We start from the raw sequence: 288,358 nt of genomic DNA on the forward strand, positions 1-288,358 counted from the left end.
GAGTGGTTGAAATGGAAAAAGTAGTACCTGCTCTTGAGGGACAGATGAAAAAAGTAATTAACTCTTTAGATGGATTCAGGAAAGAGCAATGCAGCAAGATAGTCACTAGTTTAGAAGATAGATCTCGGAGATCGAATATACAAATTATTGGTATGATGGAGGGGGCTGAGAGTGGGAATCCTACGCAGTTCTGTTATTCATGGCTTAAAGAACATTTTGGGGATGAGGTTCTTACCCAATTTTTTGATTTAATTAGAGCTCATCATGTCCCCATGAAGCCCCTGCCTCCGGGCTCTTCACCTCGGACACTTTTGGTTAAAGTACTACATGATCGCGATAGAGATAATATATTACGTAAAGTACGGGAACTCAAACAAAGTAAGATGTAAAAAAAACGCCTTTTTGAAGCTATGATACCCTTCTCTCTGCTGTTCCCTGCTAGACTTCGAATAACAACTAAGGATCGCGTCTTTTTTTTCGACTCTCCCAAAGAGGCTGTAGATTGGCTCGACCGTGAGGGTGTTTAATATAAAGGCGAAGTTGCATTGGTATTGTGCTCACAGTTAAATTTTTCTTGTAGAGCGAAGGAAATGTTGGTGCTATAATAGGGTGGATGGGTCGCAAGGAGCTTGGTGGTAGATTAGAGGTACTTGCTCGGCAGGTGCCAAAATAGGGGTAGAAGGATGGGGATTGGGTGGATCGGTCGGGGGGTTTTAGGGGGGGGATGGGTTTGTGGCAATCACGGTGGGGGAGGAATGGCCTTCCCTTTTTCTTTTTACTTTTCTTTTTTCTCTTTTTTTTTTTTTTTTTTTTTTCCGCTCTAAAACAGGGATATGGTATGTAAGATCTTAGCCTGGAATGTGAGGGGGACAGGTGACAGAATAAAAAGGTGAGCCATTTTTGATACAATCGAACGTCACCTCCCTGCAGTAGTAGCTATTATGGAAATTCATACCAATTATGAAAGGCTTAAGCGTAGGTGGGCAACTCAAATCTTTCACGCTAGATATTCCTCTTATTCTGCAGGAATTATAATTTTGGTGCATAAGCAGATTTCATTGGTAGTTAAAGAAAAGAGAATAGATGATCGGGGGAGATTTATTTTTTTATATGGACTGCTGGAAGGTGAGATGGTAACTTTGTCCTTTGTATATGTTCCCCCTTTCTTCTCCCTTGAAATTCTTATACATTTACTTAGTTTTCTGAAAGATAAGGGTACAGTACCTCTATATAATCAGAGATTTTAATATGGTTTGGGATCCCGCACTTGATCGGCGGGGAGGAGGCAGTGTGCATCCCTCCCAACGCTCCCCCCTGGCTAAATTTGCCCGGGAGGTGGGTTGGGAGGATGTGTGGCGGAAGTTCAATCCCAGTACACGCATATTCTATGTTTTAGTGCGTCTTACAACTCAGCCTCTCGTATTGATTTGTGTCTTTGCAATCAGGGTGGCCTCGGTAAGTTTATCAAAATGAGGTATGAAAGCTGTTCCATTTCGGATCATACACCAATCCGGCTGGAGTTAGACTTTGGCGGCACCCGGGAAATTAAGCCATTTAGAATGAATCCTTATTGGCTAACGATAATCGATGAACATAAAATTAAGCAAGAGATTAGTTTCTTTTGGATAAGCAATCTAGGTACAGCACGGATACAGGCGGTTTGGGATGCCTTTAAGGCATTCGCCAGGGGTATTGTTTTTAAAGAGATCTGTAGAAACAAAAAATCATTTAGTCAGAAAGAAAGGGAACTTACAAGGGCAGTGCAGGAGGCCGAAAAGAAATTCAGTCAGGACTTAGGAGATTAATTATTACAATATCTAAAAAAAGCGCAAGATGAGTTAGCAGATTGTTTTGAATGAAAAAGCGCAACATCGGGTCTTCTTCTCTGGACAGAAATTTTTTTGTGAAGGTGGGAAGCCGGGTAAACTATTATCAAATGTGGTGAGAGCACTAGGTCCCGCATTTCTGTAATTCGGGGTGCAGAGGGAAGAACTGTGCAGGGACAAAAATAGATAGTTTATGCAATTTTTTGAGGCTCTATATAGATCTGAAAGGGCTAATTTAGATACTGCACTCAGAGATTTCTTGAGCAATTTACAATTGCCTGAGCTGTCAAATGAAGACAGGGAGAGAATTAATGGACCTCTGACGCTAGGGGAGATACAACAGGCACTTTCTTCACTCGCTAATGGATCCGAGTCGGGTCCTGATGGAATTCCCATCAAATTTTATAAAAAATATTCGGAGGTGTTGTTGCCAATATTAAAGGATGTTTTTGATGAATCCTGTATTGGATTGCTGCCAGCGTCTAAGAATGCCGCTACAATCGTAATATTCCCCCCAAAAAATAAGGATCCATGATCCGAATATTGAGAGATTGTTTGTGAACTTACAGTGTGAGGAGGAGGTGCCTTACTCCATCCTTTCGATTGATGCTGTCAAAGCCTTCGACAGGGTGGAGTGGGGTTTTCTGTGGCAGGTTTTGGAGAAATATAAGATGGGCGCATTTTTGATTCGGTGCATTAAACTATTATATGGCTCTCCATCAGCGAATTTGTTAATTAATGGCAGACTGATGGATGGGATCAGCTTGACTGGTGGCACTCGTCAGGGATGCCCAGTGTCTCCTCTTCTGTTCACGCTGTACATTGAGCCTTTGGCTGCTCTCATCCGCCAAGACTGTGGAATAATGGGATTCGGTCTGAATGGTGTAAATGATAAAATTATGTTGTATGCGGATGACGTGCTCCTCTTTGTCCGGAATCCTGTTGTCTGCATGCCACATATTATCCGGAGGTTTGAAGAATTTGGAGGGGTATCTGGCATGCAGATAAATTGGACTATTATGAATTTAGATGAGGTGTAACGTCAGCATATAACTTAAAAGTTTTGGGCCCACAGGAATGCTTTACTTATTTGGGAATAAGTGTATCCCAAAATATTGGGAAGTTTGCGGAAAATAATCTTAACCCCTTAGTGACCGCCATGCTGCCTTTTCACGGCGGCCACTAATGGGCGGGCGCATCGGAATAAAACTAAACGGCGGGCGCATCGGAATAAATTACCACCCAGCGGCGGCAGCAGGGCGGGTGATCAGCGGTCTGTGTGACCGCTGACCTCCTCTTGTAACTGTTTAACCCGTTAAATGCCGCTGTCAAACCATGACAGCGGCATCTAACGGGTCCCGGGGGATCCCGGACAACGCCGTGGGTCACTTACGTGATCGCGATGTCCTGCGGCGCCGTCCGGTCCACCGATGTCTCCATGGTGATCCCGGGGTCCTAATGAAGGTCCCCGGGGTCACCATGGAGATGCCTCATGCTGACAGGGGTGGCTGTGGCTATTGCCTGTCAGCATGAGGCATGATACAATACATTGCAGTACATCAGTTACTGCAATGTATTGTATCAGTGATCTAAGTATTTTACACTAGTGTAAAAGTAAAAAAAACTGCACCAAACAAAACACAGCCCCCCCAATAATAAAGATGCATTACATTCCCCATACACAATAAAACGTGACATAAAAGTGATCAAAAACACAAATCCTATACATATTTGGTATCGTTACGTCCGTAATGACCCAATCTATAAAACTATATCAATAATTACACCGCACGACACATGCTGTAAAAAATAAATAAAAAAAACAGTACCAGAATAGCTGTATTTTATCAATCTGCTTTAAAAAATACGTTATAAAAGAGATCAAAAAGTCATATACATATAAAACTTGGTATCAATAGAAACTACAGATCTTCCCGCAAAAAATAAGCCCAAAACCAGCTCTGTTGCGCAAAAGATAAGAACGCTATGGATCTTGCAATGTGGCGACAGTTTTTGTGGGTTTTTGCTAGGAAGATAGTTTCTATTGCGCCAAAGCGGTAATAGTTAAAAAAAAACCTACACAAATGTGGTATCGCCGTAACCGTAGCGACCCAGAGAATACATGTATTATGTTATTAGTGGCCGCCGATACGGATTTTTACGGCGATCACTAATGGGCTCTATTCTGCTGCCATCAGCTCTTTATGGCGATGGCGCATAATAGTGCAGCAGCGCCAGTAATGCCCGCAGCCCCCTCCTCTCAGCTATCGGAGGTAGATGAGGGGTTGGAGTAGAATGTCGGGTCAGTCCCGGCCAGTCCCCTCACCGGCGATCGCCGTTATTACCAGTATAACGGCGGCCGCCGGTAACAGGCATTGCCAGCGCAGCTGAACGCTTTCATCTCTTCTCACCGTGAATCCACAGTGAAAGGAAATGAAAACATGTCTCCCCCCTGTCCCCAGAATTAACCCTAGTGACCTGGTCATTGACCCTCCCCTCACTGGGTGGCCATCTGATCCTAGATGGCCGCCGCCATCACTGTGAACAGACTCTGTTCACAGTGATGGATTCCTAAAAATGATCAAAGCTCCATTCTCTCCACCACCGGAGGTGGCAGAGAGCATGGGGCAATGATCGGGGACCACCCGGTGTGGTCCCAGTACAAGCCATCAGCGGTATTTACTATATACCGCTGATCGCTTCTTCCAAATGGTGCCGGCACTTTTTTTACCCCTGTCACCAAAGTCAAAAGCCGCCCCGGATAAGCTGTAGCCACTCCAGATTACTGGTAACCACCCCAGATTACCTGTAACCACCCCAGATTGCCAGTCACCTCCCCAGATTGCCTGTAAGCACCCAGATTGCCCGTAACCCCCCCAGAGTGCCCGTAATCCCCCCCAGATTGCCCGTAACCCCCCCCAGACAGCCCGTAACCACCACAGATTGCCCGTAACCATCGCAGACAGCCCGTCGCCACCCCAGATTGCCCGTCGCCACCCCATATTGCCTGTCGCCACCCCAGATCACCAGTGAACACCACCAGATTGCCCGTCACCACCCCAGATAGCCAGTGAACACCACCAGATTGCACGTCACCACCCCAGATAGCCAGTAAACACTCCCAGATAGCCAGTAAACACCCCCAGATTGCCCGTAACCACCCCAGATTGCCCGTAACCACCCCAGATTGCCCATAACCTACCCAGATTGGCACGGACTGCTCGTAACCACCCCAGATTGCCCATAACCACACCAGATTCCCTTTCGCAACCTCAGATAGCCAGTAAACACCCCGAGATTGTCCATTACCACCCCAGATAGCCAGTAAACACCCACATATTGCCTGTAACTAAAATGACACTCCTTCCCTTCTGAGGCGTGCTGTGTGCCCATACAGTGGTTTATGCCCACATATGGGGTACCGTTCTACTCAGAAGAACCTGCGTTACATATATTGGGGTGAGTTGTCTCCCCTGTTCCTCGTGAAATTGAGAAATTTCAAACTAAACAAACATGTTATTGGAAAAATTAAATTTTTTCATTTTTACGGTTTAGTTTTTAATACTTTCCTCCAATACCTGTGGGGTCAAAATGGTCACCACACCCCAAGATGAATTCTTTGAGGGGTGTACTTTCCTAAATGGGGTGACTTTTGGGGGGGGGGGGGTTATTCTGCTGACACTACAGGGGCTCTGAAAACGCACCTGGCGCTCAGAAACTTCTTCAGAAAACTCATGCACTGAAAATGCTAATTGGCACTCCCTTCGATCTGAGGCCTGCTGTGTGCCCATACAGTGGTTTATGCCTACATATGGGGTACCGTTCTACTCAGGAGAACCTGCGTTACATATATTGTGGTGAGTTTTTTCCCCGTTCCTCGTGAAATTGAGAAATTTCAAACTAAAGGAACATATTATTGGGAAAATTCTATTTTTTTCATTTTTACTGTCTTCTTTTGAATACTTTCCTCCAATACCTGTGGGGTCAAAATGGTCACCACACCCCAAGATGAATTACTTGAGGGGTGTACTTTCCTAAATGGGGTGACTTTTTTGGGGGGGAGGGGGTTATTCTGCTGACACTACAGGGGCTCTGCAAACGAACCTGGCGCTCAGAAACTTCCTCAAAAAAATCTGCACTGAAAATGCTAATTAGCGCTCCTTCCATTCTGAGCCCCGTTGTGTGCCCATACAGTGGTTTATGCCCACATATGGGGTACCGTTCTACTCAGGAGTACCTGTTTTACATATATTGGGGTGAGTTTTCTCCCCTGTTCCTCGTGAAATTGAGAAATTTCAAACTAAACAAACATATTATTGGAAAAATTCTTTTCCAATTTTTTCATTTTTACCCAGGGCCGTTTTAATACATTGGTGGGCCCAGTGCACAGCCCTCAAGAGTGGGCCCCCCCTTCCCTTTTGGCACATTGTATAATGTACTGAATTTGCCCCCACACTGTATCAAGAGCCCCAATACATACAGTAGTTACCTTCTAACACTATTTCCACCATACAGTGATTACATATTACATAAAAACTGCACTAAACAAAACAGAAAGCTATCATCAATGATACCATTACATAATACCGCCCTAACACTACAACCCTATAACAGAGTGCAGTTACATCCAGTGACTCACCGGGGGCGTCTTCTCCGATCAGAGTCTGTCACCTTTTCTTTTTCTCTCCATCTAGCCTGGGCCACCTTGAAGTCTTCTCCTGGCTGTGAATCTTCTCTCCAGAATCTGCCAGACAAATATTTAAGGCTCCAACACATACAGTAGTTAGGTCCCTTGTACCCCTATACAGTAGTTACACCCCTCTGTGCCTCCATAGTTTTAAGGTGTCCCTGTAGTATATAGACCCTCATGTGCTCCTCCAGTTATATACAGCCCTCCTGTGCGCTCCCCCATTAGTATATAGCCCCCCTGTGCACTCTCCCAAGTAGTATATAGCCCCCCTGTGCTCTCCCACAATAGTATATAGCCCCCCTGTGCTCTCCCACAATAGTATATAGCCCCCTGTGCTCTCCACCAATAGTATATAGCCCCCTGTGCTCTCCCCCCAATAGTATATAGCCCCCCTGTGCTCTCCCCAATAGTATATAGCCCCCGTGCTCTCCCACAATAGTATATAGCTTCCCTGTGCTCTCTCCCCAATAGTATATAGCCCCCCTGTGCTCTCCCCCCAATATTATATAGCCCCCTGTGCTCTCCCCCAATAGTATATAGCCCCCCTGTGCTCTCCCCAATAGTATATAGCCCCCCTGTGCTCTCCCCAATGTATAGACCTCCTGTGCTCTCCCCCATAGTATATAGCCCCCTGTGCTCCCCAATAGTATATAGCCCCCCTGTGCTCTCCCCAATAGTATATAGCCCCCCTGTGCTCTCCCCCATAGTATATAGACCCCTGTGCTCCCCAATAGTATATAGCCCCCCTGTGCTCTCCCCCATAGTATATAGACCCCTGTGCTCCCCAATAGTATATAGCCCCCCTGTGCGCTCTCCCATTAGTATATAGCCCTCCTGTGCTCTCCAATAGTATATAGCCCCCCGTGCTCTCCCACAATAGTATATAGCTCCCCTGTCCTCTCTCCCCAATATTATATAGCCCCCCTGTGCTCTCCCCCCAATAGTATATAGCCCCCCTGTGCTTTCCCCAATAGTATATAGCCCCCCTGTGCTCTCCCCAATATATAGACCTCCTGTGCTCTTCCCCATAGTATATAGCCCCCTGTGCTCCCCAATAGTATATAGACCCCTATGCTCCCCAATAGTATATAGCTCCCCTGTGCTCCCCAATAGTATATAGTCCCCCTGTGCTTCCCAATAGTATATAGCCCCCTGTGCTCCCAATAGTATATAGCCCCCTGTGCTCCCCCATAGTATATAGCTCCCCTGTGCTCCCCCATAGTATATAGCCCCCTGTGCTTCCCCATAGTATATAGCCCCCTGTGCTCCCCCATAGTATATAGCCCCCTGTGCTCCCCCATAGTATATAGCTTCCCCATAGTATATAGCTCCCCTGTGCTCCCCCATAGTATATAGCCCCCTGTGCTCCCCCATAGTATATAGCTCCCCTGTGCTCCCCCATAGTATATAGCCCCCTGTGCTCCCCCATAGTATATAGCCCCCTGTGCTCCCCCATAGTATATAGCCCCCTGTGCTCCCCAATAGTATATAGCTCCCCTGTGCTCCCCCATAGTATATAGCCCCCTGTGCTCCCCCATAGTATATAGCTCCCCTGTGCTCCCCCATAGTATATAGCCCCCTGTGCTCCCCCATAGTATATAGCTCCCCTGTGCTCCCCCATAGTATATAGCCCCCTGTGCTCCACCATAGTATATAGCCCCCTGTGCTCCCCCATAGTATATAGCTCCCCTGTGCTCCCCCATAGTATATAGCCCCCTGTGCTCCACCATAGTATATGCGCTCCCCCTCCCATATAACATTGAAAAAAACAAACACTTTTACTCACCTGGGTCCACGCGTTCCTCTTCTCTTCCCTCTTGTGGCCGCACTTTCTGCGGTCACAAGAGGCTGCACTCCCCTTACCCTCGCGCCGACGCTCCAGTGACGTCGGGCGCTAGAGGGAGAGTGCGGCCTCTTGTGACCCCAAGAAGTGCGGCCACAAGAGTGACTGACAGAGAGGGAGCCAATGGCTCTCTTTCTGTCAGTAACGCTGCTGCTGAAGCGCTGAAGCGCCGCAGCGGCAGCAGGTGGGCGGGGGCAGCGGCAGACGGGGGGCCCTGCAGGGGGCGTCATGGAGGGGTAAGTAGATTACCCATCCATGGCGCTCCCTTTAACCAGTGGGCCCGGTGCACGTGCACCATGTGCCCTCTGGTTAAAGCGGCCCTGTTTTTACCGTCTTCTTTTGAATACTTTCCTCTAATACCTATGGGGTCAAAATGGTCACCACACCCCAAGATGTATTCTTTGAGGGGTGTACTTTCCAAAATGGGGTGACTTTAGCGGGGGTTCTATTCTGCCGACACTACAGGGGAGCTGCAAACGCACCTGGCGCTTAGAAAATTCTTCAGCAAAATCTGAACTGGAAATTGTCGCCCCTTCCCTTCTGAGCCCTGCTGTGTGCCCATACAGTGGTTTACGCCCACATATGGGGTACCATTGTACTCAGGAGAACCTGCGTTACAAAATTTGGGGTGCATTTTCTCTCATGTTGCTTATGAAAATGAGATACTTTAATCTTAACAAATATATTATTGGACAATTTCTATTTTCCATTTTTTTCTGGCCTAATTGTGAATACTTTCCTCCAGCCCCTGTAGGGTTAAAATGCTCATTATACCCCTAGATTAATTCTTTAAGGTGTCTAGTTTCCAAAATGGGGTCACTTATGGGGGTTTACAATATACAAGCCTCCTAAATCAACTTAAAAAAAGAACTGGTGCCTAAAAAAAATCAGTTTTGGAAATTTCATGAAAATTTCATAATTTGCTGATACATTTCTAAGCCCCGTAACACCCTAAAAAAGTGAAATATGTTTACAAAATGAAGCCAGAATAAAGAGGACATATTCATAATGTGACTTACTAACTAATTTTTGTCATGTGACTTTTTTTTTTTTAGAAGCAAAGAATTTCAAAGTTCGTAAAGTGCAAATTTTTCAAATTTTTCATGATATTTTGATGTTTTTCACAAAAAAAAAACACAAGGCAGTGACCAAATTTTGCCACTAACATAAAGTACCATATGTTAACGAAAAAAACAGTCTCAGAATCGCTAGCATACGTTAAAGCATCACTGAGCTATAAGCGCATAAAGTGAGACAGGTCAGATTTAGAAAAATGAGCCTGGTCATTAAGGCCCAAATAGGCTTTGTCCCTAAGGGGTTAAATAAAAAGGAGCACACCAAATAATAAACAAGATATAAATGACAACATTTTATTAAATGTACAAAACAACAAATACAAAAAGACAAGCAATCATGTGAGACCCCTCCAATACACAGGGTCCCCCGAGCCAGCAACACGAGATACAAATAGAGCCACACCATCCCTCACAACCCATAATTCCCTATGTGTTACGTCCCAACAGGAACTTCTTAGTGTGTGATTTAAATAATAGATCATCTTCCCATTACATATTCCCTTTAAGGTCCCTGCTTTATGCACCAAGTAGATTTACTTGAGACATATATTTAAAATTTACAATAAAAAAAATGACCTTGGGGGATTTTTTTTTCCCAATTTTAAAGCGACTGTTAAGTGGTTAAACATACAACATTCTAAATGAGGCCTGTTGTGTCTGATATGTAGCTCTCAGACCTTTTCGCAATATCTTTGAGCATCACACAGACTGATGTTGGGATAATTTTCCTGGGAAGATTGTGAACTGTGATGAATGTTTTCAACATGTGAATAAACTTTCTCACTGTAGAATGTTACATTGTTAAGAAACAAATGACCTTGCAACAATGGTGGATTCCTTGGCGCTCAAACCTCCAGGCACAGTCACTCCACTTTAATCAAGAGGCAGAGGTTTCCAGTGTTCTTGCCAACCAGATGTGTTCTTTATTGTGTTCTACGCGTTTCAAGGGTTAACCACCCTCTTCATCAGGCATCAAGCAGTTGCCTGATGAAGAGGGTGGTTAACCCTTGAAATGCGTAGCAATAAAGAACACATCTGCTTAGTAAGAACACTGGAAATCTCTGCCTCTTGATTGAAGTGGAGTGACTGTGCCTGGAGGTTTGAGCGCCAAGGAATCTACCATTGTTGCAAGGTCATTTGGATTTCGGTCCCGATCCCACATCCAGGGATATCGGAAGGTGGAAGTCAGCAGCCCTCCTTATATACCTACAAGCCTACATTAGAGTCGTGCCTAATACGTACAACCTAACCAGGTGAGTGTGCATTTGTGTGAATTTACACATACACATCTCACAGGGTTAATCCGCCTGCACATGCAGCACCACTGTGTTTTTTCTTTTTATGTATAATTGTTAAGAAACAGATATCCAAGATTCATGGGAAGAACGTGGGGGAAAAATAAAGTGAATGTGCTCCTGGCAACAACACCCGTCCCATTCAATCCACCTACATATTGCCACGTGCTGGCTGCCGCCACCTACAACCAGCCTGACACCAGCCTGCCCCGGACAGTGGGGCTGTTCTCTAGGCCTCTCTGGCACAGCCTCTGGCCCAAGCGGCTACCACTGTCTCTCGATGACCAGAGGTGCAGCTTCTCTTTTTTGTTTCTTTATTAATAAATTTGTGGGGCAAAGCACTGTGGAAGCTTGCCAGCAAAGGTTGTTCTTTCGAGTAGTAGTGTCAGGGAGTTATCCCCTTAATATGCTACAGATCATTGAGCATTAACTCCCTCGCACCACTGCTCCTAGAACAACCTGAGCAACCTCATACATTTTGCCTATAGAACCACACAGCCGTAACTGCAGCTCAGCTCCTATTCACTTGAATTTGAGCTGAGCTGCAGTTACACATCACCACCACTACACAGTGAACAAACTGCTTAAAGAGTATGTACCATCAGGTACATCCTCTTTAATATGATCCACGGATAAAACGGCGCCATCACAGAAAAGCCGGTGCCGTGGTCAGTTTTTTGAACCCCAACCTGGTTCCCGTGTATGGCGTCGTTTTATCCACGTGTACCGGGTCGGGGCTGAAGTACAGGAGGTGGCTGGCCCCGCCCCTAGTGGGAGGGAATTCCCTCCCCTCTATGACGTGGCTCCATTGATTCTAAAGGAGCCGCGTCATAGAGGGGAGGGAATTCCCTCCCACTGGAGGAGGGCCGACCTGTTACCCGTGGATAGAACAGTGCCATACACGAGAACCGGGCCGCGGTTCAAAAAAACGGACCGCGGCACCAGCTTTCCTGTGGCTCATATTAAAGAGGTAGTATCTGATGGTACATCCTCTTTAAGCCCCTATTACACAGGGCGACATTGAGGAGCAAACCAGCGCTATCAGCTGTTTGCTCCCTATTCCCTGCTCGCTGCCAGTGCTATTACACGCTTCGGCAGCGAACGGGTGAGAGATGGGGGGGGGGCGCGGGGAGCTGCTGGTGGCTGCCCGGGTGATGGCTAGATTGTCTGGGCACCCCATAGAAGATAGCAGTGGTCTGCTGCTGCTGCTGCTCCTATTCTACGGAACAACAGCAGCAGATCGTTGCTATCCTGGTCATTTGTCCTTCAACATGTTGAAAGACAAACGACAGCAATTATCAGCCAACATCGTTTATGGCGGCTGATCAATGTCTTCTATTACACCAGGCGATTACTGGCCAAATACGGCGGATAATCATTTGGTGTAATAGGGCCATTACTAAGGCGAAAAATATGGTAATTATGTCATTAGCATTGTCTGACTTAATATATAGAAAAAAAAATATAACCAGGGTCATTGCTTGGGTCCTAAAACACCCAGGGCATAGTGTTGTATTGTGCTCTTCAGACCCACTGCCAGGCCTGGCCTGTGTCTGTATTATACTAAAATGTACCCAGCCTATATTATCTTTTATAATTCAATTTTTCATTTGCTAATAATAAGCACTATTTAAGCGATATAGGGGGTGGGGGAAACACATTTCGAAATCAAAACATGTTACACGAATAATGGCAGACAGGGATAGAGGTGGGAGGCACAGAGATGGGTTCTCAGGTTGCTTTTGAAGGTCTTGATGGTGGATGAGAGACTGATGTGTCGGGGTAGAGAGTTTCAGACTAAGGGGAGGGGTCTGGCAAAATCTTGGCGGCGGTTATGTAAGGGGGAGCACAAACGGAAATCGTTGGAGGATCGATGGTAGCGGGATATCAGGTTAGAGATATATGGAGGGGACAGATTGTTCATGGCCTTGTATGTCATGGTCAACAATTTAACAACAACTTAATTTTTACCTAAAAAATGTTTTATTTTGTGCTTTATCCTATGGCTCAATTCACATCATGTTTTGGGGCGCTGCTGCCAGTATAATTTTGGCTACCATTAAAAGGATATTCAAATGTATACCACTGAATAGTCATAGTTACATAGTATGGTTGAAAAATAACACGTCTAAGTTCAACCAAGGAGGGGAGAAGTGTCCCACAATGGACGTTAAGCTTACCGATTTATAATTGCCTGGGGAAGTCCTAGAGCCCTTTTTGAAGATTGAAACTACATTTGCCTTACGCCAGTCCCTTGGCACAATTCCAGTCACCAGAGTAAATAATGTTGGGGGGAGGGTAAAGATTACACTTAAAATAATTGTAATTTTACTCACAAGGATTCCACATCCTCACAATCATCATCCACTATTGCATCTTTTATACTCCTTTTTGTATTTACTTTTACACATCCCTAGAAGATTCATTCTGCATCTTTTCTCTGTGTCTCTGTATAAGGCGACAGCAGAAACACACAACAAATGTGTTCCCTGCTAACCTGTACCCCTGTGATGAAAAAAAATAAACTAAAATGTAAAAAGAAAAAAAAAAGGGGGGGGGGATACCACACACATATATACACACACACACACACACATGGTACGCTTCTACAACCACATACAAAGAAATTTCAGACATTCTGCATGACAAAAACATAATTTTACATGGCTGTAAGCTGATCAGACATTTACACGTTCTTGTCAAACAAAATGTATGTGGCGCCAATCACCCCTGACCCCACACCAGTATCTGCTTTTGTACAGAGACTGCATCTCTGTAAAGCAGAACAATACATTTAAATCCTAAACAGGGCCTTTGTAACAAGCATTGTATCATTACACAATGTACACATATTTGGAATTGCGTATTCTAGGAAGAACTCAAGGATTTATTTATAGATTACATTTTATTAATTGAATAAAAAATCTTAAAACATAGCATGAAAATAATTCAGGAAATGTTTTAATTCAATTTCTGACTATTTTTTTCTCTAAAAAGACACCACAAATTGATTTCTGGTCCAATTTTAAATAATTAGGAAGCCTAAGTCCTGCAAAAAAAGAAAAAACATAAGAAACAAAACAATAAGGGGGGGATTAACCCCTTCAACCGCATTTATTCTGGGCCTTAAAGGAGTACTCCAGCAAAAAGCTTTTTCCCAGTAATTGAAACACATTACAAAGTTATATAACTTTGTAATATGCTCCAATCACCTATGTGCCCCTTCCCTATCTTTTCCCCCATCAATCCCCCACCAGGAAGTGAAGTAAACTCAGTCTTACCTAATGACTGTTGACCCCAGGCTGCTCTGTGGCAGCCATTTTGTGACAATGACATCATCAATGACATCATCATGACACAGGTTGCTCAGCTCTGATTGGCTGAACAAGATGTAAGCCATCTAACAGTTTTACAGACTCAGTCAGACATCACAGGAGACAAAGTGCATCATGGGAAAGTCCAAACCAGGAGGTAAAGGAAAAATGAAGCCACCAACTGGAGCTTCAGGGACCTGCAAACAGCGGGAAATTCAAACGGAGACAGACTCAGTAGGGATGGTAAATGTAAATACTATGTTTATGATTGTTTTCTTTTGTTTTTATCAGCATCGGAGTACCCCTTTAATGGCTAAGTAATTTTATTTCATTTTTCCATGGTCGTTGTCGTTTAACCTTTTTATTTTTCCATCGACATATGCCATATTCCATAAGCCATAAGAGGGCTTATTTTTTACACGACAATTTGGGGGATTAACAAAGTATAGGAATGCTAGCTTTTTTTTGTCATTTTTTTAGGCTATGTTCACACTACGTAAAACTATGGCCGTTGTTGCCAGCCGTAGTTTTTGCGGGGTGGAACAATGCCTTAGTTTCAATGGGATTTGGGAGTTTCAATCCCGTGCGGCCCCGCAAATAACTGACATGTCAGTTTTCTGTGGCCGCAATTCAATGAATTACAGCCGTAGGAGACCCTGTCAGTTCACACTATGAAGCGAGGGGCTCCGAACGCTTGCTTCATAGTGTGCAGGGGGAAGGTCTAATGCAGGCGCACGCTGATGCGCCCGCATCAGAGCTCTGCGGCCGGACAGATCATTCGGCCGGTACTTAAGTACCGGCCGCGATGATCCGGGCAGAGACCGGCCGTTGCGTGACCCGGCCAGTTCGAGTTTGTAACCATCTTGTTTCTCTTTCATAACACCACTGCAAACTAAGGCAATGGTGGCTGGATGTCAATGGCAGGAAAGGGAATGGGTTCTGTAACACCAAATTTCCTTCTGCCAAGTGCCTGGAAATGATTCTGGCAGAAACAATGGATCGAACAATCCTCTCTACTCATAGTCCGTCTAAGCTGTCCGGAGCCTGTTTAGCATGTTTGCATGCACTCAAATAGCCAGTGCTCCTAACAGCTTGGTCTGAACAGCCTAAGGCACAGAAGTGGAATTCCTGTAGTGGACTCCTCCCCCCGCCCCAGGCAGCATCTGTGATAAGATGCTGGGAGCAGGGGAACTGTACAGATATGTGCTGCACTGTAATGACAGCGACACACACGGCTGATTCATTAAAGCGCAGCACATATCTGTACAGTTCCCCCGCTCCCAGCATCTTATCACAGATGCTGCCCGGGGCGGGGGAGAACGGAACGTGTGAATGCAGCCTAAATGGCAGACAATCCATTGAAATGACTAGCTTGCTTTACTCAGTCCAATGATGTCTCTCAACTCGGCAAAGTGCATACTGAGTCTTGTAGCAATCAAACATCTTTTTTTTTTTATACATATATGTAAGGACAATTATTATTTTTTATTTATTTTATTATTTTTAAGAGCCAAGTCATTTTACCTGTTGGTCTATGAACAGTAGTTCAGAGAGAGCAGTCACCTGGACTTTGGATGCTGGAAATGCAACATTGCCTCCAGTTCTCATTTGGACTACACATACACTGTGGGAAATTGCAGAGCAGCAAACTCATCCCATGGCGGATCCCTCTCCCTCCACATATTTAGGTGAAATTTACTGTATATATTCACTGCCACATTTGCTTTTAGTCATAGTGATTTGCACTTTTTGGATGTAAATTAAGAAGTGTTTTTAGGATGTTTCATAAAAACCTACCATTCTTACAATGTATAGTTCACTATGAAGTATGTTGGTTTTAATTACTAAGACCTTTCCAGGAGTGATCTTATTAACAGAATCTACTGCCATAATGTGAAAAGGATTAATAATATATGAGGCTCACTGCTCAGCATCCAAATTTACAGAATGCAAAGAAAGTGACACATTCTTGTGCTTCATATTCTTGTTTGCTAGTCAGAAGAAGAACAACAACCATCAAACTTGGGAACAACTCAAGTAGAGCAGATTACAGACAAAGCAGGTGCTTATGGTCCATATAGACGTCCAAGAGTCAAGTGATCAAGTGTCACCCCTCCTCCAAGGCCAGGTTAATAGCCAACATTTTGAAAATTCCTATACTTTATTTCTTTTACACAGGAGTAAAGACCTTGGAGAAGAAACTGCAGGTCATGGAGAGAGAGTCCATAAAAGACATATAGAAGAAGCCTTCACCTCTAGGAAGAAAGGTTTGGGGGAGATAGTTGAAGGAGAATCGAAGCAGATGTGAAGGCCTGTTTTAATTCCAAAGAAGAAGCTTCTGACTAAAAAGTCCATTTATTAGCTTTGTTTCTGATGGAAAATTCGACCTTCAGAAACAATGCTGCTATTGCATGTATTTCACATGTTGAGGTCAGAATGAACACTTCGTCAGTTAGATGTGTAATGTTAAGGCTAAATCTGATTTGGTGAGGATAGCTGGCAGCAGCAGAACACAGGCAACCTTGTTGTAAATATAGATGTTGTGCCCTCTGTACAACACCAGCAAGTGAGTGACACACCTCATCTTTCATTCTATTTCCGGGCAGCCTTGGGGCTGCATCCAACTTCTTCAGCCACCGGTAATTAAATAGCAAGAGTTCAGGTTCGGACGAACCTGAACATACTCAATGTTCAATGTCTCAAATTTTTACTAACCCTACTGATCTTATTGATCTGGGAGAGCAGCCTGGCTGCGGCTTTCCCCTCCCCATAGAGAACACATCAGCCATGCCAAACATTTATGTGTATGGGGAGGACAGGAGAGATTACTGTTGGCCGAATGAATGTTTAGCCAACAGTTATTGGAAGTGTATAGGTGCCTGAAGTCTTGCCATGTACTCAGCCCCTATACTTGTTTTCAGTTGGAGTATCCCTGCATACCTCATCCACACAACCATTTCTTCCACAGCTTTTTTCTGTCCATAAATCAGGATCCTGAACTGGTTGTATTTAAAGGGGTATTTCCCCCCCCCCCCCCCAATTTTTTTTTTGCATTAATGCGTTGCCCACCCATAGCTTTCCATCTTTCCAATATCAATTTATTATGGATTCTGCACAGTTTTGCTGTTATCTAGGTGCATTCACCCCCACCAAACACATAGAATCATCAGATATCAGTCCAACCCGACACGCTCCCTGCTCCTGGCCCCCACCCTCCGAGACGGCACCACATGTCCTCAGTCTCTTCAATGGGCTGGCTTCTAACCCTGCCTATTGAAGTGAGGGAGGACACTGACAGCTGCTGCTGTCTCCCAACTGCCTCCCCCCAGGTCACCTGTGTGCCCCCTCGTCTCCTGAGCTTACCTGTGGCCCCCACACTGTGCCCCTGACTTTGCCGCCCCCCCCAGCTCACCTCGGCACCCGCCCCCCCTCCGGGAATCACCTCGGCACCCCCCCCCCCCCCCCAGTCTCACCCTCGGCACCCCCACCCCTCCCGTTTCACCCGCAGCACCTCGGCACAAGCCCACACCCATCTCACCCCGTCTCCTCGCCCCCGGCACCTCGGCCTTCCCCAACCCCCCCCCTCTCCCCGTCTCACCCTCGGCACCCCCCTAGTCTCACTCGCGGCGCCCCCCCCCCCCGCCCGTCTCACCTGCAGCACCTCGGCAAGCCGCAGCAGGGAGTGGTGGTACCAACACCCCCCGGACCCAACGCAGCTCAGCATAGCACCCCCCTCCGCCGGCTGCTCTGCTTGGTTGGTTCCCGGGATGCGGGGAGTGCTATCAGTAATCGGTCCGATCCCCCCCCCCCTCAACCCCATCAACCCCTCTCCCTCTTCAAACCCTGTGTACCCCTCATCAGATCTGCAGCGCCGAGCTGGCTCTCAGCTTCCTTCACTGCTGCTAAGGGGAGCTAAGAGCCGGGCCGGTGCTGCAGATCTGATGAGGGGTACACAGGGTTTGAAGGGGGGGGGCGTGATGTATTTGGCATCGGAGGGGGGGATCGGATCGATTACTGAGCGCCGCATAGCATTCCCGGGAGCCAACCAAGCAGAGCAGCCGGCGGTAGGGGGTGCTATACTGAGCTGTGTGGGGTCCCGGGGGTGTTGGTACCGCCGCTCCCTGTCAGCTGTGCGGTCTCTCCCAGCGGCCTGGAGCCGCTGGGAGAGTTTGTACCATGTCTCACCCCCCCCCTCCTTACCCCCCAAGCCTTCACCTCCTCTCTCCCTCCCTACTCCATCTTCCCCATTACCTCCTCTCTCCCTCCCTCCTCCATCTCCCCCAACACCTCCTCTCTCCCTCTCTCCTCCATCTCCCCCATCACCTCCTCTCTCCCTCCTCCATCTCCCCCATCACCTCCTCTCTCCCTCCCTCCTCCATCTCCCTAAAAAACTTGTAACTCAGGAACGGAAGTAGCTAGAAAGATGGGAGACGGCTCAAAATACTCAGGGGGACTTGGTGAGGAAGACCAGCTCGGTTTGGGAGCATTTTAATTTTTAGCTCTTGGGGGGAATACCCCTTTAAGTATATGCACAACCAGACTTTCAGTGCTTATCAGAGCAACAGAAAACACACTTCCCTGTTGACTGTCACACTGCAGAAAAATTTGTGATGTTTTAAAAAGGTTGTAGTTGGTAAATGATCCTTTCTGGCCAAATATATGGCTAGCAGCCAAAACCATGTAAGTATGCATAACTATATGGGAGCTGAACCAAGGGCAGAAACACACTCCACCAGCCAGGGCTGCCCTGATCCACCCAGCTGGCCAGATGATGGTTCCCCCAGGATGCATTCAGCCATTGCCTTCCCTTAAAGAAGTAGGGATTTCTCACTGCTGTATGCTACTTTTGCCTCTCTCTATTTATTGATCGGTGTGAAACAGAAACTGATGTACAGGTCCAGGGCCGGACTGGGACTTAAAATCAGCCCTGGCAATCAAACCCCAGCAGTCCACACACCATATCATGGATAGCCGTGTAAAATACGTGCTGTAGCAAATTCTGCTTCATTTAGCCGTGTCCCCCACTACTCCCTTAAACATGTGAACCCCACCATCAGCACCTAAAAATAATGCTATAACATAATCTGCTGTGGATTTGATGCAACATATTTATGTGTTTATTTCAAGTGATGAAATCAGAAGCATCAAATCCGCATTGGATTAGGTATGAACGTGCCCTTAAAGGGAACCTGTTGGGTCTATACAAGGTACACAGCGGTAGATCGCAGCGTACAGGTCACGGACTGGACCTTTAGTCCAGTGTAAACCTCTATAATCATTCTTTTCATTACCAGCTGAAGTGACACAGAGGTGGAGCCGAGCCACAGCACCTTCTGCCCCCGTCCCTGCCTGCTCTGACTGATGAACCTATAGGGTGCTGCTGCTGCCGCTGCTGTTGTGAAACTTTAGTTGGAAATGAAAAGGACAATTATAAAAGCTTACACTGGACTAAAGATCCTGTCAGTGATATCTCCCTCACACCTGTCTGCTGAGATCTACAGCCCTAGACCTGGTACGGACCTCACAGATTCCCTTTATTGGAGAAAAACATGGCCACCTTCTTCCAGAAACAGCACCACACTCTTCTTCAGTTTGTGTGAGGTATTGCAGCTCAGTTCCATTGAAGTGAATGGAGCCAAGTTGTAATAACCATACACAGTCTGAGGACAGGGTGGTGCTGTTTTTGGACAAAAGTTACTATATTTTTTAAATCCCTTTTATCCTGACTATATCTGCACTCCATATAATGGCGGTATAAGTAGTAAGGTTTTATTTATTAAAATGTGTCTGCTGGTCGTGATCTCATGTGTAATCAAAGATACGTAATGAGCTGCTAGATAGATATTTCCTACTGGATATCTATCTATCTATCTGCTATCTATCTATCTGTTATCTATCTATCTATCTATCTATCTATCTATCTATCTATCTATTATCTATCTATAGTATCTATCTATCTATCTATCTATCTATAGTATCTATCTATCTATCTATCTATAGTATCTATCTATCTATCTATCTATAGTATCTATCTATCTATCTATCTCCTATCTATCTATCTATCTCCTATCTATCTATCTATCTATCTATCTATCTATCTATCTATCTATAGTATCTATCTATCTATCTATCTATCTATCTATCTATCTATAGTATCTATCTATCATCTATCTATCTATCTTCTATCTATCTATCTATCTATCTATCTATCTATCTATCTATCTATCTCCTATCTATCTATCTATAGTATCTATCTATCTATCTATCTATCTATCTATCTATCTATCTATCGTATCTATCTATCTATCTATCTACAAAAAGGATCGCCCACAGCACTCCAGATAAGTTGAAAATTCAAAAAAGTGTTTTATTCCATGATGGTGCAGCACAGCAAACAAGTCAAAAGTGCGACGTTTCGACGACCTACCGTCGTCTTTTTCAAGCATGCTTGAAAAGACGACGGTAGGTCGTCGAAACGTCGCACTTTTGACTTGTTTGCTGTGCTGCACCATCATGGAATAAAACACTTTTTTGAATTTTCAACTTATCTGGAGTGCTGTGGGCGATCCTTTTTGTATATATTTGGAAGTCTTGGTCAAGACCACCTGCTGGCACCCTTCTACAACAAGTTGTGCTGCTCTAGCTATACCTATACTATCTATCTATCTATCTATATATAGTATCTATCTATCTATCTATCTATCTATCTATCTATCTATCTATCTCCTATCTATCTATCTATCTATCTATCTATAGTATCTATCTATCTATCTATCATCTATCTATCTATCTATCTATCTATCTATCTATAGTATCTATCTATCTATCTATCTATCTATCTATCTCCTATCTATCTATCTATCTATCTATCTATCTATCTATCTATCTATCTCATATCTATCTATCTATCTATAGTATCTATCTATCTATCTATCTATCTATCTATCTATCTATCTATCTATATCCAGAAAGTAACCGCAGCACACAGGACTTTTAGTGAAAAAAATCAATCTGTATTGGTGATTATTCCATACAAAACACACAGAGTATAGAAAGCTTTCTATACTCTGTGTGTTTTGTATGGAATAATCACCAATACAGATTGATTTTTTTCACTAAAAGTCCTGTGTGCTGCGGTTACTTTCTGGATATAGATATAGACACCTGTGGATCAGGGTGTGAGCTACGGCACCGGGCCATATTTTTCACTGAGTGCTGCGGAACTTGTGTTTGATATCTATCTATCTATCTATCTATCTCCTATCTATCTATCTATCTATCTATCTATCTATCTATCTATCTATCTATCTATCTATCTATCTATAGTATCTATCTATCTATCTATCTCCTATCTATCTATCTGTCTATCTATCTATCTATCTATCTATCTATCTATCTATAGTATCTATCTATCTATCTATCTATCTATCTCCTATCTATCTATCTATCTATCTATCTATAGTATCTATCTATCTATCTATCTATCTATCTATCTATCTCCTATCTATCTATCTATCTATCTATCTATCTATCTATCTCCTATCTATCTATCTATCTATCTATCTATCTATCTATCTATCTCCTATCTATCTATCTATCTATCTATCTATCTATCTATCTATCTCCTATCTATCTATCTCCTATCTATCTATCTATCTATCTATCTATCTATCTATCTATCTATCTATCTATGGAGCCAAGTTGTAATAACCATACACAGTCTGAGGACAGGGTGGTGCTGTTTTTGGACAAAAGTTACTATATTTTTTAAATCCCCTTTATCCTGACTATATCTGCACTCCATATAATGGCGGTATAAGTAGTAAGGTTTTATTTATTAAAATGTGTCTGCTGGTCGTGATCTCATGTGTAATCAAAGATACATAATAAGCTGCTAGATAGCTATTTCCTACTGGATATCTATCTATCTATCTATCTATCTGCTATCTATCTATCTGCTATCTATCTATCTATCTATCTATCTATTTATCTATCTATCTATTATCTATCTATAGTATCTATCTATCTATCTATAGTATCTATCTATCTATCTATCTATAGTATGTATGTATCTATCTATCTATCTATCTATCTATCTAAATCCAAGAATTTTGCGGCACATCCGTATAGTGAAAAAAAGTTGTGGTATTTATTGGTACATCAAAAAGCAAGTGCAACGTTTCAGTCTCATCTCGAGACCTTTCTCAAGCAAATACAAACAGTAACTCATATCCTTTTATAGTGTGTAGCAAATCATGATTAACAGGTGATTAGAAGTGATAAGGAGTGATACAAATCTGGTGCAGAAAATAGTGATAAATAAGGTTCTATATACTGAACAAATTATGAGATGTGAATACATATGATACACTCAGTGTGTTATACATTCATATGTGTAAAAGTATATTTAAAATCAGACGGCGGAGTTGGCTTCCACTTGTCACTGCTCTATCAGTTAAAGCAAAAAAAACAGGCATAAATAGTATATTCACAGTAAGTGCCCAGTCTTGAATATCTGTATCATAGACTGTCTTAGAAAAGTCACTGTGAAATAATCCTCAGGGAAAGTCCGTTGTCAGAACGTCAGAATGTAAAAAAAACGCATTGGTCCGTAGACGTCTGAATAGTGTTCAGTCAGGTCAGCGGGGTAGATCTTGGAACTCCTTCCTTTGAATAGCAGGTTATCCGGCTTGAGAGCCATGCGCCCCTGAGCTTCAAAGGCACATAGCACTCATTACAACGCGTATCTCAACTAAGACCACACTGTGGCTCAGGAGATACCCGGTGAAGTCGCCCAAACCCATATGCTAAATGTTGATCACCCCTACACCCATGTATTGTAGAACTACAAAACGGCTGAATCACCGGGTATCTCCTGAGCCACAGTGTGGTCTTAGTTGAGATACGCGTTGTAATGAGTGCTATGTGCCTTTGAAGCTCAGGGGCGCATGGCTCTCAAGCCGGATAACCTGCTATTCAAAGGAAGGAGTTCCAAGATCTACCCCGCTGACCTGACTGAACACTATTCAGACGTCTACGGACCAATGCGTTTTTTTTACATTCTGACGTTCTGACAACGGACTTTCCCTGAGGATTATTTCACAGTGACTTTTCTAAGACAGTCTATGATACAGATATTCAAGACTGGGCACTTACTGTGAATATACTATTTATGCCTGTTTTTTTTGCTTTAACTGATAGAGCAGTGACAAGTGGAAGCCAACTCCGCCGTCTGATTTTAAATATACTTTTACACATATGAATGTATAACACACTGAGTGTATCATATGTATTCACATCTCATAATTTGTTCAGTATATAGAACCTTATTTATCACTATTTTCTGCACCAGATTTGTATCACTCCTTATCACTTCTAATCACCTGTTAATCATGATTTGCTACACACTATAAAAGGATATGAGTTACTGTTTGTATTTGCTTGAGAAAGGTCTCGAGATGAGACTGAAACGTTGCACTTGCTTTTTGATGTACCAATAAATACCACAACTTTTTTTCACTATACGGATGTGCCGCAAAATTCTTGGATTTATTTAGTGGAGATTTTTATCCAATCTCCGTTGCTTGGCACTCCAGCACTGGAACTGGGAGTGCGCTCTATTGTGGACATTATCTATCTATCTATCTATCTATCTATCTATCTATCTATCTATCTATCTATAGTATCTATCTATCTATCTATCTATAGTATCTATCTATCTATCTATCTATCTATCTATCTATAGTATCTATCTATCTATCATCTATCTATCTATCTATCTATCTATCTATCTATCTATCTATTATCTATCTATCTATCTATCTATCTATCTATCTATCTATCTATCTATAGTATCTATCTATAATGGTAAACTCCACAGCACTCAGGTTCAAGTTGAACAAAAAGGTGAATTTATTTGTGCATAAGTACAGCAATCCAAACGCAACGTTTCGGTGGCTTCACGCCGCCATTTTCAAGCGTCACGCTTGAAAATGGCGGCGTGAAGCCACCGAAACGTTGCGTTTGGATTGCTGTACTTATGCACAAATAAATTCACCTTTTTGTTCAACTTGAACCTGAGTGCTGTGGAGTTTACCATTATATATCGTTGGAATCCTTGGTCAGGACCCTCCGCTGGCACCGCCGACATCTACTGCTGTGCTGCTCTATTTGCTTCTTTTTATAGTATCTATGTATCTATCTATCTATCTATCTATAGTATCTATCTATCTATCTATCTATCTCCTATCTATCTATAGTATCTATCTATCTATCTATCTATCTATCTATCTATCTATCTATCTATCTCCTATCTATCTATAGTATCTATCTATCTATCTATCTATCTATCTATCTATCTATCTATCTATCTTCTATCTATCTATCTATCTATCTATCTATCTATCTATCTATCTATAGTATCTATCTATCTATCTCCTATCTATCTATCTATCTATCTATCTATCTATCTATCTATCTATCTATCTATCTATCGTATCTATCTATCTATCTATCTATCTCCTATCTATCTATAGTATCTATCTATCTATCTATCTATCTATCTATCTATCTATCTCCTATCTATCTATAGTATCTATCTATCTATCTATCTTCTATCTATCTATCTATCTATCTATCTATCTATCTATCTATCTATCTATCTATAGTATCTATCTATCTATCTATCTCCTATCTATCTATCTATCTATCTATCTATCTATCTATCTATCTATCTATCTATCGTATCTATCTATCTATCTATCTATCTATCTTTCTATCTATCTATCTATCTATCTATCTATCTATCTATCTATCTATCGTATCTATCTATCTATCTATCTATCTATCTATCTATCTATCTATCTATCTATCTCCTATCTATCTATCTATCTATCTATCTATCTATCTATCTCCTATCTATCTATCTGTCTATCTCCTATCTATCTATCTATCTATCTATCTATCTATCTATCTATCTCCTATCTATCTATCTATCTATCTATCTATCTATCTATCTATCTATCTATCTATCCATCTATCTTAGGTATATGTAGGGCCCAGGGCCGCCGATAGGGCAGTACAACTGGTACTGCCGTATGGGGCCCGGACCCTAAGAGACATGGGGGGGGCCCGCCGGGCCCGCCGGCCGCCGCCTCCCGTCCGCTACGCTAGGGGGGCCTGCACGGCCCCCCTTGCCACCTGTTTTTGAGCATCCCAAGAAGCTGCGGCTGCGCAGCTTCTCGGGATGCACTGATCGATTTGATGTTCCGCCCGCACATTGAGCGGGCGGAACATTAAAGCGATCAGAATACAGGAGCAGGACCTGGCAGCGTCCTACTCCTGTATTCTCTCCCATAGGCTGCCGGCACTTCATACCAGCAGCCTATGGGAGGCCGGGCCGTGACCTCTCCGGCAGGCGTGATGATGTGACGTCATCACGCCTGCCGGAAGTCCCGTCCCTGCGGCTCGCAAGATGGAGCCCGAAGAGGAGGAAGAGCTGCTGCCTGCACAGCGTGGATTAGGTGAGTAGGATGTTTGGTTTTTTAGGGGCACCTCTGGGGGCATTATTAGTATATGGGGGCACCTCTGGGGGCATTATTAGTATATGGGGGCACCTCTGGGGGCATTATTAGTGTATGGGGGCACCTCTGGGGGCATTATTAGTGTATGGAGGCACCTCTGGGGGCATTATTAGTATATGGGGGCACCTCTGGGGGCATTATTAGTATATGGGGGCACCTCTGGGGGCATTATTAGTTCATGGGGGGCACCTCTGGGGGCATTATTAGTATATGGGGGCACCTCTGGGGGCATTATTAGTGTATGGGGGCACCTCTGGGGGCATTATTATCTCATGGGGGCACCTCTGGGGGCATTATTAGTTCATGGGGGGCACCTCTGGGGGCATTATTAGTATATGGGGGCACCTCTGGGGGCATTATTGGTGTATGGGAGCACCTCTGGGGGCATTATTAGTGTATGGGGGCACCTCTGGGGGCATTATTAGTATATGGGGGCACCTCTGGGGGCATTATTAGTATATGGGGGCACCTCTGGGGGCATTATTAGTTCATGGGGGCACCTCTGGGGGCATTATTAGTTCATGGGGGCACCTCCGGGGGCATTATTAGTATATGGGGGCTCCTCCGGGGGCATTATTAGTATATGGGGGCACCTCCGGGGGCATTATTAGTATATGGGGGCTCCTCCGGGGGCATTATTAGTATATGGGGGCACCTCTGGGGGCATTATTAGTTCATGGGGGCACCTCTGGGGGCATTATTAGTTCATGGGGGCACCTCTGGGGGCATTATTAGTTCATGGGGGCACCTCAGGGGGCATTATTAGTATATGGGGGCACCTCTGGGGGCATTATTAGCTCATGGGGGCACCTCTGGGGGCATTATTAGTATATGGGGGTACCTCTGGGGGCATTATTAGTTCATGGGGGCACCTCTGGGGGCATTATTAGTATATAGGGGCACCTCTGGGGGCATTATTAGCTCATGGGGGCACCTCTGGGGGCATTATTAGTATATGGGGGCACCTCTGGGAGCATTATTAGTATATGGGGGCACCTCTGGGGGCATTATTAGCTCATGGGGGCACCTCTGGGGGCATTATTAGTATATGGGGGCACCTCTGGGGGCATTATTAGTTCATGGAGGCACCTCTGGGGGCATTATTAACTCATGGGGGCATCTCTGGGGGCATTATAAGTGTATGGGGGTACCTCTAGGGGCATTATTAGTTCATGGGGGCCACCTCTGGGGGCATTATTAGCTCATGGGGGTAACTCTGGGGGCATTATTAGTTCATGGGGGCCACCTCTAGGGGCATTATTAGCTCATGGGGGCACAGCAGGGAATCCTACATACAGGGGGCACAGCAGGGGATCCTACATACAAGGGGCATCCCACATTCCTACTCGCTTTACTGCACATAACACCAAACAGCGCAGTTACTATGGGAGCCTACAGGGAGAAAGGGAAGGAAGTTGCTAGAAATGTGCGGAGGTTGCAGAAGTTCAAACTTCATCGTGCCCTGGTGTGCTGGTGTCTGTATACATGTGTGCTGGTGTCTGTATACATGTGTGCTGGTGTCTGTGTGTGAGATCAATTCTAGAGAACTGGCTCATATATCCCATTTTCCCCAGTGGCTTAAAATGTAACCTCTGTTATATAGTTATAAAATTGTAGAACCTAAATGTGAACAAGGTGCAATTCAAATAGACACTTACTTGTATAGCTGTCTCTTGTGCTCTGTATGCAGTGCATTATATTCACCCTTGCAACGTACAATTTATAGCGTGCCTACAAGCCCAGCGGGGCTCATTATGATGGAGACTAAAACTTATACAAGGGTGGGGTAGGGGTTCCCCTGTATTCAGAATGCTGTTGAGTGCTAGGCAATACCCAGTCTGGGATTATTGAATTTCGAGGGTCTATGCAGAGCAGGATAAAGACACCTCTGCTGCACAAACAGGATCTCCTAGAAAGCGTTCTCACCGCCATGTATTCACTATCACTGTCTTGGGTGAGCTAAACTAGTCTGCCGGGGGGGGGGGGGGCTGTGTGATTTGTATATGCTCACTAACATGGAACAGCCTCATTATATTAGCCTTATCAACATATTCTATGTTAGTGAGCATACCGGGGGGGGGGGGGGGGGGGGATATTGGTGAACATATACAAATCAAACATCCCCCCAGACCCTCGAAATTCAATAACCCCAAACGGGGCATTGCCTAGTACTCAACAGCATTCTGAATACAGGGGAACCCCTACGCTACTCTTGTATAAGTTTTAGTCTCCATCATAATGAGCCCCGCTGGGCTTGTAGACACGCTATAAATTGTACGTTGCAGGGGTGAATATAATGCACTGCATACAGAGCACAAGAGGCAGCTATACAAGTAAGTGTCTGTATGGTGACATTTAAATTGCACCTTGTTCACATTTAATTTCTACAATTCTATAACTGTATAACAGAGGTTACATTTTAAGCCACTGGGAAAAATGGGGTATATGAGCCAGTTCTCTAGAATTGATCTGAACCAAATTATACCTCCCAGCAAGGCGTGGGTCGAACACACAATTTTTTTTTTTATTAATGTGGGGGGCCCAGACACTTTGGTTGTATGGGGCCCCGAAATTCCTGATGGCGGCCCTGGTAGGGCCCCAGGACAAAATGAAGGATATATAATGGTAACATAGGTAAGAATTTTCTGTGCATGATAATACAGTCATAGTTAATAACACCAGTAAGCAAATTATTATCACCATACTGTACACATTACTACCATACTGTTACTAAGCACACCCACCAATATTCCAATACTACCAGTATATAAGTAACAAATAATATCACCACACCTTGAGCACGGCCATTACCACTACACCATGAGCACGGCCATTACCACCACACCATGAGCTAGGCCATTACCACCACACCATGAGCACGGCCATTATCACCACACCATGAGCCATTACCACCACATAATGAATAATTCCGCTACACTGTGACTGAATACAATCCACTATATAAAACACTAATATTACCAATAATACGAGTAATACCATCACACCATGCCCACTACCCGCAGCATACGGTGACTGGATAATACCACTATATCATCACACCATGCCCACTACCCGCAGCATACGGTGACTGGATAATACCACTATACTGGCACCAAATAACAGACACTATATAAAGACCAATATTCTCCCAGAACAGTGACCATAGAACACGGGTGTCACACTCCGTCTCTCCAGCTGTTACATCACTACAAATCCCATCATGCCTGGACAACTAAAGCATGACGGAAATTGTAGCTTTGCAACACCTGGAGGGCCGGAGTGTGACACCCCTGATACTGAGGTAGATCCCAGCTGTGTAAAGGTTCTGCAGACCTTATAAGTTATTATAGTGCAGTTACATCCTGTCACTCACAGTAGTCGTCTTCTCTGCATGACGAGACAACCACTTTTCCTTTTCTTCTCCATCTGGCTCTGGGCATCATGAAGGCTTCTCTGGCCATGATTCCTCCTCTCCACGGGATCTGCCAGACAGACATTTTAGGCTTCATGCTCCAGCAACATCCTCATCTAAACATCCCTCCATATAGAATAGCCCCCCCCCTGCATTCCCCCATATAGAATAGACCCCCCTGCACCCCTCTCCCATATAGAATAGCCCCCCTGCACCCCCCTCCCATATAGAATAGCCCCCCTGCACCCCCCTCCCATATAGAATAGCCCCCTGCATCCCCCTCCCATATAGAATAGCCCCCCTGCATCCCCCTCCCATATAGAATAGCCCCCTGAACCCCCTCCCATATAGAATAGCCCCCTGCATCCCCCACATATAGATTAGCCCCCCTGCATCGCCCTCCCATATAGAATAGCCCCCCTTTCCCCCCCCCTCCCATATAGAATAGCCCCCTGCATCCCCCTCCCATATAGAATAGCCCCCCTGCACCCCCCTCCCATATAGAATAGCCCCCCTGCATCCCCCTCCCATATAGAATAGCCCCCCTGCATCCCCCTCCTATATAGAATAGCCCCCCTTTCCCCCCCCTCCCATATAGAATAGCCCCCTGCATCCCCCTCCCATATAGAATAGCCCCCCTGCACCCCCCTCCCATATAGAATAGCCCCCTGCATCCCCTCCATATAGAATAGCCCCCTTGCATCCCCCTCCAATATAGAATAGCCCCCTGCATCCCCCCCATATAGAATAGCCCCCTGCATCCCCCTCCCATATAGAATAGCCCCCGGCATCCCCCCATATAGAATAGCCCCCTGCATCCCCCTCCTATATAGAATAGCCCCCTGCATCCCCCTCCCATATAGAATAGCCCCCTGCATCCCCCTCCCATATAGAATAGCCCCCCTGCATCCCCCTCCCATATAGAATAGCCCCCCTGCAACCCCCTCCAAAATAGAATAGCCCCCTGCACCCCCCTCCAATATAGAATAGCCCCCTGCATCCCCCCATATAGAATAGCCCCTCTGCATCCCCCTCCCATATAGAATAGCCCCCCTGCACCCCCCTCCCATATAGAATAGCCCCCCCTGCATCCCCCTTTCATATAGAATAGCCCCCCTGCACCCCCTCCCATATAGAATAGCCCCCCTGCACCCCCTCCCATATAGAATAGCCCCCTGCATCCATCTCTCATATAGAATAGCCCCCTGCACCCCCCTCCCATATAGAATAGCCCCCCTGCATCCCCCTCCCATATAGAATAGCCCCCCTGCATCCCTCCCACATAGAATAGCCCCCCCTGCACCCCCTCCCATATAGAATAGCCCCCCTGCACCCCCCTCCCACATAGAATAGCCCCCTGCATCCCCCTCCCATATAGAATAGCCCCCCCTGCATCCCCCTTTCATATAGAATAGCCCCCCCTGCATCCCTCCCACATAGAATAGCCCCCCCCTGCATCCCCCTCCCATATAGAATAGCCCCCCTGCACCCCCCTCCCATATAGAATAGCCCCCCTGCACCCCCTCCCATATAGAATAGCCCCCTGCATCCATCTCTCATATAGAATAGCCCCCTGCATCCCCCTCCCATATAGAATACCCCCCCTGCATCCCTCCCACATAGAATAGCCCCCCCTGCACCCCCTCCCATATAGAATAGCCCCCTGCATCCCCCCCATATAGAATAGCCCCCTGCATCCCCCTCCCATATAGAATAGCCCCCGGCATCCCCCCATATAGAATAGCCCCCTGCATCCCCCTCCTATATAGAATAGCCCCCTGCATCCCCCTCCCATATAGAATAGCCCCCTGCATCCCCCTCCCATATAGAATAGCCCCCCTGCATCCCCCTCCCATATAGAATAGCCCCCCTGCAACCCCCTCCAAAATAGAATAGCCCCCTGCACCCCCCTCCAATATAGAATAGCCCCCTGCATCCCCCATATAGAATAGCCCCTCTGCATCCCCCTCCCATATAGAATAGCCCCCCTGCACCCCCCTCCCATATAGAATAGCCCCCCCTGCATCCCCCTTTCATATAGAATAGCCCCCCTGCACCCCCTCCCATATAGAATAGCCCCCCTGCACCCCCTCCCATATAGAATAGCCCCCTGCATCCATCTCTCATATAGAATAGCCCCCTGCACCCCCCTCCCATATAGAATAGCCCCCCTGCATCCCCCTCCCATATAGAATAGCCCCCCTGCATCCCTCCCACATAGAATAGCCCCCCCTGCACCCCCTCCCATATAGAATAACCCCCCTGCACCCCCCTCCCACATAGAATAGCCCCCTGCATCCCCCTCCCATATAGAATAGCCCCCCCTGCATCCCCCTTTCATATAGAATAGCCCCCCCTGCATCCCTCCCACATAGAATAGCCCCCCCTGCATCCCCCTCCCATATAGAATAGCCCCCCTGCACCCCCCTCCCATATAGAATAGCCCCCCTGCACCCCCTCCCATATAGAATAGCCCCCTGCATCCATCTCTCATATAGAATAGCCCCCTGCATCCCCCTCCCATATAGAATACCCCCCCTGCATCTCTCCCACATAGAATAGCCCCCCCTGCATCCCCCTCCCATATAGAATAGCCCCCCCTGCACCCCCCTCCCATATAGAATAGCCCCCCTGCACCCCCTCCCACATAGAATAGCCCCCTGCATCCCCCTCCCATATAGAATAGCCCCCCCTGCATCCCCCTCCCATATAGAATAGCCCCCTGCATCCCCCTCCCATATAGAATAGCCCCCTGCACCCCCCTCCAATATAGAATAGCCCCCTGCACCTCCCTCCAATATAGAATAGCCCCCCTGTATGCCCTTCCTGTGTGGCCACATGTGAAGGGGGTTAAAAAAAAAAAAAAACATTCTCACCTCACCTCGCTCCCCAGCAGCTTCGTCCTCCTCGTCTTCGGTCCACGACGGCGGTGCCAGCAGCCCCTCTCTTCTCTCTCCTGCCAGGTCCTCAGCGGCGCGTCAGGGAAGTGACGTCACCGCTGGGGGCCTGGTGGAGGTGGCTGCAGACCTGCCTGCGCGCGGCACGTCTGCGGCTCTCAGCACTTCAGGGGGGATCAGGCGGGGCGGAGACGCGCCACCGCAGCCCCCTCCCGCCACCACTGCCCGCTCACCTCGGCCCGGCTGGCCCGCTGGAGGAGCACGTCAGGAGCGGGCCGGGAGAAGCAGGCTGCGGTGGCAGGAGCGGGCCGCAGCGGTGTTTTTTTTTTTTTTTTTTCCCCCGATTATGCGGCCCACGGATCGTTAATCTGGCCAGCCCAGCGGGCATTTGCCCGCCTTGCCAGATTACCAGTCCGGGCCTGTACAGGTCCCACAGCAACCGAGCAGAATTTGAGCTGAATTCGAGTGGAATTCAAGCCCCATTGACTTCTATAGGATTCCTCTAGCTGTCTAGCAGATTCTCCAAAAAGAACTGACATGTTAGGGTTTGTGCACACTGAGCAATTCTCGAGGAATTGAAGCAGAAAGTTTTTAGGCAGAATTCAAGCAGAATTTAAGCCCCCCATTGACTTCTATAGGATTCCTCTAGCAGATCTACAGCAGAAAATTCTGCTCGGATATTCTGCAGTGTGAACAACAGAGCAGAAAACCCATTGAACACAATGGGACTTTGCTCTGTACATATTTTACAGGAGGAATTTCAAGCTGAAATTCCTCTTCAATTCCTCACCTAATTCCTTGCCTTTTCCTCAGTGTGCACATACCCTTAGGGTGGGTTCACACTACGGAATTCTCGCTGACAATTCCATCAGCTGTCCGCCCGCACGGGCACGCGCTTTTCCGCCGACTCCATAGACACCATTCTATGGGCCGGCGTATTCCGCGATCCGCTAAAAGTGACATGACACTTCTTTCAGCGTATAGCGGAATACGCCGGCCCATAGAATGGTGTCTATGGGGCCAGTGGAAAGGTGCCCAGATGTGCGGGCGGACAGCTGACGGAATTCCGCGGACATTGTCCGCGAGAATTCCGTAGTGTGAACCCGCCCTTACTTCTTTCAGCGGAAAGCAGATCTGCGGCAGAAAATTCTGCAGTGTGAACAACAGAGCGGAAATCCCATTAAACACGATGAGACATTGCTCTGTTCATTCTTTTACGGAAGGAATTTCAAGCAGAATTTAGGAACGAATTACTCGTCTTTTGCTCAGTGTGCATCAGCGCTTAAGGCGTAAAGGCTGCTGCGGATTCCATCGCTGGCCCCTGCTTGTGGGTGCGCATATCTCCGCCTGTGCCATAGACTCCATTCTCTGCACAGACGGATTCCCCCGTCCGTTGAACGAATTAACATGTTGATTCTTTTGGCGGACAGCAGAATCGGCCTGGCCATAAAATGGTGTTTATGGCATGGGCGGAGATGTGTGCTGCTGCGAGCAGGAGCCAGCGACGGAATCTGCAGCAGCCTTTACGCGTGTATTCCGTAGTGTGCATACACCCAAATAACCACCCCCTGTAATAGGCCACAGTCTTGGTACAACCCCGTCACACTGGGGGAGGAAGGAACCATGCTGCATGTGGGTGGGGGGGGGGGGGGGACTTCTATGTTGAGGAGCCTTGGGTCACCAGGCTCTGCAGGCAGATTGCGTAGTAACAAGGAGTACAGAGGCCATGGGTAATGATGGATGGGGCTCTTAGGCCTTTAGCAACACATCTTCAGTTGTCTCTTATGGCGCCTTTACACAGAGAGATTTATCTGACAGATTTGTGAACTCAAAGCCAGAAATGGATTTGAAAAGAGAAATCTCAGTTTTTCCTTTATGACTTGTTCTGTTTATAGTCTGTTCCTGGCTTTGGCTTAAAAAATCTGCCAGATAAATCTCTCTGTGTAAAGGTATCTTTAATCAATTATATGGGCTACAACCGCGCCCCTGAGCGGATGACCGAAGTACACCTCACGTTCTGCCCGAGATTCATACGGGCGTATTACAGGTATAACGGCGCTGTCTTTTTTTTTTTTTCTTTCACGTCCCCTACCCCACGGCCATGATAAAACCGAGTGGCGTCATACAACCAATCAGAGCCCTGCTTACTGAGCGGTCCAGAAACACCGCCCCGTCAGCGCTCCAATTCTCGCGAGACGTGCGATGGGGATATAAAGCCGTGCCTTCCCCGCGCCTGCCCTCACTAGACCGTCCATTGTAGTAGCTTGGCGTGTGGCGCTTGTGAAGTCGTGAGGAATGGAAGACAGCATGGACATGGACAACATGGCTCCTCTGCGCCCACAGAACTTCCTTTTCGGTATCTGACCACTAACAATATTCTTTTTCGGTTCTAGAAGCATCATGGCCGCCATTGCTGGCGTTTCGGTTGCGGGGGCACACATGGTCGGCGTTGTCGGCCGAGGCTCGCAGCTCTCCGTTGGGCCTGTACTTGGGTAGGAGGCCGGAGCAGCTGCCAGTGGGGCCATCGAGCGCCTATATCTGCGGCCGTGCTGCGGTAAGTGGCCGCTCACGTGACCTGGTCGGGCGCCATGCGCCTTCCACGTGTGTAGCCATGTGCCGGCTGCCGGCTCCGGGGTGCGGGCCTCCTCCCTCCAGCACCTCTGGCCTCTAGGCATTACATGTGCGTGCGCTCGTGTATTTAGCCCCTCTGCTGAGCCCTGGTGCGGCCGCTTGGGTCGGGGGGCACGGACAGTGGGGCCGCGCTTCTTTGTCCCCACAGCCCACGTAGATAAGATGGCTGTGGACCGGGATCTGTAGTGTATTATCCCGAGCATATAGATTTACCTCAGTCTATGGCCTTCCAGGTTAATAGGACCTCCACCCATTGATGTAAATGGGGAAATGCACAGCCTTTGTGCGCTGCAGGTCATCTGGTCTGGAACACTCATAGAGGTATACATGAGCCATGTACAATCATTGCAGGCACTGTATGGGAAATTGTGCCCAGGAAATCTGTAGTGTGCGTTTGCTTACCTATGCACCCTATAGAAGGGGTCCAGTGACCCCCTTTCCCCTCCCCCCCAGTCTTCAGTGGAGCATTATGCTATGTTTACATGGAGCGATAATTCGCCCAATCAAATGATTAACTATTTCAAAGTAACAACTTTTTTTATAATCCTCGTTTAGATGGAACGATATATCGTTTGGAAGATTTGATTTTGCAATAGTTTTAAGATCTCAAGCCCATCTCCCATACTGAATCATTAAAAGAATGTTTACACAGTGATCTGCGAACGACCAAAGATTTGAGAACATGTTGAAAGATCAGAATGAATTCTCTCTCATCTCTTAATCATTCGCTGTATTTACACGAGCCGATTATCGCTCAAGTGTGATTGTGAAAATTTGAACCATGCTTTGTTTTGGGGAATTTGAGGAATTGCACATGTGACTCAACCCAATAGAAGACTTTGCCACAGCTCCTCATCATACCAGGGCAATTTGTTAAATATAAACAGAGCTATATTGCTGCTTTGTAGCCTGAGCATAAGACTCTGAAAATGTGCTTGTAGCTTTACCATAAAAAGCTTATTGACAGACCAGTGACTATTTATAGGGAAAGACAACATGTTATGCACCTTTAGCTGATGTGAGGAGCCCACTAATCTCCCCTTGATCTGTTATGCTACTTTGTAGTTGTTGCTAAGGCTAGATTCACATGTACCGTATCCGCAGAAGATTTCAGTTCCCAGCGAAATCCGCTGTGGATACCAAACTAATTTCCTTTAACCCACCGCCGCCCAGAGCATACTTTACCTGGTCCCCTCTTTGCCTGCATCTGAGGCTCCCAGAGGTCCCAGCCAATCAGCGACGGTGGGCGGGGTCTTGCACTGATTGGCTGAACGAAACCTACAGTAGCCTCAGTTACAGGCGGAGCAGGGACCAGGTAGTGTTTGGTCTGGGTGGCGGTGTGTTAAGGGGGCTGACATTTACATGCGCGTATGTGCTCTCATTGAAAATGACTGGTATATGCAGCGGATTTTGCTGCAAACTCGCAGCATGAAATTTTCTGCGGATATGGTGTGTGAATCTAGCCTAGAACAAGTTTGTAAGTGTTTTTTTTTGCCTGGAGGATGTTGTACATGACCTGACCAAGTGTCCTTGGGGCGTTCCCCGCCCCCCTCCATTCACTCCCTTCTGCACCACCTACTTATGCATGGTCCTGGAGTAAGTCTTTCCCTGGCCTAGATTCCATGCTTGCTCTGTAACCATTGCTGGGGAAAGCCCCCAGTGCACTTATGTATTTGAGTTTTTAGCGGACTACAAAACGGCACAACTGATTACAGTAAGAATATGGGTGCACTGTGCTCTGTTCATGTATATGAACCTTCTGTTTCCCTTTGTGTGCCTGAACGTACTCCAGTTGAATGTAACTTTTCTGCGACTATTGTGAAATCTTTTAGAGCAGTAGCTTTCAGATCGGTGCTGTTTTACTAACCTTTGATTTGTTTGTAGGATGTGAACTAAAGGCAGACAAAAAGGAATATACATTTAAAGTGGATGATGATGAAAGCGAGCATCAGCTGTCACTGAGAACGGTAAGTATGGAATGATTGCCTACATCCTGCTTATGGTTGGCTTGTGATAATGAAATCATCTACTTGGCAATATCTGGCTCAGTGGGGAAGACTTATCAAACATGGTGTAAAGTGAAACTGGCTCAGTTGCCCCTAGCAACCAATCAGATTCCACCTTTCATTTTCCAAAGTCTGTGGAATATAAGGTGGGATCTGATTGGTTGCTAGGGGCGAGTGAGCCAGTTTTACTTCACGTCATGTTTGATAAATCTGCCCCAGTGTGTTTTTATATATTGACGATGTTGTCCAGTATAGTCCAGTTTTCTATAAATGTGCCCAGGCTTTGTAAAAGGGGGGGGGGGGGGGGCTGTACACTCCGCTATTGCTGCCTCCTTTATCCTTTGTGCCCTGGTTGGCACAAAACACTGCCGCTCGGGCAGGGCACCAGTGTGGCCACTGATTGGCTGAGCATCTAGAAGTGGAGATCATGTGACAGGAAAAGTGAAGAGCCAAGTACAGGCTTTTTTTTTACTGTCCTTTATAGGAGAGACATTCTGTGGCGACCTCCTAAAGGCATTTTCCCAGACTTTTTAGTTTGATAGGCTATTAGTATCTGATCAAATACCTAACATTGCCCTAAATCAGCTGTTTTCCAAAGCTGCAGAATACAAGAGAAAAGACTGATGTAGACGTCACCATATTTCCTGAAGTGGTTGAGCTATTAAAGTGAATTGGAACTGAACTGCAGTATTCCAGCTTGGCTACTACATGCAATCTACTTTGGCTCCACTAACTTTTACGGTGCTGCATATATAGTATGATGCTAAATGCTGTTAAAAAATGCACATTTTGCACCCCCTATTACAATGTACAAAACATGAAATAAAAGCAACAGATTAGAATGAGAACAATTTTTCGTATCTGACTAATCTGTAAAAGAAAATTTTGGTGACACGTCCTTGAAATTGGAGTGGCTTCCACAACAAAAGCCATGCTTTTATAAGCAGTGTAGCTACCCATAGACGTTTGGTTAACGGCTGTAGTGCTAGCTTTTCTCCACTAGGTGTCATTCATCTGTGTGTATATATAATAAAGAATCTTGTGGAGTTTGTGTATATATGAACTGATAAGTTGTTTAACTTGTATGTAGCTATAAACTATTGCCCTCCCTGCTCAATATTGTCAATTTTACTTCTGATTTTAGCTTATTGTTTAGTGATATCTTTTATTGCTTACTATAGTACTGCTGCTTTTGTCCATTTTTACTGTTTGCAAAAGACAATTGCAATTCGGATAGGTTGGTGGTAAATACAGCTTTAGGCTGGGTTCACACTACGTATATTTCAGTCAGTATTGTGGTCCTCATATTGCAACCAAAACCAGGAGTGGATTAAAAACACAGAAAGGATCTGTTCACACAATGTTGAAATTGAGTGGATGGCCGCGATATAACAGTAAATAACTGCCATTATTTCAATACAACAGCCATTGTTTTAAAATAACAGCAAATATTTGCCATTAAATGGCGGCCATCCACTCAATTTTAACATTGTGTGAACAGATCCTTTCTGTGTTTTCAATCCACTCCTGGTTTTGGTTGCAATATGAGGACCACAATACTGACTGAAATATACGTAGTGTGAACCCAGCCTCAATGTAAGGTTACTGCAGGCCTTTGTCCCATTCATTCCTGTTCCTGAGGAACTACATGGATACTTCCAGAACACTAGTAGACACTGAGTGTCTAGGACACTACTAGAAACACATTTGTATACTTCAAAAAAACTGACATTCTATACAATTGGATGCATACAAGACAGCTTTTAGGAAATTAACATAATAGATTGTCAAGGCTTCTTTTTTACATATTGATCTTTTTAGGTTAGTTTAGGTACTGCTGCCAAAGATGAGCTACACATTGTTGAAGCTGAAGGGATGAACTATGAAGGAAAACCGCTAAAGATTGTTCTTGCGTCCCTGAGACCATCTGTGCAGCCAACAGTAAGTATTGGCTTCTTCGGTAATCTTGTGCTTCTGCACTTGTAAAGTCTGACTCCAAAGACTCTCCAAAGTGTTTTGCCACACTGTCACTAGTGAATTTAAGTTAGGATCTGTCCTTTATTTTAAAGGATGTTAAGACTCTCAAAATGTTCACTGGACTAAGAGCTACAATGTGTTAACCCATGCCAGTGTACTGTCATCTAGTGTACAGATAGACAGCGAAATATATATATATATACAGCGAAATATATATATATATATATTATATATATATATATATAATCTTTTTTTTTTTATAGAAGTTCCTATATTAATGCAGAGGCTATGTATGCTGTCTGAATGTAGACTAAAACCACACTTCTAGCAGACATTGAGCTTTTAGTGGTTCCAGTATCTGCTGAACATAGCTGTAATAAAACTCTAAATCTTAAGTAATAAGGTTTATTTGTAAATCGTCGATTGCACTAAATCACTAATCCTTCCAAAGAACAATGAGCAGTGGCAGATTAGAGGAAGCTATATTTACTATTCCACTTCAAAAAATATACATATTTCATATAAACTTGTAACTTTTTAGGTTTCACTTGGTGGATTTGAAATTACTCCACCTGTGACCTTGCGACTGAAGTCTGGATCCGGTCCCATATATGTTAGTGGGCAGCATCTTGTTGGTAAGAAGTTTTAATATGGTTAATTTTCACCTCTTGCAGCACATCTTTAAATCTTTAGATTCAGTGGTTCTTAAAGGGGTAATCAGGGTAAGGCATCATGTTAGGTTAGCAGGTGGGGCAGTGTTGCAGTGGTAATATTATGGGGGTGCAAGGATGATGAAACGTAAACATTGAACAGGCTAGAGTGCTACAGCCCCTTTCAGACAGCTGATTGGCAGTGTCACATCTGATAGGCCATTAATATTTAAAGAGGATGTACCACCTGGTACATCCTCTTTAACCTGAACCGACGGATCGATGGGCGCCGGCACGGGGAAGCCGGTGCCGCGGTCCGTTTTCCGCGGGCCGGTGCTCAAGCACTGGAGGTCGGCCGGGCCACCCCCAGTCGGAGGGAATTCCCTCCCCTGTATGACGTGGCTCCATTCATTCTAAGCGAGCCGCGTCATACAGGAGAGGGAATTCCCCCCCACTGGGGGCGGCCCGGCCGACCTCCAGTGCTTCTGCACAGGCTGGTACCGCTGGATCGAACGGCGGCGTGCACGGGAACCGGGCAGTGGTCCGAAAAACGGACCGCGGCACCGGCTTCCCCGTGCCGGCGCCCATCGATCCGTCGGTTCAGGTTAAAGAGGATGTACCGGGTGGTACATCCCCTTTAAAAAGCTGTGTAACCTCTTTAACATGTTGAAAACATGCCATACTTCAAAGCAGTTGTATTATATATTCCAGATTTGTCCCATGCAAGTGATAGGACACAGGTGTCTGCTGCTCAGGATCAGTATTTGCATCCTGCAAGTATGGGCGTAGTGAATGCAGTGTAAACTACACCGCAACCCCTTGAAATATCTGATCATTGGGAGTAGACCAATGGATGCTTGGCATCTCAGAATCTGACTGATCTAATATCGATGTCTGGTTGAATTTTAATGGGGATATATTGTAAGTGACTCTTAATGCTTTGTTTTAAGGACATGATTCCAAGTCATTCTATGGCAAAACCCAATGTTTGAGCATCTAGCCTGAATATATTTAATCTCTTAAACTAGGTCTGCTTGTATGTGCAGTATAAGTTGGCAGTTATATATTCTGTATAAACGGTGGCCACCAAATTTCACAAATTTATAACTGGCAAAACATAGCAATATATTGGGATGCATATAGATTTCTTTGTCAATACTGTTGTGTTATAATTGAGTTTAAGCTTCTAATTCTTTGTAGCTCTAGAAGATTTGGGCTCATCAGATGAGGAGGAGGAAGACGAAGAGGAGGAAGAAAATACAGAAACAACTAAGAATACAAAAAGACCTGCAACTTCTACATCTAAAATTCCACAGGTATGGATGGTAACATTCAGTCTGTATTCACACTTGTGTACTGAAAGTAAAAAGCCTAACAACTGGTTTCCTGACTTGCATAGAAAAAGGTGAAGTTGGATGAGGAGGATGACGAAGATGATGATGATGACGACGATGATGAGGACGATGACGACGATGAGTAAGTTTCATAATGGCAAGAAAGCTTTCAAAATTTAGTGTGGGGTAATCTTATCCTGTCTTAGATGGCATGAAATGAATATAGTGACTGACCTGGTTGTTTGCCCCAATGTTTTGTGTATTTTATAGTCATAGTAGTTATATCACATCAGTCTGGTAGTGGGGTGACTAAGTAGGCTTGCAGTATTGCCGCTTAGAGAGGTGGTGGGAGATCACATTGTGCCAGGGAGTGTCAGTAATCTGGAATATTCTGTGGTGCAGTATATAATTTCCAGCTAACCTTAGCCCTCTGTTCCAGCCCTCCTGTCGCTGGAGCTTTCACTTCTGTCTGCTCTGTAAGTGATGTCTCTGGTGTTAGTTTTTGGGCACATGTTGGGTGTAGCTTTTAGACCCATTAAACACATAGGCCATTGGTACATAATGTAGAAATTTTTGTCCTTTTTTCTCTATTTGATACTTGAACTAATGAATTAAACCTTTGTCAGATGGTGTGTAAATCTTTTCCTCTGTAAATTATTTTTCTATGTACAGACCCATGGGAGGTCTTGTTTTTTTGTGTGACACCAATTGTATTTAAGTTTTTCCATAAAATGCTGCAAAAATGAGAAGTTTGCGTTATGAAATTTAAAATGTGATCTTTTGGAGGGATGGAGGCTTAGACTTAGCAACAGCATTTAAACTGTTAAAGCAGTTACAGATTTAGACAAATCTAACCTGCTGATAGCTGCCTATTGTGTACGGGGAGCTGAGGATGAAGTGAAGTCTCTAACCTTCATCCTCTGCACAGTTTCTGTGCTTTGTAGTTTGGTAAGGCTGTTTGGAGCACTGGGGACAGGGCTATCTCCCCCAGAGCACTGATTCCACGGAAACAGCGCTGAGGATAAGAAACCTGCCTTCACCCTCAGAGCCCTGTGCGTACATTGCCTCGATAGCTTTTATTTAGCAGGAAACATTTACCAGTTTTCAGCTGTCTAAATTATAGGTGCATCCTATATTATGGTGCTTCTTGTAATCCAATAAACGTTATGCAGATAGCAAGGGGGTAATTAGACAATCCTTTCACATTTAGTGGATCTGTTCACCTGTTTTGTAACACTTTAAAACCTACCCCTTCATTCATTGGTAATTGTGATTTTAATCTGTTTAAGGGATGATGATGATGAAGAGGAGGAGGAAGAAACACCAGTTAAAAAGGTATATTTTGTTCAAATAGAACTGAATATTTGTAAACTAAAGTTTGATGTAAATCTGGATCTGTGGCTGCTGCACAGCAGGCCCAGAAGTCTACACCTGCTCTGGAGTAGGTATAAATTTGTCATGACGTGCGCCTGCTAGCCGGCATGATGATAAATCGGGTGCAGGAAGAGATCATGTCTCCCCCTGCCTGCACCAGAGGCGAGCAGGGTGTATGTTGTAAAAGAGAGAATTCTGCACTAAACAGGTTTTCCTCGCCAGACATATTGATAAATCCCCATTTTACTCCCCCCCCCCCCCCCCCCCCCCCTTAAAAACAGTGCAGCTCTGATCGTTAACAAGTTCACCTTGTTCAAGACAATGTATTTTCAAAGTTATGCATCTTTTAGGTTACTATATAAATTGTTTAATGGTAAAAGTATCCTCTGTTTCCTAAATTGTCTATGCCCAACAATCATCGGTACATGAGTAATATTGGCACAGTGCAGAGTATACATTTCACTTCTGGCAGGTGCCATAGTTGCTGTATTCCAGTGCCATGCAAACTTTACAATGGACAGATCACTGAACCTACTCCTGGGATCAATGTTTAAAGGGGTTGTCCGGCGATAAAAAATTATTCACAGAATCACACATTACAAAGTTATACAACTTTGTAATATATGTTATGTCTGTGAATGGCCCCCTTCCCCGTGTCCCCCCACCCCCCACCCGTGTACCCGGACGTAATCAGCTGCTCAGCTGCGATTGGCTGAGCACAGTTATGCTCAGCCAATCGCGGCTGAGCTTCGGATGACGCTGCAGAGGGCGGCCAGCACTCGGGAAGATCCGCTGGCCCGTAGAAGACGTCACTGCTGAGGATCGGAGACCGTGGTCGGCACGTGACAGGTATGTATAGCGCACCACACTTCCGGGGACACGGGGAAGGGGGCCATTCAGACATAACATACTTTACAAAGTTGTATAACTTTGTAATGTGTGTTCTGTGAATAATTTTTTATCGCCGGACAACCCCTTTAAGGCTCAGTCAACATTGTACTGTCATTTCCCAGTAGTTTTTGGAATGGGATAAAACCTAAGTAAAGCAATGATTGAATTCCTAAAGGGAAAGTTTCATTACAAATTATATTTTGAATGAAATTTTGTGTACCTGGTAAAATGCCACTGCCGTTGGGTTTGGCAAACTCATTAGGAGGTATGTTTCCCTTAGTTAATCTGCATGTACTGCCAGTGTGCTTTATGTAGAAATCTGCAGTAGGTATCCACTGTCGGTAATGCCTCCTTTTTCATGAAGCCTCCCTCACCTTTAAAGAGGATGTACCACCAGGTACATCCTCTTTAATCTGAACCCACTGATCGAACAGCGCCGGCACGGAGAAGCCGGTGGCGGCCCGGTTCCCTTGCACGGCGCTGTTCTATGCACCGGAACCAGCCGGTGCTCAAGCACTGGAGGCCGGCCGGGCCGCCCCCAGTGGGAGGAGATTCCCTCCCCTGTATGACGCGGCTCCCTTGGAATGAACGGAGCCGTGTCATACAGGGGAGGGAATTCCCTCCCACTGGGGGTGGTCCGGCCGACTTCCAGTGCTTGAGCACCGGCCGGTTCCGGTGCATAGAACGGCGCCGTGCACGGGAATCTGGCCACGGTCCGAAAAACAGCACCGGCTTCCAGTGACTGTGCTGTTCGATCAGTGGGTTCAGATTAAAGAGTATGTACCTGGTGGTACATCCTCTTTAAGTCACAAGGGCGCTGCATGATTTTTGTTTATGCTGAAACCTGGTATACACAATGAATTCCCCTTTAGGTTTTTTGTCAAAAATAATACAATGTTTTGCTACATTGGTCAGTATAGTAGTGATTGCCATGTTTCACTGAATTAAACAGTCACAGATATATAATATGTTTTTTTCCCACCCATGAGTGCAAATTTATAAGAACATTTTAGCAATGAATGCTAATATCTTGATTGCAATTTGCTTTAAAATGTGGTTTGGGTTTTGTAATCTTCTAGCCTGCTCCAGTAACAAAAGTGAAATCTGCCCAAAAGTCCAGCCATAATGGAAAAGCTTCTGAACCGTCCACTCCTGCTAAACCTCCAAAAGTAAGTTGTGGATCTGTTATTAAACGGGTATTCTCTATTGAAAATGATTATCATTTGAGATGTTGATACCCCCATTAATCACTACTTAAATCTGGGAGAAGTGCATGGCTTAGAGCTTGTCCCAGTCTATGTATACAAGAGGAGCAAGGAAGCATTCCAGCCTGCAGCACATCAGAGAACTGGAATAGTGGGCCTTCCCTAATGTCTATTGTAATGCATGTTAGAGTAGACTTGCTGAAGAAGCCTTTGCCACTTGCAGCCCCTGGCATTCAAGCTGAGTGGTATGACTGTCAATCACTGAGCACACTAAGCAGCTGCAACGTTGGTAACAGCCAGAAAATGTAATGTCTGTTCCTATGCTAATATCAGAATAGACATTGGGGGGGGGGGGGGGGGGGGGCTCAGTGTCTAACAGTGCATGCAGCATATGTAACTGTTCTGGGACAAGGGCTTGTGCAGCCCTGTAATTCTGACAGTCATTGGTGGCAGCCTGGGTACGGTGTCTCCCTTTACTGCTGCAAGCCAATATGTGAAAATGTAAACTTTTTCTTTAATGACCATATTGCTAAGTTGTAGAACTTCAGGAAAGATTACAATGACTTGTTTTATTTAGGCTTCCACATTCTATATTGTGCTTATGTGAATATTGGAAGTCATTAGTATTGAATGGCGTTTAATGGTTTGCTTCCTTTTAGACTCCAGAACAAAAAGGGAAACAAGATGGCAAAAACACCCCGAAGACTCCCAAAACACCCTTTACTCTTGAACAGATAAAAGAGAAAATACAGGCTACGTTTGAAAAGGTACGTGGATTACTCTTATTATCCTATCATATGGCTTTAATTGATCAACTATTAAAAATGTTGACATGTTTAACTGGTTTAAGAGATGGCCACAACAGTTATCTACTAACAATATGATCTGTTGGATTTTAGTTGTAACTTATAGAATTTGCTTTTGCTCAAACCTTTCCACAATCTGGAAACTACACCCCCAATTTTTTTTTTTACTTCTGAATTGTATCTTATCCTAGCTTTTAAAAGCTAAATGGTCCAACACATTACCCTGAAGTCCTTATCAATGGAAAATAAGTCCTGGATTTTAGAAGCAAAGGAGGCAGAATGGAAAGACATGGCCATCAAGTGTTTAGAGGACCTGTCACCCCCCTGTGCCGGGGTGACAGGCTCCCGACCCCCTGTTAGATTCCCCTATACTTACGTGATCCTGAGTCTGCTTCCTGAGTCGGTCGGGTCACGGAGATATGAGCACCCGCGCTGAGAGATGAGTCCGATGCCCATAGAGAATTACGGAGCATCGGACTCCCCATTCATTCTCTTGGGGGCATCTGACTCCGCTGTCAGCGCACGCCAGCTTCGGGCGCTGATATCTCCATGACCCGACCGGCTCAGGAAGCGGGATCATGTGAGTATAGGGGGATCTAACGGGGTCAGGAGCCTGTCACCCTGGCACGGGGGGTGACAGGTGTCCTTTAAAGATGATTAAAAAGTCTCCTGTGCCGGAAAGAAAGTACCTGTGTCTTTCTAATCCTCCATAACTTGTTTGAAGCGTTAAATGCTGAATGTGTTGAGCCCCTGTGGTACATTCATGTGGCACACTTGTAAAATCCATGCTGCATAAACATCACTACTTGGATGCATTGAATTGGACCCTCCAATTGGAGAGATTTCTTCAGTGGGTGTTAATATTTCCTTACAGCTTTTGCTTTCTGCATTCCCATTGCTCAGCAATGCTGTGGTTTTGGTATCTTCTGTCCAGAAAGCAAAGTGATACTTACATGAACTGCTAAGTTAAGGAACATAACTTAATATAATTAATGCTTTTTTAGGGTGGGTCTCTTCCAAAAGCGGAGGTAAAATTTACAAACTATGTGAAGAATTGTTTCAGAACTGACAATAAGAAGGTAAGTTGCTGGAGGTTGATGCCTTTCAGGCACATTAATAGAATAAGCAGTAAAGTGCATGTTTTATCTATATAAAAAATGTGTTCCCATTAAATTTGTTTTACATTGCAGATGATTGATGATCTCTGGAATTGGAGACAGACCCTGAAAGATGCAAAATAATTCCAGAACTTTCCCCCTTCCTAATTTTATATTTTTACGTTAATTTTTTTTTTTGTCTGGAATGTTTTCAACCTGTTTTGTACAAGTGAATGTTCTGTTATAAGGAAGTCATAAAGATGGGCTAGGTTATCCTAATGTAAATGAATAAAACTATTTTACTTGAATTCACTTATATTGAAGTTTCATTTTATTGGCAGTTATAAAATGGACAATGTTTTGTGCTTAAATTCTGAAATTGAAATGTAGCATTTAGCAACAAAGTATCAATCATGGTAGCTTGTGGCCTCATTGGTGCACAAGCTATGGAGAGAGGCTATAAAATCCTTCTCAAGCTTTCACTGATGAGCTTGGTTCATAGGTGCTGGGATTCAGTTGCTTGTTTGAAACTGGCTAGTCTTTCCCTGAGAAATATTTTAATCAGAATGTTAGTGGATGTAGTGGAAATGCATGATAAAAAAATCTGCACCTTTTGTATGGGAATGTGAAAGATTCTTAACTAGGGCTGGGCGATATTGGCCTAAATCAATATCGCGGTTAACGGCACATGTAGCTGCAGTAACGATAATTGAACAATTCGGACACACCCCTTTTGTAAGCCACACCCACTTGACATGCAAAGCTGTCAATATTTTGATTCTAAAAAGTGAAGGGAAAATAAAGTAACTGGACGTATATATACAGCTACACAGCCACCACAGGATGTGTATAAACAGGTATACAGCTATGTACACACTACAGGAAGTGTATACTCAGGTATATAGCTATGTACACACTACAGGACGTGTATAAAACTATGTACACACTACAGGACGTAAATACACTGGTATATAGCTAGGTACACACTACAGAACATGTATACACAGGTATACATCTATGTACACACTACAGGATGTGCATACACAGGGGGTCACATAGGGATAGGGGTGTATGACTATACAGGGGGCACATAGAGATGGGAGGCCGATATGGCTGCATAAAAACCTTTATTTAATTAAAAAAAACACTTAAAGGAATATCAGAGGATAAACTGTCCAGGCAGGGGTCACTATGACAGCAGTGTCGGGCAGGGGGCCCATTATGCTGGGCGGCTGGCACACTACACAGCCCAGCTTACCCATCAGCTGCAGCCCATCACACTGAACACCCCCCACCCCCTGCCATCACCATACTTAAAGCCCAAAACAGCATCCCCCCTTGTCGGCCGCGGCGCACCACACAGCCCAGCACACCCGAGCATCACAAGGCAGAACCCATCACCACCCGAACACCGCTAGCAGTGCATCCCCAAATACCCCCCCCCCCCCCCCCCTGGTCGGCATTACTAGTCACTGGTGAGGTCCCTCGTGTGGGTGTGCTGGGCTGTGAGGTGCCCTGCGGCCAATGAAGGGGGGTATATATTTATGGTGTGCACCACACAGACCTGCACACCTATTAGCCGCAGCCCATCACACTGCATCGGACGTGGGGAGTTCTTTGCTGGGCGGTCTACGTGCTCTGACACGCGGAGGTGGTGGGGAGCGGGGATATCCCTGCATCTCTTAACAGACAGCACAGAGCCAGAGGAGTCCTTGACCTGTGCAGCACTCGCAGCTCAGACGGGGATAAAAGAAATACCGCAGATACCGTCCTGCCACGTACCTGCCAAAATCTGAAGCCGGCGCACTTCAAGCTAAAGTAATTGGTCTAGACCAGCGTTTCCCAACCGGGGTGTCGGGAGGACCCGCCAGGGGTGCTGCGGGATCCCGGTGGGAAACGTGCGCTGTCACTAAGCATCCCGAGAAGCTGCGGCCGCGCAGCTTCTCAGGATGCACAGATCACTTTGATCCGCCCGCACAGAGCGAGCGGAACATTAAAGTGAGCATAATGTAGGAGCAGGAAGTTTCGGCATCCTGCTCCTACATTCACTCCCATAGGCTGCCGGCACTTCATACCAGCAGCCTATGGGAGGCCAGGACGTGACCTCTCCGGCAGGCGTGATGATGTGACGTCATCACGCCTGCCGGACGTCCCGACCCTGTGGCTCGAAAGATGGAGCCAGAAGAGGAGGAGGAGAGCTGCTGCCTGCAGCCACAGCGCGGATTAGGTGATTAGGATGTTTTTTTTTTTTTTTTTAGGGGCAGAGCAGGGGGCATTAGTTCATGGGGGGAACCTCTGGGGGCATTAGTTCATAGGGGGCACCTCTGGGGCATTATAAGCTCATGGGGGCACCTCTGGGGGCATTAGTATCAGGGGGCATTATTAGCTCATGGGGGCACCTCTGGGAGCATTAGCTCATGGGGGCACCTCTGGGGGCATTATTAGTATATGGGGTCACCTCTGGGCCCATTATTAGTATCTGGGGGCATTATTAGCTCGTGGGGGCACCTCTGGGGGCATTATTAGCTCGTGGGGGCACCTCTGGGGGCATTATTAGCTCATGGGGGGCACCTCTGGCGGCATTAGTTCATGGGCACCTCTGGGGGCATTATTAGCTCATGGGGGCCACCTCTGGGGGCATTATTAGCTCATGGGGGCCACCTCTGGGGGCATTATTAGCTCATGGGGGCATAGCAGGGGATCCTACATACAGGGGGCATCCCACATTCCTAGTCGCTTTACTGCACATAACACCAAACAGCGCAGTTACCATGGGAGCCTACAGGAGGGAGAAAGGAAAGGAAGTTGCTAGAAATGTGCGGAGCCTAAATTTTGTCTCGCAGGTTCTGAGGGGATGAAACATATCTGGAAGAAATAATCATGGAGGACTGGATGGAGAGGAAAAGGGAAAGTGACGCCTCAGATTAAAGAAGTCTCCTGTGAGTCACTGTATGACTGTTTTCTTATTTTGTAGAACATTATTTAGTAGGGGTGCCCCGAGGAAATTTATTTTCCAAGGGGTGCCCCGAGGTGGAAAAGGTTGGGAAGCACTGGTCTAGACCACGGGTAGGGAATCTTTTTCCTGTTAAAATTTGTGGGCTTTACAATATCACCATGAGGCACTGATACATTGACACCCTGTAAACAGATGCAGACCCCCATTTACTTCTATGGCCCTAATGTAGTCCGCTATTAACTGTTTCCTGTATTTATACAAGTTTTTACTCAAGTGTGCCAGCTAAGCTTTTAGATCTGTAAGAACTCACCTGTGGGAAATGAGCTGAACGTAGTCACGAACATAAAGCATAGTGGGGGTTGTAATCCACATGAAGCTGTTCAAAAGGTTGCATACCTTCAACTCATCAGCCTGCTGCCTTTTATCTCCGTGCGGCGCCTAATCAGGTGCCAGGAAAACAAAGGGGCATTTCTCAAGCACTGTTTAAAGGAGAAGTCTGGCTAAAATAATTTTTTTTGTTATTACTTATGGAAAGTTAGACAATTTTCTAATGTACATTAATTATGGGAAATGCTCATATACGGCTATTTCCCTTAATTTAGTGTATCAGGAAGTGTTAGAATTATCTCAGAAGCAGTGACATCACAATGAAAGGTGTAATTCCTATGGAGTGTCCAGCAGGGGGTGCTCTCTATATAGAAGTCAATGAGTACCATTGACTTCTATATATAGTGCGCCCCTGCTGGACACTACATAGGAATTACAGTGTATGTAATATAATGTTATGCACTGTACTTTTGTGACTTCATGAATACATTTATGGAATACCTTGGGTAGCAAGTGTCCTTGCTCCCCAAAGTATCCCAAAAAGGTATTCAATGAATACATTTGCTGGGCACCGAGCAGGGAGGGAGAGAGGTGCCATCTACCTCCTCCCTCCCTGCTCGGTGCTGGGCACATATACAACGTACTACTCCCCCATTATCTGCAGATAATGGGGGAGTAGTACCTTTTGCTATCCCTATCACTGCCCGCTCCGCCGCCGCTCACACAGGGGCTGCTTTTCATGCCCCCCGCCGCTCCCTCTCCTCCTCCCGGCTTCAAACTTACTATCGCGCCGCTGATTCCTCGCCGCCCGCGCCGCTCCTCACTATCTGGCCGGCCGCGACACTGACACTTTAACCCTTTAAGGACGGGGCCCATTTTCGTTTTTGCGTTTTCGGTTTTTCCTCGTTTAAAAGGCCATAGCACTTGCATTTTTCCACCTAGAAACCCACATGAGCCCTTATTTTTTGTGTCACTAATTGTACTTTGCAATGACAGGCTGAATTTTTGAATTTGGTGCACTACGAAACCAGAAAAAAATTCAATGTGTGGTGAAATTGAAAAAAACACGCATTTCTTTTATTTGGGGGAACTGTTTTACGCCATTCGCCCTGGGGTAAAACTGACGATTAAAACGATATATATATATGTATAACTTATATTGTATCTGATGGCCTATAAAAAATTCAAACCATTGTTAACAAATATACTTCCTTAAAATCGCTCCATTCCCAGGCTTATAACGCTTTTATCCTTTGGTCTATGGGGCTGTCAGGTGTCATTTTTTGCGCCATGATGTGTTCTTTCTATCGGTACCTTGATTGCGCATATACGACTTTTTGAACGCTTTTTATTACATTTTTTCTGGATTTAATGCGACCAAAAATGCGCAATCTTGCACTTTGGGATTTTTTTGCGCTGACGCCGTTTACTGTGTGAGATCAGGAATGTGATAGTTCGGGCGATTACGCACGCGGCGATAGCAAGCATGTTTGTTTATTTATTTATTTACTTTTATTTATAACCTAGGGGACTTCTAGTATAAGTGCTTTGATCTCTCATAGAGATCTCTGCAGCATAGATATGCTGCAGAGATCCATGAGATAGGCACTCGTTTACTTCCGGCTGCTGCAGCCGGAAGTAAACTAGTGCTGAGCCGGGGACGGCGCTATCTTGGAGCGGTCCCCGGCCGGCTTCAGAAACGGAGATCGCTCCTCCGGGATAACATCCCGGGGGAGCAATCTCCGCCACTAGACACCAGGGAACAGCTGAATCCGGTAACACTGCGAAACCAGAAAAAAATTCAAAGTGTGGTGAAATTAAAAAAAAAAACACATTTCTTTTATTTGGGGGGGAATGTTTCTACGCTGTTTCGCCCTGGGGTAAAACTGACTTGTTATCCATGTTCCTCAAGTCGTTATGATTAAAATGATATATAACGTGTAACTTTTCTTGTATCTGATGGCCTGTAAAAAATTCAAACCATTGTTAACAAATATACGTTCCTTAAAATCGCTCCATTCCCAGGCTTATAACGCTTTTATCCTTTGGTCTATGGGGCTGTGTGAGGTGTCATTTTTTGCGCCATGATGTTTACTTTCTATTGGTACCTTGATTGCGCATATCCGACTTTTTGATCGCTTTTTATAAAAAAATTTCTGGATTTGATGCGACCAAAATTGTGCAATTTTGCACTTTGGTATTTTTTTGCGCTGACAACGTTTACCGTGCGAGATCAAGAATGTGATAAATTAATAGTTCGGGCAATTACGCACGGGGCGATAGCAAACATGTTAGTTTATTTATTTACTTTTATATAAAACCTGGGAAAAGGGGGTGATTCAAACTTGTATTAGGGGAGGGGGGCGTTTTACTTATAACATATTTTTTTTTTATTTTTATTTTTTTACACACATATACTAGAAGCCCCCCTGGGGGACTTCTAGTATAAACACTTTGATCTCTCATTGAGATCTTTGCTGTATAGTAACACAGCAAAGATCAATGTGATCGACACTCGTTTGCTTTCGGCTGCTGCAGCCGAAAACAAACGAGTGCCGAACCGGGGTCGCCGCCATCTTGGAGCGGACCCCGGCCGGCAGCAGGTACAGAGATCGCTTCGCCATGATGTGTTCTTTCTATCGGTACCTTGATTGCGCATATGCGACTTTTTGTTACGCTTTTTATTTATTATTGTTGCCACCAAAAATGTGCAATTTTACATAGTTACATAGTTAATACGGTTGAAAAAAGACACATATCCATCAAGTTCAACCAAGGAGGGGATGGATACAGGGAAGAGGTGATAGGTTTTATACATATGCATTTATATTATTTTGGTCTAAGAACTTGTGTAGGCCGGTTTTGAAGCCCTCTACTGTTGTTGCTGTGACCAGATCCTGTGGTAGACTGTTCCACAGTTCTCATGGTAAAGAAGGCTTGTCGCCTCCGGAGATTGAACCTTTTTTTCTCCAGGCGGAGGCAGTGCCCTCTTGTCCTTTGAGGGGGTTTTACCTGGAAGATCTTTTCCCCATATTTCTTGTAGGGGCCATTTATATATTTAAATAAGTTAATCATATCTCCCCTAAACGTCTCTTCTCCAGACTAAACAAATGTAATTCTTTTAATCTCTCCTCATAACTAAGATGCTCCATTCCCCTTATTAGTTTAGTTGCCCGTCTTTGTACCCTCTCCAGCTCTAGAACATCTTTTTTATGAATCGGGTTCCAAAACTGGACGGCATACTCCAGATGAGGCCGCACCAAAGCTTTATAAAGCGGTAATATTATGTCCCTGTCCCGTGAGTCCATGCCTGTTTTAATGCATGACAATATCCTGCTGGCCTTAGAAGCAGCTGACTGACATTGTGTACTGTTCTGTAGTCTATTATCTACAAGTACACCCAGATCCTTCTCCATCAGCGACTCTCCCAGAGTAACTCCCCCCAGGACATATGATGCATGGGGGTTATTAGTACCCAGGTGCATAACTTTACATTTATCCACATTGAACCTCATTTGCCAAGTGGACGCCCAAACACTCAGTGTGTCTAAGTCATCCTGTAACATCTGCACATCCTCCATAGACTGTACTGTACTACAAAGCTTGGTGTCATCTGCAAAGATAGAAACATTGCTGTTAATTCCATTCTCAATATCATTAATAAACAAGTTAAACAGAAGAGGGCCCAGAACTGACCCTTGGGGTACACCACTTATTACCGGGGACCATTCAGAGTAGGAATCATTGACCACCACTCTCTGGGTACGATTATTAAGCCAGTTTTCAATCCAGTTACACATTAAATTTTCCAAACCAATAGACTTTAACTTACCCATCAGACGTCCATGAGGAACTGTGTCAAACGCTTTTGAAAAATCCAGGTACACGATATCCACAACCGCGCCGCCATCCAGGCTTCTACTTACCTCTTCATAGAAACATATTAGGTTGGTTTGACAGCTTCTGTCCTTAGTAAAACCATGCTGGTTATCACTTATAACACTATTAGCAACTACATATTCCTGGATGTAGTCCCTTATAAGCCCCTCAAATAGTTTCCACACAATGGACGTTAAAGGGGTTGTCCAGCGGAAAAAAAAATTCTTTCAAATCAACTGGTTTCAGAAAGTTAAATAGATTTGTAATTTACTTCTATTTAAAAATCTCAAGTCTTTCCATACTTATTAGCTACTATATATCCTGCATGAAGTGTTGTTTGTTTACATTCAGAAACATTGCTCTCTACTGACATCTCTGGCGGAGTCAGGAACTGTCCAGAGCAGCAGCAAGTCCCCATAGAAAACCTCTTCTGCTCAGGACAGTTCCTGACTCCGCCAGAGATGTCAGCAGAGAGCACTGTTTCTGAATGTAAACAAACAACACTTCCTGCAGGATATATAGTAGCTAATAAGTATGGGAAGACTTGAGATTTTTAAATAGAAGTAAATTACAAATCTATTTAACTTTCTGATACCAGTTGATTTGAAAGAAAACATTTTTTCGCTGGACAACCCCTTTAAGCTTACAGGTCTGTAGTTACCTGGGGAAGTTCGAGAGCCCTTTTTGAAGAGCGGCACTACATTTGCCTTACGCCAGTCCCTCGGCACAATACCAGTAAGCAAAGAATCACTGAATATTTAATACAAGGGAAGAGAAATTACAGAACTGAGTTCCCTAAGAACTCTGGGGTGTAATCCATCAGGCCCTGGAGCTTTGGTTACATTGAGTTTATTTAATTTATCTGGGACCATATCTATAGTAAACCAGTTAAGTACATTACATGTGTTAGCAGCACTGGTTCCACCCACCTCAGTACTGGCCCCACCCACCACAGCTCCATCCTCTTCTTTTGTATATACAGAACTGAAGAACCCATTAAGTAACTCTGCTTTCTCCTGATTCCCAGTTATTAACTCCCTGTCGCCATTATTTAGGGGTCCTACATGCTCTGACCTTGTTTTTTTTGCATTAATATATTTAAATAATTTTTGGGGGTTTCTTTTGCTATCTATAGCTACCTGTCTTTCATTGTGAATTTTTGCTGCTTTTATTACATTTTTACAGGTTTTGTTGACTTCTTTGTAATGTTTAACCCCTTAGGGACCAAGCCTGTTTGGGCCTTAATGACCAGGCTCATTTTTCAAAATCTGACCTGTCTCACTTTATGCGCTTATAGCTCAGTGATGCTTTAACGTATGCTAGCGATTCTGAGATTGTTTTTTCGTAACATATGGTACTTTATTTTTGTTTCAATAAGTTTTTATTAATACAGTTTCAATATTTTTCACATACAGTAAACTGGTTAAAGACACATAGAAAGTTATAACAATTCGCAGTAGGAAAAGCATAGTAACCACTAATAGAATAAAGGTACGGTTTAACAATGAAAATAAGTAGCTGGTTGACTAGGTGTATGGCAGGTGTGTTTAAGGTATAGTGATGTCAGATAAGTAGGAGAAGTCGGCTATGTATGAGCCAGTCATAGCTGCAAGGTAAGTAGCACTAAGACATCTGAGATCATGTCTTGAACCGCGACTTGAACATAAGGTGAAACATCAAGAGACCAGCAACATAAAACAGACAAACAAACACAAGACGTTGTATACTAAGACAAACATCACATAAAGGCAAGTGACTCTATATAGGTAGCTACGTCAAAACTCTATATATGTTATGGCAGAGAGGTAAGACGGGTGTAGAAAGTGAAAATGTAAGCCGCTAGAGAGCCTATGATGTGTATAAACCATGTTAGTAGGGGTACATTTACAATGCTCGGATGGTACTATACAGTAACCATCACAGAACATCAAACCAACATTGGGGGTACTGAGTCCGGTTCAAGCTGAGGAAGAAACAGTATGCAGGTGTAAAAATAAAAATTCAAGATCCACCGAGAGGAGAGAAAGTCCTGCACAGACTTAGTAGAAACAGCGTTTACCACATGAAGATATTAATGAGAGGTATTCCCAGTCTTGGATGTGATGGTAGTGTCTGTATCAGCCTTTGGGGAGAAGTCTAAGTTCCATTTTTGTAGAAAAGCGAAACCAGCGTCTACCGTGGGTAACAGTGAGGGTTGTGGGCCGTGAAAGACAAGGAGGCTGGCTGGTTTCCCCCATCGATATCGGATTCCTCTGTTCCTCAATATAGAGGTGATCGGAGCGAACAATTTTCGAGCCTGCAAAGTTGCTGCTGTAAGGTCTTGAAACACAGAAATGTTAGCATAAGCAGAAGATGGCGGTTTCCGTTGTCGAGTCGCCATGAGAAAATGGCTTTTAATATGAAGGTGGCGGATCCTAATCAATGTATCCCTTGGGGTATCCAAGGGTAATTGGGCAGGACGAGGTAGTCTCCGCGCCCAGTCGATGGCAAGATCATCACGTTGTGTAGATGGTAACATATCTTTAATAAATCCTTGGATAAAATTAGGTAATTCTGCTGGTTGGATCGTTTCGGGTATGCCACGCACCTTAATGTTATGGTCTCTGGTCCGGTCATCAATTGCTGCTACATAATTTTTGAGTTGGAACATCTCCTTTTCCAAATGATGGTGTGAGTTCAGCAGTTTATTGTGTTCATTAATGAGAGTGCCCATTGTGTCTTCAAGGCATTGTACTCTATTTGTTAGTGCAAGCACCGATCCTTCGATGATAGCCAGAGATCTGTTTAAGTCAGCTCGAATGGAATCCCTCAAAGCCAATAACAGCTTCCCGATAGAGGATAGATTGAAAGAGGAATCTGTGCGAAACATCTCATCCAACGGATCAGGCATAGATGTTGGGGAGAATCTTGTATCAGGTGGCACATAAGAAGAGCTAGAAATACCCTTCAATGCACTAGGAGTATCAGCCATAGGAGGAGTATATTCAGAATCAGAGTCTATGGTAGTCCCTTCAGCAAACAGTTCAGGGAGATAAAAAGGCGAAGACGGGCGGTCGCAGTTAGGAACATCCGGAGATGAGAGAGACAAATCCGGAGGGAGAGTGCAGAGAGATGAAGAATGGTTTTGTTGCAGCTCTGTAGCCGACGATCGCAGCTGTCGGGAGTTTGCCACCATGCACTCACCTCTCCGGTTCTTCTTATCCTTTTGGGTTTTCAGTGGGGTCTGCCCGCAGGCAGAGCTCTCCTGAGGATGTGCTATTGATTTCGGTGCCGGAGTGGCCTGCCACGCCGCCGCAGCACCTGAGTGGGTCCCGTCCAGCCGATAGTCAGGAAGCAGACCGGCGCCATCTTGTTTCGGTCGGGCCGCAGGGAGAGCAGACTGAGTCTTTCTCCGCGCTACCGTTGAAGCTTTCCTGGATGTCATCCGCATCTTGGGGTGTCGGCTGAAGTATCAGTGGCTATACTGCTGCCTCATGAAAAGCCCGGGAAACCAGCCGCCTCATAGAAAACCGAGCAGAGGAAGATAGCTCCATATGGTACTTTATGTTAGTGGCAAAATTTGGTCACTGTCTGGTGTGTTTTTTGTGAAAAACATCAAAATATAATGAAAAATTTGAAAATTTTGCACTTTACGATCTTTGAAATTCTTTGCTTCTAAAAAAAAAAGGCACATGACAAAAATTAGTTAGTAAGTCACATTATCAATATGTCCTCTTTATTCTGGCTTCATTTCGTAAACATATTTCACTTTTTTAGGGTGTTACGGGGCTTAGAAATGTATCAGCAAATTATCAAATTTTCATGAAATTTCCAAAACTGATTTTTTTAGGGACCAGTTCTTTTTTTAAGTTGATTTAGGAGGCTTGTATACTGGAAACCCCCATAAGTAACCCCATTTTGGAAACTAGACACCTTAAAGAATTAATCTAGGGGTATAATGAGCATTTTAACCCTACAGGGGCTGGAGGAAAGTATTCAATTAGGCCGGAAAAAAATGGAAAATAGAAATTTTCCAATAATATATTTGTTAAGATTAAAGTATCTCATTTTCATAATAAACATGAGAGAAAATGCACCCCAAATTATGTAATGCAGGTTCTCCTGAGTAGAACGGTACCCCATATGTGGGCGTAAACCACTGTATGGGCACACAGCAGGCCTCAGAAGGAAGGAAGCAACTATTAGCATTTCCAGTTCAGATTTTGCTGAAGAAATTTCTGAGCGCCAGGTGCGTTTGCAGAGCCCCTGTAGTGTCAGCAGAATAGAACCCCCCCAAAAGTCACCCCATTTTGGAAAGTACACCCATCAAAGAATACATCTTGGGGTGTGGTGACCATTTTGACCCCACAGGTATTAGAGGAAAGTATTCAAAAGAAGACAGTAAAAATGAAAAAATAGAATTTTTCCAATAATATGTTTGTTTAGTTTGAAATTTCTCAATTTCACGAGGAACAGGGGAGAAAACTCACCCCAATATATGTAACGCAGGTACTCCTGAGTAGAACGATACCCCATATGTGGGCATAAACCACTGTGTGGGCACACAGCGGGGCTCAGAAGGGAAGGAGCGCCAATTAGCATTTCCAGTTCAGATTTTGCTGAAGACATTTCTGAGCGCCAGGTGCGTTTGCAGAGCCCCTGTAGTGTCAGCAGAATAGAACCCCCCCAAAAGTCACCCCATTTTGGAAAGTACACCCATCAAAGAATACATCTTGGGGTGTGGTGACCATTTTGACCCCACAGGTATTAGAGGAAGTATTCAAAAGAAGACAGTAAAAATGAAAAAATAGAATTTTTCCAATAACATGTTTGTTTAGTTTGAAATTTCTCAATTTCACGAGAAACAGGGGAGAAAATTCACCCCAATATATGTAACGCAGGTACTCCTGAGTAGAATGATACCCCATATGTGGGCATAAACCACTGTGTGGGCACACAGCGGGCCACAGAAGGAAGGGAGCGCCAAGCATTTTCAGTGCATGATTTTCCTGAAGAAGTTTCTGAGCGCCAGGTGCGTTTGCAGTGCCCCTGTAATGTATACAGAATAGAACCCTCCCCCCCAAAATCACCCCATTTTGGAAAGTACACCCCTCAAGGAATTTATCTTGGGGTGTGGTGAGCATTTTGACCCCACAGGTATTGGAGGAAAGTATTCAAAACTAGACCGTAAAAATGAAGAAAATTGAATTTTTTCAATAACATGTTTGTTTAGTTTGAAATTTCTCAATTTCACTAGGAACAAGGGAGAAAAAGCACCCCAAAACTTGTAACGGAGGTTCTCCTGAGTATAATGGTACCCCATATGTGGGCATAAACCACTGTATGGGCACACAGCAGGGCTCAGAAGAGAAGGAGTGTCATTTTAGTTACAGGCAATATGTGGGTGTTTACTGGTTATCTGGGGTGGTAATAGACAATCTCAGGGTGTTTACTGGCTATCTGAGGTGGCAGCAGGCAATCTGGTGGGGTTATGGGCAATCTGGGGTGGTTACGAGCAGTCTGTGCCAATCTGGGGTGGTTACGGTCAATCTGGGGTGGTTACGGTCAATCTGGGGTGGTTACGGTCAATCTGGGGTGGTTATGGTCAATCTGGGGTGGTTACGGTCAATCTGGGGTGGTCACAGGCAATCTGGGGTGGTCACGGGCAATCTGGGGTGGTTACTGGCTGTATGGGGTGGTTATGGGCAATCTTGGGGTGTTTACTGGCTATCTAGGGGTGGTTACTGGCTATCTGGGGTGGTGATGGGCAATCTGATGGTGTTCACTGACTATCTGGGGTGGTGACGGGCAATCTGGTGGTGTTCACTGACTATCTGGGGTTGCAACGGGCAATCTGGGGTGGTGACGGAAAATCTGGGGTGGTGACGGGAAATCTGGGGTGGTTGCGAGCAATCTGTGGTGGTTACAGGCAATTTGGGGTAGTTACAGGCAGTCTGTGGCAATCTGGGGTGGTTACGGGCTGTCTGGAATGGTTATGGGCTATGGGGGGGATACGGGCAATCTGGGGAGATTACGGGCAATCTGGGGAGATTACAGGCATTCTGGGGTGGTGACAGGCAATCTGGGGTGGTTATGGGCTGTCTGGGATGGTTATGGGCTGTCTGGGATGGTTATGGGCTGTCTGGGATGGTTATGGGCTGTCTGGGATGGTTATGGGCTGTCTGGGGTGGATACGGGCAATCTGGGGTGGATACGGACAATCTGGGGAGGTTACGGGCAATCTAGGGTGGTTACGGGCAATCTGGGGTGGTTACGGGCAATCTGGGGTGGTTACGGGCAATCTGGGGTGGTTACGGGTAATCTGGGGTGGTGATGGGTAATCTGGGGTGGTGATGGGTAATCTGGGGTGGTTACAAGTAATCCAGGGTGGTTACGGGTAATCCAGGGCACTTTACTTTGGTGACAGGCGTAAAAAAGTGCCGGCACCATTTGGAACAAGCGATCAGTGGTATATAGTATATACCGCTGATCACTTGTACTAGGACCACACCGGGTGGTCACCGATCATTGCCCCATGCTCTCCGCCACCTCCGGTGGTGGAGAGAATGAAGCTTGGATCATTTTTAGGAATCCATCACTGTGAACAGAGTCTGTTCACAGTGATGACGGCGGCCATCTTGGATCAGATGGCCGCCCTGGGAGGGGAGGGTCAGTGGCCAGGTCACTAGGGTTAATTCTGAGGATGGGGGGACATGTTTTCATCTCCTCTCACTGTGGATTCACGGTGAGAAGAGATGAAAGCGTTCAGCTGCGCTGGCAATGCCCGTTACCGGTAGCCGCCTTTATACTGATAATAACGGCGATCACCGGTGAGGGGACTGGCCGGGTGGTGATGGGTAATCTGGGGTGGTTACAAGTAATCCAGGGTGGTTACGGGTAATCCAGGGCACTTTACTTTGGTGACAGGCGTAAAAAAGTGCCGGCACCATTTGGAACAAGCGATCAGTGGTATATAGTATATACCGCTGATCACTTGTACTAGGACCACACCGGGTGGTCACCGATCATTGCCCCATGCTCTCCGCCACCTCCGGTGGTGGAGAGAATGAAGCTTGGATCATTTTTAGGAATCCATCACTGTGAACAGAGTCTGTTCACAGTGATGACGGCGGCCATCTTGGATCAGATGGCCGCCCTGGGAGGGGAGGGTCAGTGGCCAGGTCACTAGGGTTAATTCTGAGGATGGGGGGACATGTTTTCATCTCCTCTCACTGTGGATTCACGGTGAGAAGAGATGAAAGCGTTCAGCTGCGCTGGCAATGCCCGTTACCGGTAGCCGCCTTTATACTGATAATAACGGCGATCACCGGTGAGGGGACTGGCCGGGTGGTGATGGGTAATCTGGGGTGGTTACAAGTAATCCAGGGTGGTTACGGGTAATCCAGGGCACTTTACTTTGGTGACAGGCGTAAAAAAGTGCCGGCACCATTTGGAACAAGCGATCAGTGGTATATAGTATATACCGCTGATCACTTGTACTAGGACCACACCGGGTGGTCACCGATCATTGCCCCATGCTCTCCGCCACCTCCGGTGGTGGAGAGAATGAAGCTTGGATCATTTTTAGGAATCCATCACTGTGAACAGAGTCTGTTCACAGTGATGACGGCGGCCATCTTGGATCAGATGGCCGCCCTGGGAGGGGAGGGTCAGTGGCCAGGTCACTAGGGTTAATTCTGGGGATGGGGGGACATGTTTTCATCTCCTCTCACTGTGGATTCACGGTGAGAAGAGATGAAAGCGTTCAGCTGCGCTGGCAATGCCCGTTACCGGTAGCCGCCTTTATACTGATAATAACGGCGATCACCGGTGAGGGGACTGGCCGGGACTGAACCCACACTCTGCCCCAACCCCTCAGCGACCTCTGGTAGCTGAGAGAAGGGGGCTGCGGGCATTACCGGCGCCGCTGCACTATTCTGCACCATCGCCATAAAGAGCTGATGGCAGCAGAATAGAGCCCATTAGTGATCGCCGTAAAAATCCGTATCGGCGGTCACTAATAACATAATAAATGTATTCTCTGGGTCGCTACGGTTACGGCGATACCACATTTGTATAGTTTTTTTTAACTATTACCGCTTTGGTGCAATAGAAACTATCTTCCTAGCCAAAACCCACAAAAACTGTCCCTGCATTGCAAGATCCATAGCGTTCTCATCTTTTGCGCGACAGAGCTGGTTTTGGGCTTATTTTTTGCGGGAAGATCTGTAGTTTCTATTGATACCAAGTTTTATATGTATATGACTTTTTGATCTCTTTTATGACGTATTTTCTAAAGTGGATTGATAAAATACAGCTATTCTAGTACTGTTTTTTTTATTTTTTTTTTACAGCGTGTGTCGTGCGATATAATTATTGATATAGTTTTATAGATTGGGTTGTTACGGACGTAACGATACCAAATATGTATAGGATTTGTGTTTTTGATCACTTTTATGTAATGTTTTATAGTGTATGGGGAATGTAATGCATCTTTATTATTGGGTGGGGCTGTGTTGTGTTTGGTGCACACTTTTTTACTTTTTACTTTTTTTACTTTTACACTAGTGTACATTACTGTACACTAGTGTAAAATACTTTGATCACTGATACAATACATTGCAGTACCTGATGTACTGCAATGTATTGTATCATGCCTCATGCTGACAGGCAATAGCCGCGGCCACCCCTGTCAGCATCAGGCATCTCCATGGTGACCCCGGGGACCTTCATTAGGACCCCGGAATCACCATGGAGACATCGGGACCCCGGACGGCGCCGCGGGACATCGCGATCATGTAAGTGACCCACGGCGCCGTCCGGGATCCACCGGGACCCGTTAGATGCCGCTGTCATGGTTTGACAGCGGCATTTAACGGGTTAAACTGCCCGGAGCGGAGAATCCTCCGCTCCGGGCAGTTACAGGAGGGTGTCAGCAGTCACACTGACCGCTGATCCCCCGTCCTGCAGCCGCCGCCGGGCGGTAATTTATTCCGATGCGCCCGCCGTTAAAAGGCGTACGCATCGAAATAAAGCCCATTAGTGGCCGCCGTGAAAAGGCAGCATGGCGGTCACTAAGGGGTTAAAGGCTAAAGCTGACCCCTCTGATTTGTATTTTTTGAATGCCCCTTTTTGCTCATTTATAGCCCTTCTAACCTCAGTTGTAAGCCATGTGGGATTTGATTTTAACCGTTTATATTTGTTACCCATAGGAATATATTTGGCAGTACAGTTATTTAATGTGGATTTGAAGATTTCCTATTTATTAGCTGTATCAGTATGTGACAGCAGCCGCTCCCAGTCTATGCCCTGAAGTTCTGCCCTTAAAGGACAAGTGCCATGAAAAACTTTTTCCCAGTAATTGAAGCACATTACAAAGTTATATAACTCTGTTATATGCTTCAATCACCTATCTGCCTCCCTTCCCTGTCTTTTCCCCCCTCCACCCCCCACTAAGAAGTGTCCTAACTCACACAGACCTAATTACTGTCTTCACCGTCACTAAGCTCCTCTCTCAGCTCCTTCTCCTGTTACAGCAGCCCCCCCCCCCTCCCCTGCCTTATCAGGTGACTCAGCTTGCTCAGCTCCGATTGGCTGAACAACTGCAAGCCAACACTTGGACTGGGGAGGGGGGACTGCTGTAACAGGACCTAGAGCAGCCCTCCTGCTGATGACTCATCCTCACAAGAAGGAGCTGCCTGGTGACGTGACGACAGTCATTAGGTCTGTGTGAGTTAGAACACTTCCTGGTGGGGGGTGGAGGGGGGAAAAGACAGGGAAGGGAGGCAGATAGGTGATTGAAGCATATTACAGAGTTATATAACTTTGTAATGTGCTTCAATTACTGGGAAAAAGTTTTTCATGGCACTTGCCCTTTAACCCAGGAAAATTGGCCCTTTTAAAATTAAGAGTTTTTGCCCTCCCAACATGTTTTTCTTTTCTATACTTTAAAGGACAACTCCCGCGCTAAGGAAAAAAACCAAAAAACAATCAGAAACCTAGCTTTTATACTTATTATCCCTCCTGAGCTGTCACTGTTTGAATTTCCCACTGTCTGTGTACCTTCTGATTTCTAGTCTTGTTCTTCATTTCTTCCTTGCTTCCTGGTTTCAGCTTCCCATGATGCACTTTGGCTGCTGTGACAAGCCAGCCCCCTGCTGTGACACTGCAAGTGCCTGCCCCTCCATTCACTACAACTCCCATCATACGCTAAACATGACCCCCTCTCTGGCTCTCTTCAGTCAGGCTGCTACATACACACACTGAAGCTGCACACACATACTTTCACCTCACTGTAGTGTACATTCTGCAGGATGGCCGTCCCTAATTAGGTCAGGGCAGCAGGGGAGAGATAAGAGGTCGGTGTAGCTGACATGCCAGGAGTGAGGAGAAAGATAAGCAAGTGACATCACTCACTCACTGAGTCCACTCGGCAGCAGGAGGGAGTGTGGGGGAGGGGGTCCTGTAGCTGGTTATGTGCCGGGAGTCAGTCACAAGTCATTATTGAGTTGCAGAATGACAGATGGCTTACAGTTGCTCAGCCAATGGGAGCTGAGCAAGCCTAGTCACCTGACCAGGCAGGGGAGGGGGAGGCTGGTGTGACAGGAGCTAGAGCAGCCCTCCTGCTGATGACTCATCGTCACTAGAAGGAGCTGAGAGAGCAGCCTGGTGACGACGGTAATTAGGTATGAAGGAGTTTCTTAGGGTGGTATTACACGGAACGATAATCGGCCGAATTGGCCCGATTCGGCCGATTATCGCTCCGTGTAATAAATGCAACGATCAGCCGATGACAACGATCATCGGCTGATCGTTGATATAGGTTAGAACCTATTTTCGTCGGGCGCCGACCGCGCACCGCTGCGTGTAATAGCGGTGCGTGGCCGGCGACTAACGATATACATTACCCATCCACGTTCCAGGGCTGCTCCTGCCGTCCGCTTCTCCCTGCGTCCCGCGCGCGCTCTAGCGTCACAGAGGCCTGTCAGGTGATAGGCCGCTCAGCCAATCACAGGCCGCGGCGGTCCCGGCCTGTGATTGGCTGAGCGGCCTACCAGCTGACAGGCTGCTGTGACGCTAGAGAGCGCGCGGGACCCCCGGGAGAAGCGGACGCAGGAGCAGCCCTGGAACGTGGATGGGTAATGTATGCCAGTTTAGCAAGGGCTGCAAGGACATCGGTAACGATGTCCTTGCAGCTCTTGTCAAACGATTATCGGGCCGTGTAATAGGTCCAGTAAACGAGCAATGATCTAGCAGATCGCTGCTCGTTTACAGGTATTATCGGGCCCTGCTCGGCCCGTGTAATACCACCCTTACACTTCCTGCTGGGGGGTTGAGGGGGGAAAAGACAGGGAAGGAGGACAGACAGGTGATTGAAGTATATTACAGTGTTATATAACTTTGTAATGTGCTTCAATTACTGGGAAAAAGTTTTTCATGGGAGTTGTCCTTTAAGCTAAAAGTCACTATATTGTGGTCACTATTACCCAGGTGTTCATGGACAGTGACATCCCCAACCAGCTCAGCGTTGTTAGAAATAACCAGATCCAACAAGGCATCACTTCTAGTTGGCTCCTCCACAAACTGGCCCAGAAAATTATCCTGCAGGAGGTTAAGAAATTTCCTCCCCTTTGGGTTTTAGCTGAACCGTGCCCCCAATCTATATCTGGGTAGTTGAGGTCCCCCATTACCACTACTGTCCCCTCCCGGGCAGCCCACTCTATTTGTCTATTCAACTGGCCATCTACCTCCTTAGTAATGTTGGGGGGGGGGGGGGGTCTATAGATTACACCAAGAATAATTTTTTCACCCTTTACCTCCTTCTGTAGTTCTACCCACAATGCTTCCACATCATCACAGTCATCGCCCACTATTGCATCTTTTACACTCACTTTAATATAATTTCTGACATACAGACATACTCCTCCTCCCCTTCTGCCCACCCGGTCCCTTCTGAACAATGCAAATCCCTGAATATTGACAGCCCAGTCATGTGAGGAGTCCAGCCATGTCTCAGTCACACCAACCACATCAATGGACTCCTCCAGAACCAAGGCCTCCAGCTCCCCCATCTTGCTGGCTAGACTTCTGGCAATTAGTAACCATACACTTTATATTACCATCGAGTTTAACCGCTACATTATAAGAAATAGGATATTACAGTGCTGTGGCTACAATCATCCCCACTGTTCATCCGCAACAGATAGATCTCCCTATCCACTGCTCTTATCCTCCCCCCACAGGACCCTTCTCCTCCCACCTCAATGTTTTGTCCCCTCTCTAACCTATCCGCCACTATATTACACACTACATTGTCCTCCCTCCACATCTCTAGTTTAAAAACCTCTCCACCCCTTCTAGGATTCTTTCCCCTAGCACAGCGGACCCCCTTCCATTAAGGTGCAAATTATCTGCGGAAAATAGTTTGTACCCCAATAAAAATTCAGCCCAGTGCTCTAAAAACCCAAACCCTTCTTCTCTACACCACGACTTGAGCCATGCATTTAACTCCCTAAGCTCCTGCTGTCTTTCCTGCGATGCGCATGGCACAGGCAGTATTCCAGAGAATACAACCTTGGAGGTCCTTCCCTTCAACTTAGCACCTAGTTCTCTAAAATTATTTTTAATAGACCTCCACCTACCTTGTATCCTGTCATTGGTTCCCACATGGACCACGACAGCTGGGACATCCCCAGCCCCCCCAAGTAATTTATCCACCCTTTCCACCACATGCCGAACCCTGGCAACAGGGAGACAGCAAACCATTCGGTTGAGGCGGTCTTGGTGACAAATTATTCTATCCGTCTTCCTGATTATAGAATCCCCTACAACCACTAACTGTCTAGGCCTACCTACAATACCATCCCGCCCACTACTAGTTGGACTGTTCCCCCGGCTGTTAGGGAGAACAGGTTCCACTAGAGCTGCCATTTCTGGCACGCATGCCCTTGCATCATCACCTAACTTGGCATTTTTGCTTGGGTATACAGTAGGAGAAGTGGCATTCCTTTTCTTGGTCCCTCTTACTACATTAACCCAGCTACTTACTTGGGCCTCCTGATCTATATCACCACCCTCCATCACTACCCCACTAACTTCCTGCTCAGTGAGCTGAAGTTCCCTCTCAAGGTGGCCAAGTTCCCTCAGTGTTGCAATATGCTTCTCCAGATCTCTAACTCGAGCTTCTAGATGGGCAACATGCTCACATCTGTCACAGCGGTACTCACCCTAGAACTCCTGCTCCAGTTGTGCGTACATGCGGCAGACTGCGCACTGAATGAAACCTTCCATCTCACTAGTCATCATCATCCTTCAAACTGTGAAGAAGAAAGAGATTTAGCACTGACCAGAACTTGTAACTCCTTCTTTTAACTCCTTTTTCAACTCCACTTATTGTCAACCACTTGTGAGCAAGCACAGTGAGCAAGCACACACAGTGAGCTCTGAGCCTTGATTTAAAGTGACTGTACCACCAGAGGCTGGGCCCCATAGCAAAGTTTTGATTGGGCCCCCCAACTGACCACTAAGCCGTCAAGTCATAACTGTATAACTGCAAGTGCCTGCAGTTAAAGGGACATTTGCAGAACCTGAGAGGCTCGCTTGGCCACCATGTGCTAAAAATGATGACAACTCAGGGGGCCTAGTGTATTGCAGGAGTGGGCCACCAGGCCCCTGATGCGGCGGGCCCCGTAGCAGCCGCTATGGCTGCTACAGTGGTAGTTACGCCCCTGTGTACCACCAGGCCCAGGCTGAAGCACTGGAGGCAGGCCGACCCACCCCCAGTGGGAAGAAACCCCAGCCCCTCCATGATGTGACTCCATGGAATCAATGGAACCCTATCATAGAGGGGTTAAGGTTTCCTCCCACTAAGGGTGGGTCGGCCCACCTCCAGTGCTTCAGCCTGGGCCTGGTGGTACAGTCACTTTAAGCACCTGAGATCAAATAACCCCACTCCCAGGTGCAGAGCAGACCAGAGAAAAAAAAACTGTTTGGACCTGTTTAACTAAGCAGCTATAGTACTATCTATCTATGCACTGCAGCAATGCACAAAAACAACAATATATCAGTCACTCCAAACCCACAGAATCACCAACAACTCCTTTTTCAACTCCACTTATTATCAACCACTTGTCAGCAAACCACAGCAGTAAGCAAGCCACTTTGGGATTTTTTTCCGCTTACGCCATTTACCGTGCGAGATTAGGAATGTGATAAATTAATAGTTCGGGCGATTACGCACGTGGTGAGCAAGCACTTTGGGATTTTCTTTCGCTTACGCCATTTATTGTGCGAGATCAGGAATGTGATAAATTAATAGTTCGGGCGATTACGCAGGTGGTCATACCAAACATGTTTGTTTATTTATCCATTTTTATTTATAATATGGGAAAAGGGGGGTGATTCAAACTTTTAATAGGGGAGGGGGCTTTTTTTTTTTTAATACATATACTAGAAGCCCCCCCTGGGTGACTTCTAGTATATGCACACTGATCTCCCATAGAGATCTATGCTGTATAGGATATCAGTGTTCTATTGCTTTCGGCTGCTGCAGCCAAAAGCAATAGAATGCCGAGCCGGGATCAGCGTCATTACGGCGCAGAGCCCGGCCGGCACCAGACACGGAGATCGCGCCTCCGTGACAACATCACGGCGGGGCGATCTCACCACTAGACCACCAGGGAACAGCTGCAGTAAGTCTTCAGATGCAGCTGTCAACTTTGACAGCTGCATCTGAAGACTTAATTAGCAGGCACAGCGATCGAACCGTGCCCGCTAATAGCCGCATTCCCAGGCTACATGCCGCACCCGAGACCGCGGCGGTTCAGAGCGGGGCTACCGCGCGGCCCCGCTCTGAATTCCCCAACCCGCGCGAGGACGTACAGTTATGTCCTTGTGCGGAAGGGGTTAATTAGCATTTCACAGGTGATATAATTATACTTGGTGCAAGAGGTGTTATCAGTAGGGATAAGCAAATTTGCAGTAGTGAAGAGCTTTGCTGGGTTTGGCTGCTTGTCAGCATGCTGCCTTTAAACTCTTCGGGTGCCAGGAAAAGCTGGATCCATTTTTGGGATACCGGTCCATTTACACAGATTATCTGACAGATTATCTGCCAAATATTTGAAGCCAAAGCCAGGTATGGATTTGAAAAAAGGAAAAATCTCAGGCTTTCCTTTGTGACCTGATCGGTTTATAGTCTGTTTCTCTCTATGCCTTCAAATCTTTGCATTTACACAGATTATTTGCCAAAGAATTGAAGCCAAAGCCAGAAACCAGACTATAAACCAAACAGGTGGTAAAGGAAAGCCTGAGATTTCTCCTCTTTTCAAATCCATTTCTGGCTTTAGCTTCAAATCTTTGTCAGATAATCTTTCTGTGTAAATGCACCCTTAATTCCCCCAATTATGCCCCATGTAGTTTTTAATTATTCCGATCACTCCCCATATCCGAGTAAGGGTCCATTTACACAGAAAGATTATTTGACAGATTATCTGCCAAAGATTTGATGCCAAAGCCAGGAATGGATTTGAAAAGAGGAGAAATCTCAGGCTTTCCTTTATGACCTGATCTCTGTAGTCTGTTTCTGGTTTTGGCTTCAAATGTTTGACAGATAATCTGTCAGATAATCTTTCTGTGCTAATGGACCCTTACTCCCCCCACCCCACCCCCACACACAATTGTAACCATATAGTAGATAGGCCCCCAATAGTGCCCAATATATAAGCCAATCCCTCCTAATACACCCCCATATACTAGTTGGTGCCCCAATGGTAGTTTTGATCCTCCTCCTCCTCTTTGAACCTCCCTCCCACGGTCAGTATGCTGCATCCCCTCTGTGAAGTGCCCCCACCAGAAAAAACAAAAACTTGTCAACAGTCACCTTGTCGCCACGCATTCTTCTTTCATCTTCCGTCACATTCAGATGAATGAAAGAGGTGCTGCGGAGGACATCCCGAGCAGGCAGATCATAAGAGGATCACAGTATCACAGAACTTCACACAGTAAAATTCCAATAAATGACACAACTGACTGCAGCCAAGAAATCATCTTATTGTATTTCCCAATACAAAATCATTCAAACCTTTACAAAGCATGTAGTGACACCCACCAGTGGAGATGCATTTAATGGCCCCTGTCTTCACGTCCTGCATGGACTCTCTGAAGTCCATGCATCCATCAAAGCAGAGACCTCTGTTCTGTCCGGGAGGCCAGAAGCTAGAGTGGTCATGCTACAGTTCAAAAGGCGTATGCCTTTCTGAAATACTTTTGGGGCTAGGCTTTATTTCTCTAAGGCTTGGGCCCCGGACATTTATGCCTAGTGACTCCCCAGCTTGTCACCCAACCAGGGCCAGGCAAATGCATAGAACCTACATGCCACTTTAGTTGCTTAGATGGGCAGTGTAATTTCCAAATTACCATAACTATGCCAATATATGGAGGTATAAATGGTCTGTACATAGGGTTTGTTTACAGTACAATGATATTAGTCATTAGTTGGTGGTAATATGTGGTCATGGCATAGTGGTATTATTTTATGTTAATATAGTTTCAGTGGGGTGTTTGATTAAGATTTTTTTGTCCATAAGGTACATTTTGTTTTGTGTCTTGCATTATAATTTAAATTTACAACCTAGAGAGAAAGAGAAGCGGCTGCACATCACCTATGGCTGGCACTAATGCCTCTCGGCCACATTTAAAAGCCACTGCCAGAATGTTGGTGTATAATTTGATCAAACCATATTGCCTCTAGGTCTGTATTTTATATGTTCTCCCCCTTCTGATTGGCAAGCACACCTCCCTTGTAAGACCCATGTGACCCCAATTAGCAGGAAGCACCTGTGCACATATGGTAAGTACCTCCTCTTTCTCCCATTCTACCTGCTGGTGCACGTTGCCACCTTCTCCACTCACGGGATGTGGGGGGGGCCCATGAGGTTTGGCCCCGTCACAGTGGGGTTGCAGGGCCATTCTATGGCCCCCCTCCCCTGTTGGTGCTTGCTTTGCGGGGTTGGTGGTCGCTGACCGACAGAGTGTTGTTTTAGTGTAGGGACTCATGTGGGCCAGAAGACCTGCACGTGGTACATGAGGCAATATGGTTTGATCAAATTATATACTAACATTCTGGCTTTAATTTTTAAATATAGCCGAGAGGCATTAGTGTCAGCCATAGGTGTGAGGTGCAGCAGCTCCTTTCTCTCTAGGTCTATAATTTACATTTACGTTGCTTGTATGAGAAGAGGGATTCCATGGGACTACCATGACAAGGGATCAAGGATGGTTGATAAGTTATTGGTTGTTAGTTTAGTATTTGAAAGTATATTTCACTGAACTAATTTCATTTTAAATATTGTTTTGCTATGGCTGACAATATACTCAATTATTTTTACAGAACATCTAAACAGAAACACCTAAAATTATTTTAGCTTCATTTTAAGTGGAGTTTAAGTAATAACCATGTTCTCCCACATAACGTGTTAAGTGACATGTGTTCGCGTTTGAGAACTACATTGCTTATAAAGGTTAATACATTTTGGCTTGTTTCCAATTACAAATATTTTTTCCCAGAAAGCAACCAGTTATTGTGGTTTCTTAGCATATTTGTGTAAAGTCGAACTTCTTTTTGTAAAGTTTGATTTTAATTTGAACTCCAAGTGAATTGCTCAGCTCCCCACTGAATCAAATCCACATTTAGATGAAATAGTTGGAAAGAACATACGCCCTGTTATTGGCATTAAAAGGCCTTGAATTTTCTTCATAAGTCCCAAAGTGCATGACCTAATACATGCGTTCTGCATTTTAGTGTATCTCTGCTGAATGTATCAGTACATGCGAAAATGATCCAGAATTTGTGATCTTTAGGGACCCGTGGCAGACATGACCTGTTCTGGCTAATATAATGTAAGAGTGTTTTACAACACATTTGTTCTTAATTGGAGTCCCACTGGTATATAAACAGGTTTTGATTGACATGTTTTAAATGATCTTGGGTGGATTTTCGTTTATTCTTGGCTTCCAGACTTCCTAAAAAATTTAATGTGATGTAACAGCAAAAATGTTCCACTAGATGTCAGGCCTAGCACTTTTCTCTGACCCTGGGATGACAGACACAAATTCCAAAATAAATGAAATTATACTGTAGTTTGAAAAGCTAATATTTGTGTAAAAATAAGTCACTGACTGGCTGAGCGGACTTGAAACGTCACGTCTCAAACCCGCGTCAGAGACCAGGAAGCAGCCGGGCAGCGGGGACCATAGCGTTGCGATACAGGACCTGCCACCGGAACCAGGGAGGTCAGTGGACGTTCTTGCCCTCAGCCAGCTCCTCCCCGGCCAAATTGGGGAAAAAGCCCCCCCGCCGGAGTACCCCTTTAAGGACCGGGCAAATTGTCATTTTTGCATTTTCGTTTTTTCCTCCTCACCTTCTAAGACCCATAACTCTTTTATTTTTCCACCTACAGGGCCATGTGAGGTCTTGTTTTTTTTTCAGGAACAGGTGTACTTTGTAATGGCATCTTTCAATCTGCCATAAAATGAATGACGGAACCCCGTCAAATTTTGTGGGGCTTCCATGTTTACGTAATGCACTTTTTATGGTGAAACTGGCATTTTTTTTTTATTCTATAGGTCGCTCTGAACACAGCGATATGCAGGTTTACTAGGTTTTCTAATGGTTTACTATTTTTACTAGCAGTAAAACTATTTTTTTTGCAAATAGGTACATTTAAAATGGCCCCATTGTGACTCTTATAGCGCTTTTATTTTTTCACCTACGGGGTCGTATGGGGCATCATTCTTTGCGCCATGATCTCTAGTTTTTGTTAGTACCATTTTTTTCTAGATCGGATGTATTGATCACTTTGTATACATCTTTTTATACATAAAAAGTAATTTAAAAAAAACAATCTGCGTTTTTACTGCTTTTTGTTCACACCGTTAACCGTGTGGGAATAATATTGTTTTATTTTATTAGATTGGACGATTACGCACGCTACGGTATATTATATGTTAAGTAATTTTATTATTTTTGTGTTTTATGTAAAAAAAAAAAGCCCAAATAAAAACTATATCCCACCTACTGGTTTGAAAACTATATAAAAACTGTAAATTTTACACCCTTTAATAAATCACTCCCAAAATGTTAGTTTACTCCATGGTAAGAAGTGTAAAAAAAAATTGTTTCAGTGTTATTTTTTTCATTTTTTTTGTGTACCAGTGTTACTTTTTGCAACCCCCACCCCATACACACAAAAAAAAAATTAACAAAATTGAATTGATACAATATATGTACCCAAAAACAGTTCCTCTCTATAAACTACAACTTGTCCTGCAAAATACAAGAAAACAATGAGCTAAAATTTGTTCAGTAACAAGGGGTTAAAAACAAACAAAATGCATCTGAATTAGGCTCCAAAAATATTTACTTAAGATGCACGTTTAAAATGTACAATAAAAGAAAGTGACATTTTCCACTAGGTTTTTCCAATTTTGATGTGCCTGGTGAGAGGTTATGGAACAAGGCACATTTTTGAAATCTGACCTGTCTTACTTTATGCAGTAATATGTTTATGATGCTGGAACTTATCCAAGTGATTCTGAGAATTTTTTTCTGGCAACACTATTTTACTTTATGTTGGTGGTAAATTTTGGATGATACATTCAGCATTTATTTTTGAAAAAGTCTGACAGTTCTGAAAAATTTTAATTATTTGAGAAATTCTTTGCTTGTCTTGGTGCATAAATGAGGTAATAATTCACATTTACAATGTACCTACTATATTTTGGCATCATTGGGCAAACATTACAGATAAGAGCAATGGTTACTGGTGGCTAAAGAAGCTGGATGCATCTCATCATGGAAACCACACCCCCAAGAGATTTATTTAGCGAGCCTCCATAAAAATAAGAAGGTACAAGATTCTCATTTTCATAAGGAAGACCCTAAAATGTGTTGCACAATTTCTACCGAGTACGGCTAATTGGGCACACAGTAAGGCTCAGAAAAGACAGGAGCGCCGCTTTGCTTATTTAGCGCACATTTTGAAGGATCCATTTTTGGGTATTTGCAGTGCCCCTCCGTTGTACCAGTACAATGGAAATCCCCAGAAGTGGCCCCATTTTGGAAACTCCATACCTCAAATAATTCAGGAGTGTAGTGGGCATTTGAACCCAACATTTGTTTAAAATGATACTGCTCCCTGCACACACATTAGCCTAACAGTGCAGGAGCGGGGAATCTATCAAGGGCTGAAGGGCCCTGCCTGGGATTTCAATGCCTGTACTTGGACAGACAGGTAAGCTAAGCAATGCTATTTTTACATATCACTATGCTAGAAAAAGGCTCCATAGAGTAGCTCAAATGTTGCAGCTGAGACATGTTATAATAAAGAACACTCTTTTTCACTGGATTGGAGTTTTTGAACAACTATATGCTATATGCTACTAAATATATAGTAGTTATACATTTTTGTAGTTTGCAGTTTCAGGAACTAATCCCAGTGTGCATATGGATTTTCAAGCCAGGGAGTTGGCCTGGGTTGCACAATTGAATTCCTTGTTAAGGGATGGTCAGTGTTTCACTGCAGACAGACAGGAACTGAGAGATTTGAAGTTTTCACTAAAGAATTTACTTTAAAAATAGGCCAATTCGGAACAATATTTACAAAAAGTAGAATTCCTCGGAACTTAGGAAGTAACATTCCTGTGCTGGATACTAATGGTGGCATTTCAACTTTATGTGGCACTATCCGTGAGAAAAAGGTAAGGAATGAGCCAAACAGACAAGCACCCTAAGAAGATTTTGCTTCAGATTTTGCGAAGGTGAGTTGTGGCTGGAAGAAATAATCATGGTGGTCTGTACCAGATGGAGAAGAAATGGAAGGATAACGACTCCAATAATATACCCCTATCATGGTTATTATTATTACAATCTGACCCCCCCCCCTGTCAAATTGGTGTGGCCTAGAGTGTCTGTGCCCTAGGATTGCACCACCTGTCCATTGCTCCTCCCCGCCCTCTTCATCATCATCTGCCCCTAGAACAATTTCTCCTATTCATCACCTGTCTGAACACTGCACATGGGCTGGATGGTTAAGGCCCATGTGCAGTGTTCAAACAGGTGATGAATAGGTAAAATCCTGCCTGGGGCATTCTTAATGATGAGGAGGATCGGGAGGAGGGACAGAGGGGAGGTGCAGGCCTAGGGCATAGACACTCTAGGCCACACCAATTTAAAAGTTTTTTTTTTTTTTAGGACAATAACAGCATCACCTGCAGAACAGATCCCAGGAAAAATCTTGGATTAAAAGCAGCTATCCGAAGGTACAAGCGGTTTAGAGGAGATTGTGGGTACAGAGTCGCTTTAATCAGTATCAGTATTGGTTAGTCATTATGTGGTAATATGTAGTCATGGTGTCGCAATATTATTTGTCCCTTGTACACTGGTATTATTTGTAATATTGCTATAGGGGCATTTGTCTGGTAAAAGTTTGATGGTAATGTATATCATCAAGTCCTTGCTATTTGATAACTATTACTGGTATTTAGCAGGGTACTATCATATATAGATTGGTGCTTTTGAAGAAACAAATTATCTACAGGCACTGGCACTAATATTTATTATATGGTACGGTATATGTATCTAAGCCCCTGCTGGCTCTGTTTCCAAAGATTTAGGGCTAAAGGGCACCATTCAGAAGTTTGCTATGGGGCCCACTCTTTCTAGTTATGTCCCTGTGGTCTGGTCACACCCTACAAAATAATTAATTATATAATTAAAGAAGACACTGAAACAGGCCTGACTATAAACTGGCCACAGCTTTACTTAGCACATGAAACAACATTATAAATAATATGCATGCCACAGTGTAAATACTGAGAGCACAAAATATAAAGCATATAACAGTAGCCCTAGGGTATCACCCTAGTTGTAAATTACCAACCATCCAGAACGTTGGCCTTAAACTACCAATGTCGAGCCCTTTTAAGTTTCAATGCACCCCATCCTTTAATTTTAGTGAGAAGCCCCCACTTTCAGTTTTTTTCATACAACGTATGAACGTAACCCCCACCCCCTTCAAATTGTTTAACAAAGGCTGCTCTTGTTTTTTCATCCCTATCTTTCTATTGTTCTCAGATTCCTGGCATCACTGCAGTAGTTCCTAGATACTATCTCCTACAGGTATTGAGGTATTTGTCAACGCACCTGACTAAATGGGATATTATCACGTGTGTATGAGATGGATGGTTTTCATAGATCCTAGGTTATTCCCACCTACATGAACTAGTAAGATTTTAAATAATACATACTTTGGGTAAATTAAGGACACTCTAAGACTTCGTCTGACCTGAATATGAGCCAAGTAATAAAGCCTCCCGCAGGTCTACCAAACCAGAGAGCACAGAAAAGTATGAGCACTGAGCAGCAGATTATTTCTCTGTGTAATGAAGACAATGGTCTACTGAAGAAACAATTGGCTGATCACTGTCTTTTAACATGTTTAAAGGGACTCTGTCACCTCCAACCCACCCTCCTCAAAACCTTAAACTAAAGTCATCTGTAAGTAGGATAAAAGATGCTGATTCCAAATCTGTAATTTGTAGCTTTCTTCTCCTTTGTATTTCACTGCTGTAAGCCTACAACCTGGGTATGTTATGCATAAAGAGGACTTCTTAGACTCCATCATTTGTAGACTGAACATAGAATATAGAAAGATAAAAATTGCAGATATAGAATCAGCGTTGTATACAATAGTGATGTATAATGTACTGGTAACTTAAGTTTAGCGGATGTTTTGGAGGTGACAGAGTCCCTTTAAAAATCATTGTCTGTCTTTCACGCGGCCATATAATACATGTTATAGTCATGCGTGGCCATTGGCTGATGCTAGGGTAAAGTAAAAATACTTACCTGTCTAGGGTCCCCAGTCCTTTTGCCTTGTTCCTGTGTCTTCCACTCACCGCAGCTGCCTCTGGCACTTCTAAAGTGACAGGCTGCTAAGCCAATCACTGGCTATGGCATTGTCTTGTCTCAGCCAGTGATTGGCTGAGCGGCCTGTTACTTCAGAGATGGGATCAGAAGTCCCTGAGGTGGCTGCAGTGAATCGGAAACACTGAAAAAAGGCTGAGGACACCAGGGGAGCCTGGACAGGTAAGTTCTTCTCTTTATTATTTTTACACCAATGCAAGGATTGTTAATGATGTCTAAGCAGCCCTTGCTGCACTTAGGCTACGTTCAGTAGTGTGACAGTAGATGCAAACTGAATTTTTTAAGAATAACTTAATAAAGATTTAGATTTTAAAGCAACTCTGTGCCCACAATCTGACCTCCACTTGTACCTTCGGATAGCTGCTTTTAATCCAAGATCTGTTCTGGGGTCCGTTCGGCAGTTGATGCAGTTATTGTCCTAAAAAGCAACTTTTAAACTTGCAGCCTTGTCTCAAATTGGAGTGGCCTAGAGTGTCTATGCCCTAGGCTTGCACCGCCTCTCCATCCCTTCTCCCGACTCTCTTCACCATAAGGAATGCCCCCAGGCAGCATTTCTCCTAATCACCACTTGTCTGAACACTGCACATGTGTTGGATCATTAAGGCACCTGTGCAGTTTTCAGACAAGTGATGACAAGGAAAAATGCTGTCTGTGGCTTTCCTAATGGTGAAGAGGGCAGGGAGGAGGGAAAGAGAGGCGGTGCAGGCCTAGGGCATAGACACTCTAGGTCATACCAATTTGACACAGGGCTGCAAGTTTAACCCCTTAAGGACCAGGCCTAAAATGGCCTTAAGGACCAAGGCAAATTTTATGAATATGACCTGTGTCATTTATTCATTAATAACTTGGGAATGCTTTTACCTATCCGTCTGATTCTGAGATTGTTTTCTCGTGACATATTGTACTTCACATTTCCGGTAAAATGGAGTCGATACTTATAACAAATCTTTATGAAAAAATCCAAAATAACGTGAAAAATTGTGAAAAATTGCATTTTTCCAACTTTGAAACTTTTCTGCTTATACATAAAATCGTTATGCCACATAAATTATATACTAAATAGCATTAGCAACATGTCTAATTTATGTTGGCAGCATTTATTAAGCTATCCTTCTTTTTTTAGATACAAAGATACAAAGGAGCGCCTAGTGAATTTCAACGCCTCCGTTATATTTGGTCAATTCTGACTGTACCACTTCAGGTTGGCAGAGGCTCTGGGGTGCCAAAACATAAAAAACACCCCTAAAGGAACATTATTTAGAAAACTACACCACTCGCGGAATGTAACAAGGGGTGCCGTGAGCATCTAGACCCCACAGGTACTTCACAGATTTTCAGAACAATGTGGCGTGAAAAAATAAAAATAAATTTTTTACACTAAAACGTTGTTCTAGCCTTCAATTTTTAATTTTCACAAAGGGATAAAAGGAATAACAACCCCAAAAAACATGTAGCGCAGTTTCTCCTGAGTACGGAAATACCCCACATGTGGACATAAAGTGCCAAGCGGGCGCAAGATGAGCCTCCAAAAGCAAGGAGCGCCAATTGGCTTTTGGAAGCTGGATTTCACTGGAATGGATTTCAAGGGCCATGTCACATTTACAGACCCCATTCTGAAAACTACACCCCTCAAGGAATGTAACAAGGGGTGCAGTGAGCATATGGACCCCACTAGTGACGGGCACAAATGTGGAACAATGTGACTTGAAAGTGAAAATTTGCCTGTCATCAAGGGGTCCATATCCTCACTGCACCCCTTGTTAGGTTCCTTGAGGGGTGTAGTTTCCAGAATGGGGTTACTTGTGGGGGGTTTTCACTGTCTTGGCAGCACGAGGGCTCTGTAAATGGGACATGGCGTTTATCATCCATTCTGGCCAAATCCAGCCTCCAAAATCCAAATGGCACTCCTTCCCTTCGGAGGCTTGCCCTGTGCCCACATGGCACTTTATGTCCACATGTGGGGTATTTTCAGACTCGGGGGAAATTTCTCTCCACATTTTGTGTGTTTTTTTTCATCTTTTAACCCCTTGTGAAAATGAAAAAATCAAGGCTAGACCAACATTATAGTGTAAAAAATTTAGTATTTCATTTTCACACCACATTGTTCCACATTTGTGCCCGTCACCAGTGGGGCCCATATGCTCACTGCACCCCTTTTTAGATTCCTTGAGGGGTGTAGTTTCCAAAATGTGGTCACTTGTGGGGGGTGTCCAGTGTCTTGGCAGCACGAGGGCTCTGTAAATGCGACGTGGCCTTTGAAATCCATTCCAGTGAAATCCAGCTTCCAAAAGCCAATTGGTGCTCCTTCCCTTTGGAGGCTCGTCCTGCGCCCGCTTGGCACTTTATATTCACATGTGGGGTATTTCCGTACTTGGAGGAAACTGCTCTACACATTTAGTGTTTTTTTTTAAATCTTTTAACCCCTTGTTAAAATGAAAAAATCACGACAAGATCAATGGTTTAGTGTAAAAATGAAATTTTTTTTTTACACTAAATGTTGATTTTTTTCCATTTCCACAAGAGGTTAAAAAAGAAAATGAACATAAAACGTGTAGGGTAATTTCCCCTGAGTACGAAAATACCCCACATGTGGACATAATGTGCCATATGGGCACAGGGCAAGCCACCAAAGTGACAGAACGCCATTTAGAGGCTGGAATGGAGGATGAAGGCCATGTCGCAATTACAAAGCTCCTGTGCTGCCAGGACAGTAGAAACCCTCCACAAGTGACCCCATTCTGGAAACTACATACCTCAAGGAATCTAACAAGGGCTATAGTGAGCACATAGCCCCCACTGGTGACAAGCACAATGTGCCATGAAAATGGAAAATTAATTTTTTATTACACTAAAACATTGGTCTAGCCTTAAATTTTTCATGTTTACAAGGGGTTAAAAGAAAAAAAAAAACGAAAACATGCAGAGTAATTACCCACGAATAAGGAAATACCCCACAAGTAAATTTTTCCTAATGTTTGGCTATATGGCAGGGATCAGCAGGAAAGTCCACCAGTGAACTTGCTTGAATTGTTTATAGTTCACATGATATGTGCACATGTATTCATCTAGGGGTATAATGAGTGTTTAGTTTTGTTATAGTGTTTTTTTCACTGTCCAATTTTCAAATGGGTAATACTAGAATGATAAATGAATGGGTGAAAGGTGGGATTTAAAAATGTAACATTTCTAATCCAGGGAGGTGTGGTAGATGCGGAAGCATTCATTCATGCACAGTCCGGGTTTGGATGGACAGGTGTTACATTGATGAATTGTATCCTTGCGGATACCCCGTTTTGAGCAGACCCGGCACCTCTTTTGCGTCCTGCGTTTTTTTCCTGTGCAAGGTACTTCACTAGGGAAGTGCTGCCCAGGAATAATTCGGGGAACATCATTTGAGGAAGCAGAAGTTTCCCCAGGCTCTTCTCCAAATAAAAAATTTTTAATAATTTTCTCCTGGTACTCCAAAAATGTACCAGGATGGCCAGCTTTCCGGTAAATGACAAATGAGTTATAAAGTGCCATCTGGACAAAATGTACTGCCAGTTTCTTGTACCAGACTTTACCTTTTCGCATAGCACTATAGGGTTTTAAAATTTGATCATTTAGATCTACCCATCCCATAAACTTATTGTATGCTTGTATGCACACAGGCTTCATTGTGTAAGATGTAAATCCACGAGTGGGTACAGGGGTGCACCTGGCATCATGGATAGATGTCAACATGCAGACATCTTTTTTGGCTCTAAACTTGAGACAAAGGACCCCATCATGGACCATTGCCCTGCTTTCGCCAATTTGCAGGGTTTGGCCGATAAGGGTCTTGGGAAGGTGCTTCTGGGTTTTTTTGAAAGTCCCATACGCCACTGTTTTTTTGGCCAGAAGGCATTTGAACAGGGGTACACTTGTGTACCAGTTGTCCAGGTACAAATTGTATCCCTTATCCAAAAGTGGGTGCAGCAGATCCCTTTTCCAGTTGTTGTTAGGGAAGATGGACAGTCTGGAGGCTGTATATTGCGGTCCTTCCCTTCATAAATCCAAAAAGCTTGTGTGTATCCGGTCTCAGATTCACATAGCTTATATACCTTCATACCGTACCTTGCACTCTTATTAGGCATATACTGCCGAAACTTTAGCCTGCCCTTAAAGTGCACAAGGGACTCATCAATTGAAATTTCTTTTTGGGGGGTGTAAACTAGGGAGAAACTTAAGGCTAAAATATTAATTAGGGGTCTAATTTTAAAAAGTCTATCGAAATTGGGGTCATTCTGGGGAGGGCATTGAGAATTATCTGTAAAATGGAGAAATTTCTGAATGGCTTCATATCTGGCTCTGGTCATTGTATAATCTTTCTTCAGGCCTTTTAGTGAGACCCATGTTCAGTGTCAATCCCCAGTATTTTAAGAGTTCTTCACAGCTAGTTGGATGCCACTTATTAGGCACAGCATGAAAGGAGTTGGGGTGTGCAGAAATAAACTGCTGTGCGTACAGGTTGGTTTGGACCACCATAAGCTGTACCAATTCATCTGTAAAAAATAGCTTAAAAAATCCCATTGCAGAAAGTCCATCTGTCTGCACATTAATTCCTGCCACAGCAGAAAATTCTGGGATTTGGGGGATGTAATTATATGGGGGTGACCAATCAGAAGTGGCATGTTCCGGGTCAGGCAGGACCTGGGCACTAACCCTTCTGCGACTGTGAGAAGGTCTATCACTGTCACTTGTGGAGAAGAAGGAGAAGCCCTCGCTCGCTGTGTCTGTATCTGATGCTATCATGGCATATGCCTCTTCAGCGCTGTATGGTCTCCCTGCCATTATACAAATAGGTGTGTGTGTGTGTTTATTTATATGTATGAGATGTATATACACACTTATCCTTTGTAGATTTTTTTCCCCTTTTTTTTTTTTTTAAAGAAAACACTAAATACTAACTTAAAAAACACTGACTACTGATGCCACTAATTGACAATGATGGACTGACAACTGATGCCACAGATTAACTCTGCCAAGATAAAGGATGGAAACTGAAGTTTTTTTATTAGATTTTTGTTATAAAAAAAAAAAACTAACTACCTACTACACCAACTGACACTTACTGACAAGCAGACACTGACAACTGATGCGACTAATTATCTCTGGTGGACTGACAACTAGACAGCTGACAAAATAACTTAACTAAAGCTGACTAACTGACAGCTGACACAACAGACTAATAAACTGACGCTGACTATCTGACAGAATCAATTAATGCTGACTGACAGCTGACAGGATATACTGACAATGACTAATGGACAGCTGACAGGATGTACTGACGCTGACTATCTGACAGAATCAATTATTGCTGACTGACAGCTGACAGGATGTACTGACGCTGACTATCTGACAGAATCAATTAATGCTGACTGGCAGCTGACAGGATGTACTGACACTGACTATCTGACAGAATCAATTAATGCTTACTGACAGCTGACAGGATGACTGACGCTGACTAACTGACAGCACCCAATAACTGACTAACAACTATATAACTAGGAATATTTTAAAACTTGTGATTTATAACAAAAAAAAAATCTCTCTTATACAGTGGGAGGTTGTGGGGTCACACACTGGTGACATGGAGGGTATGTGGAAGGATGTGGGATGATTTCTATGTTGACTGAACACAAGACAGGCTCTGTTCTCTCTGCTCACACTACTAACTGAGAAATCAGAGCCTGTCAGATAAGACGCCGATCTTTGGTCCTGCCCCCAGGAGATGAATAGCCAATCAGCATGAGCTGACCATGGGCCACTACTAATGGTCCATCGGTGGTGGAGGGGCGGGACTTAAGGAAGCGATGCCGCAACTGAAGTGATGCCGTTCCCAGACAGATGTAAGTAGCGGAAAATGCATCAGTAAAACCCTGCTGACACCGGCAATGGACCGGCGATCACTGTAATCGGTGGATCAGTAAGGATCCACTGAATACGGTGATCGTCAGCACTGGATCGCTGCCGCAGGTCCATTGCTGCTTACAGAGGACTGTCGGCTGTCAGGGTGAGCTAATCTTCCGGTTCCTGGACACTGTCAGTCACGACAGTGAGCACGGGAAACCGGTCAGTAACTGTACGTCCTGGAGCGGAAAGTCACCTCTCTCCAGGACGTACAGTTACGTCCTTATGCGGGAAGGGGTTAAAAGTAGTTTTTTAAGACAATAATTGCATCACCTGCTGAACGGACCCCAGGACAGATCTTGGATTAAAAACAGCTATCCGAAGGTACAAGCAGTTTTGGGGGGCAGATTGTGGGTACAGAGTCGCTTTAATAATTTTGGATTGGAAATTTAGGGTGACATTTTCCCTGTATTGCAGTGGTTTTGGAGTTGTAATACCACACCCAACCCAAGGACAGGTGTGGCACTATTTTTGGAAGAAAGAAGATATGTTTTTCTAATCCCGGATAACCTATTTAACTAAGCAAGCGCTAAGTCAAAGGGTGCATGTTGGGCTTTTGATTCATCCTTGTCAATTTCTTTTCCTCTCTGCAACTCTGTGAGCAGATGCCAGTGTGATCATGTGACCAAGAAGAAGCTGTATTTCCCAGTGCATTATAGCCTGGCCCTTACTAATTCCCTTGTTACCCCAGCTTTGTTCTACTGTCTCCCTCCACTGACCAGTACAGAAAACAGTCCCTCACACATCTTCAGAAATTTCACTAATACACAGAGCTAGGGGATTTATTTTCAACACATTTACTTCTCTGTTGTCGCCACAATTTCATGTTTTCTTTTCTTTCTTTTTGTTTTATTTTATTGTTTACACTTCATATACTTCCTATATACAGTTCTTAGCCTTCTAAGCCTTCCTTTTTCAATGAGAAAAAAAATAGCAGTCCACATAGAGAAAGATATAGTTTTATGAATTTCTGGGTAGTAGTATTTCCTCTCTCTTTACATATACAGGCTTATAGAAGTGCATAAATATAAGTATATCATATATAAATGTATACAGACATTGCACCTGGTGAGAAGGCCAGCAATGGAAGCAGCACTACAAGGAACAGCAAGGGGTGCCACCACTGCCGTCACTGTAAATTTCATTTCTAATAAACAGATTTTTTTAAACAAACTGACCAATTGCTATGGGTGAAATATTTATTTGCACAATAAGGAAAATGGATACAGCAGAATGGTGAGTGTCTTGTGATTTTCCTTCTACCTTATGGTACACTGTGTAATTAGATGAGAGCACCACTAATTATCCATCGCTTCATACCCTAGAAACCCGACCACCAGGTGAAGGCTCCTGTGATACTAAGTGTGAACTGTGCCCACTTATTTGTTTGCATACTGAACTACACACAATATTTATAAATAAAACACAATTTAACCCTAAGGGGACACAGCCAGTTTTGGTGTTTATGACACGGCCAAATTTTCCAAATATGACATGTGTCACTTTATATATTAATAACTCTGGAATGCTTTTACTGATCCTTGTGGTTCCAAGATTGTTTTTTCGTGACATGTTCTACTTTATGTTAGTGGTACATTTGGGCCGATACCTTTAACTTTTTTTTGTGAAAAACTCTAAAATGTTGTGAAAAATTGAAAAAAATTGCATTTCTCTAAATTTGAAAGTCTCTGCCATTAAGGAAGATAGTTCTACCACAAAGGATATTGATTAATTCATATCTAGAACATGTCTACTTTATGTTGGCAGCATTTGGTGAATATGTTTTAACTTTTTTAGGATTTTAGAGGCCTTTATTGTTTAGTAGCAATTTTCTAAATTTTTGTGTAAATTTAAACTCAGAATTTTTTAGGGTCCAGTTCAGTTTTGAAGAATATTCTAGAGGCCTGTATACAAGAAACCCCCATAATTCACCCCATTTTGAACTCTTCACCCTTTGTAGTATTCAAATTGACATTTAAAACAGTTTTTAACCCTTTAGGCATTTCACAGGAATAACTGCAAAGTAAGCGTGAAAAGTAAAAATTTCCATTTTCTTGGCAGATATTCCAATTCAATCCTATTTCTTTCATACCGCACAGCTATAAAAAGTGAAATGCAATAAAACATTTATTCCTCTGAATCTGCAGTTTTTACAAATACCCCATTTGTGGACGTAAAGTGTTGTGCAGGCGCACAACATGGCTCAGAAGAGAAGGAGCCCCCTTTAAATTTTGGAGTGTGGATTTGGCTGGAATAAATGTAGGAGACCATGTTACAGTTACAGAGCCTCCCTAGTGCTGAGACAGTGGGAACCCCCCACAAGTGACCCCATTTTGAAAACTTCACCCCATAAGGAATGTAACAAGGGGTACAGTGGGCATTTGGACCCTACAGGTTTTTCACAGTTTTTTGCAAAAGTGGGCTGTGAAAATGAAAAATCACATTTTTCACACATATATTTGTGAAACCCCAAATTTTTCAAATTTCAAAACACTTGGAGGAGAAAAAGCCCCCGATATTTGTAAAACAATTTCTCCTGAGCACAGAAATACCCCATTAGTGAACATAAAGTATTGTATGGGCGCGCAACAGGGCTCAGAAGAGAAGGAGCACCTCTGTCTGTGTGTGCTCTCCTGCTCTAGCAGTAAATGCAGGGACATATACTGACACTTACTAACGGACATTGACTGATGCTTACACTTACTTATGGATGCTGACTGACAATAACTAACGGACACTGATGCTTAGTAATGGACACTGACTGACGCTTACGTACACTTACTAATGGACGCTGACTGAAGCTTACTTACAGATGCTGACTGACGATTACAAACGGAGGCTGATTGATGCTCAATAACTGACACTGACCGACTCTTACTAACGGACGCTGACTGATGCTGGCTGACACTTACTTACGGAAGGTGACTGACGGTTGCTGACACCTGCTAATGGACGCTGACCGACTCTTACTAATGGACATTGACTGATACTGACGCTTACTAACGGACACTGACTGACACCGATGCTTACTAACGGACGTTGACTGATACTGACGGACACTGACTGACACTGACGCTTACTAACGGACGCTGACGGACGCATACTAACGGACGCTGACTGACGCATACTAACGGACGCTGACTGATGCTTACTAACGAACGCTGACTGACGCATACTAACGGACACTGACTGACGGACACTAAGTAAGATCTCCCTTATTACTGGGAGATCACAGGGGAGGGGGCACTTTTTAGTGTGTGTGTGTGTGTTTTACACTATATGGATGCAGGCTCTGATCCCTCACAAAGTCAGGGATCAGAACCTGCATCCATGATCAGATACTGTGATTGACAGCTCTGATCACAGAGCTGCCAATCACAGTATATAGCAGCATGTACCAGCGTCATTACACAGGCACTGGTACATGCTGCTGCAGCAGGAGGGGGTCACAGCAGAGATCGCTCCTTCCCCCACCTCCTCGCAGCACTGGCTCCCCGGTCCGGAACTCACTCTGAGCTCCAGGATCCGGCGAGCCAGTGCTGCTGCCAGGAGGAGGGGGAAGGAGCGACCTTGACTGTGGCCCTCCGGTGAGTACCGGCAGTGGCGATCGGGGGGAGAGATGGCACAGCAGCGGGGGGAGGATCGGGGGAGGACACGGCATCAGAGGAGGGGGGGGGGCGGAGGACGGAGGACACGGCATCAGAGGGGGGGGGGCAGACGGAGGACACGGCATCAGAGGGGGGGGCAGACGGAGGACACCGCATCAGAGGGGGAGGGAGGACGGAGGACACGCCATCAGGGGAGGGGGAACGGAGGACACGCCATCAGGGGAGGGGGAACGGAGGACACGCCATCAGGGGAGGGGAAACAGAGGACACACCATCAGGGAGGGGATGGCGGGATGGCCGGGATGGCCGGGACCGGGGATTTACCGCTTGCTTCACCGGCAACAGTGGATCGTTACCGATCCACTGATGCCGGTGATCGCCTGTGCTGGACCCCTTCAGGGGGTCCAGCAGCAGCTACACTAAACTGTCAGCTATCAGCTGACAGTTTAGTTTCGGCTCCCGGTCACTGTTAGTGTAAACAGTGAGCACCGGGAGCCGGGAAGTTATTGTACGTCCTGGTGCGGAAAGTAACCTCCTGCCAGGACGTACAATAACGTCCTGGTGCGGCTAGGGGTTAAGAGTAAAACACACAATTGCAATGTCTAATTAGAACAGATAAAAAAACACATCTACTCCTTGTCTCTAGCGGGTTTCTTTCTGAGCAACATGATATGTTAATTGGTTTAATCGCTTATTATCATAATTGCTTTTTTTTCCTAATTAGGAGCAGTGATCCTTAACCTGTCAGAATCGACTGAGCTATTATTTTCACATTAATATACACTGTTGGAAAAATATGGCACAGTACAGTGGTGCCTTGGATTACGAGCATAATTCGTTCCGGGACTGTGGTTGTAATCCAATTCCACTCTTAAACCGAAGCAAATTTTCCCATAATAAATAATTGATATGCAGACAATTGGTTCCACCAGTGGCGAATTAAATGTACCTTGGGCCCTGGGCTGTCCACCCAACCTGGACCCCCCCCCCCCCCCCCCGGTCAATCCGCCCACATTATAATCCAATACTGCCCCACCAATGCTGTCCCCAATAAACATTGCCTGCCTCCCCTCCCTGCTGGCCCCAATAAACATAATGTTTGCTGCACAGAGGATGTCAGGAGAGGAGGGTGCTGATCTTATAGGGGAGGTCACAGCAGCACAGAGGATGTCAGGAGGGGAGGGTGCTGATCTTATAGGGGAGGTCACAGTAGCACAGAGGATGTCAGGAGAGGAGGGTGCTGATCTTATAGGGGAGGTCACAGCAGCACAGAGGATGTCAGGAGGGGAGGGTGCTGATCTTATAGGGGAGGTCACAGCAGCACAGAGGATGTCAGGAGATGAGGGTGCTGATCTTATAGGAGAGGTCACAGTAGCACAGAAGATGTCAGGAGAGGAGGGTGCTGATCTTATAGGGGAGGTCACAGCAGCACAGAGGATGTCAGGAGAGGAGGGTGCTGATCTTATAGGGGAGGTCGCAGGGTCCCAGCAGCACAGGGGATGTCAGGAAAGGAGGGTGCTGATCTTATAGGGGAGGTCACAGCAGCATAGAGGATGTCAGGAGAGGAGGGTGCTAAACCTATAGGAGATAATCCCCCTCTTCCCCCCCTTATAGATGGTTCCCCTATTCCCCCCTTATAGATGGTTCCCCTCTTCCCTCCTTATAGATGGCCCCCTTATAGATGGTCCCCCTTTTCCCCCCTTATAGATGGTCCCCCTCTTCCCCCCTTATAGATGGCCCCCTTATAGATGGTCCCCCTCTTCCCTCCTTATAGATGGTCCCCCTCTTCCCCCCCTTATAGATGGTCCCCCTCTTATAGATGGTCCCCCTCTTCCTCCCCTTATAGATGGTCCCCCTCTCCCCCCCCTTTAGATGGTCCCCCTCTTCCCCCCTTATAGATGGCCCCCCTCTTCCCCCCCTTATAGATGGTCCCCCTCTTCCCCATTATAGATGACCCCCCTCTCCCCCCCCTTATAGCTGGTCCCCCTCTTCCCCCGCCTTTATAGCTGGTCCCCCTTTCCCCCCCCCCCCTTATAGCTGGTCCCCCCTCTTCCCCCCCTTATAGATGGTCGCCCTTCCCCCCCTTATAGCTGGTCCCCCTCTTCCCCCCCTATAGCTGGTCCCCCCTCTTCCCCCCCCTATAGATGGTCCCCCCTCTCCCCCTCCCTTATAGATGGTCCCCCTCTTCCCCTCCGTTATAGATGGTCCCCCTCTTCCCCCCCTATAACTGGTCACCCTCTTCCCCCCCCTTATAGCTGGTCCCCCCTCTCCCCCCCTTATAGCTGGTCCCCCTCTTTCCCCCCCCTTATAGCTGGTCCCCCCTCTCCCCCCCCTTATAGATGGTCCCCCTTCCCCCCCCCTTATAGATGGTCCCCCTCTTGCCAGCAGATAACACAAAAAAAAACAAAAAAAACAACACAACTCACCTGCAGTCCGTTCCCCCGTCGAGCCTCACGCCTCCTGGTCTGTCACCCGGCTGATGTGCGGCTGCCGGGGTGTCCCGTCCTATCCCTAGCAGTGCACGCATCAGAGAGCTCCCCGTGCGCCGGAAGTCACAGTCACAGCCACAGGCGCACGGGGAGCTCTCTGATGCGCGCGCTGCCGGGGATAGGACGGGACACCTCCGGCAGCCGTGCATCAGCCGGGGGACAGTACAGTGGCGGATTATAATGTGGGCGGCGTGGCATGGGCCCCCCCGGAGCCTCGGGCCCCGGGCGGCCGCCCAAACCGCCCATATTATAATCCGCCACTGGGTTCCACACCCCAAAAATAAATATTTATTATTCTGAACAACATGTAAAACTAATGAAACAAACATTCAGAAACAGCAGAATATGTGATATTATAAGTTACTGTACAGTAATGGAGAGGATGGGAAACACAAGGGCGGACAGAGACTGCGGGGAGTATGAAGGAATGAGTGGGACATATGTTGGCACAGTATAGCAGCACTCTCAGACCGGGGAGAGAGGGGTTACAGTCCTGTCCCCTGATGTAAGCCCCAGCCTGAAGTGGATCTGCCATGATTTGGACCGGGGAGAGATTACCTCCACAGTCCTGTCCCCTGATGTAAGCCCCAGTCTGAAGTGGATATGCCATGATTTGGAAGGTGAGATAGACTTCCTGGGTCAGAGTACAATACTGTAGACCCCGCTATGCAGACCATGGCCCTCCCCCACTCCGCCTCACACCCAGTACAGGGAGCTCTTAAACCAAAGCAATACTCTTAAACCAAGTCACAATTTTGAAAAACGGTGAGCTCTTAAACCCAAACACTCTTAAACCAAGTTACAATTCCAATGAAAATCCTCATATGGGATACTTCTGCCATTTATTTCATTATCTGCTGCAGATTTTATCATGGTTTGCGTGGCAGATTGCTCCTTATTCCCACTGAATGCGCATTACACAACCTTTTAATGCATATTTTGATGCAGAATCTATGTGAACACACCCTAAAGGTTCCCTCACACCCTAGACTTTAGTCAGCTGTACCAGCCACTTGTCAAGGGTTCGGCCATCAATATAAAGTGTAGGGGCTCTCGACGAACGACCACCGACAGATGATGTTTTGCAGTGAGTACACTAACTAATACTCTTCATTAAACAATATTACTTTAAAGTGGCCAAGCCCTTTAATTACAGTGAACGATTAGCCCTAAGATTATACCAGGAGTTTTTGGACATTTTACATTGCTGATAGCAAGGCAGATTTTCATTCTTTTAGGCTGCGTTCACACTACGTATATTTCAGTCAGTATTGTGGTCCTCATATTGCAACCAAAACCAGGAGTGGATTAAAAACACAGAAAGGATCTGTTCACACAATGTTGAAATTGAGTGGATGGCCGCCATATAGCAGTAAATAACTGCCATTATTTCAATATAACAGCCATTGTTCTAAAATAACAGCAAATATTTGCCATTAAATGGCAGCCATCCACTCAATTTCATTTCTGTGAACAGATCCTTTCTGTGTTTTTAATCCACTCCTGTTTTGTTTTTTTTTTAAAACTTGTAACTATGGAACAGAAGCAGCTAGAAAGACGGGAGGTGGCTCAAAATACTTGGACTTGGTGAGTAAGACCAACTAGGTTTGGGAGCATTTTATTTTTTTAGCTCTTGGGGGGAATACCCCTTTAGATTAAAATTAAAATAAATCTAAAAGAATTCTGGTTTAACATTGGATATTTATGAAAAAAAAATAAACAACCTATAAAAATCAGGGAGTACTTGCTTTAAATGTTAGTGCATCCCAAAAGTGTATACATTTCATAAAAACATGGTGATTGCAGTTGCTTTGACAAGTTGTTGGCAACCATGTCGACCTTCACTTTGTAGAACAGGAATTATTTTTAAAAATGCATTATATATACATCGAGAAACAAAAATGACAGACTAGGAGTCACTAGAATTAAATGAAACGTTATACAAGGGGCTCCTGATAAGTCTTTGTGTTCTATTTTTGTTTCTACGGTAACAAATGTTACATCACATGAAAGCCTCATGTGTCTAATATATGTTTTCCAAATGTTGTGTATGTAGCTTATGGCAACAGTGATTTAGGCGCGTAGGAAAACAAAATGGCGGAGTCTAAGGCGATATTCACAGCAAATTAGAGCAGAGGAGTGATACAATTCTTGTTTCTACAAGGAAAATCCACAAAGGATATTCATAGTTATATGTCGCAGACATTGGGGGATCAAAGGTATTGGCACCCCTGTAATTCTGTCAGATAATATTCAATTTCTTCCAGAAAATGATTGCAATTGCAAATGCTTTGGTATTAATCTCATTTAATTTGTCTTCAATGGAAAACCACAAAAAGAATTTGGTGACTAAAGAACCTCGACTAACATTCAAACAAGTTCTAGCTGCCCTGCAGTCTGAGGGTACAACAGTGTCAACCCGTACTATCCGTCGGCGTCTGAATGAAAAGGGACTCTATGGTAGGATACCCAGGAAGACCCCACTTCTGACCCAGATACAGAAAAAAAAGCCAGGCTGGAGTTTGCCAAAACATACCTGAGAAAGCCAAAAACTTTTTGGAAGAATGTTCTCTGGTCAGATGAGACAAACGTTTCCCAAAGTTTTTGGGAAAAGGCATCAACATAGAGGTTACAGGGGAAAAAAGGAGGCCTTCAAAGAAAAGAACACGGTCCCTACAGTCAAACATGGCAGAGGTTCCCTGATGTTTTGGGGTTGCTTTGCTGCCTCTAGCACTTGACTGCTTGACCATGTGCCTGGCATTATGAAGTGTCTATGGAAAATGGAAAATTATGGAAAATGTCTTCTGAGAGCTTACTGTAGAACATGTCACCAAGCTGGAAGACCAGTGATGGACTGGGAGCACTCTAATCCACAGTTATGAGACGCAAGGAGAAGGCCAGCCGCTCTTCTGAGGTCCAGACCTGAATCCCATAGAACACCTGTGGAGAGACCTCAAAATGGCAGTTTGGAGAAGGCACCCTTCAAATCTCAGGAACCGCGAGCAATTTGCCAAAGAAGAATGGTCTAAAATTCCAGCAGAGCATTGTAAGAAACTCATTGATGGTTACCGGAAGCGGTTGTTCACAGTTATTTTGTCTAAAGGTTGTGCTACCAAGTATTAGGCTGAGGGTGCCAATACTTTTGTCCGGCCCATTTTTGTAGTTTTGAGTAAAATGATCAATGATTTGACTTTTTTTTCATTCTCTTTTGTGTTGTTTCATTGCAAGCAAAATAAATGAAGATATTATTACCAAAACATTTGTGATTGCAATCATTTTCTGGAAGAAATTGAGTATTATCTGACAGAATTGCAGGGGTGCCAATACTTTTGGCCAGCACTGTATATATATTATATACAGTATATCCAAACACAATCCCACCGCTACCATCAATTGTTTTGTTAGCTTTAAATTCTTCAATATACAAAACAATGCTGACATACTATCTGACAAAAAAATTAATTTATCATTAGATGTTCACATCCCCCAAAAAGAATATATCCAACCCTGATAGTCCTAGTCCTTATATTCCCATGGGCAGACAAGGAAAATAAGGACAGTAAAAAAAAATCAATTCAAAATAAATAAAAGGCGCAGAAAAAAAACACAGAACAAAGGGAGCAAAAAGTTAAAAAAATTTGCACAAATGAGCTCTGTGCTAAATATTTTTGACTTTTTACAGTAAAAACTGGCATTTTTTTTCTTTTATAAAAAAAAAAAAAAGACAGCTGCCCTAAGCTGTACGGGTGGTGAGAAATAAGAAAGAAGTCATGATCTACCTTTAAGGCATAGTTTGAATGATCTTTATCAGGTAGATTGGCTCAGCCTTCAGGTACACAGACCTTTCTCAGGCTCTTTCCTGTACATAGCCCGTGCTAAGCCATGCCCCCTGTAATTTATCCTGCTCTGTCTGTTACTGGAGACAGATTTTCCCTAACAACAGGTATTAAACAGCAGATTGCAGAGAAGTGGGACACCTGTTGGTGAAGACTTTAGGGCTGTTTTTGTTTTTCTGGGGCAAGAACACAAATGAGCATGGAAAGTCTGTGCGAAAGTGGGAGGAAAGCATGGAGACAAATTTATTCACATGTGTCTTGGAGCCTCCAGGACCATGACTGGGGTCTATGAGAAACAGAGAGAAGAGGCTACAATGGAAGTTTATGTGATAGAGAGGGTGCCATAAACAGATCCTATGTGAGACAGAAGGAAGCCATGAGCAGGAGTGTATATAAGGCTAGGTTTACACTGCCTACATGACATATATTTTTCAGGGTAGTCCCCAACATATACGCTTGACACATACCTGGCAAATGCTACTAGGCCCCATGGTACAAAAAAGTATTCTACACAATATAGTTTTTTTTTTTACAGAATTCAGCTGATGGAGTAGAGAGGTTCACGCTTTTCCATTCAGCAAACCCTGGTTCATACATCTCAAACTGAGGCCAACACCCTTGGCCTCCGTTAGATAATTGGGGATTTATGGTTCTGATTAACATGCGCTGGGACCTATGCCAGAGCTTGTGTTACATGGGGCCTTCTGGATCACTGCTAATGTGGTGTAAACCTAGTCTAAGAGATGGTGGCTATTAGTGGAGTCTATGTTAGTGAGGGGGAGTCTATGGGATTCAGAGCTTGGGGTACATTGTGTTGGGGGGGGGGGGGTCTATATAGTGTAATGTTGGGTAAATGAATGCAGTGATTTAAGCCCCTATTACACGGGGCGACTGTGAGGAGCAAACGAGCTCTGTCAGCACTCGTTTGCTCCTTGTTCCCCGCTCACTGCCGCCGCTACGACACGTGGCAGCAGGGAGCGGGTGAGAGCCGGGGGAGGGGCGCTAGATCGTCCGGGCAGCCCAAAGCATATAGCAGCGGTCTGCTGATTGCTGCTATATAAGTCATTTGTCTTTCAACATTTTGAAAGACAAATGACTACAATGATCAGCCGACATCGTTCATGTCGGCTGATCGTGTTCTATTACACAGGATGATAATTGTTCCCTGTAATAGGGCCTTTAGTCTGGGGCCGATTATTTCTTAGTTTTGCCTCTGATGTGATCTCTGTCCTTTCCCTGTGGCACTATTATATCCACAGCATGGCATTTGGGGGCACATTCAGCAGCAGCTGGCTTAGTACTGGAGGTAGCAGCAGGATCACTAACCAAAATTTGTTAATATGTCGTTGATCGAATCTTTTGAACTGACCATAAAATCGTTGGCTAAGCTTTCACAAATCGTTCGGCCTATGTACACATCTTTCGACGCTTATTACGATCCTTCACATACTAGAGTATACAAACCATCATAATTGCGTTGTTCACAAAATTGCTTGTTTGCAATCATTTATCATTAATCAGAGAAAACGAAAAATCACACCGTCTAATAGGACCCTTAAAGCCCTATTACACCAAGCGATTATTGGCCATATAGGTGTAATCGGTAGGGTTAAAAGGCAATGATCAGCAGACAATGTCGGCTGATTGTTGTCTTTTAACACTTTGAAAAAAAAACCCAATGCCGATAGCGACTGCCGCTATCTACTATGGGCCACCTAGACGACCTAAAGATCATCTGGCACTCCCTCCTGCAGCTCGTCTAATAGTGTCGGCAGCGAGCGCGGAACAAGGAGAAAGTGAACACTGACCTGACAGATCGGCACTCACTTGCACCTAACATTGGCCCATGTCATAGGACCCTTAGGGTGGTATTACACAGGCCGAGCAGGGCCCGATAATACCTGTAAAGAGCAGCTATCTGCTAGATCGTCGCTCGTTTACTGGGCCTATTACACGACCCGATAATTGTTAAACAAGGGCTGCAAGGACATCGTTACAATGTCCTTGCAGCCCTTGCATAACTATATACATTACCCATCCACGTTCCAGGGCAGCTGCTGCAGTCTTGTTCTCCCCGGGTCCCGCATGCTCTTACGTCAGAGTGACCTGTCAGCTGACATGCCACTCAGCCAATCACAGGCCAGGACCGCCGCAGCCTGTGATTGGTGGCCTGTCAGCTGACAGGCCACTCTGACATTACAGCAGACCACAGCAGCAGCCCTGGAACGTGGATGGGTAATGTATATTGTTAGTCGCCGGCCATGCACCGCTATTACACGTAGCGGTGCGCGGTCAGTGCCCGACAAAAATAGGTCAGAACCTATATCAACGATCAGCCAATGATCGTTGTCATCGGCTGTTCGTTGCATTTATTACATGGAACGATAATCGTTCCGTGTAATAGTACCCTTAACAGTAGCTCATATGTCTCCCTGCACTCACTCTCCCTGACTTTAATTCCTCCACTCCTTATAGACTTGCATTGGCAGCTTGTAATATGATCTCTCAGTAAGCTGTAGTTCCTCTTGAGTTTGTGGAAACAACAACCATCTGTACAGCTGGTCAATTTCCATATGGATTCTGTGCAGATTTGTTATCCACTTTGTAGGTACTGCTGAGTATTTTCCGATACCTAAAATCTGCAGCCTATCCGCCCTGTGGGAACATACTCTAAGAATTCTAGCTGAGAGCTTTTCAGTAAAAGTCGGCGCACTTAGAGTGGAATCATTTTACAACGACTGGAGCACTTTTCCTCCTTGCATGTATGTCATTACGGCCAAATCTTTGTGTTTATGGCAACAATTACAACATTTCCGGCAGTATCCAGCACCGAACATTGGGAGGAATATTATTTGATTAACAATTTTACATAAGTCGCTCAGGGGCCAAACAATGAAAAGTCCTCTGATCCTAGCGAAAGCCCAGACAAACCGCTTCAGGTCTGCAAAGGAAAATGTTAGGTAATGACTTAGGCCGTCTGATGCAGTCATTTCACTTGGTTCAGATAATGAATGGCGACAAATGATTGTTGTTGAGAGAAAGCGAATGTTTCCCTCTCGGGTTTCTTTGGTGAGAGGCATAAGAGCTCCCAGCCCTTGTTCAGCCCAGCACTTTCTCCACATGATTCATCCCTTATGTTAGAAATCTGAACTTTTGTTGTTATTTCACTGGTCTGGACCAGGAATGAGGAGCTGCCTTGAAGAGATTTCGGAGTGATTAAGCACCAGGCTGGCTTTCTCCTCAGCAGCCTTTGTGTGGGAATGGCTCCCCTTACATGACAACCACTAGCCCTGGGCACTCTGCAGCCACCGGGCCTGCTGGGCTTATCATTGACTAGGTAGCCAGGTGGCAACTTCTGTGCCTGAGGATGAGAAGACAGGAAGCGGCCCGGTAACGCATCTCTGACCTCTATGACCTGCACAACCTGGAAGACGCACGGTAAAAAAAAAAAAATAAGGATGGACGGACACCGTGATTTCATGGCAAGCGCCATCTTAACGAGTTGCGCTCCTACGCACTGAATGAACTTGCTGCATTCTTTGTTCAGTACCAATCGGAGATCAGTGACAGCTCCCGTCCCAGCACCTTCACTTCTCCCCGGGCGGAGGGTGTGCGTGTCTGCTAGTAAAAGGAGGGGGATCGACGAGTCCGGAGACGAGCTGATGCCTGTGAGGCAGTCTCCAGCACGGCGACCAAGTGAACTTATCACCTCACCTCACGGCGATCCCTGGCAATCTAGTAGATCACCGCGGAGCCGTCCTGTAGAGAAGAGGAGCGTCTCCGAAACTGGCCTGCAGCCACTGCTCTCCCCAGCTATGCACTCCGTTCTATCTCTCGCCACTTGCCTGTAAGAACTGTCACATTCTTGTGTGTGGGGTTAGGTAGGAGCTGAGCTCGGTCTGACCGTGTCATTCTTGCTTTGTCTCCTGCAGATGTCTGCACGTCCTGCTCTTGTGCTTTGGGCTACAGGTAGGTGACTGAGCTTCCCTTTGATTCATTGCTGGGATGGATGCAGTGCTCTTCTCCTTCCTGTCTCTCTGGTCAGCTCTCCTATATTGTTATCTCTTGTTTGGGGACTTGGGTCCTGGGGAAATCATAGCCGCCTATTGATATGGGAACACTTCATTTTGTACTTTAAAAAAAAAAAATTGCTTCCTAAGGAACTTAGCTTAAAATCCACATTTTTTCTTTGCCAAGGAAAGACTACTCCCTTTTCCGTCTTTTTTTTCTTCTTCTCTTTCCAAAGGAGATGAGATTTTTCCTTAAATTGATTTTAATTATGTGACCGCAGAAGTAAAGTTGACTTAAAAGAAGGAATAAGTGTAAGCACATACAGGAAGAAGAATTTGAAAAAAAAAGAAAAAAAATTCCTTCTTATTTATAGTGCAGCAACATTCCAGCCCTAGAAAAAAATGCGCCCAAATGTTTGAAAGATTTTGTTGGCGTTAGCAGTCATTTTTCCCCTCTGTTTCTACTTCTTGGTGTGGGAAGGTACACGTGAGTGTGAACAGGGCACACACCCTCTGTATGAACTAGGCTTTACACCATTACTGCTAATAGTGTTCCCCAACCTGTGGCTTGCCAGATGCTTTATAACTACAACTCTTGGCCGAAGACCTGATGGGAGATCTAGTTTTTGGTCAGTACTTTGTATCAAGACTTGGAACAGATCCTATTATCGGAAAAATGTTTACATCTTTTGTGTTTAAGACCCACTTTTACATATATCAAAGCGAAACAGCGACTGAACTGCTGCTGTGTGAAAGTGACCTTAAAGTGTCCATCCGTATAGTCAGATGAGGCTTTACTTTACGATCTTTGTCACTTTAATGCTTTTATTACCACTAAGGTCACCCCCTCCAGTTTTAGGACAGCCATGATGTTTACAAACACTATGGGTCTCACATCCTTCTCCTTGTATCTCTTCTCCACCATCAGGCAGGATCACTTTTTTTTCCCCTTTTACTAAGAAGTTAGGAAATAGAGAGATGGAGCTGCCAGCTAAGTGTTATGTACACCTGCCGTTCAGAAATAGACTTTCCTGTCCTCTGGAGCCGTATGGTGTCACGCTGTGAGAAAGCCTCAGTTGGAACGTGTTGGACTTGTCTTGTTAATGACATCTGAGATTTAAGTGTGTTCTGTAATGTGCAAAATAAGTGGAAAAATGTATGAGTAAGACTAGATATGACATTTGCCAGATTGCTGGGGCTGAGCGATGCTGTATTACCCATCAGTGGCTGTAATTTAAGCACTGATTTTCTAAGTGGCATTCGAAACACTTTGTTAAAACACTGCACGGATTGTATAATAAGTCGGGAATTCTTTGAAACTGTATATTCTTAAAGCTGCCAGTAAGCGTATTGCAACACAGGGAATACACATTATAAAGTGCGAGCGTATTGATTTCTACATAAAATGTGGTTTGGAAATTTGATTGTTCAGAGATTGATCTAGCCTTTCTGGCTTGATATTGTATATTGTACTCTTTGCCTAAAGGTACCCCTTTATAGTAATGCAGAACAGGACATTAATCAGGGCTTTTTTCTTATTCCTTCCAGTGAATCAGATGAAATTTGGCGTATTGCCTAGAAAGCACTTGCTAAAATCTGATCTTTTACTATAGCAGCTTTAAAACATTGGACGTTATTGGCATTTATACAGTTGGAACCTGGAGTTTTCCAAAGCAATAAAATGAACATGGTGTCTATTAGAACCATACTTTAAAGGCTGGATTCACACAAAGCGGTTTTGGAGTGTTTTTCTTCCACATTGGCCACATAAACATGTGTGTCTTTCAGACAGTTATGCCTGTTAAACTGCTCTATTATTGCTCTGGGCAGTATTAAAGGCGAAGTCAGGCCATTTGGAAAATACACCAGCCGGCAGGGGCAGGGGGGATACCTTTCTCTGTGCCCATGGTGAGTGGCAGGACCAGCCTCAGGACTCCCGCCAGAAGTCATTTTCCCCCGAGTTGCTGATGGACAGCTTACTCAGCCAATCAGTGACTGGAGCGGCATCCTACTCTAGTCACTGACTGGCTGAGCGAGCTGTCAATAAGCCAGGTTGTGACATCGGCAGCAGGGGAGATTTCGGAGCCTGGCAGGGGTCCCAAGGCCACTTACCGCGGGCATGGTAAGAGGTAAATTCCCCCCTGCCCCTGCCGGCTACCGACTTTTTAAAAATGGCCGGATTTTTCCTTTAACTTAGTATCTGTTATTTTAGTAACTATTTGTAGACTTTAAGGAGTATCAGTTCTGGGGCATCTTTATAGTAGTTTATATATAGCTTTATAGTGGCATTTTTTAGAGACTAAGCTCGAGCTGCTTAAAGACATTGGAAGGGTATCCCTAAATGATCTGACAGGATCCAAAGGTTTCATCAGGGAATAACCTATAGTTTAAATGAAGTGTTTTTTTTTACGTTAAACATGTTTTTAAAGAATTTTTGGTGATATTTTTTCTAATTTACCATTTTACTATCTATAGTATAAAATGATCTTTTTCATTCTATCCCTTAATCCTAAAACTAAGCTGAGACTTTCTGTTCTATCTGTGGTTATAAGTAGGAGGCTACTGTAAAGCGATCTGTGCTGTATTACAATGAAAGGTGACACCTGTACATCTAGATTTCAATTGATGAAGCTCACAGCTCACATATAGAATATGTTCAGTAATGTTTCATATTCATGTTAATGGGACAGGTCCCGTCCATTGTTGTCTGTGTCCATTGCGCTTGCTGTAATTTTACAAATTGCTATTAAAAACAGCCCAGGCAAGATGGCCTGAAAAAAAAATTACAATAAGAAAATAGAAACAGAGTGGCAAACAAAAGAACATGTATCAGTATCCGGCTCTAATCAGTAAAAAAATATAAGCAATACAATCCCTTGCATGCAGTCTGGTGAAGGGAGATGAAACTGCCGAAACCTGTAATTGCTTTTTTATGTACATTTTTACTGATTTTACCTAATAAATCAGTCATTTTATGTTTTTTACTCTACTCATTGTGAAGGCATTTTTGGCAATGCCAGTATACTTACCCAGGTACTTTTTTCTTCTCTCCACTGTTCTGTGACAGTGTCGGGAAAGATCATCCCGGTTAGTACTTCAGTACCGGCCGGGTGAACTTCATTTATGTTAAATTGGAATGCGGGCACACACGTGTGCACCTGCATCCCAATTCACCATAGCACACAATGGAAAGTGCGTCCGGAGCTGCACTTTCCATTGTGTGAACTGACAGTTCTGTGCGGCCACTATTCAATAAATAGCGGCCCCACAAAATTGACATGTCAGTTTTTCTTGTGGCTGCTTGGGATCCCGGAGTATACACTCTGTCCAGGATTCCATTGATTTCAGCACAATGCATATTTTGAATTAATCACAGTCATTGTTGCAAATCATAACAACGGCCGTGATTATTCAAAATATATGTTGTGGGAACGTGGCCTTTGGCTGTGTTGACACATCCATTTTTGGTCGTTTTGTCACAGTTTTTTTGGAGGGCCGTCATCTGCCAAAACACAGACGCTTTATGCAAATGAATGTCGCTATTCGCATAAAACAAAGATTTTGGCGTAAAAATGATGACTGCCCAAAAAAACACCCGCAAAATGGGCAAAAAAAGGAGTTGTGTGAACATAGCCTATGGCTGTGTCCATGTTATCCAGGACTCCCTAGGGAAGCATCCAACTTCTCCAGCCACCAGTAACCCGCGCATTCAGGTTCAGCAAGTTCGCTCAACGCTATTGCCAGTTTGTAGTCTGTTGCTATCAAAAAGAAGAAACAGGCAGAATTTGAACCCTCTTACTACTTGACAGTTTAATTATTATGTCCTAGACTGGCAGGACCAGAGTGATGGCTAGAGCCTTCTCATGCTCTGGAACAAAAATGATAGAATTACCACATTTAGAGGATGTTCACTCAGCTTTTTTTACTTCACAGCAAACACATAAATCACAGATATGACCAAGAACTATGTTTAATAGCTGAACATTGTGGCTTAATAAGGCATGCCTCCAACCAATGAAAGTAAATCCTTTTATTAATGGCAGGTGTTTTCCATATCAAGTAGATGAAAAAGTATGGAATCATTGAATGTTAAGGAAAAAATTCTGAAATTATTAGCAAAAAAAAATACCTTTTAGTACTTTTATGACTCCTCTTTGAGGCATAGGCTTCATTAATGATAGCAATATTCTACATCACGCTCCTTCCACCTTTCTCAAGGAGCAGTTGACAGACAGGATTTGCAAGATGAAGCCTTGTCATGGATCAGTTTATTTAATTTCCCCTTTAAATTTGCAGTTGGATTGAGACTATTTGCTGCCATGTCATTGAGTTTATATGGCTTTCCTGAACCAAAACTTTAACACTGTGCCAAGATGCATTACCGTCTTCAATAATTACATCATCAAACCTGTTTTCCATAGATAGTTCGATATAAGTGTCAGAATTTTCAATGTAACACCTTCACATTAGCTGTTGAGGTAATGATTGCCATTTCCCCTGGTCCTTTGCCGGACAGGTTGTATTTCCGTTTGAAAGTGTTTTAAAATAATTTCCATTGTTTAAATTGATAACCTTATTGTTAGGGCCAATCTGGAAAAACTGTGGTTCATGTATTCACTATTAGAAATACACAAAAAAAAAAGAAAAAAGAAAAAAAGAAAAGCCTCTGTCATCCAAAAAAGATAGAATCCTATCTTAAAGGGAACCAATCACCTCAAAAACGCATATATAGCTTTTTAAATGTGCTGTTTACAGCACACTTTCCATACATGTTTCTATATACTCCCTGCCTCCCCCGTGTAATCCATAAAGTAACTTTATAAAACTGGCGCCCGGTATGCAAATTACCTCAGGTAGTCACCTGGGCGGTGTTCGGCTAGATGGTAGTCACGGTCAGTCCGGGTCCCCTGGGCGTTCCCCGGCGGTAATCACGCCCCTCTGGGCGTGATTCAAATCATCCAGTAGCTCCAATGTCACTCAGGAGCGCGCCGTGCACGACTACAGCGCGCCTACGTTCTTAAGCCGCCGTGCATGCGCAGTACACCCGCTTCCATTCTGGCTGTACTGCGCCTGTGCAGAATAGCCTCTAATTCCGGCGAACACTGAGTTCGAGGCTATTCTGCACAGGCGCAGTACAGCCAGAATGGAAGCGGGTGTACTGCGCTGGTACAAGGAGTCAAAGAGGATTTTCCAAGTTTCTGAATAGCTGCAAGCTGCAATGCCTCCTCTCTCCCCCTCTTTGCTTTATTGACACCTGGAACCTGAGTCCCAAGCAGGGTCAGGTATAAGAGGCGGAAGTAAGTAGGTGTTTGCTGCACTTCGGGGGATCAGGAAAGCCTCTTTGACTCTTCTTACTGTATAATAGTATTCTTCTACATTCTGGAACCACAGACAGATATATCAAAGGTACCAGGTTTCTTCTTGTCCTAACCACTATCTAACAGTGTCAGCAGTTTGGAATGTGAATTACAGCTGAACTAAAGAGTCCCTTTGGGTTTTGCTGCTCATGCATGGTAAATAAGAAACTTCTTATTCTTACTTCCCCTCGCTACCCCAGGGTCCTCCTGTGGTGTCTTTGGGTTCCATGCTAAACAATCCCGCGCCCACTTTCGAGACGGTCTTTGTCTCGGCTGTAACAGTCTGCTCAGCCAATCAATGACTGAAGTAGGACAGCGACACCGCCTTTGGCTGATTGGGCTGTCACCACCAGCTGTTTATGTGGATGTGTACATTTCTATACAATTTGAAAACTAGATTGTGCCACCCTTTACTGAATGTGAAGAGTAGCGGTCAATTGTATATATACTGGGCCAAATAAAACAATGCAGTATCACAAGTTTGTTAGGTCAAGGTACACAGTACCTGTCATATATCTATCTGTGCTTCCAGGACGTAGAAAATGCTTTTATTCTCCTGTGCAAAGTGTCAAGAAGGCTTTCCTGAGCTCCTAAAGTGCTAAGGGTGGTTACACCTTCTCTCCCCCTATCCTCACTTTATTGACAGCCTGCTGGAAGTCCCAAGCTGGGTCAGGGATGGGAGGGGGAGTGAGGAGGTGTTACAGCCCTCAGCAAGAGCGTGCTTGACACTTTGCACAGAACATTGTGGTAGTAGTAGTAGTAGTAGTAGTAGTACAAGGCAGAATAGGAAGAGGTTTCACATTTCATTACATGATGGCATATTACTAGGATATGCCACTACTTTATGATCAGTGAACATCTATCCTCTGGGAGCTTAACAATCATATCCATGAAGGGGTGGTTTACTGTATCCCCTTTTGAATTATTGCCTAAATAGCATCAGATTTTATTTTTGGGGGGTAAATATTGCTGGACACCTAGATTTTGCAGGAAGCTGCAGACCTACAGTATTCCTGGTAGTTGGGTCACACTGCAGTTCTCTGTACAGCCTGGTTGCTGGTGGCCTTTGTGAAGGGAAAGGACAGGAAAGGTGAAAACATAAGATCCAATTACATTGTGGTCGGTCATATGTAGTAAATACTTCTGAAATACTTATGGGGGATGATACAAAGGTTGTGCTTAATGTAGACCTTGCAACAAGCTACCAACTATTGTGCAAACGTGTTTACACCAAAGTTTGTGACTTTTTACAAGGTTTGCACCTCACATGCTACGAGGGCTTGAAGTGGAGGCGCTGAAGGCAATATGTGGTATTAAGAACTGGGGTATGTAAACTTTTGATCAGGATCTTTTGGATATTTTTGGTTGTCATTATGAAAACACAGTAGTCTGACAATAAATGGCTTCACCCAACCACTAACCATGAGTAGGGAAAAAAAGTTTGTGTGTTATCATTCATATTCTCTGAAAAAAGGACAAAAACATAAATTCTAAACTTTGGAGCACAACTGTATTTTCAGATCCAGTGCTGTTTTTTTTAGTGGGTAATTTTAATTAGAAACCTGAATATGTATGAACGCACCATAAGAATGATTTAATCCAAATTTGTGCGTCTTTCTGATTCCGTTTGTATGGTGAAGGATAGTGCTGTTACATGAGCTGTTCCTGGTTTCCCTTGGGATTGGACTCTTATGTTGCATCTTATTGCATCATTTGAATTGTTTTTAAAGTTTTTTTTATGTGTTTCTAAGTTATAGGTGACTAATAAAGATGTATTTTCTTATGTTTAGACTAACTTTGCGTCATTTATCTATTTTCTTATTTGAACCATAGTGGTGTCTCTGGAGGCATGACATTACATCTTCCTTCCTTTATAATCTCTTGAATGAATGCTCTAGTATATGCCATATTACTACAATAAAATAAAGCTGCTCACAGCTAAACAACAGGGGTTCACAGTGCACTTCTAAAAAAAATGGCAAAAAAGTTTTACAGAAGCTATAAGGTTGGTGATCAGCAGTTAGAGTTTAGAAAGTGGGGTTCAGATTAGTGGCGTCTGAACACTTAGACCATACATTGAAAACTTTTCTCATGTCTCTGCCGTGTGAGAAGTGTTTTTTTTAATGGCAGTTATAATATAAGTGCATACACGTATAAGCTGTATGGTAGTGCCTCTGTACAGTGCAATACATATTACATGTTGTGTACAGCTATTTTTATCTGTGTCAGGATGGGATGCTCCTTTGAGCACAAACTTTTTTATTGCTGTACATTGTACTAGACCCTGAAGAAGTTCTTGTTCTTATCACAGGAAGTGATTTACAGCTTCCAGCAGCTGTTTGCACTTTAAGGCCATGTTCACACATGGCAAAACAGTTGCCGTTCTGTGACAAGGCCGCTCTCTGAGTTGTTCAACCTGGCCGATACTGCAGTATTGGCGGGTGAACATAACTTCAACTTACCGTACTTTCCTGGCGTATAAGACGACTTTTTAACCCTGAAAAATCTTCTTATACGCCAGGTATGGTCGCCCCATACGGTGGGGGAGCTAAAAAAATGGCTGCATCTCCACTGTATGAGGCGACCACTATAAAAAAAAACCTGTTAACTCACCTGATGCCCGTTCCCAACATCCGCATGTCTGCTGGGCCATGCTCGGCGCAGGCAATGTGACGCACACTGCCTGCGCTGGGGATCCCCAAAGATCTCCCGGGCAGCCGAGCATCTCATCGGAAAAGCTCGGCTGCCGGGAGAGCTTTGGGAGAATGCCTCTGTCATTCTCCCGAAGCTCATGCCTCTGTCATTCTCCCGAAGCTCTCCTGGCAGCCGAGCTTCTCCGATGAGGTGCTCGGTTGCCCGGGAGAGCTTTGGGGATCCCCAGCGCAGGCAGTGTGCGTCACATTGCCTGCGCCGAGCATGGCCCAGCTGCCGGGAATGGGCATCAGGTGAGTTAACTGTTGTTTTTTAATTTAGCTGCAGTTAACCCCTGCCTGACTGCAGCAGGGCTGTGGTCAGGCAGGGGTTACCATTTTCCGGCTTATAAGGCGAACCCCTGACAATCTTCTTCAGGGGTCGTCTTATATGCCCAGTTGCCTTATACGCCGTAAAATACAGTAATTGGAATGCAAGCACATTCGGGTGTGTCCGCACTCCAAGTAGCCATAGTACACAATGTAAAGTACAGCCGGAGCCGTACTTTACATTGTCTGTTGGCTAATTTTGTGCGGTCGCTGTTCACTAAATAGCAGCTGCACAAAATAGACATGTTAGATTTCTGTGCCGCCACATGGAATTCCGGACGCAGTGTATACAGTGTGTATATACTGCGGCCAGGATTCTATAGGGGTTAATGTGATCGGCCGTTGTGTAATAAAAAAATGCATAGTGTGAAAGAGGCCTTATACATACAGACTGTGATCACAGGATTCTATAGGGGTTAATGTGATCGGCCGTTGTGTAATCAAAAAATGCAAAGTGTGAAAGAGGCCTTATACATACAGATCAGTGATCACATTTACTACAGTTATGGTCTCAAGTTGCAGTATTTTCAATTTACAATGGTCATTCCAGATTTTTTTTTTTTAATATTGTAACTTGATTACTGTCAGGAAAGTATAAGAAGAATATGTGAACATGAGTACCATGCACAATTTTCCTTCTCCGCCCAACCACACTGGGCTTTTTATGCTTGGATTCCAGAGCGGCCAAGATTTTGCAGCCTGCCAGGCTGCTAGATCGTAAGACGTTTGAGTTGGTGAGGAACTCTGTACGATACTTCTGTGAGTTGAACGGGACTGGGCACTGACCCAGCTCCTGGAGTGGACCTGTAGGTACCACATGACAACAGCACTATCACTTTCCTTTCATACCACTTTTCTGGCTCCCTCTCTGGCTTTCTTCCCTCGTCTCTCCATTTGGTTATTTTTTTACCTAAAAGTCCATATAATGATTGGCTATTTCAGTGTGAGAAAGCATTGGGAAAAAAGAAAAAGTGACTGGTCTTGTGAAAACTTTGCTCAGTAATCAGTGCATCTCTCAGTACGATAAGATGACTAGACAAAAACAGAAGGAAATGATATTGAATAAACACAGACGTTCAGTGGGCCTCATGCATTAAGCTGAGAAAGAAAAACACGAAACAAGCGGCAAGATAGAGAATAAAATTAAAATATATTAAATACCAAAGTAGAGCAGGAACGGAGAGCAAATAACATGGATGACAGTAAACTGAATTTGGAGTTGACTCTGGGAATCCAGAGGCTACAAAAATGAGTGCGTCTGGTTGTGTTTAAAATATACAAGATGAAAGCAATACAGAAGTACTAGAAATAATTCTGGAGGCAGTGAATAGCTCAACTCAGCTGTAGATCCTTCATGGTAATCGCGTTGTGTCAGATCAGACATTGCCAGATGATCCATCCAAAATAAGAGGCTGTTTGGAGGTCACAGATTATTGTCAAAGACAATAACAGTCAAAGATTTAGAAGAAAATCTGCCACTACTATATACTGCTCTGTTACAAGGTATCACTGTGTTTCATGCAACCGATGTCATAAAAACGTTTCCTCCAAAACAATATAGGCAGAAAGCTGTCAGTCAGCTGGAGGTGGTGGTGGTGGTGGGGAGCCACAGTTCATGAATATCAAGGATTACAGAGCCCACAAATGATTGTATTTTGCAGACTATTCCACTGTATTGCTGCATCAACAAACACGCAATTTGGCTGCAGCAACATATACACATTTCCACACACAGCTTTTCTCATATATATATATATACAGTGGTGCCTTGGATTACGAGCATAATCCAAATCCACTCTTAAACCAAAGCAAATTTCCCCATAACAAATCATAGAAATGCAGACAATTGGTTCCACACCCCAAAAATAATGATTTATTATTCTGAATAACATGTAAAACAAATGAAACAAACATTCAGAAACAGCAGAATATGTGATATAATAAGTTACTGTACAGTAATGGAGAGGATGGGAAACACAAGAGCGGACAGAGACTGCAGGGAGCATGAAGGAATGAGCAGGACAGATGTGGGCACATACATGCAGCATTCTCTGTCCGGGGAGAGAGGACAGCTATGGAGAGATTACCTCCACAGTCCTGTCCCCTGATGCAAGCCCCAGCCTGAAGTTGATCTACTATGATTTGGAAGGTGAGGGAGACACCCTGGGCTGTAGACCACAATGTGCACACCATGCCCCTCCTCCACTCCCGCTCCCACCCAGTACAGGGAGCTCTTAAACCAAAGCAATGCTCTTAAACCAAGTCACAATTTTGAAAAACTGTGAGCTCTTAAACCAAAACGCTGTTAAACCAAGTTACTCTTAAACCAAGGTACCACTGTATATATATATATATATATATATATATATATATATATATATATATAGTCTAGATAGGTTTGGACATATGATTCTTACTCCTTGTGGGAAGCTGGATGGAATGTGCAAATCACATCCCGCTTCCTCATTTGCCCAACACCAATCACATGGATCACTGGGCAGGAGGAAGGAGAGGACTGTATAGTGAATGACTGCACATTTCTTAAAGTAGTAAAGTACAATGCTGAATCAGCACTTCACTTGTGAAGCAGTCAGGGCAGTATGACATTGTAATTATACAAAATATGAAATCTGACCTGAGTGCAACTAGAACAAATGATATTCATCTAATTTACATTTCTCTTCTGCTCATTCACTTTGCACTTTGTTAATTGCCAAAAATAAATTATTAACACTTCTAGTTTTGAAATTTTTATATTTCAACTCATAACCCCATTAAACATTACAGAAATCATAAAAACAATTATAATTCATTCATTCATTTGGCCCTTAAGGAAACGAAGAAAGAAAAAATCTTTGTATCTGACAGTCTGTGGGGAAATGGCTTATGGCTCTACTAGGCATTGCTCCCACCTAGCCAGAATCCTGCTCCACACTAATGAGGGGCAACACCCTGAAACAGTTGTCTGTAGATGGTTACCTTGCCTTGGTTTTTCCCTTGTCATTATATTGATTTATAAGGCCAAGTAATATGGTGGTTTTGGTAGTTTCCCTACAGGAGCCAGGGGCGCCGCAATGATGAGGCGACCTGAATCGTCTGCCTCAGGCGGCGCCACCAGCTATCTTCCTGGGGGCGGCATTCAGTGGCAGATTATAATATGAGCGGTTCGGGCGGCCGCCCACATTATAATCCGCCACTGACTGTACCCAGGGCCGCTTTAACCAGAGGGCACATGGTGCACGTGCACCGGGCCCACTGGTTAAAGGGGCCCCCCCGAGCAGGCCGGCCGTTGCTATGTGCGACCAGTGCGGTCGCACAGGGCTCCGGCCACCAGCCTGTCATGGGGGAGCGCCATGGATGGGTAATCTACTTACCCCTCCATGGCGCCCCCTGCAGGGCCCCCCCGTCCGCCGCTGCCCCCGCCCGCCCGCTGCTGCTGCGGCGCTTCAGCGCTGCAGCAGCAGCGACACTGACAGAGAGAGAGCCATTGGCTCCCTCCCTGTCAGTCACTCACTCTTGTGGCCGCACTTCCTGCGGTCACAAGAGGCCGCGCTCTCCCTCTAGCGCCCGACGTCACTGGAGCGTCGGCGCGAGGGTGAGGGGAGTGCAGCCTCTTGTGACCGCAGGAAGTGCGGCCACAGGAGGGAAGAGAAGAGGAACGCGTGGACCCAGGTGAGTAACAGTGTTTGTTTTTTTCAATGTTATATGGGAGGGGGAGCTATATACTATTGGGGAGCACAGGGGGCTATATACTATGGGGGAGAACGGGGGCTATATACTATTGGGGAGCACAGGGGGGCTATATACTATGGGGGAGAACGGGGGCTATATACTATTGGGGAGCACAGGGGGGCTATATACTATGGGGGAGAACGGGGGCTATATACTATTGGGGAGCACAGGGGGCTATATACTATGGGGGAGAACGGGGGCTATATACTATTGGGGAGCACAGGGGGCTATATACTATGGGGGAGCACAGGGGAGCTATATACTATGGGGGAGCACAGGGGGCTATACACTATGGGGGAGCACAGGGGAGCTATATACTATGGGGGAGCACAGGGGGCTATACACTATGGGGGAGCACAGGGGAGCTATATACTATGGGGGAGCACAGGGGGCTATATACTATTGGGGAGCACAGGGGAGCTATATACTATTGGGAAGCACAGGGGGCTATATACTATTGGGGAGCACAGGGGAGCTATATACTATGGGGGAGCACAGGGGAGCTATATACTTTGGGGGAGCACAGGGGGCTATATACTATGGGGGAGCACAGGGGGCTATATACTATGGGGGAGCACAGGGGGCTATACACTATGGGGGAGAACGGGGGCTATATACTATTGGGGAGCACAGGGGGCTATATACTATGGGGGAGCACAGGGGGCTATATACTATGGGGGAGCACATGGGAGCTATATACTATGGGGGAGCACAGGGGGCTATACACTATGGGGGAGCACAGGGGAGCTATATACTATTGGGGAGCACAGGGGAGCTATATACTATTGGGAAGCACAGGGGGCTATATACTATTGGGGAGCACAGGGGAGCTATATACTATGGGGGAGCACAGGGGAGCTATATACTTTGGGGGAGCACAGGGGACTATATACTATGGGGGAGCACAGGGGGCTATATACTATGGGGGAGCACAGGGGAGCTATATACTATGGGGGAGCACAGGGGGCTATACACTATGGGGGAGAACGGGGGCTATATACTATTGGGGAGCACAGGGGGCTATATACTATGGGGGAGCACAGGGGGCTATATACTATGGGGGAGCACATGGGAGCTATATACTATGGGGGAGCACAGGGGGCTATACACTATGGGGGAGCACAGGGGAGCTATATACTATGGGGGAGCACAGGGGAGCTATATACTTTGGGGGAGCACAGGGGGCTATATACTATGGGGGAGCACAGGGGAGCTATATACTATGGGGGAGCACAGGGGAGCTATATACTATGGGGAGCACAGGGGGCTATATACTACTGGGGAGCACAGGGGGCTATATACTATGGGGGAGCACAGGGGGCTATATACTATGGGGGAGCACAGGGGGTTATATACTATTGGGGAGCACAGGTTAGCTATATACTATTGGGGAGCACAGGGGCTATATACTATTGGGGAGCACAGGGGAGCTATATACTATTGTGGAGCACAGGGGTCTATATACTATGGGGGAGAGCACAGGGGGCTATATATTATGGAGAGCACAGGGGGGCTATATACTATTGTGGGAGAGCACAGGGGGGCTATATACTATTGGGGGAGAGCACAGGGGGCTATATACTATTGTGGGAGAGCACAGGGGGGCTATATACTATTGTGGGAGAGCACAGGGGGGCTATATACTATTGTGGGAGAGCATAGGGGGGCTATATACTATTGGGGGAGAGCACAGGGGGGCTATATACTATTGTGGGTGAGCACAGGGGGCTATATACTACTGGGGAGAGTGCACAGGGGGGCTATATACTAATGGGGGAGCGCACAGGAGGGCTGTATATAACTGGAGGAGCACATGAGGGTCTATATACTACAGGGACACCTTAAAACTATGGAGGCACAGAGGGGTGTAACTATGTAGGAGTACAGAGGGGTGTAACTACTGTATAGGGGTACAAGGGACCTAACTACTGTATGTGTTGGAGCCTAAAATATTTGTCTGGCAGATTCTGGAGAGAAGATTCACAGCCAGGAGAAGACTTCAAGGTGGCCCACGCTGGATGGAGAGAAAAAGAAAAGGTGACAGACTCTGATCGGAGAAGACGCCTCCGGTGAGTCACTGGATGTAACTTCACTCTGTTATAGGCTTGTACTGATAGGGGTCATGATGTGGCGGTATTATGTAATGGTATCAATGGTGATATCTTTCTGTTTTGTTTAGTGCAGTTTTTATGTAATATGTAATCACTGAATGGTGGAAATAGTGTTATAAGGTAACTACTGTATGTATTGGGGCTCTTGATACAGTGTGGGGGCAAATTCAGTACATTATACAATGTGCAGAAAGGTAAGGGGGGGCCCACTCTTGAGGGCTGTGCACTGGGCCCACCAATGTATTAAAACGGCCCTGACTGTACCATGTACTGGAGCCCCCCCGCCCCCGGGCAGTATCTGTAATGAGATGCTGTGAGCGGGGGAGACTGTATTCATAAGCGCCGCGCTGTACTAAATCAGCCGCGCGGTGCTGATACTACAGCGCGGCGCTTATGAATACAGTCTCCCCCGCTCACAGCATCTCATTACAGATACTCCCCGTGCGCCGGAAGTCACAGGCACAGGCGCACGGGGAGCTCTGTGATGCGCGCGCTGCCGGGGACAGGACGGGACACCCCGGGCAGCCGCACATCAGCCGGGACCAGACCAGAGAGGCTCGACGGGGGAACGGAGGGCAGGTGAGTTGTGTGCTGTTTTTTGTTTTTGTTTTATCTGCTGTGCAGGGGGGGGGGAGAGGGGGACCATCTATAAGGGAGGGGGGGGAAGGGGGCCATCTATAAGGGAGGGGGGAAAGAGGGGGACGATCTATAAGGGAGGGGGGAAAGAGGGGGACGATCTATAAGGGAGGGGGAGAGGGAAGAGGGGGACCATCTATAGGGGGGGGCCATCTATAAGGGAGGGGGGAAAGAGGGGGACCATCTATAAGGGGGGGCCATCTATAAGGGAGGGGGGAAAGAGGGGGACCATCTATAAGGGGGGGACCATCTATAAGGGAGGGGCGGGAGGGGGACCGTCTATAAGGGGGGGGAAGAGGGGGACCATGTATAAGGGGGAGAGGGGGACCATCTATAAGGGAGGGGGAAAGAGGGGGACCATCTATAAAGGGGCATCTATAAGGGAGGGGGGAGAGGGGGGACTATGTATAAGGGGGGGAGGGGGACCATCTATAAGGGAAAGGGGACCATCTATAAGGGAGGGGGAGAGAGGGAAGAGGGGGACCATCTATAAGGGGGGGGAAAGAGGGGGACCATCTATAAGGGGGGGGAGAGGGGGACCATCTATAAGGGGGGGAGAGAGGGAAGAGGGGGACCAACTATAAGGGGGGGGGAAGAGGGGGACCATCTATAAGGGGGGAAGAGGGGGACCATCTATAAGGAAGGGGAAAGAGGGGGACCATCTATAAGGGAGGAGGGAGAGGGGGACCATCTATAAGGGGGGGAGAGGGGGACCATCTATAAGGGAGAGGGGACCATCTATAAGGGGGGGAAGAGGGGGACCATCTATAAGGGGGGAAGAGGGGGACCATCTCCTAAAAGATCAGCACCCTCCTCTCCTGACATCCTCTGTGCTGCTGGGACTTCTCCTATAGGATTAGCACCCTCCTCTCCTGACATCCTCTGTGCTGCTGGGACCTCTCCTATAGGATTAGCACCCTCATCTCCTGACATCCTCTGTGCTGCTGGGACCTCTCCTATAGGATTAGCCCCCTCCTCTCGTGACATCCTCTGTGCTGCTGGGACCTCTCCTATAAAGTCAGCCTCCTCCTCTCCTGACATCCTCTGTGCAGCAAGGGACCAAACATTATGTTTATTGGGGACAGCAGTGGGGGGGGGGCAGTAGTGGATTATAATGTGGGCGGATTGACGGGGGGGGGGGGGCGTCATTCTATAGTTCGCCTCGGGCAGCAGAGAGGCTAGAATCACCCCTAACAGGAGCCACCCCTTGGGTCCTTCCCGGAGGGATATCTGGCTAGTCCTGTTTTTTAAGACTCTTAATTGAGTCAAATTCTGATGTTGGATTAAAGGACATTGTTCTGGAGAGGACTACTTATTATCTATGTTAGGCCCTCTTCACACGTCCGGAAAAACCACCCGGATTTCCTATAGAAATCACCCATAGACTTTAATTAGTCACGGACACCCTTCCGGATTTTTCCGGAAGGGTGTCCGTTCCGGAAAATATGTCGGAAAAAATAGGACATGTCCTATTTTTGTCTTGAATTCCGGCCCGGACGCCCCCATAGAAGTCTATGGGAGCGCCGGAATCACGGGCACTTTCCTGATGTACATCAGGAAAGTGCCCGGGATTCCGGATTGGTAAGAGCCCGCTGGCACCCCTCCGGACAGCCTCCCTGTCCCCTGAGCTCACCACAGCTGCCTGCTGGAGCTCACCGCCCGACCCTCTGCATCCTCCCCGGGGCCCAATGATGCTGCCCTCCCCCCCCCCCCCCCGATGGCCTGGGAGAGCTCTACACCTCTGGCCTGGGACATATCATAGAATCCCATGGCTTCAGGTACCATCTTTATGCCAATGACACTCAGATCTACCTCTCTGGTCCGGATGTCACCTCTTTGCTATCCAGGATTCCAGAGTGTCTATCGGCCATATCCTTCTTCTTCTCCTCCCGCTTTCTAAAACTCAACATGTACAAAACAGAACTTATCATCTTTCCCCCATCTCGCTCCACCCCGCCTTCTAATCTGTCAATCACTATCAATAGCTGTACTCTGTCCCCTGTCCCCCAAGTCCGCTGACTTGGAGTCACCTTTGACTCTGCCCTGTCCTTTAAACCACATATTCAGGCCCTGACCACCTCCTGCCGCCTTCACCTCAAAAACATTTCCAGAATACGCTCTTTCCTCACCCCTGACTCTACCAAACTGCTGGTACATGCTCTCATTATCTCCCGCTTGGACTACTGTAACATCCTCCTCTCTGGCCTTTCAGCTAACTCCCTTGATCCCCTCCAGTCTATCCTTAACACTGCTGCCCGACTAATCCACCTTTCCCCTCGCTTTGCCTCAGCCTCACCCCTCTGCCAATCCCTCCACTGGCTCCCCATTGCCCAACATATTCACTTTAAATTGTTGACCATGACATACAAGGCAATGCACAACCTGTCCCCTCCGTACATCTCTGACCTGATATCCCGCTACCGTCCCTCACGCAACCTTCGATCCTCCAGTGACCTCCGTCTCCGCTCCCCCCTTGTTCGTACCTCGCACAACCGCCTCCAAGACTTTGCCCGAGCCTCCCCCATACTCTGGAACTCGCTACCCCGACACATCCGTCTCTCATCCACCATCAAGTCCTTCAAAAGTAACCTGAAAACCCACCTCTTCAAACTAGGCTACAACATACAATAACTCTGCATCACACTTGACTGGCTGCACTTTACCTCCTGTTTCTCTCCCTATACCCTATAGATTGTAAGCCCTCGCGGGCAGGGTCCTCTTCCCCCATGTACCAGTCTGTCTTTTGCCTTCATGTAATGTTTTCTGATCTTGTATTGTTCCTGCCTGTTGCCTATCTATTGTATAGCGCTCTGGAACTAACGGCGCTTTATAAATAAATAATAATAATAATCAGCAGCCGGGACCTCACCGGTAATGACACGCTGCAGCGATCGCGCTGCCGTGTGTCATTAACCCCATAAACCGACCGCGGCGTTTAAGTGTAAGTGACAGGGGGAGTCCCCTGTCACTTACCGATCGGGACCCCCGCAGTGTGACTGCGGGGGTCCCGATCGGTAAAACGGACCGCCAGAGGTCTCTCACCTTCCTCCGTGCGGTCCAATCGGCGATCTGCTGCACTGAGCCTGCACAGGCAGGCTCAATGAGCAGATCGCTGATAACACTGATCAATGCTATGCCTATGGCATAGCAATGATCAGTGTGTGTAATCACACTAGTGTATGTAAAAGTCCCCCAAAGGGACTTCAAATGTGTAAAAAAAAAAAGTTAAAAACACTAACACACTACCCCAAAACCCCTCCCCCAATAAAAGTTGAAATCACCCCCCTTTCCCATTATATAAATAAAACATATAAAAATAAATAAACAAATAAACATATAATATACCGTAGCGTGCGTAATTGTCCAATCTATTAAAATATTACAAGCGTCATTGCGAACGGAGAACGGCGTACACGAAAATAGGGGGAAAAAGTGCGCGGATTACCGATTTAATGTTACATTATATATAAAAAATTTTTATAAAAAGTGATCAAAACGTCCGATCTTCACAAATATGGTATTAATAAAAACTAGAGATCATGGCGGAAAAAATTACACCCCATACAGATGAAAAAATAAAACCGTTATAAGCGTCACAATAGTTCCATTTTATTTATAATTAATTGCCAAAAAAAAGGATTTCATTTAAAAAAAATATATAACATTAGAGAATCTGTGTAACCTGCATATGGTTGTGTTCGGACTGACCTATAGAATAATGGTATCATGTCGTTTTTACCATATAGTGCATTAGGTAGACACAGGAACCCCCCAAACGTTACCATATTGCATTCTTTTTTACGATTTCACCAATTTATATCTTCATAAATAATATATTTGGGATTCCGTCATACATGTTATGGTAAAATAAAAGACGCCATTACAAAGTACAGCTATTCCTGTAAAAAACAAGCACTTACATGGCTTGTAGATAGAAAACTGAAAGTGCTAGAGCTCTTAGAAGGGGAGGAGGGAAAAACGAAAACACTAAGATCAAAATTTGCGCGGTCCACTGGGTCATTTTGGGCCTGGTCCTCAAAGGGTTAGGAAACTTTGTAATTGGGTTTATTAGCTGAAAAAAGAATTTTTATCATGAAAAAGCAGTTTGAAACTCTCCCCCCTGTCTTCATGGTTTTCCTATGGAGAGAGAAAGTAAAAGCAGCAAAACAGGACAACAAAGAGTTAATTTACATTCACATTGCGGACTCTCTCCTCTGACAGTCACCAGGGACCTCTCTGACCTCTAATTAGGGCTCCGAATAGCTCCCCTGCTGAGCAATCCGTTGTTCTTGGGTTTTAGCTGCCCGCTAATCTCGCTCCTTTCCCCTCCTACCTCCCCTCTTTATAGACCAGACAGATCCGACTGATGAAAAAACAGTCGAGATTTCCTGATTCTGAGGAGTGGATGACAGAAAGGAGAGGAGGGGGGACCTGGGAAAAGGCTTTTTACATGCAGATAATGGCATATTTGGCTAATAAACCCAATTACAAAGTTTCTTAAAATTGCCTGGACTATTGATTTCTGCAAAATAAAATTAACGATAGTGACACTTTAAGTATCTGTTTGGTGGGGTTGAGATTAGTGCTTTGTGCAGCCTGTTAATTTTCTTCCACACTAAACTCACTCAACCATGGACCTTGCTATGGAGTACAGGGCAATGGGGCACAGTCATGCTGCAATAGAAAGGGGCTAAACCCATACTGTACACAGTTGCAAGCAATTGACTACACTTTGATGCTGAAGCATCAATATTTCTCTTCAATGGAACTAAGGGCCAACCCATGATTAACAATCCCATAGCATTATACTCCTCCCCCAAGGATTACAGTTACCATAGAGCAGTCAGGCATGTGTCATTGTGTACTATCTACTAGTATTGTGCTTGGTGATGTAAGACTTGCATGTAGTTGCTTGGCCATGGAAACCTTTGCCATGTTTTTCCTGCTGAATTTAATGCCAAATGAGGTTTGGAACTCAAACTATTGAGTCAGCAGAGTGTTGGTGACTTTATTCACTATGTGCCTCAGCACTTGGCAACCCTATTTTGTAACTTTACATGGTCTGTAACTTTGTGGCTGAATTGCTGTGGTTTCTAATCACTTCCACTTTTCATTAATACTACTCACGGTTGATCATAGAATATCTGCAAGAAATTTCAGAAACTGACTTGTTGCAATGGTAGCATCTTATTACCACACAGGTTTCTGTAAGATCCTAAGACTGAACCATTTTTTTCTTAAATATTATAAAAAAAAATTCTTATGCCATGTTCCTTTAAAAGGACCTGCAGCTAATTTCTTAGGACCCTATTACACATAAATACATACATACATACATACAAAGCCATAAGAAGAAGAAGCTAGTAGGTTAAATACATAATAAATGGTGCACAAAAAAATCATGAAAAAATGTCTTGAAGGTCCAGAGTAAAGTTTGCAAGTTTAGAAAAACTAAACCACAGAATGGTAGTGAAAATTATACTGATGAAGGGAAGTAAATACTGTAGAAACGTTCGGTCAGTCATTCTCAATATTAGTTTGCAGATATAGGCTATATTCTTACAATGTCTTTTTTTGGCCATATATCAGATGTCTTTTTGAACAGCTGTCATTTAGAAGTGAAGACACTGCCGTATTTTGTATAATACAACATTATTTTACCTTCAATATGACGGATTAAAAAAAAAATCTGGGGGGAGATCTATCAAACATGATGTGAAGTGAAACTGGCTCAGTTGCGCCCAGCAACCAATCAGATTCCACTTTTCATTCTTTACAGACTTTGGGAAATGAAAGGTGGAATCTGATTGGTTGCTAGGGGCAACTGAGCCAGTTTCCCTTTACACTTCCCTTTGATAAATCTCCCCCATTGTGTGAACATTGTGACTTTTCGCACCCACACCCATCAAGCTTTGCGTTCAGTTCCTAGCAGGCACATATATTCATACATATAATGGCCCAACCAAGGGGTGGCTCCTGTAGGGAGACCACCAAAACCACCATGTTACGTTGCCTTATAAATCAAGGCCAGATACCCATCCACAGACAGCTGTTTTGGGGTGTTGCCCCTATTTAGTGTGGAGCAGGATTCTGGCTAGGTGGGAGCAGACTGTTAGATACAAAAATTCTTTCTTTCTTGGGTTCCTTAAGGGCCAAATGAATAAATGAATTATAATTGTTTTTATGATTTCTGTAATGTTTAATGGGGTTATAAGTTGAAATACACAAACAGAACACCAAACTTTAAATTGAGATTTATTTTTACCAACCATGTCTTTCTATACTTCAAATACTCTTCTATTTTACTTTTCATTTGTTGTTCCAAAAGATTCCAAGTTCACATAATCAATCTGTCAACATTTGGAACTAGAATATATAGTTTGCAGATATAGGCCATATTCTTGCAATGTCTTTTTTTGGTCATATTTTAGATGTCTTTTTGAACAGCTGTCATTTAGAAGTGAAGACACTGCCGTATTTTGCATAACACAACAGTATTTTACCTTCAATATGACGGAATAAAAAAAAAATAATCTGGGGGCAGATTTATCAAACATGGTGTAAAGGAAACTGGCTCAGTAGCAGCCAATTAGATTCCACTTTTCATTCGTTACAGACTCTTTGGAAAATGAAAGGTGGAATCTGATTGGTTGCTAGGGGCAACTGAGCCAGTTTCCCTTTACACCATGTTTGATAAATCTCCCCCATTGTGTGAACATTGTGACTTTTCGCACCTACACCCATCAAGCTTTGCGTTCAGTTCCTAGCAGGCACATATAGTCATACATCTGGCCACTCAGCCAATCACAGGAAGTGGCACCATTAAAACTGCATCAGCAAAAAATAAATGATAGATGAGTATCCTTTTTTAATTTTTTTCTTCTCCTTTTTTTCCCTCTCCTCCTTTTTTCTCTTTATTTATGTTGCATGGTACATATCTTTGCTAATTTGGTCCCTGTCCCCATTAGAGTCGACTCTCTAAATTCTTCTATCTGTATAGCCAGTAGTTAGAACCCCACCAGTTGGATATTGATGGCTCATTCTTTGGATAGACCATGAATTACAAAAAGGCCTAGGAAACCCCTTTAGTTTGCAGAATGAAAGGGGTTGTCCGGCGATAAAAAATTATTCACAGAATAACACACATTACAAAGTTATACAACTTTGTAATGTATGTTATGTCTGTGAATGGCCCCCTTCCCCGTGTTTCCCCCCACCCACGCTAGACCCGGAAGTGTGGTGCATTATACTCACCGCATCTCGTGTCGTCCACGGTCTCCGATCCTTAGCAGTGACGTCTTCTTCGGGAGGCCAGCGGATCTTCCCGAGTGCCGGCCACCCTCTGCAGCGTCATCCGAAGCTCAGCCGCGATTGGCTGAGCATAACTGTGCTCAGCCAATCGCGGCTGAGCGGCTGATGACGCGGCCACGTCATCAGCTGCTCAGCCGCGATTGGCTGAGCACAGTTATGCTCAGCCAATCGCGGCTGAGCTTCGGATGACGCTGCAGAGGGCGGCCGGCACTCGGGAAGATCCGCCGGCCTCCCGAAGAAGACGTCACTGCTGAGGATCGGAGACCGTGGTCGGCACGTGACAGGTAATGTATAGCGCACCACACTTCCGGGTACACGGGTGGGGGTGGTGGGACACGGGGAAGGGGGCCATTCACAGACATAACATACATTACAAAGTTGTATAACTTTGTAATGTGTGTTATTCTGTGAATAATTTTTTATCGCCGGACAACCCCTTGAAGCTGAAGGCATTCCAGAAACATGTAGTAATATGCTGTCTTTGATCAGACACAGTTTGTTAGGAGCATTGTGTTACAGTTTGATTATTTCTCTGCTGATGACCTCATTAATTTGCATCTGTTTTTAAGTTTTAACATTAAAAAACTACACAGTTTCAAAAAAGAAGTCTGGCGAAAAATTTTATTAAAGTATTGTATTGCACCCAAAATGTTATACAAATCACCAATATACACTTATTAAGGGAAATGCACATAAAGTGCTTTTTTCCTTACACTTACTACTGCATCAAGGTTTCACTTCCTGGATAAAATGGCGATGTCACGACCCGACTCCAGAGAGCTCTGCGGGCTGTGGCTGCTGGAGAGGATGATGGCAGGGGGATGCCCAATGTACCTCAGTGTCCCGGCACCCCTCTCCAGCAGCCACAGCCCACACAGCTCTGGGAGTTGGGTCGTGACATCACCATGTTATCCAGGAAGTGAAGCCTTCATGCAGTAGTATACAATACTTTAAAAAAAAGTTTCGCCAGACTTCTCCTTTAAAGCTATATTTATATATGTGTTGATAGCTCTGCAATTTTGTTTCATTTATCTGCTCTGTCTGGGAGCAGAAGAATAACAAACAAAAAAAGCAGATGAATCCACTCTACACTAGCAGAGCCCTATTGACTTTACTGGAGTCCATCAGGTTTCTTGCATGATGTCCATTACTGCTTGCTTTGTTTTTTTAAGGATTCTGCAACGGAGCCTCCAAGGCAAATGTGAACATAGTCGTCTCACTAAGGTTCCTGACACATGATCATGAGACACAACAAAATATTGATATTTGAGTTTCTTGTTTGTTGTTCGTAAAATGATTATGTCATAAGAAAATGACCTATTGTTTAAATCAAGTTTCTACGTTAAACATATTTTTTGAAAATTTTGGTGATTTTTTTTTTTTTTTTGCTTTTTATTCATTATTCTGAAATAGTCTTATAATTTTTGTTATGTTCTGTTTTGTACCGATAGGCTTTCAACAGTCTCGTTATTATCAGCGTCGTCACATGTATAATAACAATGAAAGGTAACATTAGTTTAAGTGAAGATCCGGTCATTCACAATAGATGATGATTACAGCTCACCTCCTCCCGCTTTTTGCACAATGACCTTTGTTCACAGGGCATGTTTAAAAAAGTTTTCCATGGTCAATAATTTCTGTACAGTCCATTGTTATCTCTCTATAAAGCTGCTGTAAAGCAGATCTCCAAATGCTGTTAAGATAGCAGAGCAGAAACTTGGGCATTATAACTACCCCCCCATGAACTTATACAAAAGATAAATGAAAATGAAAAAGAAAAAAACTGTGTAGCACATTGCCTTTAAGCCTTTTTTCCCCCTAACTACTCTATATGCGTCTCTCTGATATATTGACATATCCATGCCTTATTACCATGGATTTGTTATTTCGTCTATTTTGTTTCCTATTGTCATGCACATCTTTTATAAAAACAGAATTTAAAAACTAACAGCTGTGAATTCCTGGGTTTGGGAGTCCCTGGTAATTTATATGGTTTTGAATAAACCAAAAGAGGTTAAAGAAGACTGCAGGGCTGGATACATAATGCCTTGCTTAAAACACAGACAGCCCAAGCTGCTACTGAAGCCCTACAATCCAAAACCACAGTAGGGCACTCAATGGGTAAGTCTCCCTTTGCAACTTTTTTATTGCTGCAGCACATCTAAAATAAAAATAAGCAACTTCTCTACAGCTCCTATGTATTATATTATATTATATTATAATAAAATAATAGACCAAAACAGATGTTTGCAGCTGATCCTACAGTTATGTGTTATGTTACTCTGCCCCTTCACTCTGTATTAACAAGAAGAGGGTAAATTAAAGGGAGTAGCATATGACTGTTGGATCAGACTACACACAGGGTTTGTTTGTAGTTTTTAACCATGGAGACACATTGATCTAGCCAGTAAGCAAATAAGTTTTTCTGGATTTGATGTGACAAGAAATCCGCAATTTTGCACTTTGGAGGGTTTTTGCGCTTACACTGTTAGCTGGGTTCACACTACGTATATTTCAGTCAGTATTGTGGTCCTCATATTGCAACCAAAACCAGGAGTGGATTAAAAGCACAGAAAGGCTCTGTTCACACAATGTTGAAATTGAGTGGATGGCTGCCATTTAATGGCAAATATTTGCTGTTATTTTAGAACAACGGCTGTTATATTGAAATAATGGCCGTTATTTACTGTTATATGGCGGCCATCCACTCAATTTCAACACTGTGTGAACAGATCCTTTCTGTGTTTTTAATCAACTCCTGGTTTTGGTTGCAATCTGAGGACCACAATACTGACTGAACCCAGCCTTAGGCCCCGTTCCCACTGAGCAAAGCTAGCGGAATTCCAATGCCATTAGCCTCCCTCTCATAATGGGAGTCTATGAGAGGCGCGCGCTCCTGCTCTGTACGCGCTGAAGAATGAACATGTTCATTCTTCAGCGCGTACAGAGCAGCAGCGCGCGCCTCCCATAGATGACAGTGGTTTCTGCCACATGCATTTCTCTACAGGTAGAAACGTCTGAAATGTGTTTTTCCCTGGTTTTTAACAGCTTAAAACAAAAAATTGAATCAATGATTAGAGCAGTCTGCATATTGTGTGAAGGAATTCTCACCACAGGATTGGTAGATTGGTAGTTAATAGCTCCAGACCTGAACAATTCCACCATCCCCCCCCCCCCTCCCCTTCGAAAAGACACCAGATTTACTGCCAAGTCTGAACGGGAGGTGGGAAAAATTGAAACAAAAGAAAAAGTTGTTTCCTCCCCCCTCCTCCCTGGTGCTGCCCTAGGCACTGGATCACGGGTGCCTAGTGGTAAATACGGCCCTGGGTCTAATAGTACATGAGTGCACAGAGGGAGCTTTATACTATATAGGGACATAATGGGACCTAACACTATATAGGTAAACAGAGGTGAGCCTGATTCTATGTGGGGGGTGCAGAAGTGGAACAAATACTATATGGGGCATGGAGGTTGCAGGAATACAATATAGGGGCACAGAAGTGGACCCAAATACTATATGGGGGCTCAGAGCAAGCAGTATGGATGAGGAGTTTTTAGAGCAGTTAAGAGGGTGCTGCAATAAGAAGCTGAAAATGTTTGTATGGCAGACAGAAATGCATGTGATGGAGTAGATGGAAACTTTAAGAGGAAGATTTGTATCAGTGTAGTTACTTCCCTCATTTATTAATCTTAGTAGTCAAAAAACACAAACACTGTCATTACAGTGACTACAGAAGTAACGAAAGATTGGCAGAGGTGGAAGCCATATAAAGAAAAACTTTTTTCAACACAAGTAACAATGGTAGCTAAAGGATACACTGCTAGACAAAGAGAATATTAACATTCATTAGCTAAAATTGAGCTTTAAAGCGACTCTGTACCCACAGTCTGACCCCCCCAAACCACTTGTACCTTCGGATAGCTGCAAGATTTGTCTTGGGGTCCGTTCGGCAGGTGATGCAGTTATTGTCCTAAAAAAAACTTTTAAACTTGCAGCCTTGTGCCAAACTAGCGTGGCCTAGAGTATCTGTGCCCTAACTTTGTACTACCCCTCTGTCCCTCCTCTTCATTATTAGGAATGCCACTGGCAGGATTTTTCCTATTCCTCTGCAGTGAAAACTGCACAGGTGCCCTAACGATACAGCCCATGTGCCGTGTTCTCACAGGTGATTAATAGGAAAATACCTGCCTGGAGCATTCCTAATGATGAAGAGGGCGGGGAGGAGGGACAGAGAGGTTGTGCCAGTCTAATGCATAGTCACTCTAGGTCTCGCTAGTTTGGCACAGGGCTGTAAGTTTAAAAGTTGTATTTTAGCACAATAACTGCATCACCTGCCGAACGGACCCCAGGACAGATCTTGGATTAAAAGCAGCTATCTGATGGTACAAGTGGTTTGGGGTTGGCAGATTATGGGTTCAGAATCACTTTAATTGTATCAAGAAAGGAAACATCTTATTAGTGAGTGAAGATAACAGCTTCTTCTGCTGTACTAGTTGAAATAGAATACCTTTAAAATATTGTTTGTTCTTCATTGAAGGATGCCTGTTGGTTTTATCTGCCTAAAGGTGCCACACACTCTATACTAAAGGCAGCCAAACCCACCGCTGGTTGCATGTATAGATAGTATGGGGACCTCAGGACAAATAATGTCAATAGAGAGAAGGTTTGGGCATGATGGATTTTTACAGCCTGAACCCTCGCAATTAACTAGTTATCTCCTATCCACGAATAAGGTATAACAAGCCCAGATGGGGCTACCCCTTAACATACAAATACACTTTTTTTTTGTTATACATTTTTGCATTTTCAGCTGTAATTTTAATACTCCTGTTAATCCATACTACAGATGCACAAATGCTTTAAATAGGTCCTGCATTTGAATTGAATTTTAATACAATTTTATGAATATTGCAGGCAGATATGAGAAACGGCATAAATTCAGTTCACATTTATCAGCTATTCATGTCAGGTAGATTTGCTACAAGGGACAGCCTTTTCAAGAAATCTTCAGGCGGCACTTCGTTAGCAGCCAGACAGTCAACCTTGGGTGTAGATAAAAATTTTGAATAAGAAATAAGAATTTTTTCCTATATTATAATTCACCCTACAGTTTCTGAATAGTATTACCTTCTTTGCATTTCTATCAGTTTATTATATTGTGCTCTATGGTTTGAGGCCTTTGCATAGCAAATCTCATCAGAGCACAGATTTCACTGGAGTGGATTGGCTAGTTGCATAGTAGTGTTTTGTCATAAAGTGTTTAGCATTTGCCTCTTCAGTAAAATATACCTTATTACTTATTTTAATCATCTACTATGTAACTATGTTGTTTTTGTCCTTGATAACTCCCACAATATCACTGGATCAGAAACATGCCTCTTATCTTCTTTCAGAAACTTGACATTTAACATTGGTTCTGGTCACTGGGGCAGAATACAAAAGTTGAATCCTTTATTTAAGTTCATTTCAGAATCTTTTTAATGCCTTAATACCATTGTTAGGGATCCTGGGACCTGGATGGAAAAACTGGGAAAGACAGTCAGTGTGATTGCCAGAGCCCGGGCTGCTGAGAATGTTAGGCCCCGTTCCCACTGAGCAAAGGTAGCGGAATTCCGCAACGGAATTGTCCGCCACGGAATGCCGTTAGCCTCCCGCTCATAATGGGAGTCTATGGGAGGCGTGCGCTCCTGCTCTGTATGCGCTGAAGAATGAATATTCCTGAATTCCGCTACCTTTGCTTAGTGGGAACGGGGCCTTATGCAGCAGGTGGGCTCTGGTGTTTGTACTGGGACAGTTGTCGTGGTGGCTAGTAGCGGTGTTACCCACCCCTGGACCCTCGGCACTGGCACTTAAAGGTTTAGCACAAGGTGTGGGTGCAGGTACGGTGACAAAAAACAGTACAGAGACCAGCACTTGACCAAACGTTAGTGCAATATAATTGAGTAAACCTAGAACTTGACAGGTGCAGATGACAGTAGTGCGGGAGCTAGTGACTGAAGAAATAGAAGGGAAGTAAGGCTGGACTTTAGAGAAGGTATAGGGGCCGTCTTGGGGGCCTTGTTCAAGGTAGAACTGTACCCTGTCAAGATTAGCTCAGAGTATGGTAGTGAAGGAGAATACATATACTTGTAGTTACAAGTGTATGATCACCCTCTGCCCAACCAGTTGGGTTGTATAAGCCACGGGCCTATACAACTGGGAATAGTAGACCTCACGAGACTTCCCAAGATAGCCGTGTGAATGTCAGTAAGATACTATGGGGGACATTTATTAAGTCCGGCGTTTTCTGTCCCTGCAGCGTCAACAGTACACAGATTTATGTTGAGGCACACTGCCTTTACATAAATGCTGTGCGCACCAGTGTGTGTGCCAAGGAAACCTATGCCAGCTCAGAGCTGGCATAGGTTTCCTTATCATTTTTCGGCAAAAAAAAAGATAAATTAAGCGGACCTAGAGTCTGCACCCCCCGTTCCGCTCCCTCCAAACCCCCACCCCTTCCCCCTGGCAAAGCTGGCGTAAAATGGCCAGATGCAAATATTAATTCGCAATATTCATTACATCAAACTTTCATTACATCATGACTTTCTGTTCTTTATCTTACTGTGCATCAGTTACTTGACAGGTAACTGTCCAGAGAATAATGAATAGAATCCCTGGCGTGGACAAGGTGTTCCCTAGAGGACGGTTACCCCTCCTGTGGGTCTAGCACTGCATCATAAGAAGCATCTCTTATAAAATCTGTATCTTTTCTGTAGTCCGTGACTAAGGCTCTGGGCATCACTACAGCAGAAACCCTCTCTCTGTCTGTCTCTCCACCATCCACTAACAAAAAGCCTCCCACTAGGAACTAACTGGGCTTTTAAAGGGGTGACTGGGTATAACCTCCTATTGGTGGGGTTGTGTAAGAAAAAGTATGAAGAAGTGTAGCAGGCTAAGAGCTTTGTGTGGTACCTGAACCTCTGATGGTCAGAGTTACCTTTACCCAGGTGACATAAGACTTAGTGGACCACCTGTACCGGGACACTACTTGAGCACTAGCACAAGACCCCCAAAACTGTTCCTGCCTAGTCACCGGCATGACCCTAGGCGGCCGGAGACAACTGAGTGATGTTTCCTTCTCTGTGCAAGGGAAACAAAAAACAAGATAGACAAACACAATAAGGATTAGTCATAAAGATACAGCTACGGGTCCCTCCCCCCCCCGGGGTGGCAGCTGCGGGGCTCTAGCCCCTCCGCCCTCCGGGCAGACACTGCTTCTCCCCGCCACTGCAGGGCTTTCTACCCGTGCGGCCGTTGTAGGTCCCCCCCCCCAGCTGCCCGCTGCGGGGCTCTCCCCCTCCAGGTGGCTGCTGCTTCTCCCCGCAGCTGCAGAGCTCTCCCCATTTGGAAGGCCGCTGCTTCTTCCTGCCACTGCGGGGCTTTCCCTGCCCAGGCAGCCACTGGGGATGTGAGCCAGTAGGCGGGTACTGGATGAGTGTTGCCAAAGCTAAGAGAAGGTCCCAGGGAGCTACTGCAGCCAGAAGGAGGCTGCGGGTCCTGGCGTCACCATTTTTATCAAGGAAGTGAAGCCTTGATGCAGTAGTACGTGCAGGAAAAAAAATCACTTTATGTGCATTTCCCATGATAAGTGTATATTGGTGATTTGTAGAAGCTTTTGGAGGCAAAACAATTTTTTAATAAAAATTTTGTCCGGACTTCTCCTTTAATTTTTTTTTTTATAACTAGGGGAAAATACAGCCCAAGGGCAGGCATAGTACGGTTTCATAGCTGCATTTTTTCAGTAGTGGGCTATAGTTTAACAAATGAACCATGCAGTTTATATTCATGTTACACATAGAGCACAGCTAATGTTACTTTTTTTTTTTTTAAAAACTGCTCAATAAGTAAATTTCAATCTAGATCCTTGGACAGAAAAGTGCACATACATATGCACAAACATTGATTACAAAGTCCAGACAAAAGAATGTATTTGAAATTCACTTGTAATTCTCTGCTGAATTATGCTCAATCTAAAGCTGAAAAAACAGACACATAAAGTATTTTAATTGAGAACAGATCTTGTGTCCTGAAGTATGCATGTAAGATGAAGTGAGAAGTTAAATTAAGGCAATAGTGAGACTTGTTAAATAAAACCTTGGTGCATTACCTTGTTTTATTTATAGTCAGGTGTTTTATTATGTAGATGTTAGATCTATTAATTTTGTGATTTTTTTTTTACTGAAATGCATCTAAAACGTGATTTTTTTAGTAGGTAGTCTATAACAACATCTGTCTTTATTTTAATATCTTATTCATTTTTCCCTGATATACAGCATATTCTGAAATATGATATATAGTATTACTTCTAGAGAGCACTCAGGACATTTTGTACATGGCTAGCTTTTTTTTCTTTTTTCTTTTTAATTATACTATTTTAAGTTAAATAAAATCTTTTTACTTTTAGCTTGCCAAAATCATATTTTCGTATATATAGAATAAATAAGATAAAACTATTCAAATTTTGCCAAAAAGGTATCAGGCATTCAAAGTCTCTGTTGGTTTAAAGTGGAAGTTACAAAGACATTGGTTCAGCAGACATTAACTTGCTACATGGATTAGCAGCTATTTTGCTCACTTCCAGAAATGGACATTATTAAGAATACCTTTAAAAGCATCCTGTCGGGTGAATTTCGGTCCTCTTAAAGGAAAAGTCCGGCAACAAAAAAAAAAAAAAATTAGCGTCCCGCTCCTGGACCCCCGCCAGCATCCTCCACTGTGTACACACTTAGGAGGACATCTGTTAAGATCAGCATACTCGTACACCAGTATTAAAGCGAATGTACCACCAGTACATCTGTTTAAGTTTTGCCCATGGATTGAACGGAGCCTACGCGGGGAAGCCAGTGCCATGCTCCTTTTTTGAACTGCATCTCAGTTCCCGCTTATGGCGCCATTCTATTCCCAGGCACCTGCCAGGGGTGAAGCACTGGAGGCGGGCTGACCCACCCCCAGTGGAAGTAACCCCCCGCCCCTCTATAAGGTGGCTACATAAGAATCAATGGAGACTCATTATAGAGAAGTGGGGGTTTCCTCCAATGGGGAGTGGCTCGGCCCGCCTCCAGTACTCCATCCCCGGTCGGTGCCCAGGAATAGAACGGCACCATACGCGGGAACCGGTTCAAACCGGTTCAAAAAAAGGACCGCAGCACCGGGTTCCCCGTGCCTGCCCTGTTCTATCCATGTGCAAAACTTAAAGCCAATGTACTGATGGTACATTCGCTTTAAATTAAGCCCTGTTCCTATTTACCCTGCCAGATTTACTAATAGGCACATTTCTCTTAGGTAATTCCAGTGAGACCAGCGTCTGCCCCATGTTGGGTGCAGAAATCTGCACCTTCTCCGAAGCAGATGTAGATTTCCGCCCCTTGTTGCACCCCCCCACAACACTCACCCGCTCATCTGGCAGGCAGGTGGTACGCCATGGAAAAGGCACATTTTTGTGTATACCCGTATGACAAGGACTCTTTTGGTAATTGTGCCTCATGGTGTTTTTCTTGCTTTTTTGATGCATTTTTGGCAGGAAAAAAATTGTGGCAAAATTGGTACTATTTTACTGCAGTTGCACAATTCACTGCAAAATGGGAAAGTTACAGAAAAAATGCATCAGTAAAGCAACAAAAAATGCCACCTTTGAACACAACCTAAAGCGTTAGGCCCATGTTACATGGGCCAATGTTAAGTTTAAACAAGCCCTAATCTTATACATTACAAGGCCTGACCAACATGCAGAGTGGGCCACATGAGTGCTCTTTGGTTTATTCATGCTGCCCTCTGCTTTTATCATTTTCAGCTGCGTATCTCCTATTATCATCCTTTTACACGGAACGATTTATCGTTCGAATTTGCACAATAACGATCGAATTCGAACGATAATCGCACGTGTAAACGCAGAAAACGATCAAGCAATGAGCGAGAAATCGTTCATTTCGATCTTTTAACATGTTCTCAAATCATCGTTGATCGCTCGCAAAAAATTTGCAGATCGTTCAGTGTAAACAGTCTTTCAATGATTTCCCCTATGTGTGAGATAGGCTTAAGCGATCGCAAAACGATCGCAAAAGGATTTTTCTGTACGATGTATCGTTCCGTCTAAACGCTAATCGTTATAAAAAAAACATCGTTCATTCAAAATCTTTAATCGTGCGATCGGGCGAATTATCGCTCTGTGTAAAAGTACCATTACACAGGGAGATGTGTGGCCAACGAGCGACTCTTCTTGCAGGTTAAAATAATGCAATCAGCCGATGAACGAGCATTTGCTTCTTCATTAGATGATCACTGGCCATATTACACTGGGTGAGGGCTTAGATGGCAGATGCTTAGCTGGTTTGACATAGCTCCTATACTCTGAAAACTGTGTGTCCTATTGAGATTCAGGAGTTTAGAAAAGCCTTTGTACTATGAAAAAACATACAAGTATAGCTGTATGAAAGATACTGTAACCTAACAGCCATCTTACAGTGCCAGCAGTTTGAAACATAAATTGCAGCTGACATATTCACTTTAAGTAGACCCCTTTTTTTCATCCTTTCACACTCCTATAAGGATTTGACCTTCACTTCAGGGGTCTACCAAGTTGCTACCTCTAGGAGTGGTCCCGTGCGGGTGGTGGCTGGCTTAGCAGGTCAGGAGACACCAGTACGAAGCATCAGGCAGAGACAATTCCAGTTAAAGCCAGAGGTTCATGGCAGGTTGCATACTAGAGTAATCATAGACAGACAGGTCAGAAGGGGTAGCACAGGTTTTTAGTTAACATGCTGGGTCATACACTGGAGGAGAAACATGATATAGTGGAACAGGCAGAGTCGGAAAGGCACGCAGAGGTTAAACAGTGTAGCAAAGTCATGATAAAGAAACTTTAGTGTGGGAGATGCTGCCTGATATAGGTGGTGCTCACAGACTATTGACTTCTGATAGATGTGGGTCCATAATCTGGGAATACAACTATCTCTAGAATGGGGCCACCCTAGATGCAAAATAGCAGAGGTGACTAGGATTATAGAAAAAGATGAGAAGGCTGTTGGACACTGCTAGACTATCTTTACACTTTTTTTTTCTTTGTTTTATTTTTAGCAGTTTTATAGAAATGAATGGGGTTTAGGAAACAATGTATGATAGTGAGCATGGCTACTTACTCACCGCTACATTCTGATGGACATTCTGCCATAATTGTCTATAAAGATACAGTCACGTCGGCCTGTTTCCATAATAATGTTATTGGCCTCTCTGCCTGTCAATCATTGTGCTGACAGGCAAAGAGCCGTGGCTCTTCGCCCTGATGACTAGTTGGCACTCCTCTCCTGGCCACGTGCGCTGGAATAAAACACGCTTCATATACATGTAACATTTCACATACCGCTAGTATGGTAGGGGAGCTGCATAGTAGGTGTATAGGGTGCAGCTGGGAGCTATATCAGCACATTCATGCTCAATGGTTACCTTTAAGACTTTATGTAAAAATTGTCTGTATTTTATTTTTAACCTCTTCTTTAGCAGTTAGATTTTGAGCGCCAACTGTTCTTAATGTCATTCTGCAGAATTCCATGGAGGTAGACCTGTATTTTAACAAACTTTAGAATTCTAAACAGTCCCGAGAGACATTTTTGGAATGTTTCCTTTAAATTGCCTATGGTGTGCCCATGAAGCATTTTTTGGATATGTCAGCAGCAGATAAACAGAAACCCCTAGATACATTATCTTTTGATAAAGAGTTGTGAAAAAAATCTCTGAAATTGCAGAGATGTTCCACATGCACCAGTTTAACAGTGAACTACAATAATGGTGTATACGGTACATTAAAACACACTAAAAAGGATGTTTCGTCTGGTCAGTTCTTTACCATATCATTCTATATGTATAGTGACATCCTAGAAGGAGGTTATCGTGCTTGTGACACCCTATATTAGCCAAAAGCAAACTCCACTCTTCAGTCTAAAGCACTAACTGCAGCAATAGTTGTCCATTGCATAGGCCATTTCCATTGGATGTGTATGACAATACACAGCTTCCACCAAGATCAACTACTGATCTCAGGTTGCAACTGCCACATGGGCTGCAATAATGTACTAAGTGCAAGTTAAATCTTAAAGAGTACCTGTCAGTAAAAATGTCTTTTGACATGTCATCAGTCATCAGGTTATTGATAGCAGTGGGTCTCACAGTTAGGACCAGCCGTGTTCAGGAGATATAACTGAATAGAATGTGGCAGTAGCTCGGATGCTTGGTAATTCCGTCTATGGTGCTTTCTATGACTTACATTGACGAAACTGTTACAGACATATGGCGGGGGGCATTCTCTGAGGCTATATCTCCTGATTAAAAATTCTGATTTACTAAAAATCACAATTCTGAGGTAATATAATTCTAGTTCATTGAAACATGAGTACATTGAACTTTGCACTGCTCCAAACTCCAGAACTAGCTTTTAAATAAAAATTCTTTGCTTATATGGGAAAAAATACAGGTAATAAAATGCAGGAGTAGAACCCATTGGACCTTGTTTATATTATGACTAGAGATGAGCGAACCGGGAACTTTCGGCATTTAATTAGCTGGGGCTGCGGAACTTGGATAAAGCTCTAAGGTTGTCTGGAAAACATGGATACAGCCAATGACTATATCCATGATTTCCACATAGCCGTAAGTTCGGGTTCGGATGGACTCGAGCATGCTCGAGCTTCGCTCATCTCTAATCATGACTTTTTGCATTGCTACTAAGTGTCTATGTTCAAGCACACCAGACATGTTTTTTGAAGAAATATTGTAAAAACATTGTCTATTCTTTATTAGTTTTTGCATAAAAATCTGCTGTATTTTTTATGTGAGATACAGGGCACAAAAACAGCTGCTGTAACATAATCAACTGATATACATACACTAGAGTTTAATGGCTGTTGAAAATGCAACAGATAGTTTACCTTATCTGTGCACTAAAGGCTGAATTACCATTGACTAAAATAAATAAAACATTATATATTCTAATATAAGAAAATGTTAAGATTTTTAAACAATTGTTTAACTGTGAAAGGTTTATGGCTCAAAAATCACCAATTTCAAGGCTGTGTTCACACTACGTATATTTCAGTCAGTATTGTGGTCCTCATATTGCAACCAAAACCAGGAGTGAATTGAAAACACAGAAAGGATCTGTTCACACAATGTTGAAATTGAGTGGATGGCCGCCATTTAATGGCAAATATTTGCTTTTATTTTAAAACAACAGCTGTTATATTGAAATAATGGCAGTTATTTACTGTTATATGGCGGCCATCCACTCAATTTCAACATTGTGCGGACAGAGCCAAAGTCTGTGTTTTTAATCCACTCCTGGTTTTGGTTGCAATATGAGGACCACAATACTGACTGAAATATACGTAGTGTGAATTCAGCCTTACTGTGTGTGAACATGCCCTTAGGCTAAAGCCGCAGTACAGTACAATACATTCCATCATATGCACTCTTCTGTATTCCAGTGTTTATACTAACTCACCTGGGCTGATCGCTGCCTCCTGAAACCACGCCGTTTACTGGTTCAAATGCTGTTCTGGCACCACTGTGGATCACATGATCGCATCTCTGACTGTCTTCTATGCTTAGTGCATTTAAACAGGCAAGAAGTGACTGTCTTCTACATACCTCTACAAGTGCTACTGTAAAGGGATACTCCGGTATCATGAAAATCCCCCAAGCCCATGGAAACATAGCAGCAGGCTGGAGTCTTGTTACCTGCTGTTTGTGTCCCTTTAATCCGTTTATTTTATTTAGTATATTGACACATGTCCAAGAAATATAGTCCGACTTATAATATGTTGATTTGGCGATTTCCTGGCATTACCAAGTAAAGCTTTTATAAAAATGTCAATGCTTCTGATTTCCTAAGTAAAAACATTTACAGGGACCGCAGGATTCTTTTATTGGTATATGTAAAAGAACGGACAGACTTACCCGAAAAGTTGCGCTCCTAAAATGGTTATAGGCAGTGATTTATCAAACATGGTGTAAAGTTAAACTAGCTCAGTTGCCCCTAGCAACCAATCAGATTCCACCTTTCATTTTCCAAAGAGTCTGTGAGGAATGAAAGGTGGAATCTGATTGGTTGCTAGGGGCAACTGAGCCAGTTTCACTGTACACCATGTTTGATAAATCTCCCCCATAGTCTCTGTCCTTCACATGGGTCCTAGAAGAGGCGTCATACATGCTGCTGGGAACGGACATAATACCTACTGGTTTATATCTAATTGCCTGTAGATCCATTTGAGATATTTCTAGTACTGGTCTGATTTGGATTCTGATATGTTCCTCTGCACTTCTTATCTAATGAAATCATATTTGAATATTCTGTTATAAGGACACATGCTCCTGGCTGCGGCTAGCTCTTGCACTAAAGATAATTGCAGGCAGGACTTCAGCTTGCTGCTTTAAGCAGAGGCAAGTTCAAATGTAGCCTGTAATCATTGGTTAATAGCAAGTGTGGTCATGGCTAGCCGCTGGCAATTTATAGATATCTGCTGGTTGCACTTGAACTTGCCACTTAAAGCAGAGAGACCAGGTCTTATCATTGCAAGCAGAAGGCAATGTGCTCACAACAAGCACTTTACAGGAAATATCTAACGGCCGGACTATAAAATTTAAAGGGGTAGTTCACAAAAAAAAAATATTTCAATTCAACTTGTTCCAGAAAGTGCCAGAGATATGTAATTTACTTCTAGTAAAAAATCTTAGGTCTTTCAATACTTATCAGCTGCTGTATGTCCTGCAGGAAGTGGTGTATTCTCTCCTCTGACACAGTGCTCTCTGCTGACACATCTTTCAATGTCAGGAACTGTCCAGAGCAGCAGCAAATTCCTGCTTTCCAGACTGGAAATAATACCACTTCCTGCAGGACATACAGCAGCTTATAAGTTCTGGAAAAACATTTTTAATAGAAGTAAATTACAAATCTCTGGCACTTTCTGGTACATACTGATTTTATTTAAATTTTTTGCTGAAGTATCCTTTTAATCGGCAGAACTCTGATTTATACCAGGAAATACAATTGCCAAATGTTAAAACCTTTATAATACTGACTGGGCAGGACATAGGCAGCACATGGCAGCTGAATACTCACTATAACCTGTGGAATTCATTAACAAAAGCTGAACTGTACATATGAACACACACTGGAAAAGGCGGAGGGACGCAGGAAGCCTATAGCACAAGACAATCAAGCAATATGACCAACAGCAAAAACAACAAGGGAAAACACATAAAAAGCCATCATGGACCCATTACTTTCACAAAAACTAAAACTTTTGCCAGAAAGGGAGTGACCATAAATTCAGATCTGTACCTTAGGTTGCTTACTGTAAGGCCATTGTCACACAGGGCAGTTTTTTTTTTTAAATAACTACAGCAGTTTTTAAGCCAAAGCTAGGAGTGGATTTAACAGGAAGCAGAAGTACAACCACTTCCTTTATATTCCAAATTATTTTTTAGTCCACTTGGCTCTGGCTGAAAACTGTGCTGTCTGTATTCCAGAATACTGCTGTGCGTGACACCAGCCTAATGGTTGATGCTTTTTAAGAAATTGCCGCTGCAGATTTTGATGACCTTTGTAAAAACCAAGAGCACTAGCAAATACTAAGGGAGGATTTATAATTCATGGGGCGTTTTCCTATTCTTTGGCTGATCCCTGAGCCATTTACACAGGCCAGTTATTGAGAAGAAGTGTTCCTACGACTACTGCAATAGTCGGCCCATGTAAAAGGTCCATAGGGTTACAGATGCAGATGTTGCAGATGTTTATAAAATTTGCTTTATATCTCCAGATTTTGACTCCCCAAAACTATTTCCCTATCTGCAAACCTGTGTAAGGATTTTTTTGTGGTGTGAGCTGCTGTTTTTTCCCCTTTGGTTAGTTGAGGTGATTAACTGTACAATCTGCCTACTAAAGGGGTCCTCTGGAAATCAATGATTTTTATTTTTTTTTAAATACATTGCTTTACAATGTGAGCGCTGACTGTGAGTGTGGCAGAAGCTGTTCTCTGTTACACTGGTGAGTGCATGATGGGGCTTCCTTCTCCTTCATTCCCCCACCTCCAGCTGGTCAGTGTGGGCCACTGTCCTTTAAAATGTAAACAATTACTTTTTTTTTTCAAAGAAAAACTGACAATTGACTATAAAACGCACCCCTAGTTTAAAAAAACTGAAAACAGGAAAAGTTAGTTAGTTTTCTCTGGAGGTTTAAGAAATGCCTTTTGGCTTAGGGTCATATTCTTCTGACCACTAAAACAAATGGCAATTGTGCATGTAGCTACCACATTGCATTTAGGGTGCCCTGAAATCCTAAAGCATTTGCTTTTTTTTTTCTGGCGTTTTTTTTATGTTATGTGAAAATGTGCTTTTGGAACTTTGAATGTTTTTCGGGTCAATGTTTTTACCTGAACATGGACCCAACAACAATTTTAAAGCTTCAGGACTACTGGTGACCAGCTCCTCCCAGTACCTCTGGGCGGTGGATACTGGGGTAATAATGGGGGGTTAGTGTTAATCATGTTATACCAGTAGTTAACATTAGGCCCTGACTTAGTAATGGATGCTGTCTATCAGACAGCTTCCACTACTAAGCCTGTATTAAAAAAACAACACAGAACATAATAGAATATTTTATTCAAAAAATAACTCCACACTAAGGATGGTCCGAACCTGCCGAGGTTCGGGTTCGTATGAACCCGAACGCTCGGCGGCAGATTCCCGCTGTCTGCCCGCTCCGTGGAGCGGGCGGATACAGCGGGAGGAACGCCTGGAAAACTGGGATACAGGCTATGGCTGTATCCCAGTTTTCCAGGCGGTCCTCCCGCCGGATCCGCCCGCTCCACGGAGCGGGCAGACAGCGGGAATCATTACAGAGGCTTCGGGTTTGTACGAACCCGAACCAAACTCGGTTCGTACCATCCCTACTCCACACCCCTTGTTGACCATTTTATTAAAAAAACAAACAAAAAAAAAACAATGATGGTCATCAATCTGGTACACTGAATTCAATGCAATCCTCTGGATACCGATATCTGGAAAACAAAAGGAAAAAACACAAAAATGGCCCAAAAGCAGAAAACCCATCATTTTGACAGGTGTTCTGCACCTTACAGTTCTCTCAGTGATCAGCTAACATCCGCCTGCTGAGTCTACCACCCCAGTGACTGGTTGGGCAACCGCTCCTTGACAGGAGCGGAAACACGTGAGTTTTTTTTATTTCCTTGCACCCCACCTGTCAGCCTTTTTTCAATTGTGTTTAACTTCCTCTTTAAGGGGGACCTATCCAGACACTCAGTACTCTAAGGGGCTCTAACCCCGTTATGTCTGTGACAATATACTTGAAATACCTGTATCCACAGCTACGAAGTTCCACACATTGCTGGTCGAGCAAGTAGGACCAAGCGAGTTAATCATCTTCAGTTCACTTTCTGAACAGCTGTCTTGTATGGCTCCTGTCTAAGTTATCAGGGCACTTGAAGAGAAGAGTAGTCCCCCTGTGTGGTTAGGCCTTTGTCCTTGTCTGTAGAAGCCTTACTGCAGGTTTAATGGCCCAGCATGGCTAGCACAGGAACACTTGAAGAAGAGATAACATTGAACCTCATAGGGTCCCGACCTCCAGGCCAAGCCCCTTTCAGAAGTGTCTCAGGTTCTGTTTCGTTCTCACGCTCTGTCTCTTACTGGGACTCACTAAAGACTCCAGAATAATCTGCTAGTAAAACATTCTGTGTGACATCTAGTGGTGGAACTGCAGTACGACACCTTCAGCCCAGAATACATGCTTTTTAGTATCGACCTTCATAGGCATACAAAACAGCAATGGCACATCTGTTCAGAGACATTGCATGAGGATTACATGTCAGAAGTTATAATGACATTAGGGAATGGAGGAAAAGGAGTAGATTAGATTGTATGCATTGTTGCATGCATCCTAGGTGAACACAGATATGTTAATGTCTACAAATGTCTATAATGAGAACAGTATCTTAACGTACAATACTGGTACCTTGGATTTTTTTTGTGGATAGGAGAGTTAATCAGTGAACAACAGTTTATGGAAGAAAGTGTTGATGTAAGTCTGTAAAGAGTTAAAGTATATGTAATGTTTTACTATGATTAGATCAAATATACTTGAAACTCTTTTTAGCAGGTGGATGATATAATGATAAAATTCTTGTTCTGCATTCAAAAACTTTTGCAGACATCCCTCCAAAGATAGTATTGGAATTACATACTCCAGATGTTGGTCAGATTAGTGCACCACCTTACATGAACCGTGTAAGAACTGTAAGGCTTGGATCACACCACTTGTAGGCTGCACTTATAGCCCAGACATATTCAGCTGTATGCCATGCAATTGCATATATTTACTATTGATTCCCACTATAAAGTGCACCTGTCCTCGGGACTGTTGCCGGATTAGTAGTAAAATCCACTCTACGGGTGCAAATTTTAGTCTCCATGGCTGTGAATACACATGAGAGCGTAACGCATGCGAGCCCCATTCGATCAGATTGGAGGTTGCACACATTACAGTCTGTAGCCATGGTGACCAGAACTTCCATCCACAAAGAGAATTTCACTGCTGATCTGGTAACAGCCCTGATGACAGGTACACTTTCAAGAAAATATAGGGGGCAGTGAAATCTTTTTGTGGTATTTTTGTGGGTTTTGTATGGAGCCTAACATTGTAAAATCTGGTTCAAAATGTGTAAAATAATAAGTTTACTACAAGACAACAGCTGTTTTCTTGTCTATGATGTGGCTTAAATTGGCACACAGAATTAGTTTTTGCCTATTTTTGGCTTCAACCCCCTCCCAAAAAATGGCAACTATTGTGCTTCACAATGCAGTTTTATGTGTTGCTTCCCCCTAAAATACATGTTTCTACTTGCTTTTTTATGTAATTTAAGTGGCATTTTTTTTTACGGAACAGGATGTGCAATTCTTTTATTACACAATTCAAAACTTTTTTAAAAAAGATTTTATAACAAACGGCATAAAAAAAGTGAGGCTGGGCTCACACTGCATTTTTGCAGTCTGTGCTTTGCAAAAAATGGATGAAACAAGCAGATGCAGTTGTGTGCATCTATTTTGATCCGTTTTTCCCCTGACTTCCATTATAAAAAAAAGATCAGGTTTTTTTTTATCGGACACAAAAATGAGGTTGATTACGTTTTTGATCCTTTTTTGTTTTAATCCATTCTTTTAAAAAAAAAACGCCATGTGAACCCAGCCTAATAAAAAAAACCCACAGATTTACATTTTTTACATTTTTTTTTTTTACGTAGACCTATACTATTAAGGTCTATGGGACAATACCACCCTAAAAGGTTAAAAAGTTAGTCTACTTGATTCAAGCACCTCAGGACTGATTCATTTTGAAGACATAACATGTATGAAATATAAATATTTTTAGATATTCCTCAAGGAGAGGGGATCTGGGCCAGGCATAATTGAGATCAGGATTCCAAGCAAGAACTAGCATCCACAAGAAATAAGTTACATGCAAGAGTTTACGCTAAAATATTTTGCAGAAAGCAGTATATTGTGTTCATAATAGGAAAAGTAATCTAAATATGTAACCTCCTTAGAACAATGGTTACCAATGGTAAGACATATATGAGAATTAGAAAAATCATTAATGGGATTAAATATATATATACCTGCATTATACAATTAGACATGGTAAGGACTTCAGACAGGGGTTTGTCTGATACCTTTTTTTTCCCAACTAATCCTTCCCCTTTACTGTCCACAGCAAATTGCTAATTTACTTACTGCTTCAATAATGCTCAAATTCTCTACTTCAGTGGTGTGCCTGCTGACCTGTAGCTGTGTGCGGCAGCCTCTCTACAGCGAGTACACGGGGAAAAAAGACCCTGCTCTGTATAGTGCTGTGCAGCAGCGCTTGAGCAATGGATCAGGAACTGCAAGGCTTAGGCTGCATTCCCACTTTCCATGATCCTGACGGATCACGGACGTGGAATGCATGTACTGGAGTCCCCCCGCGCCCGCACAGCATCTGTAATTAGATGCTGGGAGCGGGGGAGACTGTATTCATAAGCGCCGCGCTGTAATGAATCAGCCGCGCAGTGCTGTTACTACAGCACGGAGCTTATGAATACAGTCTCCCCCGCTCCCAGCATCTAATTACAGATGCTGTCCGGGCGCAGGGGGACTCCGGTACATGCATTCCACGTCCTTGATCCGTTAGGATCACGGAATGTGGGAATGCAGCCTTAGGGTCCTATTACACGGAGTGATTTTTAACAATTAACAACTAACAATAAACGATCACAAACGAGATTGTTTATCGTTAACCTGAAATTGTTCACCATATTACACAAAATGATAGTCACGATCGTTACTATGATCGTTTACTCCATCCGATTCCAGCAAAACAATGAACAATGTGCAATTACACTGAACAATTAGTGAAAAAACGCGGAACTTGAGCGAACGAATGCAGAATTAGAGCGAACAATTATCGAACTATTAACAATGATTTTCGGTTTAGATCTAAATCAAAGATACATAAACGATTATCGTTTAAATTCGAACGATATAATGATTTTTTCGCACGTCCCCTGTGTAATAGGGCCTTAAAACAGTTCCTGGCACAAACATTGATGGCAGCAGAGAGGCCACTCATTGGAAGTTGAATTGTAGCTAAAAAAAAAAAAACTATAGAAGTTTCGATCATGCGCCCCTTTTCTTTTTTTTTCCTCCAGACTATACAGATTTAGAGCCTTAAGGACCTATTGCATGGAGTGATTATCTGCTGAATCAAACCAATTCAGGCTGATATCATTCTGTGTAATAAAGACACCGACCGGCAGCAGCGTGTAATAGTGATGCATGGCCGACGTCTAATGCAAGGGTAAAGAAAATTTTATATATAAAATATTATATTTTTGTACACTGTCTTTGAACCTGTTCTATTTAATGAATATCTATTTGTAGGTGAGGTCTCCAGAACTGCACACAGTATTCCAAATGTGGTCTCAGTAGAGCTCTATATAGTGGGATCACAACCTCTCTCTTCCTACTGGTTATACCTATAGCTATACAGGCCAGCATTCAGTGGCGTAGCTACCATAGAGGCAGGGAAGGCAGTTGCTATGGGGCCCGTGCAGGAGGGGGCCCCAGGGGAGAAGGTAAGAGAGTGTGTCCTTCTGCTTAACCCCTTATGTACTGCAGTGTGTAAGTGACCCAATGTTTACTTACATGTTGCAACACAAAAAAAAGGTGAACAAGCAGAAGACAGAGATCTCTGGTCAGGGGTCAGGAGATCAGTGCATGAGGAGTTAAGTATATCTCATTGTCTTCTGAGCTTTTGGTCACTTACACACTGCAGTACATAAGGGGTTAAGCAGATGGTAGTCTGCTCCTGCACCTATGTAATTAACCACTCCTAATGGGCCCTTATAGGTAAAAACAGTGGACTGACATAGCAAGCAGCCATTGGCTGTCTGCTCTGCCAGTCACTCTTGTGGCTGCAGCAAGGATTCTGCCACACTAGGTTTTATTTTTTGGCCACATCACAGAGCATACACTATAGGGGGGCAGTAGCAGATTACAGTAGGTCAGTTTCGGACGGTAGCCAAGGGCCCTTAGCTCCTGGGGGGCCCATGGCCACCCAAAATATACTTTATACTTTACGTGGTGTATTGTCTCCTGGCTACGGTTCTGCCATGATTTGCAAAAAAATCACTGCTTTTTTACTGCAATTTTTCACAAATCAGGGCATCATGACATTATTTATCCTATACTATAAATGCCATGCTAGTGCTGCCATAGTTACAGTGGGATGGGGGGCCCCATGCTTGGTGAACAGCCCGGGGCCTATGGTAAAGTTAATCAGCCCCTGATGAGGGAGATTTATCAAAGGGTGTAAAATTTAGACTGGTGCAAACTACCCACAGCAACCAATCACAGCTCAGCTTTCAGCTCTGGTAAAATGAAAGAGGAGCTGTAATTGGTTGCTGTGGGCAGTTTGCACCAGTCAAAATTTTACACCCTTTGATAAATCTTCCCCTATGTTATATTCACGGGCCCCATAGCAAAAAAATTTAAGGGGCCCCCCTCCCCTACGCACAACACAAAGCACTGTGCATATATATGCATATATGCGCAGTGCTTTGTGTTGTGCGTAGGGGAGGGGGGCCCCTTAAATTTTTTTGTTATGGGGCCCGTGAATCCTAGCTACACCCCCGCCAGCATTCCATTAGCTTTCCCTACCGCCTGGTTGCACTGATAACTTGTTTTAAGGCTGTCAGAAATCACTCCTCCTAAATCCTTCTCTTCTGAAGTCTTTGCTGACACAGAACTGCTGATACGATACTCAGGAATTCTTCTCCCCAAGTACTTTTACGACATATCCTGTGAATATTATTATTAATTTCAAAAGGGCAATCCTTATTGATTAATTTCACTAAATACTATGACTGTATACACTAAGGCTATGTTCACACCTTGTGGCCCGGCCTGGTCACGGAACAGCCCCTCTCAAAAAAGATCATCCCGGCCGGTACTGCAGTACTGGGCGGATGATATTTAGCACCGCTGAGTTCTAGTGCAAGCGCAACCGTATGCGTCCGCATCAGAAATCTCCACTGCACACATTGCAGCAGGCGCCCAGAGCCGCTCGCTCCATAGTGTGCACCGACAGGGTTTATGCGGCCGCTATTCATTGAATACACTGGTGCCTGCCCATAGAAAATGAAGAGACTAGAGGGATGAGAAAATGGTAAACACTCCAGAGCTTTATCCTTTTAAAATTTAATGTAATAATCCCTTTAAACTGCAATGGTTAAAAAACTCCAGGTACTGTGGGCACGAATGGTGACTGCTGCGATTAGATCTCTGTAACTGTAGATTCCAATTGAACTTTTGGGCCTAAGAAGCGAGGTCCCATTTTTCCTGCTTGACTTCCACCGCTTTGCTTTGTCCCAGTCATATTGTGGCTTATGTTTGGATTGTTCCACTGACATCTCAGTCTTCTATATCCCACCTGACCACCCTTGTTATGAACACTGGCTTGATTTGTGCTTTCTTTTAGGTTTTGACATCAACTAGTCAATAGCCTCAAGGGTCTCTTGTGGAGTTTCTATTTTTTTGTTGTACATGAGGCCATGTTCATACTACATTTAAGACCGGACGTTCCGTGACCCTGCGGTCTCTGAAAAGATCATCCCGGCCGGTACTGCAGTACCAGCCGGATGATCTTTAAGGCTGCAGAGTTCTGATGCGGGCGCATCCATGTGCACCCTCATCAGTACTCCCCACTGCTCACTATGGAGCGTGCGGCCGGAGCTGCTCACTCCATAGTGTGCAATGACAGGTTTTTCTGCAGACATGTCAGTTTTCTATAGCGTCGCGAGAGATCCTGTGTATACGCTCCGGCCGGAAATCCAAAGAAGGCAAAGCAACATACATTTTTTGTGAAAAGTTGCCGATTGCAACAACAGCCGTACTTTTACGAAAATATAGGTAGTGTGAACATAGCTTTAGGCTGCGTGCCAACATGATTAAAGAACTTAATATTTGCTTTTAGCTTATCACCACCCACCACCACCACAACAACAACACTTTAGCGGTAGAACCTTAATGTCTCCTGTAGAAGGATTATATATTTTTACGTAGTGGGCAATAACCCTGCTTCTAAGACTCCTAGTTGGAGTGGAACACAGATTCGAGGGGGAAATCCACCTTCAAAAGGTTGTATGAGAGAACTGCTTTACCACAGAATTCCCACCGGAGCATGAATGACCTGTAAGTGTTCATACTTTTTTTTATCTTTGGTCCTATAGCCCTTTGGTGATGTAACTTTATGAAAGTAATATTGCTGAAATAATCCTTTAATATAGGTAAAATACTATATGTTCACAGAGTAAGCAAGTGCTTTGACATAACCTCACAGATAGAAATCTGAAGGGTTAAAATCAGGAGAATGTGATGTCCCCCAACTGACTGCTAAGACCAATCCACTTTTGGGATTCAAGCTGTACATCACGATATCCCAGTCTCCGTAGTGTGGTCAGGAACCATCTTGTTGGAAGAAATTATAAAATTTGTGATCCACTGACATCAATGTGTTTTACTATTGAACGCAGTAGTAAAATGACTGTGCATACATACATAAAAAGTGCTATCTCATTTTCCATCATTAAAAGTGAATTTTTTTGTCCACATTTCCAGCTGAAAAAATGGCTGAAAAAAATCTATTTTTTCTGACCATAATTACTTTCAAATTGAGGAATAAATATTAACCAAGATACCATGTGTGAACTGAGCCTAAGGGTCATTGCCATTAATAGATGCAAGTTTTCCACTATAACTGTGTGACATGTGTAAATGGTGTATGAGTTCACCCCAGGTGGTAAATAAAGTCCTGGAGATTTAGAAGCTCAAGCGAACAGATGTACAGCTTGTGCAGAATACTTCTTTTCACAGTTACAATTTCTGTATATACAGGAACGCAGTACTTACAAAGCATTATTAAAATAAGAACGCAATATCTGATGGTCTCCCCCCGCAAATGATGTTATGTTTGCTTTCCTCTTTGGGTAATATAACCAGTGGGGCTATATTTATAGTGTATAAGTATAGTTTTATACACTGCTCAAAAGTAAGGCTACCTTTACACATAGCAAAAGTGGCGGAATTCTCCGCTACGGAAAGCCGCCAGCCTCCTTGTCATTAATGATTAAAATATTCCATTTGCAAATCTCTTCTGCTTACATTGTGGAAAGCGTTGAGAACAATAAAACACAAAAGTGATGAATGTAAATCAAAATGAATATCCCATGTACATCTGCATTAGGAATACTACTCAAAATCAAAGTGGAAAGTCTAATTACAGACTGAAGATAAGGAAATGAGGCTCAGTATTGTGTGTGACCTCCAGAATGAGCTGTTATAAACACCAGCAGCCTATTTATGTACAACTACACTAGGTGAGCGTGCATTGCACTAGCTTTTGCAACCTAGATGAATCTGTGCACCCTGGGTCCTAAACCCACTCCCCATACACTTTAGAGAAAAGTCATCTGAATTAACCAGTTACTATGGTACCAGCCAATCATCTGTTTATGGGAGCTTCCCAAAGATCATGTTGGGGAAAGAAGGATTGGCATGTGCAATTCCACCACCCAATCCTGTAATTCTTCCCACAAATACACTGACACCAGTGGTGTCTAGCTTGGGTTTCTTTTCTCTCCCTACTGTGCATTCAGCCAAACAGAGTTTGATGGACAGTGTCGGACTGAGGTATCTGGTGCTTAAATGCAATGTCCAAAAATATTCCAGCGAGACAGCCGTCCTTAATAAAATCCACTTTTTATTTGAATCAGACAAAGATAAAAAACATCCAACAGATGGACAATGCAACGCCTTTTGACGTATACACGTCTTAAAGACGTGTATACGTCGAAACGTGTCGCATTGTCCATCTGTTGGGTTCTTTTTTATCTTTGATTCAAATAAAAAGTGGATTTTTTTTAAGGATTTGGCCACTTTATAGTAAAATTGCTCAGTGTACAGTATTAGTAAATGTAATCACTGTATATACTGACAGCAGCATCCTGTGTACCTCATAGAGCTAAAATCAGACTCCCCTGCTCCAGGCTGTGCTGCCCTGCTCTGTGGTGTTTCTTTCTATGAGATGGTTGACATGGAGGAGCATGTGACCATGCCCCGCCCCCAGTGTCCACCACTGAGCCTGTATATGCCTATGGTGGACACTGGGGGGCAGAGCATGGTCACATGCTCCTCCATGACGGCCATTTTATGGACAGAAACAAAACAGAGAAGGGCACCAAAGCCTGGATGAGGGGAGTGTGATTTTAGCTCTATGAGGTAAACAGGGAGCTGCTGTCAGTATATACAGTGAGTACACTTACTAATACTGTACACTGAGCAATTTTACTGTAAAGTGGCCAACCCCTTTAAGGACTGCTGTCTCGCTGGAATATTTTTTGACATTGCATTTGACCAGCACTGAGAGTTCCTGGGTACTAGCGACGCCATCCATTCCACTCATCTATCTAGGAGAAGGTTCAGACTGATATAACAGGCATGTATATGGTTGCAACGGTTTTTCTATTTTTTGTATCTGGGGCTCACAAGAGGAAATGATCCCAGGGGCCCACCAATGAAGAACCAGAGAGAAACAACATGTCAGTCAGTGTTAGTGCAGGTTCTAAAGCTGGGGGCCCACCGGAGGATTCTCTGGTCCTCTGACGGGCCAGTCCAACACTTTACATTGATATGGGGGAATCCGGAGAGAAAACTTTTCACAATGCGCTCCTAAAGGTATATGAGCACTTTTTTGTTTATTAGCAACAATTCACCATTGAGTCAGGTGAATCAGGCAATTCAAGAATCACACTGGGCTCGCATGCTTGAGGGAACCCAGTGGTAATTCTATGTCATAGTATAGTTCATGTAGCATGACCACACTCCTCTACCTAACATGATGTTAAAGTGACTCTGTACCCACAATCTGACCCCCCTCCCCCAAACCACTTGTACCTTCGAATAGCTGCTTTTAATCCAAGATCTGTCCCGGGGTCTGTTCGGCAGGTGATGCAGTTATTGTCCTAAAAACAACTTTTAAACTTGCAGCCCCGTGCCCAAAGGGAGTATCTGTGCCCTAACTTTGGACCACCCCTCCGTCCCTCCTTTCCTCTTCATCATTAGGAATGCCACTGGAACATTTTCTCCATGCTGAACATTGCACAGGTGTCTTAACGATCCAGCCCATGTGCCGTGCTGACACAGGTGGGGAATGGAAGACAATCTGCCTGGAGCATTCCTAATGATGAGGAGGGCGGGGAGGAGGGACAGAGAGGTTGTGCCAGCCTAATGCATACACAATCTTAGCCACGCCCGTTTGGCACGGGGCTGCCAGTTTAAAAGTTGTTTTTTAGGACAATAGCTGCATCACCTGCCAAACGGACCGCAGGACAGATATTGGATTAAAAGCAGCTATCCAAAGGTAAAAGCGATTTGGGGGTCAGATTGTGGGTACAGAGTCGTTTTAAATTTCCTACATCACAGGTCCCAGGAAGTGGGCTGTTTCTCTATATACATTCTTGATCATGTAATCCTGCCTCCGGTTTACAATGAATGCATAGTTTTCCAATATCTCTGGGAGGGCAAGATGTGCACGGTGCATTATTAGCAACTAAGAGTCAAAAAGTTCTAAGAAAAAATAAAATAATTTAACTGGCATTTTCTGATTACTTTTCACTTAATCTGCAAGGGGAAAAAATGATTTGACTTGTCCCAGGTGTATAATAAGGCTCTGTATAATGACATTTTAATGTCATTCACAAACAAAGGTGATTTCTTCAGTATTTCCTGGCATGAGATGTGTCCAAGTTACATATTTTTGGGTGTGTGTATGTGTGTATATACATCATCTGTTTATATTTTTCATCTTTTCCTTTTAGCTCCTTTGCTGTTAAGTTCATCTCTAATAGCAGTCTGGAAACATAGATGCATCACATTATATTTGAAATAATATTTATTCATGTGTATCAATGTGTTTTTCAACCACATCAAGCAGCTCACAGTAGTATACAGTATAAATAATGATTGATAATATATATATATATATATATATTATATATTTGCCAATGCAATAAGATATAATTTAATTCATGATTACTACTATACTACATTAAAGTGAATGTAATACAAGATTGAGTCAATAAAGATTTCCATAGAACTTGATTGGTACGCACATTAAGGCTATGTTCACACTACGTAAGTTTCCGGCCGTAGCGCGTTCCGTGAATAAGCGGCCGGAGACTTACGTAGTTTGCGTACAATGGAAAGTATACGATGTACGGCTGCACGGTTGCCCCTAGCAACCAATCAGATTCTACCTTTCATTTTCCATGGAGTCTGTGAGGAATGAAAGGTGGAATCTGATTTGTTGCTAGGGGAAACTAAGACAATTCTACTTTACACCTGTTTGATATATCTCCCCCATTGTGTTGGTTCTGTCCGTTCCTATTGGTACATCAAATTTAAGTTACAACACCATTTTTCTAATTTCAACATTTTGGGGGAGATTTATCAAACTGGTGTAAAGTAGAATTGTCTTAGTTTTCACCTTTCATTTTTCAAAGAATCTGTGAGAAATGAAAGGTGGAATCTGATTGGTTGCTAGGGGCAACTACGACAATTCTAATTTAAACCAGCTTGATAAATCTCCTCCTTTGTGTTCACTAAGCATGGAAGTGTGGTGAACTACTAAAGGCTGTGGACACATTTGAAAAGCAATTTTTACTATGGTGAAAAAAAAATTGCATTCATAGATTTTATTAAAAAATTACTTTTGTTTGTACAGCCTCTACAATGTGCTTTATTCACTGTATTCTCCCTCTATCTAGACTACAGAGCAGCCTGTATGATTCTGTCCAGCAGACTGCCTTGTATCTGATCTTCCCTCTCTTTCCAGCCTGTGTGAGCTCTTATCCCTCTCTCTCTCCTACACTGTCTGAGTCTGCTGTGTAACCTCTTCCCTGATGGAATTTATAACACTGAGTGAGCAGAATGATTTGAAATGTCTTCCTGTTTACAAAAAAAAGCTGAGAATATGCAAAACGAGAGGCGTTACAAAAACAATGTAGCTCAGTGTAACAATGTGCCATTTGCACAACTCCCATAAACCACCCCCAGCAGCCACAAACTAATTGGGGGAAGCCCTCAGTCCTAAGAAAGGTGTGGGTCACAGATGTGGGACCAACATCTACAGGACATTTATTGCATATCCTGTGGCCAAGTTCAGTAGATTATTGCTCCATGTAATAAAGACAACGATCAGCCAAAGACCAAATCATCGGCTGATCATTGTGGTGTAAACTTGTCAAAAACCATCAGTTGCCAATCGCACATTGCTACGTGAAGTGGTGAGTGGTCGACAGCTGATGACAGTGTCAAAAAAATACAGTTTATACTTACCTATTCTCCCCCGTTGTCCTGTATCCTTCATGCCCTATCTCTCCAATGACAAGCCTCTCAGCCAATCACGGGCGACACTGTCCTGTTTCGGCCAGTGATTGGCTAAGCAGCCTGCCACTGAAAAGGCTGGGCCAGAAGCATCAGCGGTGAGTGGAGAACACAGGCAAGAGGCTGTAGGAAAACAGGGGAGAATTGGTAACTATAAACTTTATTATTTTTCTCATAAAAAGCAAGGGCTGTACAGACATTGCTAACAATGTCCGTGCATTCCTTGCTGCACTATAATCGAGAATTGTGTAGGCTTAGTAAGTGAGTGCCAATCTAACAGATTGCTGCTTACGCTATAGGGCCATGTAATGTTTGGAAGTAAAAGCTTCAAATATGAACAGTAAAAAAAAATCATAGTTTTTATGTTTTTAATATTTTTTTAAAGATTTTTTTTGGACTCCTAAATGGTAATAGCCAGTAGCAAAGGTTGGTTTAGCACCAACATCAAGTAACAGGAACTTCCATTTGTGCCATGGATGTGAGGCCCCTTAACTCATGGTGACAGAAAGTTGAAGGCATCTCTATGTTTATATAGGAAAAAGTCTGAAATGTGAACTAAGTTTTCTGTCTGTCAGGAATCTACAGCTCACAAGTATAAACATAGTTAGTGGATAAAAATATATGAGAAGAAGCAACTTATCAGCTACTGACATTTAACTAAAATTCAGACTGCAGAACTGGTAAGATTTTTTTAACATCAGAAAGCAATTATAGGTGACCTTACTTCATGTAGCTAATTCATGGTCTAGGATCCTTTGCCAGTATTGGCAGAACTCCACAGAATGAGAGTTTTTGCCAGTATCAGTGAAAGTCAATAGGACCACCCAGTCTAAAGGCAGGGTGCGAAAATAAAAAGTTGGAAAATGAAGGACATACAAAGAATAACATCTTTAAATAATTATACTCAAGTAAAGATCTGGCTCATAATACTGATGTGTATCTAATGCACAAAGCTGAATCCTTGGGGATTTGAGTTTCTTTTTACTGTCCACAGCCTTGTAACATATAAGATATATAAAAACACGTGTATAGACATAATAGACATAAAACAAATACATACACACTAACCTGTCATTCCTGGCTGGAGGAATACACAGATCTGGAGGCCCCTTTTAGGCCCCCAGCTGTCATAAAAATCCATAGGCACTATGCAGTTGAATTGCATGGGTGCAGATGAAATTTCATTTGGAACCACTGTGAAGTCACTTAAATTCTGTGATCCCTTGATGGCTAAGCACATAGCCTTGCCATAGACTTTCATTGGCGACAACATAGCCACTGAAAGTTCTATGGGATTGTTTGTACAAATGATCTATCCAAAAACATGCCAGAGTGAGCTGGCAGATTACTAATATTTAAAAAACTAACAAACAGTGAGCAAATGATCAGCCAAATCTGAATGATCATGCCAAACAGCTTTTCATGAAAAGTAATTTGCATGTAATTGCCAAAAAAGCCATTGTGGCCAACCATTATGTTATTTGTATGTTATTTGACCATATGAGCGGAACTTTATAACAAAAATTAAGAAATTGAGAAATATACAAAGGAAATTTATATAAAAAATACTATTAAAAGTGTTGCTTTCATTATTGTTTTTTTTTTTAGGATAACTTTTTAGAATTAAAAGCAGCTGTCATGTGAGAAACAAGCTTTTCTATAGAAATAGTAAAAATACAGCCCTGTCATGAAAAGGGCGCAAAAGTCACATTGATAGACTAATATGAAAAATGTGACCAACACGCACCGTTGCAGTTCTTTGTAACAATTGTTTAAATCCCAGTCCAGTCCTGGTCAGTCCGTAGTCAGGTTTATAACCTCACTGTATTTACATGTAATTTCTTCAAATTATATTGAGCTGCATCAGCATTATAAATAATGGGCTTCCTATTACTACTGCTACAGTCACAAACATATGCAAACTAACCTGGTGGAGTTGTGCTAAATTGCAGCCACAACTCGACATTAGACTAGTGAATAATCTGCTGCTAGATGGGGGAAAATGCTGGTCCACCATGCCATAGAATCAGACAAACCCCATATGACACAAGAACAGACAAATGATCGAAAAAAACTTGTTCAATAATAATAATGCTTTAATTTGTATAGCGTACACAGATTCTGCAGCACTTTACATAGGTTTTGCCAATTATTGCTCCCATTAGGGCTCCCTATTATTGCTCCCATTAGGGCTCACAATCTAAAATCACCTATCTGAATGTTTTTGGGTGAGGGAGGAAACCCACACAAACACGGAGAGAACATACAAACTCTTTGCAGATGTTGCCCTTGGTGGGATTTGAACCCAGGACTCCAGCGTTGAAAGGCTACAGTGCTAACCACTGAGCCACCACACTGCCCAGCCAGAGAAGTAGGGGAAAGAAAGTCAGTATTGTGAGTGTTTCTGGAAAACAGCCTGAAATGGAGAGAATGAGGGGACGCTCAGTGTCTCAGTAACAGTAGTGTGAGTGCTAAAATATTACCACCCTGAAGGACTCATGTAACAAAATGCAGTTTCTTTAAGCAGTGTATGTATTCAAGTATTCAATTAAATTTAGTTGGAATGAGTGTAACAGCCTTCCATTTGCTCTAACAAAAGCTTTGACCAATTGCATCTCCTGTTGCTTAGTAGACAATGGGAGTGCAATGTTAGTCAGAAGGGGAATTGCCCTTCGAAACACTTAAGGGGATATTTATTATTGATTTTCCCCGGTATACTCCACAGAGAAGCGTTTACCTGATTTTGCACCGAGGGGGCGTGACCTTCTCCCATGCCTGATTTACCATGATTTATACCTGCTAGCCAGTAGCAGATGTACATTTCTGCGCTCACTGTGCACAAGTTTTGGAGTACACTGGTCTTAATAAATGTCCCTAGTAATACAACAATTAAAGATATCCTTTTTTATTTTATCTATTTTATCACTGTCCTTGTTGGGATTTCTGCACTGTACGGCTTAGCATAATATCTCAAGGTAGCTCTCAGCCTCATCTGGAACCATTTTCATTCAGTACTTCACCAGGAATCGCATTATCCTTTGATGCAGGCTGCACCTGATGAATTGTATTACCTACAGACTACAATTATGTCATGCACGACTCCATAAGGTGAAACTTTAACTATGTTTACTTTTATTTTAGCCGAGGGCTTTAACATCCGTACACATAAATGTTCACACTACGTAAGTTCCGTAGTAATCAGGCCATTGTAACAACGGCCATGATTCCTATGGAACTTACGTAGTACTGCAGGCTGTAGGGATCTCAGCCGAGTGTATACACATAGTATACACTCTGGCTGGGATACCTAGCGGCGCCGCGAGAAACTGACATGTCAGTTTTCTGCGGCCGCTGTTCAGTGAATAGCGACCACAGAAAACCCTGTCAGTTCACACAATGGAGCAAGCAGCACAGATACGCCCGCATCAGAACTCAGCGGTGCTGGGGTGATCTTTTCTGAGACCGGCCGTTCTGTGACCTGTCCGGCTCTGAACATGGCCAAAAGCTGTAAACCAGAAAAAAAGAGGTCTTGTCTACTCTTGATAAGGATTCTGCCCCGGATCCACAGTGGATTTTGAAATGGTATATTTTAATGTATGAATTTTCCTTAACTTGACTCTAATGGGAACAGAGTATGGTTCGACACTATGTTTTATATTTCAGCAGCTTTTCCCCCCAAAGATTATCAAAAGGAAAACAGTATGAGGCTCTCTGGTGTATTTTTTTGTTTTTTTGGAACATGGCATGAAATCATTTCATAATAAGCTAATAAATGAAGTCATCTGAGTAAAGTTTTCTTTTCCTTAAAAATCTAGTTGATCTTTCATTAATCAGAGCACTTAAAAATATTTTAGAATGCGAGAACTGATAAATTGGAGATAACACAGGAATTTGTTAGCAGAGAAGGGTAATATTTATACTACCTAGAGATGGGTTCCCATAAACATTACTGCAATGTAAGATAGGTTGCATAGTTTTTAATATAACATGTATATAAATATGAAACTCATATGACAGCATAGAAAACATTTTTACAGAACACTGTCTTATACTTTAACCTGTTCCCTGACGAAGGAGGATTAATTCTCGAAACATATTGGTATTTTGTCTCTAGCGATATCTCTGTAGCGATAGAGATTGCGCCACTGGCCAGGGCGCACTCTGTCGCTTTGCTAAAGACTATAACTGAAACTTTTGCAGACTTGAGAACATCAAAAGAAAGTTTATGTGCCTATTGGCTTAGGATACATACACCCAGCGGATACCTACAGGAAAATGACTGTGTGAGAAATGCAGGTTAACTATTTGGTTATGTAGCCCCAATACAAAGACTACCATAGTAATATATAACACTGTGTACACCTAAGTATGAGCTTACGGCTGGATCGTATGGATCATAAAATGAACAAGACCATTGTTTGAGGACGGAAATGTTCCAACTCACGGCCGTGGATTTCCAAGCGGCCCTGTACGGAGTACTTATTTCAGGCAAATTAAACTTGATTTTTAGATCCAAAAGGTTCTGTGAGTTTTATTGGGCTGGGTGAAGATTTCCAAGTAAATGACCTGTTTCAGGTCGCTTCGAAACAAGCTAGGGAAGCATAACTGTACTACGGGCGTATGTTCGCGGTTCGCCTGCATGTTCGCAATCCGGCTGCACATGTATGGCTGCGTACGAACTACGGCCGGACACTTACGTAGTGTGAACATAGCCTCATATTGTAAATTGGAACCAAAAGGAAATCAATCATGTAATTTTAGCCTCTAAACTTGAAAACCATCTCTAATGAAGTTCCCTACACACTTTCCTAACATATATTTCCTGCCTTTGTATGTTTCTGTAATCTCTCAAAATCATATACAGTGGTACATTGGTTTAAGAGTAACTTGGTTTAAGAGCGTTTTGGTTTAAGAGCTCACAGTTTTTCAAAATTGTGACTTGGTTTAAGAGCATTGTTTTGGTTTAAGAGCTCCCTGCACTGGGCGGGAGGGCGAATAGGGGAGGGGCTTGGCATGCACAGTGGGGTCTACAGCACTGTACTCTGACCCAGGAAGTCTCCCTCACCTTCCAAATCATAGCAGATCCACTTCAGGTTGGGGCTTGCATCAGGGGACAGGACTGTGGAGGTAATCTCTTCATAGCTGTAACCCCTCTCTCCCCGGACAGAGAGCGCTGCATGTATGTGCCCACATCTGCCCTGCTCATTCCTTCATGCTCCCTGCAGTCTCTGGCAGCTCTGATTGGTCCATGCTGAAAATACCCCCTTTCCCATTGCTGTCATGTAACCACACAGACCTCTGACAGCAGCCCTCCTTCTCTATTCGAGCCTGTTGTACTACGCTCCTGCATTATGGGCATCTGCAGTTCCATTCTGTATCTACAAATTGCGGCTGTTTTTCAGGTTTCTGCACTTACTCTATAATATATTATACACCACATGCTGATTTCCATACTGTACAGTAACTTATAATGGGACATATTCAGCTGTTTTTAAATGTTTGTTTCATTTGTTTTACATGTTATTCATAATATAAATTCACTATTTTTGGGGTGTGGAACCAATTGTCTGCATTTTAGTAATTTCTTATGGGAAAACTTGCTTTGGTTTAAGAGTGGATTTGGATTACAAGCACAGTCCCGGATCGAATTATGCTCGTAATCCAAGGCACCACTGTATTTATTATCTCCCACACTGTATGCTAATCTTCTGTAACTAGGCATTGGGGTGGTCCTTCTTCTCTAACTAGTTACATGCCGTCAGATCCCCGCTGTAGTGCACATGTCTGGCCAAGTGAAGACATCGGAGCGTTGAAGAACATATGAGAAAGCTTTTCTGTGATGTGAGTTAGCTACTGCCCTGGGAATCACGCCCAGAGATAAGGGAAGAGGGACCACCCCGATGCTTTGGAGGCTAAAATGACTTGATCAGTTCCCATTAAATGGGCATTTGGGCATAAACAGTGCGGAAACTGACATTGTTTTTTATTAGTTTGTTTTCACATGCTGATCCATTAGCCATTTTCTTATGGTCTATAATTGAGGACATATTAGCACGTTTCTAAAATATCCTGTAAGTACATGATTGTGTTTCATTGGCTTATAACCTAGCAACTGAAGTCTGTCAAAGTACATGTTATATAAGAAAACTTCAATCTCTCAAGGTCTATGTTTCTTATATACCATACGTACACCTGCCAAAAGGTCATTAAAACAGATTATGTGGTTCAGTGGTTAGCACGGTTGCTTTACAGCGCTGAGGTTGTGGGTTTGAATTTAACTAAGGGCACCATTTGTATAGTTCCTGGAGGAAAGCCGTGTGTTTTCTCCAGATATTCCAGTTTCCTCCCACACTCCAGAAACATACGGATAGGTTAATGTCATGCTATAAAATTTAACCTTGTGTGTATGTCTGCAAGATGGGGGAAACTGTGATTATGAGCCAATCAACAACTGAAGTGTTTTCCTCTGTACAGAACAGCGGAAAAGGTTGGCCCTAAATAGGCAAATAAAGATTGTCATATTAATATGATTCTGAGGTAAATGTGTAAATAAGGACATGGCTAATATGGTTGAAGAAAGATATGAGTCCATTAAGCTTAAAATATAACCTGGCTGTGTTGATCCAGAGGAAGGCAAAAAAAAAAACTTTATAAGGCTAGAGGGCAAAATTCCAAATACTGCAATCAGTCAGAATTAGAATATATCCCTGTATGTAATACCTCCAGAACCTGAGTATATGAGTACCTGTAACTCATAATATTAAATATAATATTAATATATACATAATGGGGGAGATTTATCAAACTGGTGGTAAGTAGAATTGTCTCAGTTGCCCCTAGCAACCAATCAGATTCCACCTTGGATTAAGAACGTTTTGGTTTAAGAGCTCACACTTTTTCAAAAATGTGAATTGGTTTAAGAGCATTGCTTTGGTTTAAGAGCTCCCTGTGCTGGGTGGGAGTGTGAGTGGGGGAGGGGCATGGTCTGCATAGCGGGGTCTACAGTACTGTACTCTGACTCAGGAAGTCTCCCTCACCTTCCAAATCATGGTAGATCCACTTCAGGTTGGGGCTTACATCAGGGGACAGGACTGTGGGGGTAATCTCTCCCTAGCTGTAACCCCTCTCCCTGGACAGAGAGTGCTGCATGTATGTGCCCACATCTGTCCTGCTCATTCCTTCCAGCTCCCTGCAGTCAGCCCTTGTGTTTCCCATCCTCTTCATTACTGTACAGTAACTTATAATAAGACATATTCTTCTGTTTCTGAATGTTTGTTTCATCCGTTCTACATGTTATTCAGAATAATAAATCATTATTTTTGGGGTGTGGAACCAATTGTCTGCATTTCTATGATTTCTTATGGGAAAATTTGCTTTGGTTTAACAGTGGATTTGGATTGCAATCACAGTCCCGGAATGAATTATGCTCGTAATCCAAGGCACCATTGTGTATATATATTTTATTTTTTATTGTTGTTCTGCCCTTTCATAATCTACAGCTGTGAGGATCTATGTTTTCATGTGATGGTTATACATATAGGGTGGGTTCATACTATGGAATTCTCGCAGACAATGTATTCCACTATCCGCCGAAAGAAGTAACATGTCACTTTTTTCGGCGGATAGCGGAATACGCCGGCCCATAGAATGGTGCCTATGGAGACAGCAGAAAGGCGCGCGGCCGTTCGCGCGGACATACTGCGGTATTCCGTGGACATTGTCCGCGAGAATTCCGTAGTATGAACCCACCCATACATAGCATCCTACTCCATGGCAGCAGATAGTGTTCAGTCAGTACTGAAGAATAAGCCTAAGCTACCACACAAAGTATACAGCATACACCTGCTGCTGATGATGGTCTAGGCGCCGATCCTGCAAATGATTACAACATTCTGTATTATTTAAACTTTCGACATTTTGTTTAATTTGCTCCTTTTTGTGATATGCGGTATTGTCATGCCTAAATGCAAAGAGCTCTCTGAGGTCCACAAAAATAATGTTATAGATGCCTGTAATTCTGGAAAATAAATTGTACATGAATCATTCTACTGTCTTGCATATTGTCAGCAAGTGGAGAATATGTTAAACTGCAAAGCTACTCAGGCAAACGCAACACAAGATGCAGAAAAAAGTCTGTAAGAACCTCAGAATCTGTCCATAACCATAGTCACCCAGTCTTTTTTAAGGGTTATCTCAGCAAATACAGGGGCTGCAGATTTTTTTTTTTAAACACAACCTACGAACACATTGTACATACACAAAACTTTGTTGTGTAGGGACCCATCAGCTGTTGTCACACCCGTGACCCACCAGGCGCTACCAGACACCCAAAGACCACGTACATACACAAAACTTTGCTGCTGCCACCTTGTCAGTGACTTTACTGGGGAGATGGGGATCCCCAAAGTATTCCACTTGCAAGCAGACACACCTACACGGTAGAGTAAGCCACCTGGTTATACAACATATGGTTGCACACCACACATGTGCTCTTTACAGAGCAGAGGTTCATTTAAGGATATAAGACAAACCATTAAAGGGAATCCGTCAGCTTCCGGGCACTACCTCAGGTGTTGACAGTGTGCTGCAGCTGGCAGCCCCCAGTAAGCATGGTGCCTTTTTGGTAATTTTCCGTGCAGCGGATTATGTACAATCTTATGTCTCCTACTGTCACAGAGCAGTTGTTCGTGCCACACTTGTCATGCATCCTCCTCCCTCTTCATGAATAATCAATGCTGCTCGGCCTCCTGCTCGCTCAGCTGTTAGATTGCAGATCAGTCCTCTGTAGGCAGGGTATGTCTGAAAGAATCTTTCCTCTGTAATGTGTTGGAGCTGTGGTCTAGGAGTAACTCACCTGTCTAGAGACCTGACATCAGTTCATTCTCTGGTTTGAATCCCCTGATGGAAATTAAATAGATGTCTTTTTTTCTCACTATTTTATAATTTTTAAGGGTATGTTTACACACACAGTATTTTTGGTCAGTATTTTGGTCAGTATTTTGCAACCAAAACCAGAAGTGGATTGAAAACACTGAAAGGCTATGTTCACACACTGTTGTAATTGAGTGGATGGCTGTCATTTAATGACAAATGATTACTGTTTTTTTAAAACAACGTCCGATATTTGCCATTAAATGACGGCCGTCTGCTCAATTTCAACAGTGTGAGAACATAGCCTTTCTGTGTTCTCAATCCACTCCTGGTTTTGGTTGCAAAATACTGAGCAAAAATACTGTATGTGAACATAGCCTTAAAAATGATACAATAATGAGAAGAAAGAAAAAGACATCTATTTAATTTCCATCAGGGGATTCAAACCAGAGAATGAACTGCTGTCAGGTGACAGGTGAGTTACCCCTAGACCACAGCTCCAACACATTAGGGAGGAGAGATTCTTTCAGAGATAACCTAACTACAGAGGACTGATTTGCAATCTGACAGCTGAGCGAGCAGGAGGCCGGGCAGCATTGATTATTCATGAAGAGGGAGGAGGATGCATGACAAGTGTAGCACGAACAACAGCTCTGTGACAGTAGGAGACATAAGATTGTACATAATCCGCTGCACAGAAAATTACCAAAAAGGCACCATGCTTGCTGGGGACTGCCAGCTACAGCAAACTGTCAACACCTGAGGTAGTGCCCGGAAGCTGACGGATTCCCTTTAAACTATTAGGTTTAATGCAGATAAATGTACTGTACTTAGTTACAAAATGATGGTTAAAAAGACATAGAGACACTGCAAACAACAAAGACAAATAGGAGAAATAGGAAATTCTGATACTAAGCATAGAGATGCGTTGTATAGGTTCTTCTTCCCCAGGGGATTGGGCATAGAAAATCATGCACAAACCAATTCGATTGGCTCCCCAACTTTATGACATTTGAATGTTTTCTAAGGGAAATTTATATCTAAGCCCTGAAAGGGCTGGAGTCAGAGCTAGTTTTGGCAAGAGTTAGGAAAAAATGTATCAGCTTCGACTCCAGCTTTAAAAAAATCTTTAAAAATTTTATAATTGAGTTTTCATATGATTTTTAAAAATGTTCCTTATTAATAAACGGTAGTTTTATGTTCTATCAATCTAAGGACCCTATTTTTTAAAACCAGGAAAACACTTTCTTACATACATTTAGTGCATGAGTGGAATCAACCTGTAAGGTTAGTGCAACCCAGTAGAGGGGAACTCACTAAGTCTCTCTGATTTCACTGATCCCCTTGTCTCCCTCTCCCCCTTTATCATCCCCCTAAGTCTCCCCCTCCCCCTAGTCACGTGATGACTATGGTTGGCGTGTGTGACGTGACAGTATGTAACACTTGATATAGCCTGTAAAGTGGTAAATTCGCTTTAAATAGGGCACCCTGATTGACAGCCAGCCTGAAAAGCCATTAGCTTCTTGTGCTTTCAATCACTCTTGTGGACAGGATGCTGGGGGAGCCAGGACTGTTTGTAATTTTTTTGCATGGGGGGACTGACACTATATGGGGCTGCACAGGGGTACTGATACTATATGGGTTGCACGGAGGAGCTAATACCACGTCGGGGCTGCACAGGCTGGAAGGGCTGATACCATATAGGGGCTGCACGAAGGGACTATATGGTATGGGGGATACACTGAAGGGAGCCTAATACTATGAATGGGCTGTATAGAGGGCAGCCTGATAGTATATAGGGGCTGCACTGGGGGGTCTGTGCTATTTGGGGGCTGCAGAGAAGAGTATCATACTATATGGAGGTTCACATAGATGCCTGACTGATACGATATGGGGACTGCACAGAGGAGCCTGATGCTATACAGGGACTGCACAAATGGGCCTATACTATATGGGGACTGCACAGAGAGGCCTATACTATATAGGGACCTTACTACTATATAGGGGCACAGAACATACCTAACTATTGTGTGCGGGGCCGGCCTTAGGGTAGATGGCGCCCTGTGCAGAATGATCTTTTGGCGCCCCCCCAGGCTGATTGCCAGCCCATCCCCAGCCTATCTCTTGAAGACACATACTGTATATACTGCTTACACAGACAGATACAGTCACATATACACATACAGAAACACAGTGTATATATACTGCTTACACAGACACATACAGTCACATATACACATACAGACACACAGTGTATATACTGCTTACACAGACACAGATGAAGTTGTAGTTCTAACACAGCCACACAGGAGCATGCTGGGAGTTGTAGTTCTACCACAGCCACACAGGAGCATGCTGGAAGTTGTATTTCTACCACAGCCACACAAGAGCATTCTGAGAGTCGTTGTTCTACCACAGCCACACAGCAGCATGCTGGGAGTTGTAGTTCTACCACAGCCACACAGGAGCATGCTTGGAGTTGTAGTTCTACCACAGCCACACAGGAGCATGCTGGGAGTTGCTGTTCTACCATAGCCACACAGGAGCATGCTGGGAGTTGTTGTTGTCCTACCACAGCCACACAGGAGCATGCTGGGAGTTGTTGTCCTACCACAGTCACACAGGAGCATGCTGGAAGTTGTTGTCTTACCACAGCCACAGGGAGCATGCTGGGAGTTGTTGTCCTACCTCAGTCACACAGAGCACTAACACACACACACAGTCACTCCACAAACACACAGACATACACACACACACAGACAGATACATACATATACTCATCCTCACAGAAGTAGCAGTGGAGGATGTCTCTGCCCATGAGGAGGAGGTAGAACGGTGGATCACACTGCTGATCTGTCTCCGTCCGGAGGAGGGGGAGAGGTTAGGGGCATCTGTTGGCTGGGAGACGCTGTGGGGGGCGGGGGATGGGGCCAGGCTGCAGTCACATGTCAGGGGACATGTGACTGCATGGAATCCAATTAAATTGGATTCCAGAGAAAACAAGAAGGTATCTTTTTTTTTTTTATTTTGGCGTTGACTCTTGGACATGAAACATTCTGGCCTAAAGCTGCTATACTACCTAAGAGACCTGGCAGCTATCCATCCTAAAATACAGAAATTCTTGATTTTTTTTTTACTGTAACAAAAAGTGCAAGGGGATTATGTGAGACCATCTGTCAGGTTTGAAGTTAAGCTAAAAATTGGCCCTGCAACATGACAAAAATACCAGTAAGAAAAAAAGAATTGCAGGGTTCTTGGGGGACCAAGTAAAAACCTAAATCACATGAATATGCTGTAGAGGATTACAAACGAGCTATGCATGTAGCAAAGCCCAAAAACATCACTAAGCTGAAACATTAATCCATTGATTAATGGTAAAAAGTTCTCCTAGTTGATGACAGAAACTGAAAGATAGTTATAAATGTGTGCTAAAAGATTGGTAAATGGGATATTTCCAGGTATAAGGCCATGTTCACACAATGTATGTTTAGTATAAATCACAGCCGTTGTTGCAATTTCCATTTGCATTTGAATGAATGGAATCCCGGCTGGAGCTTATATACATAGTATACGCTCCGGCCGGGATTCCATCCAGCCACACTAAAAACTGATTTATTTTTTTTTGCGGCTGCTATTGATTGAATAGCGGCTACAGAGAAATTCCAGTTCACAGAATGGAGCGCGTGACTCCGGCCGTATGCTCCATTGTGTGCAGCCGTGAGTGTGCACCCACATCCGAATTTAGCAGAAATGAAGATCATCTGGCCGACACTGCAGGATGATGTTCAGCCACACCGGCCACTGCACTACTCCCGCTGCGAGTATGTAAATGCCGTCCCCTTTAACCTGCCACTGCCCGAAGCATACTGTACCTGCTCCGCGCACATCTGAGACACCCGGCTCCCATCGGTCTCGCTCTGCCAATCAGTGCACGGCCCTGCCACAGTCACTAATTGGTTGAGCGGGACCGGCAAGAGCTGGGTGCCTCAGATGTGCTTGGAGTGCGGAGCAGGTAATGTATCTATGGCGGCGGGTTAAAGGGGCTGGCATTTTCATACGTGCAGTGGGATGACAATCCTGCTATGAAAATGACAGGGATCGTATCCGCAGCAGATTTCGCTGCAAACACGCAGTGTGAAATCTGCTGCAGATACGGTACGTGTGAACCCACCTTTACTTGGTAAGTGTGTCCTAGCCTCCTCCTGTGTTTGCACCTATCGCAGTCTGAATCCCCCTACATTGTCTGCTCTGCAGTGGCTGTTAGTGAGGAGAACAGCTTATAGACATAACAAAAAGATCAGTCCTCAAATATCAATTAATATACAGTTTTAGGCCTTGTTCACACAGTGTATTTTCCCTTAAACAATGGCCGTTGCTGCAGGTTTCCAATAATGGCTGTTGTTTAATGACAGCGGCCGATTACTTTACAGCCTATGGAACCACAGCCGTAGTGTATAAACACTAAATACACTGCGGCCCATGTTCTCAGCAGAAAACTGACATGTCTGTTTCGTGCGGCTACTGTTCAGTGAACAACGGCCGCACAAAATAGGCTGTGCACACAATGTAAAGTACGCCGACCGGCCATACTTTACATTGTGTGCCAAGGCTAATTGGAGTGCGGGCACACCCTAATGTGCCCCCATTCCACTTAAGATGAAGCAGCGGCTGTTCTGTCACACATGGCCTAAGGCTATTTTCACACACAGTATTTTTGGTCATTATTTTTCAACCAAAACCAGGAGTGGTTAGAAAACATAGAAAGGCTATGTTCACACACTGTGGAAATTAAGTGGATGGCAATCATTTAATGACAAATAACTGTCGTTATTGTAAAACGTTTATTTGCTGTTAAATAATGGCCATACACTGAATTTCAACAGTGAGTAAACATAGCCTTTTGTGTGTTTCTAATCCATCCCTGGTTTTGGTTGAAAAAACTGACCAAAATACTGAGCAAAAATACTGTGTGTGAACATAGCCTAAATAGGGACCCAAACATAAAATGTCAATAGATAAAAAAAAATGCATGTAATATAGTTAGAAGAATTACAACTTTAAAAAGATAATCCACAGGGTCCTTGTAGTTTTTTCGTGCCAAAACAGAATTAGATGTCCACAATCAGTATAACCCAGCAGACCTGTATGTACTGTACAATAGTCCTCTAAATATCACAGGATATATCCAGGAGTCTGAAGGGTTAATGACTCATTTGTCCAATGTCCCAGCTTAGAAATGATGGGTTATCTTAAATAGTGAAAGGTTTAATTGTCCACTTGCAAAGTGAATCCACTCAAAATATAAAGTTTTAGTAGCGATAACAATGAGCTTGGCTGTGATATATTTGTTGGCAATATCGCCTCTGTATGTGCCGCAGATGCTTCTCCGTAGCAATCTTGCCTATATATAAACTATGACAGCATAAATGGCGTACTGCTTGTATGATATGATAGTTATTGGTGTTAGAAAGGAGAAAATTATGAACGTGTACCTCTGACCAGTCCTGGTGTTCCCGAACAGCCGATGATGTGAAGCTTCTCTCTGCGGCGCTGGCTTACTCTGTTTGGCCGCACGGTCAGTTCCGGAGTTGTGCCAGGGCCCCGGTTACACAAGCAAGCGCCAGGCTGGTTAGTTGGATAATAATTAGAACTTTAGGTCTCTGGCAGTCTCCTATACAATGGATACTATATGTCCTGTCGGTTGAACTGAGCCTAACGTGTTTTGGGGTTAGAAGGGAAGAACAGATCATGACTAACAGCAAACCCCTGCAGATATCATGATTGCTATCTCCAGCCTGCTGTCCAAAAGCTGCCCAACTTCTGTAGGGTCTACTCCTGCTGATTCAAGTCTAGAGTCCTGACTGCTGAGCTACAAGTTACCTGTAGTCAGTGAGTATCCCAGCTGCTTGTCTGACTGTTTGACCTTGTTTGACCTCCAGCAGCTGCACTTGTCAGCCGCAACTATGAACGGCTTTCCGACACTCATCCGGCTGCTGTGGGTTATATTTAATACTTAGTGAATTAAAATGTACAATAAAGGGGTTGGCCCAGTAGTGGAGTAACTACCACTATAGCGGATGCTATGAAGCCCAGTGCATCAGGGGGCCCAGTGGCCTATTGTTGCGGTACACTGCCCCACCTGAGCCATCATCATTTGCAGCACCCGGTGGCCGAGCTGGGTGCTGCAAATGTCCCTTTAACTACAAGCACTCCTGACAAGAACTTGCAGTAAAATGTTAAAGGTTATGATTACACTTGGTGGTCAATCGGGGGACGGGTCCAAGTTTGATAGGGGCCAAGCCATTTGTAGTTACACCCATGGAAAACATCACTTGTGAACCATTAACTATCCCGAAATGACTTATATAGTTTACGTTGTCTGTATAAAACTGGTATTTATCAAAAACTTTGGTAACTGTCTAGAGTGAATGTCTGTATATGGCAGACCAGCTGTGCTGCCCAATAGCTTTGGTCTGGATCATTTTAAGGAGCAGAGACTAAGTACCTTCTAGGTTTTAGTCTTTTATCATCCTCCATGATACCTGGTCATTTCTAAGAGTAGCCCTAGTGTGGTATTATTGGTGATTTTGGCTTTAGTATATTGGGTTTTGGTTAGTAACAGTATAATGGTATGCATGGTGATATTTGTCCCTTGTATACAGATCTTGATATAGTGTTATTTGTTTAGTAACAGTATGACAGTAACATGTATTGTGATAACATTTGCTCTGTGTATACTGGGATTTAGTAGATGATCATTTTTTAGGGTTACATTTTCATTATTCGGGATTCACCCTGTGTGTTTGTACCCTAAAGGAAAATTGTTGCCAGGTAAGTTACTCTAAAACTGTTGCCACAGTGATTGTTGCACAGATAGTAACAGTAGCTTTACATTGTTTACTTTGACCACCCGAGTAAAGTGCCCAGGTTGTATCACCTCTCCCTGCTCCCTGTCACTCCCTTCTCTGTGCCAGCAGTTTCAAACTGATTTTCTGGTCATAGTTTCACTTTACTTACTATTTATGTTTGGTATGCCTAGGTGGGTGATTGTATGCTCTGGAACCTAAGGATCTATGGCCAACCCCCCAAAATGGGATTGTGGTAAGCCACCATGAACTAGATTAAGGGTGCCCTTATCACACACCTTTTTAAAATCTCTTTATATGCCCTCCCATTCCTGAGGGGAGTTTATGCCCTCCTTTTTCTGAGGGGAGTTTATACCCTCCTGTTCCTGAGGGAAGTTTATGCCCTCCTGTTCCTGAGAGGAGTTTATGCCCTCCTGTTTCTGAGGGAAGTTTATGCCCTCCTGTTCCTGAGGGGAGTTTATGCCCTCCTCTTCCTGAGGGGAGTGTATGCCCTCCTCTTCCTGAGGGGAGTTTATGCCCTCCTCTTCCTGAGGGGAGTTTATGCCCTCCTCTTCCTGAGGGGAGTTTATGCCCTCCTCTTCCTGAGGGGAGTTTATGCCCTCCTCTTCCTGAGGGGAGTTTATGCCCTCCTCTTCCTGAGGGGAGTTTATGCCCTCCTCCTTCTGAGGGGAGTTTATGCCCTCCTGTTCCTGAGGGGAGTTTATGCCCTCCTGTTCCTGAGGGGAGTTTATGCCCTCCTGTTCCTGAGGGGAGTTTTTGTCCTCCTGTTCCTGAGGGGAGTTTATGCCCTCCTGTCCCTGAGGGGAGTTTATGTCCTCCTGTTCCTGAGGGGAGTTTATACCCTCCTGTTCCTGAGGGAAGTTTATGCCCTCCTCCTTCTGAGGGGAGTTTATGCCCTCCTGTTCCTGAGGGGAGTTTATGCCCTCCTGTTCCTGAGGGGAGTTTATGCCCTCCTGTTCCTGAGGGGAGTTTATGCCCTCCTGTTCCTGAGGGGAGTTTTTGTCCTCCTGTTCCTGAGGGGAGTTTATACCCTCCTGTTCCTGAGGGGAGTTTATGCCCTCCTGTCCCTGAGGGGAGTTTATACCCTCCTGTTCCTGAGGGGAGTTTATACCCTCCTGTCCCTGAGGGGAGTTTATGTCCTCCTGTTCCTGAGGGGAGTTTATACCCTCCTGTTCCTGAGGGGAGTTTTTGTCCTCCTGTTCCTGAGGGGAGTTTATACCCTCCTGTTCCTGAGGGGAGTTTATGCCCTCCTGTTCCTGAGGGGAGTTTATGTCCTCCTGTTCCTGAGGGGAGTTGATGCCCTCCTGTTCCTGAGGGGAGTTTATGCCCTCCTGTTCCTGAGCGGAGTTTATGTCCTCCCATTCCCGTGGGTTTATATTGTCTGACAATTCAGAGATTTGTCAGAGCGACATGAGCTGAATTTTAATAATGGGAATGATGGATTTGATTGTACAGTTAGGGAGTGTGAGTTATTTATACTATGGGGCAGGGATTAGGTATACACACCCTCTTACTGTATTATCATGGCTCTCAACTGATATTCACTCCTATTAATAAAATTCATACTACTAGAAACCTATATATCTTGACAAGAGGAGGCATATGAAGAAATTGTAAAAATTGTGTAAAACCTCATTTTTGTGCATTGGCCACAGGTCCTCCTTAATATCCTCTTGCATATAATTAGCCTCTCTTCCTATGACCTAACAAGGGATAAGAGTTGAGGGGTGTGGATACACCCCATTTAAAATCTGACATCAAAATACAACTCAAATGGTCAAAATCTGCAAGCTACAAATCAGAATTGTAGTTCTGTTCAAGTTCAGCTGTTCTCAGCTAGATCCCATCAGTCTATGTAGTTAAGACATCTGCTAGGCTTACACTTGTGCCTTTTTATTTCTATAACTGTCATGCGTGTCATTTTAACCTCTTAATGACGGAGCCCAAAATGACCTTAAGGAGAACCTATGACCTAAAACTCACTGTCCCTATTATCAAAGGTAATCTCTCCCTAAGTCTGTCTATGAAGATACAGACTGCCTTTGCAGTCTGTATCTTATTCTTTACCTAATCCTCTTCTTCGGTGCAGTAATGGCGGGCAGCGCCATCTTGATGACGTCACGCTGGAACGCACCGCTGGGACCAGGGGAGTAGCTAAAGGCTGATGGGCCCTGGTGCAAAATTTTAGCTTGGAGCCCACCCATCTCACCCGATCAGGCAAAGTCCTATCTAACGTTATATCCAATTACTCTAATGTGCCACCATGTTCTAATGCCCTGTCACTGCCTCCACCTTATGTACTGCACTACTGCCCCCTATAATTAATGGACTGTACTGTGTCATTGTCTAATCATTGTATTCCAATCTTTGACTCTCCAGCTGAAAAACTACAACTCTCATCATGAACTGCCAGTTGGATATGATGGGGGTTGTAGTGCTGCAACCTGAAGAGCCACATGCTGCAAAACTCCCATAACAAACTATCAGCAGGGCACGATGAAGTTTGAACTTCTGCAACCTGGATAAGTCACCTGATGTCACCTGCAGTCCTATGTAACACCACAGATAACACAGTGATATCCCTCTGAGTACAGATAATGTAGTAGATGTGTCCTGCAGTCCTATGTAACAGCACAGATAACACAGTGATATCTCTGAGTACAGATAATGTAGTAGATGTCACCTGCAGTCCTATGTAACAGCACAGATAACACAGTGATATCCCTCTGAGTACAGATAATGTAGTAGTCACCTGCAGTCCTATGTAACAGCACAGATAACACAGTGATATCTCTGAGTATAGATAATCTAGTAGATGTCACCTGCAGTCCTATGTAACACCACAGATAGCACAGTGATATCCCTCTGAGTACAGATAATGTAGTAGTCACCTGCAGTCCTATGTAACACCACAGATAACACAGTGATATCTCTGAGTACAGATAATGTAGATGTCACCTGCAGTCCTATGTAACAGCACAGATAACAGGGATATCTCTGAGTACAGATAATGTAGTAGATGTCACCTGCAGTTCTATGTAACACCACAGATAACACAGTGATATCTCTGAGTACAGATAATGTAGTAGATGTCACCTGCAGTCCTATGTAACACCACAGATAACAGTGATTTCTCTGAGTACAAATAATGTAGATGTCACCTGCAGTCCTATGTAACACAACAGATAACACAGTGATATCTCTGAGTACAGATAATGTAGATATAGACCCCTATGTAGCCCCCTCCTACAGTATAGACCCCCTGTGTAGCCCCCCACAGTATAGACCCCCTGTGTAGCCCCCCACAGTATAGACCCCCTGTGTAGCCCCCCACAGTATAGACCCCCTGTGTAGCCCCCCACAGTATTGACCCCCTGTGTAGCCCCCCACAGTATAGACCCCCTGTGTAGCCCCCCACAGTATAGACCCCCTGTGTAGATCCCCCACAGTACAGACCCCCTGTGTAACCCCCCTCATAGTATAGACCCCCTTTGTAGCCCCCCTCCCATAGTATAGACCCCTTTTGCATCCCCCCTCATAGTATAGACCCCCTGTGCAGTTCCCCTCATAGTATAGACCCCCTGTGCAGCCCCCCTCATAGTATAGACCCACTGTGCAGCCGCCCCCCCATTGTATAGACCCGCTGTGCAGCCCCCGCTCATAGTATAGACACCCTGTACAGCCCCCCCTCATAGTATAGACCCCCTTTGCAGCCGCCCCCCCCATTGTATAGACCCCCTGTGCAGCCCCCCCTTTGTATAGACCCCCTGTGCAGCCCCCCCCCCCATAGTATAGACCCCCTGTGCAGCCCCCCCATTGTATAGACCCCCTGTGCAGCCCCCCCCATTGTATAGACCCCCTGTGCAGCCCCCCCATTTTAAAGACCCCCGGTGCAGCCCCCCACCATTGTATAGACCCCCTGTGCAGCCCCCCCCATTGTATAGACCCCCTGTGCAGCCACCCCTCATAGTAAAAACCCCTTGTGCAGCCCCCCTCCTGTATAGACCCCTTGTGCAGCCCCCCACATTACAACATTTATGTAAAAAATGAAAATAAATAAATAAACTCACCTCATCTGGATCCTTGATCTCCTTCAGGCCTGGCAGCTTCTCTTTTAAGTTCAGTGAGCTTCCGGGACGCCGGCCCCAGCCGGAAGCTCACTGATGCAGGACCGCGGCGCCCGGACTTCTCCTCTCTAATGCACGCAGCTGACATGTGACGTGATGACGTCACATGTCAGCTGCCGAGGAGGAGCGAGGAGAAGTCCGGGCGCCGCGGTCCTGCATCAGTGAGCTTCCGGCTGGGGCCGGCGTCCCGGAAGCTCACTGAATTTACAAGAGGTCCGGCGGCAAGAGGTCCAGAAGTGGCAAGGGGGGGCAACCCCTATAGCTACGCCACTGGCTGGGACGCAAGTGACGTCATTAAGATGGCAGCGGCCGGCATTAATGCACCGGAATAAAGGAGCAGGTAAAGTATAAGATACAGACTGCAAATACAGTCTGTATCTTTATGAAGTCTATTTATGAAGATACAGACTGCAGACCGATGCAGTAATGCCGGCCGCTGCCATCTTGATGACATCACGTGCATTTCAGCGGTGCGTTCCAGCGTGACGTCATGAAGATGGTGGCGGCCGGCATTACTGCACCAGAACAAAGGAGCAGGTAAAGTATAAGATACAGACTGTAAAGGCAGTCTGTATCTTCATTTTGTGTATTTATGAATATACAGACTGCCTTTGCAGTCTGCATCTTATACTTTATCTACTCCTCTTGATCGCTGCAGCAAGGCCGGCGCCGCCATCTTGATTACGTTACTTGCGTTCCACCACTGGAATGCAAGAGACTAAATCAAGATGGCGGCGCCCGGCCTTGCTGCAGCGGACAAGAGGATTAGGTAAAGTATAAGATACAGACTGCAAAGGCAGTGAAAAACTTTGAAATTTTCTGCTTGCAAGGAAAATAGTTATGCCACATAAATTAGTGTCAATCATATCAATTTTATTGAAATGCGAAAGAATGTAGTATACAGCAATTTGGCCTAAACATGGCCGGTGTGAATAAACCATATAACAAGTGTCAGAGCGCAATCTGACAATCCAAACATACATATTACATATTCAGGTGCCCAACAGGTAATGCATTAAGTAGAATAAAAGAAAAGGAAAAGGTGGTGTCAAGAGGTAATATAGTAGGACAGGTCCGCACATGTGCAGATGTATACCAGGGTGCCCAGAGCCTTTCAAACGTGGCCACAGAATCTCCCCTAATGCCTGACATTTTCTCAGACAGTAAGACACTGTAACCTTATCTAATTGTAGGGAAGGCTGCTTCCAGTTAGAGGCAATATGAATCCTGGCAGCTAGCAGGATATATTGTGCCAATTTAAAGGCTCAAAAGGGAAGTCTAGAGGGCTTAATCCCAAAAAGACATGCTTGAGGAGTTTTAGGGTGTGCACGGCCTAGGATATTCGTGACTATGTGAATCACCGACGTCCAGAAAGCCTGAACTACTGGACAAGACCACCATATGTGATGCATCGAGCCAGTGGCCGAGCAGCCCCATAAACAAAGTGTGGAAACCTCAGGATTTATGGCGTGCAGTCGAGCTGGGACATAATAAGCCCGGTGTAGGACCTTCAGTGCCGTTTCAGTCAGGGACACCTGCCAACTCCCCTTACTAAGAACCTCACTACTCATTCTCCACTGCAGTGGGGTCAGAGAAATGTGTAGGTCAGATTCCCACTGGGTCATATATGGAAGTTTCTGGTCGCCAGGTGGAGTGGTTAGCCGAGAGTACAGTAGGGACAACATTCCCTTACTATCTGGGGAATAAAGGGCCATATGTTCAAAAACAGTGGGTGTACAATCAGTGCCCATTGGGCAATAGGAATGGAGGAAAGAGAAAATTTGTCGTAAACGGAAAGATTCTGATGCTGGAGGCTCATATTGTCTAGTAAAGTTTTCTAAGGTAAGTAAGCGTTTGTGGCTTAGAAAGTCATGAAATTTAGTAAGGTTCTTTGAGGACCACCATTGGAATTGGGTAGGGGAGAGGCCAGGGGTAAACAAGGGGTTCCCCAGTATTGGTAGTAGAGGGGAGGTAGGAGACTGCATTTTTTTCTTAAAGCGGACTTTCCGCCACAAGGCTAAAGAATACATCACAATCTGGGCAGACGCATGTAGCCGGGGTAGGGAGGGCAAGCGGGACCACATCAGGGCGGTTAAGGTGTAAGGTCTTACTAGATCAGATTCGAAACTCACCCATCTGGGTTGATGGTTACCAGAGTGGATCAACAGAAATTGGGCCATACGGGCTGCTGTGTAATAAAGGCCAAAGTGGGGGACTGATAAGCCACCAGTTTGTTTATGAATCAGCATAATCTTCCTTGATATACGGGGGCGTTTCCCGTTCCAGATACATTTCAAAACATCTCGTTGTAAGCTGTCTAGATCAGAACGCACCAGGGGGATTGGCAGGCACCGGAAATAATAGAGGATCCTGGGCACTATAACCATCCTGACCGCATTTATCCTGCCCAACCAGGACAGGTGCGGGACATTTCACTTATATAGGTCTGACCGGAGTGCTGCAAGGAGGGAAGGATAGTTAGCAGAGTAAAGGGTAGACAAAGAAGGCGTAAGCTTGATCCCAAGGTAGGGGAGGGAGCGGGACTGGGGGCGGAAGCCAAAGTTTGACTGAATGAGCTGTTGTTGCGATAGGGGTACATTACAATAAATTGTCTCTGACTTGGACTGATTAGTACGTAGACCAGAGACAGTTCCAAAGTCAGATAGGGTCCGAAACAGATTAGGAAGGGAGGTTAGGGGGTTGGTGAGCGTAAGGAGAGAGTCGTCCGCAAAAAGATGCAATTTATATGTTTTGGAAGCAATTTGTACCCCCTGAATATCTGGGTTCAGGTGTATTGAGGTCGTCAGGGGCTCCATAGCCAACACAAAAAGTGCAGGTGATAATGGGCACCCCTGGTGGGTCCCCCGGGCTATGTTAATCAGCTGAGATTGGGAAGAAGGAAGCTTCAGGAAAGCAAAAGGGGAGGAGTATAGAAGATGGAGAATATGGACAAAAGACCCCCCAAATCCCATACGGTGGAGTCCCCCGAAGAGAAAGGCCCAGGACACGCTATCAAACGCCTTTTCTATGTCAAGTGCTAACAACATTAAGGATTTAGAATAGGCGGTCGACCATTGTAGGATATCAAACACTTTATGGACGTTGTCCGGGGCCTGTCTTCCCCAGACAAACCCCACTTGGTCACCATGAACTAAGGAAGGAAGAAAGGGGTTCAGACGGGCCAAAAGGATAGAGGTGAGGAGTTTAGCATCTAGATTGATGAGGGAAATGGGGCGGTAGTTAGAGGGGAGGGTGGGATCTTTGTTAAGTTTAGGGATTACCGTGATAAGGGCATCTAGGAATTCAGTAGGGATCGATGAGAGATCAGGAAAAGAATTTAAAAAGGTAAGAAGGGGCTGTAGTAGGAGAGGAGAGAACTTTTTATAATAGAGGGCTGAAAAGCCGTCTGGACCTGGGGCTTTGACCAATTTCAGCTTCTTAATGGTTTCGGAGAGTTCTTCGGACGTGATTGGTTGGTTTAAGACCTCACGTCCTTCTGCTGACAGTGTGGCTAGTGGAAGGGAATCTAGGTATGATTTAATCAGGGATGGGGATGGGGGGAGGGGTTAGAGTAAAGAGAGGAGTAGAAAGAATAAAAAGCACCATAAATGCAATTAGGATGGGAAGAATACACTCCAGGACGTACCTGTAGTTTATGAATGTGGTTAATCTTTTGCCTTTGTGCGAGCATTCTGGCCAGAAGCCTATCAGGTTTATTTGCTCATTTGTATTAGGTAGTCTGCATCCGTAGTGCCTTCTCCGTCCTGTGGGTCAAGACAGCATTCAGTTGAAGTTTAGTATCTAATATGGCTTTATATAAATACAGTGTGGGATTACACTGGTGGGCGATGGAGAGAAGAAGTAGTTTATTTTCTAGGGTGAGTTGTGCCCTGTTGCGATCCCGCTTCACCCCAGTGGCCAGGGAGATCAGTCTGCCCCTCATATAGGCCTTATGGGCCAACCAAACCCAAGTGGGGTCGGACGATGACATGGCATTAGATTGTAAGTAGCTAGTGAGATCATCCCGAAGTTGGGTCACAATTCGTGGATTGGTCAGCAGTGATTCATTTAAGCGCCACCTAAATGGGGTGCTTAATTTACCTATCATGTCAAATTCTGCTAGCACCATGTCATGATCCGACCATGACGACAGGACATGCCTGGCATATAATAGTGTTGGGAGGGTTGAGGTATTGGTAAGGATCCAATCTATCCGGGTATAGTGATGGTGGGAGGGAGAATAGTATGAGTAGCCCTTAGCCAGACCATTAAATTCACGCCATGTGTCAGCAAGGCCTAGTTCCTGAAAGGAGGTTACAATAGGCGTTGCTGAGAGCGGGGCATTATTTGACCGGTCCAACTTGCCATTGTGGACCATATTAAAATCTCCCGCCCAAATTAATGTTTCATAAGTTAGCATAGATAGCGTGGAACACACGGTAGTGAAGAAGCCCAAGGGATTATCTGTCGGCGCATAAGAGTTAAACTAAGCAAATTTGCTTACCATAAAGTTGTCCTAGCAATATAAGGAATCTACCTTCTGGGTGTACAGTCTGTGACTGGAGGGTAAAGGGGAGAAAATTGTGAAGAAGGATCATCACCACTCCTCTAGATTTAGAAAGGAGATACATAATAAGTGGAGTAAAGTGACATTCTTGGAGAGCTATAATGTCAGGTTTATGGCGAAGATAATCCCTAAAGGCTTTCTTCCTCTTAACCCGGGGAGTTAAAGCCCCTTACATTGTGTGACAATACCCTACACATAACAGGGCAATAGTGCAGGGTGCTGATTGTACACCTTCATCCTTCTAAGAGGAAGCAATAGTGGTCTATCAGTGCTCTCAAGTGCAGTAGCACTTCAATAAAGACAGGGAATGTAACAATACATGAAGGGCACAAGACAGTACAGTGCGCTCTGACAAACAACACGAAAAAACTCAGACAACAAAAGGACAAAACAAAACGAGAATAACAAACAAATTTGTGGAGGAAGAGTAGCTGGCAGTCCGTCCAGCCTCTGTCTTCCTAGGATACCCGAAGGTATGGCAGGCTGCAAGTGTAACTACCTGCATCCGGCAACTAAACCAGTCTAACAGCCGGTGAAAAGAGTATAGAAAAAGAAGAAAAACAAAGAAGAAGTGCAAACGGTTGCATAAGGCATCTCGGGTATACCGGTAGTAGCAGGAAATGTTCATGGTGGTACAGGATCGCCATCAGATCGGGTTGACGGTCGGGGGGTAGTAGGCTTGACCATGGTCCAGGTTCTCTGAGGCCTGGCGGGCCGCTGCTGCTTTGGTAATGAGTCCACATCTTCATCGGACATCTTCTTTCTTTAAGGCCTCCCTGGCTTCCGGCAGGGTGCGGACCACATAGGTGCGGTTGTTTATAGTCCAGCTTAGGGAGAAGGGGAAGCCCCACCGGTACTTCACATTATGTTTCATCAGGGTGAGTGTAATGGGGTGGAAAGTCCGTCTCCGTTCTAAGGTAGTAGGCGCCAGATCAGTGTAAAGTCTCACGGAAGGTGACATCCCCGCAATGGGTCTAGGTTGCGTGCGGTCGCCATGATGGCGTCTCTCACTTCGGGGTAATGGAGGCGCAATATGATGTCACGTGGTACTTCAGTAGTACGGGGCCTAGTGAGCGCCCTGGGAATCTGGTCAAAGCGCAGCATCTCCATAGGGAGGTCAGGGAGTAGCGTTTTAAATAATGGGGTAATTGTACCTTTAAGGTCAGTGTGAGTTTAGCTGCATTTTTCCAAATTTTCGCAAGAATTTCAAAATCAGATTTTGCATGGGACCAGTTCACATTTGAGGGGACTGTATGTTATGAAGCCCCACAAAGCACCCCATTTCAGAAAACTGCACCCCCCAAACTGTTCAACATCAATTCCAGAAAGTTTTTAACCCTTTAGGTGAGTTACAGAAATAAAAGCTAAGTGTGTAAAAAAAATTGAAAATTTCAATTTTCTTTGCAGAATTTATATTGTGATCCAATATCTTTCATAATAGAAAACCTATTTTCAGAGAAATGCACCGCAATTTTTATTGCTCTGTTTCTGCAGTTTATAGAAATATATGACATGTGGCCATGTTCACTATTTGACTTAACCACAAGCCTCAGATACAAAGGAGCGCCTAGTGAATTTTGAAGCCTTCATTACAATTGGCCAATTTTCAAAGTACCATTTCAGGTTGGCAGAGACACCATTTAGGAAACTACACCACTTGAGGAATGTAACAAGGGGTATAGTGAGCATATGGACCCCACTGGTGACAGACACAAATGGGGAACAATGTGCCGTGAAAATGAAAAATTACATTTTTTAAACTAAAACATTGGTGTAACTTTGAATTTTTCATGTTCACAAGGAAGCTGGATTTGGCCAGAATGGAGGACAAAGGCCATGTCGGGTTCGCAGAGCCCACGTGCTTCCAAAACAATGGAAACCCCCCACAAGTGACCCCATTATGGAAACTACACCCCTCAAGGAATGTTACAAGTGGTAACAATGTGCCGTGAAAACGATAATGTAAACTTGTAAAGCAATTTCCCATTGAGTACAAAAATACTCAATGCTCATATTGTGCCATGACGGCGCAGGACACGCCTCCAAAAGGAAGGTGCGCCATTTGGCTTTTGGAAGCTGGATTTTGCCAGAAAGGAGAATGGAGGCCATGTCGGGTTTACAAAGCCTTCGTGCTGCCAAAACAATGGAAACCCCCCACAAGTGACCCCTTAAGGAATGTAACAAGAAGTATAGTGAGCATATGGACCCCACGCGTGACAGACGCAAATGTGTTGTGAAAATGAAAAATTTAATTTTTTACACTAAAACGTTGGTGTAACTCTGAATTTTTCATGTTCACAAGGGGTTAAAAGAAAAAATAAACCGCTAATCATGTAGAGAAATTTCCCCCGATTATAGGAGTTCCCCACATGTGGACACAAAGTGCAAAGTCTGCAGAAAGCTTTCAAAGGGAAGGAGCGCAATTTGGATTTTGGAAGCTGGATTTGACCAGAATGGAGGATGAAGGGTTTGCAGAGCCCCTGTGCTGCCAAAACATTGTTAACCCCCCACAAGGTGGCAGGAAAGGGGAGAGGGCAGGAGAAGAGAGGAGAGGGTGGCAGGACAGAGGATGGCAGGACAAAGGGTGGCGAGAGGGAAGCAGGAGAGAGGAGCGGGTGGCAAGAGAAAGTAGAGGGTGGCAGGAGAGGGTAAGAGAAGAAAGGGTGGCAGGACAGAGGGTGGCAAGAGAGGGAAGCAGGAGAGGGGAGAGGGTGGCAGGAGAGGGGAGAGGGTAGGAGAACAGAGGATGGCAGAACAGAGGGTGGCAAGAGAGGGGAGAGGGTGGCCAGAGGAGAGGGTGGCAAGAGGGGGAAGCAGAAGAGAGAAGAGGGTGGCAGCGGAGAGGGTGGCAGGATGGAGGATGGCAGGACAAAGGTTGGCAAGAGAGGGAAGCAGGAGAGAGGAGAGGGAAGCAGGAGAAAGGAGAGGGTGGCAGGGGAGGGGAGAGGGTGGCAGGAGAGAGGAGAGAGTGGCAGGGGAGAGGAGAGGGTAAGAGGAGAGGGGAGAGGGTAAGAGGAGAGCGTGGCGGCGAAGAATGGAGAGGGTGGCAGGGGAGAGAGGATGGCAGGGAGAGGGAGCATGGCAGGGAAAAGGTGGCAGAGGGAGGGTCGCATGGAGAGGGAGGATGGCAGTGAAAAGGTGGCAGCAAGGAGAGGTAGATGGAGGCGGCGGCAGCACACGGGACTAATGGGGAAGAAGTTGGCAGCGGCGGCTCAATGGAAGCGGGAGGAGGAGGCCGCCGCCACTGCGTCCTCTTTCCCCTGCTGTCACGCGGCTGAATGGAAGGGGGAGGAGGAGTCTGTGGCCACAGCAAGGGGGAGCAGGCGGGAGCGGCGGGGGGACTCACGGAGGCGTCAGGCGACAGTAAGAAGAGGAACAGGGGGATTCTCGGTGAGCAGAGAAGGAGATTTGCCCGTGATTGGCCAGCCAGTGGCTACCGGCCAATCACAGGCGATGGGGGGCACGGTGCGGGCACGAGATCCCCAGGCACTGCGTTGATTGGTGCTGTCACCACTCAATTCCGGTTTACCCGCCTGGTATACAAGAATATTGCTGTGATTAGCCGCTCAGAATTGAACGGCCAATACAGTGATCGCCAACACGGGGGGGGGGGGGGGGGGGGACATGAGGATGCCCCCTACGTCACACAGGAAGATGGCTGCTGTAGTAAACAACAGCCATCTTCCTGGGATCACGACTGGGCGACCCGCGGCAGCCCCTTAAAGATCCAGCATACGGGTATGGAATGGGTCCTTAAGAGGTTAAGTACAGAATTTCTGTAATGTTTTAAATCACTATACCTTTATACATAAAAGTGTTGATTACGACACATGCTAAAATACTCGAATTCCTTTAAAAATCAGAGTGATCCAGAGTACATAGTCTACTGCATTATTCTGTCTAATGGCAGATCCCATTATAGATCAGTGGGTATGATGATTTATTAGAAAATGTCCTTAGCTGTAATTTGGGTTCCAACTGTTGATTCTAACTGAGCCGCGTCATAGAGTGGCAGAATTCCGGCCCACTTCCAGTGCTTCACCCCCAGCCAGTGCCCGGGAATAGAACGGCGCTGTACGCAGGAACTGGGCCGCAGTTCAATAAAAGGACTGTGGCACAGGCTTTCCCACGCTGGTGCGGTTCTATCCATGTGCAAAACTTAAAGCGAATGTACCTGATGGTACATAAGCTTTAAGCAACTTTGAAAAGCCTTTTATGGCCCTTTGTACCAGAGAATAAAAGCATTTGTTCCTGGGCTGGGGGTTATATAAAAATAACAAACATGCTATATTCACCTCCTCTAGTCCCACTCTGACTGCTGTGCTGGCACTCCTAGTTCAAGTTCTTCTGGGTTGAATGCAGTCTTTCCCTGCACAACCACAGAAAAAGCCAAGCAGCTAGGGGGGATGGAGTAGGTGAGTATAGCATTTTTATTTTTTTATACTACCCCCAGCCAGGAACAAATTTTGCCCATACAACCCCTTCAATCACTTGAGCTCCCAACACAAAAAAAGGATTTCTTTATATGGTGACTACCAGGAATAAAAAACTTAGCCTAAAAATATGCAAAGTACGCTTAGGAAACAGATTGAGTGGTCAGCTGTACAGAATTAGTTATGACTTATTGTACAGTGAATTAAAGAAAAAAAATGTGACATAAGTAACCAATATGTGATTAATATTCTCAAATATGTTTCATCCGCAAAAAGCCTTCATTTTGATTTATATTTTTCCATCAGATGTTTGCTGCTGAGGAAAACGTGGACTTTCGCATTCATGTGGAAAATCAAACAAGGGGAAGGGATGACGTGAGCAGGAAGCAACTTCGGGTCTACCAGCTCTATAGTCGAACTAGCGGGAAACACATTCAAGTTCTTGGAAGAAGAATAAGTGCTAAGGGAGAGGATGGAGATAAATATGGTAAGGTAATTTGATTTCAGATATGGTAAAGCAAACTTTTCACTTCTAGTTTCTTTATTCTTTTGAATATGTGGATTGTGGATCCTTTTAATGTGTTATTATAGTATATCTTTATTACATACACAGCATCAATTCATATAGATACATTCATTAAACATTAAAACAGAAAGTAAAAAAGTGATAAGATAATTTGCCACTACTCCAAAATACATACAGTTAGAATCCTGCATGCAGGACATGGGTGGTAACAATGTCCCTACTGTAATCCCCTACAACAATCCCCTGTACTATGGTAATAGTAGCCATAAGTACATTAGGTACATTCTACTAGTATGGAATAATTTTGAATAACTTGCACTTTTTTGCTCTTAGATCATGGAAGCACACATATAATATGTTATCTGAGGCTTCTTGTATATATGCTATTGAGATATTAGTGGTTATTTAAATATTATTAATATTAAGTTTGTTAATATGCATTGACTGAATAAGGGTCATATTTATATTAAGGCGACTCTGTATTCACCAATCCACCCCACCAAACCGCTACTACCATCAGTATGATCCTTGTCTTTTAAAATGCGCCTGGTGCCTTGGTTAGAGCAAAAAGCGCTGTGTCAAACTGGTGTGTCTTTAGGAACACCCCCAGGCAGGATTTCTATTCATCACAATCTAAACTGCACCTGTGTCACTACAGCCCAGATGCTGCTTAGACAAGTGATGAATAGGAAAAATCCTGCCTGGGGGCGTTCCTAATGATGAGTAGGGTGGGGAGGAAGGAAGGAGAGGCATTACAGACCTGGGGCAAAGACACTCTCTAGACCACACCTGTTTGACACAGTGCTGTAGATTAAAAGATATTTTTTTTTCTCTAACAAAGGCATCAGGCACATTTTAAAAGACACAACTGGTAAGGATTTACTCTCATCAAACGGATTGTAGTCGCGGTTTAGTGCGGTGGGTTGGTGGATACAGAGTCACTTCAAGCCACTTACTGACACATGGACCATTGGAATGGCATATATTTGGTTTTAATCCATTTGGGCATACATGAGTAACTTTGTATGTTTTTACACCTTATTGTTTTGAGCACTGATGCATTGTCAGTAAATGCCGAGTACTGATACAGCGCTGTATATTTTGAGCACTGACAGATTTGAGGCATACATTTCAGTCTCAAATAGAATTGTGAGTGTTGTTCTATACATAAATATCAACAATTTACTATTTTGGTGTTGCATAGATTTCAGCATGTCTAGTTTTATTATAATTGCCAGTTACTTTTTTCATACATAGACCTCACATATTTTTTAAGTTAAACATCTATATAGTATTATGTGTGATGGGCGCTGTTATACTATTTTGATTTAGATAGTAAGCGCTAGCATATCCGCATCGTTTTATCATCTTTATTGACTAGCACTGACATATCTCAGTGCCTATATGTTTAAAAAGCCCTTTTATTTTGATACTATTTGTACTGCAAAAACTATTTGTTCCATGTTTTTGTATTAATATTATTATGGTGTTATATGCAACCATACAACAACTACTATTTATATTTATGTGTTGAAAGTCACTTACTATGATGTTTTTAATAGTATTCATGCTCACAGTTTGGTATGTTTTACCCAGGGACTTAGTGAATATTTGACACATAGTAGTACCTAGCATGCTGGTGCACGGACATACTGCCAGATTCTATCACATGACTTGGTTACATGTGTGCAGTGACTGGGATTAGCAGTGACCGGTACTTGACTCAGGCGCATCATGGAAGTGCTGGTGATGAAAACTTTGTGCGCCTGGAAGTTGGGCTAGGCTCATCATGAGTATCATACACATGGGCCACGATTTTGCACCACTTCCTGAAAGGAACCATCATGTGCAAAATATACATTGGGTATGGCTGGGGTTCTGTGACTCTAGTTTACATTAGAGGGGAAATTTATTTAAAAGCCAAAATGCCTTTTTGAGGTGCAGATGGGCCAGATCGACGTAAAAATTTTCGCAAATGGTCTATTTGCGAATATTTTATTCGCATTGGGCTGATCTGCACCAGTGGGGCTTAGAGGGGGCGTTACAGGGGGTACGACTGCATGCAGAGTAGGCGCGACCTCTGCGTGCACAGCATTTATCATTTTTCCGGGGGGAAAATGAACGTGAAACCTACTCCAGCTCTGAGCTGGTGTAGGTTTCAATTTATTCACACGGACGGGCTCCGTGCGCACAGAATTTATGTAGAGGCAGTGCCCCTCTACATAAATCCTCTGAGCTCGGAGATGCAGGTACATGTTTCCTTGTACCACAACAATAAAAGAATTAAAAAATTATTTTTTTGTCTGTCGGCTTTCAAGTTGTCTACCGTCTGTGTTAAAGTGATTCCAGAAGAGTTATTGGGTACCTTAGTAAAGAAAAGGGCAAAAGAGCAGTGTCCAGGGAGTGGCACTGGAGCATGGAGGATGTAGCTCCCGTCATCATCTTAGCTTCAGAGACCAATGTGTCTGGCTGTGTATAGAAGAGGTTGTACCACACAGGGAGTTTGTTATCGAACACTGAGCATTCTTCCTTCTGAAGGTCTGACATCATGCAAGAAGGAACTGTTACTTAGTACAATTGGACCCAATTGCAGCTTTTGGTAAAGTGAAGGCTGCAGAAATGAAACCTGCAGAGGAGGAAAGGGCAACATCCAGGATAAATGCCATTTAAAGTGTCACTGTCTTTATAACTTTCAAAATTTAAATCAACAGTAGATGTGAAATAAAGTAAGTTTGTAATATACATACATTGTTGTTGTTTTGTTTTTTTGTTGCTGTTATCATGCAGTAAAATAAAGCTGAACTTACAAGAACTCCAGGTCCAGTCTCCTGAAGGCGGATTGTCTGACTTGTGCTGGTTGGAAAAAACAGACTGAACACAGGAATTCCGGCCAGTACAGAGTGTCATGGTTCAATGTGTCCATCAGTCACATGACTGCCTTCTCTCTGTGAGCGCTCAGATGGCCAGGGATACACAGGACTTCCTGTTTTCCATGATAACTAAAAAATAAATAATGAATGTATATTGCAAACTTGCTTTATATCACATCTACTGTTGATTTAGACTTTGAAAGTTATAACAACAGTGACACTTTAAGAATTCCCAAATCCTTTTTGGGCCCATATGTAATACCTTCCTTAACAGATTCACATACAGAATATGAATATAGGAAAAACTCATAACTTTCTGTCTGGAAATCCTGAACTTTAGTTATTAAAAAAATCCATATGTGCACATGCAGAGAGTAAGGACCCTGGTACTTTTTGGTAATCAGTTTATTATATAACTTGTAAAACATATAGATTATTGGTATTTATTGAATGCTTTATATTTCCTTCTAACTTTTTTTATGTGAACATATGGATTTTGTTAACAATGCTTAGTCTCTTGAGGTGCATTTTCAGAGAAACCCCTTGGCAGAAGAATGGTTAAACCATTAGATCCAGGAGAAAGATTTATGATTAGTCACAGCAGGCCTCTGCTCACAGGTGCCAGAGGTTGAAAGGCTTTTCCCGTACAACTTATTGGCAACAGAAAATGAAAAGAGGGAACGAGAAAATGTGCAAACCAAAGCTGAATATGTTGTTTGGGATAGTAATTTGTGTTCAGCTCTTGAAGGAGTTATATATTCTTTAGTTTCGCTAATGTTGTGTCTTAAAAGCTAATAGTAACGGCTGGTAAATATTTTATTCTTCACAAACCAGTAACAAGATGTATTCTTTTATTATAAACGTACTATGCTTGAAGGAATTGCGCCAGTTTCTGTATCTATTTGTACATCAATGTAGGTTGCCTGTGAAACCCTTGTCTAAAATAGATGTTATCTAATCAGTAGGATTCTTATGTTAAAGGTGTAGTGCAGCGTTTTTCTTATTCTGCTAAATTAACACAAATTACAAAGTTATATAACTGTGTAATGTGTGTTAATAAGCTGTCTGGCCCCATTCCCCCCCTTTACCCACCCGGAAGTTAAATAAAGTATACATACCAAATCATTGTCAACCCCGTCCTCTTCTCCCGGGCGCCATCTTGGGTTGAAGTTGTCACAGCAGAGCGCGGTCCTGGTCTCCCTCCTCTTTGCTGTCTTCCACAGCAGTGAATGGGAGAATAAAAGGCTGCTGGTGGACATGCGCACCAGGAGCATTTCATGGCTTCCAGATTGGGAGTGGGATAGTAAGTATATTTTCTGTGTATGTCTATGTTTCTTTTGGGGGGGGGGGGGCGCCGGAGTAGTTCTTTAGGCTATGTTCACACTGCGTATGAGTCCGGACGTAGTGCGAACCGCGAATATACGCACATAGTTTTGAGGTTGATGCGTTCGCTTGAAAGTATATGATATACGGCCGCACAATGCACACTACGTATGAGCTTACGGACGGATCGTATGTGGCGCCGTGAAAATTGAACAAGACCATTGTTTGAGGACGGAAATGTTCCAACTCACGGCCGTGGATTTCCATGCGGTCCTGTACGAAGTACTTATTTCAGCCAAATTGAACATGATTTTTGGAATCAAAGGGTTCTGTGAGTTTTATTTGGCTGGGCGAAGATTTCCAAGTAAATGACCTGCCTCAGATCGCTTCGAAACAAGCTAGGGAGGCATAACTGTACTACGGGCGTATGTTCGCGGTTCGTACGCATCCGGCCGCATGTCGATTTTTCCCACACCCGTAGTTTCAGCCGCACATGTACGGTGGTGTACGAAATGCGTCCAGACTCATACGCAGTGTGAACATAGCCTTAAGCTGTATGTCTTCTGTAGGGCAGGACTATAGTCTTACATCACTAGGATCCTTGGTTCAAATCCCATCAAGGGCAACATCGGCAAAGTGTTTCTATGTTCTCTCTGTGTTTGTGTGGGTTTCCTCCCAAAACATACACATTAGTCAGTTTAGATTGTGAGCCTTTATAGGGACAGTGACCGAAATTGACAAACTATGTACTGTGGAATCAGTTGGTGTTATACAAATAAAAGCATTATTATAATGATTACTGAACATTTATGAATCTACCAGTATTGTGACACATTCATGTATATATATATATATATATATATATATATATATATATATATATATATAGGTATACGGTCTATGCCAAGTTCAGAGACAAGGTTTCAAGGTTTTTTCCAAATTGCTTATATTGTTATGTCACACATACATGTCAAAAGTTTAGGTCACTTGGGGTCTCAGTCCTGAGAACCCCTCCAAACATAAGATATAGCCAGGTAAAGTGCACAGCTGTGTGTGTACACTCTATCTTTCACCGCTCAATCTAACAGATTGCAGATGGCTTTATAGTTTTATAATGAAGCCCATCTCCTGCAACCTGTTGCATTGACCCAGCTATATATAACTGGGTCTCAGGACTGAGACCACAACCAATCAAAACTTTTGTCCTGTCTGTGCAACAAGTCAAAAGTTTATTTAAATAACAGAGGGTTAGTGGCATATTTTGCAATGATCCAGGATACTAAAGTGCTAAATAATGTTATTTAGGGGAGGCCACTTTACTCTTTGGTCAGGGTCTCAATTTCCAAACAGACATATTAAAAGGAAGATTTCCATTTACCATTGTATGAGCCCTCCTGTTAGTGTCACCAGACATGTTGGGGGAGATTTATCAAAGGGTGTAAAATTTAGACTGGTGCAAACTGCCCACAGCAACCAATCACAGCTCTGCTTCCAGCTCTGGTGAAAGGAAAGAGGAGCTGTGATTAGGTTGCTGTGGCAAGTTTGCACCAGTCTAAATTTTACACCCTTTGATAAATCTCCCCAGTTATGTCTGTATTAATTTGACAAAAAAAAGCAGCATCAGAAAGAAAAAAGAAAAACCATCTCAAAAGAGAAGGTCTTGAAATTTTATTGAAATGTTTGAAGCACCCACAGTCAGGTCCTTACTATTGATGTGATGCAAGAGCAGCATTGTTTTTCAGTGGCCAGACACAAAAAGCAGTAGAATTCTATGCACATTAATGGGAAAACTGGCAGTAGTTACACAGTGGGAAGGAGTCTATAAAGTACATACACAGAGGGCCGTAAATATGTGAAATTATTATTGTGGTTTTTCCATGTCTGCAGTTGCAGGTTTAGAAAATAATCAGTACTAGGAAAATGAGAAATGTTCAGTACTTGCGTTTTTCTTTGTGGTAAAAATATTGCAAACAATTGGACTTTCTCTATGCAGGAAAGGAGGATCCCATCCTGTTTCATTTAAAATCAGACCAGGCTTCAGTTTCTCAACGTCTGAATGACTATTGGTTAATATGCTGTGTAGTCTCGCAGCCTGGTTTTTGAACTTGTATGGAAAAGCAGGGGAATAACTGTAAGTGAGCTGCTGAAGATATTCCCACAACTTTACATGGCTCGATTCCGCTGCGTGTAAGGAACAACCTTGGTTGCCAAACTAGAGTTTTTATTAACAGGATCAAATGAAATGTCGTAACCTTTTCAGATAACTATATTCTTATATATATATATATATATATATATATATATATATATATATATTCTGCATATATGAAACTAGCAAGAGACACACTTTGTCATTTTTGGTTTTCAACATGTTGAAAAATTATTGTTGGTAGTTCACCAATCGTTCGCATATCTGTTTGTTTAATAAGCCATTCAAAGATAAAACATGTTGTGTGGGTCTTCCTGAGGAACTATTTATGACCATGAGGAACTATTTATGACCACGTAAAAATAATCGTTCAACATTAATATTTGAATGTAATAACCTCAGAATTGTTCGCTACAAAATCACTAGTTTTCAATAGCGGTCGATCGTTATAGCGAATATTAAGAACAATATTTGCTATGTGTAATACAGGTTTTCCTTGAGATCAGACTCAACATGCAATGCTACAGATGGTCAGGATCTCTGGCACATGTAAATAGCTAGACGATCAACTAATAAAGTGGCTATTGTGCTGGTAAAACCCCAGTATTGATAAAGTGCATGCAGTGATTGGCTGTCTAGTAGCGCCTCTCTACAGAACAGTGTGATACTACATGTCCTGTACTGCTCCTTCCTTGTGCCAAGATGAGTTGCCCCTTTTTCGACTGTTCTATGCAAGGACTTGCTTTATCCATATTAGTTAGCTGCTTATTTCTTTAAATCTTTTTTTTTTTTTTTTTAATCTCATTTTGGGATGACATTTTAGGGGCTTTAGAACCAATTACCAGTTTTGAAAAGAGTTTAGGTATCAATATACAATATTTTTAATATACAATGATCATTCTGTAAACCAATTAATATTGTAACTTGAGGAACTACTGTATATGCAAATTAATGTACCACTCCAATCACATCTGAGCTGAAGATCTTCCAATCCACTACTACTGGGCTAGGCTATTAATTTACCAAAGTTGTTGTGAAAACTGCCACAGCAGAATACCAAAGACCAAATGTTAAGTATCTGCAAGTCAACCTGTTTAACCCATAGCTGCCACTAGGGGAGTTCAGAGGGGGGTTGCGCGACGACTGTGCTCTGAACTGCCGCCATCCCGGGTGCTATATGCAGCCCAGGACCGCGGCTATTAGCAGGCACAGTCTGATTACCGTGCCCACTAATTAAGTATTTAGATGCAGCTGTCAAAATTGACAGCTGCATCTAAATACATACTGTCCCCCTTCCCTGGTGGTTTAGTGGGGGGATCGACGGGCGATCCCTGCATCTGTTACTGGCCGGGGTCTGCGCCATAATGGCGCTGATCCCAGCTCAGCACTCTATTGCTTATTGCTCTATTGCAGCAGCCGAAAGCAATAGAGTGCCTATTAGAGATGAGCGAACTGGGTTCGGGTTCGAGTCCATCCGAACCCGATCGTACGGCATTTGATTAGCGGGGGCTGCTAAACTTGGATAAAGCTCTAAGGTTGTCTGAAAAACATGGATACAGCCAATGACTATTTCCATGTTTTCCACATAGCCCTAGGGCTTTATCCAACTTCAGCAGCCACCGCTAATCAAATGCCGAAAGTTCAGGTTCGGATGGGCTCGAGCATGCTCGAGGTTCGCTCATCTCTAGTGCCTATCTCATGGATCTATGCAGTATATCTACGCCAAAAAATTCCAAAGTGCAAAATTGCGCATTTTTGGTTGCATCAAATCTAGAAAAATTGCAATAAAAAGTGATCAAAAAGTTGCAAATGCTCAATCAAGGTACCAATAGAAAGTACAGATCATGTCGCAAAAAGTGGCACCTCACACAGCCCCATAGACCAAATGAAGCGTTATAAGCATGGTAATAGAGCAATTTTGAGGAACATTTTTCAATTTCACCACACATATAATTGTTTTCTGGCTTCACTGCATTTTTTAGGCGTCTGCCATTGCAAAGTACAATTAGTGGCGCAAAAAATAAGGGCTCATCTGGGTCTCTAGGTGGAAGAATGCACAAGCTATAGCCTTATATACACAAGGAGGAAAAAAACGAAAGTTCAAAAATGAAAACTGGCTGTGTCCCCTAAGGGTTGAAATCAACCTTTTGCTTCTTTTCCTATTAAAAAAAAAGTTTATGACCACAAATAGATTATTTTTCTTAATAAAATTACATTTGAGTATAAATATCCTCTGCTTATTCCTGGTGCGGACAGATCACCTCTGGCAACACCACTCAAGTTTCTTAAAAAGGGAGCCAAAGTTTTGTCTCTGAAAAAAGTTTTCTACTGCCAAGGTGAACAGTACAGTCTGTAAAGTGAATATTTGAGGAAGCTTACTGGTGATCTGAGCGTCCCACATAGCTTCCAAACGGTGCTTGTTAGTTCCTCGTGGTGATGCGTGGACAAGCTAGCTGGACTACAAGACAAGGAATCATATTACCCTCCAAACATTAGGAAGTCCAGCACTGAAAGATAAAAGTGTTTCTATTTAATGTTTAAAATGCATGATATAAGGTCAGTTTACTATATGGACTATATGACTTTTATTCATAGCATACATAGCTTACCAATGTACAGTATATTGTCCACTGCAGTCACATTATCAAGATGATTGGCATTTTCACTAGTTTTAGCAAACAATTGGTCATCAAGATTGACAGCTAGATTAACCAATTTAGGGGGGACATGTGGATCCTGTTTCCTATGGTGCCTACATGTATTCAAATGTTAAGTATATATTCTCTTAGGGAACAATGTAAATATGTATAATTGGTCACTCCATGGGTCAGGTGCAAAGAGTTAAGTGGTGATGCAGTAGTAAAGTGGTGATCCACTACTAAAGGAGCAGGGATTCCCATTATAATGATGGGAATCCCCTCTCTAAACTGGTTTTCCCCATGGCAGATGTGAAGTGAGACGCACTGACATAAAAGGAGACATGTATAAAGACTGGTGTACTCATATGCCAGTATTAAATTAGGCCCTGCCCTTATTTACCTAGCTGGATTTACTAGGCGCACGCTCAAACAAAAATCTACACATTTACACTGCTCCAGAGCTGGTGTAAATTTTTGCATGATTTACACTTTTTCCTAGGTGTAAACTATGATAAATTAGGTGCAGGGGAAGGACACGCTTTCCCCCCGCCTTGAGGCACCCTCTCACAACCCCCACCCACTCATAAGCGAGCTGGGGTTACATAAGTATGTCACAGAAAAGGTAAGAATCAGCGCCTTCTCCATGGTGTACACCAGGGGCGCATGTTAGTAAATCCCCATAATATTTTAATTTTAGGTTCTATTTAATCAAATCAGAGTCCCAATCTTGGACTTTTTACAATCAGCTGTCAAATGGGATCTTAAAAGAAAAGTGCAGCTCAATCCCATCCAAAGCTATAATACAAAATTCAGTTCCTCAACCCACCGCTGCACCAACCTTCCACAGGACCAACTGTTAAATTGAGTGTCCAAACGGAGAGATTGAGGTATTGTAAACGGAACCCCCAGCTGGCTAAGCAATTGTACAGTGGACTTTTCTAAAGCTGGGTGAGCCCAGCACATATTAAACACAAGAAATTTCCTGGCTGCACCTTAGGTCTTCATGGTAGAAATAAGGGCAACACATGTAGCAGCCACCATTGTACCCTGACCAGTAAAACAGCCAGCTGTCTATATCCCCACTGCATTATTCCACAAGAATTGCTGCATACAACTATGTTTTAACATGAAACCTTTCCAGCATTCCTGAAAAGAAATACATTCTTATACATAATCCTCAGACTTATAACACAGATATTGGGTGAGGGCTAGAAAACTATGATAATCTTAGCAACAATAAGCGCATAAGCAACAATTTGCAGGTAAAGATTTTTGCACAATGCCTGCGCTGGGTGCAGGGCCGGCCAGTTGTACCAATTGGCTGGCTGTGAACATAGGCTTGGAGAAGTATGCCCTAGACTGCAGGCAATTTTTTTGGCAAAACATAGTTTTAGTGTGGGTTTACACGTACCAGAATTGCAGCGGATTTCACGCTGCGAGTTCCACAGTAACCCTGCCTCCTAAGGCACGTGCGCACCTGCTGCTCGGGTTTTAAAGAGACAGTGCATCCCTAATTGGTTAGTGCACCAATCTGCTCCCCTATAAATAGAACACCTGTGCTGACATTCCCCGTTGGAATCACTGCATGCTTCCTGTAGCATGTGGTCTCAGCTGCCCGTGATTCCTGTCCGTGATTCAGGTTGGAACACCTGGCCGCCGTTACACTGTGGTTTTAGCCTGTAGTTCCAGCCATGAGTCCTGCTGTGTTCCTGCTGCCTGTGGTTCCTGCCGTGTGTCCTGCTGTGTCCCAGATTGCCTGCCTACGTGTCTCCAGCTGCACCTTGCCGTTCCACCACTAGCAAGCCAAGCCAGGGGTAGAGACTTGGGGGTTGCCTGCCGCAGCAAGTCCATCCCACCTTGCAGTGGGCACTGATAAAGACCAGTGGCCCTAAAGACTCCGCTCCGTGGTGCGGCTTACACCATCGCTAGTAGTGGTACAGTGTATCCATGACTCCAATTCTAACAGCTACAACATAGAAGGGGATAGCCCTGCAGTTCCTGACACAAACAGTAGCAGCTGAGGGGCCATGTAGCTCCTTACTGCTGCCACCAAACAGAAGTGCATATGCATGTTAAAAAAATATATACTTTTTTTTTTTAAATTAATGTATTTAACATAAATTTCTAATCTTTGGAGTACCCCTTTAACCTCTTAAGGACCCATGACGTACCGGCACGTCATGGATCACTGTCACTTAAGGACCCATGACGTACCGGTACGTCGGCCCTTTAAACGGGCGCCGCGGCCGGCCGGGTCCCGATCGAGGGAGATAGCCTGCTATAATACATAGCAGGCCATCTCTCTCTGTCGGCATGGAGGGTTGTTAACCCCCCCCATGCCGACGATCACCGCTATTGGCTGATGGCGGTCGGTGCTGTCCGAGGACGGCACCGACCGCCATTACTGTAAAAAGTAATGGTGGTCACGGTACCACCGTCCCGATCGCCGTGAACGGCCGGCCAGCCGGCCGGCCGTTCACGGCGATCAAAGTCCCCACAAGTAATAAATACCTGCTCCGGACCCCTCAGCTAGGTAGCTGAGGGGTCCAGAGCAGGTATTTGTACATTACTCACCTGTCCCGGGGTCCTGATCGGCGTCTTCCGGGTTCCCGGCGTCCTCTTCGTCTTGTCGGGACTTCGGCTTCTTCTGTGAGTCCCGATCGGCTTTTTCCGGCTCCAGCGTCGTCTTTTTTCGTATTTTTCCGGCTCCAGCGTCGTCTATTTTCGGATCTTGCGCTCTGCTGCCCCCTAGCGGCTGATAAGTGTAATACACGTATCAGCCACTACAGGGATGTTCAGAATGTAGTAAAAAAAAAAAAATTTTCCCAATTTTTTTTTTTCCTATTTTCCGCACCCTATCGCCGCTGAGTGTTGATCAGCATCGCACGAAAGTGCGCTGCTAATCAGCAACTCCTCCTTTTTGGCGTAGGGTGTTTTTTTTTTATATCCTACTGCCACGGTCTGCTGATAAGTGCCGAACATAAGTGCGGCATTTATCAGCAACACCATTTTTGGCATAGGTTTTTTTTGTATACTTACTGTAAAAAACACGTAAAAAAAACACTACATTACACCACACTACATTGAATAAAGTTTTACACTACACCACTACATACCCCATATACCAATCCCCATATAAAGATGGCCCCCAGGGTGTTTTCGGTATCGGACGCATACGTTATTATTGCCTCCGACACCGAAACAGCCAGTGAGGATGAATGGGGGGTCCTTTGTTCCTCCATTCATCCTCATCCTCCTCATCATCCAGTGACGTGTCTGGGAGTAGCGTAGCGTACGCTGCCCCCCAGACACGTCTTTTCTGCCAGTACCGTCCCAATAAGAGTTGGCGGTTTGGCGTGAAATTCTACAAACTCTGTGAGAGTACCTCAGGGTACACTTACAGATTTAGGGTACGTGCACACTGCGGAATGGCGAAGGATAACCCTTCGTGCATTCCGCAGCTGGCACCCGCCGGCGGACTGATGCAGGGGCGCGTCTCCGCCCGTGTCATAGACTCCATTCTATGCACGGGCGGATTCCATCATCCGTCATTCCATCAACACGTTGGACGCAGAGCGGAATCCGCCCGTGCATAGAATGGAGTCTACGACACGGACGGAGACGTGCGCCTGCATCAGTCCGCCGGCGGGTGCCAACTGCGGAATGCACAAAGGGTTATCCTTCGCGATTCCGCAGTGTGCACGTACCCTTAGAGTGTATGAAGGAAGGGACACTCGAATCCAGCCCCCAGATGCCCACTCCCCCCCCCCCCCATCCTCGGAGTTAGTGGGGACATCGTCCGGGAACTGATCTTCCCACTGCTGGATAAAGGTCACCACCACCTGTACGGGGATAACCTTTATACCAGCACCCCCTCTTCCGGTCCCTCGCTGCCCGAGCTACTGTAGCTTGCGGCACGATCCGAAAATATCAGAAGTAGTAATAGCGCCCTAATATTTAGCAGCAATGGAGCGGACCCAGCGCTTTTGGATATGAAGGATCCCGTATCGCACCAGGACAACATTTTCCAGGTGACGTCCCCCACACTGGAGAACGGGAGACCCCAGAAGAAGTGCAGAGTGTGGGGTAACAGGGGGATCAGGAAGGACACCATTTTCCAGTGTGACACCTGTCCTGATCCCCCCGGCCTCTGCATACTGGATCGCTCCAAGGCGCACCACACGTCACTGGGGTTCTACATTATCTAAATTCTGTCCCTTATTCCTATTTCAGGGGTCACGTTGATCCAGGGATTATTCTGATCGCCATTATGGAGTCGGGAAGGAATTTTTCCCCTGTGATGAGGCTACTGTCGTCTGCCTCACGAGGGGTTTTTGCCTTCCTCTGGATCAACACAGGTTGAGTTTGATGGACACCTGTCATTTTCAACCTTATAAACTAATAATTGGCCTAATACCCCCAAATAAATTAGAATTGTCCCTTTTCCCCAGCTAAATAGGTATGGCCGCCATTCCCATTAGAGGATGCCATGATGCAATTACAAAGCCTCTGTGCGGCCAGGATAGTAGAAACCCCCCACAAGTGACCCCATTCTGGAAACTACACCCCATAAGGAATCTAACAAGTGGGGCAGCGGGTATATGGCCCCCTGGTGACGGCCACATTTGGGACGTGAAAATGAAAAAAATGGTATTTTTTATTTTCACGGCACATGTTCTACACATGTGCCCATCACTAGTGGGGTCCATATGCTCACTGCACCCCTTGTTAGATTCCTTATGGGGTGTAGTTTCCAGAATTGGGTCACTTGTGGGGGGTTTCTACTGTTCTGGCAGCACAGGAGCTTTGTAATTGCGACATGGCCTCCATCCCCCATTCCAGCCTCTAAATGGCGCTCTGTCCTTTTGGTGACTTGCCCTGTGCCCATATGGCAAATTATGTCCACATGTGGGGTATTTTCGTACTCAGGGGAAACTACCCTACACGTTTTGTGTTCATTTTCTTTTTTAACCCCTTGTGGAAATGGAAAAAAATCAAGGCTAGACCAACATTTAGTGTAATTTTTTTAAAATTTTTACTCTAAATCATTGATCTTGTCTTGATTTTTTCATTTTCACAAGGGGTTAAAAGATAAAAAAAAACACAATGTGTAGAGCAATTTCCCCTGAGTACGGAAATACCCCACATGTGGACATAAAGCGCCATGCGGGTGCAGGGTAAGCCTCCAAAGGGAAGGAGCGCCATTTGGTTTTTGAAGGCTGGATTTGGATGGAATGGATTTCGAGGGGCCATGTTGCATTCAAAAGGCCCCTGTGTTGCCAAGACAGTTAAACCCCCCACAAGTGACCCTATTATGGAAACTACACCCCTCAAGGAATGTAACAAGGGGTGTAGTCAGCATATGGACCCCACTGGTGACGGGCACAAATGTGGAACAATGTGGCGTGAAAATGAAATATTAAATTTTTTACACTATAATGTTGGTCTAGCCTTGAATTTATCATTTTCACAAGGGGTTAAAAGAGAAAAAAAAACACAAAATGTGTAGAGCAATTTCCCCCCGAGTCTGTTAATACCCCACATGTGGACATAAAGCGCCATGTGGGTGCAGGGCAAGCCTCTGAAGGGAAGGAGCGCCATTTGGATTTTAGAGGTTGGATTTGGCTAGAATGGATGATGAACGCCATGTCGCATTTACAAAGCCCTTGTGCTGCCAAAACACTGTAAACCCCCCACAAGTGACCCCATTCTGGAAACTACACCCCTCAAGGATTCTAACAAGGGGTGCAGTGAGGATATGGATCCCTGGATGAGGGGCACATTTGTGCCATGAAAGTGAAAAAATGAAAATTTTCACTTTCACGTCACATTTTTCCACATTTGTGCCCGTCACCAGTGGGGTCCATATGCTCACTGCACCCCTTGTTAGATTCCTTGAGGGGTGTAGTTTCCAGAATGGGGTCACTTGTGGGGGGTTTCCAGTGTCTTGGCAGCACGAGGGCTCTGTAAATGCGACATGGCCCTTGAAATCCATTCCAGTGAAATCCAGCTTCCAAAAGCCAATTGGCGCTCCTTCCCTTTGGAGGCTCGTCCTGCGCCCACTTGGCACTTTATGTCCACATGTGGGGTATTTCCGTACTCGGGAGAAACTGCGCTACATGTTTTGTGTTTTTTTTTTCCTTTTATCCCTTTGTGAAAATGAAAAATTGAAGGCTAGAACAACATTTTAGTGTAAAAAATACTTTAGTCTTTTTTCAAGTCATATTGTTTGGAAAATCTGTGAAGCACCTGTGGGGTCCAGATGCTCACCGCACCCCTTGTTACATTCCTTGAGGGGTTTAGTTTTCTAAATGGTGTCCCTTTAGGGGTGTTTTTTAGGTTTTGGCACCCCAGAGCCTCTGCCAACCTGAAGTGGTACAGTCAAAAATGACCAAAAATAACGGAGCCATTGAAATTCACTAGGCGCTCCCTTATATCTGAGGCTTGTGGTTGCGTCAAATAGCGCAATAGGGCCACATATGGGGTATTTCTATAAACTGCAGAAACGGGGCAATCAATATTGCGGTGCATTTCTCTGGTAATAGGTTTATAATTATGAAAAATATTGGATTACAATAAAATCTCTGCACAGAAAATTAAAATTTTCAAATTTCTTACACACTTAGCTTTTATTTCTGTGACTCCCCTAAAGGGTTAAAAAACTTTCTAGATGTGCTTTTGCAGAGTTTAGGGGGTGCAGTTTCTGAAATGGGGTGCTTCGTGGGGCTTTCTAACACACAGTCCCCTCAAATACACTTTAAACCTGAACAGTTCCCTAAAAATATATGATTTTGAAATTTTAACGAAAATTTGGAAATTTGCTGCTAATGTTTTAAGCTTTCTATTGTCTATAAAAAATGAAATATAGTTTAATAAATGCCGCCAACATAAAGTAGACATGTTGCTAATGCTATTTAATATATAATTTATGTGGTATAACCATTTTCTGTATAAGCAGAAAAGTTTTAAAGTTGGAAAAATGCATTTTTTCACAATTTTTCACGCTATTTTGGGTTTTTTCATAAAGATTCGTTATAAGTATCGACTCCAATTTACAAGAAATGTGAAGTACAATATGTCACTAGAAAACAATCTCAGAATCAGCCAGATAGGTAAAAGCATCCCGAAGTTATTAATGAATAAAGTGACACTGGTCAAATTCATAAAATTTGCTCCGGTCCTTAAGGCCATTTCAGGCCCGGTCCTTAAGGGGTTAAAGTAAATTTGTCAGCTGCAATTTAGGTTCCAAACTGATCGCTTAGATCGCTCAAAGACACAGATGGTACCTTTTTAAATATACACTTCTGTGCTTTCATACAATAGAAAATGCTTTTATTCTACTGTGCAAAGTGTCAAAGAGGCTTTCCCAAGCTACTGAAACATTGCTTAGGACTGCTTAGGAAAATGGCTGGTGAAATCTCTCCTAATTTGTCACCGGGAAGAAGCCCAGAATCATATCCATTATGTGAACGTCACCAAGCAAATAACATAGACGTTTCCTGCCATCTTATACAGTGCTTGACAATCACCTGGATATCCTTCAATGCCTATGTAAATTTGGCATTGGTACATATTATAGCAAACACCAAGAAAGGTTCACTAAAACTGGGACCACAACCTGCAAACACTATATCATACACGTCGATCAATCTCTTTCACATCTTTGAAACACCAAAATTATATTATAAGACAATCCGGAAGACCCTGAAAAACAGGGAAAGGTGGAATAACCTCCGACTCCACTGCATTCTCAAAACCATCATAGTAGGTAACTGCTTCTAATTCATTTAGGGTTGAAAGAGTACACCAGATTTCCCCACTGAGAGAAAAGATACTAGACTAAGACCAGCCATAGCTTCATATCTAAACTATAAAAGAAAAAGCGCTTCTAAAACCGTTCCATAGTTGTAACAGTGAAACACAAAGCATTTATGCCGATCTTCAAACACCTGCAAATTTGAAGGTCAAGCAAGAAAGGAGACCCACCTTTTATGAGACTTCTGAAGAAACCACATGATGCCTAATCTTTATGCTTAGGAGTCCAGTTGACAGTGTCACATAGTGATAGGATCACCCCCTTGACTCCTAAGCATGGAAATATCAGAGATTTCAATTGGGGTACTTCCCAATTTTTCCCACAAAGATATATATCAAACTTATCAGCTTACCTGCTCTGCAACATGATGTTGATAAATTAGATAATTTTATGTTGAGAGATTCCATTTAACCCCTAGACGACCCTGGACGTAGGGTTACGTCATGGAAGTCTGTCCCCAGACGACCCATGACGTAACCTTACGTCCTGGGTGTTTTTCCCGCTATGAAGCGCGCTCCGGAGCGGAGCGCGCTTCATAGCAGGTGGGGGCCGGCTGCAGTCAGCAGCCGGGACCTCACCGGTAATGACACGCAGCAGCGATCGCGCTGCCGCGTGTCATTAACCCCTTAAACGCCGCGATCGCGGCGCGACCGCGGTGTTTAAGTGTAAGTGACAGGGGGAGTCCCCTGTCACTTACCGATCGGGACCCCCGCAGTGTGACTGCGGGGGTCCCGATCGTTGAAACGGACTGCCGGAGGTCTCTTACCTGCCTCCGTGCGGTCTGATCGGCGATCTGCTGCACTAAGCCTGCACAGGCAGGCTCAATGAGCAGATCGCCGATAACACTGATCAATGCTATGCCTATGGCATAGCATTCATCAGTGTAGAAATCAAAGTAGTGAATGTAGAAGTCCCCCAAAGGGACTTCAAAAGTGTAAAAAAAAAAAGTTCAAAACACTAACACACTACCCCAAAACCCCTCCCCCAATAAAAGTCTAAATCACCCCCCTTTCCCATTATATAAATAAAACATATAAAAATGAATAAATAGATAAACATATAATATACCGTAGCGTGCGTAATTGTCCGATCTATTAAAATATAACAAGCGTCATTGCGACCGGTAAACGGCGTACACGAAAAGAGGGGAAAAAGTGCGCAGATTACCGATTTTATGTTACATTATATATTTAAAAAAATCAATAAAAAGTGATCAAAACGTCCGATCTTCACAAATATGGTATTAATAAAAACTAGAGATCATGGCGGAAAAAATGACATCCCATACAGCCCCGTAGGTGAAAAAATAAAACCGTTATAAGCGTCACAATAGGCCCATTTTATTAATATTTAATTGCCAAAAAAAAGGATTTCATAAAAAAAAATATATATAACATTAGAGAATCTGTGTAACCTGCATATGGTTGTGTTCGGACTGACCTATAGAATAATAGTATCATGTCGCTTTTACCATATAGTGCATTACGTAGACACAGGAACCCCCCAAACGTTACCATATTGCATTCTTTCTTACGATTTCACCTATTTATATCTTCATAAATAATATATTTGGGATTCCATCATACATGTTATGGTAAAATGAATGACGCCATTACAAAGTACAACTATTCCTGTAAAAAACAAGGACTTACATGGCTTGTAGATAGAAAACTGAGAGTGCTAGAGCTCTTAGAAGGGGAGGAGGGAAAAACGAAAGCACTAAGATCAAAATTTGCGCGGTCCACTGGGTCATTTTGGGCCTGGTCCTCAAAGGGTTAATGTTCCTTTTTCTGATTTTTAAAGTTGTACCCCTTCTTACCCCCTTGGACAATCAGTCTATGGTTCTTAAAGCGACTCTGTACCCACAATCTGACCACCCCAAACCACTTGTACCTTCAGATAGCTGCTTTTAATCCAAGATCTGTCCTGCGCTCTGTTCGGCAGGAGATGCAGTTATTGTCCTAAAAAACAACTTTTAAACTTGTAGCCCTGTGCCAAACAGCCATGGCCTAGAGTGTGTGCATTAGGCTGGCACAACCTCTTTGTCCCTCCTCCCCGCCGTCTTCATCATTAGGAATGCCCCAGGCAGATTTTCTCCTATTCATCAGCTGTGAGAACACGGCACATGGGCTGGATCGTTAAGGCACCTGTGCAGTGTTCATTGCAGAGGAATAGGTAAAAGCCTGCCAGTGGCATTCCTAATGATGAAGAGGCTGGGGAGGCGGGACGGATGGGTGGTACAAGGTTAGGGCACAGATACTTTAGTCCACGGCTGTTTGGCACAGGGTGGCAAGTTTAAAAGTTGTTTTTTAGGACAATAACTGCATCACCTGCCGAACGGACCCCAGGACAGATCTTGGATTAAAAGCAGCTATCCGAAGGTACAAGTGATTTTGGGGACAGATTGTGGGTACAGTCAGAGACACTTTAAAATTTCCTGTTCCATGGGCCCCATAGCAGTTGTGTGGTCTGCCTCGGAAGGTGGTATTATGCAGGCTTAGCTAGTGCTGAACACTAGCTGCTTGTATTCTGAGCCTGTCTACATTTTCCAGAGGTACCAGTGTTTAACATTCTTTCCAGACAATAGTTGCACTTTAAAGAGGTACTCCGAAATAAGGTTAAAAAAAATAAACCTGCTGCAGAAGCATATATCATTGCTTGCCTGTTCCTGAATGATTTCCATCAACTCTCCATTACAGCCCATCCACCCTGCCTATTTTCCTTCCCGGGTTTTCGTGCCAGTTCCCCATCCAAAGCAGTTACAGAATATATAATTTCACTGCAGACTTCAAAAGCAATGAAGTTGCAGCACCTGCTTCTTTCACTCCTTGTCTGCTGAGATGTAGACTGGAGGGGCTGCTTAAAGATGGCGAGTCACTCAAGGGGTTGGGGATAGAGCTCAGAGACAAGATCCAGCCAAGCCTTCTGTGACATTAGAGGATGATGCCTTGTCATGGGAGAGAGGAGGGAGCTGGGGTCAATAAAAGTTTTGTAGTCCTTCTATTTTCCATTTCCTTGAAGCACAGAGAGGCCACTAAAGCTAGTACTATTAATGATACAATTATATTAGGAAGTTATATATCTTGGAGTACCCCTTTAACTATCTACATAGTTTTGCTGTTTCCCTAGAGTGAAAAGGTTGTGCATGTTGTGTGTACTTTGTGTAAACATCGACTAAACCTTTTGCGCATCATGGTAAATGTCAGAACCGAGCTGAATGTTTTAATAGAACTTGGGCTTTTTGGCAGCTGTATTCTCTCACTGTGAGACTATGGAACTTAAGAGATAGTTTCATACGCTCCAACCCTTTAGGTTGGTTTAATCACTGGGGTGTCCCTGGCTTTGTGGTTGTGGAGACACCACTTCCCTAAACCCATTCATCCTCTTTTTGTAACCTCTTTATAGTAGGGGGTTGTTCCTCATAAAACACTCTGGGGGGCTTGATTTAACTTCAGTGTACATTATTGTATTACAATGTGATTATGTGATGGTATGTTAACTAATCAGGGATCTTTAGGTAGTTTTGTATCTATTACATGATTTTATGTTATCTCATTCCATCGTTAGGTTATGTTATGAATTTATAATTATATTTTTGTGTCCGTTCTACAAAACCCAATAAAACTCTTTAAAAGTTAAAACATGAACTGCTTTTAATGTCAACTTATTACATATACTGTACTTTGATAAATCCACAAAGAATTTTTTATTTTTTAATCAATTTATTTTTGTTATATTTTCTAATACAGTCTAAATAGGAGATAGATAGATAGATAGATAGATAGATATAGGAGATATAGATAGATAGATAGATAGATAGATAGATTGATAGTAGTAGTAGAGGAAAATCCACAGCACTCCTTAGTAAACTTCGGAAGCAGTGCGGTTTATTCATAGACTTGTGCAGCATACAAACGCGACGTTTCAGCGGCTAACTGCTGCTATTTTCAAGTATTTGATAGATAGATAGATATCCAAAAGCAGAATCACCGCAGCACTCCAAGGGATGACTTAAAAACAACTTTTTTATTTCACCCAAGAAAAACTGCAACGTTTTGCTCTCTCACTGAGAGCTTTCTCAAGCAGTGGTCAATGCTCTCAATGAAAGAACGAAACGTTGCGTTTTTTCTTGGGTGAAATAAACACGTTGTTTTGAAGTCATCCCTTGGAGTGCTGCGGTAATTCTGCGCTTGGGTATTACATTACACCATTGGTCTCTGGTGTATACCGCTTAGCACCATCTTCATTTACCTCTCGAGTGCTGCATTTGATTCTTTCAATCTAGAGAGATAGATAGATCTGTTATAGAGATTGAAAACAATGTTAGAGTGGTGATGTTTTCAGTGTAAGTTACTTCTCCATTAGATGACCTTTGCAATTGGCACAAATAGAGGCTAGACTCTGTACGTTATGTCTGATGCTGAAAAATTCTTTCCCAGGTTTTTTAGCTAAGAATGTTTAGTTAAGTGTACTAGGAAACTTCTGCTACAGAAAGTGTAGAGCTGTTCAAGTAAACGCTTGCCAACTAGTGAGGTTTTATGATTCCAGAATGCCTTTGAAATATGCATGTGGGTCCGAGATCCAAATTACAAAGTGATTTAATGGAATGCTTAAAAATGTAGCAAGCTTTTGGCAGAAATTAAAACTGTCTGATTTTGTATAAATGATGGAATTCCTGCCTTCTTTGATTTGTCTTTTTCTCTTTGAATTTTTGTACTTCAAAAGTGTACATTTGGTATTATTTTAGGTGCAAGATATTGCACAATATACATAGCAGTCTTTAGTTAGACATTTGAGGAATTCCCTCTTCCAGTGGGAGTTCTCAGGAAGTTTTAAAATAAACGGCCCAATAAGTGTAAAGCATGAAATGGAAGATTTCTCTTTTAAAAATATATCATTAGGGAAATTGTTCAAATATCTAGTTTTAAGGAATGTGTGCAATGTAGACTGCTTATGTCTAGACTATGGCAATTGTATAAAAACATTCACAGGTGGAAATAAGCAGACAGAGAAAATAATAATTAGACTACAAGGTTCATCATTGCATTCAATGTAAACTGGGACCGTTCACAAACAAATTACAAGTAGGGGATGATTTACACAAAATAAGTTCTTATTCTCCTCTGTTCTCTGTCAATGATTCAGGCACATGCAATAGAGGAACTCCTTTCTTTTTACTGAAGATAAGATTGTGTGACCTTGTCTGTATGTCATTGATCAGGTGTCTCCCTGACACATAATGGATGAGAATGCTTGTTCTTACCATTAAAAGAATATTTCTATCTCTAATAATATTGTTAAATTTGTAGGGCTCATCTACTTAAATGTGGGCTGGGAAGTAGTAGCTAAGTCCCCTCATTAGGTAGGCATGTTAGTGCACAAATTTGCCCAGCAGGTAGTATCCCCCCCCCTCCCATTACATAGGTTCCTCTATAGGTAGGTCTCCCCAATAACGAGTTTGTCCAGTAGGTAGGTACCTCTAGTATGCAGTTTCTGCCGGTAAGTTCCCCCTGTTTGTAGGTAGCCCTGTAGGTAGTGTCCTCCCACAGGTAGCATATCCCTGTTGGTATGTAGCATATCCCTGTTGATATGTGGCTCCCACAGTATGTAGTATCCAGCTGTAGGTAGGTCCCTTTGTAGGTATTATCCCCTGTAGGTAGCATCGCCCCATGCACATAGGTCTCCCCTGTAAATGGATCCCCCTGTAGATAGTATTTCTCTGTAGCTAGGCCTCAGTCTGCCACTTATCAATGATACTTGACTGTAGGAGGCAACTTGGAATACAGGTTTAGGGAGCACCTTTATATAACCCACCTTGGAGTTTCTCTGGGATGTCAGCCTCTTGATGAAAACCAGAAAAAAAATCTTTAGGACAAAGATACATGCTCCTCCAAGATCTTAAAGATGTCCCTAGTGTTATCTCTTTGGTGGGGTGGAATTGTCCCAATCAATTCTTTTGGGGTTATCAGTGTTGAGAATTGTCTAACTTCACAGAGAAAGGGATATTTTTTTCAGGGGGAAAAACTCTGATATTGTTTTAACAATTTTGTCTCAGCTGATAACTGTGCAACAACAACGTATTAACTTTGTAACATGTAAATATTTGCAATGTAAATTTTACTAGAACTCTTGGTGGCTCCGTTTCTTACACACTGAAAGTATGTTATATTTTGTCTATTGATTTTACAACAACAGTACAGGTGATTTAATCAATACTCTTCTTTCTTTCGAAGCCCAGCTGCTAGTGGAAACTGACACTTTCGGAAGTCAAGTCCGGATAAAAGGGAAAGAAACAGATTTTTACCTTTGTATGAATAAAAAAGGCAAGCTTGTCGGGAAGGTAAGATTTTAACTTTATTGCAAACTTATTTTTGATGCTTAATTCAGAGATGGTACACTGAATAATAAAACTTAACCTTTAATCCTATCAGATAAATACCAGATACCCAACTACAACCAATAAGTCAGATGCTAGCATGTATATATAGCAAAAGAATGCCTATATGGGAGTTTCTGGTGGATACATCCATACTGCAGACTATCAAAGTAGTAAATGGAACAGTCTGACTAGTGCCCACTTAGTGGCTAGCTTGTTTAAAACTTCTTTCATGGCATTAGATACAGATATCTGAATACTGGGACTCATAGGCTGGAGACCACTAACCTGTCCCTGCAGTCACCCTAAACCAGGCCCCCTCTATCTCTTCTTGCACAGGGACATGTTGGATCTACCGCCCTAAAAGGGGCGATCCCTTCCCTGAGCTGCCCCTTCAGCCTTGCATTGAAAAACACCCTATGAAGGTCCCTACGCATTTCTTCTCAGCCCCCTGGACTCATCAGGGGAGTTAGGTAAGTAAATACAAATGTAAAGGGTGAACAGAAAACAACCACTAGAACAAATAAAGGACAAATGAATAGCAGATATTGGTGCATTGTGGCTATTACAGCCTAGTGAAGTAGCACCTAGTGCTTAGCTCACGTATATAATCTAGTATATATCTAGGTTATTACGTTCAAGCATTATTCACACCTTCTTCCCAAATATTTTGTTATTATATTTTATTATCTAAGCAGTATCAGTGCTTGGAATACTACTTGATAATATTCTTTAGCAAAGTGGAAGTGGTCAAACAACCAGCAATGCCAACCTGAGTGAACACAGTTTATAAATTATTATGGCATTCATGTGCATTTCATGGCATTCATGTGCATAGCTAAGCTTTCATTTTTGCCGAAAGGCACTTTCGGCAAAAATGAAAACTTAGCTATGCTCTTGAACTATTTTGCATAGCACATGGCAAATAAGACAAATGGTCCCCCTCCCCCATTCTCCTGAAACTTGCCTTAACCTCACTGTCCTGGTAAAATGGCCCTCAATGCTCTTGACAGTTCTGCAATGGATCTTGCCGTGCCAGGCTGCCATTATGGTTATCTATGAACAAAATAGAAAAGGACAGCACTCCATAGCGCGGATCAAATTATAAGAGACAGAGAGGGACCAACATGCAAGGAGACCCTCACCTGATGAGGTTGTGCTAAAATAAGAGGCACAACACTCGTATTGGCATATACGATGGACCGCAGCCACTCCCGCTATCCAAAGTAATGAATTGCACAGAAACACCTCCAACACCAACCAAGCACGGATCGTGGGGCGCAGGTCCAGTGAAATAAGGACATGTAGTATAAAAAATTTATATTTATTGAGACTCAACGCGTTTCGGAACCGCACCGGTTCCTTTCTCAAGAGTCATAATAGTTCACACAAAAAACACAGTTCATATAAAAGAGATAGGGATATGTTTTTATTAGTATATTATATAAACACTATATCTAGAGACATTATATACAAAAATCATTTAAATAAAAAAATGCATAAAAACGAATTGATTTATTATACTTTAGTATTCTCTATTGTTTTGTTTAAGCCACCTGGTGTCAAAGAACACATCCTAAAAATCCAGTAAGATTCCCTATTTATAAGTTGTTTGTATCTATTTGGTGTAAATTCTGAAATTTCTTCCAGAATAGTGAATCTTAAAGTGTTGGGATCAGAGTTGTGTTTGAGAAAATAATGTCTGGATAGACTATGTAACAGAAAAGAAATGAGCTGTGTTGAATCTTTAAAAAGAGACGGTAATTCACAGACATATTTTTGAAGAAATAAATCAATATAGTGAGAAAGGTTGCTAGTAAGAGAGCCCACCCCCGAAATAATAGGTCTACCAGGTGGTTTATTTTCACACTTGTGTACTTTTGGCAAATAATAAAAATAAGGAAAATTGGTATTAGTAACTAATAAAAAATCTTTTCAATTTTATTGAGAATTCCTTCACTTATTGCTTCCTGTATCAAAGCATTGTAGGCAATGGTATACTCATGGGTAGGAATGCTATCTAACTCAATGTAGTATTCAGTATCTGAGAGTATTCTATGAGACTCTTCGAGGTAGTCAGATCTATTCAGTAAAACAGTCCCACCACCCTTATCAGCGGGACGTATTATCAGTTGTGAATTGGATCTAAGGGTGTTTAAAGCTGTTCTTTCACCCCTAGTTAGATTATCCTTATGACCACTATTATAAACAACACTATTGATATCTCTTAAATCATTGAGTACCAATGACTGGAAAGTCTCAATAAAATGACCTTTACTTTGTAAAGGATAAAAGTTCGATTTATTTTTAACCGAGACATGTGAAAAGTTATCTAAAGGGACATCAGTATTAGAAGGTAACGGTATGTGATTGGTACATTCTTTTAAACTAAAATGACGCTTAAGAGTTAACTTGCGTATAAAATCATTGATATCTAAAAAAAGTTTAAAATTATTAGGATATGATACCGGACAAAAAGATAAGCCCTTATTTAATATACTAATATATATAATTCTATATTTAATATAGAATATGAGAAGATAAATTAAATAATTTCATCGTACCTGGCCATTCAGTGGATAAAGGTTTTAACACAGGTCTATTTTTCCTTTTTTGTCCTTTTTGTCTAATTCCTCCTCGGCAGCCTCTAGGTATGTTTTTCTTTTTACTTTTCCTTCTGACTGTGGGAGTGGTGATGGTTTCGGGATTTTCTGGAAGAAGTGTGAGATCTTGTGTGTCTTGCTGTTTGAGATGTGTGGAGCATGTAGTGCAGCCTCCACTAGTGCAGGTTACTATTACGTGTTGGTACTCAAGGGGAAGACATTCCCCATTTTTGGATAGCAGCACCGTTTTTGGCTTGGGATCAAATTTTCTTACGGATATAAGAATAAAGAATAATCTACAAAAGAACTATTACACACATGGAGTTCTACAATAATAGGAATGAACTCAGAGATCAATTAAAGGACAACTCCGGCGGGACCCCCCCCCCCGAAAAAAAAAAACGCAGACACACACAGACACCATACTCACCATCCCTCCGGTGACGATCGCCACTCCATTCGCCTGCCGTCCGCCTCACCTGCGTCCGCCTTCCAGCGATGTCTCTTGCTTCCGGGTCCATGAGAGAGAAAAGGCTGCCAGTGCGCTTGCGCACCGGCAGCCTTTTCATTGGCTGGAACGCATCACATGGCTTCCAGCAAGCTCAGCCAATCAGGGCTGAGCAAGCTGGAAGCCATGTGATGCGCTCCAGTCAATGAAAAGGCTGCTGGTGTGCATGTGCACCAGCAGCCTTTTCTCTCCCATTCACTCTCAATGAAGACGCCGAAGAGGAAGAAGACCCGGACCGCCCCCCAGCTCTGACGTCACCCGTCACCAGATGCCGCCCGGGAGAAGAGGACCGTGACGACCGTAATAGGTAATGTATACATTCTTTAACTTCCGGGGTGGGGGTCGGGAGTCGGAAAGTGGGGGAAGGGGGCCAGACCGGGTATTTAACCACATTACAAAGTTATATAACTTTGTAATGTGTGTTAAATAAGCCCAAAAAATTTTTCGCCGGAGTTGTCCTTTAATACAACAAATTCTGACATCATCTGGTAAGGACTCGGATAAATATGTATCAGATAATCACATATCTAACAGTCATGTTCCTCAGGATGATTTAAAGACTATGACTGATCTATTCCTTAAACTAGAAGATCTCTGTAAGATGGAAATTCAACAAACTTTGGATGTAACGTTTTTACAGTTATATATACGCGAATCAATCGCACCTAGGGGTTTACGTATTCCAATAGAATTCCCATTTCTTAATGATACAGAGTTTACTGAGAACTGGGAAAAACTTCTTGAACAATGTACTGCTAATATGATATTGAATTTAATCACAAAACAAAATGACATAGCCAGCAGGGCCTTTATAGATGCAAAGGTGGTCATTGCTGAACTAGTACCTTTTCGCCATTATGCTGAGTATAGAAAACTAGACAAATCCACCTTAGATAGATTGAATTCATTAGAGGTTGACATTATAAACAAAAAAGTGTCAACATTTAATCGGGATAGGGAAGATTACCTCACAAAACAAATTAGAAATTGGCCAAAAAAATTTACTCTCAATACCATCAACTCTAATACAGAGAATAATACTCGTCCAAACAGACGCTTTCAGCAAGCTAACAGACGTCCTTCCACTAACCACACCCTTACACACAAGCCCACACCCAAACCTTCTACTCACTCTGCACAACACAAACCTACAGGTATAACACAGTCACAATCATCTGGTCGCACCTTCTTTAATTCAAATAGGTCACGATTCACACGTAATAGCAATACATCGGCTCTGTGTACCACCATACAGAGTACTGTTCCCTTGCATACTAACACACCTCTCATTACAACAGAACCATCCATTACCTCTATTCAAACAGAATTAGAATGCACTCAGATAGATATAGACAAGCCATCCTTTCCCACAGAGACAAATACAACAAATCCACTTGAGTTTCCTGTGATCTCATCGATTTCAGGATCAGATATACTTTCAGATACAGATACAGTATTCGAGTTCTCTGTATATGGCACACCTTCACAAAATTCTGTTCCATCTACCTCCATATTGCAAGAGATGGAAAAGAACTTAGATACCACTCTTAACTGTTCAGAAACGTCAGTTTTTTTAGACTCCCGACCTGCACTAATGGAGGCTGCACTTCATGCTCCACACATCTCAAACAGCAAGACACACAAGATCTCACACTTCTTCCAGAAAATCCCGAAAACATCACCACTCCCACAGTCAGAAGGAAAAGTAAAAAGAAAAACATACCTAGAGGCTGCCGAGGAGGGATTAGACAAAAAGGACAAAAAAGGAAAAATAGACCTGTGTTAAAACCTTTATCCACTGAATCGCCAGGTACGATGAAATTATTTAATTTATCTTCTCATATTCTCAACCAAAATGAAATAAGTCTATTAAATAAGGGCTTATCTTTTTGTCCGGTATCATATCCTAATAATTTTAAACTTTTTTTAGATATTAATGATTTTATATGCAAGTTAACTCTTAAGCGTCATTTTAGTTTAAAAGAATGTACCAATCACATACCGTTACCTTCTAATACTGATGTCCCTTTAGATACCTTTTCACATGTCTCGGTTAAAAATAAATCGAACTTTTATCCTTTACAAAGTAAAGGTCATTTTATTGAGACTTTCCAGTCATTGGTACTCAATGATTTAAGAGATATCAATAGTGTTGTTTATAATAGTGGTCATAAGGATAATCTAACTAGGGGTGAAAGAACAGCTTTAAACACCCTTAGATCCAATTCACAACTGATAATACGTCCCGCTGATAAGGGTGGTGGGACTGTTTTACTGAATAGATCTGACTACCTCGAAGAGTCTCATAGAATACTCTCAGATACTGAATACTACATCGAGTTAGATAGCATTCCTACCCATGAGTATACCATTGCCTACAATGCTTTGATACAGGAGGCAATAAGTGAAGGAATTCTCAATAAAAATGAAAAAGATTTTTTATTAGTTACTAATACCAATTTTCCTTATTTTTATTATTTGCCAAAAATACACAAGTGTGAAAATAAACCACCTGGTAGACCTATTATTTCGGGGGTGGGCTCTCTTACTAGCAACCTTTCTCACTACATTGATTTATTTCTTCAAAAATATGTCTGTGAATTACCGTCTTTTTTGAAAGATTCAACAAAGCTCATTTCTGAACTTCAGCTTCTTCATTTACCTACGAATTTTTCTTTTATTTCATTAGATGTAGCAAGGCTTTATTCTAATATTGACATCGAACTGGGATTAAAATCGGCACAGTATTATTTATCTAATGGTATTTCTCTACCATTGTCACAATCCACTTTTATTTTACGTGGCATGCATTTTATTTTAGAACACAACGCTTTTGCTTTTGGTGATAGTATTTTCCGTCAGATCAAAGGCTGTGCGATGGGCTCTCGTTTCTCCCCTAGTTTTGCCAATCTTTTCATGGGTCGTTTTGAGGAAGAGCTCACCGCACAGTCTGCTGCATCTGACATGTACAAACATTTTGTATTTTTTTACCGTCGTTACATAGACGATCTTTTTATGGTGTGGACAGGGTCTAAAGAAGATGCAATTTTATTTGTTCAACTTTTAAATCGGAATAAGTGGGGTATTAATTTTACTCTTAATTATGGTGAAACCTGCTTGGAATTTTTAGACTTAATGATAAGCAAAGATGTACTATCTAATAACATTAAGACCTCTCCTTTTTTCAAAAAGGTAGATGTTAACAGTTTCTTGGATTTCACGAGTTGCCATCTCCCTAATTGGCTTAAGAATGTACCCTATGGACAGTATCAACGTATTAGAAAGAATTGTACTCTAGATGCAGATTTCCAAGAACAGTCTAAAATTTTACACGACCGTTTTACTAATAAAGGTTATCCTAAACGTTTGCTATCTAGCGCCTATAATAAAAATAAAATTACAACGTAAAAAGAGATTATAGATAAAATGAATAATAAACAAAAAATTCATCAAAATTCTGATACTCACAATAAATTCAGTGCAGCGCTAATTACGGAGTATAATTGTGGCACACAGGAAATCAAAAAGATATTAATGAAACATTGGAATATTGTTTTAAGCGATCCAGTTTTAAAACCTATTCTCCCGAGACAACCTACTGTAATTTTCCGTAGAACCAAGACACTACGCAGCCAATTAGCCCCTGGTAAACTTCGTAACATTACTGCTAACATCGATAGTGTGGGATCAAACATGAATTCTATTGGTACCATACGTTGCAATATAACTAGATGTTTGTGTTGCAATTGGATCTCCACTATTTCATCACCAAATTTTAAGTCATCAGTGACAAATGAGATTTTTAATGTTCATAACACATATTCCTGCTCTTCTCAATTTGTTATCTACCTTTTAGAATGTCCATGTCAGCTACAATATGTGGGCCGCACAGTTCAGACTGTGCGGTCTCGCATGAACAAACATCGCGCTAACATAAAAAATTATTTTCTGTTACATAGTCTATCCAGACATTATTTTCTCAAACATAACTCTGATCCCAGCACTTTAAGACTCACTATTCTGGAAGAAATTTCAGAATTTACACCAAATAGATACAAACAACTTATAAATAGGGAATCTTACTGGATTTTTAGGATGTGTTCTTTGACACCAGGTGGCTTAAACGAAACAATAGAGAATACTAAAGTATAATAAATAAATTCGTTTTTATGCATTTAATTTAAATGATTTTTGTATATAATGTCTCTAGATATAGTGTTTAAATATATATATATATATATATATATGTTTTTATTAGTATATTTTTATATATATTGCTACACTTTTGTTTTAGTAATAGAGATTTGCTTAACCTGTTCTAAGTGGGTGTGTTCCCTCCCCCCTCACATTCTGATGTCATATCCCTATCTCTTTTATATGAACTGTGTTTTTTGTGTGAACTATTTTGACTCTTGAGAAAGGAACTGGTGCGGTTCCGAAACGCGTTGAGTCTCAATAAATATAAATATTTTATACTACATGTCCTTATTCCACTGGATCCACGATCCGTGCTTGGTTGGTGTTGGAGGTGTTTCTGTGCAATTATGGTTATCTGGCTGGTTAGGGAAATCAAATCTGCAGCCAGCCAGATAATTCAGTGGTCATTGTTTACTGTTGATAGGGTACCAGCATCCAGACACCACCAATGTTATTGTTATAGTATGCCAAAAAATATGTTATGAGCAAAAGAATCCCCAAACATGTACATATGTTATATAATATACAATATATATATATATATTGTATATTATATTATATAAGAGACAAATAACACTGCCGCACCATGGACATATATTACAACCACATAATGACAAAATAATATAACCTTATTTAAAAAAAAACCAAAAAAACACTATACACAGACCAATATTCCGCATACAGTGGTAGATATGTGCTCTAGTGAGGTGCTCTGCAGGCCATATAAGTCTTATATATAGTATATATAATACATATATTTTACATTGCAAACGCTTGGACCCCTACATATCTAGAGTGGATAGATAAGTATGTCCCACCAGTAGGTAGAAGGGTTCCCTCTGTGGTAAGTAGTTTATATGATTAGGTAGGTTCCTCCTAGTAGGTAGGTAGGTTGACCCCCAGTTGGTAGGCGTTTTCCTAATTAGGTAGGTTGGTCCTCCATTAGGTAGTTGGGTTGCCCCAATAGGTAGGTCCTCCACTACGTAGATTCCCCACATTAGGTAGGTGAATATGATCCCCACCGTGGGCAGTTATTTAGGTCCCCCTTCTCATTAATAATGCTCCTATTTGAACCGACATAATAAAAAGAAAAAACAAACAAACTCACTTTCTCCACATTCCCATGCCAAACAGAAGGGTCTTATCTTCTTCTTCTTCCTCCATACAGGTGCAGGTTGTATGATAAGTGACAGTTTCTGGCCATTTGTCTGTGCCTGAAGTCTCTGGCCTCACTCTCTCAGGGATCTTGGACAAGTTCCCTGGATTGCCTAATTCTAGCAACCACCATCAGTTGTGTAATGCCCCCAACCTAGGCGGTGAGGTTTTGCTATCCTACCTCATCTACCATCAATCCTAATACCATATGTCCTTCGGATATCTCCTGCTTTCAGTTTCTGACACAAGTGCTGTTTTTTGTCAGCCAATTTAGTTCCCGTATCCCACCCTCTCCTGCCTTCTCTGTCTGGTGACTCTGTCTATACAACTAATCACTGTGAGGGCCCCTTCTCCATCCCGTACACTCGGCATATATGCATGATTCAGCCTTGAGCTCACGATTGTGTATACATTCAATAAAAGTCTCCATGACAACACTGGATCTGACAAGCTCCGAAGAGGAAGTGTAGTCATCTGAATCCCTCAGTAATGTAGCCTCAGGTATAAACCTGTAACCTATAAACCTGTTCATCTTACATATAACTCTGAGACTCACATCCTGTCTAGAGAAGCCAGTAATGAGCTAAAAATTGGGACTTGAGCCACAAATTTGGCTCTTTTTAACTTTAACACTTAGGGCTGAATTTCACAAACATGGTATCATTTGCCAGGGCAGAGGCTCCTGTGAATGAGCGGCTTTAGTGCAGCTACAATGCAGATCCAGCATATAAACTATTGTGAACTACAAATTTATGCCGACTCAGATTAGGTTTATTGTCCCTATATTACTATAGTGAATATATAGCAGCCAAGGATAACGGTTCACTGTTGCTTTTCTCTGGTGTCATACACCAGACTGAACTTACTGAGAATCATCATCTTGGCGAAATAGGGAGAAATAGAGGACTAAGGAGATAGCACAGCAGGTTAGTACATACCAATCTGCTGATAGGTACCTGTAGGGATAGAGATGCAGATTCCAGATTCTTCATCTCTTTTTCTATTGCACTGTTTTAGGCAATTATTAGTCAAAGCAAGTATGTAAATGAGCCTGTTTGGTGCACTGGGAATGTTCCTCGGTTCCTCACTCCTCACTCCTTACAATAATAACCAAAAAGGGCACAACTGAACAAGAAAAGAACTGCAGCACTGGAATCTCCATCTCTCCCCATAGAGGCAGAGCTGCCATTAGGAATTTTATTGTCCCCCTGCAGCAAAAGGGGGGAGATATTGGCATTTTACGGCGCAAAATATGTGCTGATTTACAAGTGAAAATATAGAGCTGAGCTTCTCAATTCCAGTCCTCGTGGCCTCCAACAGGTCATGTTGTAAAGATGTCCTTAGTATTTTACAGGTGATATATTTATACTCAGTGCATCAGGTATTATCTCAGGTGTTCTTTGTATGGGATATACTCAATATATGACCTGTTGGTGGCCATAAGGACTGGAATTGAGAAGCACTGATATACAGTACCTTACCTTTTTCTACAACTTCTGATATGTCATAGTGACATGTCAGAATTTGTGACTAGTGGGAGTCTGGGTGCTGAGACCCCCATCGATTGCTTAAACATAGGGGCAGATGCACATGGCTGAGCAATACGTCCCTTTGTTTCTGCTTAGCTCTCCCTGAAGAGCTAAATGTAAGGAGTACAGATATTATAACTGTGTGTGCTCAGGGTGGTATTTACCACTAGGCACCCGTGGTCCAGAGCCTAGGGCAGCACCTTGCAGGGGGGAAGCACCAGGGAGCAGAGGGAAGGAAACAACTAAAAAAAAAACAGGAAAATTACATTTCAGCAGTGTTTCTACATGTAGAGAAACTCACATGGCCGATAACAAGCTCCCATTTCTGCCCCAGTAGTCATGTGCTGTTACCAGGATTATTAGCCATACGCCTATGTGGTGATGTACAATAAATGTGGTAATGCAACCTAAGCCTCTGTTCACACAACGTCAAAAATAGAGATAAGGCGGCCGATTTTGATATTTAAAAAGTTTGTTATTGACGTGATTTAACTGACTGCAATGGAAATGCATTGAAGTCAATGGAAAGACGGACATCCAATAGACACAATGTATTGAATAACAGGCGTTTTTACTGCGGACGTCAAAATAATGAACATGATCATTATTTTCGGACGTCATTTGCAAACAGCGGACGTTTTTTATTAGTTGTTCACACACAGTTTTTCTTTTGTCACTGTTCTTTCTCAGTTTTTACTATTAAATTCAATGGACTTTACAATTAAGCCACAACCCAAAGGCCAGTTAGTAACCCCAAACTAGAATAATGTGCAAACACCAGTCATTGCACTAAGGGGAGTCCAGACAGCTAAATGACAGCTAAATGATTTTAAACGTTGCTGAAAAAACGTTGTGTGAACATAGCCTAAGACTGATCAGATATCAATATGATGTTCAGAAACTAGAAAATCATGATGCTAATTGCTGAGTGAAGATGGGGCGTCTGCAGGTGCCTAGGGCAGCAGCAGCAGCTGTTAATACAGCCCTGTGTGTGCTGTTTTCTAAGGAAAGCAAGGCAGAAACATAGGACCATAGTGCTCAGTCAAGAGCTTTAGTCCCTTTGTCCTCAGCAGTTGGACCCCGACTGATCACATGTAAGAAGTTGGGTGAAAGCTGAGGTACACTTGAAGGGGTTATACAGGATTAGTAAAACCAGGGATGGATCCAGGGATTATTTTGATTGCTATTGGAGTCTGGAAGGAATTCTCTCCCTGTAATGGGGCAATTGTTATCTGCCTCATAGGGGTTTTTGTCTTCCCCTGGATTAGCACAGTAGGGTTTCCCTGGATTGAACCTGATGGACTCTTGTCTTCTTTCAACCTTATTAACTATGTTACTTTGCCTGCTTTTAAAAAAAAAAAAGTGCCACATTAGTTTGTGTGTGATATTGCAGATTAGTTCCATGGAAGTAAATGGAGCTAAGTTGTAATACCACACACAACAAAAGTAAAGCATTCAAAACTGCAGAATTTAGGCTTTACAGCTGTGTAGAGAAGTCCTCATACAGAAAGGGGTGACAGTGTCACTTTTAAGCCCACCATCATACTGAGGTGCAACATTTCGGGAGATAGAACAATATATATAATATTCTATGTCAAAAACAAAAAAGAAAAAAGTGGGGAGCGATCTCATATCTTTATCCAACTTTTAAATCAAATTCACTGTAGAAAATCCACCATGAAATATACTCATGAAATCCATCATGAAATATACACGTCCCTGACGAAGGAAAAGTTCCGATACGCGTTGGACACTAATAAATTGTTAATTTCTACATCGAAGTACAAAGTTTTTGTATCGACTTACCTGATGTCCTAAGGAAGGATTAGACAGCGACTTTCAAGCGGGCTACACAGCGTGAGGTCTTGCTAACGAGGAGTCGGCTGGACTCAGCTGAGTAAGGAAACTATTTTTCCTGCAAATAAGACTACGAGTGACCTTGGCTACGGGGGGTGGGAGACAGGCTTTCTCCCTTCAGCTGAGTTAGTATATTTCATAGTGAATTTTTTACAGTGAATTTGGTTTAAAGGTTGGATAAAGATATGAGATCGCTCCCCACTTTTTTCATTTTTGTTTTTAATGTATAATACCGGAGCAGTGTTCTCCCCGGAGGGTGAAGCGAGCCTGACCAAGTCCATCCCATTTCATTACGGGTGTTGCATTATTAGTGAGTGGTGAAGGGGCACCACTCACCAAGTGTGAGTAAAAGTTTTGTAAAGTTTTTTGTTTTTTTGTGCCTTTTGTTTTCAAGAACAACACCGCTCCCAGAGTACGTTTTTTTTTGTTTTTTGTTTCAGTGTTATAATATTCTATGTGTAAGATGTAAAAAAAAAGACACAATTTCTGCATGAAGGAGATGCTGTCCATGGTTTTTTGTTTTATACATGTATATATCAGACATTGTATAAACACATGGGGCGAGGGATTTATCATGACTGGCCACTCGGTCTTAAGATCATCACACAGCACAGAAGGAGGGAATGGGCCCCCCTAGACTGTAGCTTGGTGAAAAGACCTGGTCTTACAAGTGCCTGATCTGAAATTTAAAGATAATTAAGATAATTAAGTGTGTTTTACAGGGGCGGATTAACTTAACCATAGGCCCCGGGATGTTCACCAAACCTGGGCCCCCCATGCCACTGTAACTATGGCAACACTAGCGTGGTGTTCATACTTCAGGATAGATAATATCATGATGAATTGATTTATGGTAAAAAAAGCAGTGATTTTTTGCAAATCATGGCAGAAATTTAGTCAGGAGACAGTACACCACTGAAAGTATAAGTCTCTTTTTGGGTGGCCATGGGCCCCCCAGGAGCTCAGGGCCCTGGGCTACCGCCCGAAACGAACCTATTGTGGTTCGCAACTGGTGTTTTATAGGTCAGTGCTTCTCAACCCCTGTCCTCCTGGCCACCAACTTTCTTTCTTTCTTACTTTCTGATTTACTTTCTGAGGATATCCCATACAAAGAACACCTGTAATAATACCTGATGTACCGAGTAACAATATATCACCCGTAAAATACTAAGGAAATATTCAAAACATGACCTGTTGGTGGCCATGAGGACTGGAATCGAGAAGCTCTGTTATAAGTACCGTATTTTCCGGCGTATAAGACAACTTTTTAACCCTGAAAAATCTTCTTAGAAGTCAGGGGTCATCTTATACGCCGGGTATGGTCGCCGCATACAGTGGGGGAGTTCAAAAATGGATGCATCCCCACTATATGCAGCGACCACAATAAAAAGACAAACAGTTAACTCACCTGTGACCCGTTCCCGGCAGCCGCAAGGCTCCCGTCCTGCTTCCGGCACAGGGAGTGTGACTTCGGAGAAGCTCGGAAACGCTCGACTGCCAGTAGAGCTTCGGGAGAATGACAGAGGCTCCAGAAGTGCCTGAAGCCTCTGTCATTCTCCTGAAGCACTCCTGGCAGCTTCTCCGATAAGACGGTTGGCTGCCCGGGAGAGCTTCAGGGACCTCCGGCGCTGACATGGTAAGTCATGCTGCCTGCACCGGGAACGGGATGGGAGACGCCTGGCTGCTGGGAATGGGTCACAGGTGAGTTAACTGTTTGTTTTTTTCTTTAACTGCAGTTAACCCCTGCCTGACTGCACCAGGGCTCCAGCTAGTAAACCCCGCTGCAGTCAGGCAGGGGTTAACATTTTCCGGCATATAAGGCAAACCCCTCACAATCTTCTTCAAAGTCAGGGGTCATCATATACGCCCATTCCCCTTATACTGTGAAAATACGGTAAATAAAATATTACTGAACAGGTTTATGTTTAATACAGAAAACTTTAGAAAATAGCTGAAATCTGCATTTTATTTGTAAGCTTATACTTACATGTGGTCATACTTTTGTGGAAACTTTAAATATAATAATGCTTTTAAATTTACCATCTTAAGGGAATTAGGAAATATCTATTTTTCCTATTTTCATGTCCTGGATTCATCTGGCTGCCTTCCAGATTACATTTCTGTCTTCATGTTCATTGTTCTACAATAACGTAGGACTATACACAGGCTACAATAACTATAATATAAGAGAAAGAAAATAGGGTGGTGTGCTCAACTTAAAGTCTATGGACAGTTTAGTATATGTCAAAATCTTGAGTGCACTACCTAGTTCTGCACCTGTTAGAACTATAGTGAAATTAAGGTATTGAGAAAAGAAGGTGGTAGGCTCTCAAAAGACAATTGGCATAGGTATATCGGAATAATGTGTTCTGATTTGGTCAACACACAATGAATGTCATAAATTTTAGGTTATAAACTTAAAATCCAGTTTTATATATAAAAGGAAAAAAGGAAAAATAAGAATGTAAAATAATATTACAGCATGTAAAAAACGACACATAAAAAACAATATATATATACAGTCAAATGACAACATAAATTCCTATTGTTGGTCTATCTGCATATTTGATTAACTATACGTATTGATTCTCGTATTAATATTTCATCATCGTATCACTATTTCACCACGCAGTATTAAACCATATATATCAAAAGCTTGTATGTTAAAATAAGTATATTAAAAGATAAGTATTGCCACTCTTGAAATTGAAAAAGCGGTGCAGGGCCCTTGCTTTACGGCATACTGTGTTGTTAGGTTCCCGTTCACCTGTCACTGTTAATAGAGCAAATGTATGAGGAGTTAGGTAAATCTGTATGGTGGATATCCACCCCTCACCAGTCTCTGCAGATATAGGAGCTCCTATAGGCACGATATCAGGGACACGGTAACTGGCGTCCCCCGCTCTCTCCGCTGCTGTGCTGTTTTTTTTGTATCAGATTTGTTTTCCCATATAGGAAGCTGGTTCAGTATTCAGCGTTCATTCATGCAGGTCCAGGTGCACAGGAGGCGTCCCCCCTTTGGTTCTTGGATAAGGTGCTTTGCATGCAGTGCACGTCTCGCGTGCGTGTGGATATTCGGGATAGGTGACGGGTTTTAATGTCTTGGTGGCTAAGTATTATACTGCAACCCTTCAGATGCGTTTCAGGATGTATAGCATATCCTTTCTTCAGTGAGGAATGACTGCAACATTCCGATATACCTATGCCAATTGTCTTTTGAGAGCCTACCACCTTCTTTTCTCAACTATAATATAAGGCAGTATTGAAGACAGGGCTAGGGATGAGCGAACTTAGTGTACCGGCAAAGTGCTTTGCTAGGCTCAACATTTGGCTTGTCAGCCAGCTGCCTTTCAACTCCTACCACTCCGCTTCCGGTGCCTAGATAAGCTGTATTCAGTCCTGGGAAACTTCTGCCAGTTTCCCAGGACTGGATCCAGCCTTTCCAGGCACCTGGAGAGCAACGCCATGGAGTTCAAAGACATTGGGCTGACAAGTCGACTGCCGAGTCCAGTGAAGCACTTTGCTTTACTAGTACTATAAATTCGCTCATCCCTAGCAGGGGCAATGCTATGATCCAAAAAGATCGGAATACAAGCCCCAAGGCATATATATTGCACAAGTACCCAGCAACCCAGTTATCCAGTCACTTCAATGGAACTAAAGGCCCAATTACACGGAGCAGTAATCTGCCCAATCAGGCGATTCGGCAGATTATCACTCCATGTAATAAAAACAACAATCAGCTGAAGAAATGATCATCAGCTGATCGTTTTCTTTCAATATGTTGAAAAATAATTGTCTGCCGACTGCATAATAGCGGACTGCAAATTATCTCTACATAATAGCGATGTGTGGCCAATGGCAGATGACTGTGTAAAAAAAAATATATATATATACTTAATACATACCTGTCCACGTTTGCCGATGTCCTGTCTCGGCCAGTAATTGGCTGAATGGCTTGTCACTGCAGAGACAGGTGTATAAGCTTTCATCTCCTGACAATGGGGAAGAGCTAGAAGGTCATCTGGGAGCATGTAGAGGTAAGTAAAAAACTTTTTCAGTTTTTATATACAGCAAGGGCTGGATGGACATCACCCTTGCGGCATGATGGTCGGCACTTACTTATTTGGAATACTGAACCATGTAATACGGCCATAAGTTTCGACACAACACCCAAACTGAGGACATGAGAGGTGCTGTTTCTGGAAGAAAGCAGCCATATATTTTTTCTTAACCCAGACAACCCATTTACAACCTCACAACAAATGGTTTAAAATGCTTACAACAATATGCTCCCCAGTCCTCTTTTGCTTCAAAGGTTCCTGACAGGAACCCTAGAGAAGAAGAGGAGTGTGAGGGGATTAGCAAAATAAGCAAATGCGAATAGGGGTGTTTACAGTGTAAAATTGAACCTTTTTTTCTTTTTATTAGTGTACCCCAAAAAGTGTTGCTTTCTTTGGTATTTTGCAGAACATAGGACTATGGCATTTTATTAAAACTGGAATAAATCAAAATGAAATTTGCAGGGATTGTTTAGCTAAAAACATAGTAAAAACTTAAGTGCAGAAAATAAAGTCCCTAATTGACTAAGTTTAGGCCATAAAAGTAAATAGGATCCATGTCTGTCTGTACACAGATATGTTGGCACCCAATTTTGCTGTGCCTCTGAGGGCACAATTAAGATATAAATGCTTCCTTGGTCTGCAGTTAAAAGGGAAAGTGCTTATAGATCTTACTAAGCTGTAAGGGTGCGTTTACACAGACAGATTATTTAACAGATTTTTGAACAGACTATGAACAGAGAACAGGTCATAAAGGAAAGATTGAGATTTCTCCTCTTTTCAAATCCACTCCTGGGTTTGGCTTCAAAAATCTGTCAGATAAATCTTGTCTAATTGAAAAAAAAAAAGAAAGAAATTGCTCCAACAACAGAGTTGTCAATTGAAATAATTGACAACTGATTTATAGGGGGTTCCCAACCCATCACGAGAATGGAGGTAAAATGTCAATAAATGGAGCACATTAGAAGAACAATTGGTAATGGCTCTTAAAAAGCAAGGAGGAACAAATGAGAAGTGGCATTGTCATTAAAGGGGTTTTCTGATTTATTATTACTTGTCCCCTATCCACAGGATAGGGAACAGGTATAAGATTGATCCAACCTGTGGGCCCCTTGGGGATCTCTAGAGGGATGCCCTGACCACTTTTTTTTAAAGGAGTTGTGGGTTGGGGCATGACCTGCAGCTCAATTCATTCTCTATGGAGCTCTATGGAGCTTCCAGATTTCTCCCCTGTCTCTAGCCCAGGATTTAGAAGTGTTATGTTTTTCCCCATTGCTAAATCCTAAACTACAGTCAGGAGACATAGCAGGATGCTCTGCTACTACAACTGATCCATCTGGTAGTGCTTAAAAAATGTCAAAAGATCATCAGCCTCTCTGTAATTGTAATTGCTACGTAGCAGTCACTTCCTCTTCCTCCTGCTGTGCTCTGAGTGCCGAGTCAAGTGCTGAGACAGTGGGTCCGCCTCCTGCCCCCTAGGCAGGGGGACATGTGGAAGCTCCTCCTGCAGCAGTTAGGAAACACAGAGAGATCCAGCAGAGGTCATCTGGGACAGGGATACCCTTCAAGTGAACCAGGCTCAGGTGTAGAAGTGTAGCAATGCAAGAGCGCTTGCAGCCAATCACCAACACACTATGTAATCTTGGACCAAAAGTGAAAAACTATTTATTAAACAACGCGTTTAAGCCCTGTATTAAGTCAGGGCCTTCCTCAAGCATCAGGGGATCCTGTATATGACACAGCTCCCATACATACAGTGCATTAGTTCCATATATTGGCAGAAACAGTGTACCCAGTGAGGGCGCTGGGCTCTTGACAGTCACTTCATTACTGTGCCCGGTCCCACTATGGTCAAACCAGGCAGAGATAAGTCTGACTGTCATGCTAATCACAGCACACACAGGAGGCCAGAAACTCGGACTAGCAAGTAACGCCCATGGCAATACTTTAAAGATTAATATCTCTAAAATTGGTTGACATATCCTTTGTAGCATTGTAAAAAAAAAAAACCTAATCCAGACTTTTTGTATTGATTCTTGACCAGTATTTTTTTTTATCTTGCAGCCAGATGGAGCAAGCAAAGAATGCGTCTTCATTGAAAAAGTGCTAGAAAACAATTACACAGCTTTAATGTCAGCAAAATATTGTGGCTGGTATGTTGGCTTTACCAAAAAAGGAAGGCCTCGAAAGGGACCAAAAACTAGAGAAACCCAGCAAGACGTGCATTTTTTGAAGAGATACCTAAAAGGTGTGGCGGAACTACAGAGGCCATTCAAATACACCACAGTAACTAAAAGGACTAAAAGAATACGACCTACAAAGCCAAGTTAAAGGGAAAGGAGGAAACTGAAAAAAATAAACTACATAAAACATTTCCAGTTGGAATCTAGTACAAGACAAAACAATTGTGCAAAAATACTATCGAAAGGAAAAAGAACAGTGCTTTCCAATCTCCTATCTAGTATTTGGTTTTATTTTTGCACTAGATTTGTGCTAAAGACATATTATTAAGTGCTTAGTATCACATTTTCAACGTTACTGCACCAGAGGAATATTTTTACATTTTTTTGAAAAAAATGAAGAAAAGCTTTATTTTTGTACTTTATGTTTAGAAAATATATTCAGGAATGCTGGAAGACTTCACTGTAACTTGAAAAGACTTTGTTCTATTTGAACTGACGCAGGTGCTCTTTTTCAATAAGTAGCTTCGGAGCAGATAACCGGAAAAACTGCACAAACCAGAGTTGCTGTTTTTCTTTTTTTATTTCCCCAAAATGGGATTAACAATATGAGATAACATATTTGTTATCTGCTGCAAACCTATAACAACATATCTAAGTGAGCACAATGAATCATTGAGTTTCTTTGGAATTCTCGATACAGTTTTTCATGTAGATGACATAAGGTGTCACGTTTGTGTGATCCTGCACTAGCCTCACTTTTAAAAAAAATGCTGCTAATATTACAAATGACTCCATCATCAGACTGAATGCTTTTACAAGCTGCATCTAAATGTGGTGTTTCGAAATACATACTGAGATGTGAATGATACTTTTTTTTAGATGAAGATTTTAGAAGTTACTTTTGGACACATGTACATTTTAACATGCATTCTGGTTTTCAGATATAGAAATTTTACTGGGAAAATTTGCATCGGTTTACACTGGTTGCATCTTTTCTGTCTATGGTATGTATTGTATATAGCTATTTATTGCACATCTGTATATAATAGTTCAATAGTAATGCTGCCCCAATAGTCAAGGCATATTTAAACAAAAAGTATGGAATGCTATAAAAAGTTGTTTTCTTTCAAAAACAGATTTATTTTGAATATTTCTACAAAGTTATTTAGAACTATAGTGTGTAATATTTAAAGCAGAGTACCACCATTGATAAGCATAGCTATATAGCCAACAAATGTAAAACTTTGGTGATACTTACATTACTTTTATGTTTTATTTCATTTAACAGGTTGTCCAAGATTAGGAAAAGGGCTCTGAAGTGCTTGTCTGGGAACTGTGTCTGGTATTGCAGCTAAATCTAATTTAAATAAATCCAGTGCCAAACACAGTCCATAGATATGAGAGGTGTTTTTTCAAAAAATAAACCACCCTTTTTCTAATCCTGGAGAGTCCCTTTAAGTATTGTGTAAATTCATATGCAATTGGTTTGTGGCAGAAATGTCTACAACTGATACTCGTTTCCATTTATATAAATAAGGTTGTTTTGGTGAAAAACACATGGATTTCTGTAAGCCCTGTTCCGATTAATAGGACTATCTAAGAAATTTCAGATTTGTTGTTGAAATTTCTGTGATTACCCTATTCTTCTGAATTGGGCTTGCAGAAATCCGTTTGCATGCTGCAAAATGGGTTGTTCAGAGAATTCTTTATCTTTAAATGTGGCCAGACTGAGGTAAACTAATAAAAATAATAATAATAAATTTAAAAAGAAAAAGTATTCCCTGTTGCACTCCCGCCTAGTCTTGGTCTCAAAAGCAGGAAATGCCCATCAGCCGAGGAAGGTTTTTGCTCTGATCAGTGATTGGAAGAGTGACTGCTTCTGTGTGCTGAGACATCACCAGGAAGTGGTGAACAGCAAGGGCAGGCACCATTGAAACAGCAAGATGGGGGACCATAACAGGGGAGAATATGTTTTATAATGATCTTTAGCTCTACATGGCCACATTTAAACATAAAAAAGAAGTCCCTAGACATCCCCTTAAGATATGCAGAATGGATTTTTAGTTAAAGAAATTGATTAAACAAATCTGCAGAATTTAAACATAGCTGCTAAGGCCTGTTCAATACCATATTACAGAAAATCAGGCGCATGTATTATGCATTGATATTTTAACCTATGACTATGACTGAATAATTGGTATTTACACAAGCCATGATCTTTCAGTTGCAGCTAGCTTACTTGTCATTGGAATTCAAGTAGCGAGTATTTTTTTTTTTTTTAGACTATGCTGTACACAGTGTAGTAAACAAATGAATATTATTACATTTGATGACTATATAACTAATTGTCAAGCACAGAGCTTCACTTTACTGGAATAAATTGAAAGCTAACTGGAAAGCCAGTATGTAAGGAATCTATTTTTAACCAAAAAAAAAAAAAATAGAAATGTGCACTCTTCTGTCAATAGCGTAAAGATTTTGTTTACCTGTTATACATAAATATATGGGGGAAAAACAGTATGCTGGAAAGTACCTGACAATCATAAATGATTGACGTTTTATGTGTATAGATTAGTGACTTCAGTACATGTAGTAATGTAATTCTATAGCATTTTGCACACATACAGGCTTTGCAAGACAGCCTGACCAGGAACCCTTCCCCAAACCATTGAACAATTATTATTTTTGGTGAAAACAGTTTATTATATTTATTTATTATATACAGTTCTTTAAACTATTTTAAATACCCAAAATAAAACCCATCTTATAGCTACTCACTATTCTGAAGCTGAGTCTTGACTGTTCTTAGCTTTTACACTGCCAGAACACGTTTGTTTAACATATCTCAGAATAAAATAATGCCATGTTTAAAGGGCCTATTCCACGGAACGATTATTGTCCGTATTCAGCCGATATCAGCCGTCACGGTCGATAATCGTCTCGTGGAATTGACAGCAACGATCAGCCGACATCGTTCATGTCGGCTGACCGTTGAGTCGTTTGTCTTTCAAACATGTTGAAAGACAAACGACTGATACAGCAACAATCTGCTGCCGTCCGTGGAATAGGAGCGTCGGCAGCCGACGCTGCTGTATCCTGTGGGCTGCCCGGACGATCAGTGATCCCCCGGGCAGCCCCCTAGCAGCTCCCCGCGCCGCCCCGACTGCTGCTGCATGGAATAGGGGCAGCAGCGAGCGGGGAGCGAGGGGCAAACGAGCGCTAATAGCGCTCGTTTGCTCCTGTCAGTTGGCCCGTGGAATAGGGCATTTACTCTTGTAATAAACACCATCAAAATGCATTGAAAAAATAGACCGAGATTTAGCAAAGGGTGTAAAATATCCACTGGTGTAAACTGCCCACAGCAACATATCCCAGCTCTGCTTTCATTTTACCCCAGCTGTAAGCTGAGCTGTGATTGGTTGCTATGGTTAGTTTACACCAGTGTATATTTTATACCCTTTGGTGTATGTGAAAGAGCCTTAAGTTCTGTTCTTCAAATTACACAGTCATATCATAGTCAAATGATTCTGGCAGCCACCACTATGGGGAACACAGGAGCTCTGTGCAAAGTTGTAATAAGGTTCTGTTCACAACACTCTTTGCCTGCATCAGTTGCATATACCAAAAATTAGATTTGCACAAATAAATGGATCCCAAGGTAAGTATGTCCTGTATAAAGATATATACCAGTATAAGCATATATATTCAATACCCGTTAGGAGCACTGCCCGCCCCCATAGTGCCAATCTGGCCCACCCCCAGCCGGCCCGCTCCATTCATTATCATTAGAAAGGGGCCGACTGGCCAGGGGCGGATCGGCGCTATGTAGGCGGGCAGTGCTCCTATCGGTCTCACCGGACCATGGGGAAAACGGCTAACTGCATCGGAACTGCAACTGCAATAGGGACATAGCAGGCTAGATTTGTTTAACCTGCTGATAGTTCCACTTTAGGGGCCTTTACATGGGCTGATTATCAGGCAGGAGCGTTGCAAGAAACACTCCGGCGGCTGATATTTGGCTCATAATCGGCTGAGGACAGTGAAAATGCCTGCTCCTCAGCTTATCGTGTCTTTAGAGCAGGCCAGGCTTTAAAATTTATAGCTATTGGCTGCATATCTACCTGTGTAAACAGGGGATGTGGGGCTGATAATGACAAAGGCAAACTGACAGCACTAATATGCCTATAGCTTCTTGCATACTTAATAAAGTTGAAAAAAGACAAGAGTCAATCAAGTTCAACCTATAACCCTACCTGCCTCCTCCATGCTGTCAGTTTCCAGATAACACAGCAGTGTATACTTACCTATTGTGGTGCTGCTGCTGCTGTGAACCAGCATCCTGTTCTCTGGTTCTCCCGTCCAGCCCCTTTACCTGCTGCCTGCTGCAGAGTAATTGACAGCTGTAGGATGCGAGGCCTGAAGACGCAGCCGCTCGACGGGAGAACTGGAGAGCAGGATGCTGGATCACAGCAGCAGCGCACTAGGTAAGTATGTACTGCCGTGTCATCTGGAAACTGAAAGCACAGGTATATGTATATCTTTGCTGTCATAGCTGCACAAACGATTCATGGATCATTTATGCAGCCCAGATGCTCGATCTGTCGTGCTGTGTAAAGACACTGCAAATGAGCGTCAACCTCACAGATCGGCGCTGCCACCCATGGCTGACAAATTATTCAAGGTAAAAGGTCCCTTAGGATAACTGGAAAAGAGAACAAACATCAAATGCTAAGACATCATAAATCAGGTGATCCATCAATCCCAAAGAGATTTCTAGGCCAGGATTCACCTGAACTGATCTGCTGAAATGAAGCTGTTTGAAATTATATTTCAGTGAATAGTTAAATGAAAGAGCTAGCAGGTACAGTTGTTTGCAAAAGTATTCACCCCCTCTGTATTTTTCATGTTATGCTATCTCACAACCTGAAATTAAAATTAAGATTTTTTAATCAGGGTTTGCATCATTACATGTAAAGAACATGTCTACTTTGGGGGAAATTTATCAAGGGCTTTGCTCCTATTTTTAAGTGAATAAGTGGATTATTCAACCATTTTCGCACACACTGGTGCAGGCTTACGTCTGGTAAGTACCAAGTGAATTTGTTTGCACGATTTTTTGAGAATATTCTGTGAATATTCTATTAACAAATTTATGAATAATTAAATTAGTCCTATTTGGCTGGCTAAATATAGTTTTCCCTTTTCACTTAACCAATTTCACAAAATTGGTAATAAGCCAAGGGGTGAATAGTTTTGCAAGCCACCGTACTAGCTCTTGTAAGTAAGATAAACATATTATATTAATGACTTATAGCATGTCATTCAGTAAAACTGGAAAACTATCAAGGGCATCAATATGTTTTAAATATTCCCCTCATGGCAATGCTATGGCATTTAAAACGTTTAAATGTTTTATTTCATTTTTACTCAAAATAGGCTAAATTCATCATATACATTTATAGGGATGAAAATTCTTTTTAAATTAACACAATGAGGAAGATTTATCAAGAAGCCTTAGGGTGCCTTCACACAGGACTCCAGCCGCCTTAACCCCTTAATCGGCTTCGCTGCCTGTATACATAACCGGCTTCCTGTTCTGCTGCCCAGCCAATCAGTGTGTTGCCCAGCCGCAGCCACTGATTGGATGGGCGGGAGAGCAGGAAGCCGCGAGTATATATTCACAGGGACCTGCCAGGAGCGGATCTCGTAGCGGATCTCGCTGCAAAACTCGCAGCAAGATTTCTGCTTCAAGTCGTCCTGTAAGTAAGATTTTTTTAGTTGCCCATAGCAACCTATCATAGCCCAGCTTTCATTTATCATATTTTTATGGTAAAATGAAGGATGAGCTCTGATTGGATGCTATGGGCAACAAAGAGACTTACGCAAAGGTGTAACTAGGGTCCTGGGGGCCCCACGGCAAATCCCCCCCCCCCATGACAGTAGCAATAGGATATATAACATAAATTACACAAAATACAGCCAAACCGTGAACACTACCATTATTCCACATTATGACTGGATAACCACTAGACTGTTAATGAATAAAATTCTGACCAATATTAAAGTGACAAAATAGAAGTCGATACTAGTGCTAGGTAAGTTTAGCAGACCATATATGTAATAACATCACAATTACATCCAGTGACTCACTGGTGATGTCTTCTTTGATTAGAGTTGATCACTTTTCCTTTTCCCTTTCTTTTCCTGGCTGGTCATTTTTCCAGCCATGGCTCTCCACAAAATCTGCCAGAGAAACATTTTAGGCTTTTACACTGCTTCCATATAGCAGATATTCCACTCATACTGCACCCATTTAGTAATTAGGCTCCATACTACCTACATAAAGCAGTTAGGCCCCCCACATTGCCTTTATATATTATAGGCCATACACACTGACCCATATAGTAGTTTGGCCTTCACACTGCCCATATACAGTATAGGCCCCTCTGTGCCCCATATAGTAGTTAGGCTCCTCAAACTGTTTCCATATAGTATATTCCTCCTTAGGGAACAAACACACTTGCCGGATCCGCAGCGAGTCCTCTCGCTGCGTATTTGCAGCGAGACTCACTGCGGATCCCGGCCCTATTCTTTCAATGTTAGACAAAATCGCAGCAGCGATGTACATCGCTGCTGCGAGTTTGTCCCCAGCCCGCCCCATTAACCCCCCGGCCGCCGGAGCATATACTTTACCTGATCCCGGCTCCGGTGTGCTTCAGCGGTTCCCGGAGTCTTTAGCAAGCCGGAGCCGGGATCAGGTAAAGTATATGCTCACTCCAGTGGCCGCCTGCAGCCACGGCCATCAGATCACCTCCCCCCGCAGCCCCGATCGCCCCCCGCATGCCCTGAATCTTCTGTCCCTGTCTACTGCTCTGAGGTCCCGGAGTGCAGTTTAGACACGTGGAAGACTACAAGACTCTCAGGGTGCTGTCACAAGATAATAGTCAGCCGAGGCATGATAATGTTGGATGGGGGGACCTAGGGAGCACAGGAGGACATAGTACATAGTTTGTTAGGCCTTGGGTTTTTTTTTTTAGTATAGGGGAATTGCATAAAAAGCAGGTACATTTGTGCACTTTTTTTAAAGTGCGTTCATCATTAAAATTAATAACTTTATTGTATGAGGGAATATATAATACATCTATGTACATCTATATGTACATCTATATCTATCGTCTGATATGTTTTTGTAACTTTGATTAAATAAAATTAATTTAAAACTAGGAGTTTTGTGTTGTGGAGGGGGGCATCATTATTATTTTTTTTTATTTTACTCTACATTTTTTGAAAAGTTCTTATGGAGATAACTATTTTATCTGTTAAACATAATGCTGCATGATGCTACATTGCTGCCTGTTCATTAACAATATAACCTTTATTAGGCCTGTAGCTTCTGTGCCTTGGCATTGTGATTCTGAATGTGGGAAAAGGACCCTTCCTGTGATAATATGGAAATGAAAGGCTGTAGTAAAAAATGACCTATTGTTTAAATCAAGTTTTTTGTTCTGTCTGTAATGATATATCATTACAGACAGGAGCTGCTGGAAAGTGATCTTTACAGCATTACAGCGAAAGGTGACACTGGTAGATAGTAAAGACAATAGCATCTATGCTCCTCCCTCCCTTTCAAATGAACCTTGACAGGGGACAGAAGGTACTGAACATGCTTACAAGTCCCATACACACTTCTGTCTGTGTCCATGAGACTTACCATAAAGCATGTCACTAAATGCTGTTAAAAATATGTCAGGAAATATGCTAGCCCCCATAATAATGTACTAAAAAATTTTATATATAAAACTATAACTTTAAAACTTACAACCAAAGGATCGGAACAGATTATAAAAAAAGACATGTTCTAGTATCTGACTCGAAACCCTAAAAACAAATCTAGGCAATGCACTACCTTTAAGTGCATCCTGCGGTAAGCACAAAATTAGGATCCAATTTTGCAGGACTAAGCCTATATTTCAGTTTGTAAATGAAATTTATCACTATCCCACCAAAATAGATGTACATGTAATCATCTTATTAATGTATAAGGCTGGATTCACACTGCTTTTTTGCAGTCTGTTTAATGTATCCGTTTTATGGAGGAAAAAAACTGAATAAAAAAACAGATGCAATTATGAGCCATCTGTTTGGATACGTTTTTCCATTGACTTTCATTATAGACAAAAATGGATTGCAATGGATCTTTTTTTTGTACCCAAAAACGTGGTTGACTACTTTTTTCTGTACGTTATAAAAAACATTTAAAATGAATACGTTAAACGGAGTGTGAACTCAGACTACTATAAAAAAAAACACAATTTCCCAAAAATTAGTCCACAAATTAAAGAGAAAGAAAGTAGGTATACCCTAGTGCCTAAAGGCCACATTATCAGCCTTTTTTTTTTACCTTTCCTAAAGAACCTTCTAAGTTGATTGATTGACTTTGATAGACTTTACAGATAACAAAAGCTGTGTTGTTTTTAAAGCGACTCTGTATCCACCAACCCACCCCACCAAACACTAGTTGCATGTGTTTGATGACAGTAAATCCTTGCATGTCGGGCCTTTAAAATGTGCCTGGTGCCTTGGTTAAAGAAAAAAAACTATGGCTTAATCTGCAGCATCTGCAGAGTCAAACTGGTGTGATCTACAGTGTCTTTGCCCCAGGTCTTCGACACCTCTCCCTTTTTCCCTCCCCACCCTCCTCATCATTAGAAATGCCCCTAGGAAGGATTTCTATTTATCGTTCGTTCAAACTGCACCTGTGTCACTACACCCCAGGTGCAGCTTAGACAAGTAATGAATAGGAAAAATCTTGCCTGGGGGCATTCCTAATGATAAGGAGGGTGGGGAGGAAGAAAGGAGAGGCATCGCAGACCTGGGGCAAAGACACTCCAGTTTGACACAGCCCTTCAGATTAAAAGATAATTTTTTGCTCTAACCAAGTAACCGGGCACATTTTAAAAGACAACCAGTAAGGATTTACTCTCATTAATCGGTTAGTACTAGTGGTTTAGTGGGGTGGGTTTGTGGATACAGAGTTGCTTTAATAAAGACTTATGAAAAATGTGTCTTTGTAACATAATTAGTACCACCATCAAAACAAGAAAAAAATTGCAAAACATATGAATATATATATATATATATATATATATATATATATATATATATATATATATATATGTATACACTATCGTTCAAGAGTTTGGGGTCACCCAAACAATGTTGTGTTTTCCATGAAAAGTCACACTTCTTCACCACCATACGTTGTGAAATGAATAGAAAATAGAGTCAAGACATTGACAAGGTTAGAAATAATGATTTGTATTTGAAATAACATTGTTTTTACATCAAACTTTGCTTTCGTCAAAGAATCCTCCTTTTGCAACAATTACAGCATTGCACACCTTTGGCATTCTAGCTATTAATCTGTTGAGGTAAGATAAAGAAATTGCACCCCACGCTTCTAGAAGCAGCTCCCACAAGTTGGATTGGTTGGATAGGCACTTCTGGCGTACCATACGGTCAAGCTGCTCCCACAACAGTTCAATGGGGTTCAGATCTGGTGACTACGCTGGCCACTCCATTACCGATAGAATACCAGCTGCCTGCTTCTGCTGTAAATAGTTCTTGCACAATTTGGAAGTGTGTTTAGGGTCATTGACCTGTTGTAGGAAATTGGCTCCAATCAAGCGCTGTCCACTGGGTATGGTATGGCGTTGCAAAATTGAGTGATAGCCTTCCTTATTCTGAATCCCTTTTACCCTGTACAAATCTCCCACCTTACCAGCACCAAAGCAACCCCAGACCATCACATTACCTCCACCATGCTTAACAGATGGCGTCAGGAATTCTTCCAGCATCTTTTCATTTGTTCTGCGTCTCACAAACATTCTTCTTTGTGATCCAAACACCTCAAACTTGGATTCATCCGTCCACAACACTTTTTTCCAGTCTTCCTCTGTCCAATGTCTGTGTTCTTTTGCCCATCTTAATCTTTTTCTTTTATTGGCCAGTCTCAGATATGGCTTTTTCTTTGCCACTCTGCCCTGAAGCCCAAAATCCTGCAGCCGCCTCTTCAATGTAGATGTTGACATTGGTGTTTTGCGGGTACTATTTAATGAAGATGCCACTTGGGGACCTGTGAGGCGTCTGTTTCTCAAACTAGAGACTCTAATGTGCTTATCTTCTTGCTTAGTTGTGCAACGCGGCCTCCCACTTCTTTTTCTACTCTGGTTAGAGCCTGTTTGTGCTGTCTTTTGAAGGGAGTAGTACACACCGTTGTAGGAAATCTTCAATTTCTTAGCAATTTCTCGCATGGAATAGGCTTCATTTCTAAGAACAAGAATAGACTGTCGAGTTTCAGATGAAAGTTCTCTTTTTCTGGCCATTTTGAGCGTTTAATTGACCCCACAAATGTGATGCTCCAGAAACACAATCTGCTCAAAGGAAGGTCAGTTTTGTAGCTTCTGTAACGAGCTAGATTGTTTTCAGATGTGTGAACATGATTGCACAGGGGTTTTCTAATCATCAATTAGCCTTCTGAGCCAATGAGCAAACACATTGTACCATTAGAACACTGGAGTGATAGTTGCTGGAAATGGGCAGATATTGCACCAAAAACCAGATATTTGCAGCTAGAATAGTCATTTACCACATTAGCAATATATAGAGTGTATTTGTTTAAAGTTAGGACTAGTTTAAAGTTATCTTCATTGAAAAGTACAGCGCTTTTTCTTAAAAAATAAGGACATTTCAATGTGACCCCAAACTTTTGAACGGTAGTGTATATTCCACACAAATACTGGGCAGAGGATAAAGGTACAGTATTGCAATATATGTAGGTAAAATGACAGATGCACAGAACATATACAGCAAACTCCGCCTTAAAAAAAGCAGCTGCAGTAGCTACAATGTATTGAAGCTATCATGTGCAAAAGGAAAGCATAGCTCAGCCAATACTTTCAGTTTGAGTCCCCTGCTCCTGTTAGCATAAGTGGTAATAAAAATAATAACGAAAGAATAAATGCAGTATGGTAAAAAAAAATTATCCTCATGTGAAATAATCATAAGCTTTAGGGAAAAAATGCAGGTCGACTTCACCTTTCTTTAAAATCTAGGTTTCTAATAAATGAATCGTTGCTCATGCATCCGTGAATATCTTTTATAGGCTCTTTAGAATGTATTACAGGTTTTATTGTAATTTACTAGCAAACCATTTGCATTGTAAACCACTTTATCTTTAAAGTATATATCAGAATACTAGATTAAATCAAGATGATCAGTAGAATTACTTACATCTCAACCACAATCTGCAGAATTTTTTTGGTGCCTTGTTAAAACAGGGTGTGATATGAATACTATGTTGAATTATGCATTCTATGCAATAAATTAAGATTTTTCTTCATTTATTCAGTCTCTACTTTCTTCTTCTCTAATAGTATAAAGGGTTTAGGATACATTTGTTAGCTACATCTGCATATTTTTGCCTAACAGAAGCCAATAGATACTGTACAGGCCCGCTTCTGCCATGAGGCAGACTGAGGCTTCTGCCTCAGGCAGCAGCTCCTGTCATCCTGCAGGGGGCGGCAGAATCTTCTCTGCCACTGTCATTTTAGTGAAGTTTTACTTCACTGAAATGACAGCAGCCCCGGCCCCCTAACATTGCTCAGTCCCTGTCCGGCCCCATACAGTGTCGGACTTGCCCTGTACTGTAAGCAGGCACTCACAGGCTCGAGACCCCTCCCCCAGCCAAGATAAAAACCCCAGTCTGATCTTTACCTGTCTGCTGTATGGCTCTGTTGTCACTTGGCCTGGGAGAGGGGCCTTAGCCTTGTGCCGGCTTACAGTATAGGGAAAGAGAGCAGTGGATAGAGGAGTCCCGTTGTGTGAGTAGGGGGAGGGGGGTGCTTTCTCCTCCTGTCACTGTCAGGCCTGTGTCCCAGTGTAGGTGGAGGAGAAGGAGATGAGGTTACCCTGCTGCTGCTAAACTTTCTGCTGAGAAGTCTGTATGTGTGAGGCAGCTTTAGGGTTAATCTTCACAAGAGGTGCTTCCCTGTGGTGGAGGACCTGTGACCTGTGCACGGCCTGTGTGCCTCCTCCTACCTCTTCAACCTCCCTGGGCAGCCTCCAGGACCTTCTGTCTCCCTCCATGTCTACCCCTGGCTTTTGAGTAAGAAAACTTGTGCTCACTGTCTGTCTGTATTAATATCTCTATCACCTCTTTTATTTTATCTATCTATCTATCTATCTATCTATCTGTCGCCCCCAGTGTACATATATATCCACATGTGTTACTATTTAACACCCCCTCCACTAATATACTACAATGTACATATGCATCCACATGTGCTGCAATATATACTCTATACACTACACTGCCCTATACCACACTATACTGTTAAATAGTGTGGAGTGGCAGGCTGCCATGCTGTGCAGACTAGTTAGTAGTGAAGCGCACAGCTTGTCTGGATCCAGCCCTAAGCCTCTCTGTGCTGGAACTTGTAGTACAACAATTTCAGCTTAAATATTATGCCTGGTATAAAGTAAGAATCTTATGAGGTTCTGCAGCAGCTGAGGTGTGTTAAGAGGTCCAGCATAACATCATAATACACATTGAAAAAATAATAAGTTTACTGATAGCTGCGGTATTCACATGGGAATAGTTGATAAACAATTGATTCTAGGATTGGGTGGGGGGCGGGAGGGGCCATTTAAATTTTCGCCTCAGGCAGCACAAAAGCTAGAATCGGCCCTGATACTGTATAGCATATGTCCTAACTAACAGTATAAACAGCTGAGGTTAAATGTATCCTTAAATTTTTGTTGTTGTTGGTCAAGCTGAGTTTAAAAAGTCTCTTCTCATGACCACTTCTCAGTCTGGTCTTCACACACAGAAAATGGCTGGGCCCAGCGAGCATTAAAATTACATCTTGTTTTCCCTTAAACCCATCTTGACCCCTTTATGACCTCTCACAGGCTGCAGTCACATTAGTAGATGCACAGAGCCTGTCTCACAGGCTGCAGTCACAATATTACATGCGCAGAGCCTCTCTTACAGGCTGCAGTCACATTATTAGACATACAGAATCTGTCTCACAGGTTCTAACGCTGCATTCTGCACATCTACCACAGAGGAAGGGCACGTAGTCCCAGACTCCAGCACTCCTCAAGTTCTTCAGTCGGTGGTCACCGAGGTCCTTCTCTGAAGGTAGCGACCTGCGAGTTTCATGCAGTAAAGTCCAACTTGCCTTGCAGTGGGCGCTGGTGAAAAGCGGGAGCTATACACTGCCCCAATACATACAGTAATTATTTTATAACATTCTTACCACCATACAGTGATTACACATTGTCTCTGAACAAAATAGAAAGATATCACCAATGATATCATTAAATAATACCGCCACACCATGACCACTATCATTACAGACCCTATAATAGAGTGCAGTTACATCCAGTGACTCAGTCATTCACTTTTTCTTTTTCTTCCCAGCGTGGGCCACCTTGAAGTCTTCCCCTGGCTGTGAATCCTCTCTCCAGAATCTGCCACAGAAACATTTTGGGGTCCAGCACATACAGTAGTTAGGTCCCCTGTACCCCTATTTAGTAGATACACCTCCCTGTGCTCCTATACTTTTAAGGTGTCCCTGTGCCCCCACTTAATAATTAGGTATGCTTTGTGCCCCAGTATAGTAGTAAGGCCCCTCTGTGCAGTCCCAATGTAGTAGTCTCAATGCTGCCTCAGCAGTATATACCCCTTATGCACTGCCCCAGTAGTATATACCCCCTGTATGCTGCCCCCAGTAGTATATAGACCTCCAGTGTGCTGCTCCAGTAGTATATAGACCCCCTGTGTGCTGCCACCAGTAGTATATAGACCCCTGTGTACTCCTCCAGTAGTATATAGACCCTGTGTGCTCCCCCAGTAGTATATAGACCCCTTGTGTGCTCCCCAGTTTTATATAGACCCCTGTATGCTGCACCCAGTAGTATATAGACCACCTGTGTGCGTCCCCCAGTAGTATATAGACCCCCTGTGTGCTGCACCCAGTAGTATATAGACCCCTGTGTGATGACCCCAGTAGTATATAGTCTCCCGTGTTGCACTGAGGAGTATATAGACCCACTGTGTGCTGCCCCCAGTAGTATATAGACCCCCTGTGTGCTGCCCTTAGTAGTATAAAGACCCCCTGTTTGCTGCCCCCAGTAGTATATAGACCCCCTGTGTGCTGTCCACAGGAGTATATAGACCCCCTGTGTGCTGTCCCCAGTAGTATATAGACCACTGTCTGCTGCCCCCAGTAGTATATAGACCCCTTGTGTGCTCCTCCAGTTGCATATAGACCCCCTGTGTGCTCCCCCAGTTGCATATAGACCCCCTGTGTGCTCCCCCAATTTTATATAGACCCCTTTGTGCTGCCTCCAGTATTATATAGACCCCCTGTGTGCTCCCCCAGTATTATATAGACACCCTTTGTGCTGCCCCCAGTAGTATATAGACCCCCTGAGTGCTGCCTCTAGTTATATATAGACCCCTGTGTACTGCTCCCAGTGTTATATAGACCCCTTTGCTCTCCCCCAGTTATTTAGACCACTTGTGTGCTTTCCCCAGTTTTATATAGACCCCCTGTGTGCTCCCCCAGTTGTATGTATACCCCCAGTTGTGTGTGTATATATATATATATATATATATATATATATATCCCCTGTGTTCTCCCCCTCTGATATAGCAGGCACCTGGCATCCTCTCAAACAAACTAAAAAAACAAACACTTATACTCACTTGAGTTCAGGCATCTCCTCTTCGCTGCACTCTTGTGGTTACAGGCAGTGCTTTGCCTGCGCCACTCGAGCGCCGCCACAGCAATGAGAGAGCGGCCTTTTGTGACCGCAGACAAAGCACTGCCTGCGGCCACAAATGTAGCTGGCAGGGATGGAGCTGATGGCTACCGCTCTGTCGGTGCTGCTGCAAGTGTGATGTCCCACCATGGGTGTTCCTTGTATGGCACCTGTCGCAAAAGCCTTATACTTAAAAGTAAGGTGGTGATGAAGATGTTTATGAGTTTCACCACCAGATGTCAGTATTCTATGTATGAGCCGGTATTTATGTATTGCACAGCTGTAGTCACTATAGAGTTAGAGTTTCTATTTGTATTCTGTGGACCAGTGGAGATGCTTATTTCTTCTTGATCTATCTCTATCTGCTTTTACACACCCTGTAGGAAGTAGTCACGTGGGGAAAGGAAGTGTGGCGCCAGTTTCCCTCTAATTCTCTAAGGAGTAGGACACACGCAGAACAGGCATCCCTGCTGAACTTAGCCAGGGCCTGGCTTAGGCCAGGGTCCCTGCCTGGGACAGTCTAGTCGAGTTGTGTTAGTGAGTTGGTGACACAAGTGTATGATGGAACAGTATAGCCAGCCATAACATTAAAGCAGGTATGCCACCACACCTGTGTGCTGAATTAGCACTGGCGTCACAACATTTCCATCATCGGCTGAGCTGTACTGCACCACCGACCAACCATCACAGGAGCGGAGTTACCAGGGACAACCTAGTAAGTGACCGGTCGAGCACCGTATATGTAACTATGAGCGCTTGTTATGACTTATGAGCACTCAGTTACAGTGAAGGGAGCGGGCAGGGGGCGCTGATGCCATCCCTGCAGGGGGCAGAATGGATCAGGGCCGTCTCTATGACCAGATGGGCTGGATGACCGCACGGGGTGCCGACAGCTAGGGGGCGCCCGGCGGTGCCTGACAGTGCCTGGCTACCCGGATTCACAGCATCAGCGCTCCCACCCTGCGGCAGCCTCCGTGGCACCCCCCGCAGCAGCCCCCCTGCCAAGAGGAATCGGTAAAGCGAACACCAGACCCCTCCTCAGTGCCACCCCACGGATCTCACCTCTCACCTCAGCCACTCTGATCTCTCCAGCCGAGGGATCCTCCAGCACACACCAAGACACGCCTGCTGTGTTGGGGCAAAGCACTATAGGACAATGCAGGGGGACGTTCTTACTAAGGAGCACACCACAGGGGGCATTATTACTATGGGGCAATGCAGGGAGACATAAAGGGGCAATGCAAAGGCACATTCGTACTATGGGGCAATGCAGGGGGACATTCTTATTATGGGGCAATGCAGGGGGACATTCTTACTATGGGGGAAATGCAGAGAGACATTATTACTATGGGAACAATGCAGGGGGAACATTATTACTACGGGGCAATGCAGGGGACATTATTACTATGGGGGTACACCACAGAGGGCCAATAATACTATATGGGGGCACAGCAGGGGGTATTATTACTATACAGAGGACACAGCTGGGGTATTATTACTAAACAGAGGGCACAGCAGTGGGTATTATAACTATACGGAGGGCACAGCAGAGGGCATTATTACTATATTGAGGAGACAGCAGGAGACATTATTACTATATGGGGGCACAGCAGGAGACATTATTACTATATGAAGGGCACAGCAGGAGACATTATTACTTTATGGGGCACAGAATAGGGTATTATTACTATATGGGGCACAGCGGGGGCATTTTTACTTTATGGGGGCACAGCAGGAACATTATTACCATATGGAGGGCACAGCAGGAACATTATTACAATATAGGGTACAGCATAGGGCATTATTACTATATGGGGGCACAGCAGGGGGCATTATTACTATATGGGGACACAGCAGAGGATCCTACATGCAGTGGACAACCCACATACCTACTGACTTTTGTGCACCACGCAGCAAAATTACTACTGTATGGGAGCCTATAGGTGGGAAAAGGGAAGGAAGTTGCTGAAAAAGTGCGGGGCCTAAGATGTTTGTCTGGCAGGTTCTAAAGAGATGAATTGTAGCTGCATGAAATCATTATGGAGGTCAGATCAAAGAAGACATCACCTGTGAGTCCCTGAATGATGTTTTTGTATTCAGTAGAACACTATTTTTCAGGGGTGCAACACCGCTCTATGCCGTAATACACACACTGCTTTTTCCTAGTAACCCAAATCTTCATAAAGCCCCCCTTCCCTTTTGCCAAAGAGACCTAGAAACTACCCTGGCATGGATGAGTAAGTAGATTAATTACTTACCCATCCAGATAGCGCCCCCTGTCATTTGGTGCCCTAGGCCATTGCTTACCCCTGCCTACCCTTTGTCCTGGCCCTGCTCCTTTGGTGATCCAGGAATTCCACTTCCTTGTGCTCAGACCATCCATTACATTGTCCTTTCTTTCTCCACATGCCTCGCTTACTTAGTCAGCCCTTTTTGGAGTCTCTTCCCCATAATAGCAGACCCCCTTTTATTCAGGAGCAATTAATTTGCAGAAAACAGATTGTACCCTCAATGAACACCCCCCCCCCCCCCCATGCTCTAAGAACCCAAACCCTTCTCCCTTACACCTGGACTTAAGTTATGCATTTAACTCCCTGGGTTCCCACTGTCTCTCCTACAATGTAAATGGGACAGGCATTATTCCAGAGCGCCACTTTGTAAATTTCCAATGTTAGGCTCTCAACTTCATTAGAAATTAGTATCACCCACATTTTGGAGATATTTTCTCTCCCTCAGATTGCATGTCAAATACAGTCTTAGGCTATGTTCACACGTTGTAAAAACAACAGCTGTTCCGTGGGAACGGGCGTTGTTCAATGCTATTTTTGGCCACAAATAATGAACATGTTCATCAGTTGTGGCCATAGATCTCGTTAAACAACGGTCATTCCCGCAGAACGGATGTTGTTTTTATAATGTGTGCACATAGCCTTAATGAGATATAAATACATTCTAAGATGGCACCTAAAGATCCTGTCTCATAGTTGAAAACAAATATGTATAAAAACGCATATAATTAAAATGTATTGCACTGGATATTATATTATACAATATTGGTTTCAATAAACTTTATACAGTATTATATTGAACTCGTGTGATCCCAACTGACTGAAAAAACAAAGAGGCAGAGTGCTGGTATAATTTGAGATGATAATATGGATAAGGGACCTTAAGGTGCCATCTTAGAATGTATTTATATTTAAGTAATCTGAGGCATGTAATCTGAGGCAGGGGAAATATACCATAATGTGTTATTGTTTTTTATCATGACTTATGCAATAAAACCCCATTCAAACTAGCCCCTGCAATAGTGCCGCTGCACCATGTAAAGGCCCGACTACAGGAAACGATTATCGCCCGTTACGGCCGATAATTGTTCTCTGTCGTTGTCTTTTAACATGTTGAAAGACAAATGACCAAGATAGCAACGATCTGCTACTGTCGCATGAAATAGAAGTGGTGGTAGCAGACCGCTGCTATCTTCTATGGGCTGCCCAGACGATCTAACGATCTCCCGGGCAGCCCCCCCAGTTTCCCACAGCCCCCCCCCCCCTTGGCTCTTACCCGCTCACTGCCAACATGTGTAATAGCACCGGCAGTGAGCTCCTCTCCTAAGAGTAGTTAGACAGCATAAATGATGGATGTTTGATAGATCCAAACCAGCATGGCTTTACTGTGGATTGGTCATGTCACACTAATCTCAATGATATCTTTGATTATGTCACAAAAGTGCAGGATAAAGGTGGTGCTGTGGATATCGCCTATCTGGACTTCAGCAAAGCCTTTGATACAGTTCCCGATAAAGAGCTGATAGACAAGTTAGAGAAAATTGGACTTACTACCTGGATAGTTCAGTGGATTTGTGGTTGGCTGAAAGATACATATCAGAGGGTTGTTGTTAATGGTGTATATTCTGAGCAGAGATTGGTGACAAGTGGTGGCCACAAGGGTCTGTTCTGGGTCCTATTCTTTTTAATTTGTTTGTAAGTGACGTAGGAGAAGGTTTGGTAGGTAAAGTTTGTCTGATGACACAAAAGTGTGCAATAGGGTTTATATTCCTGGAGGTGTCAGTAATATGAAAAATTATTTAGCTTTGCTAGATAAGTGGTCCAAACAGTGGAAATTAAAGTTCAATGTTTCCAAATGTAAAATAATGCACTTGGGAGGGGGAATCCTCTATCCAAGTATCACACTGGCAGTACTATTTTGGAAAAGACTTCAGAAGAGAAGGATTTAGGGGTAGTGATTTCTGACAACCTTAAAATGAGTCACCAGTGCAACCAGGCAGTGGGGAAAGCAAATCGCATGCTGGGGTGTATAGCTAGAGGTATAACCAGTAGGAAGAGGGAGATTGTGATCCCACTGTATAGAGCTCTGGTGAGGCCACATCTGGAATACTGTGTCCAGTTCTGGAGACCTCACCTAAAAGATGATATTGATAAAATAGAACGGGTCCAAAGACGGGCATAAACCATATCAGGAAAGACTTAAGGATTAGGATTTGAATCTGTATAGTCTGGAGGAAAGAAGGGAAAGGGGGGCATAATTAAAACCTTTAACCTCTTAAGAACACATGACGTACCCGTACGTCATGCGCCCGTAAGAGGTGTTCAGAGCAGGGCCGCGCGGCGACCCTGCTCTGAACCGACGCGGTCCCGGGTGCCGCTTGTAGCCCGGGACCGCGGGTATTATCGGGCATGGTCCGATCGCCGTGCCCACTAATACAGTAATCAGATGCAGCACTTACCTGGTGTCTAGTGGAGGAGATCGCTCCTCCGGGACATTGTTCCGGAGGAGTGATCTCCATTACTGCTGCTGGCCGGGGACCGCTCCAAGATGGTGCCGTCCTCGGCTCGGCACTCATTTGTTTTCAGCTGCAGCAGCCGAAAGCAAACGAGTGCCAATCTCATTGATCTTTGCTGTATAACTATACAGCAAAGATCTCAATGAGAGATCAAAGTGTATATACTAGAAGTTCCCCAGGGGGGCTTCTAGTATATGTGTTAAAAAAAAAAAAGAAAAAAAAAAGGGTTGTTATTAGTAAAAAGCCCCCTCCCCTAATAAAAGTTTGAATCACCCCCCTTTTCCCAGGTTTTAAATAAAAGTAAATAAATAAACATGTTTGCTATCGCCGCGTGCGTAATCGCAAGAACTATTAATTAATCACATTCCTGATCTTGCTCGGTAAACGGCGTCAGCGCCAAAAAATCTTAAAGTGCAAAATTGCGCATTTTTGGTCGCATCAAATCCTGTAAAAATGTAATAAAAAGCAATCAAAAAGTCTTATATGCGCAATCAAGGTACCGATAGAAAGAACACATCATGGCGCAAAAAATGACACCTGACACAGCCCCATAGACCCAAGGATAAAAGCGATATAAGCATGGGAATGGAGCGATTTTAAGGGACATATATTTGTTAACAATGTTTAAATGGTTTGAATTTTTTACAGGCCATCCGATACAAGAAAAGTTATACATGTTACATATCGTTTTAATCGTAACGAATTGAGGAACATGGAAAACAAGTTAGTTTTACCCCAGGGCAAAAGGCTTAAATACACCATCCCCCAAATAAAAGAAATGTGTTTTTTTTTTTTTTGAATTTCACCACGTCATTTGCTTGCTATTAGCATTATTCCTGAGCTTGTTCTCCAAGTAGATTGCTGGTTTGCGGGAAGATGAAAGATGAAAGTAGTAGCTCAGCAATGGGTCTCCTGAGGCTGGGGCAGAGACCCAGGGGCCTAGGGGTCTCCCCACAGAGAGGCAGTCAGTGAGCTGGATTAGAAGGAAGATTTGTAGGCTTCTTGAACCTTTAGCTGTGCGAGGAACATTAAGGCCCCCTTCACACGTCCGGAAAAACCATCCGGATTTCCTATCAGGAAATCCGGACGGATTTCCGGACCCATAGACTTTAATTGGTCACGGACACCCTTCCGGATTTTTCCGGAAGGGTGTCCGTTCCGGAAAATATATCCGGAAAAAATAGGACATGTCCTATTTTTGTCCGGAATTCCGTTCCGGACGCCCCCATAGAAGGCTATGGGGGCGCCGGAATCACGGGCACTTTCCTGATGTACATCAGGAAAGTGCCCGTGATTCCGGATGGTTGACAGCCTGCCGGAACCCCAGCTGCCCGAACGCCGCGCCGCCACCACCCAAGGGATCCCTGCACCCGGACATCAGCTGCCGCCGCCTGGTGACCCCGCAGCGCCGCATCGCATCACCCCGCCGCCGCCGCCGCCCGATGACCCAGCGCCGTATCGCATCACGCCGCCGCCCGCTGACCCCGCATCGCATCACCCCGCCGCCCTCTGACCCCGCATCGCATTACCCCGCCGCGCCGCATCGCCCCGCCGCCCGCTGACCCCGCATCGCCCCGCCGCCCGCTGACCCCGCATTGCATTACCCCTCCGCGCCGCATCGCCCCGCCGCCGTATCGCATCACCCCGCCGCTGCCGCCCGATGACCCCGCCGCCGCATGACATCACCCCGCCGATGACCCCGCCGCATCGCATCATCACCGCCGCCGCCGCCCGATGACCGCGCCGCATCGCATCACCCCGCCGCCACCCCGACCTCTGTTCCCCTCCCTCTCCGAGTCCGCAGCAGCTTGCACCCGCTGTTCTTCCGCCGCCGACAGGTGAGATACACAGCCCTCTCCCCCCCAATACTAAAACTCCCAACATGTCCTGCTAACAGGCCATGATGGGAGTTGTACTTCTGCAGCCTGTGGCCATCCAGGTTGCAGGAGTACAACTCTCATCATGTCCCTGTTGACAGGTCATGATGGGAGTTGTACTTCTGCAGCCTGTGGCCATCCAGGTTGCAGAAGTACAACTCTCATCATGCCCCTGTTGGAAACACTTTTTTTTTACTCATCAGGAAATCCTGAAGGTTTTTCCTGATGGTTTCCTGATGGTAAAAACGGATTACTGTCAGGAAATCCTGATACTATCCTGATGACATTTGAGGTCTCCTGATCAGGATTTCCTGACAGTAAAAACTGACACGGACGTGTGAATGGGGCCTAAGAGATTTTGTTGGCAGTATGGGATTTCAGCTCTGTGAGGAGCCATAGATGAGGTGGTGTAGGCTGTGAAAGACTTCAACCCTGACTTCCAACTAGATAAGTCAAGAGAATTGTTCTTCCTCTAGTGTACAGTGGATGTTTATCTACTACACCATGTATTATATGTTGAATTTAACTCATTGCAGCCAGGTGATCTATTTAGACTGTTGGAGTATATAAAAGAAATATAAAACTTTATTGCCTCCCCATGCAGTAAATTAATAAATAAGCCCATACTTGCCCCTCTCAATCCCCCTGCTGCACCAACCGAGTAATCTTCGGGCCCTGACTGTGTTCCTATTCTGCCGACTTCCAATGACATCCCGTTCCCCACTCACCCAGAACTGGACAGGAGACCACAATATCATTGGAGCTGCCAGAACTGGAAGACAGTCAGAGTTGTATGGGCTCATGTATTGTTTTACTGTTTGGGGAGCCAGGAAGCATACATTTACTTTTTCCCTGGAAACCCCCTTTAGGCACTGTTCCAATTTACTGTTGTATCATTGCCAATAGCCTTTTGCCATAGTCACACTTAGTGGAGGTAATTGCTGCCAATGGGGATCCACACATTGTTAAATTTCAGGTGTTCACTTACTTTTTGTCTGTGGATGTTTACTGTGCTTAAGAAACTAAATGAACTGTACAGCTGTTCTCCCCACCTGTCAGATCCTGGGGCTATTGTGGGAGACCTGACAGGTTCTAGAGTTAGAGGTTCTTGATCCCGGCTCATATTTATGAACCTGCTGATAGTTTTCCTTTAGTAAAATGTAAAAGCTAATTCTTAAAAGTGAAACATTACGATTAAACATATTATTGATATTGAAAATAAATTCAGCCTGAGCATGTTTTCCTGCTTGTGCCAGGATCATGGAATCAAAACAGTTTGTCAGCAAATTTGTTATTGTAATTATTGTTTTGTCAACATTTTGTATATTGCACAAAAAGATACAAAAATACCTAAATATCAAACCAAACTACTTACAATGCACAACGTTTCTGTTTTCCTCTTCTATTGCTGGTGTTATCGGTTACTTTCTTGTGGCATAGCGCTCTGGCTCCATCTGCTGATCTTCTTCTAGGAATTTGTGTGATATTTCCTTTGTAGCCTTGCCTTTAAACATAAGCATTGCTAGTAATGTAATAAAATATGTAAAGTCTCAATTATTTTAAGTTGCTCCCACTTGTCAAGATGTTTTTTTTTATTATTGCTCTATCCGTTACTAGCCCCATCAACTTTGAGTTTAGTAGAACATAGATGCAAAACAAAATATAAAATACATTAGGCAATAAGTAAAAAAAAAGTTGAAGAGAACCTGTCAGACAGGAGACGAGGGCAGAACCCACCCTGCCCCTTAAAGGGGTAGTCCACCCAAAAATTTTTTCTTTCATATCAACTGCTACCATGAAGTGCCAGAGATTTGTAATTTACTTCTATTAAAAAATCTCAAGCCTTCCAGTACTTATCAGCTGCTGTATGCCCAACAGGAAGTTGTATTATTTCCAGTCTGGAGAGCAGGAGAGGTTTTCTATGGGGATTTGCTCCTGCTTTGGACAGTTCCTGACATGGACAGAGGAGGCAACAGAGAGCACGGGGTCAGACAGGAAAGAAAACACCACTTCCTGCTGGACACACAGCAGCTAATAAGTACTGGAAGACTTAAGATTTTTTAATAGAAGTGAATTACAAATCTCTGGCACTTTATGGCACCAGTTGATTTGAAAGAAAATTTTTTTGGGTGGACTACCCCTTTAATAAAGCTTTGGATACTGACCCTCTCATGACTAGGAGGCCGGTCCTGTTGCAGAGAAGTTGCTCATCTTCATGCCAATTATGCCAATGAGCCCAGATGGGTCTTGTTTCCATAGGAAATCACTGTGCAGCGTTGTTTGTGGTGTCACAGCTCAGCCCCAATTCATCCATAGAATCACATTTTTTCTAGTTTTGGATGACCCCTTTAAGTGCATATTAACGCAAATGTACCACTTCACCAAATATTTTTTTTTTTTTTTTTTAAATTCTTTATTTGTATTTTCAAGAAGACACAAGAAGACACATCAGGCAACAATGTCAACAACACGGAGAGATCAAAAAGACAGGAACATCTTAAGAAGGAGTAAAGCCAACAAATTGCTGAGGCTCGAAGGTCTTAACACTTAATATTAGAACCAAACCAAGGGAAAGGTCCCTTAACATCAGTACATAAATGAGCACTAGCCTAGGCGTCGGGGGATGTCATCAGTCCCTTAGGCCCCTGAGATATAAGAATAAAAAAAACCCGAGCTGCTGCTCAGATTACATGAAAGAAGACAGACATAGCACATTTAACAATACGAACAGACACTAACGTGACAATAATACAAAACATAATCTCAGGTGGTGAACAAGAGAGGGGAGGGGAGGTTATAAAATGGAGAAAAGAAAGAGAATTAGGTAAAGAAAGGAACAGAGAGTAAGGGGAATAGGGGTGTCCAGGGTGAGGCAACCAAAAGGCACATCGCAAATCCCCACTCAACTCAACACTCAAGCTGTGGGGGAGTTACGCAGTAAGTCTTTATACATATCAGTTTCCTGGAACTGCATCCACACAAACCAAGTGCGGGTAAAACGAGTATTAGAATCTAGAATACTAGCTGTCAGGTCCTCCATGTGCATGAGGTCATTGACCTTGGAGATCCAGAGCGAGATCGGAGGGGGGTCTTGTTTCTTCCAATAAAGGGGAACACATGCTCTGGCGGCCATTACCAAGAAACGAAGCAAGGATCGTTTGTATACTGACACCGATAAGTCGCAGTGATGAAGGAGAAATAAGGCAGGGTCCATAGGAAACGTCAGGTCAGTAACCTGTCGTATCACTCGCGTGACTTCGGACCAAAAAGTCTGAAGGTGAGGGCAGTCCCAAAAAATATGAAGGAACGTACCTTCCTCGATGCCACACCTCCAGCAAGTGGGGTCAACCTCAGGGATGAGGGCATGTAGTCGGGAGGGAACTCGGTACCATCTGGAGAGAATTTTGTATCCTGTTTCCTGAAAGCGGGAGCTAACAGAGGACTTATGCGTGAGGGTGAAAATCCTTGATCTTTGTTCCTCTGTAAGGGAGAGATTGAGGTCTTCTTCCCACTTTATCAGGAACTCAGGAGGGGGCTCCTCCGGGGGAGTCAGCAAGAATTGGTAAGCCAAGGAAAGGCTATGTCGCAAGGGTTCCTTTTCTGAGCAAAGGGCCTCGAAGGGGGTGATGGACGCGGTAAGCGTAGAAGGGCTGGGAAGGGAAAGGAGGAAATGGCGCAACTGTGCTGCTCTCCAGAAGCCCAGGCCACACGGCTCAGTGCGTTCCAGCAGGTCAGAGGTGGATAACCATGAGGAGTTGGAGATGAAATCTCCAGCGCGGAAAAACCCTGCTGCAATCCATTCCCTGAAAACCGGGTCCTCCAGTCCAGGTGGAAATTTGGGGTGGCCCAGTAGAGGGGAAAGTTTAGAGTTCAAAGGGAGGAGAAATTGCCGGACCACCTTTTCCGAGCACGCCCCAATCACTGGGCCAATAGTGGGGTGAGACTTCAAGGTAGAGAGCAGAGTACCAGGCAGCCACGGGATACCTTGTAAGGGAACCGTCGTGAAAGATTGTTCCACCACGATCCATTGTTTCTTCTGGCTATTACGACACCAGTCTAAGACGTGTGACAATTGGGCAGCTAGATAATACTTTTTAATATCAGGTAGCCCAACCCCTCCACGGTCTTTGGGTCGAGATAGGAGGCTACGGCGCACTCTCACGGGTTTATCGCCCCATACAAATTTTGACTGGGAGGAAAGCAGAGATCTAAAAAAAGCAGCGGTAAGCGGATGGGGAGGCACTGGAAGAAGTACAGAATCCGCGGCAAAATGTTCATCTTATATATAGAACAGCGGCCAAACCATGTGAACATTCCCTTCGACCATTTAGCACAGTCGGCAATGATAGTGTTCAAAAGTGGGAGGTAGTTATGTTGGTAGAGCTTGCTCAGATCCGCAGTCAGGCGGATGCCCAAGTACTTAAGGGACTCCGTCGCCCAGCCAAATCCAAAGGCCGTTTTGAGGCCGGCAACCACAGTCACTGGAACCGTAAGATTGAGAGCCTCCGACTTAGAAAAATTTATTTTGAAGTTAGAAAGGCGAGCGTATACCTCAAATTCCTGCATAAGGTTCGGTAGAGAAACCAGAGGGGAGGTAACAAAAAACAGAAGGTCATCGGCGTAGGCCGCGATCTTATTAGACAGTGTACCAACTGTCAGACCCGATATGTTCTGGTTAGCCCGTACCCTACACAGGAATGGTTCCAAGGTTAGGATGAAGATAAGAGGAGACAGAGGGCACCCCTGCCGTGTCCCATTCGCAATGGGAAATTCTGAGGAAAGAATGCCGTTCACCCGGACGCGCGCCGATGGGGAAGCATAAAGGGCAAGAACCCAGGAGAGAAAATTGGTACCCATGCCTAAGAACTTCAAAGTTTCGGTCATGAAGGTCCAATTAACCCGATCGAAGGCCTTCTCGGCGTCAGTGGAGAGAAGCATCATCGGGATGTTACGTAGAGAGGCCTTGTGGATCAGGTTAATTGCCCTCAGGGTATTGTCTCGGGCTTCTCGACCAGGCATGAAACCGGCCTGGTCCGGGTGAACGGCACTGCTGAGGAAAGGGGCCAATCGGGACGCCAGTATTTTCGAGAACAGTTTTAAATCCACGTTCAATAGCGAAATAGGTCGGAAGTTGGAGCATTGGGTGCTATCTTTCCCCGGCTTGGGGATCACGGCTATGTGGGCTCTCGTGGCATCTCGCGGCAGAGGGGCGCCCCCCGAGAGAGAATTAAAGGCAGCCACAAAGTGGGGAGACAGAATATCTAAGAAGGTCTTATAATATATTAGGCCAAAGCCGTCTGGGCCTGGAGCTTTACCCGACTGCGTGTCTTTGATCGCCGCCTTGAATTCGGCCGCTGATATTGGTTCCTCCAGTGCCTCCACATCCGCCTGGGAAAGAGAGCGCATTCCCGACTGCCCAATATATGCCGAGATTTTATCTCTAAACGAGGGGTCTAGTGTAGCCGGGTTATTACCATCCGACGTGTAAAGGTTCACATAGAAGTCTTTGAACACCTCCGCAATTTCTTTCGGGGCGTTCACTTTCGTCTGTCAAATATTTTTTTTTTATATGACCTGGTCAGCACCATGCGTAAGGCGTCGTCCATTTTTTAAATTGCCGCCTGGTTCCCACCATCTGTGCCGGTTTCTTGATATGTAAATAGAGGCTGTTACATGCATTGCAGGCCTGCCCAGTACGCCCAGTGTACCAATATCCCCTCCCCTTATTGAAGCAAGCAGACTTGCTTTTTAAGTATGCGTGTCACCGAGAGAAGGTGATATTTTTAAACTGGGGGCGCTGGACATTTTATTTAGGGACCATTTTTAGAAATATATGTTACCGTTCATAATTTTAAAGGAGAAGAGAGACAATGACCAAAGGTTTTAATATTTAACATTATTCACCATTAATCACAAATATGCTAAGTTACTGTACAGAATGCTACTGATATGTACCACACATGTATAAACTGAGGGCTTTGTAAGACTTCAAAAAGTCTATAATTATTGTTATTATTGTGTTATTATTCACAATATGAGTTCTTTACTCTTTCTTTCCGAACTTTCGGAACGTTCGCTTATCTCTAATCACAAATTTACCACTGTAAACGGTCACTGCATATGGAATTATTTAACCCCTGGAGAATTTAATGAAATTCATTACCCTTAATGGCCTACATTACTGTAATGAATAAGATAAGTTATAATTAACTGTCATTGCTGTAGACCACTGTCTCTAAACCTGCAGTATGCGTACCACAGGGGGTAAGTGGAGCAGGTTGAGGGGGTATGTTTGAAGCTTTTTTTTGGGGGGGGGGGGTAAGAGAAATGCTCTGGGTGAAAGTGAAATGCTAAATTTTACACAGCACCTCTTCCAGCAGCTGTACTTGGCTCACAGGCAGCACAAAATCACCCTGCCCTCCACATACAGTGCCTGTCAGATGAGTACAGCTGCTGGAGGAGCCATCAGTGTAGTGTCCTCCTCTCTTAGGGTCACTGTCGTTAATTTTTTTTTGCAGAAATCAATAGTCCAGGCGATTTTAAGAAACTTTGTAATTGGGTTTATTAGACAAATATGCCGTTATCTGCATGTAAAAAGCCTTTTCCCAGGTCCCCCCTCCTCTCCTTTCTGTCATCCACTCCTCAGAATCAGGAAATCTCAACTGTTTTTTCATCAGTCGGATCTGTCTGTTCTATGAAGAGGGGAGGGGGGGGGGAGGAAGGAGCGAGATTAGCAGGCAGCTGAGAGCTGAGAACAAAGGATAACACAGCTGGGGAGCTATTCAGAGCCCTATTCAGAGGTCAGAGAGGTCAGTGGTAACTGCAGAGGAGAGAGCCCATAAAGTGAATGTAAATTAACTCTTTGTTGTCCTGTTTTGCTGCCTCTACTTTCTCTCTCCATAGGAAAACCATAAAGACAGGGGGGAGAGCTTCAAATTGCTTTTTGATGATAAAAATTCATTTTCCGGCTAATAAACCCAACTACAAAGTTTCTTAAAATTGCCTGTACCATTGATTTCTGCAATAAAAATTTTAACAACAGTGACACTTTAAGGCTTAAATCGCAGTTTTCTCTTTCAGTTGCTGCTCTGACTTCCATGTCCCGTCCAGCACATTTTCCTACTTGCCTGCGGCATCAAGATGTAGGAGCTTCCTCGCTCCCCAGTCACATTTATATTTAACAGGATCTATCCAGCCAAAAATCCCCCACAGGGCCTCATAGGGTACAAAGGATACAAGGTGTGACCCTGCGAATCTCTCCACTGTTTTCCAAAAAGTTTGTATAACCGGGCAGTGCCAAAGACAATGAGCTATGTCGGTCCCTGGTGCTCCACACTTGAAACAGGCATCAGATTGCAGAATGCCCATTTACCCAGACGCCCTATGACAGCACCCCTGGAGAGGACCTCCCACCGCTTGACAGGAAACCTGAGAAGATAAATGCTGACACACCTCTCCACACCTTCAGTTCAGGTTTCCTGTCCTGCGGATAGGAGGCCTCAGAAGAGCCCATCCTGGGTGAAGATGGCATAAACTCCATACCTTCTTGGCTGCAGGTCCCCCGTCGCTAATTGCAGGTAGTGGGGCTCCCTGGAGGCAGAAGTCTGTCTGCGGACAGCAGCCGGATAAGTCTGGGTCCGAAATCCCTGGAGGGTGTGGAGAGCTCCTGCGGTTCCCGGGGGGGCCTCCGCTTCCGGGTGGGGGTCTTCCGGGGGCTTTGGTTTGGGTAGGCCGTGTCTGTCCCACCAGCCCGCTCACGGGGCGCATTGCAGCCATGCTCGGGGTGCCGCGGTCCAGTAGGCCGCGGCGCTTCCGGGCCACGTGATTACGTGCGTGCATACGCACGCGTCATGACGTCAGACGCCGCGTACTCGTCAGGCGTGACGCGTCAGTGTGCGGCGCTGGCGGATGACGTCAGACGCCGGGACGCCGCATCCAGCAGGTGTGGAGGAGGCGGATCCGGGGGTTTATAGGGCCAGGGGCACTCTAGCACTTCATCCATGCTACTAAGCGTCCAGGAGGAGGACTCACCCAGCCAGCCTACAGTTATCTGGAGATAACAACCTGCCTTGCCGACAGTATGTCTGAGAGTTCGGGCAGGAGAGAGCGGGGACGCCATGAGAGGTCATCCAGATCTTCCAGGGAAGACCGTGAAACGGTACCTGAAGGCGAGGGGACATGTTGGTGAGAGTATCCCCCCTTTTTTTTTTCCTATCTTGCTAATTCTGCATTGCATTGTTGCTTTATAGGCATCTGATAGATCCCATAGGAAGAGATCATCTAAACACCATCATAAAGAGTATGGTGAATGTGGAAATTTGCTACCGGATGATTATACTAGATCACTTTGCCAATATTGTGTGGATAAGTTGGTGGCTCAGGAAGCCTCTTCCCTGGCTGATAACTTAAAACAAGTGGTCAGGGATGAAGTACAGCTTTCCCTAAGAAATCTAGGGTTGGATAGACCAGCTGCAGAAGCCCCACTTATTGCTCCTGTGTTTTCATTATCCTTTGAACCTGTTATAGCACCAAGTGAGGATCAAGAGGAAGGAGAAGTACATTTGATTTCTTCAAATGATGATCAGGAGCAACCTTCCAGTTCTAGAGCCCTCTGTCCCACAGAAGACACTGAACAGCTTATTAAAGCAATCAGATCCTCTATGAATATAGTGGAGGAAGAGGTGTCTGTGTCACCTGAGGATGCCTTATATGAAGGGTTAGCCCCCCAAAAGATGCGTGCCTTCTCTATACATAAGAGTATTAAAGCTTTAATTGACAATGAGTGGCAAAACCCAGACCGAAAAATTTTCATTCCCCGGTTTTATAAAAGAAAATATCCTTTTGATGAAGGTGAATGTAGCTCGTGGAATAAAGCCCCAGCTATTGATGCACCGGTAGCAAAAATTGCAAGAAAGATTAGCCTTCCCTTTGATGATCTTGGAACTCTTTCTGATCCCATGGACAGAAAGTCTGATTATTTTTCCAAAAGAACTTGGGAAGCAGCAACAGGTGCATTAAGAACCAGTGTCGCAGCAACCTGTGTGGCAAGACCTCTGCGAATGTGGTTAACTAAACTTAAGACTCAATTAACTAACGATCAAGATACCACTAAGGTACTTGAGGATTTACCAGTGATATCTAAAGCAGTAGACTTCCTGGCAGACGCCTCTACAGACACCATAAAAATGTCAGCAAGAGCGGCGGCACTGTCTAATTCTGCAAGAAGAGCACTCTGGCTCAAATCATGGAAGGGGGATGTAGCTGCAAAAGGGAAATTATGTGGTATTCCATGCAATGGTGAATTATTGTTTGGCCCTGTTCTAGACTCTCTCTTAGAAAAGGCATCAGACAAGAAGAAATTTCCAGCTCCCCCCAAACAACAGGAGTCCTTTCGTGGCAGAAGACAGTCCAGGAGACCCTTTCGTGCAAACCAGGACAACAGGAAGTTCAGAGTGCCAGGGAAAGGCAGAGGATTCCTGTTTAATTCAAAGGATGATAAGTCTAAACCCCCTCAACAATGACGGGATGCAGGTGGGGGGGCGCCTGTCTTTTTTTGCCCAGGTCTGGAGGGAAATATCTCCCAGTCCTTGGGTCCTCAATTCAATTTCCTCTGGTCTGCTTCTGGAGTTCAAAAGCTCACCAGTAGACAGGTTCCTCCCCACCAAAATCTTGTCACATCAGACAAAACAGGTAATTATAGAGAGAGAAGTTTTGTCTATGATCGAAAAAAGAATGTTTTGATCCCAGTCCCTCCATCAAAGCGTCAGCAGGGGTTTTACTCCCCGCTGTTCCTGGTAAGAAAACCAAACGACTCTTACAGAGTCATCATAAATCTGAAAGGTCTCAACAAGTTCTTACTATACAAGAAATTCCGTATGGAGACCTTAAAGTCCACAATAAATCTGTTGTCCCCACATTGCATCATGGCGTCCATAGATCTGGAGGACGCATACTATCATGTTCCCATCCATCCGATACATCAAAAATTTCTCAGAGTGGCAGTGTGTATAGCAGGGAAATGGACTCCAGTACAGAGCTCTACCATTTCGAGTCTCTCAGGCGCCAAGAGCCTTCACAAAGATTGTGGCAGATATGGCATCCTATATCCGAAAACAGGATATCCTCATAGTACCATACCTGGACGACTTCTTGCTGATAGCAGACTCGATCCCTCGTCTTCAAGCCTAGATCCAGCTAGTGTCGGACATTGTCAGGAAACTAGGGTGGAACATAAACCTGAAAAAATCAAATCTGTGTCCCTCCAGGCAGTGCGTGTTTCTGTGCACTCTGTTAGACTCAGAGAAACAGTTATCCCTCCTCCCTCCTCCAAAGAAGGAAGTAGTTATCAGGAGAGCAGAAGAGCTCTTTCTCTGTCCCAAGCCGGTGTTAAGACAGGCCATGTCGGTATTAGGCCTGCTTACGTCTTGTATCCAGTCAGTTCTCTGGGCCCAGTCCAAAACCAGAGCCTTACAGTGGGACATTCTTCAGGCATGGAATGGCAGTCAGCGAATGTTAAACCAGACCTTCCACTTATCTTCAAGAGCAAGGATAAGTCTTCTTTGGTGGACGGACCCCAGAAATCTGGAGAAGGGAGTAAGATGGTCTCCTACACAGCAACAGAGGTTAACAACGGATGCCAGCCCTTCAGGTTGGGGAGCGCACCTGGAAAATACCTTTATCCAGGGCAGTTGGTCTCCTCATCTCAGACAGCAGACTTCCAATTTCAAAGAGCTGTATGCAATCTTTCAAGCCCTACAAGACCTAGTCCATTTAGTGTCCTCAAAGGATGTGTTAGTATACTCAGACAACACCACAGCAGCCTCTTATATAAACAAGCAAGGAGGAACACGCTGCCAGACTCTGCTGCAACTATCATCCCAGATTTTTCTATTCGCAGAGCAACACCTTCTATCATTAACAGCGGTTCATCTCAAGGGGGACCAGAACATCCAGGCAGACTTTCTGAGCAGAGTGAAAATAACTCAATCAGAGTGGTCCCTCAGCGAGAAGGTGTTTCGGCAAATCATCAGCAGGTTCGGGACTCCATCAGTAGACCTGTTCGCAACCAGAGCCAACAGGAAGGTCAGAAAATTCTACTCCCTCAGCCCTGGAGACTGCCCAGTGGCAGTAGACGCACTCTCCCAGAGTTGGAAGGGAGAGATAGCTTACGCCTTCCCCCCCTCTCAACCTGATCCCCAGGGTTCTGAGGAAGATAATAGAAGACCGAGCCCGTGTCATTCTCATAGCTCCATTTTGGCCAAAGAGACCATGGTTCACGCTGCTAAGGAAGTTATCAGTTGCCCAGCCATGGATTCTCCCGGAGGAGAATCTCCTCTCCCAGGGCCCAGTACAGCACCCGGTCTGCCCACACTTGCGCTTGACTGCATGGATGCTGAGAGGTTAATCCTAAGAGGTAGGGGCCTCACGGACGATGTCATAAACACGATGCTAGCAAGTAGGAAGGAAGTAACTTCTTCTATCTATTTAAGGACATGGAGGGCCTTTTTAAAATTTTCTCAGGGAAAACAGGACCCCCTAGGAGAACCTAACATCCCATTAATTTTTAGCTTCCTGCAGGCAGGGCTGGATAAAAACTTAAAGCCTAGCACCCTCAAGGTTCAGATTTCAGCCCTGAGTACATTTCTGAACCATAAGCTAGCAGATAACCTTTTAATAAAAAGATTCATCACAGGGGCAGTCAGATTAAATCCATCAGTCAGGGTTACTATTCCCCCATGGGATCTAAACCTAGTCCTAGAGGCCTTAACTAAACCACCATTTGAGCCGTTAGAGTCTTTATCATTAAAAATGCTAACCCTTAAACTCACCTTTCTTTTAGCAATCACTTCTGCTAGGAGAGCTAGTGAGCTCCAGGCATTATTAGCCTTTCCTCCTCATACCCTTATCCTGGAGGATAGAGTAACAATGAAGACCTTACCATCCTTTCTTCCTAAAGTGGTATCTGAATTCCATAAGAACCAGAATATCATTCTACCGTCTTTTTGTAACAACCCCAAGAATGATAGAGAAAAGAGCTTTCACAATTTAGACGTCAGGAGATGCTTGATAAGTTATTTAGAGTCTACCAAGGACTGTAGGAAATCAGAGAACCTACTAGTTCAGTTCTCAGGCAAGAACAAAGGGACTTTAGCCTCTAGACCTACCATTAGCAGATGGATTAAAGATACAATTTCATTAGCCTATACTTCCCAGGGGAAAGACCCACCTGCATACTTTTCTGCACACTCCACTAGAGCAGTAGCCACATCTTGGGCAGAGAAAGCAGACGCCTCTCTAGATCAGATTTGTAGGGCTGCAACATGGTCTTCTCCTCACACTTTTCTACGTCACTATAGACTCCAACTGAAACCTCTTTCTGACCTGTCCTTTGGGCGCAAGGTTCTTTCTGCTGTTGTCCCACCCTAATAGATACATTTACTTGCTTATCCTCCAGGGGTGCTGTCATAGGGCGTCTGGGTAAAACCAGAATTACTTACGGTAATGATGTTTCCATAAGCCCATGACAGCACCCCTCCGGTATACCCACCCTACTGATCTTACTTTACCTGATTATTTTCTCTTTCTATTTTTCTTTCTATTTTTTTATGATATCATATGATATGTTTGCTCCGCTGGAGTACTTTTATATGAACTGAAGGTGTGGAGAGGTGTGTCAGCTTTTATCTTCTCAGGTTTCCTGTCAAGCGGTGGGAGGTCCTCTCCAGGGGTGCTGTCATGGGCTTATGGAAACATCATTACCGTAAGTAATTCTGGTTTTTAAAGCCTCTTGTAGGGGTAATATAAGTCCTGTGAAAGATCCGCAGGGTCATTTTCATGTAACGGGCAGAAGGTAATGTTTTAATCAAATAGTCTAAGATGGACAACAGGTCTGGTATATCTAAGTTCAGACCCGCTTGTGTCCAACGGGACAAACCAGTAGTCTTGTTCCTGTAGTCTATGGAAAAATTAAAATAGCGATAGGATAAGGAGATTTGATGCCTGGTGGAGGTAGAAAGATTTAAAGCCTTATGAAAAGTAGCATCCCATTCTACAGGCGGTAAGGTGCGAATTAATTTGGTGATATAACTTCGGGCTTGCAAATAGGCGAAGAAAGGGAAGTGAAGTGTAGGATAAGCTTCCTTCAGGGATTGTAAGGTGAGCGGTTGCTTAGTGGTCATGTCAACAAAATGCTTTATGAGTCTGAGACCCCCCGCGTGCCAGACAGTGAATATGCGATCTGGGTGACCCTGCTGAAAGTCTGGGTTCCCTATCAGAGTAGTAAAAAGAGATGAGTAGGGGTTAAGGTGCATAATTTTACGAATTTTGGTCCATGCCTTCCATGTGGAGATGAGAAGAGGGGTTTTTTTTACCCAGGGAGGTAGTGCAGGATAAGAGGTGTATAAGAGGTTAGGAAGAGACAAGGTGGACGCCATGTTACATTCTAAGTAAGTGTCTGTGTGTATGTCAGTATGTTGGGTCCAGTCTCTTATGATACGGAACTGAGCGGCCAAGTTTAAGGAGCGAATGTCTGGGAAGTTAAGACCTCCATGCTGTTTCGCCTGTTGTAAGATTCTATAAGAGATCTTGGATTTCTTATTTCCCCAGATGAAAGATCTATAGAGGCAGTTAATTTTTTGTTCGTCTTTTGGACGTAGGTAAATGGGGAGTGTCTGCAGTAGATTTTTGGCACCTCAACCATCTTCAAAAGTCTCGCTCTTCTATGAAGGTCAGAGGGAAACGTTTCCAAAGCGTGAGGGCATGTTCAAGTGTCCTGATATAATGGTCAATATTCAGGGAGTATAGTTGTGCAGTTTAACCATTCTAACCCATGTGAATGATATGCTGCAGCACAGAGGATGGATATACCTGGCTACAGGGGCATATGTCTGCAGGGGGGCATACCTGTCTACAAGAGGCATATTTTGTTCGGGGGGGCATACTTTGTATTGCTGCGACACGCTGTGTCCCTGAATGTAATGTTGCCACACACTGTGCCCCTGAATAAAAAGTTGCCACATGCTATTCCCCTGACTGTAATGATGCCATATGCTGTGCCCTTGAATGGAATGCTGCCATACACTATGCTCCTGAAAGTAATGCTGCCACACACTGTGCCTGTGAATATAAAGTTGCCACATGATGTGCTCCTGACTGTAATAATGCCATATGCTGTGCCCTTGAATGGAATGCTGCCACACACTATGCTCCTGAATACCTTACACTCCCTTTCTTACTCTAGACAATCCTAACCCCCTCCACCCCACGCCGGACATCAACCGCAACCCAGCAAAGCCCCCCTACTCCTCCTGCGGATTATAATTACATAAGTGGTCCCGTTGCTGCTCACTTGCTGTTGAGGAGACTGGTCGAGAGCGTAGCGGCTGCCACAGCAGACACTGTTGGGTGATGTCATGCCAGGAGACATAAATCAGCGGTACGTGGGGACAGCTGTGAGCCCTTCAACCTCCACACCATGCTCACTGCTTACTCACTGCTAAAGAGCACGGTGACAGGTGCCCCCACCCCTGATCTAATTATTAGTCTCTATCTGGTCACCATGCTTCTGCCATCTCATGAAAGAGAAGCGCTAACAGCACAAGGTCCTGCAAAAATGCAAAGTGGCCATGTTTAGTTGTGTCAGCATCACCATGACAACCACAGACACTGCATGTAAGGCTAAGTGCACACGGAGCAAAAGTGGCAGATTTCTTGGCTGCGGAATACCGCCTCTCTGTCATAATGACAGTCTATGGGAGGCTCGCCCACCTCCTCTCTCCTCGCTAAAGAATGAACATGTTGACAGAGAGGCTGGCGGCATTCAATTCCGTCACTTTTGCTCCGTGTGCACGGAGCCTTCAGGTCCTTTTACACGTACAGATAAATCGCTTAAAGGGGTTTTTCGAGTTGGTTTAATATATCTCTTATAAACTTATCTTGCCATATACTTAACATGTGCCATTGACTTTTATAGCCAATTCCGCCTCTCTCTAGTTTTCTAAATTATTTACATGGTGCAGCGACATCACCGACTCGGGGAGGGGGACCCAGCTGGCCTCTATCACAGTATGGGCCTTCAGAGACTGATAAACGTCTCTATGGATGGGAGGGCCTACTCTGTCAGTGGCGAGGAGGTCTCTCCCTGAACACAGAACATACCACTGACGTCATGGTCCGAGCCGTGGTTATGCATACCTCCCAACTTTTACAAAGAGCAAAGAGGGACATGTGCGCCGCGGTCCCCATAGCCACACCCCCATACCGACCCTCCATAGCCACACCCCCATAGCAACCCTCCATAGCCACGCCCCCATAGCAACTCCCCTACAGTCACCACATGCTGCTGACTGAATAGTGCCCGATATAGTATCCAATCCCCCCAAAAATGCCCTATATATTATCCAATGCCCCATTATAATGCCCCACATAGTATCCAATCCCCCCAATAGTGCCCACATAGTATCCAATCCCCCTATATAGTGCCACACATAGTATCCAATCCCTCTATATAGTGCCACACATAGTATCCAATCCCCCATATAGTGCCCCACATAGTATACAATGCCCCCATATAGTGCCCCACATAGTATCCAATGCCTCATATAGTGCCCCACATAGTAGCCAATGCCCCCATATAGTGGCCCACATAGTAGGCAATGCCCCCATATAGTGCCCCACATAGTAGCCAATCCCCATATAGTGCCCCACATAGTAGCCAATCCCCCCATATAGTGCCCCACATAGTAGCCAATCCCCATATAGTGCCCCACATAGTAGCCAATCCCCCATAGAATGCCCCACATAGTAGCCAATGCCCCATATAGTGCCCACATAGTAGCCAATGCCCCCATATATGCCCCACATAGTAGCCAATCCCCATATAGTGCCCCACAAAGTAGCCAATCCCCCCATATAGTGCCCCACATAGTAGCCAATCCCCATATAGTGCCCCACATAGTAGCCAATCCCCCATAGAGTGCCCCACATAGTAGCCAATGACCCATATAGTGCCCACATAGTAGCCAATCCCCCATATAGTGCCCCACATAGTAGCCAATCCCCCCATATAGTGCCCCACATAGTAGCCAATCCCCATATAGTGCCCCACATAGTAGCAAATCCCCCATAGAGTGCCCCACATAGTAGCCAATGACCCATATAGTGCCCACATAGTAGCCAATGCCCCATATAGTGCCCCACATAGTATCCAATCCCCCCATATAGTGCCCCACATAGTATCCAATCCCCCCATATAGTGCCCCACATAGTAGCCAATCCCACCATAGTGCCCCACATAGTAGCCAATCCCCCATATAGTGCCCCACAAAGTAGCCAATCGCCCCATATAGTGCCCCACATAGTATCCAATCCCCCCATATAGTGCCCCACATAGTAGCCAATCCCCCCATATAGTGCCCCACATAGTAGCTAATCCCCATATAGTGCCCCACATAGTAGCCAATCCCCATATAGTGCCCCACATAGTAGCCAATCCCCATATAGTGCCCCACATAGTAGCCAATCCCCCCATATAGTGCCCCACATAGTAGCCAATCCCCATATAGTGCCCCACATAGTAGCCAATCCCCCCATATAGTGCCCCACATAGTAGCCAATCCCCCATATAGTGCCCCACATAGTAGCCAATGCCCCATATAGTGCCCACATAGTAGCCAATGCCCCCATATATGCCCCACATAGTAGCCAATGCCCCCATATATGCCCCACATAGTATCCAATCCCCCATATAGTGCCCCACATAGTAGCCAATCCCCCCATATAGTGCCCCACATAGTAGCCAATCCCCCATATAGTGCCCCACATAGTAGCCAATGCCCCCATATAGTTACATATAGTTAATATGGTTGAAAAAAGACACATGTCCATCAAGTTCAACCAAGGAGGGGATGGATACAGGGAAGGGGGAGGGGTGATAGGTTCTATACATATGCATTTATATTATTTTGCTCTAAGAACTTGTCTAAGCCTGTTTTGAAGCCCTCTACTGTTTTTGCTGTGACCAGATCCTGTGGTAGACTGTTCCACAGATTCACAGTTTTCATGGTAAAGAAGACTTGTCGCCTCCGGAGATTGAACCTTTTTTTCTCCAGGCGGAGGCAATGCCCTCTTGTCCTTTGAGGGGGTTTTACCTGGAACATCTTTTCCCCATATTTCTTGTAGGGGCCATTTATATATTTAAATAAGTTAATCATATCTCCCCTTAAACGTCTCTTCTCCAGACTAAACAAATGTAATTCTTTTAATCTCTCCTCATAACTAAGATGCTCCATTCCCCTTATTAGTTTAGTTGCCCGTCTTTGTACCCTCTCCAGCTCTAGAACATCCTTTTTAAGAATCGGGTTCCAAAACTGGACAGCATACTCCAGATGAGGCCGCACCAAAGCTTTATAAAGCGGTAATATTATATCCCTGTCCCGTGAGTCCATGCCTGTTTTAACGCATGACAATATCCTGCTGGCCTTAGAAGCAGCTGACTGACATTGTGTGCTGTTCTGTAGTCTATTATCTACAAGTACACCCAGATCCTTCTCCATCAGCGACTCTCCCAGAGTAACTCCCCCAGGGACATATGATGCATGCGGGTTATTAGTACCCAGGTGCATAACTTTACATTTATCCACATTGAATCTCATTTGCCAAGTGGACGCCCAAACACTCAGTGTGTCTAAGTCATCCTGTAACATCTGCACATCCTCCATAGACTGTACTGTACTACAAAGCTTGGTGTCATCTGCAAAGATAGAAACATTGCTGTTAATTCCATTCTCAATATCATTAATAAACAAGTTAAACAGAAGAGGGCCCAGTACTGACCCTTGGGGTACACCACTCATTACCGGGGACCATTCGGAGTAGGAATCATTGACCACCACTCTCTGGGTACGATTATTAAGCCAGTTTTCAATCCAGTTACACATAAAATTTTCCAAACCGATAGATTTTAACTTACCCATCAGACATCCATGAGGAACTGTGTCAAACGCTTTTGCAAAATCCAGGTACACGATATCCACAGCCGCGCCGCCATCCAGGCTTCTACTTACCTCTTCATAGAAACATATTAGGTTGGTTTGACAGCTTCTGTCCTTAGTAAGACCATGCTGGTTATCACTTATAATACTATTTGCCACTACATATTCCTGGATGTAGTCCCTTATAAGCCCCTCAAATAGTTTCCCCACAATGGACGTTAAGCTTACAGGTCTATAGTTACCTGGGGAAGTTCGAGAGCCCTTTTTGAAGATCGGCATTACATTTGCCTTACGCCAGTCCCTCGGCACAATACCAGTAAGCAAAGAATCACAGAATATTTCATACAAGGGTAGAGAAATTACAGAACTGAGTTCCCTAAGAACTCTGGGGTGTAATCCATCAGGCCCTGGAGCTTTGGTTACATTGAGTTTGTTTAATTTATCTTGGACCATATCTATAGTAAACCAGTTCAGTACATTACATGTGTTAGCAGCACTGGCCCCACCCACCTCAGTACTGGCCCCACCCACAACAGCTCCATCCTCTTCTTTTGTATATACAGAACTGAAGAAGCCATTAAGTAACTCAGCTTTCTCCTGATCCCCAGTTATTAATTCCCCGTCACCATTATTTAGGGGTCCTACATGCTCTGTCCTTGGTTTTTTTGCATTAATATATTTGAAGAATTTTTTGGGGTTTCTTTTGCTATCTATAGCTACCTGCCTTTCATTGTTAATTTTTACTGCTTTTATTACATTTTTACAGGTTTTGTTGACTTCTTTGTAATGTTTAAAGGCTACAGCTGACCCCTCTGATTTGTATTTTTTGAATGCCCCTTTTTTCTCATTTATAGCCCCTCTAACCTCGGTTGTAAGCCATCTGGGATTTGATTTTAACCGTTTATATTTGTTACCCATAGGAATATATTTGGCAGTACAGTTATTTAATGTGGATTTGAAGATTTCCCATTTATTAGCTGCATCAGTATGTGACAGCAGCCGCTCCCAGTCTATGCCCTGAAGTTCAGCCCTTAACCCAGGAAAATTGGCCCTTTTAAAATTAAGAGTTTTTGCCCTCCCAACATGTTTTTCTTTTCTACACTTTAAGCTAAAAGTCACTATATTGTGGTCACTATTACCCAGGTGTTCATGGACAGTGACATCCCCAACCAGCTCAGTGTTGTTAGAAATAACCAGATCCAACAAGGCATCACTTCTGGTTGGCTCCTTCACAAACTGGCCCAGAAAATTATCCTGCAGGAGGTTAAGAAATTCCCTCCCCTTTGTGGTTTTAGCTGAACCGTGACCCCAATCTATATCTGGGTAGTTGAAGTCCCCTATTACCACTACTGTCCCCTCCCGGGCAGCCCGCTCTATTTGTCTATTCAACTGACCATCTATCCCCTCAGTAATGTTGGGGGGTCTATAGATTACACCAAGAATAATTTTTTCACTCTTTACCTCCTTCTGTAGTTCTACCCATAATGCTTCCACATCATCACAGTCATCGCCCACTATTGAATCTTTTACACTCACTTTAATATCACTTCTGACATAAAGACATACGCCTCCTCCCCTTCTGCCCACCCGGTCCCTTCTGAACAATGCACATCAATGGACTCCTCCAGAACCAAGGCCTCTAGCTCCCCCATCTTGCTGGCTAGACTTCTGGCAATTAGTAACCATACACTTTATATTACCATCAAGTTTAACCGCTACATTATAAGGCATAGGATATTACAGTGCTGTGGCTACAATCATCCTCACTGTTCATCCGCAACATATGGATCTCCCTATCCACTGCTCTTATCCTCCCCCCACAGGACCCTTCTCCTCCCACCTCAATGTTCTGTCCCCTCTCTAACCTATCTGCCACTATATTACACACTACATTGTCCTCCCTCCACATCCCTAGTTTAAAAACCCCTCCACCCCTTCTAGGATTCTTTCCCCTAGCACAGCGGACCCCCTTCCATTAAGGTGCAAATTATCTGCGGAAAACAGTTTGTACCCCAATGAAAATTCAGCCCAGTGCTCTAAAAACCCAAACCCTTCTTCTCTACACCACGACTTGAGCCATGCATTTAACTCCCTAAGCTCCCGCTGTCTTTCCTGCGATGCGCATGGCACAGGCAGTATTCCAGAGAATACCAACTTTGAGGTCCTTCCCTTCAACTTAGCACCTAGTTCTCTAAAATTATTTTTAATAGACCTCCACCTACCTTGTATCCTGTCATTGGTTCCCACATGGACCACAAAAGCTGGGTCATCCCCAGCCCCCCCAAGTAATTTATCCACCCTTTCCACCACATGCCGAACCCTGGCATCAGGGAGACAGCAAACCATTCTGTTGAGGCGGTCTTGGCGACAAATTATTCTATCCGTCTTCCTGATTATAGAATCCCCTACAACCACTAACTGTCTAGGCCTACCTACAATACCATCCCTCCCACTACTAGTTGGACTGTTCCCCCGGCTGTTAGGGAGAACAGGTTCCACTAGAGCTGCCATTTCTGACACGGACGCCCTTGCATCATCACCTAACTTGGCAATTTTGCTTGGGCATATAGTAGGAGAAGTGGCATTCCTTTTCTTGGATCCCTTACTGGTCCCTCTAACTACATTAACCCAGCTACTTACTTGGGCCTCCTGATCTATATCACCACCCTCCATCTCTAACCCACTAACTGGAGAGAGTGGAACGGCTGCACATCCCATCTATGGCTGACACTAATGCCGCTAGGCCTACATTAAAAATCAACACCAGAGTGTCTGTATATGAATTGATCAAGCCATATTGCCCCGTGTACCACCGCGCAGGTCCTCTGGTCCACACGGGTCCCTACGCTAACTCCACACCGTGTCGGTCAGCGACCGCCAACCCCGCAAAGCGTGCACGTGCAGGAAAGGGAGGCCATGGAACGGCCCTGCAACCCCAATGTCACAGGACCAGACCCAAAAAGCCCCACCAAAACCCAGCCAGCACCACCGGCGGGGAAGGCTGCCCCCAAACGACACAAGTATGGATATGGTATTACACTTACCATTGCTGCTCTCACAGAATGGGGAAGACATAGGGTCCAGACATGTGAGCACAGACATGTCCTGCTAACTTTGGTCATGTGGGTCTTATAAAGGAGTGCGAGCTGTTCAGAGAGGGAGAACTGTAAAACACGAACTGGAGAGAGTGGAACGGCTGCACATCCCATCTATGGCTGACACTAATGCCGCTAGGCCTACATTAAAAATCAACACCAGAGTGTCTGTATATGAATTGATCAAGCCATATTGCCCCGTGTACCACCGCGCAGGTCCTCTGGTCCACACGGGTCCCTACGCTAACTCCACACCGTGTCGGTCAGCGACCGCCAACCCCGCAAAGCGTGCACGTGCAGGAAAGGGAGGCCATGGAACGGCCCTGCAACCCCAATGTCACAGGACCAGACCCAAAAAGCCCCACCAAAACCCAGCCAGCACCACCGGCGGGGAAGGCTGCCCCCAAACGACACAAGTATGGATATGGTATTACACTTACCATTGCTGCTCTCACAGAATGGGGAAGACATAGGGTCCAGACATGTGAGCACAGACATGTCCTGCTAACTTTGGTCATGTGGGTCTTATAAAGGAGTGCGAGCTGTTCAGAGAGGGAGAACTGTAAAACACGAACTGGAGAGAGTGGAACGGCTGCACATCCCATCTATGGCTGACACTAATGCCGCTAGGCCTACATTAAAAATCAACACCAGAGTGTCTGTATATGAATTGATCAAGCCATATTGCCCCGTGTACCACCGCGCAGGTCCTCTGGTCCACACGGGTCCCTACGCTAACTCCACACCGTGTCGGTCAGCGACCGCCAACCCCGCAAAGCGTGCACGTGCAGGAAAGGGAGGCCATGGAACGGCCCTGCAACCCCAATGTCACAGGACCAGACCCAAAAAGCCCCAGACCTGCGCGGTGGTACACGGGGCAATATGGCTTGATCAATTCATATACAGACACTCTGGTGTTGATTTTTAATATAGGCCTAGCGGCATTGGTATCAGCCATGGATGGGATGTGCAGCGGTTCCATTCTCTCCAGTTCGTGTTTTGCAATTCTCCCTCTCTGAACAGCTAGCACTCCTTTATGAGACCCACATGACCAGAATTAGCAGGAGATGCCTGTGCTCACATGTCTGGACCCTATGTCTTCCCCATTCTGTGAGAGCAGCAATGGTAAGTGTAATACCATATCCATACTTGTGTCGTTTGGGGGCAGCCTTCCCCGCCGGTGGTGCTGGCTGGGTTTTGGTGGGGCTTTTTGGGTCTGGTCCTGTGACATTGGGGTTGCAGGGCCGTTCCATGGCCTCCCTTCCCTGCACGTGCACGCTTTGCGGGGTTGGCGGTCGCTGATCGACACGGTGTGGAGTTAGCGTAGGGACCCGTGTGGACCAGAGGACCTGCGCGGTGGTACACGGGGCAATATGGCTTGATCAATTCATATACAGACACTCTGGTGTTGATTTTTAATATAGGCCTAGCGGCATTGGTATCAGCCATGGATGGGATGTGCAGCGGTTCCATTCTCTCCAGTTCGTGTTTTGCAATTCTCCCTCTCTGAACAGCTAGCACTCCTTTATGAGACCCACATGACCAGAATTAGCAGGAGATGCCTGTGCTCACATGTCTGGACCCTATGTCTTCCCCATTCTGTGAGAGCAGCAATGGTAAGTGTAATACCATATCCATACTTGTGTCGTTTGGGGGCAGCCTTCCCCGCCGGTGGTGCTGGCTGGGTTTTGGTGGGGCTTTTTGGGTCTGGTCCTGTGACATTGGGGTTGCAGGGCCGTTCCATGGCCTCCCTTCCCTGCACGTGCACGCTTTGCGGGGTTGGCGGTCGCTGATCGACACGGTGTGGAGTTAGCGTAGGGACCCGTGTGGACCAGAGGACCTGCGCGGTGGTACACGGGGCAATATGGCTTGATCAATTCATATACAGACACTCTGGTGTTGATTTTTAATATAGGCCTAGCGGCATTGGTATCAGCCATGGATGGGATGTGCAGCGGTTCCATTCTCTCCAGTTCGTGTTTTGCAATTCTCCCTCTCTGAACAGCTAGCACTCCTTTATGAGACCCACATGACCAGAATTAGCAGGAGATGCCTGTGCTCACATGTCTGGACCCTATGTCTTCCCCATTCTGTGAGAGCAGCAATGGTAAGTGTAATACCATATCCATACTTGTGTCGTTTGGGGGCAGCCTTCCCCGCCGGTGGTGCTGGCTGGGTTTTGGTGGGGCTTTTTGGGTCTGGTCCTGTGACATTGGGGTTGCAGGGCCGTTCCATGGCCTCCCTTCCCTGCACATGCACGCTTTGCGGGGTTGGCGGTCGCTGATCGACACGGTGTGGAGTTAGCGTAGGGACCCGTGTGGACCAGAGGACCTGCGCGGTGGTACACGGGGCAATATGGCTTGATCAATTCATATACAGACACTCTGGTGTTGATTTTTAATATAGGCCTAGCGGCATTGGTATCAGCCATGGATGGGATGTGCAGCGGTTCCATTCTCTCCAGTTCGTGTTTTGCAATTCTCCCTCTCTGAACAGCTAGCACTCCTTTATGAGACCCACATGACCAGAATTAGCAGGAGATGCCTGTGCTCACATGTCTGGACCCTATGTCTTCCCCATTCTGTGAGAGCAGCAATGGTAAGTGTAATACCATATCCATACTTGTGTCGTTTGGGGGCAGCCTTCCCCGCCGGTGGTGCTGGCTGGGTTTTGGTGGGGCTTTTTGGGTCTGGTCCTGTGACATTGGGGTTGCAGGGCCGTTCCATGGCCTCCCTTCCCTGCACGTGCACGCTTTGCGGGGTTGGCGGTCGCTGATCGACACGGTGTGGAGTTAGCGTAGGGACCCGTGTGGACCAGAGCACCTGCGCGGTGGTACACGGGGCAATATGGCTTGATCAATTCATATACAGACACTCTGGTGTTGATTTTTAATATAGGCCTAGCGGCATTGGTATCAGCCATGGATGGGATGTGCAGCGGTTCCATTCTCTCCAGTTCGTGTTTTGCAATTCTCCCTCTCTGAACAGCTAGCACTCCTTTATGAGACCCACATGACCAGAATTAGCAGGAGATGCCTGTGCTCACATGTCTGGACCCTATGTCTTCCCCATTCTGTGAGAGCAGCAATGGTAAGTGTAATACCATATCCATACTTGTGTCGTTTGGGGGCAGCCTTCCCCGCCGGTGGTGCTGGCTGGGTTTTGGTGGGGCTTTTTGGGTCTGGTCCTGTGACATTGGGGTTGCAGGGCCGTTCCATGGCCTCCCTTCCCTGCACGTGCACGCTTTGCGGGGTTGGCGGTCGCTGATCGACACGGTGTGGAGTTAGCGTAGGGACCCGTGTGGACCAGAGGACCTGCGCGGTGGTACACGGGGCAATATGGCTTGATCAATTCATATACAGACACTCTGGTGTTGATTTTTAATATAGGCCTAGCGGCATTGGTATCAGCCATGGATGGGATGTGCAGCGGTTCCATTCTCTCCAGTTCGTGTCTAACCCACTAACTTCCTGCTCAGTGAGCCGAAGTTCCCTCTCAAGGTGGCCAATTTCCCTCAGTGTTGCAATATGCTTCTCCAGATCTCTAACTCGAGCTTCTAGATGGGCAACATGCTCACATCTGTCACAGCGGTACTCACCCTGGAACTCCTGCTCCAGTTGTGCGTACATGCGGCAGACTGCGCACTGAATGAAACCTTCCATCTCGCTAGCCATCATCCTCAGTGCAAAAAAACAGTAAAAAAGAAAGAGATTTAGCACTTACCAGAACTTGTAACTCCTTCTTTCAACTCCACTTATTTTCAACCACTTGTCAGCAAAGCACAGCAGTGAGCAAGCACACACAGTGAGTGCTGAGCCTTGATTTAAGCAATTGAGATCAATTAACCCCACCCCCAGGTGCAGAGCAGACCAGAGAAAAAAAAAACAGTTTGGACCTGTTTAACTAAGCAACTATGGCACTAGCTATCTATGCACTGCAGCAATGCACACCACACAATTACACAAAAACAACAATATATCAGTCACTCCAAACCCACAGAATCACCAACAACTCCTTTTTTCAACTCCACTTATTTTCAACCACTTGTCAGCAAACCACATCAGTGAGCAAGCACGCTGCCCCACATAGTAGCCAATGCCCCCCATATAGTGCCCCACATAGTAGCCAATGCTCCAGGACGGTTGGGAGCTATGGATCATGTATTCTAACTCTTTACACCCCAAAACATTCTCTAAAATGCAAAAGTTCTTGTATAGCTAATGACAAACAATGATTTTATCAATGATTTAATCAACCCATGTAAAAGGCCCTTAACACAGTCACTGACAGTTAGAGAGCCACTGTAGGACGTGTGCACGTTGTGTTAGTATGGACTCATACTAACACAACCTGCACACGTCCTACAGTGGCTCTCTGGCTCTTTGGTCATGCAAAAAGTTGGGAGGTATGTGCTGGTTAACCCAATCTTGGGTATTTTACATCTTCAACTACCTGTGTAATCTCTGAGCTTTTTATTTAGTGTTCTTATTGCCCTAGCCATAAGTGTGTTTAATGACCTCTGCAGTAAAGCACATCACCAGTCATTAAAGGGTTAATGCATCAGATCACTGTAGGCATCTGTTGTAACCATAGCAACTGTGAACTGTGAGGACAATGGCTTATGTCATAAAAGAAGGTTCCATATAAGGAAAGCATCCTGCCTGGATCAGTGCCATTCTGTATACGCTAGAGGCCCTTAGCCTTGGCTACTTTACTCTCCCCTATCCTTGCTATAATTTGGAGGGTCTAGCAGGGGAAAAAGGGATAGCTGCTGAGTCTCCACCTTCTTGAGAGATTGACATGGATCTGTAAGAAAGAAAAGGCACTTAGCCATTAATAAGGTGACAGATATGGCAGGCAAATCTCTCACTATTTTTATATAGTCTTAATTTAAAGTCTATTTTTGTTGTTATTGTATGTAAATTAGATGAAATGTACAAATTCTTAAAGTATGTTATATTGGCATTACTCTCTAGGCCCAAGGGAGGATCAAATCTCCAGCCATGGCTCCCTCCAGGTTTCCTCCAGACGGGGTTTTTCCTTATCTGAGTGCTGGAGGGTGACTTTTTGTGAGTTAGGGGGTCTGACATATTTTTCAGTGTCATCTGATTTAAAATAAAATTGTACTAATTTGATACCTGATTACAATGTGTCATGTGTTTATTTTACATTCTTTGATTACATTAATTTTAATTGAGACTTGCGGGTCCATCACATATTGCAGAGTCATAGAGCTCGACATCTGCCGGCCAAAGAAATACTTCCTTTCTTTCCACCTTCAGCAGGGGACCGGCTTATATCTCTCTATAAGCTCACCATTAAAAGTGGAAATTTAGGAAAAGATCAAGGAATTGAGCCCATTCACTTATACAACAGTGCTCTGTTTTGACATGTCATAGACACATAACAAACAATCGAACTCAAACAGCACCCAGGAATCAGATCCTTGTAAACAGGGGTAGTAGTTGCACTCTGTGCGGCTGGTACTCCTGATCACCAGCAATGGAATATCAAGGGACTTAGCAGCATCCAAGGAAACCTCAAAACAGCTTTATTGCATATTCAAGTACAAGCAACATTTTGACCAAAAAAGGCCTAAGTGTGTTAAAAACATGGCTTGTACTTGGATATGCAATAAAGCTCTTTTGAATTTTCCTTGGATGCTACCAAGTCCTCACCTTTGATGTCATAGACATGTGTCAAAAGTTTTGATTGGTCAGGGTCTCAGTGTTCAGCCCTGTACCTATCGTGAGGAGCTGGAAGAGGACCACGCTAAGTCCAGTCCTCTCCCGACTCTGTATCACATGATGAGTCAGGCTCCTAATGGAGCCCGACTCTTTTCACTGACACACAATGGGAAGCAGTCCTCTTCCTGCTTGTTCTCCCGATGGGTACAGGTCTGAAAACTTACTGAACAAAACTCTTGAGACGTCTCTATGACATGCGAAAAGTTTTTTATGATGACAGGTACACTTTAAATTTGGGAAAGGTGACACCTGATTGTCACTTTGGCTGTACTAAAGCTATCCTGGCCTTAATAAGCCTAAAAGGGGGTGGGGACAGTAGTAAGGGGGCATCAGAGTGTCATGAACCACTTTTCTGGCCATTTTTGGGATGTGTAAATGTGAAACAGCATCTAAATTAGATCCAAAACTGTTGACCAATTTGGCTGAATACAAAACTAAACGAAATTCTAAAGATTTGCACATCTCTACTAGTAAGGTTCAGTATTTTGCTGCATTTTTCAGGGTCTTTGTGTCCTCTGCTTGTTTTATTTTTGCATAGTCAGTGCAGGGTTAGTGCAGTCAACATAAACCAAAGTACAATGGACATGTGTGGAAAAAAATTACAATTTTCTTTGGCTCCAAAGAACATACTCTGGTTCATGGTAAGTTTTAAGGTAGTAGTGCTGGAAAAATATTACATTGACATGCAACTAAAGGGGTACTCCGGCGCTGATTAAAAAAAAAACCCAATCAATCATAAACAGAGTTTTTACATTTACCATCCCTCTGGAGTCTGTCTCTGTTTGAATTTACCGCTGTTTGTAGGTCCCTGAAGCTCCAGTGGGGGGCTTCATTTTTTCTTTACTTCCTGGTTTGGGCTTTCCCATGATGCACTTTGTCTCCTGTGATGTCTAACTGAATTTTTGTAAAACTGTTAGATGGCTTACAGCTTGTACATCAGAGCTGAGCAACCTGTGTCATCTGACAAAGTGAGGCTGGCTTAACCCACCTCCCTCTTGATGATGTCATTGTCACAAAATGGCTTCCACAGAGCAGTTTGGGGTCAACAGTCATTAGGTAAGAAGGAGTTTACTTTACTTCCTGGTGGGGGATTGAGGGGGGAAAAGGTAGGGAAGAGGGGCAGAGAGGTGATTGACACATATCACAAAGTTATGTAACGTTGTAATGTGTTTCAATTACTGGGAAAAAGCTTTTCGCTGGAGTACCCCTTTAAATTGTCGACCCCTAAGCCCGACCTTGGCAGGTGACTGCAGTTCTCATGTTGCTTTTCTCATATCTGGTTTAACAGAGAGGCACTCACCTTTCCTTTTTCCATAGAGTTGTATGGAGAATCAGGGTGTAAGTTTATGCACTATTTTGGCTCATAAAATGCAGAACACAATGCCAGAAACCATACCGACCCCTGTATAGTTACTAGATTCTTCCAAGCATCATCATTGTCCACCATGCAGCAGATCCTGCACCAGCATCATTTTATTTGCCTTAAAATTGTGTTGTGTTGAAGTAGAACAATGGAAATGCTTCATGGAGATGTAAATGAGTTCTTTGTTCAAGGCCATGCCAGCCTGAACTAGCAGATATGTAGCCAACTATATAGCCAATAAAAAAAAGTATTTGCTCTCTTCCATTTTGTTCCTGTTGATGAATATTTGTGAATGTTTGAGATCAAAGTACTTCTAATGTTAGACAAAGAGAACAGTCTTTAGTAAGCCCCATTTTTACATGATTTAATGATAATACTTACAAAATTTTTTGTGTCCTATTGGATAAATCAATGTTTTGTTCTGGATGGCAGGCCGACCATCCTCGGATTTACCACTGTTTCTAGATTCTTTTTTCCCATTTGTGAATAATGGCTTTCACTGTGGTTTGCGTAGAGTGCCAGAGCCTTAGAAATGGCCGTGCCGGACTGGGCCACCGGACTGGGCCTCTCCCCCACTCCGACTCACCGACCAGCAGCTGGGGCACCCTGACAGCCATAGAGTGATGCTGCCAGTGGGACCCTGCTGGTGGCGGAGGATTCCTGGCTCCAGCCCCACCTCGTCCCCGCACACTGGTCAGAACTGTATGCGCTCGCACTCCTAATGAGCGCTAGAGATGAGCGAACTGTTCGGACTTTTGGTCTGAAAGCAGTTCGCTCTCTCGTCATGCCTGTGATCCCGGACGCATATGCGGCCAGGATATTCCAGGGAATCGATGTTGAAATCCCTGGAATATCCTGGCCGCATATTCACGGGATCGCAACTATGCGGCCGGGATCACAGGCATGACAAGAGAGGGCCGATGCCGTCGGACCAAAAGTCCGACGGTCCGCTCATCTCTAATGAGAGCATACAGTTCCTACTGGGCCAGAATGTGATTGACACAGCATCAGGAGCCATTGGCTCCTGGCTGTGTCAATCATTCTTGAGGCCAGAGGCAGTATTATGCCTCCAGCTACAAGAGGCTGCGCTCCGTATCAGCTCACGCATGAGTGACGTGCAGCGCCGCGTGGGCCTTGCCAAAGAGGAGCAGACCGGAGCCGAGGTGGACCGACCGCGGACCGACCACTTAAGGCCCATCATCCCCCTGATAGCTGGTGTGTTACATGACTACAAGCCCCATCATCCCCTGATAGCTGGTGTGTGTTACATGACTACAACCACCATCATCACCCTGATAGCTGAAGTGTGTGTTACATGACTACATCCCCCATCATCTGCCTAATTGCTGAAGTGTGTTACATGACTACAACCAGGGCCGTATTTGCCAATAGGCACCCGTGGTCCCAGCATATCCTGAGGGCTGCAGACTGTCAGTAAATGCTAAGAGTTGTAGTTGGGTCCTAGGTGCATTATACACTAGATGCTTTGTTGGAGATCACAATACATAGATTTGTGCGGGCTCAGTGTAGGAAAGTAACCCCATAACAGCACTAATAGGGGATAGAATAAAAACATCTAGCCCTATTAGTGATGTTCTGGGGCCACTTCCCTACACTGAGCCCCCACAGATCTATGTATTCTTATATGCCACAAAGCATCCAGTGTATAGGACCCAACTACAACAGCTGCAGGCACTACAACTCCCAGCATGTACTGACAGTCTGCAGCCCTCAGGACATGCTGGGAGTTGTAGTACAGTAGTACAATCCTCTGATAACTGCCGCTGTAGAGATGTATTGCTAGACCTTCAGGGCTGATGGTTGTCACCCACAGATTGCAGCCACCAGGAGCCTCTGCACACAGTGATTTATTAGAGGGTTGTGCACTCAGAAACTACAACTCCCAGCATACCCTGAGAGCTGTGCAAATGGAGGGTATTCTGAGAGTTTTAGTTTTACTCAAAATGTTATTCACAAGGGATTTGTCACAGATACAGAAGAATCCAGGAAAGGACGGGGGCAGCACGCGTGCGTCACTGGTTCTATATTGGTGGGCTCCAAGGATCATTTCCTCTGGTGGGCCCCAGGTACCCCAGTCCGACACTGCTTGCAACGCTTTCCAGACGAACATATCTCCAAAACTTTTTTTTACATCTGTATCTGTTGAACCTGTTTAGATCATGACATCATGGGCTGCTCTTTAAGACCTTTTTAGGGCCAAAAGTACTGACTTACATTACACTGGAAGATCTCTGGCTGATTTGGCAGGTTATCACTGTGTGTAATGGGGTCTTTAGTTACTAGGCCTTTATACTGATAGAATGGAAAGCTAAAGTCTATAGTTTGATTTTCTTGAGTGAGAAGCAATTCAACTTGGTTGGGCCCAATTTTAATAAGAACCCTATGTTTTGGACTTCTTGGTGTGTTTACTGCCATGAGCCTCTCCCTCCCAGGAAATGGTGATCCCGTGAGCTAATCACTTTCACCAACCTTAAAGGAGTACTCCAGTGCTCAGCATATTGCTTCATTCTAAAGCAGTGTTCTCCTCCCGCCTTCTAAGAGCTATAACCCTTGTATTTTTTCACCTACAGGGCTGCTTGGGGATAATAAATTTTTTGGGCCTTGATCTCTAGTTTTTATAGGTGACATATTGGTGCAAATGGGAGTTTTTAAAAGCTTATTATTTTGTTTTTACTTATATATAATAAAAAAATAAAATCAGAATCCAGTTTTTTTCCATTTTTTGTTTACACTGTTCAATGTGCAAGAACGAAATTGTTATTTTTTTAATAGATTGGACAATTCCACATGCTGCAATATTAACTATGTTAATTTTTTTTTTTACATATTTTTATTTGTAAAATGGGAAGTGTTGTGTTTTAAACTTTTATTGAGGCAGGGGGTTTGCCATCTTTGGAAAACCTTTTTCTTTTTACATTTTATAGGCCCCCTTAGGGGACTTATATATATGAAATTATTAGATTGCATATATGGTCATTGCATAGCATTGATCAATATTATTGGCGATCTAAGGGCAATTTCCTTTTAAAAATGAAGGTGGTTTAATTCCCCATTAAACCAAGAAGGTGGTTTTGAGTGAATGATGAAGAATAGTAAAGAGGCAGGGAGTGGGCCATAAAGAATTTAATATTTAATAGGACACAAAGGAGTGGAGAAAATGCAGTACAAGAGAAGAGCTGCAAAACAATCATGGATGTGATGCACAAAGTTCTAACATAAAATACCAATGGACAACAAAAATGGAGGTAGGTAGGTTCTGTCAACCTTCAAATTACTTTTTTCCTGTCTGTTTTGTAACTGGGCTCTTATGGCACTGACAGGCAGTGTTGGTGGTATGCAGGGTCGGACTAAGGTATCTGGGGCCCACCACAGGAAATGACCCTAGGGGCCCACCAATGAAGAACCAGTGGAAAACAATATGTCAGTCAGTCTTAATGCAGGTTCTAAAGCTGGGGGCCCACCAGAGGATTCTCCGGTGCTCTGGTGGGCCAGTCCGACACTGGAGGTATGTATGTGCCACCTACTAAGGTCTTGAGTGGGTTTGTAAAAAGTTGCATATCCTGAAATGCCTGATTTGAGTTATAGGTTTATGAAAGGTTATGTAGCACTTACAATCTCTGTCAGACCAGCAGATAACTCTGGCAGATTAGTATGAGGAGTTTAACAAGCATATTGGTGCACTTCTTAAGAATACATTTGCAAAAACATTTAACTTCTTTAAACTTTGAACATAGGTAATGCAAACTTATATCATGTTGACAGTGAGCACCATTCAATATAATTCTCTGTTCTTTGTATTCCTACTATTCAGTAAGTTCGCTCATGGCTGATGTAAATTTGCACAATAATTTGTGCCAAAAATAAAAACTCACAATTAATAAATGAGACTTAGACAAACAGGAATCCACAAAGGAAGGTTGTAAATTTAATTTTACATTGACAACATGAATTTTTTGTGCAACGAATAATTGGGCAAATATTTGCTAGAATTTGATAACAGCCATAGTTGTAGGCTTAGAAAATTCTCCCCAGAATCTGTAATGGTGAACATGTAAGAAAGTAATGCAGATAGATAGAAAGGGATTATCAGAAAGCTGCGTTTCAGGTCTCCCCAGACAATGAGGATTTTGATTAATACATGGCTCCCAATATACATATGTAGTGAAATCTTTTCTTTTATTTTAACCCCTTAAAGAGATTTGTTATGCATTATGTAGCCCTCTTATTCAAATGAACTTTATAATTACTACTAAAAAAAATTACTGTAGCTATAATTGTAACCACCAGGTGTTTCACTTTTCTGTAATCTACTGTCCCAAACTGTGCAATATATGGGAGAGCCACACAATGCACAGAAAGTCTTTCCCTGCTGCAGCCTTGTCACATAGTATGACACAAGGACAAGCACAGTCGCAGCAATGACATGGGCAGTGTATGGATGTCCTCTACACTGCACTAAAGTACTGAGACTAAGCTTAGATTGGTAAGTACTGTAAAGACCACAGGAAACTAAAGAGTTGAAATAAATAAAAAATATGAAAAATTGTATCAGTCACTTTATTGGACTCAGCTTCTCCTTCCCTTTATATTGAAGACATGAAACATCATTGTGCTGACCGGGGAAAACAGAACTGGGACCTATTTTTCATGGGAGTATATGGAAAGAAAAAACAAAACACTAATACTGACAATGCCACAAGCTCTCTGGACAACCCAGATGGTGGATCTTTAGTGAAATAGTTTCTTTATTATCAAATAAAATAATTATTTATTATCAAATAAAATAGAATTTTACGTTTTAGGGGTTGTACCCATATCAAGAGGAAGGGGTGAGCCCCCTGAAATGCATTGTGCATCATTTGATTTTATCTGATAAATATCACTTTCACTGAAGGTCCACCATCTAAGTTGTCTGGAGAGTGGGTGACAGTGCCAGTATTGGTGCCATTTTCCCCTTCCATTCACTCTATGATCTCTGTGAAGCCTTTATGTGGACTCTTATTTGAGGAGTTGTTAAAGGGTTACTCCGGCAAAATAAAATTAACCATTTACAATATACTCACATAATGGCTTCCTGTAGCTTTTTCTTCTTTTTGCTCCCTACTCCACCCCACTGGAAGTTGCATATTTGAAGACCTCCACTTGACTATCGGCGCCATCCCTGTGCATACACTCACACAGTCTCCCACATGCGCAGATGATAGCTGGAAGGGAGATGGATTTTGATCAGTGCATGCACGGGTAAGGAGTCGTCCCATAGCTCCAGATCAATTCCTTACCCTCGCATGTGGCAATCAACATCTATCTCCCTTGCAGCTGTCATCTCCGCATCTTTCAGTCTGTCCCTGTATCCTTTGGGCTTAACAGTCCACCAACTGTCCTGTCCATCTTCTCCCCTTCCTTTTTCCTCCCCACCCATTTGCACAAGTGCATAGAGACAGTTACAGACAGCGCAATTTCCAACAAGCCTCGTCGCCCTCAGGGCACCACCGCCATACTTACACGCTCTTGGACGCATCCCATCTGTACCCATGTCATCTGCACCACCTGTGCTTGCTTTAGGGCACTCATCCTTACCTTCCGCTGTTTACATTTGTTCTGTTTCTTCTTAGTGACATCTGCTATTCAGTGGTATCTGCCGAATCTTTCTCACCAAGCAGCGAGCTAAACCTCTCCTGATTAGCGGTTCCTAATCACTCCTCTACCTCTGATTCGCCGATCCCAACATATGACCTTTGTTTACAAACACTGCACTACATGGAGTCCATGTTCTCCCAAGTTCTATTGTCACTGACATTTTATTATTCATTTTATAGTATCTCTCTGTTGCTATGAATTAATGTATGCCATCTTAGCCAGGCCCCTACACAGCGGGTCACGCTGTGTACATGTCAGAAGCAGCTTTGACTCTCCCACATGTGCAGATGAGAGCTGCAAGGGACATAGATGTAGATCAGCGCATGCGCAGGTAGGGAATCAGCCCGGAGCTCATAGCTGATAACTCCGGGCCGATTTTCTACCCGTGCATGCGCCGATCAACATCTTTGTCCCTTGCAGCTATCATCTGCGCATGTGGGAGACTGTGTGAGTGTGCACGCAAGGAAGGGGCTGACTGGTCCGTAGTCACAGCCATTCAGCGGGACGCCAGGGCAAACAAATCTGCAGAGCACAAAAGATCACTAAAGCCAGTGACAGAAGAGCTCAGTTAGGGCGCTATTCCACGGGACGATTATCGTTTGCATAAACGTTAACGATAAACGATCTAAAGCAACCGCTATTGCGAACGACCTGAAATCGTTCACCAATTTACACGAAACGATGATTGTTACTTATGATCGTTCTTGCGGTCGTCTTGTCATTGCTATTGTGTTTGTCGCTACTGCGAACGACCGAACGACGTCTTATTCCATGCAAACGATTTGCAAACGAGCAACAATATAAATAGGTCCAGGTCTTATTAAGCAATCAACGATTTCTCGTTCATCGTTTAATCGTTTACTGCTATTCAACTGAACGATTATTGCTTCGTTCCGAGTGATTTAACGATTCTCCGAATGATAATCGTCCCGTGGAATAGGGCCCTTAGTGACCTGACGTCACAAAATGGTGAACAAAAACGGGGTTGACGGTTGAGTGGAGGACTTTAAATATGCAACTTCTGGTGGGGTGGAGTAAGGACCAAAAATAAGAATAAGCTGCAGGAACCCATTATGTGAGTATATTGCAAAGTTATATAACTTTCCTTAACCCTTTCATTTAAAGTTAATTTTATTATGCTGAATTTTAAACGTGCAGGCTGATGACTCTAAGGAACCTATTCTCAGCAGTAGATGTAACTCTTGGTTTTTCTATCCTGAGGCGTTCCTCATGACAGCCACTTTCATCATAGTGTTTGATGGGTTTTTTATCACTGCACTTGAGGATGTCTTCAACGCTCTTGTCATTTTCCAGACTGACTATCCGTTATACCTTAAAGCATGGGTCTCCAAACTGCAGCCTTCCAGCTGTTGCGAAACTACAACTCCCATCATGCCTGGACAGCTAAAGCTTTGGATTTGGCTGTCCAGACATGATGGGAAATGTAGTTTTGCAACAGCTGGGGGGCCGCAGTTTGGAGACCCATGCCTTAAAGTATCAATGGATTGTCATTTTTCTTAACTTAATTGAGAGGTTCTTGTCATAATGTGGATTAGAACAGTAACTGAATAGTGATAAACACTGTATATAACTATATACCATCCTACCTCTGCACAAGACAACTGATGGTCTCCAAGACATTATTAAAGCCTAACTGTTAATGGAAACCATTTCTAGGTGACTACCTCAAGAACATCAGTGACAGAATGCAATGCATGTGCAGATTTGTCATCAAAGCAAAACAGGGCTACTTCACAGAATCTAAGAAATAAAACATTCTGGGTTGTTAAACAGTTTTTTCTTCACTGCTTTGTTCCGTATGTGTTCCTTCATAGTTTTTCTGTTCTACCCGAACCATGATGTGCAGTTTGGTCATGGTCGGGAGTATAACTGATATGGGCTTGGGAGGGAAGAATACCCAACAGGTCGGGTTATTTATAATTGCCCCCCTTTTTCCATATATGTATTGTAATTGTTTTGTATCAATGGATTTGTACTGTCATATAGAATAAATTCAGCAGTGCTAGTAAAATATACTTGTCTCATATCTGTTTTTATTCCCAGCATACTCACATCATGTAGACTACATGTAGTTACTTTAGACATCATATTGGGGAACATACAATTAAAGCAATGGCCAAAAAATAAAATAATGGATTATTGTAGATGAGCGGTGTAGTAATTGATGAGGGAAGTAGCAGTAGTGGGAGTAGTAGTAGAGGTATTGTAGTTGAGCGGTGTAGTAATAGATGAGGGGAGTAGAAGAGGTATTGTAGATGAGTGGTGTAGTAATAGATAAGGGGAGTAGCAGTAGTGGGAGCAGTAGCAGAGGTATTGTAGATAAGCTGTATAGTAGTAGATGAGGGGAGGAGCAGTAGTGGGAGTAATAGCAGAGGTATTGTAGATGACCGTTCTAGTAGTAGATGAGAGGAGTAGCAGTAGTGGTAGTAGCAGCAGAGGTATTGTAGATGAGCGGTGTAGTAATAGATGAGGGGAGTAGCAGAGGTATTGTAGATGAGCGGTGTAGTAATAGATGAGGGGAGTAGCAGTAGTGGTAGTAGCAGTAGAGGTATTGTAGATGAGCGGTGTAGTAATAGATGAGGGGAGTAGCAGAGGTATTGTAGATGAGCGGTGTAGTAACAGATGAGGGGAGTAGCAGAGGTATTGTAGATGAGTGGTGTAGTAATAGTGGAGTAGCAGTAGTGGGAGCAGTAGCAGAGGTATTGTAGATAAGCTGTATAGTAGTAGATGAGGGGAGGAGCAGTAGTGGGAGTAATAGCAGAGGTATTGTAGATGACCGTTCTAGTAGTAGATGAGAGGAGTAGCAGTAGTGGTAGTAGCAGCAGAGGTATTGTAGATGAGCGGTGTAGTAATAGATGAGGGGAGTAGCAGAGGTATTGTAGATGAGCGGTGTAGTAATAGATGAGGGAAGTAGCAGTAGTGGTAGTAGCAGTAGAGGTATTGTAGATGAGCGGTGTAGTAATAGATGAGGGGAGTAGCAGAGGTATTGTAGATGAGCGGTGTAGTAACAGATGAGGGGAGTAGCAGAGGTATTGTAGATGAGTGGTGTAGTAATAGTGGAGTAGCAGTAGTGGGAGCAGTAGCAGAGGTATTGTAGATAAGCTGTATAGTAGTAGATGAGGGGAGGAGCAGTAGTGGGAGTAATAGCAGAGGTATTGTAGATGACCGTTCTAGTAGTAGATGAGAGGAGTAGCAGTAGTGGTAGTAGCAGCAGAGGTATTGTAGATGAGCGGTGTAGTAATAGATGAGGGGAGTAGCAGAGGTATTGTAGATGAGCGGTGTAGTAATAGATGAGGGAAGTAGCAGTAGTGGTAGTAGCAGTAGAGGTATTGTAGATGAGCGGTGTAGTAATAGATGAGGGGAGTAGCAGAGGTATTGTAGATGAGCGGTGTAGTAACAGATGAGGGGAGTAGCAGAGGTATTGTAGATGAGTGGTGTAGTAATAGTGGAGTAGCAGTAGTGGGAGCAGTAGCAGAGGTATTGTAGATAAGCTGTATAGTAGTAGATGAGGGGAGGAGCAGTAGTGGGAGTAATAGCAGAGGTATTGTAGATGACCGTTCTAGTAGTAGATGAGAGGAGTAGCAGTAGTGGTAGTAGCAGCAGAGGTATTGTAGATGAGCGGTGTAGTAATAGATGAGGGGAGTAGCAGAGGTATTGTAGATGAGCGGTGTAGTAATAGATGAGGGAAGTAGCAGTAGTGGTAGTAGCAGTAGAGGTATTGTAGATGAGCGGTGTAGTAATAGATGAGGGGAGTAGCAGAGGTATTGTAGATGAGCGGTGTAGTAACAGATGAGGGGAGTAGAAGAGGTATTGTAGATGAGTGGTGTAGTAATAGTGGAGTAGCAGTAGTGGGAGCAGTAGCAGAGGTATTGTAGATAAGCTGTATAGTAGTAGATGAGGGGAGGAGCAGTAGTGGGAGTAATAGCAGAGGTATTGTAGATGACCGGTCTAGTAGTAGATAAGAGGAGTAGCAGTAGTGGGAGTAGTAGCAGAGGTATTATAGCTGAGCAATGTAGGAGTAGATGAGGGGAGTAGCAATAGTAGGAGTAGTAGTAGTAGAGGTATTGTAGATAAGTAGTGTAGTAGTAGATGAGCGGTGTAGTAGTAGATGAGAGGAGTAGCAGTAGTGGGAGTAGTAGCAGAGGTATTATAGCTGAGCAATGTAGGAGTAGATGAGGGTAGTAGCAATAGTAGGAGTAGTAGTAATAGAGGTATTGTAGATAAGCAGTGTAGTAGTAGATGAGCGGTGTAGCAGATGAGGGGAGTAGCAGTAGTATTGTAGATGAGCTGTGTAGTAGTAGGAGAGAGGAGTAGCAGGTGAGAGGAGTAGAAGTAGTGGGAGTAGTAGCAGAGGTATTGTAGCTGAGCGATGTAGTAGTAGATGAGGGGAGTAGCAGTAGTGGGAATAGTAGTAATAGAGGTATTGTAGATAAGCGGTGTAGTAGTAGATGAGCGGTGTAGCAGATGAGGGGAGTAGCTGTAGTATTGTAGATGAGCGGTGTAGTAGTAGATGAGAGGAGTAGCAGTAGTGGGAGTAGTAGCAGAGGTATTGTAGCTGAGCAATGTAGTAGTAGATGAGGGGAGTAGCAGTAGTGGGAGGAGTAGTAGTAGAGGTATTGTAGTTGAGCACTGTAGTAGTAGATGAGGGGAGTAGCAGTAGTAGAGGTTTTATAGATGAGCCGTGTAGTAGTAGATTAGGGTAGTAGCTGTAGTGGGAGTAGTAGCAGGATTAGTAGTAGCAGAAGTGGGAGTAATGGTAGCAGCAGTGGAAGTAGTAGTAGTTAAAGGGTGGCATGGTGGGGGCTGTTCTCCGGTGATGGCGCTCCGGGTCTCTCTCCTGTTCTTCCCACCGATCTTCCTTCAATTGAGACTCCCCAGGGCTGCAGGATGCTCAGTATGCAGGTGGCACTGGATCCAGCTTCAAACCAGGACAAACTCTGTGTTCTAGCTGGAGGCTGCTGGTAACCGTACTGCTTGGGGCCCTGTGCTCTGCTGTTTCTTTGCAGGTCAGAGCACCTTTTTTGTTTGTTTTTTTAAATTAAATTTGCAATTTTCAAGAAAAATCTAATCAATTTTCAAATTAAGGACGAATTAATCAAATAATTTCATTAATTGCTCAGCCTTAGGGTGCGTTTACACAGAGAGATTTATCTGACAGATTTTTGAAGCCAAAGCCAGGAATGGCTTGCAAAAGAGGAGAAATGTCAGTCATTCCTTTATGAGCTGTTCACTGGTTATAGTCTGTCCCTGGCTTTGGCTTCACAAATCTATCAGATAAATCTGTCTGTGTAAAAGCACCATTACATACAATGTGTGCAATGCAACTGCATGGCTACAAATTTACAAGTTTAGTACAGGTGGAGCAATATGTGTAGCTAAATTGTGGTTGTGAGTTACTACTGGTGGAGTAGTATGTATTTCTATACTGCTGTGTCGGTTTACTACAGGTGGAGCAGTATTTTATTTCTGCACTGTGGTGTTGGCTTACTACAGGTGGAGCAGGATTTATTGCTGCACTGTGATGTTGACTACAGGCAAAGCAGAATTTATTTATACAGGTTTACTAGAAGTGGAGCAGAATTTATTGATGCACTGCAGTATTGGTTTACTACAGATGAAGCAGAATGCACTTCTGTGTTGTGGCGTTGGGTTATTTCAAGTGGAGCAGTATGTATTCTGTGTTGGGTTACAACAGTTAGAGCAGCATGTGCTGTTCACTGGAGAGTTGTTTTACTACAGGTGGAGCAGTGTTTATTACCAGATTGTGGTTTTGGTTTATCGTTGATAGATTTATTGCTGCACTGTGGTTCTGATTTGGTGCTATTAGCGGATATTATTTAATATTTAAAGCTGCACACTAGTATTGTATAGTTTGTAGGTGAGGTCTCAGCACCAACATGGATTACCAGGTAAGGGCTGAGTACAAAAAGTTAGAGAAGCATTGCTTTACAGATCACTTTACAATAGCCTCCTCTTATTACCACAGACAGAACAGGAAGTCTCAGCTTAGTTTTAGACCTAATGGTGAGAAAGAAAACAGCAAGATTTCAGCATTATTTTTAGAATATAAATGGTAAAATAGAAATTTAAGAAAATGACCAAAAATCTTTTAAAAATGTTTAACATAAAAACTTAATTTAAACAATAGGTCATTTATTGATGACACATTCCCTTTAAAGGAAACCCAGCAGTAAGTTATGCTGCCCTATCGGAGGACATCATGAAGTAGTGAAAAGATATGCAGCATAGACATTAGAGAAAATCGAACAAAAAACATTAGTATTTTAAGGCGAAGTCACACAAAAAATTAAATTCCCAGCAACAAGCGATGCAAGGACATTCTCAATGTTTACAGACAGCAGCACTCTAAGGCTAAGCAGTTTTTGCAAACATTTAATTGGAATGCACTTGTTTATCTTAATTAAATAAAAAAAAGGGCTGAAACCCCTTTAAATGGCTCATCTCCTTTGAGTTATGTTATAATGCTGCAGATATCACATGGGAATGAAACAACACCAGCATGTGGCAATGATGCCAGCAGAATCGGCTGCCTATTGACCACTGTATGCTGGCATGGTCATGGTATTTGGGGCACAATGAATGTTTTTGTTTATCCTCTCTGTAATTTTGGAATAGGTCATAAAGGGAATCTTATAAGCAAATTAGTTCATTTGGAGCATCAGGGGCAGTTTCAAGCCCCCAGTGCACTGCTCCTGCTGCCTGCTCCTTTAGGCTATGTTCACACTACGTATACTTGAGGCTGTATAGCAACCAAAACAAGGAGTGAATTGAAAACACAGAAAGGATCTGTTCACATAATGTTGTAATTGAGTGGATGGCCGTCATTTAATGGCAAATATGTGCTGTTATTTTAAAACAACGGCTGTTATATTGAAATAATGGCCGTTATTTACTGTTATATGGCGGCCATCAAATTAATTTCAACATTGTGTGAACAGATCCTTTCTGTGTTTTCAATCCACTCCTGGTTTTGGTTGCTATGAGGACCTGACATGAGGACCAAATACAGCCTCAAATATACATAGTGTGAACCCAGCCTTAATATGCATGACAGGCTCGGCAGCTGCAATTGGTCCTGGCCCGGCCAAATTTTGTGCATGCGCAGTAAGAGTACTGTTGTGGTGCCCAGCAGTTCTTACAGCACATACGCAGGGTTTTGCCTGGCCAGGACCAAGGTCAGCAGCGCGATGCACCAAATTAACTTATTAGCATATAGCATATGTTTTTACAGCAAAATGAGGAACAGAGTGGCAGATTAAAATACCAAAGTGGCAATGTATTAAAGCGACTCTGTACCCACAATCTGACCCCCCCCCCCCCAAACCACTTGTACCTTCGGATAGCTGCTTTTAATCCAAAATCTGTCCTGTGGTCCGTTCGGCAGGTAATGCAGTTATTGTCCTAAGGGTACAAACACACACAGCAGATACGCAGCAGATTTTATGCTGTGTTCAGTTATGTAGATCTAATCTGCTGCGTATTGCAGCAGTAAATACGCAGCGTATATGCCGTGTGTGTTTGTACCCTTAAAACAACTTTTAAACTGGCAGCCCTGTGTCATACAGGAGTAGCCCTAACTTTGCACCACCCCTCCGTCCCTCCTCCCCACCCTCTTCATTAGGAATGCTCCAGGCAGATTGCCTCCTATTTCCCACCTGTGTCAGCCCGGCACATGGGCTGGATCGTTACTCACCTGTGCAATGTTCAGCATGAAGAAAATGTTCCAGTGCATTCCTAATGATAAAGATGAGGGACGGAGGGGTGGTGCAAAGTTAGGGCACAGATACTCCCGTTGGGCACGGGGCTGCAAGTTTAAAAGTTGTTTTTAGGAAAATAACTGCATCACCTGCCGAACAGACCCCGGGACAGATCTTGGATTAAAAGCAGCTATCTGAAGGTACAAGTGGTTTGGGGGGTCAGATTGTGGGTACAGAGCTGCTTTAAGGGTCCCAGCAACTATCCCACCAGACCACAAGGTCAGTATGTACTATAGTGGTGATGAAAAATTTCTAACTAATAAGAATCTATCAGCTGGGTTGTTCCTATAGACTTCGAGCAGACTGGGAATTAATCATTTTGTTTACACCAGGTTTGGATGTTAAAAAAAAGTTGCGCATTTCTTTTTAAGGGTGGTTCACACGTAATGAATCGCACTAGGTTTCGTGCTGCAAGTTCAACTGTGAAATCCATTGCGATTCCCGGCACTGTCATTTTGAATAGGTTTACAAACTTGTAGCAAAATTTTCACCCCGTTGTATGTAAAGCAACATCCCCCTTAACTCACGGCAGCCTGGTGTATACTGCAGTGGCCGCAGTAGGATGGTGCACTGGTTGGTTGGGCGGGATGTCAGGATGACGGGAGCCACAAAAGCAGGCTGGAGCGCGGACTGGTAAAGTATGCACCGGGCCACCGTGGGTCAAGGCGGGATGTTGCTTTACATACTCGCAGCTTAATAAAAATTCCACTGCAAGTATGTAAACCTTTTCAAACCGACAGTGTCGGGAATCACAGTGATTCGCTACGTGTGAACCCACCCTAAAGCTCATTTATACAAAAAATCTTATTTTGATTCCAGAGTGCTGTACATATGATAAGGGTTAACATGCAGAATGTATGCAATACAGAATTCAACATAACATCAAGAAAACATGAAGTAAATGGCAGCCTCATACATAGGGAAAGAAATTTGCCCATTTTTGTCAGATTTATGCTGCCCTTAGCAGAGCTTAGCGTAAAATGTTTGGGGCTTCCACAGCCCAAGGGATACCAGAGCTGGCGTAGATTTCTACTGGCAGCGGCTGCAGATTTATTAAGTCATGCATGTCTTAAAGGGGCACCCCAGCAAAAAATGTATTCCTTTCAAATCAACTGGTGTCAGAAGGTAATATTTGTGATTTACTTCTATTTAAAAATCTTAAAGGTTTTTAAAAAATTTTTGCGCTCATCTTGACTGAATGTATGTGAGGATAGCAGTCAGACAACAGCTAACTACAATGTATGGCAAAACGTATTGACTAGGTCAAATACAAGGTGCGGGTTTGGAAAGATGAGACTGTTCTCTCCCTATACACAATGTGGTTAGAGACAGATTCCCTTTAAAGGGGGAACACTTCACTTTTCTTCTAAAGCTTGAAAAGACATCTGTCAGCAGGATCGTCTATAATAAACTAGAGGTATAGATAAAGAGTACCAGTGACGCGGAGACACATAGCTTTAATTTCCCCCAAAATCTTATACTTGCACAGTATCATCTACAACTTGATGGCATTCTTACAGGATCTGGTGGGTGGGTGTTGCATTTGGTCAGTGGTAATGCCCCAGTGCACCAGAGACTCATTAGCATATTACTAACAATGAAGCTATCTCCAGAAGGATGCAGCAGAAACGCATAACCAAGGTATATTTTGTGATCAACATCACTGGTACTTTTTATTCACACTTGTAGTTTATCATTAGCAACATGGCTGATAGAGCCTCTTTAAAGGGGTTGTCTGATAAATTATTTTTCTTAATTAAAAAAGTAACCAGGTTGGCTTTAATAAAAAATCCCCCACTGCTCATAACCTTCTGTTCTCCATCTTGACACAAGAAAATATCCAATCAGCCAAATAATAACCACCCTGAAATAAAGGACCCTGAAAAATCCCAATAGAAGCAGTAGTGGCTTCCACCATGACAGTACAGACTGCAACAATGTCATGGACTGTCAAGGGGGTGGTCATCTGTGCTCAGTTCTCAATAGGGCACGGAATGGAGCGCTTTCCTTGTTAAAAATTGACCAGTAGTCAACCTAATGCTCCCTTTAGCATACTGGACTCTGAAACTGACCAGCAGCTAGTGAGCAGGGTGGCCAAAGAAAGTAAAAGCAGCAACTTCGAGCACGCTTGGGTTAGTCTGAGCTGGAGCTTGTGGCATTTGATGCAGCCCTAGGGAGTCCTGGAAGACATGGATACAGACATAGGCTCAGATATGCTCACAGATAATATATCTGTCCGTATTTTGGTCAGTCTTCTTTCAACCAAAACCACAGATGATGTGCAATCTTTCCATTACAATTTTGCCATAATTTCCACTCCTGATTTTGATTGCCAAAAAGAGTGACGAAAATACTATGTGTGAACATAGCCATTGACAGCATGTCAAAGTTTGCTCACCTCTACTGCCTAACACTATTAGATAGTTGTTAGGTCAAGGAGACACATGGTACCTTTCCTATATCTCTCTGTGCTTCCGAAACATAGAACAATTATTTTATTCTTCAGGGAAAATCGTTAAAGAGCAGGCTTTTCCAAGGTTCTGAAGTGCTGAGTGCTGTAACGCCTCCTTGTCCCCCTTCCCATCCTTGTCCTGGCTTGATTAGATCCCAAGTAGGATCAGGTATGGGAAAGGGAAAAAGGATCTATTTCAGCTTACAGCATTTCAGGAATAAAAGCATTTATCCAAGCTATGGAAGCACAGAGGGATAAATGAAAGGTACCAGCTGTCTCCTTGACTAGATTATCGGTAACAAAAGTTGGCTATTGGCAAAGAGTGGCTTCCATTCTGAACGCATATTTGGAAACCCAACATAACAGTGTCAGCAGTTTGAAACATGAATTGCGTCTGACATTCACTTTAAGCCCTTCCCATAGCATCAGCATCAAGTGTCAGATATAGTAGCCAGATTCAGAGCCAACCCTCAAACCAGCAATTTCAGGCTGTAAATACTCCAGTCAATGGTGACTCCCTAGTTATCCCATATGCTTTGAATAGGAGATAACTATGGATCTTAAAAAAAAAAAACACCTTTAAAGATTAGCAGTGACAAGTGGCCACCATCTGACATTAAGGTGCCCAAATTAAAGTGACATCACAAAGAAGGCCTTTAGGGGATATTTACCAATGATCTATCCCTATGCTTTTCTTTAATGGGTAACTATCACTTGGCGAGTGCGACACGAACCTCCAAAAAAATTCAGCAGGTGGGCAGCCCTCTTCTGACACGAGCCGCGGTACAGAACTCCTGCTTTGTGTGTTACATCTCAGTCTATGGCACTCCGGGGAGTTCTGTACCACGGCTGGTGTCAGAAGAGGACTGCCCACCTGCTGGATTCTTATGGAAATTCCTGTCGCACTCGCCATGTGATAGGTATCACAAGTTTGTCAGTAAGAGGTGACATTGAAGGCGTATTTCCCTCTGGTATCAATATCGGTATAGCGCTTCGCTGTTTAAGGCAGATCTCACAGAAAGTCACAGAATCACTAAAGCTCAAGAAAATTGAATGAGTAATGGTGATACAGGATCACTTTATTAAAATACACAAAACACGTTTTGGGATCTGACTGATCCCCTTTATCATTGTAGCATATAATACAGAAGCTTGCTGTGTGGTATATATCTGTATATATACACATAAAAAAGGTGCGTAAGTGCGGCAAAAAAATAAACATACATACAATTATACAAATAAAGTGCACACAATTCCCAATAAATATATCTTTGAATTCATTCATCTATACACAAAAAAAAGTTATAAAAATTGATCATTACAAAACTGTTAGATCTCTATATTTATATATATATATTTATATGATATATGTGCGCTTTTCAACTGGAGCAAATGACCAAGGTTACCCTAACACCATAGTGTCTGCTACGGGTGGGAGCCAATGTCAGAGATGAAGAGTCAGCCAAGTAAGGTTGCTTTATAGTAGTTCCTCCTACAGGGATTCCTATGGACACTTTTAGAGACATAAAGGGAAAGAACAGTGCATGGACTGGTGGATATGACGGAGCACAGCCTGAACATTGTCAGCTTGGGGCGTGCCAAAAGGAGAGAAAAGAGGTACAGGCCAAAAAGAGGTAGTAGTGGTCACCCACCGACAGCGAGATCTCTATGACATGGGGGAAGGTATGGAGGCTGAGGGGAGCTATGGGGACTTTGAATACTAAATAATTGTCTATGGAAGCCAACATTGGACAAAAAGGTAAAATCAAAGCACCTACAAACCTTTAGGAGGCTGTTGATGGTGTTTTATGGTTTTATGTAAATGCACTTAAAAGACTTTTTCAGGCTTATACATTTTATTTAAAGGTTTAATATACCGAAAGTGTTACTGTCATTTAAGTAAATGTTAACTATTTAGCACTGAGACCCCCCTCTGATTGTTAGATATAGCTGGGTGAAGTGCACGTCAGGTTGCTTCATTATAAGTAGAGTCAGATCAGGTGGCCGCCAGGGAGTGATGTGCACTGACTAACGCTTCACCTGGCTGTACCTAATGACCAGAGAAAGTCTCAGCACTGAGACCCCGACCAATCTAAAATTTAGAGGCCCCAAGAGTTTATTTAAATGACAGTAACACTTTAGAACGTCCCCTGTTCCATTTGGCTTTGCAGCTTTTGGCAACAATATGGCGTCATATGAAGACCTTCCGTCCATGCTGCCGCCATATGCTGATAACCAAAGGCCAGCAAGGCGGCAACAGCTCAAAACCTAACAGTAAAATATATTGCAATTGTTTCCTGGTTCTCTTTTCCATTTCGAGGTATGTTACAATTTTCTTAGAATTCCGAGAACATCCCATACGTTACTTTACAATGAAAAGTTCTGCAACTTTCTCATACTCGCTTAGCTGTCCATTCACCGACAGCGGTCAGGATTACAAACAAAGTATGTTAGAAAGTCGAAGCACTTTTTATTTTACAGTGATCAAACTTTGGGAACATAAAAGCAAAAAACTTAGAAAAAGTAAATCTTGGAACGCTGAAGGGACTGAATTTATAAGTGTACAGTGGGGTGAACAGGTTATACAGTAACAAGACTGAGAGGGGGCGATGTACCTGAAGAGGATACATAACCTGCACTGTGACCTGGAGGCGACTCACAATATGGCGGTAGGGCTCTATAAATAAAACTCTGCTTTTAGAAATCTTTGGATTGTTTCATACAGGGAATAGAACTAGTTAACAGAAATGAGAAAAGTCAATGGAGACATTTCATTGCACTAACTTTTCTCAGTCTTTGGGGTCGTGATCTTTTTCCCTGCCCCTCTGAGGGGCATTTAGTGGAAGCAGTCCTACCCCATCATATATATGTACGCAGTAATCTAGAAGGAGTGGGCCTTGGCGAGACGTCCCCTTCGCTTACACTATACATAGCTTTTTATAATGTTGCTTAACAATTGCATATTGAGAGTAAAGTGCTGGAGATGGGCATAGGTGCAGCTATTGGGGGGGGGGGGGGGGGGGGGGGGGCTGTCCCATACATTGTATATTGCCTCGATTAGTCCCTGGCCTGTATATGTCGTCTTTATGTGTGTTTTACTGTGTGGATTTTTACTCTTGCCTTTATAGCGACAGGTGAGGTTTCTAGATCTGGAGAACATAGGCTCTATGCTACGATACAGTCATTGGCAAACTAGTATCAGATATCTGGATGACGGGCATGGATGACACGACTACTTCTCCTCGGCATCTGAGTGGGCAGATGTTCGCTCCCGAGCGTCCTAGCCAAAGGAAACACAAATAAAGAGTGTTGTGATGGTACAAGGAGGCGGCTGAAAGACACAGCAAAAAGCATGTTAGTCAAGGTTCCCCTAGACGCCAGCACGGAGGAGGGTCTGTGAGAAGAAGAAGAGGACCTACTTAAAAACCTTCTTTAATAATGGATTTAGAAGTGCATCAAAATTCATCAATGATATATTGGGGGGGTTCTGTCCCCCCCCCCCCCCAAGTGGAATACAAAACATACTGTTCAGCATCTATACATAAACCTTTAGTCTATAAATACAGAGAGATCTTATATACATGGCAGACATTTAGAAAGAGGAACAAGCTGCTTTTTTGTTTTGTTTTTTTAGACTGGAAATAAATTATTTTCCGGTAAACTGGCAAAAATCACAAATTAACAAAATTTCCTTTAAAATGTTCTCGTTTAATCATGTTTCATGTTCACAGAATCGTCACCGACCATTAATGCTCTAGGTCCAGATGCAATGCATATTGTAGAAAAGAGAGCACTTTTTTTTTTTTTTTTTATTGAATAACCTATGTACCTTGATACTCTACAAACCTCTGCATAACATGGGACACACAGCATGCCTATAGCCCTGGTATGTACACGGCCCTAGAGGAGAAGGCGGCCGGCGGCGGCGGCAGGGACAACCTCCAGCCCAGTCTGGACATTTGGTAACCAAAAAAAAAAATAAGAAGAAAAACTAAAATCTCTCTTTTGTATTTTTTTATATGTCTTCTAAAATATCTCTTTGTGCTAAAGTCAAATGTTAGCGACATGAAAGGACCTGTGTCTGTCTGTCATAGAGCTCATCATCCTCCTCCTCCTCATCATCATAGCAGGTGTAGAAAAGTTCTCAGTTAATAGGGAAATAAACACTCAATCCTTTATAGTTTCATCATCATCAAGTAGGAAACACAGTTCAATATATAACGTTATTACTCTGTTTAGCAGCTGCTTACTGTTTATACGGTGGGGTAGTGGACGACATCCAGCGATGGGAGTGACACGGTGTGTCAGTCTGTGGCGGCGGGTGGTGGGCGGTGCTCCCGACGAGGAGTTCTATGATAACAGTTCTCACTTGGAATCTTCTCGGAGATCGTCGTCGTGGTCGCGTGCCGACCGCTCAGTCTCAATCGTCGTCGCCGTCGTCCCCGTGCGCTTCCTCCTGCTGCTGCTGGTGCTCGGAGGCGCGCTTCTCCCGCTGCTTCTCCTGGATCTTCTTCATCTCCTCGGCGTACTTGCAGAAAGTGTGCCCGAATTTAGCCCACACTTTGTACGGGACGGTGATGGAGTTGCGGTACGTGGGCTTGACCTCGCTCACCCGCATGAACACCCCGTACTTGTTGGAGCCCACGTCGAAGAAGAAGCGTTTGTTGTCCACAGTTAAGGAAGTGCCCTCGGGTAACTCGGCGGGCTCCTCCTCCACCCCGTAGTCGTCGATCAGCTTGGCCAGAGCATCGCGGAACTCGATTAGTCCTTGCGCCGGCAGAGCGATGGTCTGGCCCTGCGTGGAGCCCAGGCCCGGGCCGCGGTTCACCGTCTGGCGGATCCGCAGGAATCGGCCCCGCTGGTTCTCCTTCAGGTCCATGTAGTACTTTCGGTTCTCCCGGACCAGGAACTCGCTCTTGAGCGCCCGCCGGGGCTCGTCC

At 43.8% G+C, this 288,358-nt stretch overlaps 3 protein-coding genes across 4 annotated transcripts in view; 2 read left to right on the forward strand and 1 right to left on the reverse strand.

Moving 5' to 3' along the window:
• The first annotated feature begins 34,142 nt into the window (after positions 1-34,142).
• Positions 34,143-46,218, forward strand: NPM1 (nucleophosmin 1). Its single transcript, XM_069954217.1, has 11 exons — positions 34,143-34,291; positions 36,451-36,533; positions 38,394-38,513; positions 39,091-39,184; positions 40,400-40,515; positions 40,599-40,675; positions 41,823-41,868; positions 43,878-43,967; positions 44,663-44,770; positions 45,814-45,888; positions 46,000-46,218. Exons 1-11 carry the CDS (start codon positions 34,231-34,233, stop codon positions 46,048-46,050), a joined length of 921 nt encoding a protein of 306 aa, XP_069810318.1. The 5' UTR covers positions 34,143-34,230; the 3' UTR covers positions 46,051-46,218.
• Positions 46,219-95,055: 48,837 nt separating this feature from the next.
• FGF18 (fibroblast growth factor 18) lies at positions 95,056-220,672 on the forward strand. Of its 2 annotated transcripts, XR_011360223.1 has the most exons (6): positions 95,056-95,739; positions 95,825-95,861; positions 176,317-176,497; positions 199,567-199,673; positions 200,049-200,182; positions 217,684-217,742. XR_011360223.1 is itself a non-coding variant. In XM_069954231.1 (5 exons), exons 1-5 carry the CDS (start codon positions 95,414-95,416, stop codon positions 217,948-217,950), a joined length of 918 nt encoding a protein of 305 aa, XP_069810332.1. In that variant the 5' UTR covers positions 95,056-95,413; the 3' UTR covers positions 217,951-220,672. The 2 variants fall into 2 exon arrangements, 1 of the variants encoding a protein (XP_069810332.1); XM_069954231.1 differs by lacking the exon at positions 200,049-200,182 and having other exon boundaries at positions 217,684-220,672.
• A 63,795-nt stretch (positions 220,673-284,467) lies between these two features.
• PURA (purine rich element binding protein A) overlaps positions 284,468-288,358 on the reverse strand; it is a 4,277-nt gene continuing 386 nt past the window's right edge. Inside the window, exon 1 of the mRNA XM_069970337.1 lies at positions 284,468-288,358. This exon is cut by the window's right edge and continues 386 nt beyond it. Coding sequence (XP_069826438.1) covers positions 287,839-288,358 — 520 coding nt within the window. The 3' untranslated portion in view covers positions 284,468-287,838.

Source organism: Dendropsophus ebraccatus, chromosome 1, assembly GCF_027789765.1.
Source record: "Dendropsophus ebraccatus isolate aDenEbr1 chromosome 1, aDenEbr1.pat, whole genome shotgun sequence".
NCBI lineage: Eukaryota > Metazoa > Chordata > Amphibia > Anura > Hylidae > Dendropsophus > Dendropsophus ebraccatus.

Excerpts from the sequence above, each read along its gene's own strand:
- NPM1 (XM_069954217.1), top strand. The coding sequence starts at position 34,231 with ATGGAAGACAGCATGGACATGGACAACATGGCTCCTCTGCGCCCACAG. Across the intron at positions 40,516-40,598 it reads CTACATCTAAAATTCCACAG|AAAAAGGTGAAGTTGGATGA; the intron begins GTATGGATGGTA and ends TGACTTGCATAG. Across the intron at positions 40,676-41,822 it reads GAGGACGATGACGACGATGA|GGATGATGATGATGAAGAGG; the intron begins GTAAGTTTCATA and ends AATCTGTTTAAG.
- FGF18 (XM_069954231.1), top strand. The coding sequence starts at position 95,414 with ATGAACTTGCTGCATTCTTTGTTCAGTACCAATCGGAGATCAGTGACA. Across the intron at positions 95,862-176,316 it reads TCTTGTGCTTTGGGCTACAG|ATGTTTGCTGCTGAGGAAAA; the intron begins GTAGGTGACTGA and ends TTTTTCCATCAG. Across the intron at positions 176,498-199,566 it reads AGAGGATGGAGATAAATATG|CCCAGCTGCTAGTGGAAACT; the intron begins GTAAGGTAATTT and ends TTTCTTTCGAAG.